The sequence below is a fragment of the Zophobas morio genome, unplaced genomic scaffold (genome assembly GCF_036711695.1).
Source record: "Zophobas morio isolate AGI-343-1 ecotype UQ-CSIRO unplaced genomic scaffold, CSIRO_AGI_Zmor_V1 ptg000012l, whole genome shotgun sequence".
Taxonomy (NCBI): Eukaryota; Metazoa; Arthropoda; class Insecta; order Coleoptera; family Tenebrionidae; genus Zophobas; species Zophobas morio.
In genome coordinates, this window is record NW_026972117.1 from 18,464,680 (window position 1) to 18,753,037 (window position 288,358).

At 33.0% G+C, this 288,358-nt stretch overlaps 7 protein-coding genes, 2 long non-coding RNA genes and 1 other non-coding gene across 10 annotated transcripts; 7 read left to right on the forward strand and 3 right to left on the reverse strand.

The window, feature by feature from the left end:
• Positions 1 to 10,359: 10,359 nt before the first annotated feature.
• Positions 10,360 to 12,179, reverse strand: LOC135127938 (GDP-mannose 4,6 dehydratase). Its single transcript, XM_064054650.1, has 4 exons — positions 11,949 to 12,179; positions 11,336 to 11,771; positions 10,834 to 11,282; positions 10,360 to 10,783 (listed from the first exon to the last, which is right to left on the reverse strand). Exons 1-4 carry the CDS (start codon positions 12,000 to 12,002, stop codon positions 10,652 to 10,654), a joined length of 1,071 nt encoding a protein of 356 aa, XP_063910720.1. The 5' UTR covers positions 12,003 to 12,179; the 3' UTR covers positions 10,360 to 10,651.
• A 372-nt stretch (positions 12,180 to 12,551) lies between these two features.
• Positions 12,552 to 13,589, forward strand: LOC135127939 (uncharacterized protein CG1161). The gene is made up of 4 exons (XM_064054651.1): positions 12,552 to 12,755; positions 12,819 to 12,943; positions 12,994 to 13,234; positions 13,284 to 13,589. The coding sequence occupies exons 1-4, from the start codon at positions 12,699 to 12,701 to the stop codon at positions 13,431 to 13,433; spliced, it is 573 nt and encodes a 190-aa protein (XP_063910721.1). The 5' UTR covers positions 12,552 to 12,698; the 3' UTR covers positions 13,434 to 13,589.
• A 4,546-nt stretch (positions 13,590 to 18,135) lies between these two features.
• LOC135127940 (ADP,ATP carrier protein 1) lies at positions 18,136 to 24,153 on the forward strand. The gene is made up of 4 exons (XM_064054653.1): positions 18,136 to 18,358; positions 22,302 to 22,563; positions 22,618 to 22,852; positions 23,632 to 24,153. The coding sequence occupies exons 1-4, from the start codon at positions 18,202 to 18,204 to the stop codon at positions 23,872 to 23,874; spliced, it is 897 nt and encodes a 298-aa protein (XP_063910723.1). The 5' UTR covers positions 18,136 to 18,201; the 3' UTR covers positions 23,875 to 24,153.
• Positions 24,154 to 27,403: 3,250 nt separating this feature from the next.
• LOC135128408 (protein lin-7 homolog C) lies at positions 27,404 to 28,462 on the forward strand. The gene is made up of 3 exons (XM_064055314.1): positions 27,404 to 27,524; positions 27,586 to 27,986; positions 28,039 to 28,462. The coding sequence occupies exons 1-3, from the start codon at positions 27,488 to 27,490 to the stop codon at positions 28,192 to 28,194; spliced, it is 594 nt and encodes a 197-aa protein (XP_063911384.1). The 5' UTR covers positions 27,404 to 27,487; the 3' UTR covers positions 28,195 to 28,462.
• A 34,043-nt stretch (positions 28,463 to 62,505) lies between these two features.
• On the forward strand, positions 62,506 to 72,901 carry LOC135127941 (uncharacterized). Its single transcript, XM_064054654.1, has 2 exons — positions 62,506 to 62,656; positions 62,818 to 72,901. The coding sequence occupies exons 1-2, from the start codon at positions 62,642 to 62,644 to the stop codon at positions 70,321 to 70,323; spliced, it is 7,521 nt and encodes a 2,506-aa protein (XP_063910724.1). The 5' UTR covers positions 62,506 to 62,641; the 3' UTR covers positions 70,324 to 72,901.
• A 174-nt stretch (positions 72,902 to 73,075) lies between these two features.
• Positions 73,076 to 73,851, forward strand: LOC135127946 (uncharacterized). The gene is made up of 3 exons (XR_010280306.1): positions 73,076 to 73,239; positions 73,293 to 73,364; positions 73,416 to 73,851. It is a non-coding gene; the product is annotated as an uncharacterized LOC135127946 (long non-coding RNA).
• Positions 73,852 to 74,380: 529 nt separating this feature from the next.
• On the reverse strand, positions 74,381 to 227,730 carry LOC135127945 (angiopoietin-4). The gene is made up of 7 exons (XM_064054658.1): positions 227,434 to 227,730; positions 125,703 to 126,939; positions 91,249 to 91,380; positions 81,365 to 81,552; positions 80,448 to 80,591; positions 75,574 to 75,698; positions 74,381 to 75,239 (listed from the first exon to the last, which is right to left on the reverse strand). Exons 1-7 carry the CDS (start codon positions 227,625 to 227,627, stop codon positions 75,148 to 75,150), a joined length of 2,112 nt encoding a protein of 703 aa, XP_063910728.1. The 5' UTR covers positions 227,628 to 227,730; the 3' UTR covers positions 74,381 to 75,147.
• LOC135128409 (uncharacterized) lies at positions 109,366 to 112,518 on the forward strand. The gene is made up of 5 exons (XR_010280396.1): positions 109,366 to 109,804; positions 109,903 to 110,011; positions 110,068 to 110,271; positions 112,220 to 112,372; positions 112,420 to 112,518. It is a non-coding gene; the product is annotated as an uncharacterized LOC135128409 (long non-coding RNA).
• Positions 221,401 to 221,474, reverse strand: Trnaa-ggc (transfer RNA alanine (anticodon GGC)). Its single transcript has one exon. It is a non-coding gene; the product is annotated as a tRNA-Ala (tRNA).
• A 6,673-nt stretch (positions 227,731 to 234,403) lies between the features above and the next one.
• On the forward strand, positions 234,404 to 236,133 carry LOC135128410 (coiled-coil domain-containing protein 42). Its single transcript, XM_064055315.1, has 5 exons — positions 234,404 to 234,588; positions 234,644 to 234,845; positions 234,894 to 235,067; positions 235,535 to 235,687; positions 235,738 to 236,133. Exons 1-5 carry the CDS (start codon positions 234,470 to 234,472, stop codon positions 236,080 to 236,082), a joined length of 993 nt encoding a protein of 330 aa, XP_063911385.1. The 5' UTR covers positions 234,404 to 234,469; the 3' UTR covers positions 236,083 to 236,133.
• Positions 236,134 to 288,358: the final 52,225 nt, after the last annotated feature.

The following is a 288,358-nucleotide window of genomic DNA, read 5'->3' on the forward strand; positions in this document are numbered from 1 at the left end:
CTGAAATTGGAATTAACTGATGTCTAAAACTGGCGAAAAGCCATGTTCATCTGGAATGGAACCAGAAATTACTTATACGATTGAAATCTATTGATATCACTTCTCTGTGTGTGAAGTGAAACTGATTTTAACTCGTTCAGACAAGTGCATTCAAGCGAGATGTTTCTAAATTATAATAAAAAAAAACTTTTTCCACACACACAAGCTTAAAAATCCAATAAGTATTCACATCCTGCGAAGATTATTCATCAAAACGATAAACTTCGAGCAACCATGTCATCTTTTTATTGTCCATAAACTGTTGGAGTTTATTTATGGCAATTGTAATTTTCGCTTGAGGCGTGTCCTCCGCACTCACGTGACTTTTTAAACAAATCAGTTTCCCGTTGCCAGTCCAGAGGCGTAGTCAACCCTCCCGTCCGTATATAATTACCGGTGTCCCCCTCCCGTGTCCTCGTTCCGCACTAGTCCCGTTGACATTTCGCTGTAGATGTCGCTTTCGTAGGTGCGAGACCACCCGCGTCGCCGCCGTCTCCCATTGGCTGTCCACGAAAATAGAAAACATTCGGCAGTTGGAGCAATAAAGGAGATCCACATAAATAAGTAAATAGTAATGTTCTAGAAAATCGAGTGTTTATTTGTGAATGTGTGTGAACATTAAACGTTACACAAACACGGTGGCACAAAGCAGGCCGTGTCGCGTTTTACGAGCCGCCGTGTATACAAAACCCAGCGGCGGAACACCGAGGACATCCATCAAACACGCGCATTGAAGTGACAGTCATTATGTTATTACAGGCGCGTTACATTTGATCTACGGACCGGATTATTACGATTCTTCGAAATGGAGACGGCCGTTTTTATCTGCTTTCATTCCGACTGCGACCAGAAACAACAAACATCGGGAGCTTTAAACATCATTACGGTGATACCGCATGGAGTTTATGTCTTACGGCAGCTTTGAATGCGAACGCTGCTGGTGCGCTGCAACTGGACGGAGCGTAAATCATTCGGGATGTTGAGTTCTTTAATAAACAACTAATCGGCCTTTTGTTTTGATAATAATCATGTTTGCGTGGGCGTCTTTCTACATGGATTTTAAACTAACAATGACAGACGAATAACACAGACGTGCTTGTTGCTGTCTGCCCGACAATTTCATTTCGCCTTGTGTAACAGTCATCATCATTAGACAGAAAATATTTAGAATACTAGGTACCACATATTTAGAACCACGAGATTTTCTGTCGTTTCGTTTGTTTTACACCAATGTACTATGACTAGCGATAGACTAGTTCAAGGTTATGCAATGTTTTATGGAATTTTAGACGATTTATACCTATTTATAATTCTGCGATGTGTGTTATATTAAAAAAACAATCATTTTCAGATTGGGCGGGACAATGTTTTCTCATGTGATTTATATGAGTAACGTTGGGGAGAGCGGGCCACAGTGTGGGCAGTTTTTTTGAAAATATTTTTTAGAGTACTTAATGGCTGGAATTGTATGCATCAAAATATCGAAGAAATATGCACAAAATATAGTGAACCAAGAGCTATAAGGTTATATGGCCATCATAAAAGTAGTTGACCGCAAATAAATACCCCCTTTGTGTGGTTCGCACTAAGCTTACCGGTTGGCAATAAATCATCTTCTAAACATTTCTTGCTCATATTTAACAGGGCCGGCTTTCAAAGCGAGTGGTTATTTCGGAACCCTCAGCGGCTGCAGGTAGTAAAGAAGTAGTGGAGTGGTGGATTTTCATATTTAGTGAAAGCCGCCCCTGAACGAGACCACAAGAGTCGGTCGAGCTGCAGTGGACACGTTATTTACGACCCTAAAACCTTTTCTATTGTAAACAACTTAACTTCGACACAATGGGATGATTTTATGATGGCCATATAACCTTATAACTCTTGGTTCACTATATTTTTAGGTTGGATGAAGTAGCAGCACCTGATGACATTATTATGATTTTTTCAACTGAGAACTGGTTCCTGAAAAAAAAAAATTCGTTAAATTTTCATGAATAAACCTTGTATCAATAAATTTGCGACATAACGTCCACATGAATCGGTTGTTCCATCGACATGAAAATAATTTAGATTAGATTATCGCCTATAATAATGTGACGAATAGCCTGCTTTGTTTTTTGAAACACTGCCCACGTAGTTTTTTCTTAAGGTACGCTCATCGGGAACTGACTTCATAGTACGCTTTTTAAGAAATAATCATAACTTGGGATTATTCACTTTTGATAAAGGAATATCGACACTGAGGAATGCTTCCCACAATTGGAAACAATATTCTTGTTGATCTGTCAGCTTTTGGGTGTTGGAGAAAAATTCTGCGAGCAGACCTTGTGCTTATTTTTGTGAAGGCTTGTCCCAGTACGCTGAGTTATCGAAAACTTCTTTTGACAGTTTAATTGATAGAAGATATCAATACATTAACGCAATTGTTTGAAAATGGAACTAATAAAAATAAATGTGATAAATTCAAAAATATAGCAATGACAAAAATTTGGATACCTTTGTTACCTTTTTACAGCATACTCTGAAAAACATTTTGAGAATTTTCATTTAACACTACTTCGGGATACTTTTGGCATTTTGGCTTCAAAGTTCACTTATCAGTACCAAAATAAGGACTGCCAACATCAAGAATTAAACGGGTGAAGTACTGGGTCGATTGTTGTCAAATTTTGTATTTATATTAAGTATATCACGTAGATGGTAAAACGCTAACCAAAATTTGTCTAATCATCCCCACCACTAATGTGATGACGTCACTTCAAAATAACATAGTCTTACACCTGTAGTTTATGACTCCGAATTGAGATTTTACCGGAAACGTCCAGATTTTTGGAAAAAAAATCAAAATTAGGAAACAACATTTTGACATTTAATTTGGAATCTACAAAACCGAATGCTTTGAAATCTTGCAGATGGTTTACAGTTATGATAAGCATGATAAAATTTTAATCACAATGTATATACTTATCCCCTCCAAAAAATTGATGACGTCAGGTCAAAAGTTTGCCGAATAAATCCCATCTAAAATGTACAAAATATGATGAGTCTGTACTTCTGATTTATCTTTCCATTCATATTTTTGGGATTTCCATATACAGGGTGACTCAAAAAAATCAATGAATGCGTCAATGTATTTTATTGATTAAATCAGAAACTACAAAACCAAATGCTTTGAAATCTTGGAGATGTTTTAAAGTTATCATAAGCATCGAAAATTTTTGATCAAAATATATGGGCTCATCCCCCCTAAAAAATTGATCACGTCATCCCAAAATTTTGCTTAATAAATCCTATCTAAAATGTACAAAATATGATGACTCTGTATTTATAATTTATCTTTCCACTCATATTTTTTGGATTTGAACATACAGGGTGACTCAAAAAAATTAATGAATGCGTGGATTTATTTTATTGATTTTATTTGTTCCTCACTTGTAAACATCAATTTACAAAGTCCCTGTATTCAACATGAAAATGTCACTTAAGTGGCCTGTAAAAAATGTTACTGGATAGTCATTAAAATTTCTACAGCCCTGCTCGTGCTCATACAGCCATGTATTTTAAACATTATAAACTATTATAAGTTGAAATGACAGCCAAAATTGATTCAGGTAAATTTTCACTCACAACTGCTGCTTCCTCAGTAATATAGCTTGCGCCACACTCATTTCAATACATCGAAAACGATAAATCGAAAAATCTAGTTTATAATAATTATTTACAAGTGAGAAACAAATAAAATATTGAACAACACACGCAAGGTAACGGGTTTTTACTGGCTCCAGAAGGTGACTGACTCGCCTGTAAAAACCTTTGACCATGCTAGTAATGTTAAATACTATAATCAGGAACTGCAAAACCGAACGCTTTGAAATAATCGAAATGTTTTAAGGTGATCATAAACATGGCAAATTTGGGATCAAAATGTATTTGCTCATCACCCCTAAAAAAAAAATTGATGACGCCACCTCAAAAGATTGCTGAATAAATGCTATCTTAAATGGGCAAAATATGATCAGTCTATACTTGTAATTTATCAATGCGTTCATATTTTGTAGATTTTCTTATACAGAGTGACACAAAAAAATTAATGAATAAGTCAATTTATTTTCTTCATTAGATCAAGGATTGCAAAACTGAATATTTTGAAATCTTGCAGACGTTATTGTAAGCATGGTAACTTTTTAATCAAAATGTATCTGTGTATCAACCCCAAAAAATTGATGACGTCATCTAAAAATTTTGCCGAATAAATCCTACCTAAAATGTACAAATTATAATGAGTCTGTACTTGTGATTTATCTTTCCATTCATATTTTTTGGATTTGCATATACAGGGTGACTCACAAAAATTAATGAATGCGTCAATGTATTTTATTGATTAAATCTGAAACTACAAAACCAAATCCTTTGAAATCGTGGAAATGTTTTAAAGTTATCATAAGCATGGCAAATTTTTGATCAAAACGTATGGGCTCATCCCCCCTAAAAAATTGGAAAAATTAATGACTGAATCAATTAATTCTTTTTCATTCAATTAATTTTCTCGAAAATGTGAAAATACAAACGTCTTTATTTAATAAGAATTATAATAATGATATTCAAAACTTTTTGTCGATTGTAGCTTACTAGTTAATTGTTTTGTTCCTCTATTTTGAGGGGATCGAACGTATTCAAATCATACTAATTTCTACATGACATTCTTCCAATGTATAAACATAAACACTTTCAAGTCGTTTTTCTTATCGAGGATAATCTAAGGACGTACATTAATGGAGTCCATTGGTCAATTTGGTACTCGTTTCTCTATATTTCATAAGGCCGTAGCTAGGGGAGACTAGGGGATGCTCCCCTAGATATAGACAAGTTATAATTAACCAAATTAGAATTACAGCATCCAAAAACCAAATAAAATGTTGTGTTTTATTCAATAAACGGAAATCAGAGCAATAAAAAAGTCTGGACCGTCGCATTGTCATCCGGTTATTGCAGTTCGTAGAAACCATGTTTTAGTTTCGTTTGTATTTCACCGTCACGTCTACAGGTTGATAAGTGTTATGGCTATTTGTCTTAATTTACAAGTACTATACAGGGTGTTCATTTTATCTGTTCAGGGGGAACGCTAGACGATAGACAAGTTTGAATTGGGCGCCATTTGTTGCCTTAAACGCAACCAGCAATTCTTCTTTAAATCTACCTGACGCGCTGGGATAGACGACTACCGGACGTGGGTCATAAAAGCATCGTAAGCCGATAATGCAGAATAATGATAATTTATGACAGGCGGCCCACAACATACCTTGAGCACAGAATAAGCAGTTCTCGTATTCTTTTGACATATTAATTATAATATTCCAGATAATTATTATATTATTCAAACACAATTTAGACACTGTAGAGCAAACAAGGCTTATCAAGCCCATCTATTAGTTTATTCGCCTAAATGTATTATTAATACCGTTTTCAAATTACACCAAAATTGAACAATCTAAAAATTAAACAATTTAAAAATCGAAGAATTGGAAAACCAAAAAATCTAAACCGAGAACTTGAAAAATCGAATATAATCGAGAAATCAAAACATCAAGGAAAACAAAAAAATTAACGGAAAATCTAGAACGTAAAAATTGAAAAATTAAAATACCTATCGAAAAATTGAAAAACCGAGAAATCGAAACATCAAAAAATGGAAAAATTGAAGAACCGAAACATTGCAAAATCTCAGAACTGAAATACTGAGAAACTGAAAAATGGAAGGAAAATTGAAAAATCGAAAAAGTGAAAAAAATCAAAACTGAAATCTTGAAAAACTAAAAAATGGAAAGAAAACTGAAGAATCGGAAAAGTGAAAAAATCCAAAACTGAAACATTGAAAAATCCAGAAATCGAACAATTGAAAAACCACAATTGAAGAAAGAATTGAAAAATCAAAAAATCAGTTAATCGAAAAATTGAAAAATCGAAAAATTTAGAAACGTCAAAAATTGAAAACTGAAAAATAAAAAAATTTAAAAATCGTAAAACTGAAATATCGTAAAGTTAATAAATTGAAAAACTGAAAATTTTTGAAAAAAAAAATCGTATCAAAAACTAAAAATTCAAAAAATCGAAAAATTGAACCATCAAAAAATCAAAACATTGAAATCCCAGTAAGTTGATAGATAGGAAAATTTAAAAAACAAAAATTTTTAAAATCCAAGAATTGAACAACAACAAAAAATCTCTAAGCCTGAAAACTCAGAAAATTGAATGATCGAGAACAAAAAATCTAAAGTTTAAAAATTCGACAAATTGAAAAATCATGGAACTGAAAAATCGAAAAGTAGAGATAGTGAGAAATCTAAAAACCTAAAACTTTAAAAACTGAAAAATTAAAATATCGAAAAATTTAAAAACCGAGAAAACACAATATCAAAAATTTGAAAAATTGAAGAAACGAAATATTGCAAAATTCCAAAGCTGAAATATTGAAAAACCTAAAAATGGAAGGAAAATTAAAAAATCGAAACAGCGAAAAAATCCCAAACTGAAACATTGAAAAATTGAGAAATGGAAAAATGGGAAAATCAAAAAAATTGGTCTAAAGAGTTTAGACAGTACTTCCCTCGCTATCGGAAACGTGACGACTGCATGCCTATTATGTTTTTTTTTTTCACATTAGATTTCAAAGCATTCGGTTTTGTAGTTCCTGATTAAATCAATAAAATAAATTTGCGCATTCATTAAATTTTTTGAGTCACCCTGTATATCCGAATCCAAAAAATATGAATGGAATGATAAATTCCAAGAAGAGACTCATCATATTTTGTAAATTTTAAATACGGCAAACTTTTGAGGAGACGTCATCATTTTTTTGGAGGAGATAAGCAAATATATTTTGACTAAAAATTTATTATGCTCTTTATAACCTTAAAACCTTTGCAAGATTTCAAAGCATTGGGTTCTGTAGTTCCTGATTAAATCAATAAAATAAATTTACGCATTCATTAATTTTTGGGGTCATCCTGTACATGCAAATCCAAAAAACATGAATGGAATGATAAATCACAACTTTAGATAGGATTTATTCAGCAAAATTTTGAGGTGACGTCATCAATTCTTTAGAGGGGATAGGTAAATATATTGTGATTAAAACGGTCCTGGTTTAATAACAAAAAAATATTGTTCGTCTATAAAACAAGCTCGTCTTAGACAAAGTATTTGTAAAAAAAATATGTCGTAAAAAAATTTACGTATGGTGGTCCCGACTACGATTATGGTTTAAATATTTTTTAGAAAATCCTGTCATGGATGTAGAAACATTTGTGACAGCCAAAGAGGTTTTTTTGAGAAAATTATCTTTGAATTTAGACCAAATTGAAATAGACACTAGGCAACAGGCACATTTGGGCAAAAGAAAGAGAAATTAGGGTTACGGCTTCAAATTTAGGACGTATTTACAAACTTAGACCGACTACAGCAATAGCTAACACTGTGGAGTCTCTGTTACTGTTATACAGTACATTTAGAGGTAATAGTCATACATACTATGGACAGCAAAGTGAGGAAAAAGCTGTCAAGTGTTTTGAAATAAATAAAAACATAAAAACTGAACGGTGTGGCTTGTTTATTTTAAAACAATTTCCTTACTTGGCTGCTAGTCCAGACAGGGTTCTAGAGGATACGAGTGCATTAGTCGAAATTAAATGCCCTTCAAAATCGCAAGATTTGTCTCCCGAAGAAGCGGTTAGAAAAAAAATAATCAAATTTTTTACATTGACAGACAGAGAATTGAAACTAAAAAAAAGGGACAAATGCTTGTTACGGGTATTTCACAAGTTTATTTTGTTGTATGGACACCCAAAGGAATAAATATAGAAAAAATTTATAAAGACGAAGAAATAAATGTAAAAAGATGGCAGATAAACTTGGCAGATTTTACTTTGGCGCATTATTGCCCGAAATAATTGATTCAAGAAGAAAGAGGAACCTGCCTTTGCGAGAGTTTTTTTTTAAATAAATAAATTTGTTTCTATTTTTTTATGTACTTTAATAATTTATTAGGAGTACATTTTTCATCACCAAGACTTGCATATTTTTATTATAAATATATTTTGAAAATGATCTCTCGGCAAATGAAAACATATACGAGCACTTTTTTCCAGTAAACAATGAAGGGAGAAGTTACTGGGCGTAGGGCTTTTTTAAAACACCTCCTTTCTGGGATAAGTAATAGATACACTTAGCTACTTATACGTGTTAAACAAAAGCTGTATTTTATATATTTTTTATTATTATTATAAATATGTTTATTAGTTTTATTAATTAACAAAGCAAAATATATATTAACAATAATATTACAATGAATTTTTAGTAATTATGTGTACTGAATTCAAGAGTGGAGTAAAAATATTATAGTTCCCCAGTTTTAATTCGGTTTTATGATAGTACCGCATTGCGTAAAAGTTAATTTCCTTAACAATAGATTACTACGGCCGGTCCTGGCGGCTTCTTATAAAACTGAGTTCCTTGCCATAAATTAGAAAAATCAGCCGAGAACTCTAACAATCAGCTTATGGTAGAGCAGGCGATAAGGGTTTTACCTGGAAAGTCGCTTCCGTAAATTTTAGTGGCGCTCCTATCGGCAAAGTACTGAACTAACTGCTCAAATTCTGTCGAATTGATACCCATTTTTTTCAATAATGGTTAGTTTTTGTTAAAAACTCTGCTAACCAATAGATCATTAATTTTCCTCTGATATTCCTGTTAAAATTATTCGATGTGTTTTGCATTAATTTGTGGTATATTTTGATTTTAATAAACACATTATTATTTAAACAAATTGTACAACTAACAAACATTTAATGACTCTGCGCCCTGTAAAAAGTGATGTTTAATCCATGTGCGAATTTTCAAGCGATTCTATGATGGTTATGACTCAAAAAACTTGAAAAGAAAACATACAATGGTGCTTTTTTACGATATTTCTCAGCCATATTTTTTTAATTGATTGAACTGGTTTCTGCGCTCTAGAATATGAAAAAAGCTGCAGTTTGATGTGTGATACATCTATATTAATATCATTTTTTCATACAAAAAAACAAAAAAATGTTATACCTCGTCTAGCGAGTCCCCTTCACACCTGACAGTTTTTGCATAGGCAACATATTATACTCCCCAGAGACGACTTCGTCCAATTTTTTTTTTTTTTAATACGCAATCATAGCAATAATAGGCATGCAGTCATCACGTTACTACAGCGAGGGAAGTACTGTCTAAACTCTTTAGACCAATTTTTTCTTCTATGATATTTTTTCGCAGTTTCTTGTTTTCTGTTAATTTTGAATAAAGACAGATTAAACAAAAAGTCACTTTAAACTACAATATGTACATATATTGAAAAAGACTTAAAAAAGTGCAAAATGTAGTATAAAAACCTGAACTCCAAACTCACTTCCTGAAATTATTTTAATAACATTTTTACTGTTATCACTAATCACTTAAATTGTCTCGAATTTACACATAACAAAGATTTTATACAGTTCATTTGTGATTTCAAATTTTGAAATGGCGCATATAGCTTTATTACAGGTACTTAAAAAAAGGCTAGTACATATTCACTTAATCTCTTTATTTTCAGAATTTAATGTGCGAAGGTGTTCGTGTCTCGCTACTTGTTTGCTTTTGTTTTTTGGTGATTATTATTAGTATATTAGCTCTAAAATATTTTTGGAGATTAGTGAATATTCATACGTCTGACAGCGTGGTTAGGACGCGTTTTCAGTGACATATCCAGGTAATTTGGGTGAAATCTTCCAATCTTTATTCTAACTGGTGCAACATTTCTGGACGGTCGTTTATCGGCTACACGAGTAACATTTCTATTTCCCGAGCGTAAGCCAAGGAAGTATTGTAATCGAGTTCATCAGTCGACTCCCTACTTTTACGTTTTCTCGACTTTTCATGACCCCTAGAGTACGAAAAAATTGGTCTCCCATTCCCGTCTGTCTGCCATCCTGATTTTTATTAGACAGATGATCTCCGAAAGTACTGGGCCGATTGATTGTTGTCAAATCTTGTATTTATATTAGGAATATTATGTAAATACATACTTTCAAATAAATTAACATCAGGTTCTTACAAATAAATTATGTTTACCGCTAAAATAAAACTTACCATCATGGCGTCCTTTTGCTTCATTTTTCGTATCCTCCACTTCCATCAATTCAACCTTTATATTATACATATTATTAGAATAGTATTATTACTTATTACATCTCACTGCTGTTTTCATAGGGAACCACTCTTGAATAGCACGTTTTTCAGGTTGATTAAATTAACGAATCATTTTCAAAAAATATTTAATTGCAATATTTGCGCTGTGTATCAACAATATGACAAATCTTTTAGTCTTATAAAATTATATGGAAGTCATAACATTCAAACGAATATTTTTGTACAATACAAAAGAAACAGAAATAATTCAATAAGTGTTTGTTTCACAGTTTCACGTCATACAAAACACAAAATAGCACACTACGATTTTAAAATGACACTTTAAAAAAGACTAGTGCAAAATAAAAAATATATATAAATATTACAGGAATGCCCATCTATACTTTAAAATAATAAAACACTACGCTAACGGATTCTTCTTCATGAGCTGTATATCAGCCTCCATCATATCCTTCACGAGTTCATGAAAAGACACTTTCGGAATCCAGTTAAATTTCTTTTTAGCTTTGGAAGAATCGCCCAAAAGTAGGTCCTACAAGCACTAAATTACTTCAAATCCTGTCAATCTTTCAACTAACTTACCACTTCCGTAGGTCGGAAGTACCTCGGATTTATTTTAACGCGAACAGCGCCAGTATCTTTCTCTTTACCAACCTCCTCCTGACCCGAGCCCTCCCACACTATTTCTTTGCCTACGTGCCTAAATGCTGCTTCCACAAATTCGCGAACGCTGTGAGTTTCTCCAGAGGCTATAACATAATCATCGGGTTCTGGCTGTTGCAGCATTAGCCACATAGCTTCCACGTAGTCTTTGGCATGCCCCCAATCTCTTTTCGAATCCAAATTACCTAGCTCCACGTACTGAGACAATCCTAAATGTATTTTCGCGACTTCTCGCGTTATTTTTCGCGTTACGAAAGTTTCACCTCTTCGAGGGCTCTCATGGTTGAACAGAATACCGTTGCAAGCAAACATGTTGTAAGCTTCGCGGTAATTTACCACGATCCAGTATGCATAAAGTTTGGCACAAGCTAGATTTAAATTAAAATAAGTGACTAGATTGCAGAATGTACCTAATTCTTACCATATGGAGATCTAGGGTAAAAAGGCGTTTTCTCAGTTTGTGGAATCTCAGCCACTTTACCATATAATTCCGACGTAGAAGCCTGGTAAAATTTCACTTCTTTTTCCAAGCCACAAGTTCGAATGGCATCCAATAACCGTAAAGTACCCACAGCGTCTACCTCTGCGGTATATTCGCTTAAATCAAACGACACTTTGACGTGACTTTGAGCTGCTAAATTGTAAATTTCGACTGGTCTTATTTTGGTGATTAATTTAACGAGAGAACTGGAATCGGTCATATCACCATAGTGTAAATGCATTTTTCCGCCTTTATGTGCGTATGGATCGGCATGAAGGTGTTCAATTCTGCCTGTGTTGAAGGAACTTGACCTTCTTATTATCCCATGTACTTCGTAGCCTTTGTTTAACAATAATTCGGCCAAGTAGGATCCATCCTGAAATTTAAATTTGAATTTTAGCGCAACTGTCGATAAAGTAGATTCCTGATATGCCGACAATTGACACAAACAAAAATGAGCCGGACTGAGTAAAATTTGTAAATAGGTGAATTAAGGAATATGTAGACTTATAGCGAATATAATTAGACACTTGTGACGGGAATATCGACATACCTGACCAGTAATTCCAGTTAAAAGGGCTACTTTCCTTTCGTCGCCGCTTGCCATGACAGGGACACGTGTTATATTAATTAAGAGAATTGTCACTGCAACAACTACCTTAAAGTTGTTTAAGTAAGGTAATCAAATCTCTATTTGTTGGCTATTTGTACATACAGGGGAAATTCAGATAAAAAGTTCTCTGAAATCTGTATTTGTTTTGATAAGGCTAAATTCAAGCAGTTTTTTAACGAACAACTCGGTCGATGGGTGGATGTTTGGTATAGGCAACGTGACGTCTACAAAAAAATGTCTGTTCTAAAAATTGACAAGCGAACAAAATTTGAAAAACTACCAAACCAAAATAAACATAAACTAGATAATGTTAATGCATACAGCGTGGTTACACGTACACCGTACACCAGACCAAAACAACAATTGACGTATCAACCACACAAGCCTGTTTTACTACCCACAATTTCCCTGAACAAGGTATCAAACTACCAACAAGACATTAAGTTACACATGGTTCCCTATGTTTAACGATTTTGTAATATGTGGTAACATCATGGAACATAACGGGTAGTGCGCTAAAAAATGCTTGATCGACCAGACAGCTGATATGTCACAAAAAACTGACAAGTGACAACTTTGACATGTTGTGATAACCAGAGCAAAAAGAAAAAGTTGGTTTTCGAGACTCACGAAACTACTTTCTAGGACTTCCAATTCTAATTATCCAGAATTACATGTAGAATTTTAAAGATGAGGGAAATTATAACATTCATAGCAATATCATGTGCACTGTTTGCACTTACACAGGTAATTACCACCTCATATTGATAAAAATCTAAATTGAAATAAAAACGACGATTTGCCTTTCAGGCGCAGTCCTACGACGACAAAAGATGCAAATGTATTTGTCCGAGCATCTCCTCAGTGACCAACAGCACAGAAACTTCCCACATGGCTAGAATCATGTACATCACTAATGTTCCACCTAAACAATGGTAAACACACTACAATTATCAAAACCCTAAATAAACAATCATTTTTACAGTAATTGTGATGGCGTCATCCTCCCAAGAATAGGCAGGGAGCTGCAAGGCAAAGAACAAGAATTTTGTCCACGTTGTGAATGTAAGCACGAAAACAGAAACACAGGCATTATTAAAGTGGTTGTTATTATTGTCATTTGGGTGATCTCCATACTGGTTATTTACATGGCCTTTTTAATAATTCTCGATCCACTGCTCAACAAAAGAATCAAAGGCAGCTACCAGGAACATACTAATGAAGATGTTCGTATCTATGTTTATGTTGGAGGAAAATTATGACAGTTGTTTGCAGGATGAGGCCAGTACGGCTGGTCCTATGTATCATAATATGAGTCTTCGAGGAAATGTATTGAATCGAGTGGGACATCAACAGGATAAGTGGAAGAAACAAGTAAAGGAACAGAGGCGTAATATTTATGATAGACATACCATGTTGAACTAAAGTATGTAAAAGTGTAATTGATATTTTTGTGATTGCAAGATAGTAAATTATTTGGGCTCTATAAGAGCTTATTTTTTATGTTGTCGTAGATTATTTACAAAGTAGTGACATCAGAGTTGTAGATTAAAGGATTATATTGTGAGTTGTTGATGGAAATGTTTTTTTTTAATATGAAAACTCTTAATTTATGTTGATTATTTTGTTAGTGTCTAGCACATACGTCATTAAAGAATCTCAATTAAGTTTATTGTATGTGAATTATATATATGTATATAAGGTGTAGAGAAATTGTACATAACTAAAATTCATAGACAAATATGGGGAAAAGTATGTATAGAATAACTGAAGTTTTACTGTCTCCCCCTACCTGTTTTTGAAAACGATGTTCAATGGACGAAAAAACAGACCAAGTAAAATTAACAAAGTTTTGTTTAGTGTAAAGTAATCACAAATAATTTTTAATTTCATTGAAGATATTTAAAAATCATGAAGACGTAGATATCAATTAAAATATACAGGGTGGTAATGTTTAAACACAATTAAAACGTAAAAAAAACCGTATAACTTGTCGGATTGTGGTGTAATAAACTCTGAAACTAGAAAACTTTTTCTGATGAACGACCTACCACTTTTTAAATGTATGAAAAAAGAAAAATATTTGCTTTATTGCTTACTTTAAATATATCTGATGAGTTTTTTTTTCTTTTATTGATGTATGTGATTTTAGACACCGCTTCAAGACAGCACAGATCCGTACCACAGCCTGTTTTATATTTTTACATTTTTTAGATTTCTCAATTGTTTAGTTTTTAATGAATCAGTTTTCAATTATCAAATTTTCCAATTTCTCAATTTTTCGTTTGTTTGATATTTGAATTTTAAATTTTTTCGATTTCAGAATTTTTAAATTTTCAATATTTGATTGTACATTCATCTGATTGTTCATTTGCTTAATTTTTAAAATTAATGTTTCAGTTTTACGATTTTAAAGTTATTCGATTTTTCAATTATATAATTTCGTAATTTTTTATTATTACAGTTTAATAATTTTTCTATTTTACAATTATCCAATTTTTCAATTTTGTAATTTTACAAATTTTCAATTTTTTATTTACGATTGTTCAATATTTCAATTTTAGTTCTTCAAGTTTTAGATTTTTTAATTTAGTTATTTTACCTTTTTCTTTTTTAAAGGTATCCAATCAATTTTTGATTTTTTAATTATCCGAATTTCATTGTTTGGATCTTCTATTTTTTTGAGTTTTAATACATATTTCGATTTTCAATTTTCCAAATTTTTGATTTTGCAGTTTTATATTTTTGCAATTTTTCCATTTCTCACTTGTCCAATTTTTATGAATCAGTTTTTCAGTTTTTGATTTTTCAGTTCCTATCATATTTCCCAATTTCTCAATTTTTCGATTTTTAAGTAATTGTTCGATTTCTGCTCATTTTAATAATTTCGCAAATTTTCGCTTTTTAAATTTCGCAATTTTTCTATTGTTTTATCTGATTTTTCAATTTTTCGATTTTAAAATTATTCGATTTTCAATTTTATATTGTTCCAATTTTTCAAATTTACAGTATAATAATGTTTTGATTTTATAATTACCCAATTTTGTAATTTTGTAATTTTGCAATTTTTTGACTTTTCTCTTTTACATTTTTACATTTTTTCGATTTCTCAATTGTTTAGTTTTTAATTAATCAATTTCCAATTATGAGATTTTCCAACTTCTCAATTTTTCGTTTGTTTGATATTTGAATTTTAAAATTTTTCATTTGCTTAAATTTAAAATTAATGTTTCAGTTTTACGATTTTGCAATTTTTCGATATTAAAATTATTCGATTTTTCAATTTTATAATTTCGTAATTTTTAATTTTTACAGTTTAATAATTTTTCTATTTTACAATTATCCAATTTTTCAATTTCGTAATTTTACAAATTTTCAATTTTTATTTCCAATTGTTCAATATTTCAATTTTAGTTGTTCAAGTTTTCGATTTTCTAGTTTAGTTATTTTACCATTTTTCTTTTTTAAAGGTACCCGGCGATTTTTTCAATTTTCGATTTTTTAATGATCCGAATTTCATTGTTTCGATCTTCTAATTTATTTATTTTTAATACATATTTCTATTTTCCGTTTTCCAAATTTTTGATTTTTCAAGTAAAAAAACCGGCCACCCTGAAAAATTTCGCAAAACCACTTTAAAAATTATTAATTCACTAGTGAACATTATTTTATTAAAGAACCATTCACTATTGACACATGATGTACAAATTAGCAAAAAAAAAACCAAGACAAATAAACGCAGAATTAAATTTAATTTAACAAAATAACAGAAACAGACCAAGTACGATATTTTCTTAAAAAAAAACAATAAAGGAGGTTGTTGTTGTAAACAGTGTTTTCATTATTTGATTATAAGTTTGGCAATTTAAACATTTTCACGCGAAAACAATTCCATTAACTCTTAAGACGTCTGTTATTTTGTTGAATCAAATTTAATTCTACGTTTATTTGTCTTCTTTTTTTGCTAATTTATACATCATGTGTCAATAGTGAATGGTTCTTTAATAAAATACACATTTTCTAATTTGTCAATTTTTCGGTTTTCAAGTAATTGTTCCATTTCTTCTCAATTTAATAATTTCTCACATTTTCGATTTTAAAATTTTGTAATTTTTCTATTTTTTTTATCTGATTTTTCAATTTTTTGATTTTAAAGTTATTCGATTTTCAATTTTATATTTTTGCAATTTTCAGATTTACAGTTTAATAATTTTTCGATTTTACAATTACCCAATTTTTCAGTTTTGTAATTTTGCAATTTTTTAACTTTTCTGTTTTATATTTTTACATTTTTTCGATTTTTAAATTGTTCAGTTTTTAATGAATCAATTTTCAATCATCAGATTTTCCAATTTTTCGATTTTCCGTTTTTCAGTTATTTGGTATTTCGATTATTGAATTTGTTTGATATTAAAATTTTTAGATTTTCCGAGTTTCCAGATTTTTCGAATTTTCAACTTCTAGGTCGTAGACACACACAAAAAAAAATTATGGGATGTCAAAACTCATGTATAGGCTATCATTTAGTTTCTTACATTGTTACTACTGGTATTTTATAGTTTTTCAAAAAAGCGGGATTTGTTCGACTGTACTTCAGCTGCGAGGGAAGTCCTATCGAAGTAACCTTCGACCAATTTTTACTATATTATTGTGTTCTAACGTTACCTGGATCTCCTTTTCATCGGAATAGTTGTTGCGCAATTCACCCCTTGGACCCGAATTAATACGATAAAAACTTAAATTTAAGTACCAATGTGTAGATGATAACGGGTTTATTACAATATACTACGATTAATCATCATAAGAATATATCAAAGTTAATCATCTATTTGGGCAACATTCGCACTATATAATCGTTGTTGAACTTTAGCTGTGATGATGCTGTGATGTATCATTTCATCGTGGATGCATCCATTGCGCATTGAATGCATCTGTGACGTCACGAGAAATACAGTTGAGGAGTGAGACGTCATTTATGAAAAGGTGAATTTCAATGCATATCAAAGTACATACTTCTTAAATTATCATAATATTTAAAAACACATTTCTCTTCTAATCTCAAATCTATTCTGCGACATGTGTATGTAACATTTTTTAGCACTAATATAACGAAATATTGTTAATCTATGCACGATTGTTATTTGAATCCATTTATAAAAAAAAAATGCTTTTTATTATGAAAATTTTCAACAACAGCAAAGAAATTGGGTTATTATTGAAAATTGTTAGGTTAGCCATCGGCCACGGGCAGTAGTATAGATTATATTCTGAAATAATTTTTAACAAGGAGATATTTCTTAATAGTCTTCGTATTTAAGTTGAATAAAAAAAAACGTGTACTTCCTATGGAATTTATTGGTTTCGTACATAACAGATGCTTAACTTCACGGAATTTCAATAGATTATTTTTAGAATGTCGGTTCCATTTTTTTTTTATTTAGACAGACACTTTGCAAGTGGAATATAAAAATTCGACCACACTTGGGTACGGTGGATTTGTTAATTCATTATGTTCTACTATCCCCTACTTACTAGAATCACAGAAATAGACATAAAAGAATAATGCCCTGTTTTTACAATATAATAAACTTAAAGTATGGTATAATAGTACCATAGAAACAATAAGCAAGTGATTAATAAAATAAAAAGGTCAGCGACTTGTGCATGGTCAAATTTTCACTCATTTCCTAACCGTAACCGATAACCTTTGACTTTACCATAAAAGGTAAAATAAAAATAAAATATCTCAATCATGTGACGAGACACCTTCTATCCTACTGCAATGCAACTTGAAACGTACTAATAACCGATAAAAATCCATATCAATGAATTAAAGGCCAAAAGCTGACCTTTCATACCAGGTCACGAGGTCGTCATACTCGCACAGTTTCGTTATTAAGTCATCTCAACTTCGTTTTTGCACCAATTACATAAAAATTAACACGTCAAACCCTTATTTACCCAACCAATTCCCTTCCATTACGTAACTCTCTTCCCATTCAAACCTTCCCGCGTGAAAATCACGTGCAACTCGTGGCAGATGTCGCCCCTGCAGCGCCGTCCCATTGGCCGAGCGTGACTTTGACGTCATCGCATCGCCTTCGCCGGATATCAGGGGACGTACTGTCAAAACTGCCTCTTTCGTTCGCGAGAAACCACACGGTGTTAACGTGTACGAGCGTAAAAATTCAAGATGCCGACCGACCCGATGAGTTTCACTAAAGATTTCCTTGCTGGAGGAATCTCAGCAGCTATCTCCAAGACGGCTGTGGCCCCCATCGAACGTGTGAAGTTGCTTCTGCAAGTGCAGGCCGCCAGCAAGCAGATCGCCGCCGACAAACAGTATAAAGGTAAGTGCGGCGTCCATTTTTATTAATTGGAAATCGCAGGGTTTTTGATTCGAATTGGGGGTCAAACGCGTGCCGCCGCCGCCGCCGATCGATAACCCACTTGCGACCTCGCCTCGAACCGGCGGCGGCGAGGTAGGCAAGAGAAGGTACGGTGGCGGTTACGTAACGAGGATTTGTGGTTTTCCATTGAGTGGTGGCGCCGACGAACCGAAATTCGGGGAAATTGGGGGTCGTGGCGCGGTGGGTTCAGTGGGTGTAGGGGATTTTTGGCGATTATAGCGTGGGTCAGCGATTTGGCAGGACCGTACTTAACACGTGGTAATCGCAGTGACGTCATTATCTGACCTCAATGGTTTGTTGGAAGTAGTAGTTCTCTGCGTCAGGAATGAATGAAAGGAAAGGACGCTAAAAAATTTCGGTTTGGGGTGTCGTTTAGGGTTTTTCTTTGTGTCGAAAAGCACCATAGTAACTAAAAGGGGAGAGCTGCCATATGACTGTGTAGAAGAGGGAGAGAGAGGGGTTGAGTTTTAGGGATTTTTACTGGTAGTGCCACACTGTCCACCGTAATTTTAATTATAAGTAGTTTTTAGAAAAATACAATAGTGTTTTGTTGATTTAGAACGTACGGCTGAAACGTGCCATTACATAACCTTGAATTGTACAGTAGAAATCGTCATCCATGTCATAATACTTTACAGCTAATAAATTAACGTAATCTATCGAGTTTTCAAGTTTAAATCATCTGATAACTTTTGACTACTGTATAATATATTGCAGGGTAACACTAAACTAAAAATAATGTTTATAATTTAAAATAATTTTGTATAAGGTTGTCAAAGTATCAATAATCCGATGCCAGTAACGTATCATTTTTTCCCATTAAATCAAGATAAATTTTGCGAGTTGATACGCCCATGAAACATTCTGTAGTCAAAAACAAATGTTTTATATTTGTTACGTAATGACAGTCTACGTGTCATTAGTTCAAAGACAAATTAAAATTCCTCTGTTGAATTCTATAGTGCTTGATTTTAGATGAACTTTGAACGAAACATTTGTTAGTATATAACTAAACATGCAAGCGAATACTTCTATATCATCATAATTCTTTTGTTACTAGGTTAAACCAGACTGTTATTTCTGTTGAACATATCATAAATGAGTACATTTGTAATTCGAGCTTAATCGTAAAGTAAGGAAATCCCGCAATGTTATCTGGTTCTCGTCACAGATAACCTATCAAATTTCGTGCTGTATGACTCAGAATAACGTCTCACTAGTGTTTTCTCATTTATAAATCCACTTACAAAGCTACAGTTTTGCATTTTCAGCACATTTTGTTCAAAAAGATGTTCTTAAAAACGACCAAATTTGATCTTCACAACTTTGGTATTTACTCGTGTTCTTTTGTGCTTAATATCTGAATAATAATATTCATACGAGAATCAAAAATCTTCTAGTTAACGTAATAATATACAATTTAATTTTGGAAATTGGGGCCAGAATTTCGTGCCACTTGTTTCTAATTCATAATGACACTGACATGTCGGAAGGTTTTGGAACCTTCAACGTAATTTATTCGTCAAAGAACTGAACTCATAAATTTTTGACAAGTTGCTTAGCAACCGTGTCTTTGTATCGATTCTGGTGGTGAACTTGGCTGTTACCAATCGTCGCCAACTAAAAATTACTTTGTGCTTAATTTGATACTGTCAAAATTCCACTGGTCATTAGGGTTTGAAGAATAAAATTAAGTTGTGTTTTAGCACTAAATCGGAGTAAATATTTTTTGTGTTTTTTTGATTTATTGATTCGTATTAAACCGAAACTGCCATCATAAGTGCAAAAAAATGAAATGAAAAAAATAATTTTTTTTTCAAAGTGGTCAGTATTTTTTTTTAAACGCATCTCATGAACTAAATTCAAACACGAATTTTGTGCGAGTTCCTAAAAATTTGTGTCCGTGCTTTAGAGTGTTCTCGAGCGCGTGAGCTTTTGTTTTCTTGCCGTTTTACGACTCCCAGAGCATGAAAAAATAGGTCTTCTTATTAGAGATATAATTTCTGGAACTATTGGACTGTCATTAAGTTTCATTTGTATTTTAGGAATATCGTGTAGACTGTAAAAGATAAAACGGTACCCAAAATTTTGCTGTTTAAATTTTATAAAATATCGTAATCCTGAAGTTGGGATTTATGAATTCCCCTCGATTTTATTATATTTATTATGACTATTTTGGGTGCAAAAATAAATCAATATGACTATTTTAGTAATTTGACGAAATTGACGAAAATTCTGTCACAGAGTAATATAAACGATTCATGGCTGTTTTTATTGTGTTTTTTATTGTTATGTCGGTAATTAATAATTATAGTGTTATTTAAGTTTAAAATGTTTACTCGAAAATTCATTCATTCTTTTACATGTTCTTGAGATAAAAATCTGTTTAAACTGGCGTTTTATTTTGTTGGAAATATTTCATTCTAGTTGGTATTCAATTTATTTTGATTTAAACTGCATTTAAAAGGCCATAATATGCGCTATATTTTTGTAATTTGAAAAGAAAAGAAAAAGAGATACATTATTTAAATTAGCGATTTTTTTTAATCACTTGACTTAAAACGTGTAATTTAAATCAATCCAACCCTACTCAATATAAAGCGGTTTTGAGTTCCTAAAAATTTCCTGTCATAGGGTGTTCTCATGATAATTATAAAAATATACATCAAGTTGGCTTTGGAAAGTCTGTCACTCAATTTTTAAAAAAATACTGCTTCCTTATTTCAGCAAACAATTTACTGCATGATGAAAATAACATGAATAAGAATATTGTGGGAGTATCACATGCTTTAGTAGCATTCAGTCAGGTATTCTTGTGCTGCAAACAAACTCTCACACTTTTAAGACTTGTTGAAATTTGTGACAGGGACAGGTGATGTGTTTTAGTCCCATCATTTCAACAAGGCGGCAAACGGGATTTTAATTTTCGGATACGATTTACGTTCCACGTAAAACTAATCGCCCATATAATTTTTTTTAATCCAATTTTTGCAAATTATGCTATTATTGTTTAGTCGTCAGCTTTTCTCGTGATCGGTAACTTAAGAGTCGTCTGTGTTGATAATTTATAAATTTAGTAGGTACAAAGTGCGTCAGTCTCGCTTAGGTTTATTAGTATATGGTGATATATGCCCGAACTTGATAAATAAAAGTCACGCGAAAGTGCATTCAATAAATTCCATAAGTGGTGCATTTTATACGAAAGATTTCGTAGCAGTATTATTAGTTCTTCATTTCTGTTATTGGTAACGCATCTTCCAGAATTTGTTTAAAATCTTTGTTCTTGAAAATAATCTTCATTATTAATTTCGAGATTTTCTACAGAATAATTTTTGAATAAGTAACTTGTATTGTTTATGGCGACTGCGATGTGCTGGCAATTTCACGTGAATTGAACACTACATGAAGTTTGGGAGATCGTGATGCATTCTAAGTGGTCACATGCTTCTAAGAAGTCATTAAGTTATGCAAATTATGCCAAAAAGAATAACAAACAATTTGTTTAGGTATTGTACCTGTCTGTGCCCTCAGGCAAAATTGTGTTGACTACTTCATTTAACGTCGGAACATAATTTTAAGTTTATTTTTTTTTTTAGCTTTTCTATTTAAAGGAACTGGTTTAATAAAAGTTATTTTTTTTTTCTTTCATTTGGCCATTCGTGGTCTTGAAGTACTTCAGAATATTCTAGAAATGCCATTAATTCTTAAGCAAGTGATCAATACACAGTCTCTCTCTCTCTCACTCTTTAATAATAATATCTCTAATTTAAGAACTAAATATTTCGAGTCATGAATTAGCTTCTCTTCGGGGACACCTATTGATTATCTAATAAAAACAGCAAATAGTCTCATAAAAATAAACATTCGCTTTTCTCCAACACAGGTATCATCGACTGTCTGGTCCGTATCCCCAAGGAACAGGGTTTCTTCAGTTTCTGGCGTGGTAACCTCGCCAACGTCATCCGTTATTTCCCCACTCAGGCGTTGAACTTCGCCTTCAAAGATGTCTACAAACAGATGTTCCTCGGTGGTGTCGACAAGAACACCCAATTCTGGAGGTACTTCGCCGGTAACCTGGCGTCAGGTGGCGCTGCCGGTGCCACATCTTTGTGCTTTGTGTACCCTCTAGATTATGCTCGTACTCGGTGAGGTAGTTCGTGAGGAGAAAAATCTTCGGTACTTACTTTCTTGTTTAACAGTTTGGGCGCCGATGTTGGAAAAGGAAAGGGCGAGAGACAGTACACCGGTCTCTTGGACTGTATAAAAAAAACAGTAAAATCTGACGGACCAGTCGGTTTATACAGAGGTTTCTTCGTCTCGGTACAAGGTATTATCATCTACCGTGCCTCGTACTTCGGGTTCTTCGATACTGCCAAGGGAATGTTGCCCGATCCCAAGAATACGCCCTTCCTCATTTCGTTCGCCATCGCACAGGTAAGAGTTGAGGGGTTTGTAATTGTGTAATGTAAGCTGTTATGGTGCATTTCCTGTCTCTTTGCGAAGAGTTATTGTACCTTTCCTTGGTATCCTTTTTTGAGTGGTAGGTATTCTTCCATACGTTTACCCCGTTTTTTAGGTGTGAAAAGTGGTTTGACAATCAACTAAGATGACTAGAATCGATCAAATCAGTCATTGACCTGATCCCTAAACCTTGTTCCCCTGAGAATCCAGCCCCGAAAGGTATTAACCTAAATTAACCTAAAAGTTCCTCAATTTGCACCATGATATTTTGTGGCTTTATTGGGAACAACTGACTCAGTTCTGTAATTAAGTGTTCAGTAGTCACGATAGACAGCCAATTATGGAAATAAAGAGAACTCTATTACGAAATTGTGTTGTAACATTCCAGTCTTATCACACTAGTCTTAATTCACGATTTCAGTGAACATGCGATAATGATAACGTTATCTTATTGACCTTTGTGTAAAAATTTTCAAAATTCACAATTTCATTGTGACTTACAAAGTACATAGTGATATATGTAACACTGACAGAGATCAGATAAGATTACGCCGTCTACTGTTCCCAATAAACGCAGTATAATATTTTTGACCTTGGAGGAAATCAAATGATTTCATCCAAAATGATGAATTTACATAACTGAGCCTACTTTGATGACTCCAGTTTTACCACTACCCATTTACTGACGTCATCATTGGGCACCCACGTGTGAAAGAATGTTGCTATAGAGTACTAATTGATTTATGTGTTAGGTCGTCACAACAGTTTCTGGTATCACGTCATATCCATTCGACACAGTCAGAAGGCGCATGATGATGCAGTCCGGCCGGGCTAAAGCTGATATTATGTACAAGAATACATTGGATTGCTGGGTCAAGATCGCAAAGAACGAAGGCGGAAGGGCCTTCTTCAAAGGAGCGTTCTCCAACATCCTCCGCGGTACTGGTGGTGCTTTGGTGCTGGTGTTATACGACGAGCTAAAAGCAATCCTCTAAAACAATAGTAGAATTATTAACGGATTAAATTATTAATTGTCTCATAATTTATTTTCATTCCGTGGTTTATGCATTTATTTAGGCCGACACATTCCTTTTTTTAGACGTTTTACTGTTGATCATTAGGCGCAGGAACTACACATTCCATGTAAACGAATTCTCTTTTGTTATACAAAGTTTTTAAATGGCAATTATAAGCTGAAGTATTGATAGACCTGTATTTTAAATTCTGTATATTTTAAAACAGCCGTTTACCAATAAAACAGTTGTGATAAGTTACTTTATTATTGTTTTCTTTTTATTTAACTTGATTGTTGGTAGTATGAAACGTAATAAAGTTCTATAGTTGAGGCGACGTGTTTTTGTTTTCTCAGTTGGACAATAGGCACTGTTAGAGATCTGCGCATTGTAATGGAGGCATTTAGTGTAAGATGTGGGCAATAAAAGGTTACGAGCTTGTGTACTGTTTGTGTTGAATTTTTAGTTTTTTTAGACGTTTTTTTTAGAAAATCAATTTGTACTTTCAAAAGTGGATTCATATTTCGATTGTTCATTTGAATTCAAATACTGAAATCGTTTTGTTTAAACTTTTTCCATCAATTTTCTTTTCGGAGTTGGACGTAGTTGTGTGTAGATGTGTGCACTTACCCAGAACATTGCTTTAAATTTTAGTTTGGTGAAGGAAAAAATAGCCGACAAAATCTCACTCAAGTTTTTAATCTCAAAAATACACCGGTTTGAGTTATTTCTATTTGAAACAAATTGTGAGATTTTTTTTTGTTGACATTTAGACAATTAAACGTAGTTGCGCTATAGGGCATAAACTGCGCTTCAAAAGATAAAAATATTTCAACTAATTTAATTTAAGGTCCGTTTTTATCTAGGTCGCAAATAAGGTGTCATTTTTTGAGGCATTCTGTACAAGCAATTCTAAAAAATAAGTTGAAAGTTTTCAACAAAACTTCCCTCGCTTCTGAAGTAATAAGTCTAACAACTGCTTCTCTGAATAATTATAAAATTTGATTTTGCGGAATTTTACTTTTTCGGGATAACCACTATCGAGTAAAAACAATATATGTAGAAGGTACTAGTCACAGTGTAACAGAAAAAAAGGTTTCACTTTAAAAAAAGACAGCTGTGAGCACCGAGAAGATTTAATATTATTAAAAAAAAGACATTTGGGGCCCCCGAGACGGTTTCGCCTTCTTTAAAAAAGGACAACTGGGACCCCCGAAAAGGTTTCATATTCTTAAAAAAATACCTGTGGGGCCCTCGAGAAGGTTTTACATTTTTAAAAAAGACAGTTGGGACCCTCGAGAAGGTTTCACATTCTAAAAAAAAAAATTGGCTTCTCCGACAAGGTTTTACATTTTTAAAAAATAATTGGCGCCCTCGAAAAGGTTTAAAGAAAAACAATTGGGACCCCCGAAAAGGTTTTACATCCTTAAAAAATACATTTGGGGCCCTCGAGAAGGTTTTACGTTTTTAAAAAACAGTTGGGACCCCCGAGAAAGTTTCACATTCTAAAAAAAAACATTTGGCGTCTCCGAAAAGGTTTTACATTTTTAAAAGACAATTGGGACCCCCGAGAAGGTTTCACATTTTTAAAAAAATAAATTTGGGGCCCCCGAGAAGGTTAAAAATTTAGCAACACCGAGGAGGTTTTAATTTTTAAAAAATACATTTGTGGTCTCCGAGAAGGTTTTACATTTTTTAAAAAGATAATTGGGACCCCCTAGAAGGTCCCACATTAAAAAAAAAACAAACATTTGGCGTCTCCGAAGAAGGTTTTACATTTTTAAAAAAGACAATTGGGAGCCCCGAGAGTGTTCCACATTAAAAAAAAAATACATGTGCCCCGAGAAGGTTAAAAGACAATTGGGACCCCTGAGAAGGTTTTACATTTTTAAAAAAGACAGTTGAGACCCTCGAGAAGGTTTCACATTCTTAAACAAATACATTTGGGGCCCCCGAGAAGGTTTTACATTTTTAGAAAAGACAGTCGAGAGCCCCGAGAAGGTTCTACATTAAAAAAAATACATTTGAGCCCCCTGGGAAGGTTTTATATTTTAAAAAACGACAGTTGGGTCCCGAGAAGGTTCAAATTAAAAAACAAGACATTTGGGGCCACCGACAAGGTTTTACATTTTTAAAAAAGACAATTGGGACCTCCGAGAAGGTTCGAAAAAAAACATTTGGCAACACCGAGAAGGTTTTAATTTACAAAAAAATGTAATTGGGGCCCCCGAGAAGGTTTTACATTTTCCAAAAAGACAGTTGGGACCCCTGAGGTGGTTTCACATTCTAAAGAAAAAAAAAAAACGGCGTCTCCGAGAAGGCTTTACATTTTTAAAAAAGACAGTTGGGACCCCCGAGAAGGTTAAACCGTCCAGGTTACACCAAAATAGAAATGGACAACTCGTGTTAAGTGCAACTGGCATTACCACTTAATTCAGTTTTCTTAAAAGGATTTAAAAATTTTCAGTCGAATGAAGTTGCTTCCGTTATTATTAATTACACGTACCGAAGTGTATGTTTAAGTGTCATCATTCAATACGTCACCAAGTTTCTTTCCATTAAAAAAAAGTTTGTCCTCAGTTTTTCCTGAAAATTTTAATATCTTAATAAACATTAATGTTTTTAATAAATATTGTTTTTCTCGCAATTTTGTAACGGAGAATAAAATTTTCAACCGGTTTTTGAATGTTTGTAAGAATTCGGAAAATTTTATCTGCACGATTTTTTCGTTTTGTACTTTTAAATCTGACTAATAATTGAGAATTTAGTATAGATTTAAAAATATCTGTACAGACATACATATAAAATCTTTTATTGAGCTTTAATTACTTATTCATTTAACTTTGTCACTCTATAGCTTTATGCTCAATCTGAGTGTGTTTACAGTTTTTGAATTTAATTTTATAGCAATTTTTAAATCCCAATATTATTTGTAATATCTTGTATGGTAGCATAATCTATATAATCTAAATCTATATTTATTCTGTATAATATGACAATATCGGGATCATATGACGTATCTTTGGTATGTTACAATTGTAATCATGTATGTTTTAAATGCATCGTTCAGTAGTGAGTTTCTTCCGTTTTTTGTTGTATGATTTTGATGAATGTTGCTTCGTTGTCTCATGTTCGTGTTGCGATCATATTGTTTTATAGATAATATTATAATATATATAGGTAGGTATTTTTAATTTCAGGTACAATTTGATTAAACAAAATATCAGCTTATCATAGATCAATGAAAAGCAATAGCCGGGTTTTTAATATTTATAAAGTGCTGAAGCCTGAAGCTTGTTTTGTACATATGTTATATGTTTTCTATGTTGCCATTACTATCACGAGGTGGAATAAAAAAATAATATGTATTTTTTTTTACTTACAGTCTTTCGAATTGTAATAAATACTATTCACTTATTATTTGTCTACTTTGAATTTGAATTTCTCCACTTAGGGAAATTTGTTATTGATGTGATGACGTCATAGTGTGATCGTCGTATTTGTTGTCAAATCTGTCAACAGTGTCAACCAACTGCTCTGTCAGTTTGCTGTCAAAGTTACGTTTAGGGTGCCCTAGTTTTAGAAAGCCTCAAAAATGGCTCAAATCGGCGAACCCCTGACCCTCCACAGGGGTAAGTCTCCCGTTTCCCCATCAATTAATCCCCTCCTTATTTTATATTTTCTTTCATTCAGACATCAAACGTTCCATTGAACTTTTGGAAAAACTTCAAAAAAGCGGCGAAGTTCCTGCCACAAAGCTCGCAGCGTTACAAAAAGTCCTGCAGAGCGACTTTCTGAACGCAGTACGGGAGGTGTACGAACATGTGTATGAAACTGTTGATATTCAGGGTTCGCAAGATGTCAGAGCATCGGCGACTGCTAAAGCCACAGTGGCGGCATTTGCGGCCAGCGAGGGGCACGCGCACCCTCGTGTGGTCGAATTGCCTAAAACTGAAGAAGGGCTAGGTTTTAACGTGATGGGGGGCAAAGAACAGAACTCGCCAATTTACATTTCAAGAATTATTCCTGGGGGTGTGGCAGATCGACATGGAGGACTCAAACGGGGTGATCAGCTTTTAAGCGTGAATGGTGTGGTAAGTTGTTTGCGCGAATATTCGTGGCAAATGTGAATATGTGGTTTTGCAGTCTGTTGAAGGAGAAAATCATGAAAAAGCGGTCGAATTGTTGAAGCAGGCGCATGGATCTGTCAAGTTGGTTGTTAGATATACTCCTAAGGTTTTGGAGGAGATGGAGTTGCGGTTTGATAAACAACGGGCAAGGAGGAGGCAGCAGTATAATTGAATTGATTTTACTCTATAGTAGGTGTGCTGCTGATACTCGAAGATTATAAAGATTTGGTCTGTTATTTATCATGTATGTGTAATATATATAGTGACAATTTATGGGACTGCAATCAGATTATTGTTGTACGGAAAGTATTATTAATCTAGGATCTGCTTTTTATTCATAAGTTAATTTATATTACATTCTAAGAATAAAATAAGTATGTAGGAGGTGTATAAATTAATGAAGTTAGGTTCCTGTAATAAAGTTGACTTTAAGATACGGAGTCACAGTGTTGTTTGGATAATTGGTTGCATAACGATTCGATTGTAACCTTAGTAAGTTACTATTTAGCACTTTCATTCTTATGGGCAGTGACTATATATAGTCATTGTTATGGGGTTATTGGGGTGCGGTGGGAGGGGTGGTTGTATGTTGTAGAAGATACAAGGTCATTGCTAAAGAGCGGATTTATATGCGCAAAACTTCTTCGAAATACACACGCTAAATATGCACAATTTTATGCAGGTATGAAATTTACCTCCGGCGACCCGAAATGAAACAGTACACTATAAAGATGTAGTTATCATTTTAAAAACTAGGGAGGCTCTATAGTGGAGACATTTCAGTACATAAGTAGGTGCATGTGATTATTATTTTATATAATTTTCTTCTCATCGCCCTTTTAAGGGGAATTGACTAATTAAACTCGTTTCACACGTCACAGAATTTTACTCCACAAATTATCAGCAAAAGTGCTACCAGAATAATTGCACCAAAAATATGTAGTACTTGTTGTTTATCGTGATCAGTTTTGTGGTCATTTTCAGAGTAATTCTATGACGCCTGAAACAACTCATACATACTATTTGAATTTCATACCTTTAGAGTCTATTGTATCCTGGGTCCACACCAATATTCGTTAAAACGTGACTAATAAGAGCCCACCCACCGTTACTTGAAGCGGTCTTTTCGAAAGAATGACAATAAAGCACCTAACAAGAGCTGCAACAGAAAATATTAGGTAAGGCATTTCAAACGTAATTAGAGGTTAGAGGGTGGTCGGACTATGTGCAGATTGCAGGCTAATTTTGTGCAACTGTTGTGTTTAAATCCGCCGTTAAATTAACAATATATTGTTATTCTGGATGAGCTTGATGGGGACATAGCTGTCGCCTATTGGCTAAACAGAACAAGTGGCCCCCATGAAATCTCTACCGGAATTACTACCGTCTTCAGTCGACCAAAATACCCGACCATGTTGTTCTAATCTCCTGTTGTAACATATGGCTTCTTGTGTTACCATTTGCAGTGAATGCCACTTCTATAAAGAGTCTAACTTACTGTTATCAAAGAAAATTAACGTTAGAAAAAATGTATTTCTTATTTTTTAATGTCCCACTTTTACTTTTGTAATCTAAAATTTTCTTAATTCAGTAGTAACGATGTCTGTTAACACTTAAAAATAAAATATATTATACAAATGATTCTTACCCTTTAAATTTTGTTCAGATAGAGATGAGCCGCCATTTCTTGGCAGCGAACAGAATCGAGGTTCTAGCAGCACTATTTTTCACTACATGTTTTAATTGCGCATTCGGAATTTAATACCGCTCACTCGGGAAATAGCATGCCGCAAAAATTATATTTTATTAAGAAAAAAATCCTACCTTTTTGGCTTCTACTTCTGCTATTATTTCAAGCGAATCCCCTCATCTTCAAAGTTACGGACCTACTGTAAATAAAGAAAAATGTCAATTAGCAAAAATTAATTTTTGTATAATTCAATTTTTTTATTTAAAATTTGTTTAATTCATTGTTACAGTAGCCTTCCTAGTAGGAAATGTCACTTAAAAAACTAAGGATAAAATCAGTTCTACAAATGATATTTACCCTTTAAATCCGGCCCAAATGTCTCTTCGTCTGTCCAGCTGGAGTTGAGCCACCATTCCTTGATGCACTTCAGGATCAAAGTTCTAGCAGCACTAATTTTCACTACGTGTTTTAATCGCGCACTAGGGACTTATCACCGCACACTCGGCACTAAAAATCTCGCACTCGGCACTTAACATCCCTCAAAAATGACATTTCATTGAGAAAAAAAATCCTAGTTTCTTGGCTTCTAGTTCTGCCACTATTTGGAACGAATCCCCTCGTTTGCAAAGATACGGGTCTCCTGTAACAAAACAAACATATCATTTAGCGAAAGTTAATTTTATGAATAATTGAATGAAATTTTTTTTTACTTAAAATTTGGTTAATTCATTGTTGTTACATTAGCGTTCCAACGATAAAATGTCACTTCAAAACCTGAAGATAAAATCAATTAAATGAATGATTCTTACCCATTAAATCAAGTCCAAAAGTCTTGTTATCTGTACGGTTGGAGTTGAGCTCTATTCCTTAAGGCAATTTTTCTAAAAATTCAAAAAACTTCAGGGATGTGGATCTCGACGTGCTGATGAAATTCGATCTTTTGAAATTTCTAAAAATTGCAAAATTTTGCAATGGGCAATTCTGGATAAACAGCCGAAGTTATCGAAGAATTGAGGGCGGAAGTGAATTCTACAGCCGGACACCCCCAAGAAAATGAATTTAGTTAAATTTCGAAAATGGGCTGAAATTTGAAGAAAACGGGAGTACCTATTGCAAACATCTCATTTTTGAAAAATTTTATTGAAAATCTAAAAGTATTCAGGAGTGTAAATCTCGACGTCAATTCTAGAAATGATTCTTACTCTTTAAATTCAGTCTAAATGTCTTATTGTCTGTCCGGTTCGACTTGAGCTACTATTTCTTGGCACAGCGTATAATTAATAGGTAACATTTTGTTAATTTTGTTGCGCTTGATGGGGACATAGCTGTCGCCAATTGACTAAACAGAACAAGTGGCCCCCATGAAATCTCTATCGGTATTGCTACTATTTCCAGTCGTCCAAAATACCCGACCATGTTGTTCTAATCTCGCTCCTTCTGTTACCATTTGCAGTGAATGCCTCTTCTATAAACATTCCAACTTACCGTTATCAAAGAAAATTAACGTTTAGAAAAAAAGGTATTTCTTATTTTTTAATGTCCTAGTTTTACTTTTTTAATTTAAAATTTTTTTAATTCAGTATAAGTATGTCTCTTAAAGACTTAAAAATAAAATCTATATTAATAAAAATGAATCGCCGAAATGTATGTACGCCCATAACTTGAGAACGGCCGCACCGAATCGGACGATTCTTTTTTTTGCGTGTTCCTTATCGTCAGGAGAAGGTTTATATGTAAGAATATTCATGAAAAATGAGACCGGTTAAAGATAAAAAAAATTTAAAAATTTTGCACGGGAATCGCCATTTCGAATCAATTTAAATAGTTGGCCATTCCTGACGGATCTGTCGCCTGACTGACGTGTCACACAAAACTATTTCTTCCGTGCGATTGTGAAAAGTATTATTGCATTTCAAGTCGTTGTTTGTTTTTTCGTAACAAAAAACGTCGTTTATTTCAAGAAAAGTGTTGGTTAAAGTGAATTCAGTTACGCATTGCGAAAGTTTCTTATTAATTTTGATCTGCCATTCTATTTACCTATGTTCACTTTGTTGGTTTCGACAAAACCTCAAACTTTACCGTTATTCGAGGATTTGATTTGAAGTTTTCAGTATTTGAAAATTCTCAAGACAAAATTTACAGATTTGATTGACTGCGAAAATAATTCTGTGTGGTTTTATGAAGTTCATTACAACGCCGAGAAGACGACAAGCTGACATAGGTCCACGAAGTCAATCAAATGTGCGAGGAACTACTTCAGGTACAAATCGCAGTGATTTATTTCATGGGTAATTCGGATACGGAAGTTGATCAGCGTTGTGCTCATAATCAACATAATCAAACATTGAAGCGAGACATTGGGTGGTATGAATAAAAGTGAGTAGATACTCATATTCGAAGTACAAAGTACCTAGAAAGAGTAATAATCTTATATACCTGAGCATCTACTCTATGTACCGAGTACCTACTTGGAAACATTGTATCTCCCCGGACACAAATTGAACATCTACGCGTTTTGTGAGCATTTAATCTAAAAATGAGCATCGGCGTGGCAAATAACTGAGCTGTCTGTAAAGCAGCTTAGAAAACGAGCAGGATCGTTGTAAGAGTGAGTTTTGACTAAATATGGCGACTTTCATGAACGTGGAACGTTGTCAAAAGGTGCATTCAGTTTGAAAAACACATTAGCAGCGGGAATATCGAAAACTTTTCAGGTAATTAACTTTTATTATGGCCATAGAGATTCCCATCTCAAGGTGTCTACCCCATACTGACTTATATTTTGGTGACCCCATTTTTGCCTTGATGGTTGAACACTGTCACTGTTTTCCTTTTTTGTTGTATCGAGATGCTAATTGAGCATCAAGTGTTACCTACTGAAGTATTAGCATCATCTAAAAAAACTAGAAATATTTTGATTTGATATTCGAGCATCTACTGAGTTTTATTTATATCAACCATTGTCAAACAAATGATCGAACGTTTTTTCGATAGAACTTCCTTCGCACCAAACGTATAATGTAACATATTCAGCATTTTCGAGTTGCTTCTTTTCTTCACACAATTTTGTGATGACCAAATCAATATTTACAATCAACACGTATATCACCTTGGATTGGTGCAGTGTAACTAATACTAAAAATAACTGTATTGTATCTCCAAAATTATCTGCGAAAATCAAGTGAGCCGTCCCATCAATTTTTAATGATTAACAATTTACCATGCTTACAATAACTTTAAAACGTCTGCAAGATCTCAAAGTATTCATTTCTGCAACTCTTGAGTTATTCAATAAAATAAATTGACTGATCCATATATTTTTTTAAGTCACTGTAAAAGCAAATCTAAAAAATTGGTCTAAAGAGTTTAGACAGTATTTCCCTCGCTGTCGGAAACGTGACGACTGCATGTCTATTATGTTTTTTTTTCGCAGTGGATTTCAAAGCATTCGGTTTTGTAGTTCCTGAGTAAACCAATAAAATAAATTTACGCATTCATTATTTTTTTGAGTCACTCGGTATATGCAAATCCAAAAAATATGAATGGAATGATAAATCGCAAGGAGAGACTCATCATATTTTGTACATTTTAGATAGGATTTATTCAGCGAAATTTTGTGGTGATGCCATAATTTTTTTAGGGGGGATGAGCAAATACATTTTGATCAAAAACTTACCAGGCTTATGACAACTTTTAAGAATCATCAAGATTTCAGAGCATTCGGTTTTGTAGTTCCTGAGTAAATCAATAAAATAAATTTACGCATTCATTAATTTTTTTGAGTCACCCTGTATATACAAATCCCAAAAATATGAATGGAGTGATAAATAACAAGTACCGACTCATCATATTTTGTACAGTTTAGATAGGACTTATTCGGCAAACTTTCGAGCTGACGTCATCAATTTTTTTGAGGGGATAAGCAAATATATTTTGACTAAACATTTATTATGCTCTTTATAACCTTAAAACATCTGCAAGATTTCAAAGCATTCGGTTTTGTTGTTCCTGATTAACTCAATAAAATAAATTCACGCATTCATTAATTTTTTTGAGTCACCCTGTATATGGAAAACGAAAAAATTTGAATGGAATGATAAATCACAAGAAGAAACTCACCATATTTTGTACATTTTAGGTAGAATTTATTCAACAAAATTTTGTGGTGACGTCATAAATTTTTTTAGGGGGGACGACCAAATACATTTTGATAAAAAATTTACCATGCTTATGATAATTTTAAAACATCTTTAAGATTTCAAAGCAGGTTTTGTAATTCCTGAGTAAAATCAGTAAAATACATTTACTCATTCATTAATTTTTTTGAGTCACCCTGTATATGCAAATCCAAAAGATATTAATGGAGTGATATATCACAAGTACATACTCATCATATTTTGCACATTCTAGATAGGATTTATTCGGCAAACTTTTGAACTGACGTCATCAAGTTTTTGGAGGGGATAACCAAATATATTTTGACTAAAGATTTATGATGCTCTTTATAGCCTTAAAACATCTGCAACATTTCAAAACATTCAGGTTAGCAGATTTAAAATTAAATTTCAAAATGTTGTTTTATAATTTTGATTTTTTTCCAAAAATCTGGACGTTTCGGGTAGAAACTCAATTCGGAGTCGTAAAACACTATGTTATTTTATACAATTTAAAACCGATTTACTATGTACAATTTTGAAGTGACGTCATCGCATTAGTGATGGGGATGATTAGACAAATTTTGGTTAGCGTTTTACCATCTACATGATATTCCTAATATAAGTACAAAATTTCACAACAATCGGTCCAGTACTTTCGGAGATTATCTGTCTAATAAAAATCCGGGATGGCAGACAGACGGACAGACGGAAATGGGAGACCTATTTCTTCGTCTTCTAGGGATCATGAAAGATCGAGAAAAGGTAAAAGTAGAGAGTCGGCCGACGGACTCGATTACAATACTTCCTTTGCTTACGCTCGGGAAGTAAAATATGAATGCAATGATAAATTACGAGTATATACTGATGATATTTTGCACATTTTAGATTTATTAGGATTTATTCGGCAAAATTTTGAGATGACGTCATCAAGTTTTTGGGCTTGATGAACAGATATATTTTGAAAAGCTACCATGCTTACAGTAACTTCAAAACGTCTGCAATATTTCAAAATATTCAGTTTTGCAATTCTTGATTCAGTCAATAAAATAAATTGACCCAGTGATTAATTGTTTTGGGACACCCCGTTTAAACAAAACTAAAAAAATATTAATGCAGTGATAAATCACAAGTAAAAACTCATTATATTTTGCACATTTCAGATAGGATTTATTCAGCAAAATTTTCAGGTGACGTCATGAATTTTTTAGGGAGAATGAACAAATAATTTTAATCAAAAAATTACCATGCTTATGATAACATTAAAGCATCTCCAAAATTTCAGAACATTCGGTTTTGCAGTTCCTGATTAAATCAATAAAATTAATTCACCCATTCATTAATTGTTTTGAGTCACCCTATATAAGCAAATCTAAGAAATATGAATGGAATAATAAATCACAAGTATAGACTCATCCTATTTTGGACATTTTAGATAGGATTCATTTGGCAAATTTTGGGCTGACGTCATCAATTTTTTGGAGAGGATAAGTAAATATATTTTTAATAAAAATTTATTATGCTTATCATATGTTTAAAATATCTGCAAGTTTTCAAAGCATTCGGTTTTGCAAATTAAAAATTAAATTGTAGGTGAAACGAAGTTCACCGGGTCAGCTAGTATGTTATACAAATGATGCTTACCTTTTAAATTTTGTTCAGATATAGATGAGCCGCCATTTATTGACAGCGGAGAGAATCGAGGTGCTAGCAGCACTATTTTTCACTACACGTTTTAATTGCGCACTCGGAACTTAACACCGCTCACTCGGGAAATAGCAAGCCGCAAAAATTATGTTTTATTAAGAAAAAAATCCTACCTTTTTGGCTTCTACTTCTGCTAATATTTCAAGCGAATCCCCTCATCTTCAAAGATACGGACCTACTGCAAAGCAAGAAAAATGTCAATTAGCAAAAGTTATATTTTTGTATAATTCAATGATATAATACAGGGTCATTATAAAATATTGTAGTCGAAGAAGGCCATGATTTTGGTGACATTTTGTGCCGCCTTTTTCAGTTTTGTGGAAAGGATTACACTAATATTGGAATTTTTATTTTTAGCGCCACATTAGTTGACATTAGCGGCTGCACTGTTTCAACGCTTCATCAAATTCTGTCAGATGTCAATAATTTTTTCGTTTGTACTGGTACGTTTTCCCTCACTTTGTGCGTTAATTGACTTGTCTTGTTTTCATTTTTGCTGTCTTCCCCTTTGTTAGAACTTTAATAAGTGTCTCAAAAAACAGTTTTTATCAAAATTACAGATCATTGTGGAATAATCTCAGGTAATGAACAGAGAGGAATAACTATGGTCAGTGTTACAAATGATTTTTTTAGTTCTTTGGCGCAATCATCATGCCTATTACCGTAATGGGGTGTTAAATGAGGATGGGGATGGAGTGTACTCTGTGGAGGCGTCTAAAAACGAGTATCTAGTGAAATGTTCTGTTGTCATTGATGAAGAATCTTTGAAGACGCTATATGGCGAATTATGGCCAGATTTAACGACACTGGTAGCATTTCTAAGTGAAAACCGACGGGGAGACCTCAAGTTAGTGAAGACGTTGTTGAAGATTTAAGGATGAGAATGGAACAAAGTCCGAATAAAGCTTTGTCAAAAATCTTTACTGTCCGGAGTACCATACAGCCCATGTCAGAAAATCGTAAAAGAGAAGTTACATATGCATCCATACAAGATTTTGTTGGTTCAGGAGCTGCAACCAGCTGATTTTCCTTGCCGCGTTGGGTATTGTAGTTGGTTTCAAGCTGATATGGACGATAACGGGATTCTCGATTTGTCGTTCTTTTCTGATGAAGCCTGGTTTCATCTGTTAGGCTATTATGTCAACTGACAGAACTTCAGAATTTGGTGTATAGAAAATACTCACCCTTTTGAAGAAACACCATCACATGCAATGAAGGTTGGTGTGTGGTTAGCAGACGACGATTCATAGGCCTGATACTTTTTCAAGTAAATGAATGTGATCAATAAACAAAATTAGATGTAGAAAGTGTATGTAGGTACTGCAATAAAGTTTTTTATTTTCAGTAACTTTCATTTTTCTTTCGGTGTTAGTTGCATTCTCTTAATTTAAAACTTACTTCAACTTACTGTTTAGTAATAATTGTAATTTTACTATTAGGAAAGTTAAAAATCTTTATTAAACATTCTGTTGTTTCAAGAGATCTCATAATCAGCTACAGAACTCTTAACACTATGCTCCTGAAATTTTATTGGTTTTTTCATCTTTTTTCTTATAGAAATTTTGAAAAATCTTGATATTAGGATGGCCATGTGGGCGTGTTTTGGGTAGAACCTCTTTGACATTCCTGTTATGCAGATCTGGCATGTTTCAGATATCTAGAAACTGCAAAGCTGAAGGTAATGTTTGGACATAGCAGTTTTCACCTATTGTAGGGATGAAGATCAAGGATTTCAGTTGTGTTTTTTCAAGAGAAAAGCACCGGTCACAAACCATGTCTGCACCAATATTTTGACGATTCCTTTCAATTTACAAACAGAACTTTCGCGGGATCACAACTTTGGCAAAATTATTTACTGCAAAAACTCATTAGGTACTCATAGTGTTCGTTAACTGTGATAAGACTTGCTCTGCCATTGTCCATTACGTGATTTTTCACAATTTTTACCTTCAGGGTACCTATAAAAATGTAATTTTTTAAATAATTACCGTGTTCATTGGTTTCGACAAACTTAACCTCACTTTTTGGATTTCATTATTTGAAAAATTATTGCTTCTTTGCAAAACAGACCAGATGATTTATTCTGTTCAACTCCAATCGACTTTCCAAGGTGTAATTCATGACAAAGCCCTTAAACGTTTTTCTGACAATTTACAATTTTTGAAACTGAAATGTATTGCAGTGGCGTTCACAAATGCCCGATAACACTGCAACCCTTAATGCTCTGGCCTGGCGTCTTTTCGTGTCTATTTAAAATGAATTTAAACCGCGAACCGGGCATTTCAATTTTTGACACATCTGACAGATTTGTTTGGACGTTCGTGACATTTCAAAACAGTTCAAATCATTTTGGTGATTAGCGGCACGAGAAAAATTTCATTTGTTTTTCATAGGTGAGTTGACTACAATATTTTATAATGACCCTGTATTTTTTTTACTTAAAATTCGTTTAATTCATTGTTACAGGCTACTAGTAGGAAATTCCTCTTAAATAACTAAAGATAAAATCAGTTCTACAAATGATATTTACCCTTTAAATCCGGCCCAAGTGTCTTTTCGTCTATCCGGCTGGAGTTGAGCGCCATTCCTTGATGCACTTCAGGATCAAAGTTCTAGCAGCACTACTTTTCACCACGTGTTTTAATCGCGCACTCGGGACTTATCACCGCACGCTCGGCACTTAACAACGCGCACTCGGAACTTAACACATCGCAGTCGAAAATTAACATCCAGCAAAAAGGACATTTCCTTAAGAAAAATCCTACCTTTTTGGCTTCTACTTCTGCTATTATTTTGAGCGAATCCCCTCATCTTCAAAATACGGACCTACTGTAAATAAAAAAAAAGCCAGTTAGCAGCAGTTAGTTCTTTATATAATTCATAGGTATAAAAATTTTTTTACTTAAAATTTGTAAATTCACTGGTACAGTAGCCTTCCTAGTAGGAACTATCACCTTAAATACTGGAGATAAAATCAGTTCTACAAATGATATTTACCCTTTAAATCCGGCCCAAATGTCCCTTCGTCTGTCCGGCTGGAGTTGAGCTACCATGCCTTGACGTACCTCAGGATCAAAGTTCTAGCAGCACTAGTTTTCACTACGTATTTTAATCGCGCACTCGGGACTTCTCACGGTACACTCGGAACATAACACTCTGGCACTCGAAAATTAATTTAAGTTTCGAAAATGGGCTGAAATTTGAAGAATGGGAGAATGGGGAAAATTTCATTTTAGGAAAATTTGTCTGAAAGTTCTTGGAAATTCGGGGATGTAGATGTCGACGTGCTGAACGAATTTAATATTTTTGAAATATCTAAAAATTGCCATTTTACGATGGGCAATTCTGGAAAAAAGGTTGGAGTTGTGGAAGGAATGAGGCCGGAAGAGAATTTTATGACCCGAAATCCGCAAGAACATGTATGTAAAAATTTCATGTTTGAAAAATTTATCTGAAATTTCTAGAAAAATTGAAGGATATAGATCCTGACGTGCTGATTGAAATTTGGTTTTTTGAAATTTATAAAAATTGCTACATTACGATGGGCAATTCTGGAAAAAGGAATGAAGTTATGGAAGAAATGAGGCCAGAAGTGAATTTCATGGCCCGAAATCCACAAGAAAACGTGTTTAGTAAAGTTTTGAAAATGCTCAAAAGTGGACCAAAATTTGGATAAATGGGGAGAATTGGAAAAATTTCATGTTTGAAAAATTTGTCCGAAAATCCTAGAAAGATTCAGGGATGTAGGTCTCGACGTGGTGATTGAAATTCGATTCTTTTGGCATTTCTAAAAATTGTCAAATTTCAATGGGCAATTCTGGAAAAAACGGTCAGATTTATAGAAGAAAGGAGGCCGCAAGTGAATTCTACGGCCCAATATCCGCAAGAAAATGTGTTTAGTAAAGTTTCGAAACATGTCGAAAATGGACCGAAATTTGAAGAAATGGGGAGTATGGGAAAGATTTCAATTTGTCAGAAAATTAAAAAAAAATTCAGGGATGTAGATCTCGACGTGCCGATTGAAATTCAGATTTTTGAAATTTCTAAAATTGCCATATTTCGATGGACAATTCTGGAAAATAGGCCGAAGTTATGGAAGAAATGAGGCCGGAAGTGAATTTTATGGCCCGAGATCCAGAAGAAGACGGATTTAATGATGTTTCGAAAGTGGTCAAAAATGGGCAGAAATTTTAAAGTAAGCAGAATTGTAAAAATTTGTGTTAAACTTCTAAAAAAAATCAGGGATTGGACGTGCTTCTTTTTGGCTTCTGCTTCTGCTATAATTTCATGCGAATCCCTTGATCTTCAAAGATACGGATCGACTGTAACTAAAGAAAAATATCATTTAGCAAAAGTTACTTTTTTGTATAATTGAATTTTATATTTTTAATTTAACATTTGTATAATTGTTACAGTAGCCATTCTATTACAAAATGTCAATTACAAATCTAAATATAAAATCAATTCTAGAAATGATTCTTACCCTTTAATGTCTCTTAATAACTTAAAAATAAAATATGTTATATAAATGATTCTTACCTTTTAAATTCAGAGGTTCCAGCAGCACTATTTTTCACTACAGGTTTTAATTGCGCATTCGAAGTTTAACACCGCTCACTCGGGAAATAGCATGCCGCAAAAATTATATTTATTAAAAAAAAATCCTACCTTTTTGGCTTCTACTTCTGCTATTATTTCAAGCGAATCCCCTCATCTTCAAAGATACGGACCTACTGTAAATAAAGAAAAATGTCAATTAGCAAAAGTTATATTTTTGTATAATTCAATGACATAATAATTTTTTTACTTAAAATTTGTTTAATTCATTGTTACAGTAGCCTTCCTAGTAGAAAATTCCGCTTAAATAACTAAAGATAAAATCAGTACTACAAATGATATTTACCCTTTAAATCCGGCCCAATTGTCTTTTCGTCTATCCGGCTGGAGTTGAGCGCCATTCCTTGACGCACCTCAGGATCAAAGTTCTAGCAGCACTAGTTTTCACTACGAATTTTAATCGCGCACTCGGGACTTCTCACGGCACACTCGGAACATAACACTCTGGCACTCGAAAATTAATTTAAGTTTCGAAAATGGTCGAAAATGGGCTGAAATTTGAAGAATCGGAGTATGGGGAAAAATTCATTTTTGAAAATTTGTCTGAAAATTCTTGGAAATTCGGGGATGTAGATGTCGACGTGCTGATCGAATTTCAATTTTTTGAAATTTATAAAAATTGCTATATTAGGATAGGCAATTCTGGAAAAAAGTTTGAAGTTGTGGAAGAAAAGAGGCCGGAAGTGAATTTTACGGTCCGGAGTCCACAAGAAAACATTTTTAGTTAAGTTTCGAAAATGGTCGGAAATAGGCTGAAATTTGAGGAATGAGTAGGTATGGGGAAAATTTCATTTTTGGAAAATTTGTCTGAAAATTCTAGAAAAATTGAGAGATATAGTTCTCGACGTGATGGTTGAAATTCGATTTTTTGAAATTTCTAAAAATTGCCATATTAGGATGGGCAACTCTGGAAAAATAGTTGGAGTTGTGAAAGAAAAGAGGCCGGAAGTGAATTTTACTATCCGGATTCCACAAGAAAACGTTTTTAGTTAAGTTTCGAAAATGGTCGAAAATGGGCTGAAATTTGAAAAATGGGAGTGTGGGGAAAATTACATTTTTGGGAAATTTGTCTGAAAATTCTTGGAAATTCGGGGATGTAGATGTCGGCGTGATGATCGAATTTCAATTTTTTGAAATATATAAAAATTGCCATATTACGATGGGCAATTCTGGAAAAAAGGTTGGAGTTGTGGAAGAAATGAGGGCGGAAGTGAATTTTATGGCCCGAAATCCACAAGAACATGTATTTAGTTAAGTTTCGAAAGTGGTCGGAAATGGGCTGAAATTTGAAGAATGGGAGAATGGGGAACATTTCAGTTTTGGAAACTTTGGCTGAAAATTCTTAGATATTCCGAGATGCAGATGTCGACGTGCTGATCGAATTTCAATTTTTTTAAATTTCTAAAAATTGCCATATTAGGATGGGCAATTCTGGAAAAAAGTTCGAAGTTGTGGAAGAAAAGTGGCCGGAAGTGAATTTTACGGTCCGGAGTCCACAAGAAAACGTATTTACTTAAGTTTCGAAAATGGTCGGAAATGGGCTGAAATTTGAGGAATAGGAGTAAGCGGATAATTTCATTTCTGGAAAATTTGGCTGAAAATTCTTAGAAATTCTGAGATGTAGATGTCGACGTGCTGATCGAATTTCAATTTTTTGAAATTTCTAAAAATTGCCATATTAGGATGGGCAATTCTGGAAAAAAGGTTGGAGTTGTGGAAGAAATGAGGGCGGAAGTGAATTTTATGGCCCGAAATCCACAACAACATCTATTTAGTTAAGTTTCGAAAGTGGTCGGAAATAGGCTGAAATTTGAAGAATGGGAGAATGGGGAACATTTCATTTTTGGAAAATTTTGCTGAAAATTCTTAGAAATTCGGAGATGTAGATAACGACGTGCTGACCGAATTTCAATTTTTTAAAATTTTTAAAAGTTGCCATTTTACGATAGGCAATTCTGGAAAAAAGTTTGGAGTTGTGGAAGAAATGAGGCCGGAATTGAATTTTACGGTCTGGAATCCACAAGAAAACGTATTTAGTAAAATTTCGAAAGTGGTCGAAAATGGACCGAAATTTGAAGAAATGGGGAGAATCGGATAAATTTCATGCTTGAAAAATTTGCCTAAAAATTCCAAAAAAAATTCAGGAATGTGGATCTCGACGTGCTGATTCAAATTCGATTTTTTGAAATTTCTAAAAATTGCTATATTTAGATGGGCAATGCTGGAAAATAGGTTGAAGTTATGGAAGAAATGAGGCCGGAAGTGAATTTCACGGCCCGGAGTCTACAAGAAAACGTCTTAAGTAAAGCTTCGAAAGTGGTCGAAAATGAATCGAAATTTGAAGTAATGGGTGTAGCGGGAAAATTTCATGTTTGAAAAATTTGTCTGAAAATTCTGGAAAAATTGAGGGATATAGTTCTCGACGGGCTGGTTGAAATTCGATTTTTTGAAATTTCTAAACATTGCCATATTACGATGGGCAATTCTGGAATAAGGATTGAAGTTATGGAAGAAATGAGGCCGGAAGTAAATTTTACGGCCCGGAATCCACAAGAATACGTATTTAGTAAAGTTTCGAACATGGTCGAAAATGAGCTGAAATTTTAAAGAAAAAAGAATTGGAAAAAGTTGTCTTAAAATTCTAAAAAAAATCAGGGATTCGACATTCTCCTTTTTGGCCTTTGCTTCTGCTTTCAAGTAATCCCCTGATCTTTGAAGATACGGATCGACTGTAACCAAAGAAAAATATCATTTAGCAAAAGTAATTTTTTTGTATAATTGAATTTTATATTTTTAATTTAACATTTGTTTAATTGTTACAGTAGCCAATCTATTATAAAATGTCAATTACAAATGTAAATATAAAATCAATTCTAGGAATGATTCTTACTCTTTAAATCCAGTCCAAATGTCTTATTGTCTGTCCGGTTCGACTTAAGCTACCATTTCTTGGCACAGCGTATAATTAATAGGTGACATATTTGGTTGCCCTTGATGGGGACATAGCTGTCGCCAATTGGCTAAACAGAACAAGTGGCCCCCATGAAATCTCTACCGGTATTGCTACTATTTCCAGTCGTCCAAAATACCCGACCATGTTCTAACCTCGCTCCTTCTGTTACCATTTGCAGTGAATGCCTCTTCTATAAACATTCCAACTTACTGTTATCAAAAAAAATTAACGTTTAGAAAAAAACGTATTTCTTATTTTTAATGTTCTAGTTTTACTTTTTTAATTTAAATTTTTTTTAATTCAGTATAAGTATGTCTCTTAAAGACTTAAAAATAAAATATGTTATACAAATAATGCTTACCTTTTAAATTTTGTTCAGATATAGATGAGCCGCCATTTATTGACAGCGAAGAGAATCGAGGTGCTAGCAGCACTATTTTTCACTACACGTTTTAATTGCACAGTCGGAATTTAACACTGCCCACTCGGGAAATAGCATGCCGCAAAAATTATATTTTATTAAGAAAAAAATCCTACCTTTTTGGCTTCTACTTCTGCTATTATTTCAAGCGAATCCCCTCATCTTCAAAGTTACGGACCTACTGTAAATAAAGAAAAATGTCAATTAGCAAAAGTTAAATGTTTTGGATAATTCAATGATATAATAATTTCTTTACTTAATATTTGTTTAATTCATTGTTACTGTTGCCTCCCTAACCGGAAATGTCACTTAAAAAACTAAGGATAAAATCAGTTCTACAAATGATATTTACCCTTTAAATCCGGCCTAAATGTCTCTTCGTCTGGGCGGCTGTAGTTGAGCTACCATTCCTTGACGCACCTCAGGATCAAAGTTCTAGCAGCACTAGTTTTCACTACGTATTTTAATCGCGCACTCGGGACTTCTCACGGCACACTCGGAACATAACACTCTGGCACTCGAAAATTAACTTAAGTTTCGAAAATGGTCGAAAGTGGGCTGAAATTTGAAGAATCGGAGTATGGGGAAAATTTCATTTTTGAAAATTTGTCTGAAAATTCTTGGAAATTCGGGGATGTAGATGTCGACGTGCTGATCGAATTTCAATTTTTTTAAATTTCTAAAAATTGCCATATTAGGATGGGCAATTCTGGAAAAAAGTTTGAAGTTGTAGAAGAAAAGAGGCCGGAAGTGAATTTTACGGTCCGGAGTCCACAAGAAAACATTTTTAGTTAAGTTTCGAAAATGGTCGGAAATAGGCTGAAATTTGAGGAATGAGAGTATGGGGAAAATTTCATTTTTGGAAAATTTGTCCAAAAATTCTGGAAAAATTGAGGAATATAGTTCTCGACGTGCTGGTTGAAATTCGATTTTTTGAAATTTCTAAGAATTGCTATATTACGATGGGCAATTCTGGAATAAGGATTGAAGTTATGGAAGAAATGAGGCCGGAAGTAAATTTTTTGGCTCGAATTCCACAAGAAAGCGTATTTAGTAAAGTTTCGAAAGTGGTCGAAAATGGACCGAAATTTAAAGAAATGGGATGAATTGGAAAAATTTCATGTTTGAAAAATTTGTTCGAAAATTCTAGAAAAATTCAGGGATGTAGATCTCGACGTGCTGATTGAAATTCTGTTTTTTGAAATTTCTAAAAATTGGCACATTGGGACGGGCAATTCTGGAAAAAAGGTTTAAGTTATAGAAGAAATGAGGGTGGAAGTGGATTTTATGGCCCGAAATGCACAAGAAAATGTGTTTAGTTTAGTTTCAAAAATGGTCGGAAATGGGCTGAAATTTGAGGAATAGGAGTATAGGGAAAAATTTCATTTTTGGAAAATTTGCCTGAAAATTCTAAACAATTCGGGGATGTAGATGTCGAGGTGTTGATTGAATTTCGATTTTTGAAATTTTTAAAAATTGCCAAATTTCGATGGGCAACTGTGGAAAAAATGTTGGAGTTATGGAAGAAATGAGGCCGGAAGTGAATTTCACGGCCCGGAATCCACAAGAAAACGTGTTTAGTAAAGTTTCCAAAGTGGTCGAAAATGGACCGATATTTGAAGAAATAGGAGGATTGGAAAATTTCATATTTTGAAAAATTTGTCTGAAAATTCTAGAAAAATTCAGGGATATAAGTCTCGACGTACTAATTGAAACTCGGTTTTTTGAAATTTCTAAAAATTGCCATATTTCAGTGGACAATTCTGGAAAAAAGTTTGAAGTCATGGAAGAAATGAGGACAGAAGTGAATTTAATGGCCCGAAATCCACAAGAAGATGTTTTTAGTTAAGTTTCGAAAATGGTCGGAAATGGGCTGAAATTTGAGGAATGTGAGTAAGGGGAAAATTTCATTTTTGAAAATTTGTCTGAAAATCCTAAAAAATTCGGGGATGTAGATGTCGACGTGCTGATTGAATTTCCATTTTTGAAATTTCTAAAAATTGCCATATTACATACGATGGGTAATTCTGGAAAAAATTTTGAAGGTATGGAAGAAATGAGGGCGAAAGTGAATTTTACGGTCCGGAATCCACATCTAGTATTTATAAAAGTTTCGAAAGTGGTCGAAAATGCACTGAAATTTGAAGAAATGGGCTCAACTGGAAAAATTTCATGTTTGAAAAATTTGTTCGAAAATTGTAGAAAAATTCAGGAATGTAAATCTCGACGTGTTGATTGAAATTCCGTTTTTTGAAATTTCTAAAAATTGCCATATTTCGATGGTCAATTGTGGAAAAAATTCGGAGTTATGAAAGAAATGAACCCGGAAGTGAATTTAATGGTGTGACTCCACAAGAAAACGTGCAGGAATTAGAAAAATTTATCTGAAAATTCTAAAAAAATTCAGGGTTTCGACGTTATGATTCTAAAAAAATGCTGGCCCCCTGGAACAAAAGTAAAATATTATTTAGCAAAAGTAAATTTTTAGTTTCATTGAAGTACATAATATGTTTTTCACTACGTCGTTTAATCGCGCACTCGGAACTTAACATCCCGCATAAAGAAAAAAAATCCTACCTTTTTGACTTCTATTTCTGCTATTATTTCAAGCGAATCCCATCATCTTCAAAGATACGGACTTACTGTAAAAAAAGAAAAATATCATTTAGCAAAAATTAATTTTTTATATAAGTGAATGCTAAAATATATATTTTTTTTAATCTAAAATTTGTTCAATTCATTGTTACAGTGGCCTTCTAAGTTCAAAATGTCACTTAAAACCCTAAAGATAAAATGATTACAAATGATTATTACCCTTTAAATCCAGCCCAAATGCCTTATCGTCTGTCCGGCTGGTGTCGAGCTACCATTCCTTGACACACCACACAATAAAAGTTCTAGCAGCACTACTTTTCACTACTTTTAATCGCGCACTCGGGACTTTTCACCGCACATTCGGAACTGAACAACGCGCACTTGGAACTTAACACCCCGCACTCGAAAATTAACAAGCAGCAAAAATGACATTTCATTAAGAAAAAAAATCCTACCTTATAGGCTTCTACTTCTGCTACTATTTGAGCGAATCCCCTCATCTTTTAATAACGGACCTACTGTAAATAAAGAAAAACATCATCAAGCAAATGTTTATTTTTGTATGATGGTATGCTATAGTGATTTTTGTTTTATTAAAAATTTGTCTAATTCATTGCTACAATAGCCTTTGTTACACTAAATATCAATTGCAAAACTTAAAATCATTTATTCAGATAATTCTTACCCTTTAAATCCAGTCCATATGCCTTATCGTCTGTCCTCTTTGGCTTCTACTTCTGCTACTATTTTAAGCGAATCCCCTCATCTTGATTAATTCGAACCCACTGTAAATAAAGAAAAATATCATTTACAAAAGTTATTTTTTTCTTGGTTGAATGCTTTTGCGCAATGCGTGAATTTTCCGTTTTATTTTGTCTATCATCAATCAGTAATAATTCATAAACACGAATGTATTGAATACTTCATTAACAATAAATTTAAAAATTTGTATCGTTTTTGAAACTTAAAAAACGAATCATGGAACCCCTTGAATTAAAATTCAAATTGTACGTACTCCGTGTTCGATCCTTTTTGAAAAATTATCCTCGCCGAGGCGAACACTTTCCTTCGTATTCGCAGGACAAACAACAGATTTTCGCCAAAATTAATTAACAATAAATTAGGAAAAAGTAGAATCAACAATTTCGTGAAGTCAGTGCCGCTGCACTAAATTTATTAAAAATTTTGGACCTAATTATAAATCATTGGAAATGAATTATTGAGCAAAATAAGATTCTAATCATATTTACAGACGCCACCCATGTCAACATTTTGAAAATATAAAAAAAATTGGGTCAAAAAATTTTAAATTTTCAATGTTTCGTTTCTTCAATTTCAAGTTCTTAATTTCCAATTTTCAAAGTTTTCTTTTTATAGTTTTTCGTTTTTTATTTTTGATTTTTCTATTTTGAAATTTTCCCATTTTTTTGATTAAAATTAAAAAAACTGGCAAATTTGAAAAGACGAAAAATTGCAAATGGAAGAAGTAATGACGAAAAATCAAAGCATTATAAAACTAAAAATCGAAAACCATGAATGAATTGAAAAATTGGAAAGAAGAAAAAACGAATCGGATCCAAAAATTGGAAAACTCAAAAATTTTACAATCGAAAAATTATAGACGTGAAAATTCGAAAAACTGTTAACACTGAAAGATCGAAAATTTGAAAAATTAAATATGGGGAAATTGAAAAATTTTAAATCGATTAATTGAAAAATTAGAAATTGAAACGTGAAATTCCAAACAGAAAATTTGCAGAAACGAAAAATTGGAAAAATTGAAATTGGAAAAACAAAAAATTATAAAATCGGAACATTGCAAAATTGTAACAACACAGAAAATAAAAAACCGACACGAAAAATTGTAAATCGAAAAATTGAAGAAATCGGAAATTAAAAAAATCTAAAAATTGAAAAATTAAAAATTGAAAACTCGTGAATTTGCAGATAGAAAAGTTGCAAAATTGAAGTACCTGTCCAAAAGTTGGAAAATTAAAAAACTAAAAAATTTAAAAATGAAAACTCCAAAAGATGCATGTCGTAAAATTGAAGAAACGAAAAATTACAAAACTGGAATATGAAAAATTGAAACATGTAAAAATAAAGAAAATAAAAAACCGCAACAACAAATTGCAACGCGAAAATCTGAATAAATGAAAGCTTGAAATCAAGAAGTTGAAAACTCCAGAAATTTTAAATCGAAAAATTTCTAAATCTGAAAACTGAAAAAACAAGAAAAATGAAAAATTAAAAAATCGCAAATCAAGACTCATGACACGAAAAATTGAATGAATTAAAACTGAAAAAACAAAAAATCGTACCAAAAACGGAATAACTGAAAAAATAAAGAAGTAAAAAACCAAAACGAAAAACTCGAGAAACTCAAGTCGAAAAATTGCAAAATCTAAAAATTGAAAAATTAAAAAGTTGGCAAAGTGAAAAACCAAAACTTGAAAACTCGAAAAATTGCAAATCGAAAAACTGAAATCACAAAAAAAATGAAAACTGAAGAATTGAAAAATTGAAATCAGAAAACAATAATCGCAATTTTTTTTGATAATTTTTTAAGGTGGGATTTATTAAGCACTTCAGGGGCGAGGGAAGTTCTGTCGAAATAACCTTCGAATAATTGTTTTCATGCAACGTTAGTCGACTGTTAACAGTTTCGTGCAAAGTTTAAACAAAAGTCAAATCGGCGCATTAATTATGGGAAGTGTTTTTTGCTACTCCACAAAAAATGAGTGCAACGATAAAACGGCGCCACCACTAAGTGCGTACGCACTGGCTCTTCCGACTTTGCTGTAAAAAGTAGCCTTGAATTTTCACCTCCTTTCTCAACAATCACGGCACTAACACGATTCGATTTCTTATTAACATTTCGCAAATAAAATGGCACAACGAACGGGAAAAATTACCATCACAGCTAAAAACGGCCAAAAGGTCACTCGCTTCGACCGGCAAACTTGAATCTTCCTCGAAAATTTCTCAAAATTTTACAGTATTATCGAACCATTGTAACAATTATTTACACAATTTACGGATTTTTGTAATTAATATACGAACTACGAAACCCGCTGACTTAAAACTCAAGTCGTGCTTACCCCGATTTTGGGTCTTTTTGGAAAAAGTATCCTCCCCAAATTGGGCACTTTTCGTGTTCACAGCACTAACACGACACTCTTTCACTAATATTTATGAACAATAAAATAGAAAATCCGCGAAAACGCACTAGTTTTAGTCAAAACGTCGCGTCGATGTTTCTGCTGCCGGACAGAAATCAAAACTGAATGCAATTGGTCAAAAAACGCGGCCGTTTTTCACGCAGCTCGTGTCTCGAAGGTCATCACCTTAAAAATAATTTTACAAATTTTGGCTGGAAAATTGCACATTTTCGGGCATAATTTGACAATGTTTGCAATTAGTGATTTTTATTTTATCACTTTGTGTTTATGGAAAAACAATTTTTGGTTAAATTATGATATTAATTATTAATAATAGCTGTTTTAATGCTGGAGATGTTTAATGCCAAACTGTCATTGTACTTCAGATGTATTATGCTCTTGAAATATAATCAAACAAATCTAATTTTTTAGATAAACAATTATAGAAATATATATATGGACTGTGTGGATGAACTACTACTACTTACTACAGAACCATTACCCAATAAAATTTTGTGATGCCATCACAAACTTTTTAGCGTGGACACATGCAACAATTTGGCTTAATACGCAAAACAACAATACTGTACTCCCAAATTTTTGAAAAAATGGGATTAATCGTTGTCGGTTATTTATGCAGTAAAATAAACTTGCTTTGTTCATATATTTTTGAGTCACCTGTATAAGCGGCTAAAAAAATATGAATGTAAGTGTAGACGCTTAGGATTTATTCAGCAAAATTTTTAAATTAAGTCATCAAATTTTTAGATAAATTTTGGTTAACAATTTACTATGAATAACAACTCTAAAACGTTATATAAAATTTCAAAGCTTTTGGTTTTAATAAAGATATGTGTGGAGTTTTTCCACACAAAAATTTTGTGATGACGTCATCAATATTTTATACGTCATATATCAATTTGGAATGTGTGTAGTGTAATACTAAAAATAACAGTATTACATACACAAATTTTCGAAAAAACGGTGGGTCATCCTTGATTTCATCAATAAAGTAGTCATTTTTGACTCACCTTGGATAAAAAAGTCCAAAAAATATGAATGCATTCATAAAGCACAAATATAGATCCATAATATTTTACACATTTTAGATTCCAAGATTTTTATAATTGCGCAATAAATACAACCCTTTAAAAGTACCTGTAAAAATAAAATTTATTTTTTTTTTAAATTGTTTCGCCTCGTAATATACAGAATTTGGTTTTTACTATTTTGAAAATCCTAGTGATTTATATTTTTTGAATTTAAATGAGTATCGGGGCGTTTGAGTTTTTGAAGGAGATTAAAAAATTCTATACTGTGTAACAAAACTTTACACTGAGTCAATTTATTTTATTGAATAAACAAGAATTGCAAAAGTGAATACTTTGAAATCTTGTAGACGTTTTAAAGTTATTGTAAGTATGATGACTTGTTAATAAAAAATTATATCTATTTATCCTTTAAAAAATTGATGACGTTATCTTAAGATTTTGCCGAATAAATTGTACCCAAAATGTGCAAAATATGATGATTTATCATTTGTGATTTATCATTGGATTCATATTTTTTATATTTGAATAAACAGGTGGCTCAAAAAAATAAGGATTGAGTCAGTTTATTTTATTTAATAAATCAGGAACGGCTCACTTGATTTTCCCGAAAAATGTTGGGAATACATTACTGATATTTATAATATTATACTATACCAATCCAAGTTGACATATCTGTCCCTGCAAAAATATTGATGACGTCATCACAAAATTGTGTAAAGGAGAAACTCAACCTGAAAATGCTGGAGATGTATCATTTTACTTCAGGAGCGAGGGAAGTTCGATCCAAACAACTTTTTTTCAATTTTTTAAAATTACTTATACAGATTTTCTCAAAGAAATGGGGCAATTAAATTATTGATGACGTCATCATAAAATGTTACAATGGAAAAAAACCACTTCAAACCTCTGTATAACATGCTTCTTTACCTACCTTAACAATTCGCAGTTATCGTTATTTTAACTTGTAGGTGTTATCAAACAAATTAAATTTGTAAAATTAAATTTTATAATTTTTCGAAGATTCTGTATTTTGTTTGCCTGTGGTTCAGGGACGAAGGAAGTTCTGTCTACATAACTTTAGACCGATTTTTAGTTGTTTTTGATGTAATTTTACAAAACGGAATTAAACACATGCAGTGGAAACTTACCACCAACTCCACTAACAATTTATCGACCAAAAATCACAAAAATGTTTTTCAAAAACCGCTTAAATTTCATTTTAACATTTTATCCACCAAAAACCAAAAGACCTTTTTCAAAAAACCAATCAATGTCATTTTTTAAAATTAAAAATAATTAAAAATCGAAGAGACATATTTCCGGTTCCGTGACCTCGTTAAGACTAACGACTGGTTTCAATACAAGATTTACACCCCCTCCCGGCTCCCTCGGCGCCTTCTTTTCAGATGGCGAATTCCGAGAATCGAATGATTTCCAAGAAATTTGCCGCGCGATTTTTTCCAAGAAATATCGATTTTTTGTAACTGGGCAATAAACACAACCCTTTAAAAAGTACCTGTAAAAATCAAATTTAATTTTTTTTTTTTCTCGCTTCGAAATACACAGAATGCTCATTTTTTTACTTAGTATTTTAAAATCCCTGGTGATATATTTTTTAACGAATTTAAAGGAGTGTCGGGGCATTTGAATTTTTAAAAGAGATTAAGAGAAACGCAGGGGTTTTTTGAAAAATTCTAAACAATGCAAGAAAACTTTACACAGACTCTTTTAGCAACGATGAAGCAATTGTTTGAAATTTAAAACGTGTTTGGAGGTTATCATCAGCTTGACAGATCTCCTTCAAAAATTAATTATTATCTGTCCATTCACATCAAAACTTTGATCATCTAGTAAAAATATGCTAAGCGAATCCTATTAAAAATATTCACTTCACCTGCGAGGGAAGTTCTATGTGAATAACTTCAGACAACTTTTTTGACAACTATTAATAACTTATATTAGACATATAATCTCCGAGAATACTAGGCCGATTGTTATCAAATATTGTATTTATATAAGGAATATCACGTAGATGGTAACGCTAACCAAACTTTGTCTAATCAACCCCACCAATAATGTAATGACGTCACTTCAAAATTGTACATAGTAAATGGGTTTTAAATTGTATAAAATAACATAGTCCTACACATGTAATTTATGATTCCGTAGTGAGTTTTTACTCCAAACATCCAGACTTTTGGAAAAAAATCAAAAATATAAAAACATATTGCAATTTAATTTTAAATTTGCAAAAGCGAATGCTTTGAAATCTTGCTGATGTTTTAAATATGTGATAAGCATGATAAATTTTTAACTAAAATAAATTTGCTTATTCCCTCCAAAAAATTGATGACGTCACCTCAAAATTCTGCCTAATAAATCCTACCTAAAAAGTGCAAAACACGATCAGTTTATACTTGTAATTTATCACTGCATCCATATGTTTTTAGATTTGCTTATATACAATTTGACTAAAAAAATGAATCAGTCAATTTATTTTATTGAATAGGTAAATCTAGAATTGCAAAACTAAATATTTTGAAATCTTGCAGACATTTAAAAGTTAATGTAAGCATTGTAAATTGTTAATCAAAATATATCGGTTTACTCCCGCCAAAAAATTTATGACGTCATCCAAAAATTTTGCAGCATAAATTCTACACAAAATGTGCAAAATATGATGAGTTTTCACTTGTGATATATCACTGCATTAATATTTTTTAGATTTGCTTATACAGGTGGCTTAAAAAAAAGATAGAATGAGTCAGTTTATTTTATTTATTAAATCAGAAACGACTCAGTCCATTTACCCAGAAAATTTTGGGAATACAATACTGTTATTTTTAGTATTACACTGCAGCAATGATAGACGTGTCCTTGCAAAAATATTGATAACGTCATCACAAAATTTTGTAAAGGGCAAACTCAACTCAAAAATGCTGGATACGTTTCATTTTACTTCAGAAGCGAGGGAAGTTCTGTCCAAACAACATTCGTTCAATTTTTTAAATTACTAATATAGGTTGACTGGAAGAAATGTGTGAATGGAGCAATTAAAATATTGATGATGTCATCATAAGATGTTATAATGGAAAAAAACCACTTGAGACATCCGTATAGCATGCTTCTTTACCTACTTTAACAGTTCGCAGTTATCGTTATTTTAACTTGTAGGTGTTATCAAACAAATTAAATTCGTAAAATTTGTAAAATTAAGTTTTATAATTTTTCGAAGATTCTGAATTTTGCTTGCCTATGGTTCAGGGACGAAGGAAGTTGTGTCTACATAACTTTAGAGTGATTTTTAAATGTTTGTGATGTAATTTTACAAATCGCAATAAAACACATGCAGTTGAAACTTACCATTAACTCCACTAACACTTTTTCTACCAAAAACCATAAAAATGATTTTCAAATATCGTTTAAACTTCACCTTCTGGATTCTGGATTCTTAAATTATGGGGGCTGACCGTAGCCAGCCGGCACTTAGGCCTCGCCTTTGGGCCCATTGTACCTTCCCCAAGTCCATATCAGGGTGTTTTCCCGCTCCTCTACTCGTCAAGCCACCCAACTGCTTGAATGTACTTGAGTAATGCAGAGGGTGGAAACTCCCTGATATTTGCCATACTAGGCCAGATGTCCCCTAGTATGGATTCCCTGTAGGAGGCTAGGGCTGGACACTCACGAAGAATGTGCTCAGCTGTTTCCTCTTCTTCATTGCATCCACGACAGATTGGGTCTGTTACCACCCCTATCGTATGTAGATGTTTGTTAAACTGGTAATGTCCCGTAAGGAATCCTACCAGTTTACGCAGTTTGTCCCTTGAAAGTGAGAGATAAAATTTCGTCAACTTACGGTCTGGTGTCGCCATACAAGCTCTACTATGCCGACAGCTGCTCAACTTCACCCATATCTGCTCATGGCGTCTCTGGGTATATTGCTTTACGAGTTCGTTCGAGAGGGCGACCGAAGGCGTGATTGCCGGTTCGGGTCCCCAGAAGGGCATGCGCGCGGCTCGCTTCGCCATCTCATCTGCCCTCTCGTTTCCTTCGTTGCCACTGTGTCCTTTGATCCAACAAAGTTCCACACTATTCCTCTGCGTTACATACTTTAGCGTTTGTCTGCACTCCCAAACCAGCCCGGATCGAACCATACAGCTGTCCAGGGCTAGTAGTGCAGACTTGCTGTCAGTAAGTATGCGTATTGATTTGTTGCCGATTTCACGTTCAGCAATGATTCTAGCTCCCAGCATTATTCCCATCAGTTCTGTTTGTAAGACAGACGTGTGGGTGCCGAGAGGTACACTGATTTGTGCGTTCAGTTGTTCGGAGTAGATGCCGGCTCCTGAACCACTATCTGTTTTGGCACCATCGACATAGATTTCTATGTCGGCTCGTCCTTCTGAATTATCATTCATTGATATTCTATATGCCTTCTCATATATTAATTTTGTGCCCATTCGGTCACACCCCATCCTTAACAAGGGTATTCTGTTGAACGCCTCCGTTAAGATCCGAGTGTGCTTCGTTGTGCGGCCTTGCTTGTTCCATACTCCCAGAGAGTGAAGTCTTAGAGACGTCGTCATTGCCGCTTCCTCTATGTAAAGGTTAAGAGGTGCTAAGCAAAGAAGAGTCTCCAGAGCCGCTGTGGGAGTGGTCCTCATTGCTCCTGTAACACTGAGACACGCCATTCTCTGAACGTGTTCAAGTTGCAGGGCTGTTGTTTTTTGTCTGGCTCTGGGCCACCAAACTAAAGCTCCATAGCACAGCATCGGTCTGACTATTGCCGTGTAGATCCAGAGGGCGATCTTGGGATTTAAACCCCACGACCTTCCCACCACCCTACGACATTGCCAAAGAGCCGAGCGTGCCTTTTCTACTTTATCATCTACATGCTTCTTCCAATTCAGTCGCCAGTCCAATACAACTCCCAGGTATTTGACTTCGTCCGAAAGTTGGAGCGTTGTGTTAAATATTTTTGGCATCTGTAGTGTACCAATTTTCCTTTTCCTGGTGAACAGGATTAGTTTCGTCTTTTCTCCATTAACGGAGAGGGTATGTCTGCTGCACCATTCCTCGACTATTTTTACTGCAGCTTGCATTATCTCACATAATGTATCTGCGTTTTTTCCTGTTAGCAGAATGACTAGGTCGTCCGCGTATCCGATTGTGTGGTAGCCCAGATCATTGAGGCGTCGTATCAGGCTGTCAACGACAGTATCCCACAGTACAGGAGAAAGAACTCCTCCCTGAGGACATCCCCTGTCTACAACAGCCTCGATCTCAGTGCCACCTACATTAATCATTACTTCCCTGTTCCTCAGCATACCGGCCACCCACCTACTTAGGGTGGGGTCCACGTCGTGCTCTCGTAGGGCTAGCTCTATGCTTTTGAAGGTCGTTTTATCAAACGCTCCTTCAATATCCAAAAACATTCCTAAGGTGAAGAGTTTGTTCTCCATCGCCCACTCTATACGGTTTACAACTGTGTGTAGGGCCGTATCGGTGGATCTTCCTTGGATGTAGGCATGTTGGTTCGGATGTAGAGGTTGCTTGCTCAAAGCAGTCTCCCGAATCTCTTTTTCGCTTAGTCTTTCTAGCGTTTTCAGCAAGAATGATGTTAAGCTAATTGGTCTGTAGGATTTAGCCAAGGTGTAATCTTGTCGTCCTGGCTTAGGTATAAAGATAACCTTTACTTTTCGCCATGCATTCGGTATGTAGCTGAAAGCCAGACACGCCCGAAGCATTGGCAACAAAATAGGGCGTAGTCTGCTCATTCCCCTCTGCAGGAGGGCGGGATAAATACCGTCAACTCCTGGAGATTTGTATGGGGAAAAGCTGTCCACTGCCCACTCCAGTCTTGCCTCCGTGACTACCTTTGCAGCCAGCGCCCAGTCCTTCGGGGAAGGTTGAGTACCGACTACATCCCTTTTGGAATGGGAGATAGTCCTTGTGCTGCCTGGAAACATGGTCTGCAGCAAAAGTTCTGCGGACTCTTCTAAGGTGGCTGTAAAGGTGCCATCTTCTTTCTTTAGGAAACCTAGTTGATGTGTGTGGTCCTTCGAGAGAACTCTCTTCAGCCTTGCGGCCGAAGCAGTCGACGTTATGTCGCTGCAGAAGGATCTCCACGTTTCCCGTTTCCTCTTTCTTAATTCTTTCTTAAACTCTTTCCGGTGCTCTTTATAGGCTTCCCAGTCTTCAGTTTTCTTAGTGTTTTTTGCTCTATTGAAAAGTTTTCTTAGCCCCGATTGAAGTAGGCTGAGCCTTCGGTTCCACCATGGTGTACCTTTGCCCAGACCTTCCTTCTTTAGGGGGCAACTTTTCTCATACGCTGACATTAGAGAGTCGTTGATAATGGTCAAGGTTTTCTCTATGTCTTCTGTCGATCTGTATTCTATTGGTATAGACTGCACGGAGGTCCCCAGTCTGTCGTCCAGTTCTTCGTTGTATAAAGCCCAGTTCGTCAGCCTAGGGTTCCTGTACGTCTTTGTCTCCATGTCTATACATTTTGATGTATACATTATCCATCTATGGTCTGACACTGACGCCTCTTTGGAGACGTGCCATCCCATTATATATTGTGAGATATCCCATGTAGCCAGTGTAATATCTATTACTGACTGACTACGTGATGTTACGAAAGTTGGTTCGCAGCCTCGGTTGAGAATCTCTAGATTTGTTGATGAAAGATATTCAGCTAGTGTTTCTCCTCTATCATTAGTGTCTTTGCTCCCCCACAACAGACAGTGGGCCTTCGCATCGGCACCGATGATGAGGTTTATATTTCCGGTATCACAGTGTTCCACCAAGTTCGCCATTTCCCATGTTGGACATGGTTCCTGTGCTCCCTGTGGTAAGTACACGGATGCTATTACCAGTTGCTCTTCGCCTCTTCCTATGTTACACTTAACATTTACCGCAGTCACATCCCTGGAGCTGACCTGAGGTAGGAGGACGGCTTTAATTTTCCTCGGAATGTAGACGCATGTCCTTGGAGATTCTATTGTGGTACCTGAAACAACAGTGCCATTTAAATTGCTCAACCCTGCGATCCTGGATTTTACTATCCATGGTTCTTGGATTATTGCTATAGTGTTCTGCATCTTGTCTAGACGACGACACAAAACAGTCGTCGCCATGCGACAATGCTGCAGGTTAATCTGAATGAAATTTATCTGCTGCAGCGCCATCTCTGCAACCAAAAAATCCCATAATTGTCCTAGGAGACACGAGGCACATGTCTCAGGCGGGCCCGCCCCCACTGGTAGAGGCTTCACCCCCTGGGGTTTCTACCTCTTCCATAGGGGTCCGCCCTTCCTGAGCCGACGCCTCGTTCTCCTTGAGTTTCAGGTTGAAAGAGGACAGCATATAATTGATTCTGCCCTCTCTCTCCCTGATTATCTTGGCCTCTTCCATCCCAAGACCAAACACAAAGAGGTTGCCTGGAGAGGCAGCCTCGGGTTTGGCCTCGCGATGGAAAAGAAGCCATTTTTTGACGTGGGCCCATTGGTTCTGACCCTCCAGGCGGCGAAGTACGACTCCTGCGTCCACCGGTGGTCCCGGTATCCACAGGGTCGCCCTCACCAGCCTTGGTAGCTCAGCCAAGGGGATCACGTTAAGTTGTGCGCCCTCCCACAAGGGTGTAAGGGAGCGCACTGTTTGTTGTAGCCATTTCAGGGACAACTCGTCTTCACAGGTTATCCTTAGGATTTCCCCTGTGTACTTCATGGCCCTGAAAGTGGCTGCTTGTCTACCCGATGCCAAGCACTGGTCAAGTTGCCTGTCCAGCGCTCCCATCACGCTCTTTTGTACTATCTCCACCTGGTCAGCAGTCAGCTTACCAAGTGGATGCTGCACATCAATCACAGCTACACGGAGATGATTTGCAGCCGCCTCCCTGTAGCTCTGTTCTCTAGAGGTAGTCTCCTGCCTCCTCATCCTCTTTTGCTTTTCAGCTGCCGGAGGTGTGGAGGTTGAAGACCTCACTCTCTTCTTTGACCCTGAGGTCTTTTTCCCCGCAGGTTGTTTAGGGTTGGCTATCGTAGCCTGCCCTTTACCCTTGGGGTTTATCCCGGAGGAGGATGGACCCGGTTTCGGCGGGTCGGTATTCGCCGCCTCCGCCTGCAAACGAGCCTTCCTCCGCCTTTTTACCTCAGCCCCGCAGATTCGCTTCCTCCTAGGAGGCTGCGACCCCACATTGGCCGGGTTTTCTGTTTGAGGTGCACCCGAAGGCACTTCCTCAGTGGTTTTTTTATTATTTTTATTTTCCATGATCTGGATTTAGATTTCGTCCTCCTGCGTCCCCACCCACCACGGAGTCCAACAAGGGGACGTCGAACTTCGACGTCAGGGCTAGCAGAAGGATATAGCCCCCAGGGAAGCTCATCCTGCAGTACGCAGCCTCAACTCGTGAGCTTACTCGTGCTCAGACTACACTTCCCCCAAGGACTCACCCTGTCGGCGGTCTGACCCGACGACACAGCCGATTGATCTGAGATGGGTTAGTCTCGACCTCCCGTTTTGGTGGAAATCCAGGCCAAAGAGGCGTGTTGCCCAGCCTTGGTGACACACTGCACCAAGGGGGGCTCAACCTCCAGGATTCCTTCATCCCACCTTACGGGTCTCCACGCACGGCACAAACACGCGGGAGCTTGTCCGCGGGGCTGTTTTGACGACCCCACACCAGGGGTTTAATCCCGGGGGGGCACGTTTATTTCCAGCCCTCCTCTACTGAACCGCCTTCGCGGCCGTCTAAGCCGACAACCACCAAGGCATGTCCAGGCAAGACGAGCCTCAGCCCTAACCTACATATCTGGAGAAGGGGAAAAAAAAAAAAAAATCCAGGTCGGACTTCCACCACCCCCAGGAGTGTTTAGTTCCGGGGGGCATATCCGCCCTCCCCAGACCTCCCTTCCCCAGACAATGCCGGTCTCCCCCTATCCGCAACCCTGGGGACGCGCCTGATAGGTAGCTCAACTTCACCTTAATATATTATCCAACAAAAACAAAAAAATTTTTTTCAGAAATACACGCAACGTTAATCTTTAAATATTAATAATAATTAATAATCGAAGAGACATATTTCCGGTTCCGTAAACTTGTTATAAAGACAAGTTTCAGTACAAGATGACACCCCCTCCCAGCTCACTCGACGCCTTCTTTTCAACCGGCGAATTCAAATAATCGAATAATTTCCAAGAAATTTGCCGGGCGATTTTTATTTATAGTTGCGCAATAAACACAACCCTTTTAAAGGTACCTGTAATGTTCAAATTTAATTTTTTTTTAATTTTCTCGCCTCGAAATACAGAGAATTCTGATTTTTTACTAATTATTTTAAAATCCCTAGTGACATATTTTTAAACGAATTTGAAGGAGTGTCGGGGAATTTGAGTTTTTGAAAGAGGTTAAGAGAACCCCAGTGTTTTTTTGAACAATTATAAACTGTGCAACAAAACTTTACATAGATTCTTTTAACAACTAAGATATTAAGGCAATCGCTTTGAAATTTAGCACGCGTTTTGAGGTTATTATCAGCTTGATAGATCTCCAACAAAAATTAATTATCATCTGTCCATTCACATCAAAACTTTGATGGCGTTATCTAATAAAAATGTGCAAAATAAATCCCATTAAAAATAGTCCACAGTTATCTTTAACTTATAGGAGTCATCAAAAAAATTAAATTTATTAAATTTAAAACTCAACCTGAAAATGCTGGAGATGTTTCATTTTAATTCAGGAGCGATGGAAGTTCTGTCCAAACAACTTTTGTTCAATTTTCTAAAATTACTTATACAGATTTTCTCAAAGAAATGTGTGAACGGGGCAATTAAATTATTGATGACGTCATCATAAAATGTTACGATGGAAAAAAACCACTTCAAACCTCCGCATAACATGCTTCTTTACCTACTTTAACAGTTCGCAGTGATCGTTATTTTAGCTTGTAGGTGTTATCAAATAAATTAAATTCGTAAAATTTGTAAAATTAAATTTTATAATTTTTCGAAGATGCTGCATTTTGCTTGCCTGTGGTTCAGGGACGAAGGAAGTTCTGTCTACATAACTTTAGAACGATTTTTAGTTGTTCCTGAAGTAATTTTACAAAACGGAATTAAAGACATGCAGTGGAAACTTACCACCAACTCCACTAACAATTTATCGACCAAAAATCACAAAAATGTTTTTCAAAAACCGCTTAAACTTCACTTTAACATTTTATCCACCAAAAACCAAAAGACTTTTTTCAAAAAACCAATCAATGTCATTTTTTTAAATTAATAATAATTAATAATCGAAGAGACATATTTCCGGTTCCGTGACCTCGTTAAGACTAACGACTGGTTTCAATACAAGATTACACCCCCTCCCGGCTCCCTCGACGCCTTCTTTTCAGACGGCGAATTCCGAGAATCGAATGATTTCCAAGAAATTTGCCGCGTGATTTTTTCCAAGAAATATCGATTTTTTGTAACTGCGCAATAAACACAACCCTTTAAAAAGTACCTGTAAAAATCAAATTTAATTTTTTTTTAAACATCCTCGCCTCGAAATACACTGAATCATGATTTTTTACAATATTAAAATCCCCATTGATTTATTTTTTAACGAATTTAAAAAAGTTTGGGGCATTTGAGTTTTTGAAAGAGATTAAAAGAACCTCAGTGTTTTTTTGAAGAATTCTAAACTGTGCAAGAAAACTTTACACCGATTCTTTTAGCAACTATGAAGCATTTGTTTTGCAATTTAGCACGTGGTAGATCTCCAACAAAAATTAATTATCTGTCTATTCAGATCGAAACTTTGATGACGTCATCTAATAAATATATGCTGAGTCCTATACAATAGTATTAGGATTTATTTAGTATTATTTATTTATTTATTTATTATTATTTATTATAACGATTTTGACCCAATAAAACTTTGCTTAGTAGAGAAAAAAGTAGTTATTAAGCTAAATAGTAACGTTACACGTCCCCCTTGAATCAAAAATCGACTTGTTCGAGAATTTTTCACATAATCAAGTTCTGTTTGTTTATTTTTAGTTGGGCCAGTTATATACTTCCATTTGACTGACCTGTCAACGCCCAGCCCAAACCGCTAATGTTAGAAATTTGAAATTTGGAGAGGAACTTCATTTTATACTGGAGGCGTCGTCTAAGGATGCATTTCTCGAAGTTCATTTCCTAAGGGGGTGAAAAGGGGTGGTAAAATTTGTATAGGACCAATATTTCTACTGTAAATTCAAATTTTTACGTGAAACTTGGTATTAATGCTCATCATACAAATAATGAAACACGTATTTCACCATTCTCCGAGATTCAACCCCTAAGGGAGTGAAAAGGGGTGTGTATGGAAAAAATATTTGTATGGTAATGTTTAGTTAAAACTCGGTATTAATGCTCTTTAATACAAATAATGAAACATGTATTGAAGCATTTTCCGAGATTCAACCCCTAAAGGGGTGAAAAGTGGTGGCGAAGTTTATATGGAAAACAAATTTCTATTGTAAAGTTTTATGTAGAACTTGATATTAATACTCTTCAACACAAATAATGAAACACGTATTTCAGATTTTTTTCACATCTCTAAAAAAATGAAAGAGGGTAAGAAAGTTTGTATGAGAAAAAATATTTATACAATGTCATCAACTTTTTAGGAAGTAAGAAATAAATTCAGTTAATATTTTATGTTTTGTAATCCATAAATAAATAGAGTTTCAACAAGATCTCTAAAAACTGCATGGAAAATTAAATTTGAAAGAGCACGTCTCACAGTAAAGTTATTCTTGTGGCAGGAAATATAAATTATTTTTAAATAATGACAAGCTATTATTTTATCACCAATGTTAGGCAAGGTCGAAGTGATGGGGAATCAATCAAACAAACATTAAATACAGTTCAGTCTCAAACTGGGTGGCGTTTGATTCAGTCCAGTGTTTATCTGATCAAGATCATCACGAAAATTATGATGTTGAGCAGTGATTTTTAATTTTAAAGCAATTTTATCATCTAGGAGAACTCGTATAACTAAGGAAAACCCAACAAAAATAGTACTTGTTATTGGGAATTCCCGACGGTGTAGCGCTGGCAATCGGACGGCAATGAGCATCACTTCCGTAATGCCAAGCCTACGTATCAGTGTTATCGTACAACAAGTGGTTAGAGTTTGTAGTAACATTTAATAAACATCAGTTAAATTTCGATATTGCAATTAGTTCAGTGCAGTTTCAATAAAAGTTGTCTCGTGCAATTGTGGCCTAAAAAATGGAGAGTGCAGAGGTGAGTGTTTTATTTATTTCTTATCACACTCTTAAGATTTAGTTGTTTGAGATTTTTTGTTACTTAACAAAAATGTTGTTTTTACACACAACATAAAATCATTTTAGGATTTAGGAAGAGTTTTGTATTTTATTAACCACATTGTATATATACATTTCCAGACATTTAAAAAACGGTCGGGGACAACTGACCTAGGCAAAGATTACGAAAACATCGCTATAGCCAATATCGTTTTACAAATGTTAAACGACGACAAAATAGACAACTTCCACGTATCGTCGAACGACAACCACTTCGGCGCATTTGATGACGTAGTCATCAAAATTGAGTCGGATCAAAATACTATAGTAAAAGCAATGCAATTAAAACATAGCGATCGAAAAACATTATCCTCGGAGCATCTGAAATCCGCAAAGGGGGATTTTAGTTTGAAGAAATATTTCGACTCGTTCCAAACACTGAAGAATGAAGTACAAGAATTTATAATGTTTACCAATCGTCCGTTTGATGGTACCAAGAACGCAAAGTTTCAGCTTCAAGGACAAAAGTTTTATATTCGACCTGTTAAATTGTGTACCACTTTCAAAATTTCAAAGGACATAAATTATATGTACAAATTTGAAATCGTTGAAGATGAATGGACTATAGAACATATGGCTGAAATTCAAGACTATGAAATATTTTTTTCGAGATTTTATCTTTATAGTAATCAAGAAAGTTTTAACGAACTGAGACTATCAACAACTGAAAAATTTAGAACAATGTATTCTTTAAATGAAAAGGATTTTGATCAATACTACAAAATAATATCGGAATGGAATTTTCGAGAAGGGGACAAAGAAAAATTGAACAAGACATGGATGCAGCGTGCTATTGCGCTGGAACATTTGTCGCCTCACATTGAGCCTTTGTGTGTTGGTCCAGTCAATGACAAAATGAAAATGCTTCGAGATGCTATATCCATGTTCACTATTACACTAGTAGATGAGAGTTCACGTGAAAATGCTAAACAGTTGTGGGGTGATGTTGGAAAACACAATATTGACATTGAAGAAATAAACAGAATACGAATAAATTATCAACTGTCAGTTGGCTACATCGGTGTCAACGATGTTGACAATTTAAACCCAAAATTATTTGCGCAGTTGATGTGGTTGATGAATAAATGCCCTTTAATAATACGTCAGTTTAAACATTTCGAAAAAGCCGTCAAACTGTGTGAAAACCAAAATTTCGTCGTGCTTGGTGACGGAATGAACGAAGAATGGATGAAGCACTATTCCTTGTTTCAAAATTTGTCAAACCTAAGGTCGGAACGACAGTTTTACGAAAAAGTAGTGGAAAATTTTACCGTCTCTATTCAAGGAAAGGAAGAGTTTAACTTGACAGCTTTTGGAAAAAATGAAAAAATTCTGGAAAGTGTGACAACGTCCGAGTTGATGGCAATGCTAAACGAACCATCCTGTATAGATGGAAAGAAAGAAATACTTTCTGAACCTTATGTCGAACGTCATTTAACGCAAAATCTAATAAATATTAATTATTTAGAAAAAGTTCACGAAAACACTGTTAACATTTTGCAGTATGCAGATAATTTTGATAAAGTAAAGGACAAACTTAAAAAGTATAAACTAATTAATGTTGAACAGTCTGGGAACGATGAATCTATAACACAAAATGTAGTTAGCAATGAAAGTAAAAAATTTAATGACAGTTTTGACAAATCACTTCTTCGTAATAAAATGTACATAAGTAAAAATAAACTTTGCGAATCTGAGTTAGAACAGATATATACGGATAATGCAGAAATGCGCAGTTTTCACTATTTCAAAGTAGCAAACGACGGACATTTGCAATGGATTCAAAGTAAGGGTGATATGAGTGACTTAGAAAATTACAAAATATCTGACAGCACCACGCACGAAAACGCATTGTGGTCTTCTCAGTTCGAAAATAACATTAATCTTATAACTAGTGATCCGGGAATGGGTAAATCTGAGCTGATGAAAAGTTTCAAAAATAAATGTCCATCTCAAAATTGGACGGTCACGATTTATCCCAATGACGTTCATTTATTTTTTAAATCTTTCAAATCAAGTCAAGAATCAGACTACCTAACTTTGTTTGAACAATTCATAATTAAGGAAAAATATGCCTCACTCAAAAAATTAGACCAATGTATTTTCGAAATGTGTTTACAACAAAACCGTATTGTGTATGTTTGGGACGGCCTAGATGAAATTTTGAACGAATATTTAGATGTTGTTTCAGATATAATACTTCAGCTATCAAAAAAAGGTTTCGTTCAGTGGGTAACCAGTAGACAACATCTCCAAAACTTTCTAGAGAAAAAATTCAACGTACTCTCACTTGGCTTAACACAGTTTAGCGAGAAAGAGCAGCAAAATTACATAAAAGAGCGACTTAAATCTGTCATTTCTGAAGCCGAAATTGAGACAACGGTTGAGAAAATTATATCTACATTTGTAATTATCGAACATGTTGACATATTAGGAATTCCGCTTCAGATATTCATGCTCACAGAACTTTTTCGCCGAAACAACGAAAAATACTTGGAACTTATAAACAGCAAATTTCTTTTAACTGACTTATACCGCAGTTTTATCGAGGAAAAATTTAATATCTTCTACGAAACTAAAAATGCTTATGATCTTCAGAATCCACATCTGGCAGTTATGGTTTTTAAAGAAAAACAAAAGATGTTAAAACACTACGAAGTCCTCGCGTTAAAATTAATATATCCTGAATTTGTATTAGAACGATTGAATATTAATAGTGAAAAATCGGTGCGAAAATTTTCAAATAGTGACTATGCGTTGGTTGGAATCATCACTGAATTACAAAATAACGTCCCAAATTTTCTTCACGGATCCTTTGCGGAATATTTGGTTGCCACATACCTATCGAAAAATTTTAGACATATACCGACTGACGTATTTTTTGATCAAAAGTATAATAACGTAAGATTTTTCTTTGATATGTTGTTAGCAGAGAACTCACCTGTTCATGTAGCTGTTTTGTATAAAGATTTTGCCTTACTTAAAAGTTGCCATGATGAACTATTAACATGCAAAGACAGAGGTGGAAGGAGTGCCTTACACTTGATTTGTTCATGGGGACAAAGGCATCCTCGTGTTCAAATAATCCACGAAAACAACAAATACACTGTTTGCGAGAATACCAACTTTAACGGTAAGCCGGAAAGTACAGAATTTCTTGAAGCAGTAATGTATTTACAAGGTAAAAACAATATCTCAGAGAGTGATTCGTTACTAGAGATAACACCGTTGTTATATGCTACAAAAAGTGAAAGTTTGGCAGCAGAACTAAAACTGCTACTAGAAGTTGAAAAAAATTCAAAATTGTTTCAGTCATATACTTCTAACGATAAAATAAACATTTTGTATTATTCCGCATTACTTGGATACGATTACGTGGTTAAATTATTTAGTAATGAAAAATTAGACAATTCTCTTGAAGAAGTTAATTTTGTTACTCAAGCTAATCATTGTACTCCTCTTATTCTAGCTTGTAGAGGGGGGTACAGACAAATTGTCGAGTATTTAGTAAAATCTGGGGCCGAACTAAAACGCTCGTTTAAGGAGGATCTATCGCCGCTTGATGTAGCTTGTTTCGGGGGTCATGAAGACATTGTCAAATACCTAGTGAAATCCGGAGCTGATATCAATTGTTGCGCGAATAATGGTCAGAGGCCGCTTTATGCCGCTTGTTACGGAGGCCACAAGAATATTGTCAAATACTTGCAGCTATCAGGAGCGGATATCAATTGCGCTGATATCAATGGTAATACACCACTTCTTGGAGCTTCCTTTATGGGCCACCTGGAGATAGTCGCATACTTGGTGGATTCAGGGGTTGATATAAATCGTACGGATAACAAGGGTTTTGCACCACTTTACGTAGCATCGCGAAATGGTCACGAAGACATTGTCAAATACCTAGTGAAATCCGGAGCTGCCATCAAGTCTGGCGAAAGTAGTGCGCTTCGTGCGGCTTGTTACGGCGGCTACAAAAATATTATCGAATACCTACACGTATCGGGGGCGGATATCGATTGCGTTGATGTCAACGGTTATACCCCACTTCTTGGAGCTTGCTTCATGGGCCATCAGAAGATAGTCGAATACTTGGTGGACTCAGGGGTTGATATAAATCGTACGGATAACGAGGGTTTTACACCACTTTACGTAGCATCTCGAAAAGGTCACGAAGAGACTGTCAAATACCTAGTGAAATCGGGAGCTTCCATCAATCAGTGCACGAATAGCGGTCGGACACCGCTTCATGCAGCTTGTCACAACGGGCGCAAAGATATTGTCAAATACTTGCAGCAATCAGGAGCGGATATCAATTGTGCTGATGTCAATGGTGATACACCATTTCTCACGGCTTGCTTTGCCGGCTACCAGAAGACCATAGAATATTTGGTGGAATCAGGAATTGAAATAAATCGTGCGGATCACGAAGGTTTTACACCACTTTACGTAGCATCTCTAAGAGGACACGAAGAGACTGTCAAATACCTAGTGAAATCCGGAGCTGCTATCAATCAGTGCACGAATAACGGTCAGGCACCGCTCTACGCAGCTTGCCAAAAGGGCCACGAAGGTATCGTCAAATACTTGAAGCAATCCGGAGCGGATGTCAATTGTGCTGATATCAATAGTTGTACACCACTTCTCGCGGCTTCCTTTAGAGGCCATCAGAAAATTATCGAGTACTTGGTGGAGTCAGGAGTTGAAATAAATTGCGCGGATAACGAAGGTTTTACACCCCTTTACGTAGCTTGTCAAAATGGTCATGAAGAAACTGTAACATACCTAGTGAAATCCGGAGCTGATATCAATCGTTCCACAAATGACGGTAGGACACCATTTTATGCAGCTTGTCAAAACGGCCACAAAAATATAGCTGAGTACCTGCAGTTCTCGGAAACGGATATCAATTGCGCTGACGTCAATGGTTATACACCACTTTACGCGGCTTCCTTTAGGGGCCATCAGAAAACTGTCGAATACTTGGTGGAGTTAGGGGTTGACATAAATCGTACGGATAACAAGGGTTTTACACCACTTTACGTAGCATCTCGAAATGGTCACGAAGAGACTGTCAAATACCTAGTGAAATCGGGAGCTGCCATCAACCAGTGCACGAATAAGAGTCAGGCACCGCTTCACGCGGCTTGTCAAAAAGGCAACAAAGATATTGTCAAATACTTGCAGCAATCCGGAGCGGATATCAATTGTGTTGATATCAATGGTCATACACCACTCCACGCGGCTTCCTTTTGGGGCCACCAGAAAACTGTCGAATACTTGGTGGAGTCAGGAGGTGAAATAAATCGCGCGGATAACGATGGTTTTACACCTCTTTACGTAGCTTCGCATAATGGTCACGAAGAAACTGTCAAATACCTAGTGAAATCCGGAGCTGCAATCAATCATTGTGCGAACAATGGGAGCACAGCGCTTTACGTGGCTTGCTACAGCGACCACAGAAATATTGTCGAATATTTGCAGCTATCAGGAGCGGATATCAATTGCGCTGATATCAATGGTCATACACCACTTCATGTGGCTTCCTTTAGGGGCCACCAGCAAATTGCCAAATATTTAGTGGAGTCAGGGGTTGAAATAAATTGTACTGATAACGCTGGTTTTACACCACTTCACGTAGCTTGTCATAATGGTCATGCAAAAACTGTCAAAATTTTAGTGAATTTCGGAGCTCAGATCAATTGTTGCACGAATGATGGTGAAACACCGCTTCACGTAGCTTGTCAAAATGGCCACAAAGATATTGTCGAATTCTTGCAGCTATCAGGCGCGGATATCAATTGTGCTGATGTCAATGGTTTTACACCACTTTACGCAGTTTCTGAAATTGGTCACGCAGAAATTGTGACATACTTAGTCAAATTTGGAGCTGAAATCAATCGTTGCACTAATAAAGGTCGGGCACCGCTTCACATAGCTTGTCGAAAAGGCTACAAGGATATTGTGGAACACTTGCATCTTTCCGGAGCGGATATCAATTGTTCTGATGTCAATGGTTATACACCACTTCTAGCGGCTTCCTTTAGCGGCCACCAGGAAACTGTTGAATACTTGGCTGAATCAGGGGTTGAAATAAATCGCGCCGATAACGCTGGTTTTACACCACTTTACGTAGCTTCTCAAAATGGTCAGGGAAAAACTGTCAAAACTTTAGTGAAATTCGGAGCTGAGATCAATCGTTGCATGAGTGACGGTCAGACACCGCTTCAGACAGCTTGTGAAAATGGCCACAAAGATATAGTCGAATACTTGCAGCTATCGGGCGCGGATATCAATTGTGCGGATGTCAATGGTTATACACCACTTCGGACGGTTTCCTTTAACGGCCACCAGAAAATTGTGGAGTACTTGGTGCAGTCAGGGGTTGAAATAAATCGCGCTGATAACGAGGGTTTTACACCACTTTACGTAGCTTCTCAAAATGGTCACGAAGAAACTGTCAAGTATCTAGTGAATTCCGGAGCTGCGCTCAATCAGTACGCGAACAATGGTCGCACACCGATTTACGCAGCTTGTAACAACGGCCATAAAAATATTGTCGAATACTTGCAGCTATCTGGTGCGGATATCAATTGCCCTGATGTTAATGGTCGTACACCACTTCAAGAGGCTTGTTTTATGGGATACCAGAAAATTGTTGAACATTTGGTAGAGTCAGGGGTCGAAATGAATCGCGCGGATAACGACGGTTTTACACCACTTTACGTAGCTTCTCAAAATGGTTACGAAGAAATTGTCAAGTATTTAGTGAATTCCGGAGCTGCGCTCAATCATTGCGCGAACAGTAGTCGCACACCCTTTTTCGCGGCTTGTTTCAGCGGTCACAAAAATATTGCCGAATATTTGAGGTTATCGGGAGCAGATCTCAATTGCGCTGATGTCAATGGTTATACACCACTTCTTGTAGCTTGCTTTATGGGTCGTCAGGAAACAATTGAATACTTGCTGGAGTCAGGGGTTGACGTAAATCGAGCGGATAATGACGGTTTTACACCACTTTACGTTGTTTCTCAAAATGGTCAGGAAGAAACTGTCAAATACCTAGTGAAATCCGGCGCTTCCATCAATCTTTGCATTAATGGTGGTCAGACGCCGCTTTACGCAGCTTGTCAAAGCGGCCACAAAAACATTGTCAAATACTTGGCGGACTCAGGGGCTGAAGTAAATTGCGCAGATAACGACGGTTTTACACCACTTTATGCAGCTTCTCAAAATGGTTTCGAAGAAACTGTTAAATGCCTAGTCAAATTCGGAGCTGACATCAATCGTTGTACTAATGATGGTCAGACATCGCTTTACGTAGCTTGTCAAAGCGGCCACCAGAAAATTGTCGAATACTTGGTGCAGTCAGAGGTTGAAATAAATCGCGGAAATAATGACGGCTTTACACCTCTTTACGTAGCTTCTGAAAATGGCCACGAAGAAATTGTCAAGTACCTTGTAAGTGCCGGAGCTGAAATAAATCGTTGTGGGAATAATGGTCAGACATCGCTTTACGTAGCTTCGCAAAACGGTCACGAGAACATTGTCGAATTTTTAGTAAAAAAGGGAGCCAAATTTACTCCATGAAATAAATTTTGCTTATACAGGGTGAGTGGGCGAAAAGGGACCTCGAATATATTTTTTTTATTTCATTTTGACAATTTCAATTGATTTTTTTAACTCCATAGTAATCTTCATAAGCAGTTCATGATTCACTACTGAAATCAAAGCGTTTTGTGAATTAAAAAATTTCAATGAAGCACGGATTTTTATTTTTTCTACGAACACATTATCACTGATTAGTTTTTGTCTTCGTAGTGTGAAAATAAAAGTTACTATTATTCAAATTGCTAAAATTTATGTTAAATTGCCTATGAATGGGCAAAATATTATCTTGATGACTAGTTTTTGGTTTTGGCACGGAATTTGACACAGAGGAGCCTGCTGCCGGATTCAAGGCAGATCTATTATTAATGATTGTTGATAATTGTTCAATGATTCTTCTCAAAATTTCGATTTCATTATTCAGAAAATCCTCAATGTATCCTTCCACAATACTATTCGAACGCCAACCACCGTGTATCTCTACAACTATTAAATCTGCCCCAGAGTCTGCTAGTAGAGTTGCACTCGAACGCCTAAAACTATGACACGTATATTCTTATGGATTTTGGCGGAATAGAAATGGTGCAATTTTTCTGGGAATTGTTGAAAAAGTATTCATTCGTACAGGTTGTACCTGCGTTTTTTGTTCTTGTAATTGCTGAACAACCGTTTGTGTGAAATCCTTCCAGGTCGTAATATTCTATACTTACGAAAAAAGTCAATAGCAGAAAGATTGTTGCTTCCATTGATGATGGTAAATATTTTTTTGGACTAAAAGTACGCTCAACATCGACTGACATGGTTACCCATTCACCAATTCTACATTCTCCAAAAACTGCCACGATAAAAATTACTTTTTGTAGTAAATATTCATCATCAGAAGTATTATCTAAGAACCTCTCCACTTCTTCGAGTGTGAATACCTTGGATTTCTTTGGCCTGTCCCCTATAGGCTGTTGTTTTAGGAAAGCTGACACTTGGTCAAATTTATTCAATGAATTATTTTTAAATTTCATAAATAATTATTGCGATGTCATAAACCTGCTTAACCAACATTATCCTTCGCTGGTAATATTTTCTGCAGGTGGGGACAATACGACCAAAGTGACGAAGATTTAGCATTTCTAGATCGTTCCAAAATATAAAGCAAAATTATTCTTTCGTCTATTCCTTTTGTATGCTTTCGCTTTCTCCATTCACAAAAATTCGTATACTCTTTTTTATATGGATGCTTGGATTTTGCTGGTATCACTTTATGATGGTTTGTAAATCTTCGTCCAGGACTTCTGAGGGTACAAAAACTTCGTTTTCGTCTTTATCTTCCAAAATTCCAGATATTTTGATCTCGCATAAAACAAAAATGCCGTAAGTGTCATAAGTTTAGAAAAATGTAAACAACTGGTTGTTAAGCCAATTGTCACGAAAATTAGTTTTGCAGTCTACACGATTTCTTGACTGAGATTATTATGATTCGAATTTTTATTTGTTATTTGAAATTTTATTCATAAAATTCGTCAAAATGGAATAAAAACATATATAGGCCACTTGAATTAAACATAGTTATTTCCTCGAAGAAAGCATCTTCTCGTGAATAAACGTATGTTTAATTCACTTGTTATAACGTCGTAGGTAAAACTCAACAATTTATTTCTTAATAACTCGTATTTACACGACTAACTATTGCAACGATTATGTACAGAAATTATTCCGACGAATTTCACTGGACGCTCTTGACTCAACTAGCTGAATGAAAAATGGTTCCCGACGGTGGCCTATATTTAAATCCCTGAATTCATCTAGACGGATCCCGAACGCAGCTCCTAGGTTTTTTCTAGATCCAGCAATCGAGACTTCCGGTAGCCGGTTCCAGACCTGTTTTTATGCGGATGCCGTGTTCGCGTTCGATGAGTCATCACTCATCACCGGCGTGCGACCAGAAAGTTCTCGATGGCCATAGGCATCGTACCGGGGCGGCGTAAGGGTGTATTTCGTAACAATATTTATTGTTTACGAACCCATGATAATAGAGGAATTTTTTTTTAACACTCGCTTCCTGCATAATCCTGTATAACGTATTAGGATTCGTTCGTGACGCATCGAGAAAAAAATGATACGGAAATCGTTAATATCTGTTTTTGTTGTTATTAATAACATAATAACATTTTCTATTGTTGGATTTACTAAACCAATGTACAATAATTTTTTGGTATGTTTCCGTTTTTTTATCAAATTACTATTGTTCTTGTGAGAAGCTTTTAGCAGGCCTTGAGAGCCATTGGTACGCGGTAAATCCTCCTAGATCACGTCTTTTCATAAGATTAGATACTTTGAATCTATTGTTCGTTCCGTTTTGAGTTGGCAGCGTATAAAATCCGTTAGCAATGCATTTTATATGGACGAATTGCGGCGGTATAGTCAATTATCAAAAGTCTACCGATTTCTGAAGAAGTTGATACATGAATCTTACACAAATTATTATAGTGTTTTTGTCATTCCGCTTCCAATCATGCAAAAATTTGAAATTTATATGTTGAAATTTTATAGTAAATCGAACTATCATTTCCATAGTTTTAAAATTGCGTTTTTTAATTCTTTATTTCGTTATATTTCAAAAACTATTCAAAATAGTGTGTGTGTTAAAATGCGATATTTAGTTTCTTAAATTTCATTGTGAGCTAATTATTTTTGAATTAATTAATTAAGTACTAATTTAATTTATAAGAAAAAAGATCTCTGTTTTAGTGCTAATTACATTTGTGTTAAGAATACAGTTAATACATTTTAAGTTTTCTATTTTTTTTATGTATTTTTTGGTTGAGTCCAAATTACTTTTATTATAATGTACAGAAACCTTGCTTATACTGTGAAAATTCATTCCGCAATCGCCGCTCAGTTTAAGTAAGTAATTTTTATACTTTAATTCCATAATATTTCAAGTGTATTTCTTATAGCCTAGGCCTTTCCATCCCGTCATACAATAATGATCTTGTAAATTTCCATTTAAATTGCCTGCATACAGTACGGTGAGTGCTTTTATATTATACTAAATCAAAATTCAAAAGAATTTTTTGCAGATTTACGCTGTCAAATAAATATTTGCCTTTGTTTTTTCACGGAAAAATGTCAAAAGTTAATACACAACATTTATCTGCATTTGCTATACGAAAATGAAGTTATCTTTTCTGCGTGCAGAAAATCACTTAAATTTTTAATATTCAGTCAAAGACAATATGTTCATATTTATTTAGTTAGATTAAAGTTAGAAATGCATTTTTCCTTTATAACCCAGCGCGGAGGACAGGGAAAAAACTCACTGGATGAAACCTTCTCACAAGTAGTTGTGGACTTTTAATTTCAGACAAGCCTGACAAGAATATGTTATGCATTATTATTTATTAGTATTGTTAATATTCTTGTTTAGGAAGTCCTTTGTTCTTGTAATAAGTGGACAACTTGTTTCGTTATAAGTTACCCAAAAATAAATTTTCAGAAAACGCATTTAAAATCATTTTCCGTTGTCAAAAGCATGTTGCTTGTAAAAGTTTAAACAATATTTATATAATTGTTTTTAGGGTCTAAGATATGAGATTTTTGTAAACTTATTAATATTTTTGTGTTTTTGAAAATTAACTATACAAAGTACCACGAAAACTGATATATGATTCGACGTAGGTATTTTATCACTTACCTGAAATTTGCATCATCTAATTTCTCTGAAACTTTTAACGTTATTGAATATAAAAATTAATAATGAAATTGTCGATTTTTTGGTGGAGATAAGTGAATTTTATTCCCATTGAAAAACTGACGCCGGTATTCAAGGAAGTGTTAAGTAAATCTAATTTTCTAAATAATTTCTTCTTTCATAAAAGTGCAGTTTGTGCGAAAGTGGTTCACCATTTTTAGTCAGTTTGATCATACTTTTTTTTACACTTTCACATTGTAAAGTAGATACTCTAGCCCATTTGCGTGAAATTAGGTAGTTTTTGTTTTAATTAATATGCAACGGGAGTAAAGGACGAAATAAAATGCTTAAAAATATTACTTAACATAATTTATTATATTAAAATATATTTAATTTATACAACTCTGATGTATTATAATATTTACAACAACCATATAAAACGCTAAAAGGTACGTTACCTAACGTAGGATCTCTTTTTAAACCTGTCTAATACGAACATTGCATTTGATGTCCCATTAGCCTCATAACAAAATACCTTACATTAATACAAACCTATCGGTAGAATTTTTTCGAGGAGAAAAAAATAATTCCGATAAGTGACACAGTCTTAAATTTCCTCGTTTACATAATAATGTGTGTTTCGTTGTTCTTTTTGGAATATTACAACCCAATTTATAATCAGCGGAAATTTGATACAACCGAAAAATGTCGTCTCTTCCACGTTAGTAAAATGGTTAGTTTATGCAAAACAAGTGCAGGAAATTGTGTGCATCCTTTTGTGTAGTATTAGTCTGACTACGCTATAATACATGAAACACCTCATCTTATTCGCTACTTGACGGGATGTGAATGGCGTGACAAATGTACAAATCCTATCCTATAATTGTATTCCTACTATTACAAATGTAGAGTGCACACAGTGGAATTCGTGCATTAATAATAACACAAATTGCACTGCATTTACGTAAAAGCTGTATAAAACTATACTATGAGGTAATTTTAAATAGGTAAAGTGTCGGATGTGTCGAAATAAATATTGATTATGATCGATGAAATTTCGGAAATGATTCACTGGACCGATGATTATAAATTGGCTAATTCGCTCTTTCTCCCCTAGATGATCATGTGGTCGTAACGGCCGGCTTGGGCTTGATCATCATCATGGCCTTCTTCAGCGTGTAGTCCCATCCTCTCCATCTGAACCAGACTATGCCTAAAACATGATTATTCCATTATCTTTTTTTCCGTAACAATTATCTTGTCGTATTGTTACTAACGATAGTCACGCCGCGCATTTCGTAACTTATTAATCCAGATTATCGATGTTACGTAAAAGAATTTATGCCGACGGTTTTTAAATTAACGTGTGGACCATTGCTCACCAGAGCATGACCCTGTGTCCGGCGTAAGACTACGGATCGTTGCACGTAATTTAATCTAAGAAAATATGCGGTGAAATTGAACTGTTTATAGCCTCTAATTTGCAAAAATTCGTGTCGTAACAATCTGATAGCGGTAGCTTTCCGGGAGGGATCGAGTTTAGTTACCTTGTCGGGCTGTAAGGTCTTGTGGGTCGTTGAGGTACAGGCCGTTGAGGCCTCGGCCGCAGGATTTCCACCACCAGCCACCCTTCAGCATGGAGGCGCAGTTGAGACTCGATCTGTCATTGTCTCTGGAAAAATAACAATCGAATGAATTCACTGTAAGTCAAAATACATATTTTGGTCTTGAGTACAAAGTTTTCAAAATCGAAATTATTTTTATCGAAAATTTTCTTTTGAAATAGAATTTTCATATTTTTCGAAATTGTAATTTTCAATTATTTATCATAAATGATAATTTCTTCGAATTTTCTGCAAGCAGAGCTGTGTAGCTTCGAACTAAGAATTTTTAGACTTTTTGTGGTCTCTGTAAAACCCAAAATTCAATTCCAAAAATGCAAACTTGCATTAATTTTTTCTGTTCGCACATTTGTTTATATGTTTCTAAACACCAGTTTTTTTTGTTTTTTTTTGTGTAATCTGTAATCCCTACGATTTTTTTCGGAGCGTAAACGAAGCTTGTTTTAATTTTTGTAAGATATTTATTCATCCTCTCTTGAAAATAAAGTCATCCATAAGCTGATGAAATAAATCTTTGTTAAAACATATGTTGTGGTTTGAGATACAACGTTGTTTGCCTTTTAGTACTATATTTTTATTTTTTAGAATTAATTATAAATGATGTTTAGTAAAATAATACATTTAAAAATAAAATCTGCAGAATAAACTTTTATAATTTATCTAAACAACTGATTCATGTGCTTCAATGACGAGGGAAGGTCTGTCTAAATAAATTTATTCCAAGTTTTTAAATAAATCATTTTAATTATAGGTACAGGATGAGTCAATAAGCGGTAGTTTCTTGATATCTCATTAATTATACCGTTTATTTTGAATAAAATATAGGTGTTCTATCTGAAAAACTAAAGTAACCCTATTTGGAAAATATATTGTGTATTAGATTTTTTTTTATACACATGCCACTCAATTTTGTGGAGATCACAACAAAGCGCGTATTTTGTTTACGTTTGTTTATGATTTGTTTGTGAAACTTTGTATTTTTTATTAAATTGCAAGAAAATTTAAACAATTTGGCAACGTCGGATCAGACTTGTAAAAACAAAATATGTTTGCGAAGCTTATGAAGAGGTTAACCAACGTATGTAATAGTATATATACAAGGTAGGTATTTAAAAGAACACTCTGTATAGTTAAAAATATCTTAGTTTATGCTGTTTAATGCACCATAGAACTTTGGCTTTGGATTTTTCACTTCCTGTCCGTCTGTCTATCGTCTGTGTCAATTTTTATTAGTTAGATAATCCTCGAAACTACTGACCGATTGTCGTCAAATCTTGTATGTATGTTAGGAATATGGTGTAGATGGTACCCAAAATTTGTGTGATCATTCCCACCAACAACGCCATGACGTCATCTCCAAAATTTATAATAGTAAATGTTTATAAAATTGTATAGAATAAGATATTCCTGTACTTGTGGTTTATGACTCCGTGTCCCTAAACATCCAGATTAAAAAAAAAAAACAAAATTCTATAACATTGTCATAAGAATTGTAAATTAGTAATCAAAATTTATCCGTTTATCCGTTCCCAAAAAATTGATGACGTCATCTCAAAATTTTGTCGAATATATAATAAATAAAAAATCTATACTTGCGGTTTATGAATGCACTCATATTTTTAAGAAATACACAGGGTGACTAAAAAAATTAATGAATGAGACAATTTACTTTATTGATCAAATTAAGAACGACTCACCCCCGTTTTTTTGAACATTTGACTATACAGTACTGGTATTATTGGTATTACATTGCCCCTATGCAAATTGATATATGTGTCCTTGATAAAGTGTTGATGACGTCGTTACAAAATTTCTTATGAAAAAACTCACTTGAAACATAGGTACATCATGCTCCTTTACATATATTTTAACAGTTCATATATATTTTAATTTACAGGAGTTGTCATAAAAAAATAATTTGCAAAATTAAATTTTATAATATTTCCAAGAATCTGTATTTATTCGTTTGTATTTCAGGGGCGAGGGAAGTTCTATCTAAATAATTTACTTTTTACATTCTAAACGTCGTACTTTATGATTTTTAAACGCAGTAGTTTATAAACAGGGGTTTACGCCGTAATTTTTATTTTTATTATAGAAAGTTTGTGAATTCTGGGGGCCACACTTTTAATTTAGACCCAAGAAAATTAATGAGTTAAGCAATTTATTTTAGTAAATCAAGAACAAACCCGAGTTTCCTGAAAATTTGGGGATACGCTATTACATTGCACCTATTAAAACTGATGAAATGTTGATGACGTCATCACAAACTTTTGTTATGGAATAAATTACTTGAAACATATTGATTTTTTACCTGTATAACTATCATAAAAAATTAAATAATCAAATTTTATACATTTTCAGAAGAGCTAGATATTTTGAACTCTGCTCCAGGGGCGAGGGAAGTTCTGCTCTAATAAATTGGATTAATTTTTTTCCAGTTTTAACAGTCAATTAGGTATGGAGGAGTGCGTTTTTATTTTCTCGTTCTGTATGTACCAACTTAGTTCAAAAATGGTACCTCAAAATTCTACCACCTAGTACTAACAGTTAGAAGAATATTTTTTGTACATAATTTAAGTCTTACGTGAAACACCTGAGATACATGGAAATACTATATATAATATTTTAAGTGAAAACAATTTGATGGTTTTTCATGGTACCTATAAATTTTACATTTCTTTGTATACAAATTAAATCCTTCAGAAAACTTTGACTTTTTTTTTCTTAATATACATTGTATTTTTTGGACAACGTGATACTCAAGAACTTGTTTTAAATTTGTTGTAAAGAAAAAAGTATTTTGCAGTTAAGCTCCGCCCCCTTGGTTCACAGCGAAAAAAAAAATCATCACAATGGACATAGGGCGGGTGGGCGGGCTTATATTTTGCCTTCTTGTTTTAATATGTGTAGACTTCTTTTCACAACATAAATCTTAAAACATGTTTAAAATGGAAAATTTGTTTAAGGAAATATTGATTTTGCATCCGCCCTATAATTGTTAAGATCCATATTTCCTTGCAAAAATCTACCATTTTAACCATATTTTAAGTTTCTTGTTGTGAAAAAATGGCTAAGTAGATTAAGAAAAAAAAAAAAAAAGGCAAAATATAGCCCCGCCCACCCGCCCTATCGCAATTCTGATGATTTTTTTAATTCATTGTCAGATCGAGGGGCGGAGCGTAACTGCAAAATCGATATTACCCTATACAAATTTATCATTTTAAACATGTTTTAAGTTTCTTGTTATGAAAAGAGGAGCACATATTAAGAATAAAAGGCAAAAATTGACTTTTTTTTTAGCCTGTTCGCTTAAAACATTAATAGATGAAAAAACAGGAAAACAAAGCTGAAATAGATGAAAAAAAATGCCAAGTTGCCGTTGATAGTAACTTTGATGTTCAACTTTCGGCGTAAGTATTTAAAGGAGTTGTAGAAGAAAATTGGAGAATTTAAGTTGATCATTAGAAAACTTACTTACCATTTTAGACACATTTTAAGTTTCTTTGTTGTCGAAATAAGTCTACACATATTAAGAACAAAAGGAAAATGTAGCCCCGCCCACCCGCCCTATCTTGATTGTGTTGAATTTTTTTATTCGTCGTGAGCCAAGAGGGCGGAGCTTAACTGCAAAATCCTTATTTCTCTACGAAAAATTAAAAATATGTTTTTGAGTATCGTGTTGTTCAAAGAATACTATGTATATTAAGAAAAAATTAAAGCCAAAGATTAAGCCCCACCCATACCTGCCCTGATCTAAACATCTAGTAATGAAGTTTTGATTCGTTGTCAGACCTAGGGGCGGAGCCTAATCGCAAAATCTATATTTCCCAACAAAAATTTACCATCTTAAGCCTGTTTTAAGTTTCTAAGAATAAAAAAAAAACATTACAATTGAGACAGGGTGGGTGGGCGGGGTTTATATTTTGCCATTTTTTCTTAATATACATGAAATTCTTTAGATAACACGATACTCAAAAACATGTTTTTAATTTGTTGTAACGAAAAAAGTATTTTGTAGTTAAGCTGCGCCCTCTTGGTTCACAGCGAATAAAAAAAATCATCACAATGGAGATAGGGCGGGTGGGCGGGCATAGATTTTGCCTTCGTGTTTTAATATGTGCAGACTTCTCTTCACAACATAAATCTTAAAACATGTTTAAAATGGAAATATCGATTTTGCATCCGCCCTATAATTGTAGAATCCATATTTCCTTGCAAAAATGTACCATTTTAACAACGTTTTAAGTTTCATATCCATTTTATATTCTCTTTTAAATAAAAATTATTAAAAATCGTGTTGCACAAAATCGTCATTTTTATTCTTTTGTTTAATACTATCTTTCTGGACTTTCAATAAATCGATCATAAACTTACTTATATTATTATTTCCGGTTACATGTCATATGACTATAGCATAATCAGACACTGACATCAAACAGAAACTATATTATCAAGTAAGTTTTTCTATAGAAATAGAATTATATAACTGCATTATTATATTAATTTGAGTTGTTCTTATAATGCGAAAACGATATACCTAGTTATAAAGTACGTATAAGAAAAATAATACACGTATTATTGTATGCTGGATTACCTAAAACGGTTTCTTACAGAGGAAATTGTTTTTGAAATGTAGCCATTAAAAGCACACCGTATACCGTATAATAGTCTTGTTTTTCAGTATGTTACACTTTCTATTGTAACAATAACTGCAACCTGTACCTATTAAGACTTGTAATTGTTAAAAAGTACATTTACTTTTTTCTAAATAAAGTAAAGTGTGTTGGCATTTTTACCTGTTATATGTTGAGAATGGACTGTTGTTGCTTCCGTACCACGGGTCGTTCAAAGAGTCGCCAGCGTTGCCTTCATAACCATCGATTTCCAGTTTATAGTATTCGGCCTCGGAGAATATTTTAAAGTGTGAATATTGAGCGTACCTGCAAACATTCAAAACCATTCTGAGTTATTTGTAGTCACCTAATTGTGAAATTTCATTTAATTGATTGTTTATTTATCGGTCGATAAATCATCGGTCTTTTGTGACTATTGTGAAATTTTTGCTGCTAATAAGGTGTCTTAACGCAATGACTTGCCGAAAATATTTGAAAAGAACAGCGATTAAGTACGAAAAAGAGTGCTTAAAAATGCAACTACTAATGTATTATTTGGAAGGTTTTCAGCAGAAAATTAAGGACATCAATACAAATATTTCTTAAGCAATATTAACGAGTTATTTTTTAACACGCTGACTAACACCTGAATGAGAGATTTGCGAGGATATAATTTTTCATGTAGGAGTTCTTCAAAGGATCCTCTTAAAATATCACGTCTCCGTAACTCTCTAACAAAATTATTACCAGCCGCCATTTCGGGCAGTTTGACATTTAATTAAATAATAACAGCAAAATACCAGATTCATGATCCATCTTCACTTAATGACTTCCACGTCAAACGAACCCATTACGGATCCCCTATCACGATATTCCGACGGAACAATTTGACCGTCCAGTTTCATAATATCTCATCTAAACAAATACCGCTGGCCTTAATTACGCCTTCGCATCCACATAATCAAATCAAACGATTTTTTACACCTCTTTCAATCAATTAAATCGGCGCGAGAAACCGCAAACAGTGAAAGTGAAGAAGATGCCAGTTCGCCTTGGATATTTGTGAATTTGGATCGTGAAATGTGGCAACACACGTCTACCTTTTGTTCCCTTCGAAATCCTCCAGTTCCACACGGAGGATGTATTCTTCGTTGTTGGTCAGCATGTAGATGTTTTCGTTGCCGAGCCAGAACTCCTTGGCGGGGTCTCCGAAACCGTTCTTGTAGTCGTTCCAGTCGCGATTGAAGTTTTCCCGGGGATCGCCGAAGTCGTCTCGACGCTGGATCACCTGGAAATGTGGTTGGAAATGTTAGATAATTCATTCTGACATGGTTTTAAAAGAAATATAAAACACAATCAAAGGCAGTCATGAATTTTTGAAGATTTGTCGTTGATAAAATTTTCGTCTGCCAGATTACCGCCAGTTGGATTTAAAATGCTTTCGGTTGAAAAAAAAAAATCCTGGAATTACACCTCAGAAATGGACAAATTTTCAAAAATTTGCGTGGTTGTCTTTGACGGTGCTTTTTATTAGCCTCTCCGTATAATATAAAAGTTTGTCTTAGCGTCTGACTAAACTCAAAAAAGTTTACTTTTTGAAGTAAATATATTTAGAAAATATGTTTATTGGCAGCCACACGTGAAGTTACGTTAATAATAAAAAACTCTTTCAGAAGGTTTGATGAAACTCATTTAAAACTATTTCCAAAGAAAAATTGTATCTAAGGTTTTTTGCAAAATATAAAATATCTATTCATTTGCTTATTGGATATCGTGATTAAATTGAAAATTGTCTGTTTTCTGGTGTTATTTATGTGGGACATCCTGTAGTTTATAATTTATAACCTTGTTTCTAAAAGTAACCTTTCTTTAGATGCGAATTTTTTTTTATTTTCTAATACGCTGTTCAACATAATCATAATATACACGTTGTCAAAAACGAATACGTTCTAGCAGTTTCCAGGGAAAAGGAAATGTTTTTGCACATGTTTTTTTTCCAAATAATGATGAGTGTCTAGGAATATATTTATATAAATTTTGAAAATTGGTATTTTGGTGAATCAGTATTATTACACGAGAGTGGGCGTACATTAGATGTTGAAGATTCTGCAAATAATAATAATTCTATTACCTACCTACGCCTATTATAAAAGGGATATACAGTATGTCCCCGGATTGAGTTCACAAGAGGAAAAAAAAACTGAATTTTCTATTATACAAAAAAATGACATTGGAATAACATTTTTTGCTTAATTCAAAACGAATAAATGTGCAATTAAAATTTTAATATTATCAGGCTGTGTCCTTAAAATCGAAAAAAACTAAAAGTAACGAAGAACTTAGAAATATGAAAAATAATTTTAAGAGTACAGACCAGGAATATTGAAGTTTTAATTGCAGATTTATTCGTTTTGAGTTAAGCAAAACATGTTATTCCTATGTCATTTTTTTGTAAAATAGAAAATACAGTTCTTTTTTCCTCTTGTGAACTCAGTCCGGGGACATACTGTATGTAAATAAATTAACTCAAGACGATATGTGAGCAATTCAATATTTGTATGAAAGATCTGAATGATTGAAATATGAATTAATACCAACAACAACTACAACAACAACAACAAATATTAAGGCATTAACCTATAGAACAAATTCAACACAGCCTCATGAGGCGAAGACAAATTCAATCAAGTCTCATGAAGGTTATTATTAACTTCAAATCATCATTTATAAACTCCGCTGCCAAGTTACTGTTGATAGTAACTTTGATGTTCAACTTTTGCTGTATTTAAAGGGATTGTAGAAGAAAAAGTGGAGGATTTAAGTTGATTACTACAAAAATGTACAATTTTAGACATGTTTTGAGCTTCTTCTTGTCGTAATAAGTCTACACATATTAAGAAAAAAAAAGGTAAAATGTAGTATATACTTTGTATTTTTTTCTTAATATACATACTATTCTTTGAACAACACGATACTCAAAAACATGTTTTTAATTTTTTGTAATGACATAATTTTGCAGTTAAGCTCCGTTCCATTGATTCAGGGCGAATAAAAAAAATCATCACAATTGAGACAGGGCGGGTGGGCGGGCTTACCTTTTGCCTTTTTGTAGTAACATGTGCAGACTTCTTTTCAGAACATGGAACTTAAAACACGTTTAAAATGGAAAATTTGTATAAGGAAATATCGATTTTGCAATTAGGCTCCGCTCCATAATTGCAAAATCCATATTTCCTGGCAAAAATGTGCCATTTTAAACATGCTTCTTGTTGTGAAAAGATGGCTATGCATATGAAGACAAAAAAAAGGCAAAATAGAAGCCTCGCCCACTATCCCTATCTTAATTCTGATATATTTTTTTATCGTCGTAAGCCGAGGGACGGAACTGAATTGTAAAATACTTTTTTTCTACGAGAATTTACCATGTGAAATATGTTCTTAAGTAATCGTGTTATACAAAGAAAACTAAATGTATTAATTAAAAAATAAAACCAAAAGAGAAGCCCCACCCATCCATCTCGATCTCAATCGTGATGAATTTTTTATTCATTTCCAGACCTAGGGGCGGAGCCTAGTTGCAAAATCCATATTTCCCTACGAAAATTTACCGTTTTGAACGTTTTCAATTTCTAAGAATAAAAAAAATCACCACAATTGAGATGGAGTGAGTGGGCGGGGTTAATATTTTGCCTTTTTTTCTTAATATACATAGTATTCTTTGAACAACACGGCGAATAAAAAAAATCATCACGCTATAGATGGGGCGGGTGGGCGGGCTTACATCTTCCCCTTTGTTTTAATATGTGTAGACTTTTTTCACAACATTGAACTTAAATCATATTTAAAATGGAAAATTTGTATAAGGAAATATCCATTTTGCAATTAGGCTCTGCCCCATAATTGCAAAATCCATATTTCCGTGGAAAATTGTACCATTTTAACCATGTTCTAAGTTCTTGTGAAAACATGGTTCCCTATATTAAGAAAAAAAGGCAGAATATAGGCCCCGCCCACCCGCCCTATCATTATTTTGATGATTTTTTCTGCTCGTTGTAAGCCGAGGGGCGGAGCTTAATTGTAAAATCCTTATTTTTCTACGAGAAATTATCATGTGAAATATGTTCTTAAGTAATCGTGTTATACAAAGAAAATTGAATGCATTAATTATAAAAATAAAATCATTCGTTGTCAAACCGAGGGGCGGAGCGTAATTGCAAAATCGATATTTCTCTAAGTATACAAATTTACCATTTTAAACATGTTTCAAGTTTTTGTTATGAAAAGATGACTACACATATTAAGAGAAAAAGGCAAGATATAAGTCCCGCCCACCCACCCTATCTCAATTTTGATGATTTTTTCTATTCGTCGTAAGCCGAGGGGCAGAGCTTAATTGTAAAATCCTTATTTTTCTACGAGAAATTACAATGTGAAATATGTTCTTAAGTAATCCTGTTATAGAAAGAAAACTGAATGTATTAATTATATAAAAGAAAACCAATAGAGAAGCCCCACCCATCCGTCTCGATCTCAATCGTGATGAATTTTTCATTCGTTGTCAGACCGAGGGGCGGAGCGTAATTGCAGAATCGATATTTGGCTATACAAATTTACCAGTTAAACATTTTTTAAGCTTATTGTTATGAAAAGATGACTACACATATTAGGAAAAAAAAGCCAAATGTAGCCCCGCCCACCCGCCCTATCTCAATTGTAATGATTTTTTTTATTGGTCGTGAGCCAAGGGGTCGGAGCTTGACTGCAAAAACCTTATTTCTCTACTAGAAATTAAAAACATGTTTTTCAGTATCGGGTTGTTTCTTTGAACATACAATACCATGTATATTAAGAAAAAAATAAAACCGAAGATTAGGCCCCACATATACCCGTCCCAATCTCAATTATTATCAATTGTGATGAATTTTTCATTCGTTGTAAGATTGAGGGGCGGGGCTTAATTGCAAAATCCAATTTATCTACAAGAATTTACCATTTTAACCTTGTTCTAAGTTTCTTGTTGTGAAAAGATGGCTATATAATATTAACAAAAACAAACCAAAATATATTGCACAAAAAATGGGTTTGGATAATGAATATAAATGACAAATAATACAGAGATCCAAAATTAATGTCTGAATTCTAACCACTTGTAAATCAAATCTCTCACATCTATCAAAGACCTTCTGGAGAAGTTGTAGTTATAGATGAAAATAAATATTATTTTATTGGGTTTCCTAGTTTTCAAATAAAGCATTCTGGAAAGTTTATGAGTTAGGACTACCCAATAATAATTTATTGAACAATACAGAACAGTATCCCCTAAGTTATTAGACGGTAGAATTTATAGATAAAGCCATGGGTGAAAAGGACATTTTGGGCTTAATACGGACTTACACAGAAGATGTTGATGGGATGCACAATTTATTATTTGATATGTACCCGACCATAGAACATAAAGGCATAAGAAATAGATGCAGGAAATTACATACAACGGAATTCTCGTTTTTCAGATTCATGCTATAATTGTAATTTAAGTGATTTTAATTTCGTTTCTTACGACGAAAATATAGCTAAATAAAATACGAAATAAACCCATGCGCCGCCCCGGTACGACGCCTATGGGTTCTAGTATGTACGGCGATGATGACTCATTGTCGGTGACGGCGGCCAGAGAAGAGACTAGAAGCGGAAGTCGCCAATGGGTGCTCCAGGCAAGTCTAGAGGCGGTGACGGAGGCGTTTCGAGAAGGACCGCGCGGCTGTTTAAATGGGAACCACCTCGGGAGCAGGCAATTTAGTCCAGACAACGGGAGAAGTTGAATCGAGATAGAGTCCAGCCAAGTTGCACCGGAATTATTTTGTACATAATCTCTGTGCAGTTAGTCGTGTAAATTTGAGTTAGTAAGAAATAAATTGTTGAATTTACCCACGTGGATTTTAAATACCCGTTCAACGTAACAATATGAATATAATGCAGCACTTTTTGTCTGAAAATGTGTTATATTATTAAAGAATTTACCGTCCTTGTTAGGTAGATTGTTTTGCGAAAATCAGGTAAAAAGTATAATATGCGGTAGGTCTTTTGTCCATAGAACAAACTACTAGGAGGAACTTAAATTGCACTTTCATTACATTACATTCTCTTACGTTTTTTATTTTTTAAACTGTGATATTTCAATATTTGCATTGATTCAGAACATTTGATTTAATTTCATTTTGAAAGCAAGGCAGTTGTTTTTGTGTAGTCGAGAACTAAATGGCTTTCAAGCTACCTAAAGTGCATTTAATCTCAACTTTTTTCATTTTTGTCTACCTCTCCAAAATGGAGAATTAAACGATTTTTGTCCTCTAAATTTTGTGTTTGATTTTGTTCATATGCTACATTTTAACGGGACAAAAACTGAACAACTTAGAAGAACATTTAGTTTGTGCATTTTTTGACGCAAAGAAATTAGGCTGGATTAATAAATCGCAAGCACAGATGCACATTTTTCACATATTATGTCAAATTTATTTAGCAAAATTTAGAGATGACGTCATCATAATTTTGGTGGGATGAATAAAAAATGTGGATTATTTTTTACCATTTACACGATATTCATAAAACACGACTAAAATTTCACAATCTGTCAAGCAGTTTAGGAAATTATTATTTGTCTAATAAAAGATACGACGAACAGACAGAAATGGAGAACCTACTTTTTTATATTCTAGGAGATATATACCGTATATATACATGAAAATTCGTCCAACGTACGTTAGTACAATATTTTCTTAGCTTATGTTCTGGCGGTTCGGGAAATAAACATCTTGTTACGTATTGCTGACATTATATTTGATTAACTTCGATTCTTTTTCAAAATATAATAATAAAAAATTGGTCTCATGTAAATAGACAAAAATTTCCCTGCTCTTGAGGTACAATCAAACAAATCCAGCGTTTTAGAAAGAAAAAACAGATAACCTCAGTCACATGGTAAGAAAAAAAGTGGCCCATCGAACCCGTGACCTTCTCGTTATTAGCACGCTTTAACCACTTGAACTACATAGAAGCGGTCGGTGAACATTTATATAAAACGTATTATACGATTTTGTTTTTTTTTTTGCGAAAATCTGACTAGGGCTAAGGTAAAAACTTAAGATGGATTCATAGACCCCAAATACAGTGAGTATATTAGCAGATCATTTCCGGTAATCTGCTGGACTGATTGTTTTCAAACCTTACCCACATTTTGAAAATGTGGTGTAGATGGTAATACGTCAACAAAATTTGTTTAATGATCCAAACCAATAATTAGGTGACGTCATCTTAAAACATTCTATATGCTTTTTCAACTTAACTTGGAAACCACAAAACCGACTGTTTTGGAGTTTTGCAAACGTTTGAAGTTTGTCGTGAACATGGTAAATCTTCATTTATTAGTTTGTTGCCTTCAAAAACTTGACAACGTTATGTTAAATTTTTTTGTGATTCACTTTCACTGTCACTTCTAGTTAGAAGCGACTCTCGTAATCTTAGCGGCGACAATATTTTGACGTCAACAACGAAGTAGTAATGTGTCAAGTGGCTTCCTGTGACAACCATTAAAATAACTCAAATTAAAAAAAAGTGAAGACATTGATAAATAAATTATGAATGATTTAGTAGAATCATTGATGAACTTCTTGTAAAGCGAAGGACCAAAGTCGACAGAGATTTACTGGGTTGATTTAAAGATAATTATGTATGGAAAGTCTTTGCTAGTTGTCGCAGGACTCTTTTTCAGTCTATAGATATTATTTAATTGACGTTATTTGCAGTGCACCTGTGAGATTAAGAGTTGTTTAGTGTTGCTCTTATTAAGCGGATTTTATGGACAGGTTTTGAATTTATGACGGTGAAAAACAGGGAGGGACTGACACATTAGTGAATGTTGTTGGGGTCTAGGCCAGTTTGTTGGGTTTCCACAATTAACTACGAAAGATGGGATTTTTTTACATGTATAGTGGTACGAATACGTCAAATGTCAAATTTAGGCGACGCGGCTTGCGTAAAATTGTTGCAATGCCGAATTCCTTATTTGAAAAAGGTGGCAATTTTTTAATTTTAATGTCAAGTTGTAGATATTTTGATAAGCAAATATTTAAAACCACCTTCCACATATAAGTGCTTTCTCTAAGAACAAATCTCGTTCTAAAACTTTTTAAATACAGTTCGACGGAAATGACAGCAAGGTTGTCTTCTCTATTACCAAACGAATTATGATTTCATTCAAGGAGGAAACACACATTAAACGCATATTACTATGAGAAAAGCAAAAAAATAATGGCTATGGTGAAAAATGTCAGGCATTAAATGTCAAACCGTTAATAATAGAATGATACGTCCTAATTAAATGATTTCATTTTTTCCTTTTAATTAAGTCATCCACCTTTCATAGAGTCGTTAATATTATAATAATTTTCGCTGATTACTGATTTAATTAATCATTCCGTTAATTAACTTTGACCTGAGGTTTTCCTCTTTTCGTGTCCCTAATGAAACAACTAATCGACGAAATGTTTAGCCTGAAACAGTTGTTGTTTTCGAAGTAGAATAGAGTAGGTGTTGCTCAACCTGTTACTTAGTAATATTCGCGTGTTGTAAGTATTTAAATTTGTACACTGTGGAATTATTATGTTTTTTGAGATTCTGCAACACCAAATTTTTGAGTAGGTATAGTTTAAGAATGTTGCTGTTAGCTATCACGTTTCAAGTGAAATGAAGAAACAGTACACCAAAAAAGGTGAAATATAAGTACTGACAAAAAGCTTTGGGACAATTAGAATAAAATATGTGTCAAACTATTACGTAAAATTTAACAACAATTTAAATTGCTAGAATTATGACTACGACGCAGTTTTTATATCGAATTGGGTGCAGGTTTATTACAATAAAAAAAAAGGTTTAAAAGCGTATTTTTCGAGATACAGGAATGTTGAAAGTTAAAATTTGATACACGTTTTTGGGAAACAATTTTTACTATCTGCAGCTATAATTCCAGCGAAAAGTAGCTTCTTGTGTCATAGTGTAATGGTTTTTCTATAACATGGATGCACTATGAGACTTTAATGAGCAAATCAACCTAAAATTTAAGGTGAGAGAAAGAGAGTGGTCATTTTCATGGAGTTGATGCGTTGATGTGACCTACAAACGATCATGTGCCGATTTATGATATACTGTAATAAATATCTGTACTGATGTCATCACTTGATGAGAAACGCATCAAAAACAATATCAGATTTATGATACACTACTAATAAAATTTGTAGTTGCCCATAAGTGTTCACTGAACTTTCGGTGGTGATGACAATATTAATTACAATATACAGGCTGTCCCAAATAAAATTTCGCGGAGTTTTATGTGGGACACACTGTATATAATTTTTTTTTGATAAAATAAATTGTAGGAAAAATGAGTAAATAAATTTTAGTCAGCGTTTTGCCATTTTATGTAAATTTCGAAAATTTCAAAGCAACCAGTTTCGTAATTATGGAAATATCTGATGTCTAACAGAGTAGCTATCACATCCAGACAGAGGATGGACAAACGACGGTCAAACGACACATGGATATAGTAATAAACAAAAATTAAGGAAGTAAAACAGTGCGAAGAAAAAGTGAAATTATAATCAAAAATATAGGAATTTACAAAAAATATTGGCAATATTGGAGAGTCCAAAAAAAGTAGTTTGGCGGCAAGCTCTGATCTGAAAACTAAGAGCTCGAGAGTGGCTTTAAGTATGAAGTAGTGGATATAATGTCTATAAACAAATTAATCTAAGACAGAAAGCACAAAATAAATCAGTGAAAGCTTAAGAGAAGTCTCAAATAAAAAGAAAAATGAATTATGCATGACAAAAGAAATAAAACAAAAACCAGAGGAACATATTAAAGGAGAATGTGTTTTTAATAAAAAATAAAATACTAATTTTGATTTTTGTCGTCGTCTAGACCATATTGAGGAAACAAATTATAAAATAGCACCTCATAAAAGTTTCATAATTCTGAAATGCATCGCATACATATTTGCGATCTGTAACAGTTTCAGTTTCCTTGAACACTTTACATAAGATCCCAATTAGGAAAACACGAACTGGAATGGTCAAAACCGGAAAATTTATGTGACAAGACTATCTCGGAACATATTTCGGTCTGTTGAACAAGCATCGGAACATGGAGATAAAGATGTATTATGTACTTGTACTTGTACAAGAGATGACGAAAAATAAGGTTATTTCCTTGATTAACGGAAGCAAAGTAATGTGTCATGTAGAGGCGACGCGTGACCTTTCTTGGAGTGAAACCGATGCGGGATTCTGGTGGTGTGTTATGAAAGAAGTGTTTTGTAACGAATTTTCTTCAAGATAAAACAAACGTGAACAGAAAGAAGCAAAAATCAAGATACGGAGCGAAGCTAGATAAAGACGTGGAACGTGCTTGGAATTATATAAAAAACTTATAAATAATGCACCACTGGGAATAAGAAAGTGTTACGCAAATTAATATATTCAGATTTTATCTACAGGCCAATTTTCAAAAATCTGATTAAATGTAGGTCACAATATTTTCAACAATTATCGATACTTCAATCAAATTCTAATTGAAAACACGATCAGATAGACGAATAATACGTCAAGAAGTTAACCTTTTTTGCTTATTATTGTTTATTATACTAAATTACGTTCTATTTTCCAGTCCATAATTAAATTAAAACGCTCCTCTCATTTCAGTCCACTTTAGATCTCACGATTAGGAAAAAATTGGCTTTTATTATTACCGCCAGCGGTAACACATCTTGTTAGACAGATATAACCTCCTAAACATCAAATTTATACCTCCACGAAATTTAATTATTATCGAAGAACCGCTTCTTACTATTTATGGATGCGCAAATCACGCGCGTAATCTCTTCGTAATCTTACACTTAACCAGTTTTCTTGTTCATACTAAATTGTTTACTTACCGTCCATCCGCCATCAGCGACTTCTTGTTCGCAGAACACCTTCAAGAACCAGTAGGTCGTTCCACGGATTTGCAAGTAGTACACTCCGGAGTCACGCATGCCTGCGTTGAGCAAGTCCACGCAAGAATAACCCTGGAAATTGAGGGAGATAATTATTTAATAAGTCTAGTTTGCGTGGGGTGAGACAAGGGTATAATCTAGTTTCGTGGTTTCCACGTAAACTATGAATGATATGGTGCGCATTGTAATTGCCGTGTGCACATCTGTCAACGAACAGATTTCATGCTTTCGCTTTTTTTTTGTAAAAATTGCTCGCTTTTTTGTTTCTTGTTTTAGCGCGGTGCATCTTTATTCGAGATCTAGAGTAATTAAGGTGAAAAGAAAATGTCGACGTGGTCGCATCGCGCATCGGTTTGATTTTTATCTGCATAATTATGTATATTTAGGTTTACTTTACAATTAAATGTGGTTCAGATTGTCCGATATTTGCATTTCTTGGAAATTTGGAAACTGTTTACATTTTAAATTTGCATACAAATTTCGCCGATTTTAACAAAAACGCGAACCACTCCATACGAATGTTAAAAGCTTCATTTAGCAAAATAAGCGATTTTTACCCGAAATTGTAGCGACAATATGCCTTTGCGCATTAATTTTTTGATACATTTTATTCACGTTTATTTCTTTTATCTTTCTTCAGCATGATACCTCCCTTCCAAATATCACTAAATTTTTCTCTTCCAGAATTCCCCATACCATCCACATCACGAGGCTTTTGCATACGTTCTTTAAATGTGTGCTCACTGAGTTGACCGAGTTAAAGTAGAATCCCAAATATCTAAATTTCCTCACCTTCTCAATTTCCCTATGTTCCCACTTCCAAACACTTTCTTTGTTTCTTCTACCTCTCTTCCGTAACACTATTATTTTTATTTTTTTCATTCCTTCTTCAAACTTAGCTATCATCACAATGTGAAATGGATATGCCAACACCCAAATCTTCTTTCTTCCAATTAGTACGTTTCTGCTATCTGTAGTTTGCTAAACATTCCTTTAATATCTCCCATGTAAGCCGTAAAAAGATTTGGGCTCAGCGGGCACCCCTGTCTTACCCCCTTTATCGTATCAATTTTCCCTTTCTTTTCCATTCACTCTTACATTGATCGTTGTGTTTCTGTTCTTTTCCTTGATCCTGTTCATTAGATGTTCAACTTTTCTTTTTCAAATGTTCCCAGATCTTTTCTCTGTTTGCAGTGTTAAATGTAGCTTTTAAATGGACAAAGAAGGCAAACACGGTACCTCCTTTCTTGTGTATTTCTTTCCTATTCCATGGTGCAATATATAAACATTATCCATTTTTCCCTCCCTTCTCTGAACCCTGCTTGCATGTCTGGAAATAACCGTTCTTTCACTATTTCCTTTTCTAGCCTTTCAATTCCATCGCATACTAATCGTAGCTCGTATTTAGCAAAACTTACTCTTTTATAGTTTTTAGTCTTCTCCCTGTCTCTTCTTTTGTATTATGTTTTCACTTCACTGTTTTGGTATTTTCATCGATCCATAGTGGTTCCCTTTTTTAGTTTCACTAGTCCTCTTCTTACTTCTTTCTCTGTCAATGTTTTCACTTTGTAGTTTATGTCCTTTTCTTTTATTTCAGACGTTTCTTGTTTTTCTGCACTCTATATCTTTTTCTTGCTTGCTTCCAGCATTTTCACGAAATGTTTTTCCTCTTCCTATTTTTATTAATGTAGTTACATACTCTTTTCTCCGATTTAATTTTCTTCATACTTTCTGCTTCTTTCTTCATTATTGATTTTTAATGTTTTTAAATTTACTTTATATGTTTCTCTAACTTTGAAAAGCTCTTGTTATCTTTTGTTTTTCCATTTTCTTGATGCCTTCCTTGTTTCTTTTTTAAGACATTCTGCCAGTCAGTTTGTCTCCCTCTACTTCTTCATACACTAATTTCTATTTTCATTTCTGCATCTTTTATCAGTCGTTCCAGTTCATGAATATCAGCAGCTTCTACGAAAGTATGTGTCCATAAGTTCTCTTTATGTGCCCCACTAGCCCTGTCATCACATTATATTCATATATATTTTCCCGCCTTCTCCTCCTTTTTTCCTGTTTCTGTCATATTTTTCTATTTCAACCTTCAGTGGCATATGTTCGGAGTCTATCTTTTCTCCTACTTTGAGGTGCGAAATTTCTTTCAATGCATCTTTATTCACTATTGAATAATTTATTATCGATTGTCCTCTCAGGACTACATAGGTTAATTCTCCATCTTCATCGCCAGTTTTATTTCCATTCAAGCTCTCCCATTTTCTCTTTTCAACTAACTCCAACAGTTGATTTATTTCCTTATTTTCACTTTTATCTTTGGATCCTCTTTTTCCATCATCTTCTGTATTCCTATTCTTCCTCCTTTTGTCCTGTTCTTGCATTGGAATCTCCGCCTACAATTGCATTGTCGTCATTATTTATTTCTACTTTGTCTTTTATTTTTTCTTTCACTGTTGTCATATACTTACTATATACCGTTCTAATATATCATCTGTTTCTGTTTATTATGATGATCCATATCTTTAATCCTGTTTTTTACTACAGTTAATCATTAATACTTCCCTTTCTTATTTTATCCTCAGTATTATTCTCCTTTTAGTTTCTCTTTCCTTCTTTTATTTTTCTGTCCCTGGCATTTCTAATTAAATTCTCTTGGCATTTTCTCTTTCATCTGTTCCCACCCTTTTACTTTTATCCATGTTTCTAATAAACCTACGGTATCAAAATTCACCACATATTCCCAAAAGTTATCTTCTTTATTCTTCAGCTCGGCGACATTCCAAAAAAGGATTTTCGATTGATTCCCTTTTTCGTTACCTTCTCTTTGGCCCTTATTCGAAATTATTTCAAGGTTTTCATTATTTTCTTTTTTTTCCTTATTCTTATTCCATTGCTTTGCCTGTGCTTCTAGTTTATATCTTTTACCATTCGTTTTCGAAAATTCCTCTTCATTTGCTTTTTCCTCCACTGCTAGTTTTTTGATCCTTTATCACCATAATAGGAAATATTTTAGCCTAACTTTAGCTTTTCTTTCTTCTACTCCTGTTCCAATGGTATCTTTCACTATATTTTTCATTTATGCTATATTCTTCACCATTTATACGCAGCTTATTGTACGTCATCTTTGCATCGTGTTGTTTATGTCTCGCTTCTTTCATGGTCATTTCATTAATTCTCGTTCTCTTCAGCTTTTTTGCCACCTGAAAAATTTCTATTCGTCTCCAGGTTTCCGTCTGTCTGTCTGTCTGTCCGTCTGTCTGCCGTCCCGGTTTTTATTAGACAGATAATAATCTCTGAAAGTACTGGGCCGATTATTGTCAAATTTTGTATTTATATTAGGAATATCATGTAGATGGTAAAACGTTACCCAAAATTTGTCTAATCATCCCCGCCAATAATGTGATGACGTCACTTCAAAATTCATATAGTAAATGGGTTCTAAATTGTATAAAATAAGATAGTCCTACACATGTAGTTATGATTCCGTGCTGAGTTTTCACCCGAAACGTCCAGATTTTTGTAAAAAAAATCAAAATTATAAAATAGAGTAACATTTTGCAATTTCACTTCGAACCTCTAAAACCGAATGCTTTGAAATCTTGCAGATGTTTTAAAGTTATCATAAGCACACTAATATATATATATATGTATATATATATATATATGTAATATCTAAAATGTGCAAACTATGATTAGTAATTTGTAATTTATCATTACATTCATATTTTTTAGATTTGCTTATACAGGGTGACTCAAAAAATTAATGTATCTGTCAATTTTTGCAGTTAAGCTCCACCTTTGGCTCACGACAAATAAAAAAAATCATCAGAATTGGGATAGGGTGGGCGGGCGGGGCTTACATTTTGCCTTTTTTTTTTAATATACGTAGTAATTTTTTCTCAACAAAAACTTAAAACAGAGACTACGTATATTAAGAAAAAAAAGGCATAATATAAGTTCCGCCCAGCCACCCTATCCCAATCGTGATGATTTTTTTTACCCGTCGTAAGTCGTGAGGCGGAGCTTAATTGTAAAACGCTTGTTTTTCTGCAAGAAATTCATTTCATACTCAAGAATATGTGAAACAAATTTCATTACTCAAGAAATATGTTTTTAAAAGGGTAGATTTTTTTTGAGAAATATTGATGTTACCGATGTGATTAGGAATGAAAAAATCATCACAATTGAGATCGGGTGGATGGGTGGGGCTTAATATTTTTTTATTTTTTCTTAATATATAGAGTTTTATTTATACAACAGGATAGTTACATATATTGTCAGTTTCTTGTTAGGAAAAGAAGACTTCATATACTAAGAAAAAATGGACAAAATATAAGCCCCGCCCACCCACCCCTTCTCTATTGTAATGAATACTTTATTCATCGTGAGCTGAAGGGCGGAGTTTAGTTACAAAATCCTCAGTTCTCTACAAGAAATTATCATATGGAATATGTTTTTATAAGGGTAGAATTTTTTAGAGAAATATTGATGTTACCGGTTTGATTAGGAATGAAAAAATCATCACAATTGAGATCGGGGCGGGTGGGTGGGGCTTGATTTTTTTTTTGTTTTTTCTTAATATATAGAGTTTTCTTTCTACAACAGGATAGTTAAACATGTTTTCAATGTTTTGTTGGGAAAAGAAGACTTCGTATATTAAGAAAAAATGGACAAAATATAAGCCCCGCCCACCCACCCCTTCTCAATTGTGATGAATATTTTATTCATCGTAAGCTGAAGGGCGGACTTTAGCTGCAAAATCCTCATTTCTCTATAAAAAATTGCCATATGAAATATGTTTTTAAACGGATAGAATTTTTTTGAGAAATATTGATGTTACCGATCTGATTAGGAATGAAAAAATCATCACAATTGACATCGGGCGGGTGGGTGGGGCTTAATATTTTTTTATTTTTTCTTAATATATAGAGTTTTCTTTATACAACAGGATAGTTACACATATTGTCAGTTTCTTGTTAGGAAAAGTAGACTTCATATACTAAGAAAAAATGGACAAAATATAAGCCCCGCCCACCCACCCCTTCTCTATTGTAATGAATACTTTATTCATCATGAGCTGAAGGGCGGAGTTTAATTACAAAATCCTCAGTTCTCTACAAGAAATTGCCATATGAAATATGTTTTTAAAAGGGTATAATTTTTTAGAGAAATATTGATGTTACCGGTCTGATTAGGAATGAAAAAAATCATCACAATTGAGATCGGGCGGGTGGGTGGGGCTTAAATTTTTTTGTTTTTTCTTAATATATAAAGTTTTCTTTCTACAACAGGAGAGTTAAACATATTGTCAATTTCTTGTTGGGAAAAGATGACTTCGTATATTAAGAAAAAATGGACAAAATATAAGCCCCGTCCACCCACCATTGTGACGAATAGTTTATTCATCGTGAGCTTAAGGGCGGAGTTTAGTTGCAAACTGCTCGTTTCTCTGTAAGAAATTACCATATGAAATATATTTTTTAAAGGGTAGAATTTTTTAGAGAAATATTGATGTTATAGGTCTGATTAGGAATGAGAAAATCATCACAATTGAGATCGGGCGGGTGGGTGGGGCTTAATTTTTTTTGTTTTTTCTTAATATATAGAGGTTTCTTTCTACAACAGGATAGTTAAATATATTGTCAGATTCTTGTTGGGAAAAGAAGACAAAAATGGACAAAATTTAACAACATTGAGTAATCGTGTTGTTTAAAGTAAACCATAAGTAAAAAAGAAAACCAAAAAATAAGCCCCACCTATCCGTCTCGATCTCAATCTGGCTTTAATTTTTACTTAATATACCTAGTAAGTATTTTTAGAACAACATGATACTCAAAAACGTGTCTTACATGGTAATTTCTTGTGGAGAAATAAGGATTTTGCAATTCAGTTACGTTCTCTTGGCTCACGACGAATAAAAAAAATCATCAAAATTGAGGTAGGGTGGGTGGGCGGGGCTTATATTTTGCCTTTTTTTTCTTAATATACGTAGTCATCTTTTCACAACAAAAACTTAAAACATATTATTCCCCCCAAAAAATTGATGACGTCATCTCAAAATTTTGCCTAATCAATTCTACGCAAAATGTGCAAAATATGGTGAGTTTTTACTTGTGATTTATCACTGCATTCATATTTTTTAGATTTGCTTAAACAGGTGGCTCAAAAAAATTAATGGATGATTAAATTTATTTATTGGTTAAATCAGGAACGGCCCACTCCATTTTCCCAGAAAATTTGGGAAATACAATACTGTTATTTTTAGAATTACACTGCACCAATTGATATACGGGTCCTTTTAAAATTGTTGATGACGTCATCGCAAATTTTTAATTAGTCAAATTAAGAACGAGTCACCCCATTTTATTAAACTGCAGTTTAATTAATAATTTTAGAGGACAAACGCATTCAAATCAAACTAATTTCTACGTGACATTCTTTCGATGTATAAACATAAATAAACACTTGAGCTTAAGATTCCTATTATCTAGTGCTGAAGGACATTTTATGCCGTTAGTTAAGTGCTTTAAATGTACTTATATTACATTGTCCGCACGGAGCTGAGGGTGTTATTTATGCCGCGGGTTTTTATTTTACGAAGCATGAAACGAAAATCGTAAATCAAATTGTATAATTTTATATTAGAGTTGAATTTGTCCGATTATACTTCAAGGACGAGGAAATCACTTTTTAAACACCCATTATAGTTGTATCTAATCTAAAAAAAAAATATAGGTATACGTGCCGAGGTAATTTTTTTAAGAAAAACCAAATTTGTCTGTTTCCGGTGAAACCGGAAATGCCATAACCACAATCAGTTATATCAGATTTTCAAATTATTCCTTACATTTTTCTTGTCTTTATGCAGGCTACAGTTTTGAAAGTAACTCTAAAGAATCAGTTCAGTTCGTAACAAATTTAATTAATTAATAATAATTGCTATCTAAAAATATTGAATATTAATTTTTTTGTTTAAACAAAAACAATGTTTCTGTTCGCTCCCACGTATAACCTCTACTGCTCTTTCATCTACAAATTATAACCAAAATGTAGGTAACCCCCGAAAGGTGAAGAAATTGAGCAACATTTAAAGACTGAATAGTCTCGCTGAACATGAACGCTAACCTTTCGTGTCGTAAAGATGTCGAACATCTTCAGCTTCCTTGTCATCATCATAAATTCACTCGATGTTCGTAATGATTGTCTTAAGCCCCATTTCGGCGAGATTCATTTCCGATAAATCACGCTCGAGCCTTCATTACCGCTCTCAACTGCCGTAAAAAAAATAATAACATAGAATCAACCAGTCCCAGACGTGCCGAGCCTCAGCATCACATCCAACATGAAAGTAAATTTCATTCATCGCAACGTGCGTTTAATTAAAGCATGTATTTTTGCGTTTTGACTTTCACGTCACCGCGAGAAATTTATTTGGAATTGCGCAATGAAGTCCCAATTTCGTCCATAAATTACCTCTAACCGACTAAATCACGTTAGAAATTTTCTCTGTCGTGAGAAAACCGACTCCGGGGTAAGTTGGTGGTGTTTCCGGCGAAACGGCGTTACACACGTGCGTGAGCTGACACGCTGACCTTTACACTGGAAAAATAAATTCGATTACGTACGAAAGTTAACATTTAAAGTCTAATGGAAATTGATAATTAGTGTCGCTCGTAAATCATTGCACGATTGCAAGTTGATCGAAAATCGACATTTAAATTCGGAAAGAATTATCGTAAATTTCTTTTCGTTATTGTTATTGTCGCTTTATGTGATAAATTATGGGACAAAAAATTGGAATGCTTTTGGTGGGCGGTCCATTGGTAATGGAGACACCGGTCGTAAAGAGTTTGATGGTAATTGACGTTCGGATGGTTTTATTAATAATCGTTGGTGATGGGTCGTTTTTTAATTATGCAATGGTAAAAACTGGACCCAGCAACAAATTTCGAGCAGAAGTGACCATTCGTTATGGTTTTTATCGGCCGTTATGTTACCAATTTTTATTAAAAATGTAAACAACTTAAATTAATTATGCAACATTTTAATCGTCCACTTTATTTATAATAATTAAATAATATAAGTGTTAAGGAGGCGTTAAACAAAAGCGATTGAAATTATTTAACCGTCCTTTAAATTAATTATTATAAAACATTTTATTCAAAATAATCGTGGTGGTTTTCATTGTACTGTGTGTTTCCCGGTAGAAGCTAAATAGACGTGATTAGTGGATGCAGTATGGAATTAATTACACAAATTTATTTCCAACAGTGACAAAATATTATTAATTATGAGTTATAAATCTTGCAGCGAATGTATACATATCATTTAAGTGAAATTAACAGTTACGTTAGAATTTTTAACGCAACGTAAATTACTTAATTAGCACAGTAATTAGTAAAAGATTGAAGTCTTAAGTGTAATAAATTACTTAGCGTGTAGTTAGAGGAAAATTAGCGAGTTACAGTATTTGCCATTTAAAATCTTGTGTTTACCATATTGCCCAACAAAAAATTTGACGTTAACATAAATCGAAAAATGGAAAATTTTGGCACAAAACTCTCACATTGTATATTAAAGACGCCAAAAGTAGCCGTGACCATACATCAGGATGTAACCTAAGTATTTAGCAACCACGTTGTAACTCTAGAAATAATTATGTCTCTGTTTTTATGTAATTAAATCCGTTGGAAATAGCCGTTGACAAATGTCGCTGCGATTTTAGATTTGACAGGTCCGAAGCTACTTAGGAAATTTAATAAATTATTGAACCTGTTTTGCCTGGTTTAATATTTACATGTATTATGTCATATATTAATAATAATTATCTCATATTTTTTTATGAGCATCATGGGCGTGTGAAAACACTCTCATTTTTACATTCTAAGCGTGCCGTTATGAATTTATCGAGATTAAAAGGAAGTGATCATTGCTTTAATTTCTCGTTTGCTAAGTTGTGTCCACATCGTTGAATTTGACTTTTAATAAATTGCAACTGTCATTTACATAAGTAGAAAAAAACTGCAAATTCATATTTTACGTAAATCGGCGCTTGATGGAACTTTTAACTATGTAAGATGACATCCTAAGTGGTCATAAATTTTTCTGATTATTAAAAAAAAAGAATTTTAGAAAATTTAATCATAAATTTAAACAAACGTTGTTTATCATAGTCATCAGTTTGAGTTATAATGGATTCTCAAGATGTTTTAATAAAGTCTTGAAGGAGAATTTACAGAATTTCGCGCCTCTTGAAGTGTCGTAACTAATGTCATTAACAAAATTTAAGTATAATTTACGCCAGTAAACCATTTTTTGTTAAAAATGATTAACATCTTTGATCATAGTTTATTACCTCAGAAGCAACAAATTTTCTTGTACGATAAGACGTCTAGGACTTTTTTAATGTTCTTGGAGGACTTAATTAGCCCATTGTTTTCAGTAAGTTTCAACGACTGAGCACTTCCATAATATTTCCGATATTACATAATAAGCATTATCGATAAAAACATGGAAAACAGTCAACGACTTTTTTGAATCCGTCTAAAGTCTGTTTTTGATTAAGATGTTTCAATTGTCTGTAAAAATAACGTTCTCAGTTGAATTTATCGAGACAAATTTTGGTATCAAATTAAGCCTATGATATTAACCAATAAAAATTAATAAAGCAATATATTTAACTAGAGTTGCAAATAAAAAAATATATATTAAAATTGCTATCAAGCTATAATGTCCGTAATAGAAATGGCATTACGTATATATATACACATATTGACCTATTTTTGTGACAGTTAATGACTACCAAAGAGTTGGACGTAATTTCTACTTCAATCAGTCGAGCGTAGTAAAATGCAGTGTTTCTAAATCATAAAATGCTACTGATAAATAGAATTGTATATAATCTGACAGACGGTAAATTACTGCATTTTTCTTACTTGTTTGTTTTATTACTCATTTGCAACATGTTAGAGTTAAATGTACACAAACTGACTTTTTAAAGAAATTGTAGAAATAATAACCATTATAAAGCAAAAGAAAATTGTTATGTCATAAAACGGCGATATGACAGGAAGTCGATTACTAAGGATTGTTCAGGAACAAGATTATCTACGAAATAGTAGGTAGAGTACTGCGTTTCATAATAATAAACATTGTAGGTTCCGTACGTCAAGTCTAAAATTCAGAAGACAAAACATCAAGTTTAGCTAACATTTCAACTCCTATTTAGTAGTTAATTTCATATCTCTTTAACGTTTCATAGCTCATACCACCGTCTACCGGGCGTACGACACCAATTTTAGCACTCGACGATCTGTTTTTCAAAGCACCTGAGAGGCGGTGTCCTCTAAAAATATTTTGCGTAGTGTTGTTTGACCAAGTTAGGTCCATTTCTTGAAATTAATCAAAATATTGTAATATTATAGATTCTTGGACTGTTCGAATAAAGGACGTAAGTTTCACATTTAGTATTGTAGCCGAAAATGTTGCAAAATGGCCGATTTCTTGTTGTATTTTAGATCACGGTTTCGAGAGTTATTTATCTCAGTTGTAAATATTTTAATCCTATAAACAGCATTAGAAGAAAGCTGCCACTCAGAATGCAACGCATTGCAGCACTTCCTTAAAAAATGCATGAACGTGTCCGTTTACCGTGGTTTAAAAATTGGTCCAATTAATATTTTTTTAACGAAAATTGCAGACGAGACATGAATATAAATATGGAGATTCCCTGGACAAAACCAGTCCAGTAAGCCTGGCGATTTTGTTAGACACATAATCTTCGAAAATATGATGGCATTCTCTCGAAATTTTAGTTTGACTTTTACCATGTACATAATGTTCTTAAAATATAAATAAAATGTGGAAGAGGATAGACACCACCCAACTTTACTCTTGGAATTTTCCTTATTCCGACAAGGATGCAGTTTTGATATCAATTGATTTTTTGATTTTTTGTAGTAAAAAATCAATATTTCCATTTATGAAAAAATATACCTAGTGTTCCATTAAAAAAAATTAAGTTGACGTCATTTCGGTTTCTACCGGAAGTGATAATAAAAATGTGAGGTTGCCACCACATAGATCTTTTAAAATGATACAAATTTTCTCAAAGAAGTACAAGTTTATCTTTAAGAATAAAAAAGTTAGAGGGGTTGTATCAAATAAAAGAGACATCCTGTATTCATACATGACTAATTGGCAACATTCAGATAGTAATCGGAATTTCTGGTCTGAACCATTTACTCCAACTTCGGGGATTCAAATTTAGGTTTTTACTATTTGCCAATGATCTACCCGAGTTTATCAATAACGATAACGAGTTACTTTTTGCAGATGATCTGAAAAAATACGCTAAGATTAATCCAGTCCTGGATTGTGAGAGTTTACAGGTGATTTATGTTCTGATTTTAGATGGTGTGTCCTAAATAAATTATATTTAAATGTACTTATTAAAATGCTTTGTTATATCACATACCAAAATAAAAGTTCCTTTGTTGTATTCCTAATGGTCGATGGTGTGTGTCACTCTAAACAGATCTCAAAAGATCAAAGATTTCGGTATCATTTTTGATGAATCTTGTACATTAGTGGACCATATTAATGACGCAGTACAAAATGCATTCAAATTATACGGCTTTATATGCCGAAATTGCAGAGATTTTTCGAATATAAAAACCATTATCCTTTATTATCCATTAGTAAGATCGAAATTGGAATAGGGTAGTCTTATCTGGTACCCAATATATAGTGTTCACATAAATAATTATTGATGCACTGCAGAGGAAATTCTTGAAATTTATTAGTTTTTTAGAAGATGGTGTTTATCCTTTAGGGGGTATGGACAACTCAATTTTACTTTCTAGATTTAATTTTAGTTCTTTGTCTACACGTAGGATATCATTTAGTATTAATTTTCTTCAGGGGTTATTAAATAATAAAATTGATTGCTGTTGGTTATTATCTAAATTAAATTTTCTTGCCCCAAGAATAAATTCACGATCATTTTATTATGATTCAAATAAAACCAACACACTTGCAAGATCACCAATTACGATCATGTCGTATAATTATAACAGAATATCGAATGAATTTGACGTTTATTTTCACTCGCATAGAAACATTTTAAAATATGTTACTGCTGTGTTCGATTTATAATAGCTATGGAAGTAATTTTGTTACAACCTATTTAGTTTTTATACGTAGAATTTTACTTACGTTGTACCTTTATACTTTATTTTGTTATTATAAGTTTCCTGTAATTGGGCTTGTCCCGTTGGAGAATAAACCTTATTATTATTATCATTATTATTATTATTATATAAAAAAATACACCTAAAATTTTACAACAATCATTTCAGTAGTTTCTGATATTATCTGTTTAATAAAACCCCCAACATTCTATGAAAGAAACAATGAAACGTGGAGAAACCGTGAAATTAGCCCTTCGTCAAATGACTCGATCACCATTACTCTTACACTAGGTTTCGCTCGGGAAGTAAGCATCGTCGAAACCATAGTTGACCAGCTGATTTCGCGAACTTTTATTTCTAATAACCTCTGTATATCAAAACAAATATAGACAATACCAGTAACAGCAATTATTCGGCAAACTTTTGAGCTGACGTCATCAATTTTTTGGAGGGGATAAGTAAATATTTTTGATAAAAAATATATCATGCTTATAATAACTGTAAATCATCTGCAAGATTTCAAGGCATTCGGTTTCGCAGATTCCAGATTAAATTGCAAAATGTTGTTTCATCTTTTGATTTTTTTTTTCAAAAATCTGGACGTTTCGGGTAAAAACTCAATTCGGAGTCGTAAACTACATGTGTAGGACTAGGTTATTTTATACAATTTAAAACCCATTTACTATGTACAATTTTGAAGTGATCACATTATTGGTGGGGATGATTAGACAAATTTTGGTTAGCGTTTTACCATCTATATGATATTCCTAATATAAATACAAAATTTCAGAACAATCGGGCAGTACTTTCGGAGATAATCTTCTAATAAAAATCGACACAAACGACAGACAGACGGCAGATAGAGATTTAAATTTAAATTGTCATATCGAAAAAAAAATTGGTCTAAAGAGTTTAGACAGTACTTCCCTCGCTGTCGGAAACGTGACGACTGCATGTCTATTATGTTTTTTTTCGCAGTAGATTTCATTATTTTTTTTGAGTCACCCGGTATATGCAAATTCAAAAAATATGAATGGAATGATAAATTACAAGTACAGACTCATCATATTTTGTATATTCTAGATAGGATTTATTTGGCAAAGTTTTGAGCTGACGTCATCAGTTTTTTGTAGAAGACCCAGTAAACCAGTTGTGATGTTGACGTGACAGGTACGTACTCACAAAAGAACAATAAGTACATCGCATGATTATGTCTTAACGATATACCTGGAACGTAAGCTATATAACATCACAATGGAGTACTCATGCTATGTAACAAACACGTAATGTTGACTACATTTACTACATATCTCATTATTATGTCGCAGCGATATAGCTTGCATATAAGCATTTAAACATCACACTGTGGTACCCCTGTTATGTAACTAACACCTAATGTTAACTGCATTTACTAGATATCTCATTATTGTGTCGCAGCGATATAGTTGGCAGGTAAGCCTTGTAACATCACAATGGAGTACTGCGTTTTTCAGTTGATTTTACAAAATGGCATGTTAAATCGAAAATTAACGTTTCTGACAGGGCAACAGCAAAAAACATTTAAAAACATACATATCGAGTATTATATAGCTCTATTTTATATTTATTATTTATGTTTGTGTTGCAAGTAAATAGTATATTCATAAACAAAAGATGCTGAGTCTTAAAAAAAGAAATTTCTTCCCTGTCTTAAAACTTGCACAACCGAGATGACGCCAATAGTGAGTTGCTCTTAAATTTTTTTTTCATATTATATTTCCTGTAATTATATTTATTTATAATTTTATTTTTATATGTCCATAACGACCTGCGCTTTATAAAACAGAACAAAAGACTTAATGCACATAGTTTATGATCAGAATTAAAAAATGTTCGATCTAACAGGTAATACGAATTAAGACTAGTAATGAGACATTATTTTTTAACCTCTGCCTATGCGTCACTGCCAAAAAGGAACAATTATACATATACAGAATTTTGAAATGAGCTCGAAAAATAAAATGATATATTTCATTATTTTATTAATTCTAATGCAAAATATGTTGATCGGCAACAAAAGCAACAAAAAGAAAAAAATCGAAATTAAAAAACTAATCTATTTCAAGGTCAGCGATATCGTTCTTAAATAAAAATGAATTAAATAATTTCTTCACTTTCATCGTAAGGAAAATAAATAATAATTTGAATACGAAACAATAATTGATCATCGAGTTTTGTGTATTGACTTTCGCACTCAGTTATAGGTATATCTGTTTAACATTAAATTTTCAAAAGTTTAGATTTTTCCAATGTAATCTTGGGCTCTAAAATAAACTGGTAATGTATAATGTATAATTATAATTGAGTATTTTCGTGGTTGATCTTTAAATTATTATTTATTCAAAAAATTCACTTAATTTCATATCCAATATGTAACTAACTGAAAACTGATAATAAAGCAGCAGATATGACGAAATAGTGTAGACTTTTTTTAATGTCGGTAATAGAGTGTATGTATAATAACTAGAGAGCGGAAAATATGCAGCAAAATTTTGGGAAATATGATCATATGACATGCATCAAATTTATGCAAATATGCAATAACTTTCTTAATATATGCAGAGATATGCAATTGCATATGCTCCAAAAATAAAAAAAAGCGTAATAACCGAACTAAATTTATTTACAAATTGCAAAAACACCTCACCTTTTATTACAAAAAATACATAAATCACATTGCAAAGTGTTTAATTAGATCTCACTGACAAATAAATTACATTTTTTAAGATAATATTCTTATACTCAAAAATAAATATTTGTAAACAGAACGAATTAAAAAATAGTAGTAATCGACTATTTAATTACTATTTTGGTAACAATTTATTTTTAAATATTTTTCGAGATATTCTAACAAAAATTTTTCCGGTGATTCTAAAGTATGTATTTGTAAATAGAAAAACTGCGTACTGCGTCCACAGATGTAAAAATACTCATCGGATTAGAGCAGTCACAACAAAACACAGTTCCTTCTTGAAGAATAAGTTCAGGAAAAGGTTTAATTCATAAATTAATTTGAGTTATCTACACATTGACACACATCTCTATCGCTTTAAATACTTAAATGCAAACTCACGATGAAAAATAATAGGATAACGTCCCTTCGACCATCATAAAACACCATTAATACAACGAACAAAAATATTGAAATGAACGGTATTTCCAAAAGTAATTAGGACCCGAATTTACCTGTAAGGATGGCTTAACACCCGGTGGTTCCTCGAAACTACTATAAAACCCAAACCTTTCCCAGTTATTTGAAGCTCAGGACAATATTTGCAATATGATTAATGAAATTTCGTTTTTCTAGAAAAATGCCGATCGAATGGCATTTTTTTTTCAAAGTAGCACAAAAATTGATAAAAATGCAAAATATGGACCCGTTACGTGAAATATGCAGCAGAAGGTAAATATATGCAAATATGCAATTTTTTTATAGCTGTTACTTAGTTTATATCGTGGATTTCAAGCCGATTGACTCAGTCCGATCCGATTGAAACTAATGGTATAAACGCTGCAGATCGAATGTTGAAGCGGATTGACTATCAAATTTCGATCTGACAAACTAGTCGGATCGAATCGAACCGATCGGATCTAAGACGGATTCAAATGCTTGAAGATGCGATGTAAACGGGCTTGAACTTTTATAGGTTTATTATTTATGTTGACCACTTCACAGATAAAAAGAAATAATGTTACACTATTATCTTTCTCCAAACGTCAAACTCAAACCAATTTCAAACTACAAATCAGTAGATCGAACGGACTGTTTTCCGTGATATAAGCGCCCGTAGATTAAAGTGAGTTTGACAATTTCGATCGTCTCGAAATTCGATCGGATCGAAATCTACGATATAAACAAACTATGTATTCATTTTTAATTAGCATGATTCGTTCACATATTAAATATCAAGACTTATATGCAAAAAATAACGGATATGCAAATTTCATAAAATCCGCTCTCTAATAATAATCAATACATCGGGTATGTTTCTGTTGTTGTCTTCGTTGGACACCACTGTATTTACAGTATCTAAGCAGGTATACGTTTCCGCCCCTAAAATCCCACGTACGGCATCCTTTGCCCACGTAAATACAGTACCTGGAATGAAAACAGAAACAGAAATACCTTTTACAACACCTTATCAAAATTTAAAAAAACCACTATGGTATTATTTGAAATTTATTGTTAAAGATTATATGGTCAATTAGATGTGGGTCGTCGTATTCTTTAAAAAGTGACCTTCGTCAGTGAGTTCGTAATGCTTAATTAATAATTATATTCAGAGCGAAAAATACAACGGCTTTATTAGAAATATACCAAAGACAAGTTTTTTTCATTGTAATAATTTCTAAGAATTATTTCTGTAAACTTGTTTACTTGAAATGTTATTTTGTAAGTACCTGCTTGGCAAATGATAAATAGAACATCTGTAAGGTGACCAGATTTCAAAAGTCCGAAATCGGAACATTAGTTTCCATTTCCATCGTAATCTGATATATAACTGCTTTGAAAATTTTTAGTTGTAATATACTAACAGTACTGACATCTGCTGACCTTTAAAACAGTGCTGACAACCGTATCGATACAAGTTTTGTTCCCAATTTTTCACAAAATAAAATTACTATTCATGAAAATTAGTGCTTTATCCGAGGATTTATCTTTATTCTTATCAGATTTATAGAAATCGGAACATTCACGGAACGAATATTTTAATCGGAACATTTATTAGACGAAATTTTAAATCGGAATTATTAGAGTATTGAAATCGGTGCACTTCCGATCAAATCGGAACGTCTGGTCACCTTAAACATCTGGGGTAATATAAGGAAGACCCAACGACACAAACAAAGCCATAAAAATTCTTTGCCCATTGTCCCTGAAACGGGACAAGGTTTTGAAGAGTTCATTCGTCGAATTTTGATTTTATAAAGACGTTTATAAAGCGATGATGGGTAGCAAAAAAACTAGAGTGGTTAATTTTGATTTTATTAAATTTATTTTATCTAATGAAAAAATAACGCTCAACTTCTGCATTTACTATCCACCAGATGTTTGGGGGGTGCAGTCGGACCTTTGTTAGTTTGGTTTGTCTATGAGTCGGACGATCCCTTTTTTCCATATTTATGGTTATTGCACTTCACACTCACAGTGAAGCTGTCGAATTCCATTAGAGATGGGCAAAATCGTTCCACGCGTGGAGCGCTACAACCGCTACCGCTACAAGAAAATAGCGCTCCAAGTAACTAGTTACTTTGGAACGTATTCATCACGAGTGGCGTTTGAGTACGACGCTTCCACTTGTCCGCTTGGAACTTGGAACGAATGTTCCAATCTCAAGTACCAATATGTAGCGAACGGACATTCTGGACACAATAAATACTGACAACAATTAGGACGGGCACTCTACTTTCATTTTAATAAAAAAAATAATAAAATAAACAAAACTACAAATATTTTTATAGTCTTGTTTTCGCAACTTTCTGTGTTAATTCCCAATCTTCTACTAGACTGAGATTTTACAATTTTTTTCGGTTCCTATTGAAATACATGTATTCAATTAAAACTTATTTATGAACTATTTTATACCTAAGCTTTTATATCTTTTCTGATAATGAGTCATTTATATCGACCGTCGCATTCTTACAAAAAATTATCGAATATGCCGCCCTCAAACAAAATACAACACTTGCTGATTTTGCCGATTGCTTTATGATAAAACCGCTTTGCTTTTTATTTTATCTATTTTTTTAAATATTGTTAAACCTTTACTTTTGATCTGCGTTGCATATATTTTGTTTTTCTTTTTTTTTTCATAAATATTATAAAATAAATACCTATTTATAAACGTTTCCTGATATCTTTTTTTGTGTTGATAAACACACAATTATTTTAATGACTGAAAGATTATTCTCTTTTTTTTTCAGTTCCCAAGCCCTCACTATTTGCGTTTCTTGTAACGTTCCGGACAAACGTGTTTTATGATTTCGTTCCTTGAATTTCCGTCCCGTAACTCCCGTACAAATATCGTTTCAAGTTCCAAGTGGAACGCAGAGTGGAACGTGTTACTTTTGTGGCGAGGAGCGCTACACTCCGCTACTCGATAGTAGCGCTACAATGGAACGGTTCCTAAAGTAACGACCCATCTCTAAATTCCATTTGGCCATTTGGGTCACAACCACCGAACCTTTCTCGTGAATCCGTAACTCACTTCATTTTTAATGCAGTTTTGTGAAAATTGTGTGGGTTGAATTTACACTAGGTAAGTTAATATAATTCTAATGAAGCAATCATTTTAATTTTTACATGCTTCTGTTGTTTTTGATAACTGTACGTAAATAACAACAACAGTTTTTTTAGACAAGCTGGAAATACCACCATTAATCACTGAAGATACTCCCGCTGATTTTGAAGAACTTACGGTGATTGTTTTTGAAAGTGAGGCGCTTTGCCATAACATGTTGCAAAGGTATGTTACTGCAATTTTTTATGAACTAGGTGCTAATGAACATAATTTTACTCTAGACTTGAAACAAATACAAAAAATATGTGCCAAACAAAAGAAATTTTAAAGGAAACGAGTGAACAAATCTCCAATATGAAAACGTCATCAAATGTGACAAATCAAAAAGAAAACAGTAATAGAAGATATGCCGCCAAGACCACAGATAAACAAATTTTGAGGAATTAGAAGATTATCTCTGCCTACTACAACAACCAGGTTTCTTTGTAAGTTAAAAAAATACAATTAGTCCAGTCAAATTAGCGATCAACCTCGCAATGAGAGATAATAAGCTGAATTTTCGTATATACCTTCATTTTAGCATTCTAAAAGTTGTCTCAAAAGTCTCATAAAATCTCGTGTCTGCGTCGTAAGTTATTCAAGGTCAAAGGTCAAGAAAAACATTATTTTGCGATTATCTCGGTTTCTATTGCTCTAATGATGTTAACACCTATTATCATAATTATAGAGCACAAAATTTGGGACAAATTTTATTTGAAACATTTTTTGATATACTTAATCGTTTTTGAGATAGAGGGCAGTGGGCGCGCAGCGTTCATCCATTCATACTGTAATGCAATCAACCGTGAATATCTGTGAATACTATCTTGAATTTTGAAAAATTTGTATTATTTACCTATCAGTTAATACATTGTATTTAATAACATTTTGCATATTTTCAATACATTTATTTAATGATACTTACCTACTTTGTATAATTAAAAACTCTTTAAATGACATATTTATTGTAGGTATATCTTAGGTTAGATTATTATATATCTTAAAGTTATATTAATTTTTTCAAAGTAAATTTTAAGGAAGTAAAACGAGTTAATATATTTTAATTTTATCTTTATTCAGCAGCTGTAGATTTCTTACGATTGAAATTGAATTGCAGTGAAAATCTATAAATTTTTAATATGTAATTTAAAAAACAAAAGTATCAATTTTCTTCTTCTTCATCGTCATCTTCTGGACGTTCGGGAATTTCTGTTTCATCGTCGTCATCTTCGGTGCCCTGAATTGTTGTTTCCAGACCTTCCAGTTATAATCATGATAGAAAAATAAGTATTTAAAAACTTACACATTTTAAAGATATAAATAAATTGAGATATACAATAAATATTTCATTAAATGAGTTTTTAATTACACAAAGTAGGTAAGTATTATTCTATGAATATATTGAAAATATGTAAAATGTTATTAAATACAATGTATTAATTGATTAATAATACAAATTATTCAAAATTCAAGGTAGTATTCACAGATATTCAGTTGATTGCATTACAGTACGTATGGACGAGCGCTACGCGCTCACTGTCCTCTATCTCAAAAACGATTGAGCGCATGAAAAAATATTTCAAATAAAATTTGTCCCAAATTTTGTGCTCTACAATTATGATAATAATTGTTAACATCATTGGAGCAATAGAAACTGAGAGAATTGCAAAAAACTGTTTTTCTTGACCTTTGACCTTGAATAACTTACGACGCAGACACGAGATTTTATGAGACTTTTGAGACAACTTTTAGAACGCCAAAATTAAGGCGTATACAAAAATTCAGCTTATTGTCTCTCATTCCGAGGTTGATCCCTTTTTTATGCTAAAATGACTGGACTAAATATATTTATATATACTTACATATAACATAATTTTGGATATTATATACAGGTAGATGCCTGTAATACTATAACACTTTTTAGGAACCTACTAAACATGACACATTTCGCTTAATACGTTACATACATAGTGGGTTGCAGAAAAGTCTTATAGTGAAGCACCCTGTATGTTATACATACGCGGTGACTTCCAAATAGATTCGGAAAAAAAAATCCTTTAATTGTCACACGGATTCAAAGTAATTAAATTGCTGCTCCAGTTTCAAGAAACAAATACGGAACATCTTGTTAAATGTAAATGATGCGGCAATGATTTATTCAGTTTCCATTGTGACTAAATTTTTTCTTTATTTTTGCTGTGTGTTGCTTAGATGAAAACAAATGGCACTGAATGAGGTGTAGATCTTGATATTTTTTCCCCTGAATTAGGACTAGATAAAAGAAATTACTTAAAATTTTCTCTACTTCGTGATGTTGTGGTTTTATTTTCCGAACTTATTTCAGAGTCACTCGATATATACACATAAAAATATTTTCTTCTTTTCTTATTTCAGGAACTGCTATTGTCCCAGATAGGTGGTAATGGGAAAAAGAACAATGTGGGGCGTGTATTAAAAAATATATTTTTCACCGAATTTGCTGTAGCTTGTTTGTTCGGTAGGAAAATTCCAAAATGGCTGGGACAAAAACAATGAATATTATGAAAGGTATTTTTTTGCAATAAATATATTTATTACAATTTTTATTTTTGAAGAAATTACAATGAAGACCCATTCCGCAATAGAAAAAGAAGTAGAACAACGCTGCTCAGAGTGGCTACGGCATTCTAGTCAACGCCTGAAGAAAGGAAAAACAACGACAGTTTATAGTTTCTGTGTCTTTTTTTAAGTGTAAATTATATTGTATTATTTTCGAATTAGGAAATCATATATATATTTATTTATTTATATTATGAATTTATATTAATTTTTGTATTTTATTACTTATTACATATTATATTTTTTCAAACATTGAATAAAATAATAATTTATTGTAAGCTCTAAATTTTACTCTCCATATCCATATCCCTAAATGGTAACTAGACTTTTTGAAATGCCTATTCATATCGCATAGATCATGTTAATAAAATATACTGAGAGTTATATGTTTACGATGTTGCGATATATGCGTAACGTCTATGTCCATTTAATACGTTATATTGGCGTTTAAAATAAAACGTAACAGATACATCAAAATATAGAGAATCTAGCGACATACTAACACAACGTTATGATGATGTACCAGCGAGCACGTCTCTAGTCTGAAACAATGTGGATGTCACCAGTATGTTACAAGCATGGGTCACTGTTGATTACATTACATAGCACAGGGAAAGCAAATGTACACAGTTTGGTATGTAACAGCTAACAAGATCCTAGACAGAGTTAAGTGGCATTAACATCGCTACGACGTAACTGTGTTTACTGGGCGATAACCAAATATATTTTGACTAAAAATTTAGTATGCTCTTTATAACCTTAAAACATTTGCAAGATTTCAAAACATTCGGTTCGGGAGTTCCTGATTAAATCAATAAAATACATTTACCCATTCATTAATTTTTTTGGGTCACTCTGTATATGCAAATCCAAAAACTATGAATGGAATGATAAATTACAAGAAAAAACTCATCATATTTTGTACATTTTAGATAGGATTTATTTAGCAAAATTTTGTGGTGATGTAATAAATTCTTTAGGGGGGATGAGCAAATACATTTTGATCAAAAACTTACCATGCTTATGATAACTTTAAAACACCTTCAAGATTTCAAAGTATTCGGTTTTGTAGTTCCTGAGTAAATCAATAAAATAAATTTACGCATTCATTAATTTTTTTGAGTCACCCTGTATATGCAAATCCAAAAAATATGAATGGAGTGATAAATTACAAGTACAGACTCATCATATTTTGCACAGTTTAGTAGGATTATTCGGCAAACTTTCGAGCTGACGTCATCAATTTTTTGTAGGGGATAACCAAATATATTTTGAGTAAAGATTTAAGATGCTCTTTATAGCCTTAAAACATCTGCAACATTTCAAGACATTCGGATTATCAGATTCAAAATTAAATTGCAAAATGTTGTTTTATAATTTTGATTTTTTTTTCCAAAAATCTGGACGTTTCGGGTAAAAACTCAATTCTGAGTCGTAAACTACATGTTTAGGACTATATTATTTTATACAATTTAAAACCCATTACTATGTACAATTTTGAGGTGACGTCATCACATTAGTGGTGGGGATGATTAGACAAATTTTGGTTAGCGTTTTACCATCTACATGATATTCCTAATATAACTACAAAATTTCACAACAATCGGTCCAGTACTTTCGGAGATTATCTGTCTAATAAAATCCGGGACGGCAGACAGACGGATAGACGGACGGACAGACGGACAGACGAACAGACAGACGGAAATGGGAGACCTATTTCTTCGTCTTCTAGGGGTCATGAAAGATCGAGAAAACGTAAAAGTAGAGAGTCGGCCGACGGACTCGATTACAATACTTCCTTTGTGTGAACTATTCAAAATTTCTCTCTATGAGTATATTTAAAGTGCGCGTCAAAGTTAGGGATATCCTAATTAATTTAATCTAAGCCTACTCAATTGTTTCCAAAATTATCAAAAAACTAATAATAATCACGTCTGAAGCTGTTGTAATAAATTATAGTTCATTTTTTAACGGCGTGGAAATATTTAGTCAACCCAAAACACATATTTTACAGTTAACCGGACAATTTTCATAATGTTGAACAATTTTGAATCGACGTGTTTCGCAAAACAAAATAAACCTCAACTTTGACATGAAGTTATTTTCAAAATTGAACAAAACTAACCTAAAATTTTTTGTTTCATTCGTTTAAAGTGTAACTTGGATAAAACATTTTATTCGAATTGCAAATTATGTATAATCAACGCCGCCTTCGACGTCACTCTTTGTTGGTGTATATTATGTTGCACAATTTTGTCCATGCCCTCAAAAATTAAACCATATGGTGTGATTTTTAAAATTCCTGCTCTAGTTGGCCATGTGTTGTACATATGTAGGGGAACGAGGGGCTTGTTGTAACAGGGGTAAGTTGTAACACTAAATTTTTTCCCAGAATTTAAACTCTTTAACGTCAGGTTTTTTAATGAATTTAATTTTTGCACCATAAGACATCATGTCATCACAACCACTGTTCCTTCAGCCAACGCAGTGAGTGGATGTGTGCACGTGCTTCGTTTTGGCCAAGTAATGTAAAATATTGCTTTAGTAAAATTTGGTTTTTCGTATCAGTTATTAATTAATTTAAAACGTTTAGTTTTGCATGTAGATAAAAAAATACTCAACTTTAATATTCCTTACACATTTTGACGCTAAGCCACATAATTTTGTCGAAATGTAATTAAATGTAGAAAATTGTACTACGGGGCATGTTGTAACAATACGCTTGGGGCAAGTTGTAACATGTTACAACTTATCCCAAATTCACTTCTACAAATTTCTTACCTAGCATACGAAAAGCGAGCCAAAATTTTGACCTATGCCATATATTGCTTTCCAGATATATTAAGAAAAAGGAAGACAAAACTCAAATCTTTAATGTTGACTCTTCTTCTAAAAGTTTAGTTCAGTTTTACTGAAAAAAAATGTATATAATGAAGTGTTGTGTTGATTTTTGAAAAATAAAGTCTAAATATGTATCAACATCAGCTTTATTTTTACTGGTACTACCTGTCTCATGGCTGTTACAACTAGCCCCAACCACGGGGCAAGTTGTAACACTGCACTTTTTTTAAGAAAATGCCTGGTGTGAAGTAAAGATGAAAAATTTTGACCTTTTGCCTGTTCAGTCCAATAGGGGAATAGTTAGACTACCGATAGATACTTTTATAATGGTCAAACAGCTAATAGATACCAAATTATATTCGTTTTCCTAAAAACTGTTACAACAAGCCCCTCGTTCCCCTACGTCAGCAGTGAAAAAGGAACAAATTTAAAAAATCACTCGATATATATTATGCGAAGTAAATTATGTCTAGTTTGACAGAAGTGTATTTTGTTTCACCCTCCTGTCGAAGTTTCATTCATTTCCTTTTTTTTAAAACAATTTTTTAAAAAAAAATCGTATTTATATAAAAGTAAATTTGGTAACGAACTGTATAAGCTTACTTGCTTACTCGATTTTTGCGTTTCCTTTGCATCAGGTACACATTGTTGTCAAATGGAATTTTATCAAATTATGTACAGGTACACATTGTTGTCAAATGTAATTTTATCAAATTATGTCTAGTATTTGCCATTTCTATTGAAACACCACTTGTTGATCGTAAATTTAGCAACGTTGATATTCAGATAATTTTCTAACTAAAAGGCGTTGTCAATCAACCGAAAGCTGTTACCAATTGCTAAATTTTAAGCAAAATCAACAGGTGGTGTTTCAATAGAAATGCAAAGACAGTATTACAAAAAGAAAAAAAAAATCATAACGTTGTACATTCCAACTGAAATAGTAATTAAACATGCTCATGAATGACGGAAATATTAAGTAAAATTGTTATTACAATTTATGGTGATAAATGAACGTGTTAATTAGCTATTAAACATAGTAAAAGAACCAACATTAAGGGCGTAACGAATCCGCGATTTTGCAGACAACGGGTATATTGCTCTAAAACAGATAAGTCATCCGATGGCAAACAAAAGTTCGGTAAAGCTACTACATTTGGAGTCTTCTAAGAGAACACTTTTAGGGATTATTTTCTAATGATACTAGGTTCAGAACAGGCTGTTTTTGGCATATGTATTATGTAAAATGTATTAAATGATCACTTTGGAACAAAATTTTATAAATTAAGCAGGTCTAATGTATATTTTTAGTTACCTTCTTTAATAGAACATTGCCTCAAAAATTTTTTGTAATAAAAAATAACATTTCTCCTAAACTAAAAACAAAAAGGAATTGGTAGTAAAGAGAATACTTTTACAACGTTTACAACGCTCTTTGAAGCGTGATCAATATCCCGTGCATGTCAGGGCGTTTTTTTTTAATTTCCTGCTAAACCAGTTTTTCATAACGCGTTTCGTTATGCGATTCATCAGTTTTTTTGTGAACTCAAATTAATTTTGATGTCTGTCATATAACACAAGTCATAACTTCACTGTGTCCTAGAATTTGAAATCCCTAGAAAATGTATTCATTCAAGCCCTTTGCTATTAACAGGAACTAAATGACGAGCCCTTTGAAGATGTACCCTAAGATAAACGCTGTGCTGTGTTCTGAAGTTGAATGTCCATGATTTCTTTACTTAGGACTCAATTTCCAGTTGACTTTGCATTAATTTAAAATTAATCATTTCATTTGTCAAAGTCAGGAATGTAATTTCCTTTATTGGTTACAACTCAGCTTAACCATTAACTAGTCTTGGGTGCCATAAACCAGAAATTTGCTCTTGCCACATCCTCTTTGTTTCCCGCAGTTGAGCTAATGTTCAGAATTAATTACTGTAAAACCGCAAACGTTGTATTTATTTTTATGTCACCAAAAACCCACCACAAGCTAGCCGGCACAGTTAATAAATCTCCCAATAATGTGGGAACAAATCTCTAAAAAAAAAAACCCAAAAATATGTCGCAATTTATGCACACTAGACCCGGTCTAGCCGATCGTCCGACTTTCCACATTTGCTGCCTTCGCCCAAATCGCATTTCTACGCACCAACGGATCAACAAAAAAACCTTCTTGCCTACCGCACGCTGAATCGGTCGACATTTTCACTTCCTGCTAAGGACCGGTTACACCCGCTCGTCGACGTTACGTCCTTTTTAGGACTGCGTGCACGCTTCGCTATTTGGACCGCTTTTTAAAACGTGTATTTCGGGCCGATCTGCCGCGAAATTAATGAGATCGTCCGCTATCTTGCAGCAGAAATTAATCGGCGTTGTTCTTGCTGTGGACGGCGTTTTTCGGCGCGCAACAGATGAATTATGGTCGTCGCATGAACGCAAACAACCATTTTAATTAAATCTCCTGATGGACGGCGGCCACATGCGTGCCGGGAGCTGCAACACGAGCGATTTTCAGACGAGGAGCGTTAGAAAGTTGGAGCGTGATTGGGTTATTTAGTTGCTGATTAGTGGAAGCGCGGAGATCTCAGCGGACAACGATAAATATACGTTTCAACGGTTAGAAAAAGTGCACGCATCGAAAGGTTGAACACGCCAAAAGTAAGAATAAGAAGGAAGGTATGCTTCAAGCGAAAAACTAGAATTGTTTTATTTACATATTATGCGGCGTCGCACATATTAAAAATATTCATCTAATTCTATTTTAAGTAAGTATAGTGTGTTTTGCACATCTTCATTGCTAATTTTTTCGTAGCCTATGATTAGGATTTCCTCAGGTTAGCCACTGAATTCACTTCTTCACTTTTCTTTTTTAAAATCTCCATAATAGACCAATACTCTTCGGCTGGTCTAACTTCAGGGTGTTCGTGCTAGTCTTCGATTGATTTAGCGTAATGATCAATCTATCGCAATTATGTCATAAATCGATCATAGTTTACGTTGACTTGCCAGGAAAAAATGACGTTAGTAATCGTGAGCTCTGTATGTCCAAGCGTATAACTCGGCTTGGTCTAAACCAGTGATTCGCAAACTTTTATTATTGATGACACCCTAAAATTTTAAACAAAATTTGGCGGCACCCCACCAAGAACAGTTTTAATTGTAACTAATTTATTATCAAAAACCCTTTATCACATGTTTGTATAATATGTAATTGATGTTAAGATTGTTTTATAAATATTTGTTAGCCATCTTACTTCAGTATGAAGAAAATTAACATGTTCAGAACACATTTTCCATTACTGAACAGTTGTACCATATTAATAAAATCAGATCATCAATTATTATTTTTTAAAGTTGGTTCTGTGCTTATATTTATAAACATCATTACAAAATTTTCGCGGCACCCTCTTGGGGGATCCGCGGCACCCTAGTGTGCCGCGGCACCCAGTTTGCGAACCACTGGTCTAAACTGTCTTTATACTCAATTATTTCTATAATTATTATTGTTTTTTTGTAGACTGTTCACAACTAAATCAATAAATGAAAAATTAAAAATTTGTATTACCACAAGTGATGTATGCAGTCAAAATTAGAGTTTCATTAAAAAAAGTAAAGAAAAATCCAAATCTTAAATTAAATTTATACTGATATAATGAGTCTGAGGCTCGGACCTGACCTGATCTTAGATTGTTTTTCCAAAAATAGTACCCAGATATCGAAAAAGAAATTAGTCAAAGTTGGCCATGCACGAAAAGCCGTTTGTCTTAGTTTATAATAATTTTTTATTAAACGTCACGTTGACAAAACTAATTTGCAATGTTATCACACGAAATTAAAGTTTTTTTGTTAGAATTTTATTCCAGAAATGGGACAAAATTGGAAAACGGCGATTTTGATTCATTTTTATCTGTTTTAAAAGTAGGTGTCATAATTCTTATTTTAAACTGTCAATTTGACAGTTAATAAAAAAATTTAAATTACGACAAACGGCTTGTCGTGCATGGCCAACTTTGACTAATTTATTTTTCGATCTCTCGGTATTATTCTCTAAGCGACCTGTTGCTTCCATAATTATTCATTTCTTAAAAAAAAAAATCAACTAGACATGATGTCGCTTCATTCCCACGCCAGGCCACTTCTACAGCTGCAATTTGAAAAAAATTTCTATGCAAACCTTCGGTTGTATTTTCGTCGAAACTGAGAGATCTTTTGAATTTCGACATTTGTTAAAGCTGCAGAACTATTTTTTTGGTAATGACTGAAGTTGTGCGGGCTTTACGAGCTCCTTTAAATACTAAATCCTTGAATGGGTCAATTTTTAAAATGTGCTCTTTAAAGTATATATTTTTCTTGAATAAGTTTAGCACTTGTATCCCACATAGTTTTCACAACACCTTCTTTGTACTATAATCAGACCCATCTTTCCGATTCATATTAAATAAATATCCAATCCTTCAAAATAATCGCCACTTCTTCATCGGTCGTCTCAGCTCGCAGTTAGTACTTTCGCTGTTTGCAAAAACTTCAAATTATTTCCAAATATATATCTCAATTTTCTTAGTATTCACGGGTTTTAAATTTTTCTATGGCTTCATCAATTTTTTTGGTCGAATTTGTACCAAAACGATTCATTTTGCACAAATTCTTGATTATTTACTTCTGGGGGGACACGAGAATTATAGAAACTATCAAGCTGATTACTTGACAGTTTATTAAAAGTACTCTCGAAGAATTTGGTAGGAGAAAAGGTGTTACATTTGGCTAATTATGCCAAGCGGCTACAAGAGATCGTACATCACCTTGATTTTGGAAAATCTACAATTTTCATCCTAACTATTAATACACGTTTGAGCTGAATAGTGACAGAGGAGTCTTAAAGACTGTGGAGTCCCTCAAGGATCGATTCTTGGTCTCATCTTGCAGCAATTATTCCTACCACATCATCTTTATTGCCCGCGGATGAATTAATTTTCAGTATTAATTAAAGTAAAACCGCAAACGTTGTAGTTATTTTTGTGTCATTAAAAACCCGCAAAATTAATAATTCTTTCATAAATGTGGGAAAAAATCTTAAAGAAAATGGTGTTAAGGTTATTATTGAGACAGAATTTTCCTTGTCCCTGAACAGTCCAACTAAAAAACTGGAAAAACTATAAAATTTAATTTTGGCAAAATTTTATTTATTTTATGAAAATCTCTATAAGCTAAAAATATAGCGTTATTAACGTGCGTCGGATCATCTGAACCATCGGACTCTTCTAAACGTTGCTTTTATACCGGGTGTCTGGAAAATGGCGGATTAACTGTTCAGTACCTTAAGTACGGGGATTTCAGGAGTCCCAAAAAAATAATAAAAAAATTCTTTATGATGTAGATTACAAAAAAAAAAACATAATTTTATAAAAGGAAAATTGGCAACCCTGCACCCACCTAATGTGTGAATACCTCCGGCTTACTGATTTCGTAGTCAGGATGGTGACAGAAATCCATCTTTTATTTTTTTTAGGACAATAACCATAATAACCAGTAGTCATTAATCTGTTATTTTTCATTAATAAATAAACCAAAAAAAAAACATTTAATAAGACATTTATAAATTATAAACAAAAACAAAATCAACAAAAGAAAAATCCATTAAAGCATAACGAACTAAACACTAGAGAAGATGTTCAAAATTCCTGCCTTATGCATATAAGTAAGTTCGTAATGTTTCGAAATTTTGATAATTTTTTTGTAAAAGTTAGTCATCAGTACTTGGTAAGATCAAACTGATTTTGGTAAATGACATACCTCTAAGAAAGGAGAGGGTGGGTGGGCGGACCTAGTACTTGCTAAAATAAAACTGATTTAGGCAAATGAGAAACCCTCTAAGAAAAGAGAGGGCGGGTTAGTAGCTGCTAAGATAAAATTGATTCTGGCAAATGACATACCCTCTAAGAAAAGAGAGGTTGGGTGGGCGGGGCTAGTAGACTGATAGATAAGACTGATTTTCGTAAATGACGTATTCTATAAGAAATTTAATTAAATTATTATAAAAAAAAGGCTCCAAAGCACTTTCAAATTCTTTCCAAACAGGAATATCTAGAACCTCAAGAGTGTTTTAAATTTTTCAAAAAAAAAACGGGGTGCCAAAATGAACTCAAAAACAGGTCAGGTCAGAATTTTCCAAAAATAGAACACCGAAGTCCCCCAACATTGTTTTAAATAATTTACAAAAAAAAATCTCCATGAGCTCCCAAAATAATACAGCAAAAAGGTTACGCAATTTTGATTTTTTTTGTAAAATCTGGATGCCTACTGTAGGAGTGTGTTATTTTACAAAATTTAAATAAATTTACGACGAAATAAGGACAGGGGAGTTTCATATGGACAATGGGGTCTCTCAAAGATCAATTTTTGGTACTATTTTGTTTTATTGCATGTAAATGAATTGCCACAACGCTTGTCCAACGCGAGTATTACATGTTGTACGCCGATGACATCTCTACTGGTGAGGTTATAACATTTATTACCTTACAAGCGCTGAAAAACACAAAAAATTGTCGACCATTTCGCTTACCATGATGGGATGGTCTTGTGATTCGAATTCATTACATTATTTCTCTTTTTGAATAGTGCTAGACTTTCGTGAATATCTAGAAATTTTACAGTTATTAACAAACTTAACTAATGTTCAATATTTTTCGTATGGTCTGTGATCATTTTCAAAAGTATGGTGAGCAACACTTGATTTTTTAGATCTTCCAAATTTGAGGTGAGCCATGTGTTCTTTAAATTGATTTTTCGTTTGTCCAATAATACAATCTGTACATTTCTTAAATAAATTTTCCACTCTTCATTGGGCCTTACGTTATGCTTTTTATCAAGAGTGAAAAGTGTGACGATAATGACTGAAGGAAACAGAGAATTATTTCGGAAAAAGCAAATTAACAAAGATCATTATCTAAATAAAGCCAATACTGAGAACGAATATTACTATTCACTACACATGTTGAAAGTAATGAAAATAAAATCGATGAAACGTTGAAAGAAATCAAGAGTATAAGAAAAGAACAAAAAGTGACTTTAGATATGAATTAGGAACTGAAAGAAAAAATGGAACCAAAGTAAGCAAAAAAGGGATAGAAAAACTAGAAAAAGAAAATAGGAAAGATATACTACAAACTTAATCTTATCTTAGTTTATGGTCATTTTGGAAATTTCTGATCTGACATAGGCCATGTATTTTTTAGATCGTACAATCTTTATGGTGTATTTCATAAATCTCCGACTTATCATTGGACTTTACTTGATGTGACGATAGCGGAAGAAAAAACAGAGAATAATTATTCTTTAGGAAAAACAAATTAACCGAGATTTCCATCTGAAAAAGGACAATAGGAGAAGGGATAGCACTAAGTATGTAATGATGTCTAAAAACGGTGAAATGGTGAAAGAAATCAGGAGTATAAGAAAACAACAAAAACAAAGTTTAGTCTGAATCACGATATTGAATAAAAAACTGATAGAAAAAAGAGGAAATATGGAGAATAAATTAAAGAAACAAAATAAATGATAAAAAAACGAGAAGGCAACAAAAGTAGAAAAAACTTAGTGAGGAAAAGGGTAACCGTAAGTACAAATGATGTCGAAATATTGAAAGAGCAATTAGAATAGTTTACAAGAAGATATAAATATTCTTAAGAATAAAAACAAGTACAAAAATATGAAAGATCATGAAGTGCACCCAGAGTCAGACATGGCAAAAAGAGAAAAAGTTCGTAAAAGGTTGAAAATGATACAAAAGTAAAGACAAATTCACAGAAAACATTAAGAAGAAGAAGAAGAAGAAGAAAACAAAACTGATCATAACTGAAAAATACAAGAAACTCGCATGATGGAAAAGACAGTGGAAAAGATTACGAATCACGGAAAAGAAACGAGGACACAAAATAATTAACATCGCAACCTGAAATGTGAGAGTACAGTTGAAAAAACTGATAGGGTTTTGGAATCTAATAAGAGATGCCAAAAAGAAGAAAAATGGGAATATCCAAAACGAAAAGGATGACGTTTAGTAAATGTAAGGAGGAGGATGACAAAAAAAAACTAGTTGTAACAAATACCAGATTTAGACATAAAAACGAAATGTCAGTCTTCTGGTATTTTCTTCAGGCAAGAAGATATGGAGTAACCTAAAATATATAAGAATCTATCGTGGCCAGCAAGTCGAAAGTGATCATTATTTACAAAATTGTCATTCAAAAAGAACTTGACTCCTAAGGAAAGAAACAAAAGCGAAAAGTACGGAGTTATAAACTGGATTACGAGTATATCGAAACAATAATTAAATAACAACAAAAGGAGATAGAGAAAGCTTTGAGTGAAATGAGGTTTAGTCAACAAAAACAGATCGATTTGGATGTGTTTAAAAATGCCATAAAAGAAAATCTTGTAAGATGGTTCATGCAACGGTACGTTGTTAAAGTAACTCAAGGTACACAGCCGACGACAATATATTTATTAACAAAGTAAAGAAAAAGAATCAACAAATATGAGTGGAACTATAAATAAAGCGTGTTTTGACATAAATTAATAATAAATTAATGATAAGAAGAAACTCGTCCTTTGTAGTGGAAACATAATAAAAATAATTAATTTAAACGACAATTAAAAAAAGTAGCAATGCTAGATCTATTTAGAGACAAGTTTTAATTCAATCTGAAATTTTAAACACGAATTAACGTTACGAAATTCAGTGCTCCACGACCTTAATGTCAGAGCAATTTACTTACTGCACGCCATATTGTACAGCAGTACACTAATAGACCCATTTTTTATATTTGAATGTCTCGAAATACTGTATTATCTCATTAAATTTGCGGCGTCTTTTAAGCACCGTTTATTAACTGTATATTATTATAACCACATATCTCATTTTTTTAAATGAATTTATGCTAATGATGTTGTAAAATGACAATGAGTATTAATAAATATTCATGTAAAGGTGTTTTAAATAAGTTTTACTTACATAATACTTCACATAATGTAGTTTTTGTGTTTATTCTTATTTGTGTTACAAATGAGCGGAATGCAAATGCATATTATTGTAGAAACATGTAGCGCATGTGTTTATTTTCATCTTTAATGGAGCTGAGGAAGACATTTGCATAGGGTCACAGACACGGAAAACGCCACAGACTAAGCATTCACTTGCACTAAATCTGAAGTCTTTTGTAACTCTATAAATCTGGTTTCATCGCTTAAGTCATTGTAATTTCTTTGTAGTAAATTTAAATCAACTTCATTTAACTGCACCATATCACAAACAACATTAAAAACTTAAAAGGGGGTTAAACTTAATGTATTTCTTCGTATAGATTTGAGGCTTAGGATTATATCATGTATTATCCATTATCTGAACTTGGTGTATATAACCATACGTAGGATTTTAAAAAAATTAGTTTAATTGTCCCTTTTCTAAACAGTTAAAAAGGAATTATGCAGAATTAGTTAAAAATTTTGTCTGTGTTACGGGAACTGTGTTTCGTTTTGCAAGTTAATTTTATCTCGCGCCTAATCTTGTCCATTTTTTGTGTGAATACTAAAAATATGGGTTCGTTAACAAATGTTGTGCTACTACATGTCGAAAATTGTGGTTAAGCATTAATTAAAACCCTAACTTGACAAGTTGCTATTTTGGAAACTGGAAAAAATGTAAAAAGCCGCCATAAATCGACGTTAGAAATTTATGTAATTACAATAAATTCCCGAAAAAGCAAATTAGTAAAACAAGAATGCAGATTTTGCAAAAATTTCTAAGCGCCATAATTTAAATCACCAAATTATCATTATGTTTTTTAACAGTTGGTTTCCACATTATCTTTTGACATTTATGAGCGTTAAATTTGCAAAATTAAAAAATTAATATATAATTAAAATCTCAACAAGCCACCAATTTATTATGCCATCTTCACGAAAATTGTAAATTAATCGCCGGCTACCACCTTTGATATTTTCTGTTTCCCTTCAAATTCAGCTTCCCTTTCCAAATTAATTATTCACAAATTATGAAACCATTGCGTGACATTTACTGCTGCACCATAATTAATAATTTCGGCAGAAGCCGCGTTACATCATTGTTTTAGGAAAACACGGCCAGATGGTCCGTGAAGAAAAATCACTTTCGCCGGAAATTGGCTTTTTATCTCGCGCGGCGTTAAATAAATGCGCTTAAATGAAACAAAGGGACCGCGTTCGTCCAATAACGGTGCCTCAAAGTGGTAAATTAGCTGCATTCACTACATGTCTTATTGGCGATATTACGGTAATTGGACTCTTAATTCGGGGAAAGTTACCATTAAAATCAATGACGTTATTGGACGCCGATAATTGAGCTATCGATTTTGAGTAACGGAAATGCCGACCAGATTTCGGAACAATTTTTCTTAAAACTTACCTTTACATCTTTCACGTTGGCTAAAAGCTCCGAAGCAAACGTCGTGTTAGCAGGCGATGGCTTGTTCTTCACACTCGGGAAGATAAGACCACTCTTTCTCTTCTCTGCTCGTTTTTCCGTCGTTTGTTGCGTTGCGGGTGTCATAGGAGTCGTGCTACTTAGATTCAGAGTTGACGAAGTTTGAGTAATGGATGTCGGTGGTGGTAACGTCGTAAAAGTCACAGGAAGAGTGGTATCAGTTGCGTATTCTTCGACGTATCTACTAGGGTCATATTCCACCAATCTGTCAATCGTGGGATCCAGAAGGAGTTCTGCAGGAACGGGTCTCTGAGCTAACGTAGCTACGTCGTCTTCCTGTTTTTTCAATCTCTTCTCCACTTTATCTAAATTGGCGATTATCTTGTTCGTTTTCGTCCTAAGGTCGCTATGAATTTCACCAATCGCGCGCTCTTGTCGTTGGGTTTGCGTCAACAGTTCGTCAGATTTTGGGACTAAATCGTCAACTGAAGATTTTGTACCGACTACCACGTCCCAAACTTCATCCATTTTCTCAGAAACGGAAATGATGGGTCGCATTTGCTGAACCAAAGCATCGATTTTGTTGTTTTTGACCACTTCTGGAATAGGCGTCGTGGTTTTATTGTAATAGCTGAACGTCATATCGTCGACAATAGCATGGTGAACATCAGTTATCATCGTCAACATTTTTCCAAAATTTTCAGACACCAAGTTGATATGGTACTGGAGTTTCTCATCAACGTGCTGTGTAGCTTCTCTTAATTGTCCCAGTTCTTTACTTACGTGACTGATTACTTCAGTATTAAGCGCTTTAGTGATCTCGACGACGTTCATGCTAACTGGTTTCTTTTCGCTAGCTTCGGCATTTATGTCTTCACCTTGAAGGAAATTATTGTCGAGCTGATTTTTCAAGACGTTGAGCTTATTGTCAATGTCGCTGACTTTTTGGTCTAGCGACACTAATCTTCGACCTAAGTTTGCGTTGTCACCTTGACCGATGTCTACTTTTTTCGGATCGAAATTGAAGAGTTTGGAATCAAGAAGAGCAAGTTTTGCGATTACAGATTCAGTTTTGTCGATGTTATTGTTCACTCGGTTATCTAAACCTTCGACTCTTCGCATTAAATGTTCAACTGCTTTGTCTAAGTTTTCTATCCTTTGTAGTTTGGAGTCGAGCGTGGAGATGATGGCTTCGAATACGTTGAAAAGGTACTGTTCCCTGAAAAAAGAACTTCTATGTAATAAACTGAAGAAAGAGTTGCACCGGGTTTTTATAATGATTTACTTTTTCTCGCTCTAAATTAACTCCAAGATTCTTGTTTCTAATTATTAAACTCATAAAACTGAAATAAAATTTGTTCTTTTCTCGTTAATAGCCGTGCGGCGCCCGAATTGTTCGTTAACCTCCAAGAAACCCAAATTTCTCTATAATTGCTCCTAAACCGCTTTTTTGTTCTCAGTTTCAAACCAAAACCCCACAAAGTGAAACTCCGCGTGGAAAATTTTCCCATAGGTCCGTCAAGGACAGACCTGGGGCTCCTCAAGATTACGTAAAACGCGAACCTTAAACGTATCATTTCTTCGCGTTACGTAAATGCAGCAGATTCCCTTTGCCGACAACAATAATTTGCGGCTATAATGATAGTCTACGCATCGTAACACCATCCAACCGTGTAATTTGGCTCGTTCTCTAATAATACCAAAACGCTATTACCGGACTAAGCACGTTATTAATTGCTTTATTGCCGAAGAAAGCACTACTTAGAAGAAAGCGTCCGGAATAACGAGGTTTTTAACGGGTTTTTTATTTGGTTGCTTTGTGGAGACGTCTCTGAATTATTCGACACTTTGAAGGATGTAATGCACGGCGCAACTTGTAATTTTGGCGGATTTATGCCCGGAATAATTTCTTAAAGTGAGCTTTTTATTGGGTTATTATCGTAATTTGTTGCGCTACCACAATTATGTGGCGAGTGAGGAAACGCGAAATGAGAGCTAGATTCCACAGCGTAATATGCGAATAAAAATTCCCTTAACGTAATAAAGTAAGTAAATAATGGTGGATTTTTTGATTTGCGTTACTGGGATTTTGAAACTACGTGGTCACTTATTTATTGATTTGTTACATATATTTTGAAATAAAAAAAATTCTGCGGTCAGTTTCTGGGGCCAGTTTACGTCTCGTTCAATATTTAATATAACGTTTAATTTAAAATTCCATGGATGTCACAACACAGCTTGCTTATGATTTTGAATTACAACTTATGAAAACAATTTGAGAGGTGTTAACTTGTTGACGAACGACAAAGCTTAAATGTTATCTATAAATGAAACAGTAGGTTATCCATTTACAAATCAAGCGGGTTAAACTAGATGCAAATGTCCGACGCTACAGGTGTTTTGTCATTTTCAAATCAGACAAATTTTGGTTATCGTTTTAATAAAATAAATAAAATTTGACAACAGTCAGTCCGGTAGTTTTGGAGATTATCTATCTAATAATGGCAATCAACACAGATGACGGACAGATAGACAAATGGAATTGGGGGTCTATTTTTTTCATACTCTAGGGATCATGGAACGTCCAGAAAACATGAAATAGACATTCGCTGGATGGACCGTATTATAATATTTATCCTACGCTCGAGAAGTAAAAATATTCAAAAAATTTCTAAAGTGATTTTCCATACATACTTTTTTGCCTTTAAATCAAAACAAATGGATGGAGACAGTTACAAAAAAAAAATGAGGTATATCTCTAAGTAATATCCAACGGGCGGAATTGTGTTTCATACGCTAGATCCAGTGCTGTCGCGGCGATACTTTGATTACAAATATATTTTTCTTTTGGACTATATCAACATAATATAACATTTCAAGATCACAAATCTGTGGTCCTGTGTTTGAAAAATTAAAAAGGGCATCAAGTATTATTTTTTTAAGTAATATAGTAATATAGAAGTAGTTTTTTAACAAGCTGTAAACACTCCTAGCGACGCACTGGCTACGACCTTGTGGACCAGATCAAAGCGTCCCCGCTACTCGCCGTAAAACACACCTTGCTTCAACTGGGGAATTGCATCCGTAAGATAAATTTCCGCCTACTGGTAATATCACAAGAAGTGACAGTTTTATCACAATATTGGTACTTTTTAATGTGAATGCGTTCAGCGTTTTATTCATTAGTCATTCTAATTAGTTCATTACACATATATATGAGTCGATCAATCACTAAATTTCGCATCAAAGGAAGGCATGACAAAAAGTCGTGTGTCTGAGCTAGTTAGCAACTGATTGATTGTCTTTTGTTAGTTGCACGATCTTAGGTTAGTTATGGCTGTCAGTCACACGTCACGATCACGATTTAAAAATCGAACCAATGGAACGACAGCTTGGAGAGACAGAGCAGATTTTTTTTAATTCCTTGTAAAGGATAAAGTGTTGTAACTTGTTTCAAATATCAAGTTTTTGTTTTAATTCCTATGCCAATTTAATGTGATAGATCTGATTTAACACCAGAAGTAATAATTTACGATATCCGGTTTTGTTTATAGTGCCAGCTGACGCCAGATTTAAATGACCAACCTATACTGTTTTTTGTTCTGGTCTTATGTTTTTATTGCTTTAGGAAAATAATTACCTAACTTTTTTTTTCCTATATTATATATATCGTGGTTATAAACAAATTGCTTCAACTATTCCAATAACTCACTAAATCGCAATAAATAATATTATAAAATTTGATTTTACGATTTTGGTTTTGAAATAACCGCTGTAAAGTAAAAACCAGCGGCACAAATAACACCCTCGCATATGTATTATATTTAAAGCACTTAACTAACGGGATAAAATATCCTTCAGCACTAGGTGATAGCAATTTGAAGTTCAAGAAAGTGTTTATTTATGCTTATACATCGAAAGAATGTCACCTAGAAATTAGTTTGATTTGGATGAGTTTATCTTTTCAAAACAGAGGACTAAACTTATTAATTAAACCACAGTTGAACAAAATCTAATAATTTTCATTTTATCACTTATTTTCGAGAAAATGGGGCGACTCGTTCTTAATTTAGTCAATAAAAAATTTGTTATGACGTCATAAACATAGATAATACACAAGAGAAAAAGATAAAAAAAAGGAAAAAACAATAAACGGTCAAGCTGGGAATCGAACGCGCGACGTCTGGTCTGGATTCCTCAGCCTTAACCACTAAACCATGATCGGGATGTCTTGCGCTAATGGCAAACTACTATTATACTTATTATGCTTTATGTTTTTGCAAAAATTTGGACGGTCAGGGAAAAACTCAAAGCGGATTCGTACACCACACTTGTAGGAGTATATTGTTGTATAACAGTTAAATAAAATAAACATAGAATTCTTTGAAATGACGTCATCAAATTGTTGGTAGGGATGATTAGCAAAATTATGGCTAGCATTTAACCATCTGCATGATATTTCTAATGTATAAACAAAATTTGACAATATAATTGGTCCAGCAACTTCGAAAATTACGTGTCTAATAAAAATGAATACAAACCCCAGACACACAGACAGACGGACAGACAGAAACGGGAGACTACTTTTTCGTGCTATAGGAGTCATCGAGAAAATATGTGGTCATTCGTCCGATGGACTCGATTACCATATTTTCTTAGCTTACGCTCGGGAAGTAAAAATTGATATCATCTTACCAGACCCAATTTTCCTCGTTCCTGAAGTACAATCACACAAATCCAGTTTTAGGAACAAAAATAGATAACACCAGTCACAGTGTAAGAGAAAAAGTGGCCATGAGGGGATCAAACCCACGATATTTGCGTTATTACAAATGACCAAATGAGTGGCTACTGTCCCTCTTACAGTATTATAAAATGTTATACAATTATATATAATTATTTTGGGAAAAACGGGACGCCGCGGGTAAAAAATTAAGGCGAATTCATAAACCATAAATACATGAGCATATTGCTTTATCAAATTTAAACAGAATTTATGAAGCAAAATTTTGAGGTTACGACAGCAAATTGTTGGTGGGGATGATCGGCCAAATTTTCTTTATATTTTCAATATTTTTAAAAGATCTATAAAATTAACAAGTAGTTTCGGAGATGACATGCGTAATAAATCGGCACAGACGACAGATAGAGGGAAACGAAAGACGTATTTTTTATACTCTAGTAGTCATGAAACGTCGAGAAAACATGAAAGTAGCTAGTAGCCGCATATTTACCTCCTTAGCAACACTCGGAAAGTAAAAAGGGTTTTTTGGTACTAAAGCTAGCATATTTATAGTACAATACAACAAATCCAGCTTTTTAGAAAAATGATAAGCCTTTATTTACTCTTATGAGTTAAAATAAAGATATGTATGTAAAAATAAGCGTAAAGGAGCGAGTTAAGCGTTTGTTTCAAGTGAGTTTTTCCATTACAAAATTTTTGCAAGGACAAGCAGATTAATTTGGGTATCTGCAGTGTAATATCAATAACAACAGTATTGTTTGTGTAGTGAGTCATTTTTGATTTAATCAATAAAATATATTGCTTCATTGATTAATATTTTTATCGCCCTGTATAAACCAAAACTAAACTAAAAACTATGTGTGCACTGATAAACTACAAGTATAGAGCCATAATATTTTGCAAATTTCAAAATGGATTTATTCCGCAAAATTTTGAGATGACGTCATCATTTTTTTTTGGGAGAGGATAGACGATAATTTTTGACGCTTTACCATGCTAACAATAACTTTAAAACGTTTGTAAGATTTCAAAGCATTCGGTTTTGCAGTTCCAAAGTTATCTTGAAAAATGTTTGGCAAATTTGATTTTTTTTCCAAAAATGTGGATGTGTAAGGAAAATACTTTAACACGGATACATCACAAGTGCAGCAATATCTTATTTTATAAAATTTAAATAATGTTTACAGTTGTAAATTTTGGAGATGCCAGTGATGATGAAATTTTGATTAGCGTACTACCATCTAGATGATATTCCTAATATACCTACAAAATTTGATAACACTCGGTCCAGTAGTTTCGGAGATCTGTCTAATAAAAATTGTACACAGACAGACGACAGACTGTCGGAAACTCGAGACCACTTTTTTCATACTCTAGGCCTCATGAAACGTCGAGAAATAATGAAAGTAGCAAATCCTCCAATAGACTCAATTACAATATTTCCTTCTCGCTTAGAAAGTAAAAGCAATTTGTCTTTGTAAATTTATCACGATTTTAATTTAAAGATGTTTGATAGAGATGAGTTAATAAAAATACGGAATAGACAAGCAAATTGAACATAAACTGTTCTTTTTTCAGTGGTTGCAATAAACAACAAGCTCAGCTATGTAATTTTAAACATTTTAAGGAGTACTTCGAAATTTTTCAAAATTAAGACATTTTAAGCATTTTGATGTTTATTCTATTGTATTATAATTGGATTGACAAGCTTATATAAAGCTAAGCTAAACTAAGCTTACATAAAATTTAAGACGTATACTACGAAACAGTTTTAATAATATCATCCACACTTATTAGAACTTCTGGAAGGAAATTAGTACTGGTGATCTTCAATCTAGGGACTTTTTTTGTTTGAACTTGAGCAAAAAATCCTTTCCATACACCAATTTTTTTTATTATTATTTATAGCTTTAAATTCAATGTTCTATGCTAAACTGTCTTTTATTTTTTTTTATCTGTAGGTCAGCCAACATTTTGCAGGCAACCTCTGACATGTTATTAATAACATTGCTTATTTATTATGTAAATTTAAATTCAAATAAAGTACTTATAACAACACATACAAGTAAGTCTGTGAAAAAACTACATAGATATTATTACTCTAGAGGTCCAGCGCGGAAAAAATGCTGTTCAAAATTTCATTGTCAAAAATATGTCGAATTTTGGCAGGTGGTCTCTTACAGTGGACAAAATATTTTAGAATCGATTTATGATTCGACATTGATTACAACAAAATACACTAAAGCATTATTTGCCTAACGAACATTTCGGTCACACGAAGGATTTTTTTATTTATTTTTTATATCTTAAATTGTTTGCTAAAATAATAAAAATCTAATAAACACTTCATATTTTCATTATTATTGGTCATCGTCAGAGAAACTGCTGTGCAGTTATTTTTTTTAATTTTCGAGTCCTTGTTGCTGTGCGAACCAAACCGCAAACATACCGCATAAAATATTCATCTTCATCCTTTTGTCCTCTTTAACACGGTTTTAATTAATTTTAATAACCCTGAACGAAAACCAAATTAAATATAACGATTCATTCCAATAACAATAAAAACGACAACGATATGCGAACTCCTTTGAGTCACCGATTATTACAATAAAAAGTGATGTAACAGCCACTCTTCATTAGGATGTTCCTCATTGTGTATTCATAAAATTTTTAGCAGTTTTACAAATCACCAAGTAAAAATCCAATTGTTCTTAATCGCTGGCCTCTACGCTGTTGCGTCACCCAAAGAGCTATGGTGATTTTTCACAAAGGAAATAAAGAACCCGCGGAGAGGAGACCATTTTTAACACCGACCTTGCTGTCTTGATGACATCTAGATTGATTTTCAACGATACGATCTAAATTGAGAGTAGAAAGCTCTCGGTAAAGTGCGGATGCATCGAGGGTCATCTCGATTAACCTTTAACCCGTTTAATAGTGGTGCACGTTTTCGAATGTTTTATTATAATTATTTCGCGATGTCTGAGAGTCTAAATGACTGCATTGTGAAGGTAATTGCACTGAAAGTGAGAGATGTTCTCGATGAACACACGAATTTTGATCGTAGTTTGTAGCACCTCGACGGCCGAAATGTTATGTAAACCCATTTGTGGAAGAACTCTTGCGGCGCATTTACCATAAACTTTGTACTTTCATTAATGCATTGTGTAACAACAATAAACACAATTGTTAGGCGTTTTTGCTCCTTTGATCAAATAATAGTCACCGATATCCTTTCGAATGCTCGAAAGAAACGGTGAAACTCCGATCCACTTGCGGAAATAAATCAGTTTCATGAAATGACAACGAAAGAAACAATATTGTTTGTTAAACGCAGCGGGTTTGAATAAATTAGAAATTGGTTTCAGGTCTTAATTCGAGGATTTTTCAAAGTGCGCTTCCGCCAACATTTGCTCGTGGGAGTGAAGGTTCTAATTATGAAATTATGCTAATTGTAGGTATACAAGCACTGAAATTTTTCGTTTACTTGGTTAATGATCGTTTACGTTTGCTTTTATTTCTGCTTTTAGCTGAATTGCGTCATTTCGGTTCGACAAATTGCGTATGGCTCGTAAATTGACAAGTAGTAGGGTCACAAGACAGCATTCCATGTTATTGCCATTATGGGTTTAAGATGATCCTAATCGGGATGTAAGATGTCATCGTGAAATGCATTACATTGCGATTTTATTGCAGAAAAAGTGGTAGAGTGGCTCTTCGTTTTGTAATTGGTAACGGTGAAGGTCTCTAACAACTGGCAAGAAACATTATTTTGAAATGATGAAGATCTAGGCTGCTATAATATCGGGATGGTAATGGAATTTACGTATGTACAATACATTCTAAACGGTATTCAATTTGCGAACACACTGCCGGTTACCTGGATTGCTGTACAAGATGATGCAAAACCACGATTTTACGAATAATAGGGACACATTTTATGACAAAAGCTTTTGATTATTTTGGCATTTTTTGTAACAGTTTTTACATAATAGGGAAGCAACAATGGAGATAAAACATAAAAAATATGGGACACAGTACAACAAAGGACATTAGATTAATCATAAAGTAACTGCTAAAATTTAGACAAACTCTAGTTAAATTTACGATATAGGTAAGTGATTATATAAATCAATAATAATAATAATAAATAATTTTACAATTTAGTTAATCTTAAACCGTCTCATTATTACCAAATCTGCTGATCGTGTGTGCTATAAATATTGTTAAGTAAGTCGTACTTTCAGAGTACTTTCACAATTTAGCGTTAAAAGGGTACTGCCAAAAAAACCAAAACAATTAGTTGTATAGGTTATCTTAGAGATTATATGGCCTGTTCCAAAAATGACACATAAGCTCAGAGGTACGTCGTTAAAAAGGCTCTGTAGAACTGGAAATAAGAGGTTAGAAGAATCCCTGAACCCAATTTTTGAAAATATTAAACTTCAAAGTAGAAAAAGGAACTTCGCAATTCTGATAAGTTTTAATATGAATTTAATTGACACTTTAAAATTCTGATCAAAATTATCAAAAATGACATCAGTCAAAAGTACAAAATGACATGGATCGCATTCTAGTAAATTATTGTTAGTTAAATCATTAATAACTAACTATTTAACTGTTCATTAAAACAAATAGTAGTAGGAAGTTAATTCTTCAATTTTGAAGTTTAATATTTTCAAAAATTTGGTTCAGGGATTTTTTAAAAATTTTAGTTTAGCTTTGTCTAGATAATGCCAACATGGTTGGCGAAACGCGTCGGCAAATATTGTGTATGTTTATCAATATGATCGGTGCTGTGACTATTGTTGAAGGTACCACAGATTCAATTTTAAAAAGAAAATAATAAATTCCGTTGCTGAGAAATTTGTATTTGTTATTATACTTTTCTGTATATTTTTACTTCCCGAACGTAAGCTAAGAAAGTATTGTAATAGGGTCTGACGAATGACTATTTTTATGTTTTCTCGACGTTTAATAACCCTTAGTTACGAACAAAGGAGGTCTCGCGTTTTCATACTTGTCATCTGCCATCATCCGTGTCGATTTTTATTAGACATATAATTTCTAAAATTACTGTACCGATTGTTGTTAAATTTTAGGAATTTCGTCTATATGGCAAAACGTCAACCAGCAGTGTCATGATTTTTTTAGTAAACACCATTTAATGATTAAAAAATAATATACTGTTCTATTTGCGGTTTATGTATCCGCCTTGAGATTTTACCTAAGTATCAAAAATTTTGCAAAAAAATCCAACCTTTTATCTATAGTACTTCAGGGGCAAGGGTAAGTCTATTTAAATAGCCTTGGATCATTTTTCTTTGTCTCTGACTGTAGCGTTTCGCCTTCAATAGCTTCAAAAGGAATTGTTCCATATTTCTTTTATGGTCTATATATATTTGCATTTACGTATGTACTTATTTAAATATGATTAGTAATACTGGAACACGTTCTCATGTTGACGATATTTTCCATGTTCTTTATAAATCCCCCCCCATGAAAATTTTAGCCAATTTTCGAAATTCAACTAAAGTCATTTTTTTATAGATTTCGACCTCTAGAAGTTAGTTTCAGCCTTATTTCTTCAATAGCTCCTACCGTTTTTCAGAATGGCTCATTTCATATTTCAATTTTTTGGTTAAGAAAAAAATTCAAACCGAATATTCTTAAATCTTGCACCGGAAGCATAAACGCGCTATCTTTTTGCAATCGGCAGTCCGAAATCTATATCCTAGAATTTTTTGGTAATTTTTTGGGAACTTTTTCAAAAGTAAAATTTTTCAAGAACATCTAGGAAAATTTCAGCAAATTTTCGCCAATTTTCGAAATTTAACTAAAGCTATTTTCTTATAGATTTTTACCTTCAGAAGTTACTTTCGGGATAATTTCTTTCGAGGCTCCTACTATTTTTCATGAATTGCCCACTGAAATGTTACAATTTTTTGACATGAAAAAAAAACAACATATACCTGAAATTCTTTGTCGAAAACAAAAATTAATTTGCAATCATAATTAATTAAATTTTCCGTAGATACTAATATTTTCTGTATATGTATTACTGAAAATCTCAACTTTATATTGACATAAAAAATTGGCCCAAGAACTTCCCTTGCCCCTTGAGTATGGTCCAACACGAGAAATTATAAAATTTGATTTTGTGATTTTTTTATGATAACCTCTATGAGTTAAAAGTATAAATAATAACAGCCACAACGTAAAAAAAAGGCGCATAAGGTGATCGAACCTGAGATCTTTCCGTTACCAGGTAGATGCTTTTAAGCACTACATTATCGACAATATTCGATAAAAAGTTGTTATGCAACTTGTGTTTGTCGAAAATCTGGATGCCTAGGGGAAGACTCAGGACGGATTCATAAACCACAAGTACAAGTGTATGTTGTTTCATAAGATTTCAATAGTAATTATCATGCAAAATTTTGAGGTGACGTTATCAAATTGGTGTTGGGAATGATTAGACGAAGTTTGGTTACCGTTTTAATATCTATTCATAATACAGGGTGATTTTTTTAACCTGAAACTTGCAATTATTTCTAAAAATAAGCAGTCTAGAAAAAAGTGTCCAGATTCAAAATTTAATCATTCCATGGGAAAAATACTCGTACTTTAGTGCAAAAAACTAGTCCCCCTCGGTCCTTCTTGTAGGTGGGGCGGGGGTAACTTTGAAGTCTTAAATAGGAACCCCGAATTTTTATTACAGATTCAGATTCTACGGCTAAAAGTACGTATTTTATGGATCGGTAGAGCTGGTCCGGTAAAGTGGTCTGCCAGACTACCAGACCTTAGTTCGCCAGATTTCTTTTTGATAACGAATTTCGAATATTTACATAAAACGTGGTATTTTTTATTGCCAACGTCTTACAAAATCGGATGCATAAGTTCGCAGTAGGACAAATCGGAAAAATTTGAATATATTCTATTCAGAGCTTTTGATCACGAATCGAAAAAAATGTTTCAGACAAATCATGTACGTACTTTTGGCCATGGACTTCTAATCTGCAATTAAAAATAGCAGTTCCCATTTAAGGTTTCGAAGTTAACCCCTGCCACACCTACAAGGACAGGGGGAGGGGGCTAATTTTAGCACTGATGTATTTCCCCCGCAGCTTGATTACTTTTTAATTCTGGACATTTTTTCGCAGAGTGCTTATTTTCCGAAATATTTGAATGTTTCAGGTGAAGAAAATCACCCTGTATATATATAAAATTTGACAACAATCGGTAGTTGGAGATTTTATGTCTAATAAAAGCCAACACAGACGACAGATCACAGAGAGATGGAAAGAGAAGACTGATTTTTTCATATTCTAGAAGTCATGAAATGTTTAGCTTACGCTTAGGAGGTAAAAATGAATTTAGATCAATACTCAAATTCAGTATAATTAATTTTCACACGTTAAAACTAGCATAAATGCTAGTACATTTAACTATAACAACACCATCGAAAAGTCCATAACTATCCTCTTGTTTTGGGATTCCTTCATACAAGTATGAGATGGTGATAATTTGAGCAATTTCAAAATTTGGAAAATCATTTTTGGGCGACTCCTCAGTTTGATAATCATTTACACATACGTTATCAAAACTGATAAACCGTTTTTATGTTTACCTGATTTTCATGAAAATCTATGGACATATCGAAATAATTTTCTTCTTTTTTAAACCAATTAATATCTTTTAAAACAACTACGTAGATCAAATATTTAATTTGTGGATAAATCTGGAAAATTTATTAATTTCTTGAGAAGCGAAATGAAAAAATATGTACTAAAATTTGAAATAAAAAGAAATATGGATTTTATGTTGTTTAAGTCTACCGAACGAATAAGTGGCTCTAATGTGAAAAGTGTCTCTTGGTGACTTAATCCACTTTTAGAAGTGAAAAACACTTAGTTTTTTATCAACTATTGTTTAGTTTTCAAATTATAATTATGCATTAGTTTAGAATTAAATATCATAAAACGAAATTAAATACAATTAATAAATTGCTCTTGCTTTTAAGACAAATTGTAAATTTTTCCAAAAATTGTTTTTGTGTGGAAATTATTTTCAAATCTTTCTTAGTTATTTGAATAGGTTCCACAAAAATGCCGTCAGGTTATCCGTTTATCATATTTTAGAAAATTCTAGGGAAATATTTCCCACTTTTTTGGGTATTTAAAGCATCATGGGAAAAATAAATTCAGATTCCTACTCTACGGAAATATTTTACGTGTCAACTATTGGCTCCTTTTCGATCCAGCTAATTTTACCATTTTTTCAGAAAATTTTTAGAAATTATCTTCCAGTAACCTCAGATTTGTAAATACGAAGAATACTTTACATGATGGCATGTTATTCGTTACACAGTACGTACCTAAATACAGCTAATTTTGACATTGTTTGGAACGTTACCGAGATTGTCTTCCAAATGTCCGCGATTATTGTAGATCGATCTACCATTTTTGAAAACAGGTTTGGAAAATATTTTCTTTTTTTTTTTCGCTATTTAGTTAGTTAGAACAAAAATTACTTCAGATAATTCTTCTTCTTAAAGTTAGATCATTCGACGCGCGTACCGTTATACTAAAGTAAATATAAAGAACTAAGTAGTTTCTGATTTTTGAAATACCAAACTTGAAGTTCGACAATCAAATCATTTCCTTTATATCCTCTAAAAATTAAATTGTAATATTAAGCTTTCCTAGGATTTGAAGTTTCAGTATTAAGCGAAATGTAGAGACGGTAAATGTAGTGTTTTTACTCGTTTCTTGACTCTGAACGAAGGTAATAAATAAAAATTACGCCGTTGGTCGTTCCTGAAATTACGGTTAAAATCTTCAGAACATATTACAGCACTTGCTACAACTGCATACAAATGAGTTACCATTTACATATCTATCGCGGAAAGCTGAAATTCCGCATAGACTTAAGCTCGCAAAAATGGCTAAATTAATTATTATACCATACATGTAAACCAGCGTCAAAAATCGCCAATAAATTATAGGTTTAAAGGTAATTACAACTTCAAACGCGCCCAATAAATTTCCAGGCACACCACAATTCACACAAATTACATTCCCTTTAATTAGAATTTATAAGCTTTGTCGGTACCGGTAATTTATTCGTTCGTTTGAAACTTTTTAGCCGAGGCATATTTAAAATCGCAAAAGTTATGTTCTGGAATTCTATCAATTAATTTCAATTCTCACTTACGAGGAACTTATTAATCACGCTTTTTTCGCACTTTGAAAAAAAAAGTTCTTCGAATATAACGAACACTTTATTCGCTGTTGTGACACATTAAGGCAACAAGCGAGCTTATCAAGCATATCGCACCCAAGTTACGTAAACAATACCGTTACGTTTCACAACAGGTTTAATTATTACCCTCCGCACTATTATTATTGTAATTCGTCGTCTCGCTAGACCGAGCACGAGGTTTTCTAAATTGATAATTTATTCATAATTAATTACAAAATTAATAGAAATTTGACATTTGGCCGATTTTGGGGAATTTCTACGCCGTTAAATTTCGTGTTCTGCGTCGAAATGCGTGTTAACATTCTTGGAATGACGGTGAGAAATGTCAAAGTGGAGCGACGACGAAATAAAGTTATCAATAATCACTTCATTTGCCCAAAAAAGTGGTGAAAAGTTCGGTGGGCCAGTGGGTTGTAAGTGGTGAAATAATTAGTAACTTTGCAAATCGTGACCGGATTGAGGTTGCGGGGTCAGAGGTTGAAATTTCGAATTGATGGCAAGTGTCTGCATGACCACCTGTTGCATGAAGGATCCGTTTTCAAAATTTCAGTATTTAATGAACTGAAAACGTAAATTGATGCGAAGATGTAATAATTGCGGTCTGGTGGTTACTGCACCGCCCTGCATGACAAAACCGCATATGGGACCATTAATAATAAATTATGACAAATTAGGATGCAAATATATTTATTTATTCGAATAATACGCGTATAAAATCCACAAGTCGTTATTATAATGTATCGCTTTTCTTATTTGCTTTTATAATAAATTGATTTATAAAATAAAATAAATATAAATTTAATTGGCTTTATCGTTCGGAAAGAAATTCATCCATTTACCTTTTTTTCTGGGGCCATTTTATTATTAGAATTGACTCGAAGAAGTATAAATTCGAGATTTTATTACTAAAAATTTCGATCAAAACCGGATTCTCAAACAAGTTTCCATATTACAACGGCGATTAGAAACTTGGTGCATTCGGTAAAAACGGAGACACGTGTCCGAAAATCGAGCACCTAATTTGTGATTGAGAAAAAAGTCGGGCGCAATAAAGTCAAGGTCCGTTTTTCCATACTAATAGCCATCTCTTATTGCTGTATTCCGGTCGTTGACTCGCACTCGCTGTTAGTGTTCTTATGAATGGCAGAAAAAATTTTCTAGTTTCGGAGAAAAGTGATAAATTCTCTCTGCCTGAAAGTCGGAGAACTAATATAAAATTTTATTGCCCACATTTACTCATTAAGTACTCGTAACGTGTAGGTATTAGAGATAATAGAAAGTACTAGAGCCGATTTATGGTCGTTCATATATTGCTCCAAGAAAACTGTAAGAATTAATTTTATTTTACCTGATTTATTTTTGGACATTTTATGGCTCTGAGGAGAGGACTCAATTAGGCGCGGTTTTTTAGACTCGCAGAAGTCGGTTTCTATTTTAACCTGAAGGGTTCGTCGTCTTTCTGTTTGAAGCTGTTGAAATCGCCATTATGTAATTAATTTGGGTTATTGATTTTTTAAATTTATGGCGTATGACGTTTGAATGGGAAGAAAAATTATATGTGAATTTGACACAGATACGTGGGATGTCTTGTCTGAAGTGAAAGGTTGCTGAAATTGTGATGATCATTTTTTATAAAAAAACAAATTTCTAAAATATTTTTGTGATTTACTTTGGTCAAACATTTACAGAATGAAAGAGGAAAACAAGTTCACTGGAAATATAGTTTCCAAAATAATTAGACTCAGATTTATTTTACTCGGATTATCGGATCGCAAAATACGAAATATCTTTGTCCGCGATAGCGAAAGTTTGATCAATTTTTTGCAAGGGCTAAATCTACACGAATAATTTTTATAATTTTATAATAACTCTAATTCTGATTATTGAACTTAAAAGTTTAAACAATTTTAAGGTAGATATTCAGTGCATAACAATCTATCGGAAACAAATTCTCCAAATTTTTTTATTTCAACGTTTCACTAATTATAGATGTCGTTTGGTGTGTTATATAATTTTTATGTTAACGGTGAGTTATTTTCGAAGATTATATTCCAAATTAATTTTTTTTAATATGGAAATAATTTACGTTTTTAGTCAAACATTAACTTGGCGCTACAAAAATAAACCGATAATTCCTATTACATTTAAAAACTGTCTACTAAAATTTAAATATTAAGGGTAATAAATTATTTTCTAAACATGAAGTCTAATTAGTTATTTCAGTACAAGGGTTAAAAGTACCGCTTTATTTTGTTATTGCGAAATTTTTTAAACCAGCTAGAATTTTTCGGGTCAATTTTCAAAAGGATTTCCACGTTTCGCTCACTTTCTTAAAAAATTAAAAAGTTTAGTAATTTATTTTTATTTTGACTTTCCGAAATATAATAGGGACCTACTGAAATAGAATCATTGAATTTACAAAATTTCATGGTTCTTTAGTGTTCAGAGTTGGTAAATCTCGAAAAGTTTGTTTCTTCCGTCTATAGGATTATCTGAAATTTTAGGTGTGATTCAAAATTAGATAACCAAAATTTGCTTATGCATCCCTGCCAAGGAAGTGATGACGTCATCTCAAAATATTAAATATAAATTCAATCTTAATTAAAATGAGTAATCGTCTCCTGATAACTTGTTTGATCCAGAGACCGGAGCTTTCAGTGAAAAACCGAAAAATTGAATTATCCAAGAATAAAATATTTTAAAAATCGAAAAATTATCGAAAAATTACTTCTTCGCCACAAATTTATATTACCACCCCAAACTTTGGTAGCGGTTCTTTGTTGTGTTTGTCCGCATTTTTCTTCTAGACAAAACCAAGCATTGAAAAATCAGAACACTGAAAATTTATCAACGTCAAAATTTGAAAAATTTAAAAAATAGAAATACTGTAAAACTGAAAAATCAAAAAATCCAAAAATCGAACAAATCTAAAAACATTGAACAATTAAAATATCCCAAAACTGAAAAATCGACAAATCGAGAAACCGAAACTTCAGAATTTAAAAATTTGAAAAATTGAAAAATCGGGTATCTGAAAAATCAAAACAGCGAGAAATTGGAAAATGGAAAGATTGAAAAGGCCAAAAATAAAAAATCGAAAAAAACGAAAAATCGAAAAACTAGAGGATCGAGAAATCGAGGAGTCGAAAGCCGAGAATAAAAGTTAAAATTGAAAAATTGATGAATCGAGAACTTGAATAATCGAAACATCGAAATATCTGAATTCGGTAAATCGAGGAATCAAAAAAATGAAAAATCAAACATTTTAAGAAAGAAAAATTGGAAAATCGAAAATTTAAAAATTCGGAAAATTGAAAAATTGAAATATAGAGGAACTCGAGAAATTGAAAAACCTACAATTTTAAAAATTGAAAAATTAGAACATCGAAAAGTTGAAAAAATGAAAAATTGAAGTATAAAAAAAAAATCTAAAGTTTAACCAAAAATTGAAAATCCAAAATGCAAAAGAACTGAGAAATCAAAAAATCCAGGTGTTCAAAAATCGAAATATTGAAAAATGCCAAAATTGAAAAGAATGTCTAAAAAATTGAGAAATTAAAAAATTCTAAAATTGAGAAGGCGAAAAACTAAAACAGCAAAGTCAAAAAGTAAGCTTGAAAAATTGAAAAATCAGTAACCTGGAAAATCAAAAAATTGAAGATGTGAAAAATCGAAACTTTGGGACGTCGAAAATGGGAAAATAAAAAAAGATTACTTCAGAAATCGGAACGCTGAAAATTTAGAAAAGTCAAATTTGAAAAAATGAAAAATCGAAATATTTAGAAATCGTAAAATTGGGAAATCGCATCATTGAAACATTGGAAAATTGAGAAATTAAAAAATAAAAAAATCGAGGAATCAAAAATTTAAAGAATGGAAAAATTGAAAAAGTCCAAAATTGAAATATTGAAAAATTGAAACATCTAAAGTTGAAAAATCGAGAAATCGAAAAGCCGAGTATTTATAAACCACAAGTTCAGGACTATGCTACTTTTTAAGATTTAAATAACATTTATTCGACAAAATTGTAAGATGACATCATCAACTCCTAAACTCCTTAAAACAATTTATTTCATGGATTATTTCTAAGATGGTAAGAGAAATTATTACATAAATCTCTTAAAAAGTAATAAAATACATTCCAATGGTATAGGCCCTCCACGAAAATAGAGGTTTTACAATTTTGACCTCTTGGCCACAAATTTATATTACCACCCCAAACTTTGGTAGCGGTTCTTTGTTGTGTTTGGCCGCATGCTTCTTCTAAACAAAACCACCTTTAGGGGTATTAGTTAAAACGCTATTTTTTCTAAAACAGGGGTTTGTAAAGTCAAAATCATAAAACCACTATCTTTCTGGATGGCCTATAAGTCTGAGTTTGGGCTTGGAAAATATGCAATATATTTTTTCGTCTTTAAATGGCCTATAATATTGCCCTGATAAATATAAGTCAGGCTTTCTGTTTATAAATTCGTTAAATATTTGCATTTTTTTTTAATATATATGTACAGTATGTACCTGAATTCAGTTAACAAGAAGAACTTTTTTGTTTGTTATTTTACAGAAAAAAGTCAAAAGAATAAAAATTTTAACTTGACTTAAAACATGTATTTCACCTGGAAGAACGTTTAAACTTTTATTATTATTATTTATTATGTTAATTAGCTATATTAACCGAAGCAACATTTTTTATTGCTATGACATTTTATCAGAAAATCGCAAATACATTTTTGCTTTCCGAACCGAACAGGGTTTATCCGATATATGCCTATTTTCGTGTTTTCTCGACGTTTCATGTGCCCTAGAGTACGAAAGAGTAGGTCTTGTGTTTCTGTTAGTCGTCTGACTCAATTTTTATTTTACAGATAAACTTCGAAACTACTGATCGATTGTCGTCAAATTTTATATGGATATGTTAATAATTAATGTAGTAAATGTTATTTAAATTTTGTAGAATAAGACACTCCTGCACTTATGTGGCTTATGATTCCCTGTCGAAATTTAACCTTAAACATTCAGATTTTTGGAAAAGAATCAAAATTTTGTAATAACATTTTGCAATTTAATTTTGAATTTGTTAAACCAATGCTCTGGAATCTTGCAAGCATCGTAAATCGTTAATCAAAATTTATCTATTTATATCTATTACTAAAATTTTGCAATTGGAAAAAATCACTTGAAATACCCCATAGCATGCTTCTTTGGTTATATTTATAATTAATAACATTCCACACATCGGGGTTATAATAAAAAAAATAAGTCGCAAATAATGTTTTATAATTTTTCCGAGAATCTGTATTTATTCGCCTGTATTTCAGACAAGTTCTGTTTAAATAAATTTAGACCAATTTTTTTGCTTTGTAAGTGTAAAAAAATAAATAAAAAAACAAATTTCATATAATTTGATATATTTTGCTGTAAACTCTTAAAGCGTAAAGAAATCTATTTGGAGCATTTAAAGCGGCCACTGATAGTATCAAAATAGCAAAAAAATTAAAAAAATTGGCATTAAAAAGCGGATTAACGTTCTGTTATGCGGCTGTAAGTTTCACTCTTCAAACTCGGCGAAATTAACTTTGCCATAATTCAGATCCTCATTAAAATCGCTCATTTTATCAAAATACGACTTGTTTACCACTCCAACGTGCAAATTTACTTCCGATTAAGCTGACAGAGTGTTTCTGTATAATGAGCATCAAATTATCATTTCTAATGTTTCAAGTTTTTTGGTAACTTTAATCCCAAGCATCATCTTACTTGCAAAAATACCGTTCTGAATTGGGATTTATTGCCCATTACGTATTACAAGTTTTTTCTTTCTCTAATAAGTGAAAGAGGTGTTATAAATAAACTCTCATTACCTAGATTTAACTAATCGTAAATTACACACCCACTCTGGTTAAGACATAATGATCTGCTTCCATATCAGCAATTATTTTTTATTTCCTCAAATTCCCGACAAGATTTAGTGCTCTGCTGTTGCAATTACCACCATCGATTTGTTAATAAGATACACTTTTCCTGTTTGCCTGTAAACGTACAAGAGTATCTTAAATTCTTACTTCTTAACGAGACGCTGATTTCAATAATCTCAGCACACCTTGCTCATTAAGAGACTTCCGCTTGAGATAATTGTAAACTACACGTGTAGATATCTTGTAACATGTAAACTTTGACTTGCTAATAATAAAAAAATCGATGAAAATGGTCACCGCTGTGAAGCTCGTCGTGTTTGTTTGCTGACTACACAATTTCTTTACTGTTATTTTATATTAAATGTCATCTCTCACTACTGTTGAGGACCGTTGATTGTTTTAGGAATTCGACATTTGACTCGGCCATCCGATACAATCGCTTTGGCCGCCCACCTGACCTTTGCTTTTTCCGTCCAAGAGTTGTGTAAACAACGCAAAACCGAAAAAACAATTAACGTGGTTGTATTTCATCAAACTTAATGGTATAGATCCGTTTCATTGATTTATAAGTTATCGCCCGACCTTGCATAATTTCAAAAATAGATTATCTTTTTGACCTTCGTGGTTCCACTGCGTAGATAATATTAGCCCACGAACAAATCCTATTGTTGAAGTAACTGTACACATTTTCAATGCAGTTAAACCGGTAACGGCCTCAGCCTTACATTTTTTAGAAAAGTCCACATACTAACGCCCTTAGGCAACTTATTTCAATACAAAACATTTTTTTCCATTTGCGCTTTCCGGATATATTGCCTTGATAAAGCGAACGTAAATCCGATCCAAAACACAATCACTACTATTACCATAAACGCAAACCCATAAACCGGCGTCCTTAACACGTCTGCGTAAGTACGCCAGAAAATTCTGACTGTTATTATCTTATCCATAAACAGGGAATTAAAGTGCAATAAAGTCGCGCTCCATTAACTTAACACTTAAGTGTAATGTTTTAATTAATAAATTGCTTTCGTAAAACTCTTGATGGGTTGCTTTAAACCGTCGGCGTAATTTTCAACACACGTTTATTAACTAATCAAGTCGACATGCGATTACTTCAGCTTGATTCTTTATTCTTTTTTTGTTTAAGAGGTGTCTGTTAATGGAAATTGTAAGCTTTATATTCTGAGTTAAACTGAAGTGTTATAAAATAATGGTTGTTCTTTTAACATAGTTGGCATTGAAGTCACCGTTACCTTTTGATTGAACCTTGACCCTTAAACCAAACTTGCGTTTTCTGTTATAATTTTGTCACTTTAACAAAGAAATGTTCTAAAGTAGGTTTCTCGAGCTTTTAACTTTTATTGGTTTATAAATAAATTATAAATAAAAACATAAATAAAAACATTCACTATGAGTAAAGTGTTTTCAAATATAAAACTCCCTCGCATTGACCATGATGTCGGCATACCTCACGTAACTGTAATTTAACTTTGATTTATTGGGTAGATTTGGGAAAATAAATTTATACTATTTGGACTATAAACAAGAGTTTTACAAAATGATTTAGTTTACTAAAATGTTTGAGGTTATTAATTATTATTAGTTTTTTCAATCAGAGTAGTTTGTCAAGGTGCGTGAAAATTCCAAAAAGACCTTTTTGTAAGGTTAATATTCAATAAGACTGACAAGTGAGTTGTTTAACTGACCTTTGTCTATTAAATCAGTCACTCTAGATTTTAACTCTCCACTTTTAAGACAAAAGCAATCTTATAATTCAAGATAAATATAAATAAAATCAAGGTCCACTGTGGGGGAGTATGAATTTGGCAAATTATGTTTCCATAAAAAAAAATTGGTCGAAGGTTATTTCCACAGAACTTGCCTGGCCCCCAAAGTGCAGCTGAATAAATCCCGTTTCTTTGAAAAATTATAAAAAAAATTGCGATTGCTGTTTTCTGATAACCTCTATAAACTAAAAACCATCAGTGGCGTAAATAACACTCCCGCAGCTTTTCTGATACGAACTTTTCAATTCTTCAATTTTTCATTTTTTTTGGTTTCCGGTTTGCAATTTTTCGAATTTTCAAGTTTCAGTTTTTCAATTCTCCAACTCTTGAACTTTTCAAATTTGTAGATTTTGAAAATCTTCGATTTGAGTTTCTCAAATTTTTTTCATTTCGGTTCTTCTTTCTTTTATTTTTTCAATTATTCGATTTTTCAGTGTTTAGATTTTATAAATTTTTGTTTTTTTAATTTTAATTTTTTCAGTTATTTGTTTCGTCAGTTTTGATTTGCGACTTTTCAATTTTTTATTTTTCTTGTTTCTTCAGTTTTTAGATTTAGTAATTTTTCGTTTTAAAATTTCTAGAGTTTTCATTTATTCAGATTTTCGAGTTGCAATTGTTCGATTCGGCTTTTTATTTTCTTTATTTTTACATGTTTCGATTTTTCAATGTTCCAATTTAATATAATTTTTCAGTTCTTCATTTTCATGTTTTCATTTTAAAATTTTGCAGTTTTTCTATTTTCCAACATTTGGATGCTTACCTAGATTACCAATTTTTCGATTTGCAATTTCACGAGTTTTCAATTTTTAGATTTTTCAGTTTTTCATTTTTTCAGTTTTTCCATTTGCAGTTTTTCGTGTCGGTTTTTTTTTTCTTAATTTTTGTCAAGTTTTCAAGTTTTCCATGTTCCGATTTTATAATTTTTTGATTTTTCAATTTCAATTTCATCAGTTCCCAGTTTCTTCAATTTTTCGATTTGCAATTTTTCAAGTTTTCATTTTTTTTTGGTTCTTCAATTTTACGATATGTATTTCTTCGATTTTAATTTTTTTTAATTTTTCAACTGCTATTTTTCAATTGCTAATTTTTTAATTTTTCATTTCTTCGATTTTTGAATTTGCAATTTTTCATGTAGTATTTTATTTTCTTCATTTTTACAATTTTTGGTTTTTTCGTTGTTCTGGTTTTCTAGTTCTTCTTTTTTACGATTTCACGAGTTTTCAATTTTTAAATTTTCAGTTTTTAGGTTTTTTAATTTTTCATTTCTTTTATTGTTAGATTTGCAATTTTACGTGTCGGTTCTTTATTTTCTTTATTTTCACAATTTTTCCATTTTTTAATGTTCCGATTTTATAATTTTTTGTTTTCCAGTTTTAGTTTTTTCAATTTTTCGGTTTGGAATCTCAGAAGAGATATTAGCGTAAGCGAAAGAAGTGTTGTAATCAAGTGTCCGTCAGCCGACTCTCTACTTTTACGTTTTCTCGACCTTTCATGACCCCTAGAATTCGAAGGAATAGGTCTCCTTTTCCGTCTGTCTGTCTGTATGTCTACCGTCACGGATTTTTTCACTAAGAATTTTTTGGTTTTTGGATTTTTCAATTTTTTGGTTTTCAATTTTCCGTTTTCTCAATTTTTAGCTCTTCAATTTTTGATTTGCAATTTTAATAGTTTTCATTTTAAATACATATATATCCATTTAATAATAATTATAATTTTTAAAATGTTTCACTTTTTCAGTTTTAAGATTTTAGAATTTTTCCATTTTTCAATTATTGGATTTTACAACTTTTTTATCTATTCATGTTTTTCAATTATTGGATTTTTAATTTTTCAATTTTTTGAAATTTAAGCTTTCATTTATTCACATTTTCGAGCAATTTTTCGATTCGGTTTTTTTATTTTCTTTATTTTTACATGTTTCGAATTTTCAATGTTCCAATTCAATAATTTTTCGTTTCTTCAATTTTTCGATTAGCAATTTTTCAGTTTTTCTTTTTTTTTTGTTTCTTCAGTTTTACGATATGAACCTCTTGGAATTTTCATTTTAAAATTTCTCAGTTTTCACGAGTTTTCAGTTTTTAATTTTTCAATTTTTCAAGTGTCGTTTTTTATTTTCTTTATTTTTACAATTTTTCCATTTTTAAATATTCCGATTTTATAATTTTTTGTTTTGCCAACTTCAGTTTTTTCAATTTTTCGTTTCTTCAGTTTTTCGGTTTGGAATTTCACGAGATATCGATTTGTAATTTTTCAGTTTCAGATATTTCAATTTTTTATTTCTTGAATTTTTCGATTTCCTCTGGTATTTATTTTCTTTATTTTTACAATTTTTCTATTTTTTATTGTCCTGATTTTCTAATTTTGCTTTTTTCAATATGAAATATTTCAGTTTTTGAATTTTGAAATTTTTCAATTTGCAATTATCGGTTCTCAATCTTTCAATTTTTCAATTTTTAGATTCTTTAATTTTTGAGTTGTAATTTTTCTAGTTTTCATTTTAAATTTGCATCTAATAAATTTTTCAATTTTACGATTTTAGAATTATTCCATTTTTCAATTAAAGTTAAGTTTAGAAAATTAAAACTTTTTCATTTATGCGATTTTTCAATTTTTCGATTTTTAATTTTTCAATTTCGATCTTTGAGTGTTACAATTTCTTCGATTCATTTCGATTGTACAATTTCTTTCTGGCTTTTCCAAATTTTAGATTCGATTCGTTTTTTCTTTACAATTTTTCGATTAATTTATTTTTTCGAATTTTAAATTTCTGGATTTTTAGTTTTGCAAAAAAAGCCGTGTCATCAGTTCTTCCATTTGTAATTTTTCGATTTTCCACTTTTTCGATTTTGCAAATTTTCTTTTTTTTAAGTTTTTCGATTTTTCAACTTTTCAAGTCAAAAAAATGGAAAAATTACAAAATTGTAACATTGAAAAATCAAAAATAAAAAATCAAAAACAAAAATATAAAAAGCAAACTCTGAAAACTCTACAAATTGAAAATCAAGAACTTGAAAAATTGAAGAAACGAAAAATTGAAAAAACGAAAGACTAAAAATTCAGGACCTTAAAAGTCGAAAAACTGCAAAATCGGAAAAAGCAAAGAATATTGCAAAATCGAAATATTGAAAATCAAAGAAATCGGCACAAATCCGATAATTGAGAAATCCAAAAATTGCAAAATTGAAAAATTTTAAAAATTGAAAAACTGGAAAATTATAAAATCGATAGAAACATGAAAAATTAAAGAAATGTAGAAACGAAAAATAGTGATGCAAAATCGAGAAAATGAAATTTTTGGGTTTTTTTTTGATAACCTTTATAAGTTAAATAAGGATATATATGTAATGTTAAAACAAATATAAAGAAGTGTGCTACGCGTTTGTTTCATGTAAATTTTTCTGTCACATCCTGTATAAATAATTCTAAAAACTGTGAGTTGGTAAACCACAAGTATAGAATCATATTGTTTTGCATACTTCAGAGAGAATTTATTCGGCAATTTTGAGATGACGTCATCAATTTTTTGGAAGGAGAAAAACTGATAAATATTGGTTAACGATTCACGTTTAAAACGTTTGCAAGATTTCAGAGCATTCGGTTTTGCAATTTCAAAGTTAAATTGCAAAATGTTATATAATTTTGATTTTTTTGTAAAAATTTTGATATATAGGCTAAAAACTCGACACCACAAATACAGTGTTATCTTATTTTATAAAAATTAAAACAAATTTACTATTGTAAATTTTGGAGATGACATCGTCAAATTGTTGATGGGGATGATTAGCCAATTTTTGGCTGGCGTTTTACCATCTATATGATATTCCTAATACAGATACAAAATTCGACAACAATCGGTCCAGTAGTTTCGGAGATTATCTTTCTAACAAAAAACTGGACAGACGGCAGACAGACAGACGGAAACGAGATACCTATTTCTTCGTACTCTAGAGGTCATGAAAGGTCGGGATGGACTCGATTCCAATACCTTACGCTCGGGAAATAATAATAATTTCATTCGATGTATTGAAAAAACTTTAAGTCACTGTTTATCAATTCAAATATTGTATTAAATCTTTCTTTAAAACTTGACATTCTTTCAGCTTATTTGACAATTCGTTGAATGCTTTGTTGTTGTTATTATTACCAACCACGTGTTGTAAACTTCATCTCTTTGGTTATTACACTTCTAACCATATGGGTTAAAGTTGCAAACAAAACTTAGCGACTCAAGTTGTCAAAATATTAAAGCTTTAGCCTTTAGCCACCTACTAAAATATTACCGATTTTATGAATTTCTCCAGTTCCCTATTTTCCCCACACCTTCCTCTGACACTCTTCCGATTAGTATTACGGTGTTTAAGTTATTCCAAAATAAACATTTTTACATAACATCCATTTCTGGTCGTTTCGAAACCGCGCCGTAGTAGGTACAGTTCTTTAATTTATTTACCAGATCTAGATCTGTCGTTACATAATTTGTTAATTAATAATCCACGTCCATACTTCCACACACAAACTTCCAATTAAATTTTTAATAGCCTGTTGAGAAACAATCACCTCTTACCCTGCAGAATTCCGGCGAAAGAGCTCGCCAAAATCGCGCAAATTCCAGCCTCATTACAGTATTTTCTTTTGTAGCGTGATTCATCTTTGCCAACGACAAGAAACGGCTCCCTCAGGATGGACACAGCAGGAACGAAAACGAACCGACTTTCCTAAAAAGGCAAATCAGGCTTTCGCCGGACATCGCAGTTTACGACTCTTTTGTGTTTGAACAGCAGGAATGTCACGTAAATCCACGCCGGGAGCTCAAAAATTCGGGTTAATTTGACGGTCGAGACACCTGTTGGCGGGGCTTTTGTTGGCGGAGGAACAAGGTTGAAATTTCATAATTTACGTTTTTTCCAACGACCTTCGCAATGACCAGGAACTAGATTGATTTTTTATGTATGCGGCGTTAGAATGTCGCACCATTAAGAGGTTTTGATTAATAATTGCATAAGCGCGACAAGAATGGGAACCCACGCACGGACCGACTATGGACGGGTTACTCGCTTATAATCAGAACGAGAATTGAAATCACCCGAATTACATGTAGCTTAGGTTAAGTCAGGTTGGTTGCTTATTAAGAAAACGTTGTCAGCGCGTGTTTTAAACAGGTTAGGGTCATTGGTCGATGGTGAATTGTCATTGTCGTGCTGAATTAAATAGCAATCCGTCTTCGAGTTAGTAGGTACTAGAAGACTAAAGCTAAACTGATCAAAAATATTGTGAAATAATATACCTATGTACTTCAGAAAACTATGCCATCAATATAACCAAAACTGTCAAAATTTGCTTTTACTCTCTTTAGTGGTGCCACAAAATTCCATTATTAGTTGCGTTATTTAGTTTATAGTAAAAAACGTTTATGTTAAAAAAAAGTAGTTTTGGCAGGTCCTTCACTATTTCTAGGACAGGTCGCAACTTTTTTGCAATAACAATCTAATACGCTGTAACAAAATATTTTAAACGAAGCTTCTTTTGCATATTTTATGCTCCTAGATTCTAATTTTAGAAACATTTGTGAAATTCCAAGAAGCATTTTTTTTTATTTACACTAGAGGTTGGTAGTTATTTTTAGTTTTAGTGCTATCATAACCGAAAATGACCTTACTCATTGGCATGATGTATAACTGTAAAAATTAGAATAAAAATCTAAAAAACGTGCAAAATCCAGTCTCATGAAAAAAAGATGTCAAAAAATTTTAGCAACGTGGAAAATTGCTAAAATTGCGGCGTTTGTTTACCAACGATAGTAATATTGCAATGAAGTGTTTGACATTTTGTATTTGGCGATTTGTTCTTTACCCGCGTCGTGATTTGCTTTCATCTTTGGCGTAGCGCCTAAAAATAGTAATATGTTGGCGTGAATAAATTCTTATTATTTAAACAGTATAGAAACGAAAACCCGATTGTTTATTAATAGGAGGTTATTATATTGTATATGATCTTTAAAAGTTCCTGGTATTATGTTGTCAATTTCTTTTTCTAATTTTAGCTTTTGTACGGCGTCGACGATTTTTTGCTTTTGCTTCTCCGTTATATTTATTTCTCACGTTGTCAGTTCTTCAATAATCTTGTCTCCATCTTTTCATAATTTGGGCCTTTACTGAAATTATTGGTTTGACTTTTCCTTTTAGACTTGTAGCATTGTTATTTTTTGTTCCACAATTTTTGGTTGTCACTATAGTTTTAATTCTTTCATCGTTTGGCAAAATTTTATCCAATTTGATCGCCATTTTTAATTCCTTTTATTTATTTTTCCATAGTCTTCTGTTTTTTCATTTTTTATTTATTCCCTATAGTTTACTTAATTATTATATTATAGGTAACTTTTTTCTTGTTCTTTTGTATAATTGCTATTCACTTTTTCTCTTTAAATCCGTCTTTGCTAGGTGGTGGTCGCTTCTTATCTTCGCTTGTCTCTTTTCCTCAACTCCCAAACATGCGTGTTCCTGTTTGAACTATAACAGAACTATTTTCTATACTTGTTTCTATCTTTCTATTTCCGTTATCGCTTTTACTTTCTTCTCGTTCCTGTTCTACATATTTCTTTATACCTGCATTTTGGTTTCTTAATCGTCCTTTTAACTAATATAATATTTTCTCTTACTTCGTTTATTTATTTTTTGGACTTTCTAAAACCATACATCGTTCTCTTTTTTTCTTTAGCTTCGTTCTCGCCACATGCTATTATTAGAGTCTTTATTTCTTCTACTTAAATTTAGTAATTCCATTCTTCTTCTCGAAGTGGTCATGGTTTTTAATAAATTAAAACATTGAAAGAAATAAGTCGACATAAATGGATAATTTTACTAAGGTCTGTTTACATGTTTCAACACAATCGTAACATCTTCAGGGCTACATATATTAAACAACAAAAACTTGCAGTTGTCAACTGCCTATTTTACCGATTGTCCCACATTCTTTTAAACCTAATTTCCTTCGAGAAAGAACTCGACACAATCCGACAAATAGCATTTAAAAATAATAATTTCCCTACAGGCGCGGATACAGGATTTCGTTTAGGGGGGGGCAATTTTTGTGCGATTTTACCTATCTCCCAGAAATTCGTTCTAAACAAAAAAGTTTATAAAATTTTAGCTAGTATACTCTTTTTCACATAACATGGGTGACATTTGGTTGTTTTCGTTACACGTATAGTGTACAGTAGAACCTCGATAATCCAAATTAATTGGGAAAAAGGTGTGTTCGGATTAACAATTTGTTCGGATTAGGGATTTTCTGATCTGAAAGGGAATTGAATAACAATTTCATATACAGTTGAAAACAAACTTCAATAAATAAACCTTAATTTCATTAAACAAAATTAAAGAATTCTTAAGTAACAATGGATAATTCTAAAAAAATATTACTCCGTGACCAGAAACACGCTATCTTTTTGGCATCAATACGCCGGGATATATACCCTGAATTTTTTCAGAATTTTTAGATGAATTTTTCAAAAATTAAATTTTTCATTATGTGTTACCTCCATTATGCAAATTTCGACCCATTCTCGACGATTTTCGAAATTTAACTAAATACATTTTCTTGTAGATTTTCGGCCTCAAGTCATTTCTGGCTTCATTTCTTCGATAACTTAAACCATTTTTCCAGATTCGTCCAGTTGAAATAACGAAATTTTTGAAAATTTCGAAAAATTCTAATTTCACACCGAATTTTCCGAAAATATTGCTCGGTTACCATTAACATGCTGTATTTTTGGAATCAGCACGTCGGGATATACATATATATATATATATATATATATATATATATATATCTCTTAAAATTTTGTCAGAATTTTTAGGAAATTTTTTCAAAAATGAAATTTTCCTCATGCAAATTTCGACGCATTTTCGACGATTTTCGAAATTTAATTAAATATTTTTCTTGTAGATTTCGGGCCTCATTTCTTCGATAACTTCAACCTTTTTTCCAGAATTAGTTAATTAATTCAGTGCACTGAAATATCGCAATTTTTAAAAATTTCTAAATATTCCATACGCAGAAAGATCCTGGGTCATTTTTGCAAGTATGTGCGTGTTTCCCAGTTCAGTTCGGATTGCAGAGTTTTTGTTCGGATTAAAGAAACATCGACTTCAAATAGCTTCTGTTCGGATTACTGGATGTTCGGATAATCGTGAATTCGGATTATAGAAGTTGTGCTGTATTTACAAAATGAAATGCGATTTCAAAATTTTGAAATTGGTCAAAATAGAGTACATCGGTGGTGTGTCAGGGGGGGCAACGGGTGCAATTCCCCCCCTTGGATCCGCCCCTGTTTCCCTATGCATTTAGTTATGAAAACTTTTAATAAAGCAATCTTGGGGTTCTAGGTATTCCTGTTTGGAGAGAATTTGAAGAGTGCTTTGGAGCTTCTTCTTGTCTTTTCTTATAACAATTTAATTAAATTTCTTAGTGGATACGTCATTTGTAAAAATCAGTCTTAGCAGGTACTAGCCCCACCCTCTCTTTTCTTAGAGGGTACCTCATTTTCCAAAATCAGTTTTATCCTAGAAGGTACTAGCCCCGCCCACCCGCCCTCACTTTCCTTAGAGTATATCTCATTTGCCAGAATCAGTCTTATCTTGGCAGCTACTAGCCCCGCCCACCCACCCTCTTTTTTCTTAGAGAGTATGTCATTGCCAAAATCAGTTTTATCTTAGCAAGTCCTGATGACTAAAGAAACATTACGAGCTTACTTATATGCACAAGGTAGGAATGAATGTTGAACATCTTCTCTAGTGTTTAGTTGGTTATGCTTTAATGGATTTTTATTTTGTTGGTTTTGTTTTTGTTTATATGTAATTTATAAATGTCTTATTAAATATTTTTTTTGGTTTATTTTTTTATTATTTGTTGGAAGTCCCGAAACCTCCGTACATAAATAACGTACTGAAGAGTTAGTCCGCCATTTTCCAAACACCCGGTATAATGCTAAGTTTTCACTAATTTTGTTTTTGATACTCAATTTTTCCTGTTTAATATATGTAGCTCTGAAGATGATACGATTGTATCGAAACATGTAAGCAGACCTTAGTAAAATTGTCCACGTATGCGACGTCGACTTATTTCTTTCAACGTTCAATTTTCTTCTAAATATTTTTTTTCAAAACTCTTTGATATTTTATACAGAGTGTTTACTAAAAATGCTGCAAAAACTCAGGAAGTTATTACTTGGACTATGTATTTTAGGACTTTTTGTCCTTTGTAACTAAGCAAATTTTGACAGATTGGAAACCGTGTAAGGGTACCGAGGCCAGGGATTAATCCGTGACAACCGCGCCGACGCGACACCGGAAATCAGCATTGAGTCTTTGACCAGAGAGAAAAGCGAAGAGAGTACCAAGTTGGGCTTGCCTGTTACCGTTTCGCCGCCCCGCTAGCACCCGGACCGTTAAAACCGCCACCTTCGTTTTTTTTTTACACACGCTGCCGATAAGTCGACACTGATAACAACCGAGAAACGCCACCAGTCGTCCCGTCCAATCCCCGTTTCAGCGTCGCCGCCTCCTCAGGATCCGAAGCAGCTCCGTCGAGTGAGGAGCCACCGCCAAGGAGGTCAAAGGACGCCCTCAACTTGATTGTATTTTTTTCCTTTGGTTGCTGGTTTATCCGATAATTTCTTATCTCAGGCGTTATAGCGTGGTAGGGAATAAAGACCGTACCCAGACTCAAATCTCTTGGATTTTTATTTATAGGGCAATTTGAAAACTTTAGTGTACACTACTCCTAGGACAAAATAACCCCCGTAATTGTTGTCGCATGATTAGTAAACACCCTGTATATTAATCTTTTATGGCATCCTTTACACTCTTGGTGTTATTACTAATCCTAGGCCACATTTTGCTCTTTCTATTCCTTTCGCCCCTGAATAAAATAGCCAGTATATCTTATTCCTTTCTTTTTAGTTTTTGTGATACCTAAAACCTCTACGTGGTGTTTGTTGAACATACCTTCTAGGCTAATTCCTGTTCTCTTCCTGTAAGATTTCTTACGTTTGTTGCAACAATTCCGATTTTGCATAGGCAATGTTATTTAACTTTTATAAAGTAACATACATATTCCTATTCTTGTGGTTTATGAATCCGCCGATTTTTTACTCTAGGCATTTATATTTTTAAAATTTTAATTATATTAGCACTGTGGATAAGCGTCAGATGTCATTTAATTAAGTACTTTGTTAAGTCTGAACTCCCTACTTATAAATTTTGAACTGCGTATTTTAAAAACGACGAAGGCCGCATAAATTTATTAGAAAAAGTTTGTAAAGTCTGAAGGTTTTTAAGTTCTATAATTGCTTATATGGCGACTCAAAAAATATGTTAAGAAAGTAATTTTATTTATTGATCAAAGCAAGAACGATTGACCCCATTTTCCCGAAAATTTGACTATAGAGTACTGTTATCATTCTTATTACACCTATTGAAACTAATATGTGTGTCTTTGATAAAATGTTGATGATGTCATCACAAAATTTTGTTATGGAAAAACTCACTTGAAACATACGCAGGAATATAGAAAGAGATTTATTATAAATCGCATTTTTATAATTTTCCCAGGAAGGTGAATTTCTTGGACTGTATTTCAGGGGACAAAAAATGTATGTCTAAATAACCGTAGACCAATTTGTTTTTATAAGAGATCATATTTTTTTACCAATCTAGCCGAACCTGACTTGTCCTGACGTGACCTGGCATTACCCGACCTAGCTTGATCTAACCTGACGTATTTTGTCCTGACTTAATCTCTCCCAATCTAGAGGGTCGTGGCTTGATCAAATCTAATATAAGGAAACCTGACCTAGCCCAGCCTGTTAGTTACATTTGGTATTATATGTCATATATATAAATGCTGTTACGAAATAAACCCATACGCCGCCCCGGTACGACGCCTATGGGTTCTAGAGCTTTCTACTACGTGCGGCGATGATGGGCGACATCATCGTCGGTGACGGCGGCCGAGCGGTGTTTAAATAGAGGCCACCTTCGGGAATGATTAGTATTCAATCAACGATTCGAGTCGAGTGCATGTTCAGAATCCAGTTGCAACGGGAATTATTTTGTACATAATCGCTGTGTTATTCGACGTGTAAATTTGAGTTACTGAGCAAAAAATTGTTAAGTTCTACCCATGCCGATTTTATTCACCAATCATCGTAAGAATACAATACCACCATCTGTGACCTTATCTAACCTATTCTGATTTCGTATAGCCGCATTTGTGAGTGTAAGGGAGAAAATTCGTCTTCATTTCCAGTGAAATCGAAAAGGATTCATAAATGCGTTCGAAGATAAACAGTCAACTCTAAACGCACTTTTCGCACATACATAGCCTCGAAACTGCGACTCATTAACTCATAAAAACGTAATAATAAAAGAAAAAAGTACAAAAAATCCTGCCGTTTAATCGACTTTGCACCATATTGTTTTTATCTGTCAGTCCATCGTCTCCTAGTCCATAAAATATTGACTGAATACTTATTACTTATTTCTTCTGACGAGTGATCAAAAAGTTTTTAGATTAGAGTAAGCCATAGAAATATTTGTCATGTCTTTGTTTAAAATGCAAATGTCAAAAATCCAAATTATTGAAATACAAATGACGTTATGCATGTCATTTGCAGCTTAATCAAAGACATGACGAATATTTCCATGGCCAACTCTAATCTAAAAACTTTTTAATCACCCATTATGTCATTGTCTTCTGGATTCCAAATTCATTCTTTTTTTTTATTACTTCTAATAAAGTATATGTTGTTTTTCTCTTTTTTATCTCTCTCTTTCATTTTGTTTTGAATATATCTTTCTTTCTTCTCCTGTTTTTTATTCTTTTAAAGATGTTCTGTGTGTTTATTTTTAAATTTGTTTTCTTTTATGACTCGTCTCCAACTATTTTTTCATCTAATTCTTTTACTTCCTTTACCGTGATATCATTTTTATTCTTAATTTCTCTAATATAATCCAAGTATTCGCGTTGTCAGTTCTTGATATCCCTATTTTATCTTAAGTATTTATTTCTCTCACTACTTCCACCATATTTTTAATTATTTTTCATTTCGAAAACCACGCCTCTTGTATATTTTTTTTATTAATACAAAAAAATAAGATTTGAAAAATAGATTTTTTTTATTATGAACTTAAAATAATATAATTCTAAATGACACACAAAATTTATTTTTGTCTTTAGAGTACTGTATATTCAACTTTATACCAGTCATTCTAAAATCAAAACAACTATTTTTCACTATCAAAATGTACAATTAGAATAATCTAAATTTTGTGAAAAATCCAAGTATAATAGAAGTATTTGATTTGTACCTATACCAAATTGATTTCACTAGACTGAAAAATTTAAGATTTTTTAAAATTTAAAATTTTTGAAAATCTCTAATAAAAATAATTTTTTAACTTGAAGTTCATTACCCTATCTTATCACCTTTCTCTACAAATCTTAACAAAACAGTGATGCAACACATCAATTTTGTCGATTTCAGTAATTAAAAAGCGATTAATCCTTGAAAAACTCAGACAACTCTAGCGACTTCAACGCTTCACATCTAAGCGACGAACCCATTTCAGCATCACGACAATTTTACTTTTCCTTTCTTTTTTCAATTACCATTCAACAGGAAACGTTGCTCAAGCTTATTAACTTTGTTCTGTCACTCCGAATCCCAATCTCTTACACAATTAACACAATAAAGAGATCAATCGCTCGATAACCTCCATCGTGAGTTTTCAAACAATATCTTTCCTTAATCCTCCGCCGCAGACCACTCCTAACAATAACACAGAAGTGACCCGTCAAAACTGACAATGATGGGCGCGGAGGCGTTGAAAAGAAGAAGCTGCGCTTTTTTAACCTCTGCACTTTTGGATCCAGCTACCAGGTGTCCGGTAGAAATTTGTAAGTAAAAAATTGAGGAAACCTATTCCCTATAAGTACATGGCCCATAGAAAGTTCGCAGAGAAATTATGGAAGCGCGAAGTACTTTCTCAGCGAGCATAAGTCCACACGTCGCGAATGTTAAGTTCCGGACAAACCAAATAAAAAAGCGTGTTCGAACAAATTTTAATCACGCGAACGCCCATAATGGTGATCTATTTTTGATATACAGGTGTTGAAAAAGTTGTCGCTTGTGCCAGTTTACGGTCTAGAATACAGTCCTCCATAGAATTAGCATAATTATTGTTTGTTAGAAAAAGGGCAAGGTCGTTATGTGTTTGTTTAGTTTGCATAAATTTTGGTTGGATGTTAGGAGTGGTTGTGTTGCAAATGTCAGATGATCTGGTCGGATTCAAAGAATTGGGTCCGTAATAGGCGACAGCGTTGTTTTATTCCGCTAACCAAAAGAGTAATAAGAAAATAATTACTAATTTAACAAACGATGGTCTGCTATGATAAGCTAAACACAACTGTTGTTTCTGGTATTATTTCTCTACAGTCCACTTTTCAATATTTTTGACAACTGATAAATAGAGCGGCTAACCTTTCTTTAATCCGGTTAGATAGATACATATCTGTGTAATTAATAATTTATGACATAATTTTGTAACTGTCATGCACGTTACGTCTTCATGCTAAATCTACAATGGTTAGACATTCTAATTTGGCTACGATCAAATTTCTTGCCTCAAAAAATACAATCGTAATCAAGCTAAAGTACATTAATTGAGTTCCGCACAAATTGTTAATTCCTAATAGAGAAAACAAATTTATTCAAGACACCACAAGAGCAAAATTGCAACTATTAATCATTTGAAATCACCCAGGAGAAAATTACAGATCTCGGATACGCCAAAAACAAAAGCACCAACTTCGAAGAAAAAAAAGGTAATTATGAGGTAAATTAAGTGCTATAATAATCACCTGGGTTGATTTATAGCTGCGGACGACGCAACTGATAGGTGTTAAATTTATATCTGCAATTAAGCCCAAGATGAAAGTGTTACCATATCTATAAAAATACCTATTTCGGATTTACCTTAAATGTCGAAATATACCCAAGCAGTGTACGTGAAGTAATGTGAAGGTTCAGTGGCGCAACTGTACCATCTGAAGACCATAAAAACGATGCTAAACCTCAAAATGTTCGAAAGTCGAGTGAAATTACTACAATTCTATAGATCCGTCTGAAACAGATCATTGATCATGTTTTGTTATTATCGATAATTGTCGAGCGGTTTCTAGCTATACCATATACGACTACACGAACACCTGTGTCAAATTACCATCGAGGAGCGGGTTTGAATAAGATAATAAAAGAATCGGTAATGGTAATAACGAACGAACAAAGCTGTTGCAATTAATTAATTTAGAGAGACCGCTTTGTACTAGTACGTAACAAGGTGTTCTGACAAATCGTTGGCAAATAATGCTAGAAATGTTTACTAATAGACTACAAATCATTTGAATGTATAGGCAATGGGCGTTGGTAAGTTTCTAGATAGATGGGTGCGAGAGGTGTGCTATTACGTCATTTTAACATTTTTGCTGAAAATATTAAATCTTTGGGCATGTCGTAATTTATTGTAATATTTCTCAAGTTGAGCAATATGGTTATCAGTTTTAGTTCTGTTGGTGGGTTTGTGTAGTATGGACTGATATTATATATATATTTTGGTGTGCATTAGGTGTTAGTCACCGTGTTTTTAAATCTCCCTATACAGTGTAATACTTAAAATTATATTAGATTAACCAGGCAATAGGGAAGCTATAAAATAATATCGATAAGTACATCATAAAACTGTAATTTCACTTACTATGTGACTGAACATAAAGACGCCTTTTGTTTTATAAATATAAAAATCTATTTTTAATCTCTTTTTTAAAGCCTTGTTTTATATACGAATTAAATAACAAGTAATTTACGTAACATTATTATCAAACAAAAAGTTGTATATTAATATTAACGACAGAATTATGCTTGAAATGATTATTGTTTCAGCCAAAAATAAGCAATTTACATAAAAATGACTGCATACTTTATTTTAGAAACTATATTGCATTTTTTTTATTTTTGTGTAACACTAGTATTGATACTTTTACGAGATCACACAGGTGTCTCCAAAGTCAATGGTTGAAACCGTATTTGTCTGAATTGTCTTTGAAACTGTTTATTTAATTTACCAGAATTTATAATTATCAAAATGACCTGTCAATATCCACACTCAAATGAATTTAATCGAATATGATTTAAATTTTATGATATTTAAATGATCGATTTTCTGGTTGTTTAAATAGTATCATAGTGTTAAATTACTAAATTATTATACAGGGTGTTTGCTAAACATGTGGCAAAAATTCAGGGGTTTATTCCTTGGTTTATTTAAAAAATTTTTTGTTCTGAATCATTATATAACATAATATAATCGCTTGGATTCTTTAATTATGGGGCCATTTGAAAATATTAAATATTTGAGTATTAGAATGCATGCATCCTAGCTGGTGGTGGTCATTTTCAGCTATTTTTGTAGCGCCTTGTATCTCCGAAACAAATCGTCTCTCCAAAATCATCCAAGGATAAAAACCTCTTAAAATAACCCAAGGAACAACCTCCTGAATTTTTGCCGCATGTTTAGTAAACACCCTGTATAAACAAAGTGGTGTTGAATAATTAAAAACGAATAAAACACGAAATAAACGATGGTGGGATTTTAAATGCAGAAATCTGAAATCAGAAACAAGAAAAGAGTTACGAAAAATAAGAAAAAATAAGTGAAAGAAAGAAGAACATTTTAAATCAAGTAAGAATTCCAGGAAAATATGAGAGAAATTCAATAATTTAAAGAAGAAAAAGATCTGTAAGCAGTGGTAGACATAGAATGAAATTTGTTCGGGTTTCGGTTTTACCTACCAACCGCAACCCTTGTCAACAAGCGTCCCCAACTTTCTCTTCTACCTGCAATGTATCGCTTCCGATTTTAACAACTTTGTACATAGACTTCGAACCGTCAACAACAAGTAAATACAGTGTTACACAGCACATGTTTGTGTTTCATTTATATCAATCTTTTTCGGTACGTATGTATGAATAACAATCATACATCCAACATTGGTCCTTCGAGCCGGATCTCTCCACATGTGTGATCCAGTGCTGTGAATTCAACAATAAAACGCGGTGGTGCCATTTTTCGACGCCTGTATCGGGAGACGTGATCTACCGGCCATCGGAGTTCCCTACCGGACAGGAGAGCAGCGAATCCAGCCCATCCAGTCGTTTCATCCAAGGTTCCAAGTGACCTTATCACGTTTTTGGTAATTTTCGACGCCTGTATCGGGAGACGTGACCTACCGGCCATCGGAGTTCCCTACCGAGCAGGAGAGCAGCGAATTCAGCCCATCCAGTCAATTCACCCAGGTTCCAGGTGATCTTATTACGGTTTTGGCAATTTTCGACGCCTGCATCGAGAGACGGGATCCAGCCATTGGAAATTCCCAACCGGACAGGAGAGCAGCGAATCAGTCTAGCCGTCCCAGGTGCCAGAGGGCCTTATTGCGGTGAGTGGGTTCCAACTATTCCTTTTCTTTATCTATTTCCGGTCAAGCACGCATTCGACCGTAATTGCACGTCATTTTATTTAAATTTCATTGGCAAGTACCATTTACCTTGCCCGAACTGTACCAGTTTTACGTATTTCAACTAAGCGGTTTTTCAAATGGTTATGACGCGTTCGCAAACTTTCGATACTCCACACATGGCAGGCGCGGAAGGTGACGACAATGCCGAAACATTTTCGGACTCAAATCCTACACCAGAGGATGCAGGAAATTTACAAATTTTACTCTTAAAAAGAGATCGCATTCACGACGAAATATCGCGTTTCAAGTTGTGGTTTGAAACAAACAATCTAAGTACATCCGCTTCTCGACTAAGAGTAAGATTGCGCGATTTTGTACGTATTAAGGCTCAGTTTGACAAAATCCATTCTCAGATTGAAGCTCTTGATGACGCTACCCTCGATTTAGAACACTCTAGAACAAAACTTTATTTCGAAAACGCGTATTACGATTTATGTGCAGATGTCGAAGATGCTATTGAACAAAAACGCGTTAACACATCTTCACCTGCACCGCAAGGTAACGCACCTACGAGCACACCGTCACCATCGGTGCAGTCGCTCCCGATTGTTATTAAACCGTTTAGCGGAATTTATACTGAATGGCTACCTTTTTATAATACACTTAAAACACAAAAGGTGTCTACATTTACAGCGGCAGTAAATCGCAATAGTACACAATCCACTTGTTATTTTTGTAAAAAATCTCATTTAATTTACAACTGTGTTACCTTTTTAAAACTCAGTGTTTCGGAAAGAAGGTCTCAGGTAGATAGGTTGAAATTATGTCAAAATTGTCTCAAACCATCGCATACGTCCGATAGCTGTAAATCTATGTCATGTAAATTATGCCAATTGAAACATAATACACTTTTACATAGTGACCAACCCTCCCATTCAAACGAAAACCAGCCCAGTACCAGTGGAGTTTATTGCTCATCCGCCCTTTTTCCACAAGCCGTTTTGTCTACAGCAATAATTCTAATAAAGGATTGTAAAAACAAATTTCAAAAATTCCGGGCTTTGTTAGACGTGGGTTCAGAATCGCATTTTATTACTGAAGCCGCCACTAACAAATTGGGTTTAAGTACAGAAAATGCAAATGTGGTCGTAGCAGGTATTCAATGTTCAAATACAACCACTAGACAAAAGGTTCAGGTACAGATCGAGTCGTTGCATTACTCATTTACAACAGCTTTAAATTGTCTAGTAATCCCAAAAATTTCGAAGAACATACCTGTCCGTACCTTTTCTAAAGATGAGCTGGACATACCTGAAGCGGTAAAACTTGCCGATCCTAATTTCAATTTGTCACAGCCAATCGATCTGTTAATCGGAGCTGGATTATTTTGGCAACTGTTATGTGTAGGTCAAATTCAAACGATAGGACATGGCTTAATATTACAAAAAACTTTATTAGGTTGGATTGTAGGAGGGCCATTGCATGGATGCCCCACCAGTAACACTCGTCAAAATCTACATTGCGCGGTCAATAATGTCAGTTTAGAAAACCAGGTTGAAAAGTTCTGGAAACTTGAAAGTTATTCAAACGATGATAAGCCGCTCACAGCTCTTGAAATACAACATGAGAACTATTTTATTAACAATGCCACTCAATTATCCAACGGACGATTTCAAGTCAGATTAACATTTAACGAATTTTTACCAAATTTGGGGAATCCGACAGAAATCGCGCTCAAACGGTTCAACACATTGGAACGAAAGTTCGCAAAAAATATCATGTTAAAAATAAATTATCACGATTTTATGAAAGAATACATTAATTTGGGTCATATGCGTTTACTAGGTCCATTGACAGAGCATAGAATCGAAAGTGAACCCTATTACTTTTTGCCGCACCACGCGGTTTTCAAAAATGACGGGGTCACTGATAAGAATCGCGTAGTGTTTGACGGGTCAGTCAAACCATTAGTCGGAAATAGCATAAATGCTTGTCTCAGTACAGGGTCAAAAGTACAAAACGACATTTCCGATGCAATAATTCGATCTAGGACGCATGAGGTCGCTTTTACTGCGGACATTTGTAACATGTATCATCAAATTTTATTTCAACCCGAAGACAGACGATACGAAAAAACTTTGTGGTGGGATGATCCCGTGCTTTACCAAGCACGTGTCACTTTAGCTAAACGGGCTTCGAATATAAATTTGCTGAATGATTTGACAACTAACCACATCAATTTTCATTTCATTCCGCCTTCCGCACCACATATGGGGACTATCGGGGAAGCAATGGTCAAATCTGCGAAAAGTCAGTTGAAGCGCGTTACTGGTATATTTTTATTTAATTTGCAAGAAATGCAGACGTTGCAAATACAAGTCGAAACGTGTTTGAATTCGTACCCGTTAACCGCCATGTCCAAAGATCCAAATGACCTGACTCCTTTAATTCCCGGTCACTTCCTCGTTGGAACCCCTCTAACTGTTATTCCAGAGGATAACGTCACCACGGTCTCAACGAACCGGGTCTCCAGGTGGCAACAATTCAGCCGCACTCAGCAGCAATTTTGGAAACGGTGGACAGCAGAACATATGGGTCAACTTCATCATCGCCCAAAATGGACCAAGGCCAGCCACAACAGCATAAGGTGGACGATTTGGTGGTCGTTAAGGAAGACCACACACCCCCGTTTATATGGACCACTGGGACGCGCTATTTCTGTTCATCCCGGTCTACATGGCCCCATTCGCGTAGTGACAGTGAGAACCGCGCATGATGTGATTAACCTGCAAGTGACTAAGCTGTGTGTGCTTCCGACATAAACAAATGTGCAGTGTCTAAATTTACCCATTTTTTCTATGTGTTCTGTACTCTATTTCATTGTCAATGTATGCACCTGTCATGTAGACACATATTATGTATTTCATATTTGCAATTGTTATACTTTGTCATGTTGAAAGTTAGTTCTTTCAAGGCGCCGGACCATGTTCGGGTTTCGGTTTTACCTACCAACCGCAACCCTTGTCAACAAGCGTCCCCAACTTTCTCTTCTACCTGCAATGTATCGCTTCCGATTTTAACAACTTTGTACATAGACTTCGAACCGTCAACAACAAGTAAATACAGTGTTACACAGCACATGTTTGTGTTTCATTTATATCAATCTTTTTCGGTACGTATGTATGAATAACAATCATACATCCAACAAAATTAATGCATAAACAAAGAAGTTTTGAATAAATAAAATAACAAAAAAGAAATGATAGGTGTGATGTTAATTGCGGAAAATTGCAATCATAAACAAGAAAAATGTTACGAAAAAATAAAGAAAACAAACAAAACAGAATATTATGAGACAACTAAGCATCACAGGAAAATTTGTGGGAAAAAACAACAAGAATAGGAGGCTAAGAGAAGCGAGAAAAATCAATTGTGAAGAAGAGAGATGGAACTACTTCAACAAGGAAAGAAAAGAAAATACAAAGAAAAATAGCAGTATTGAATTAAGCAAGTGGAATGAATATTTTAATATATTAATATTTAAAAGAGTTACGAAGAATGAGAAAAAATAAAGTAAACAAAGAACAACATTATAAAGCAGTAAGAATTACAGCAAAAGAAACATTGTGAAACAAGTAAGAATTATAGAATAAGATGTAAATAAAGTAAAAAAAAATAGATGGCTAATAGACAAAGATACACCGAAATGCATCAACAAGGAAAGAAAGCAAAACGCAAAGAAAAATCCCAATACTGAATTAAGCAAGTGGAACGAATATTTTATAGATCTGTTGAAAATATCTGAAGAGATACCCGAAAAGAAGAAAGTTATAGAGCTCAGAAAAATGTGCGAGAAAAGTCCACAGTTTAAAAAAATCTATAAACAGTATTAGATAATGCAGATAGAGTGAAATTAATATATAAACAAAAGAGTGCTGAGCAAATAAAAATTAACAAAAAAAAAAAGAAATGTTGATGGGATTCTAGTTGCAGCAAATTAAAATCAGAATTATAAAAAGAGTTAGGAAAAATGAGAAAAAATAAAGGAAACGAAGAAGAACATTATGAAAGAGTAAGAATTACAGAAAGAAATGTGAAGAAAGCAAAAAGAATAGAAGGCTTAAAATAAGAAAGAAAAGTTAATTGTGATGAAAAAGAAGAAGAAATACGGAAATGCATCAACAAGAAAAGAACGCAAAACGCAAAGAAAAATAGCATTATTGAATTAAACAAGTGGAACAAAATATTTTATGAATCTGCTGGAAATATCTAAAAAGATACCAGAAAAGAAGAAAGTTATAGAGCCCAGAAAAATATGAGAAAAAGTCAATAGTCTAAAAAAATCTACAAAGAGTACTAGATAATGCCCATAGAGTGAAATTAATATATAAACAAAAAAAAAAGAAATGTTGGTGGGATTCCAGTTGCAGCAAACTAAAATCAGAACTATGAAAAGAGTTAGGAAAAATGAGAAAAAATAAAGGAAACAAAGAAAAACATTATTCAGCAGTAAGGATTACAGAAAAAGATGCGCATACATCAAAAAGGATAGATGGCTAAAGTAAGAAAGAAAAATCAATTGTGATGAAACAGAAGAAGAAATACGGTAATGCATCATCAAGGAAAGAAGGGAAAACGCAGAGAAAAGTAGTAGTATTAAATTAAGCAATTTAGCAAGTGCAAGCAAAATTTTATAAAATCAGAAACAAGCGAAGAGTTACGAAAAATGAGACAAAATAAAGGAAACAACTAGGAGCATTGTCAAGCAAGTAAGAATTATAGAAGAAAATGTCAAGAAAGCAAAAAAAAAATAGAAGGTTAACAGAAAAAGATATACGGGAATGCATCAACAAGGAAAGAAAGCAAAACGCAAAGAAAAATCTCAGTACTGAATTAAGCAAGTGGAACGAATATTTTATAGATCTGTTGAAAATATCTGAAGAGATACCCGAGAAGAAGAAAGCTATAGAGCTAGAAAAATGTGCGAGAAAAGTCCACAGTTTAAAAAAATCTATAAACAGTACTAGATAATGCCGATAGAGTGAAATTAATATATAAACAAAAGAGTGCTGAGCAAATAAAAATTAACAAAAAAAAAAAGAAATGTTGATGGGATTCTAGTTTCAGCAAACTAAAATCAGAATTATAAAAAGGGTTAGGAAAAATGAGAAAAAATAAAGGAAACGAAGAAGAACATTATGAAAGAGTAAGAATTACAGAAAGAAATGTGAAGAAAGCAAAAAGAATAGAAGGCTTAAAATAAGAAAGAAAAGTTAATTGTGTTGAAAAACAAGAAGAAATACGGAAATGCATCAACAAGAAAAGAACGCAAAACGCAAAGAAAAATAGCATTATTGAATTAAACAAGTGGAACAAAATATTTTATGAATCTGCTGGAAATATTTAAAGAGATACCAGAAAAGAAAAAAGTTATAGAGCCCAGAAAAATATGAGAGAAAAGTCAATAGTCTAAAAAAATTTACAAAGAGTACTAGATAATGCCGATAGAGTGAAATTAATATATAAACAAAAAAAAAAGAAATGTTGGTGGGATTCTAGTTGCAGCAAACTAAAATCAGAACTATGAAAAGAGTTAGGAAAAATGAGAAAAAATAAAGGAAACAAAGAAGAACATTATTAAGCAGTAAGGATTACAGAAAAAGATGTGAATACGTCAAAAAGGATAGAAGGCTAAAGTAAGAAAGAAAAATCAATTGTGATGAAACAGAAGAAGAAATACGGTAATGCATCATCAAGGAAAGAAGGGAAAACGCAGAGAAAAGTAGTAGTATTAAATTAAATAATTAAGCAAGTGGAAGCAAAATTTTATAAAATCAGAAACAAGAGAAGAGTTACGAAAAATGAAACAAAATAAAGGAAACAACAAGGAGCATTGTCAGGCAAGTAAGAATTATAGAATAAAATGTCAAGAAAGCAAAAAAAAAATAGAAGGTTAACAGAAAAAGATATACGGGAATGCATCAACAAGGAAAGAAAGCAAAACGCAAAGAAAAATCGCAGTACTGAATTAAGCAAGTGGAACGAATATTTTATAGATCTGTTGAAAATATCTGAAGAGATACCCGAGAAGAAGAAAGTTATTGAGCATAGAAAAATATGAGAGAAAAGTCAATAGTCTAAAAAAAATCTCAAAAGAGTACTAGATAATGACGATAAAGTGAAATTAAGATATAAACAAAGGACTGCCGAGCAAATAAAAATGAACAAAAGAAAAGAAATTTTGGTGGGATTCTACAACGTGGTTCAAAATGATTTTCACCTAGTCGTCTATGGTTGCACATTTTCATCAAGGGAAAGATAGGAGTTGAAGCGACTTCAAAGCTAACTAGATGAAAATCATTTTGAAACACCCTTTAGTTGCAGCAAACTAAAATCAGAACTATGAAAAGAGTTACGAAAAATGAGAAAAAATAAAGGAAGCAAAGAAGAACATTATTAAGCAGTAAGAATTACAGAAAAAGATGTGAAGAGAGCAAAAAAGACAGAAGGCTAAAATAAGAAAGAAAAATCAATTGTGATAAAACAGAAGAAGAAATACGGGAATGCATCAACAAGGAAAGAAAGGAAAACGCAGAGAAACGTAGTAGTATTAAATTAAGCAATGAAGCAAGTGGAAACAAAGTTTTATAAAATCAGAAACAAGAGAAGAGTTACGAAAAATGAAACAAAGTAAAGAAAACAACAAGGAGCATTGTCAAGCAAGTAAGAATTATAGAATAAAATGTCAAGAAAGCAAAGAAAAAACATAGAAGGTTAACAGAAAAAGATACACGGGAATGCATCAACAAGGGAAAAAAAGCAAAACGCAAAGAAAAATCGCAGTACTGAATCAAGCAAGTGGAACGAATATTTTATAGATCTGTTGAAAATATCTGAAGAGATACCCGACAAGAAGAAAGCTATAGAGCTAGAAAAATGTGCGAGAAAAGTCCACAGTTTAAAAAAATCTATGAACAGTACTAGATAATGCCGATAGAGTGAAATTAATATATAAACAAAAGAGTGCTGAGCAAATAAAAATTAACAAAAAAAAGAAATGTTGATGGGATTCTAGTTTCAGCAAACTAAAATCAGAACTATGAAAAGAGTCACGAAAAATGAGAAAAATTAAAGGAAACGAAGAAGAACATTATGAAAGAGTAAGAATTACAGAAAAAGATGTGAAGAGAGCAAAAAAGCTAGAAGGCTAAAATAAGAAAGAAAAAACAATTATGGTGAAATAGAAGAAGAAATACGGGAATGCATCAATATGAAAGAAAGCAAAAATAGTAGTATTAAATTAAGCAATTAAGCAAGTGGAAACAATATTTTATAAAATCAGAAACAAGAGAAAAGTTACAAAAAATGGGAAAAAGTAACGGAAACAACGAAGAATATTGTGAATCAAGTAAGAATTATACAATAAGATGTGAAGAAAGCAAAATAAAAATACAAGGGTATGAGAAAAAATTATACGGGAATGCATCAACAAGAAAAGAAAGCAAAACGCAAAGAAAAATAGCAGAAAGACGAAATGTTGGTGAGGTTCTAGTTGCAGAAAACTGGAATCAGAAACATGAGAAGAAATGTCTGTGGAAAATGAGAAAAAAAATGAAACAAAGATGATATAATGAAATAATAAAAATTACAGAAACAGATGTGAAGATAGCAAAAAGAATAGAAAGATAACACAAGAAAAAAAATCAGTTGTAATGAAATAGAAGAAGAGATACATCAACAAGGAAAGAAAACAAAACGTAAAGAAAAATAGCAGGATGAATTAAGTAAGTAGAAGCAATAAGCAGAGAAGAAGAAGACCGTTATAAAATCCAGAAAAATGTTAAAAGAAAGTCAATAACTAAAACATAAAAAATCTATAAACACTAGTACGAGTAGATTATGAAGAGGGAGTGAAATTGTTAGTGAGACTTTAGTTGTTTGCAGAAAACTGAAATCAGAAATAAGAAAAGAGCTACGAAAAATGATAAAATAAAGGAAACAAAAAAGAATCGTAAGAATATTGAAACAGAAAAGGATATGGGAATATATCAAGAGAAGGAAAGGAAAACGCACACAGAGGAGAGGAATAAAACAGAAGTAGAGACGACCAAGGAAAGAGTATTTATGGGGTTCGGAAGAAACCTTTAAGGTACACTGTGAAAAAATGTAATTTTATTCATCCGCAAGTTTAATAAATATCCATATTAAAGAAGTTCATTTAGCTTAATTTTGAGGTGAAATTTATTTTTGATACATTAATTATATTATATTTTTATAAAATTAAGGTAAAGCAGTCACTTCTTTAATATGGGTAATTATTACACTTAGTAGAATCAGTTGAAGCCATTGGACAAAATATATGATAAACAGGGCTCGAACGCCGTGGATCGTGCGTGCCGTAGGCTATGAACATCAAGGCCGGGAATTTACGTTGATGATTATTTGTTTTGAAAGAAAACATACATTGTTTTTTTTAATTCTAAATAGACACACTTAAACTTCTTTCTCAACAAATGTCTAATCATTGTCTTACTACAGTTTACATGTCCATCCTTTAAATGCTTCAGTTGAATTAACTTTATACAAATATGACATTAATAATTTTCTGAGAAACATTTATGAATCTATTAGGTAGTAATTAGTAGCGTTTATTGTAGAAGTGTGTTTTCTTATTTCTCTCGTTTCCGCTGTCACACCGTGGAGCAAGATTTTTCAATGCATGATGGGCTTGGCGAATACATAGAACAGATTATTAAAAAAAACCGTTATAACGATAATGATACCAATAATCTGATAAATTACAGAAAATTATTACTTCAGTATTCAATTACAGCGAAGTTGTATCATTCTGCACTAACGATTATTACAAAATTGCAAAAAAATCCGTTATGAATGCATCGAATTTTTGCATTACGTAAGACGCATTTACATGAAAATCTCGAGATACATAGCGAGGAGAGCTAGTTTTCTTCTACAAGACGTACTTCTGAAGGCCGTATTGTATGCAAATTAGGTAGAAGTGACCGTTGACAGCTCAGCGATAACAGAAGAACATGTTCTAGGCTACCTACTGACTCATTTCGTTGTCTATGCTGTTCCCACGTATTTTCTACAACACAGGTATTTTGTCCACTTCGGACCAGCGAAAAACGAGATAAGAGGAGATTTATGATTGTAAGCGAGGAAGCGGAACTAGAGTTTCCAGGAATATTAAAAATTTCACGGTTTCTAGTTCTTTTTGTTGAAATAAATGATTATTACAGGAAATTTTAATTAATCAGAGACACGCATCTAAAGCAGTTGTCATTGTATTGTGGCGTGGTCAACGGTCAGCAAATTTCTATTTTTAATTAACCTATTATGCAGAAGCACGGGGCTGACATTTCCACCCCATAAGAATTGAAAAGTTTCGAGTTTCACTTCGTAATATGTAGGTGTGCGATGGTTCCGCCCATCGAATCCAGACCAGACACACATGGTATCACAGTCGCCTCGGCCGCATTGTTCTTGAACAAAGAATTAACATTTAATTTGACACTTTCGTCTCGGCTGTTTGCAGACGACTATATTTACGGTTGACACTTTCAACAATGCAAATATTTTACTCGCCTGAGTAAATCGACGCTATTAATCTTCATGTTGGCTAAACTGATTCCTGTTGCGAGCTTTTACCAGTTAATGGATGAGGTTTATGTGTATGTAATTTTTTTCTTGTAATTAGAAAGGCAGTTTATAATCGGCGGAATTTGAAATTCGTTGTACGTGTCGTTGTGCGAAGTATAAATAATTTGCTCTTAGTTTGGTACTTTCCAATGTAAAGATTTAGTTATAACGTCATTTTCAAGAGAAATTATCTTCGGATGACAATTATTGCAATCATGACAATTACTGTAATAATATTTACTTGCTTTGAAATGGATTTAATAGCTTGTAAATTAACTTTATTAAGATATATCTACCGTGTCGGCAGGAGAAAAAAATCACAATAGGTTTAACGAACGAAGAATAATGAGAAGAATGCAGATAAGTAGATCTGATGGGGTTATAAATAGCATGAATAAAAATGCAAAGTCACGTAATAAAACTAACTGGAGATATAGCTACGACTAATTATGCTTGAAAATTATTGTAGAATAACAGATGATACAACAATAGATGATGTATATGATTAGGAAAAGTTATTGTTATGATTCTCATTGAAAGTAGGTAGCTGTACGCAAGAGGTTGTTAACAAAAATATGAACGATAAAAATGTGATATTGTGAAATTGTTTCGCAAAATAATCTAAATATGTGCGTATGCTACAAATTTAATCTCAGGAGATTACGCATCTGCGTTTGTTTGACTTAATTGGAGAGTTGCACAAAGACGAAAGTGTTGACTCTTGAAATTGTCTACGAAATTAACCAAATATTTGTTTATTATCATTTTTTTTTTAATATATATTAGTGATTGCGTTACTAACTGCAATTTCGTCACACTCAAAAACATTTTATAAAACCATTTAGAACAACTATTCATAAGTTTCTACGAAGTGTTGAAACTGGATTTGGAGTGGCTTATTCTTTCATTCGCATATTTGTCTCTCGGTTGGCGATTTTATTAAACACCCAGTTTCGAAAACTACTGAACGAATTGCGGTGAAATTTTTAATGTAGGTACTTTAAGCCCATTTGATGACGTCATTTCAAAATTGATAATAAAATGCTGTTTAAATTTTATAAAATAATACGCTCGTATTTTTACTCCAAATATTTAGATTTAAAAAAAAAAAAATATATTGAGTTATTACCAATCACTGTTTACTTAAACTTGCTCACGCAAGTCCGGTTGATGTCTCAACTTACCTAAAGGTAAAGCAAACAAACCAAGCTACGCAATAAGAAAATCAATATAAAGTCACTACGTGCGAAAAGTTGGATCAACAAATAGTAAAATAGGCTTTTAACTGAACCAGTGTTCACAGAAAGCGTTTGGAAAACACTGTTTATTTTAAGTTCAAGTACATTTAAGCACTTAAAAGAGAAAAGAATTTTGGTCGAGAGTGCATCTTAATTAAATACTTCGTTTACACATTCACCGTTTTTTTCGCATCCCAGTAATGTAGTATTCGTGTTACACTTAATCCAGATAACTTTGTTTTTCCGCTTTTTTGTTAACCCAGCAAATAAAAAAAGCGTAACCTAGTATAAATAACCCAAAGTGTAACATGTGTGTGTTAATTTTCCTTAACCAAAAATAGAAAGTAGACCATTATTTTCCCAAAGTTATTATTCAGCACGCACACGTTGTTAGAAACTGCCCCAATCAACCATATTGGCCCAGGTAGCCTTCGGCCACGCCGGCTAACAATTGAATGACCGCACGCATATGTAACGTAATACTAATAATCACTAAATTATACATATTTGTGATGACCTCACCCATGGCACTCCACCTTGCCTAATAGATCAATCTGTGATTATTGGCGTAATCGATAAAATATCGAGCTATTGTGCACAGGATGCCGATAAATCACTTGATTGTCAATTTTTTTAGGGAATCGGGGACCCCGGGCTACGTTTTTGTACAGCCTTGAGAGTAAAAGTGATAGTTTAAGTAACCGGAGATTAAGAGATAAAGTGGCACGCTTCGACGTTCGAGTACAATTTGCCAATTTTAAATTTGACAAATTTGAAGATTTATTGGTTCTTTATAGCATAGTTTTAAACGAGATTCTACTACCTGATGCCTCGGCAAGTATAATGTAGACTTTAATATCATGGGTCGACCTTGGTGATTATTTTTTGGCAGACTTGCAGACTGTAACTATAAGTCACTGCACAGTAAGTCGATACATATATGTATAAAGAATTACTAAGTACAGTTTGATAACTATATTTCTATAATGTTCTTCAATATGTTGTTATTTTAAATATACCTATTCGGTTTTTTTTTTAAGAAAATATGGATAATACCAGTCACAGTGTAAGAAAAAAAGTTTCGTTTTTTTTTACTATTGCAAAATGTTGATATAAACTTGGACTCTTTTTGCAAAATCTGGATGCCTTGGGTAAAAATGAAAACTACATAAAGTATTTTATTTTTACAAAGTTTAAATAAGATTTACCATGCAAAATTTCTAGGTGACATCATCCAATTATTGCTAATATACAGGGTGTCTCAGAAATAAGTACATTAATTTTAATCAGTTATAGAGCTCATTGAACTCAACAACTTTTCTTAGTAGAGTTTTGTCAAGAACTTTTTAATTATCAAGTTAAAAATTGTTAAAGTTATACCCCAATTAAGGTTACCCGCCCATGGATCCTCAGTCACCCATGGACACTAATAATTATTATAATTAATAATTTATGGTCAAAAACAGTTACTAGGATACGTATTTTCCTAATCTTGTCAACGTGACAAACATTTAGAGAGAAATTGAAAATCCTGCTCCCTAAGGGCGTACGGAACTTCATCGGCCCAAATGTGGGTGTTGAACACCTTCTCTCGTGTAACCGACCTCATCAGTTGATGGTATAAGAGATACAAAATTTGCTTGTTCGTTTATTTTTCTATTAACCCATTCACAAAAGTTTTGCCTACGTGGTAAGTCTGTTAGTTTCAATAACTGAACTTTCTGGTCCTGAAAGGAGTACATTTGTTCTCTGAGTATCCTCCAAATACTACTCTCCGATACATCACACTAGACAGTGATACGTGCTTCGACACTCTTCAAAACAGCCTCTTTAATATTAGCAATTCTATTACTACGTAACTTACCCCCCTCGTGAGGTGCAGGTTTAAAAGATCCGTACTCTCGACAATGCTGCAACGTTTGGCAGACGATTTGGGAGGTTTTCTGAAAAAATTCCTTGAGCGCGAGTGCGCTTTCCCCGAGCTTCACCGTACGTTAAAACGATATCGGTGCATTCCAGATTTGAAAACAAAGCCATTTCAACACATTTCGTCTATAAATTAGAAATCTGTGCCAAACAAACTTTAAAGAGACAACGTTTAATAAAAACATTGACATAAAAATGATTGTCAGTGTCAAAACGGTTGCTACGGTACCTTCTTCATTGTTGTTGTGTTGCTATTATTTAAGTTATTATTTAAGGTAAACATAGACGGCTCGTGAATATATGGGTGGGAAAATTCGAAATTCGACTTGAGTTTTCGAAAAAATGCTAGATAAAAAAGTTGTTCCGTTTCACGGGTTCTGCTACTGGTTAAAATTAATGTACTTATTTCTGAGACACCCTGTATACGATACTGTTAAAATGCCTATAAAATTTGGAAACAATCAGTCCAGTAGTTTCGAAAATTATCTGGCAGGCAGACAGACAGACACACATGGGAAATTTATTTTTTCATTCTCTATGGGTCATGAAACGTCAAGTAAAAATTTATCAGTTAAATCATGTTCGGATTACTGAATCCTTGCTGAAAAAGAAAAAAAATTGTCTCAAAAGTTCAGAGAAGATTTAATATTATTGAAGGGAAAGGTGCAACAAAGCGAAAAAAGCAGCATTATAAATGAAGCACTAATAAGTGATAATAAAAGTTTACGTAATTTTAGAGACTTAAAATTCATGTATATTCACTATTCATTTATATTATGTATTCGCATTTCTCACCTAATTTACAGTTAAACACTACATATATTAATTTGTTTTTTAAATATAAATTAATTTAAATACATTTTCTGCTTACAGTAACATGTGGTCGGAACTTGTTAATTTTAACGTAGCTAATCAATTGACTTGATAATTTTTGCACTATACATGCTGCAAAATAAAAAAAGCGTAAAATTTTCTTTTTTCTCAGATACACTAAATATTGGTCACACAGACACGTTATTATCCCCGCGACACCGATTCCAGGCAACTACAATTACATTCAACACTAGCTTGTCATTTTCTAATACTTAATTAACCTGCTTCCTGAGCTGTACTCTACCTGTGGCTCCGTTCACCACTTCTTTGTTTTCCGTCAAGAAACGAGAAATCCAGTTTCTAGTTATTTTTAAATATTTCGAAACTCCCAAAAAATATTTAAAACACGACATTTTTTTCCTGGTGGGAAGGTAAAGGGAATACAGGATATGAAGTAATTAGTAAGTAGATTAGTATAATTTAAGAAGATGACAGCGTTGCTGTTGAAACGCGTTGACAACATGTAGAATTTTTTTTATATCGGGTGAGTCACTAAGTCCTCGATATCGCATTTATTATTCTAGATAGAAAAAAAGTCTAAGACCAAAGTTGTAGGGTTCTTTGAGGACTCTAAAATTAATTTTAACTATAAAGAGTGTTCTAATTTCAAGACGCAACACTCAACTTTTTTTTTTAATGAAACACTATACACTTTTACAGATTTTGCTTGACCCCTTCTTGGGCTTTATAGCCTTAGTTTTAATTCTCTTGAATTTTTTTGGGCAATAAAAAGGTTCACAAAAAATCTCAGTAAATAAAAAATAAAGGTACGATCTTTGTTTTTTATAATATACAGAGTATTTATAAAAAAAAACCTAAAACTTTTATCTATCAATATTTTAATTCTATTAAATGGAACATCCTGTATTTTTTTACTGTATCTTTAAAATCTGGAAATTTAATCTCATTTATACCACAACAAAGCGTACTTTTCTTTGTCTCCCCAGAAAATGTTGTAACACAGATTTTAAAAATAATCCCAGTGTATTTTTTTTTAATCCTTCATTGACAAAAAATGTCAAGAAAATTGGAATAATGTGGCATCATAATTTCAAAAATAAACTGAGATTGTAAAGCCTAAAAGGAGGCCAATTAAAATGTGTAAAAATATATGGGGTGTTTTTTTTAAAAAATTAAGTTCTGTGTTACGACTTAAAAAGTGAACACTATATGGTTAAAAATAATTTTAGAGTGTAGTCCTCAAAGAACCATACAATTATTTTAGTCTTTGCCTTTTTTCTATTTCACCTGAAACACACTACACAAAATAATCATCTACATTTTATTCATTCAAACTGACTTTGTAGTGAGTTTCTCAGGTTGACAACATATCTAAAATTTTATGGTGGTACAATTTGTAGAAATACAGGGTAAGTCACATTAATTATTAGAAATAGAAAAAAAGTCAAAACAAGATCAAAGTTGTGCAGTTCTTTGAGGACTCTAAAATTAATTTTAACTATACAGAGTGTTCTGTTTTTAAGACGTAACGCTCAACTTAGTTTTTTTTTTAATGAAACACTATATATTTTTGATTGACCTCTTGTCAGGCTTTACAACCTCAGTTAGTCTGAAATTTTTTAGCAATGGAAGAGTTCACAAAAAATCGCAATAAGGTTATTTTTAAAATTTGTCTTACAATATTTTGTGGAAGGACGAACGTACTTTGTTATGGTATCAACTAAATACAATTTTATGTTTTCATAAAAAACCTAAAACTTTACAATTTTCAAATATAAATAATTAAGTTTTATTAATGGAACAGCCTGTATTTTCTTGCTGTATCTGTAAAATCTGCCTTTATCTAAATAGTATTGAAGTTTTCATTCGTTGCCAGACCTAGGGTCGTAGCCTAATTGCAAAATCCAAATTTCCTTACAAAAGTTTACCATTTTAAACGTGTTTTAAGTTTCTAAGAATAAAAAAAATCATCACAATTGAGATAGGGTGGGTGGGCGGGGTTTATATATTATCTTTTATACTTTGTATTCTTTCAAAAACACGACACTCAAAAACATGTTTTTAATCTCTTGTAAAGAAATAAGTATTTTGCAGTTAAGCTTCGCCCCCTTGGTTCATGGCGAATAAAAGAAATCATCACAATTGAGATAGGGCGGGTGGGCGGGCTTACCTTTTGCCTTTTTGTTTTAATATGTGTAGACTTCTTTTCAGAACATGAAACTTAAAACATATTTAAAATGGAAAATTTGTGTAAGGAAATATCAATTTTGCATTTAGGCTCCGTCCTAGAATTGCAAAATCCATATTTCTTTGTAAAAATGTACCATTTTAATCAGGTTCTAAGTTTCTTGTTGTGAAAAGATGGCTATGTATATTAAGAAAAAAGGGTAAAATATAAACCCCGCCCACCCACCCTATCTCAATTCTGACGAATTTTTCATTCGTTGTCAGACCGAGGGGCGAAGCCTAATTGCAAAATCGATACTTTTCTACAAAAATTTACCATCTTAAATACGTTTTACAGCGATTTAAAATATGAGGGTTTCGGTAAACAGGTGATTAAATGGTTTAATGTTAGTGGACCTCATTATCTCTATCAAAATTTGATTTTCGTGGAATTAGTGCTGTCACCCAACAAAATGTCCCCCCAACTTCAGGGGATTTTCCTTCGAATTGGCAGCACTAGCACACTACCGCAATTTGATTGGTTGAAATTGCGCGCTTAGTGACTCACCCTGTATAATTTATTAACCCGTAATTTGGATATATTTAATTTCACTTTGTTTCGAGTGTGTCACGTTGGCAACATATCTAAAATTTTATAGTAGCATCCCTGACTGTCAAATCCAAAACATCAACAAAACCAGTGGCTGCCAATAATTCAGAACTGCCAACACAAAAATTTACCATCATTAATAACAGCCATCCGGCATTTCCAGCTTCAACTGAGACATATGTTCACAATATTGAAACTATTATTTGAAAAAGGCGGCATATTTTTCTTTGAATGTAAAGTCACGGCCAACTTGATGAGCAAACATTTCTAATTATTATGTACATGTTACTATGTTGCTAAATATTTGTAATTTAAGAAATCAAATACAAGATAAAATATATGAATGACTCGTTATAAATCAAGTAGCTTATTAACAGTGTTCAGTGTCCAGTTTTTTGCATGAGTTTTATGATTACTTGTTAAATCAATGCAGTCCAACAATGAAAAAGCAAAGCTAATTTCAATTCACGGTTATTTGCTTAGCGTAATTTTAACACAAGAGCGACTGCAAAACAAAAATAAAATCAAGATCAGTCACTGCGCCAATTTTTTAAAACAAAAATCGACAAGAACAAATTCTGTCAATTTGAAACGATTGACCTATTTCTTCCAACGTTTCATAATGAAGAGTATTTAAACAACAAAGTAAACAACATCTGCAGATCCGTTATTTTAAAATTAGAGACCACATTTCCTACATTCTCGTGATCACAGCGGGTGTCAACTGTGACAAAATTTATTCAAAATAGGAAACATTTTTTTTAATTATTATCGTGTTTAAGTCAGGTCGTGTATCTTCTGCAATCTTTGCAAATAAAATCGAACATCCAGTAGCGCGGCCGTCAAATATTTAATTTATTAAAATTCAATAAGACAGAATATGTATGTCATGTGCAATCAACTTAAACTTTAAAAATCTCTGATGGGTATTGCTATAACGTTATATTTGTTTAAAGAATACCAATCTTGAAAAGAAATTTGCTTATTTGCCAACAGACGTAAAAATAAATGATCGCCTAACGTATGGATTACGAATGATTGCACATTTGCAGCACGCTGGGTGAGCTTAAACCACTTACGCAACCAGACCTCGGTGATTAATTACATAAAGTAAAAATTTTATATGCGACTGTCAAATACTATTAACTTTGGATTACTTTTACTCGTATCGATTACATTTGCGATTTTATGGTTTTGTAACGTGACTAATTCCAAAACGTATAATTAAGTACTGGGAGGCTCGGTCCGAAATCTCCTCATTTTTCATAGGTTTCTAGAGGCTATAAAGTTTTGCTTTATGCTCTGGAGTGTAAATAAAACATTCAGACTTAAAGATCGGCTATAAACTTCTCGGAAGATGTTGAATGTGGACAATGTTAATCAATTTTCATGCAATTTGTTACGATCCACGATTACACGCTCAAGCGAAATGATGCGCTTTCTTGGGATAATGGGTACATGTCCGACGTAGATTGTAATTTCTCTCATCTTATTTCTTTGCTCATTTATCAACGTGAAGTGATGAGGTTCTAAGGAGGTAAACGTTTTGTGTGGGATATGGGAAAGTGTGTGTGTATACTGCAGCAAATATAGTGACAATGAGGTCCCGGAAATTTCATTAAAACTTTTTCAATTTGCGAACAATAGATACATTTTACCATTAACATGTTTGCGACATAGTCATGTTAATTAAAATTATTCATGTTATAAGAGGTCATTACAAATTTTTTAAAGATATGACGGGGTTATGTTTGCGGTAGGAAAGTCAACGAAGGTCGCTTACTAGATTATGTTCATATTATAAGAGTAATTATTTTTGTGATATTTAAATTCATATACTTATTAAGTAACCGCATAACATACATATTATTTACGTAATAATATATTTGATCCCATTGATATTGTACAATCAATACTAAACTGTGCATCACTGAACACGGAGTATAAAATATAATTAAGTAAATAGAAATGTCTGCAAAATTGTAATGTAAATGTATATACACAATGTTCCCCTATCTTCTAATGCATAATTTTTATTTCTGTTTCGATGTTGTTAATTTTTACTTATAAGCGATAAAACGTCAACCAAAATTTGTCACATTATTCTCACTAACAATTTGATGACGTTAACCTCAAAATTTGAATGGTAAATGCTATTTTAATTTTATAAAATAACCCACTCCTGACTGTACTTGTGGTTTATGAGTACACCTTGATTGTTTACTCTAAATTTTTCCAAAAACTGTCCAAATTGTTTAATAACACTTTATACCATATAAGAGGAGTGCAACTTTTTCCTAGCATTTTCGAAAATTACCCAAAGACATACATTTTTGTTGATTTCGACTTGCAGAAGTGATTTTCGGCAACAATTCCAACCACTTTTTCAATATCAAAAATGTGAATATTTAAAAAATTTAGTTTGGAACCGAAGATTTCGGAAATCATGGATCAGCAACAGATTTTTTTCGAATCATCTCCTCGATACCAAAATCAGCATATCATAGAATTCTTTGTGGATTTTTAGGCAATTTTGCCAACATTTTCTAGTACCTTCAGCTTATGAATTTTGACTATTTTCGAAAATTAATTAAATATATTTTTTGTTGGAATCATAATAATGCTTTATTTATCTTCAGAAGAAATTATGCAGGAAATATTTAAGAAGGGATTGTTAAAATATCGACTTGCAAAATTATTTTCGGCCCCATTTCCTTGAAAATTCCAACAATTTTTCGAGAATCGCCAAGATGAAATACATATGACAATTTTTGGGTTATTTAAAAAATTTGAATATAAAACGACAGTTTCGAAAATCTTAGTCTGGGTTCATGTACAGGCGATGTTTTTCGAATCAGCTCGTCCATGTCTATCTCATAAAATGTTTGGGTTTTTGTAGCAACCTTGCCAACATCTGGATTTTTGATATGAATTTTTTTATTTCATTCCGAGCACTTTCGAAAATTACCCAAAAAGATTTTTTATTGATTGCAACTTGAAGAAACTATTTTCGGCTTCCTTTCTTCAAGAATTCCAACCATGTGTTCAGAATCGTCAAAATGAAATATGGCAATTTTTGTGGTATTTTAAAAATTTGGTTGTAAAAGCGATAATTTCGAAAAGGTTAGTTTAACTCCATCAATATGGTGTGTTTTTATAATCAGCTCGTCGTTATCTATATCACCGTATTTTTTGTGGATTTTTATGCAGCTTTGTCAAAAGTTTTATTTTGAAAATTTTGATTTCTTCCCAGCTGTTTTGAAAATTATCTAAGGAGAATTTTGTTTATTTCCACTTGAAAAAGTTATTTTTGGTTCCACTTCTTCGAAAATTCCACCAGTTTTTCCAGAATCGCTAAAATGATACATATAGCAATTTTCGTTGTATTTTAAAATTTTGATTTTAAAACGAAAATTTCGAAAATTTTAGTGTAGATCTATCAACAGGCTATGTTTTTCGAATCAACTCATCGACATCTATATCACACAATTTTTTGGGATTTATTAGGCAACTTTGCAAAAAACACAATTTTTCAATATTATGAAATTTTTTATTTTTATCCGAGCACTTTCGAAAATACCCAAAGAGATTTTTTTGTTGATTTCGACTTGAAGAAGTTATTTTCGGCTTAATTTATTTGAAAATTCCAACCATTTTTTCAGAATCACCAAAATAAAATATGTCAATTTACGGGATATTTTAAAAATTTGATTTTCAAAGTGAAAATTTCGAAAAAATTAGTCTGGGGCTATTAACAAGCTGTGTTTTTAGAATCAGCTCATTGATATCTATATTACAGAGTTTTTGGTGGATTTTTGGCTTAATTTCAAAATTTCAAATCTTTTGCTTTCTTCCGAGCTCTTTAGAAAATTCTCTAAAGAGATTTTTCTGTTGATTTCGACTTGAAGAAGTGATTTTTGGTTTAATTTCTTCAAAAATTCCAACAATTTTTCAACAATCGCTAAATGAAATATGGGAATTTTTGGGATATTTCTATATTAATATTTGTAGATTTCTAGGTAACTTGGTGTCAAAAGCCTAATTTTTCAATACAAAATTTTTCCTTTTTCCAAGCAATTTCGAAAATGACCTAAAGAGACTTTTCTGTTGATATCGACTTATAAAAGTTATTTTCGGCACCATTTCTTCAAATTTCCACCGTTTTCCAGAACAGTTAAAATAAAATATGGCAATTTTGGAAATTCGAAACAAAAATTTCATAAATCTTGGTCGAGGACCATCAACAAGCAATGTTTTTCCAATCAGTTCGACGATACCAATATCACAGAATTTTTTTGTGAATTTTTAGGCAACTGTACACAAGGCTCAACTTTTCATTACCGAAATTTTGATCTTTTTTCAAGAACTTTCGAAAATTATTTAAAAGGGATTGTTTTGTTGATTTCAAATGCGAAGTTATTTTCGGTTACATTTTTTCCAAAATTTCAACAATTTTTTGAGAATCACCAAGTTGAAATATGATAATTTATGGGATGTTCTAAAAATTTGAATTTGAAAGCGAAAATTCCGAAAATCTTAGTCGAGAGTCAAACGAGCGGGCCATATTTTTCGACTCAGCTCGTCGATATCCATAACACAGAATTTTTGTAATTTGTAAGGATGTTTAGGCAAATTTGCCAAAAGATCAATTTTTGAAGACGAAATTTTTACTTTTTTTCGAACACTTTCGAAAATTACCGAAACAAATTTTTCTGTTGATTTTGACTTGCAGAAGTTGTTTTGGTCTCCACTGTTTCTAATATTTCAAACATTTTTGATCGCCAACAAAAGACAGACAAACAAACGGAAAGGGAAAACACGAAATCATCGACTCATAAATGGAAAGCAAAAACGATTTTAATTAGTTTCAAAAATCTAAACATATATTTGAAAAAATGTTTCATACACATCTTAATTATTGTAACAATAAAAGTAGAAATGTATTGAAAATGCCAATCTTATCTTATCACGAAAACCCAAACATTTGTTTAAAACCTGTAAGAACACTCATAGGTTCCGGTTTCTTTATCGTGTAGGGAAGATGTTCGAAATACGGCCCTTCGCTGCTCAACACAATTTCATGAATATCACTTTTCCTGTCGCTAAAACGAATTGTAAAAGTACTCCAAGGACAAATTAAAACCTCTTCTTCTTGAGCAAACTGCGAATAATTTTTAATTCCAATTCCAGCCATCGGTGGATGTGGCAATATCAAAAGAGTCCCTTTTCCCCCTTGCGAATTAATAAAGCTAAGCGCTTGTTGACGACTTTTACTACAGGACGTAAACTGTGCAAAATCCACTAGAATCTCTTCATCAGGAAAATTTGGATCGTAGTGGAAACTGACACCTCTGTAATACGGGGGCTGATTGTTATCAGGTACACTCTGTACACTACTGACTGCTTGCCCCAGTAAACAGTAAAAACTCTTGTAGGGAAATTTGATCCAAGAAGATTCGTTTTTCAACTCGCGACACTGCTTGTTGAAATCAACATAGATTTCTAAAGTTTTACCATCACCAAGTTGTTTTTCAAAAGTGTAGGCGATAATCGCTATATGGCATTCATCTGGTATTGGTGTTTTGGTGTGAGTTTGAAGAAATACTTTTTTGGTGTTGTACATATTGACAGCATGCTGCCAAACAGCGTCATATCGGGGATTTTTAGCACGTTCTGTTTTCAAGAGTTGTCGCACTGTTTCGATGTTGGTGGTTAAGGCTTTTTGTGCAAAGGGAAAGTTAAAGGTCACGGGAAATTGTGGCCCTGATCGTTTAACTAAAGGGTTAAAGGTATCACAATATTTTTTGTCTCGGTACATGATGTGTTGGCACTACGTTTAACTGTGAACTGTACAATTTTATGAAAAGGAATGATTTTATCAGTTAGGAGAAGATAACGCATGATAACTGTATTGGTAAACAGTTCTTGATGAGTTTGATAACCAAAAATGGTTCTTAATTTAGTGATAGCGTGTATAGTGCTCGGAATTTTGTGTGAATTTTATCAGATCATAAAAAATACAATAAAACAACAGTTTTATTGTATATTTTATGATCTGTCTTCAACAGTAATTTAAGTGAAAAATGAAAATTGTAGCTTGAAGTGTAAAAAAATGGGGTATTGTTATTTAGACAGAACTTCCCTTGGCCTTGAAGTACCAACAAATACAACTTTTTCGATAATTTATAGAATTTGATTTTACGACATTTTATTCTCCTATATTTTATGAAAATCCCCATAACTTAAAAACTATAGATAAAACCAGTCAAAGTGTAAAAAAAACTGACCCTTAAAGGTATCGAACCGGCGAACTTCGCCACTGCCTCCATTCGATCGTTACGGTTATAAAATATTTTTATATAATTTGTATTTTTCTAAGAAAGTCTGGATGCTTAGGGTAGAAACTCAAGACGAATTCAGAAACCACAAGTACAGGTACTTTAGAAAATTATTAGGTAATAAATATGGATGCAAACGACAGACGGAAGGAACCAGGAGACCTATTTTTTTCATACTCTAGGGGTCATTAACCGTTGAAAAAACATAAAAGTTCGCTGACTCGACTCTATTACAACCTTACACTAAAAACCAAAAATAATGAAAAGAGGAAAAATGTAGTTTGATACATTTTAGTACTGTCTTGTGTTGTGATGACGATAATTCAAGTGTTATTTTATTTAAAAAAAATTTAGATAGCTTGATAAATTTTTGAAGAAATAAATTGGCAAATCTTAATTAATGTTACACCTACTTATAAGTAACCTTCTAAAGATTCATATAAAATTTCTATTTTAAATTGTATGTCCAATAAGATCGCAAAACAGAGACGGAAATAGGAAAATTGAATTTTCGTATTCCATAAATGTCCAGAAATCGTTGCAATGGCCATGTTATATTCTATTCCTTTAACTACCGTAATACCACGTAAGTAATCAAAGTTACTTTTAGTTCCTTCAAGTCCAAAACCATCGGTTTAATGCTTCTGGTTATTTGTTATTCTAGTAGTGTAAGTTACCTTCTGTAGAGGACATAGTTTCCAATTCAGTTGGTGAGAAATACGGAGTGTTTCGTTTGAGAGTTAGTGAGATCATAGTTATATTTTTTAAATTTTACAGCTTATACATTTTTACAGAGTTCTTGGATTCGTTACTAAAAAAGATTCCTTATAGCAGTAGTTTTACAAACGCCTCTTTAGTTACGAGTTTATTTAAGCACAAGCGGAGCGAATGTTTAAAAACGAGTGTCTAGAGAAGTTTATAAACGTGTGACGCACTATGCTTTTTCTATGACTTCAAATTAAAATCATAACTATCGAAGTTTCTAAAGTACATAACGGGTATCTCTTTTATTTGATACAAACCTCTTAACTTTTTCATTCTTAAAGATAAACCTGCAGTTCTTTGAGCAAATTTGTATAATTTTAAAACATCTAGGTGATGGCAACAATTTTATTGATCTTAGAATATTGCTTGCTCTTGATTTTTCCATTTATAAAAAATATACCTAGTGTTCCATTAAAAAAAAATTAAGTTGATGTCATTTCCGGTTCTACCGGAAGTGATAATAAAAATGTGTGGTTACCACCACATAAATAAAATGATACAAATTTTCTGAAAGAATTACAAGTTTATCTTTAAGAATAAAAAAGTCTAAGGGGTTGTATTACACAAAAGAGACACCCTGTATACAAAACTTTTTCCGAAATCTCTGCATTTTCAGTAACGTTTGCTTCCAATTTCGTTAACACGTATATTAAGAGTTTTCAATATTTTCTATTTTTATGATGTAGAAATATAGCCATATTCTCCGCCGTATTTAAAGTTGGAGGACTGGAATTTTACACAAAAAATTGGGAATTGTCAGTTGTCTTAAAATTTTCAAGTGAAGCATCTGTATCTTATAAGATTTTCTGAGAAGATCTTGACACCAAATTTGTTGAAAGTTATCTCAATATTCTGGCACCGAAAGGCAGCCGCTTGGAGATATAGAGTAATAAAAAAGTAACCAAACCAAAATTGACTGCTTTCACAAGACTGGTGTAATTTATGTTTAAAACATTGATAAAACAAATAAAATAACCGCCAAAAGAACGAAATGATATTTTTAATCAGAATTAAATTTTACTATGAAATAGACAATGATTAGGTATACATTAATCTTGGGCACTTAGATTAATGCCAGGCAAAGTGACTGTCATAATAAGTATTTTGCTGAAAATTGTTTTCATCGCTAACCGTTTTATTGCCACGTGATTCATGTAACTGTACCCGTGGAGCTTGGGAGCATCTAGACAAGTTCAAATTTGGACACTACTGGGCCTAAATATATGGGGGTGCTATTTTGGGCAATTTCCAATGTTTCAGGAAAATTTTAAGACTGTCTTGAGCTTCCCACATTAACAATAATTTATTATTGTGTAAATTTAAACTTTCAAATAAATCTTATAAACTGGCATTTGTCACACCAACCACGACAAAAATCGCCAAAATATAAAAAAGTTCCAATTTTTATTTAAAAACGGTCAAAAAGGTGCTAAACAAATTGTAAAATACATGTTTCATAAGACATTTTAGAACACTCATCCGTCACAAAACTCTAATTTTGGGATTCGTACTCTAAAATATCGTCTTATGAAACTTATTTTTTAATATAAGTACTTCATAATTCAGTAGTACATGATAAATGTCTAATTTTACACTACCAGATTCTCTTGGAACACCACCTTATACGCATATTTATATATGAATTCTTATGAATTCTTTTGAATTCGACTGCATTAAAAAAAGTGTTTTAGCAAATATTTAGTTCAAAAATTAGCCGAAAAGTTATTTTTTCTCCGAGGACCTGGTATTAAGGTATAATACAACATAATATAGCGTCCTTGACGGAATTATTGTATTCCATAATTATATTATAATATATAATCATTTATCTAAGTTCGTACCTCCGCTTGCGGTTGACCAAACGTAAATAAAAAATTATTCGACGGTTATTTCAACAAAACCTCATTCAACAACATTTGAGGTAAGCAAGTTTGACTGGTTAAATTAGGTGAAAAACTCAAAGCAGATTCATAAACTACAGTGTAGGAATGTATTATTTTATGAAATCTGTAGAATTTTTGATCTAGAAAATTTTCAGGGAATATCATTTCTAACACAGACAGACGACAAACAGAGAGATGGAAACGGGAGACGTATTAATTCGTAGTCTAGGCGCCATAAAATGTCGAGAAAACTTGAAAGTAGCCATTCGTCCAATACTTTCTTCGTTTGCGCTAGGAAAGTAAAAATTCACTACAAGTCAGATAATCATTTTTAGAAGCGTCAGAAATTGCCGTGTAAATGTCACTTAATCCACAAGATATTTCGACTAAAAATTGAAAAGCAGCTTCAACATAAATACTTGGAAAAGGGTTTTTTCACTTTAATTGCATACAACAAAAAACAGTTTAGAGTTATATAGTTAAAGGTCCTGGATAGTCGCAGGTCCCATTTTACCGAAAATGAAGACAAGTCTCGTTTTTACTTTTTAAATGGAGCTTTTCAACATAACAGTACGAAATTTTTGCAAAATTATAATTTTTGTTTTCGACAAGCTTCCAAGTCTTTTACCATGCCTTTTCATCAATTTTAGGTTGTCTTCTTTTTATATAATTGATTTATTTACACGTCGTGGTTTTAGAAAAAAAATCAGACTTTAATAAAAAAAGCACCCTACGATAAGAGAGATGCTTTAGTCAAAAATGAAAGTTTTTCAGTTAGCTCTGACAAAAAATGGGGGATGTAGATGTTATGCCAAATAAGAATGCAATGATGAACTACATCTTTAAATTTGTTAAAATAGTATCTTTTTGACTTTTTAACTATAAAAGCACACACATTTTTTTGTGTCGTTATTGATACGTCAACAATATTTCAAACAACAAGATTGAATTTTTTCAATTTTTGCAGCATCTGTTGAGCTATAACACCATAAACATTTTTTTATGATAATTGATTTTGCAAGGTTGCTTATTTTACATTGTAGTCTAGATTTTGTGGTTCGAGTTCTTTTTCCATTCCTGACAGTTGAAGGACGATAAGCAAATAATGCCATTTTTGGTTATGCTAGCTCGAAAGCCACGTTTTAAATTTTCCCTACAGTTAGAGTTTCTTAACTGCAATTAAGTGAAAAGTAAAAATGTATCTGTAATGAATTCCTTAAGATACTAAATACTTAACACGCGGTGGTATTAATTTCAGGTGTTGAAACTGTTATTACATTCATATCCTTAGGCTTTAGCATAAAGGTTTCATAACTTTACACGTTACGGGATATTCAAAAAAGGCCCCTTTGTTCTCGAATTATACCGCAGTTTACATAATAAAACCACAAAAAAGAGAATCATTTTCGTAAAAAATATATTTAGAAAGAGAAAACGAAAGAAATGAAAAAATGCTAAGCGATTCAACGTGCCAGATAAGTGCAGTGCAGGTTATTTGATACACTACCATAATTATAATGATAAATATACCTGCTTAAATTAAAAATAGAAAACAATAGAATACGACGTTTCTCCATCTTAAGGATTCCTAGAAACCTACAAACCCAATTGTTTTCCAATAATCACCGATCAAACACTTGAACTTCAAAGAGCAAGGTGGAGTCATCACGTCCTCAGTAAATCAGCAGAATTCCAACAAGGATAGTCTAATAATAGCTTCACTTGTTTGTTCCGTTTAAAATCCTCACGATTTTAGAACAATTCAGCAACTTGTACTAATAAGAATGATGACGGTAGCAAGATAAACACAACAATTGAGATACCTCACGATCGAGTGTCAAGGTCATTCTTGTAGATTGTGCTTTCCTAAGATTTATATTTTACGCCTACGGCTTGCGCTATTGTGTTATAATTAAAATATTTTTTCACCAAGGTCGTGTAACGCCCTTCTTGGGGCAAGATGTAACACTTAATTGAAGCCTGTTGTTACTAAGTGTGGCAATTTAGAAGTTTCTGCTGCAGGAAGAGCTGGTGCAACGAATATGCAAATGAACTTTATTTTTAAACTGGTCTGTTGCATAAAAGCGACGATGCTGCCGGCCACTGAAGTCTGAAACTTACTGGAAATTGTCGTAATTTGCATACCGATATTCAGGCTTCAGGCAAACTTAAAATATATTTTAAGCGTGTTCGAACGAAAATAAATTTTAAATTGTCGCAGTTTTTTGGAATCATGGTAAAAAAGAGTAATCAGGGCCAACTGGAGCGGCTAATACACCGGCTGTGGTTCAATAAGGACATATAACTTTCCATTGCCTACTTGAATAATGCTGTGTTAAAATTAAATCAGATAAGGTCACTACTGGATTACTAATAAACAAAAGTAATTGTGAGGAGGAGGCCGGATTACCTAAAATAAAGATCTAACGCCTCCGGTTTTTATTGGTTAGTGCGTGGAAACATACGATGTATTACCGGAAAACGAAAGTCAAAATGTTTGAGTAATTGATTTTAATGATTTCAACATTTCATTAATGAGCGTTTGGAGTGCATAATGACCTCCTACTTGAAAATAAAAAGCGACCGATTGTAATTATGGTCAATAAAGTAAAGTAATTGTCGGTTCTGTAGGTACTTAACATTTACCAAAAGAAAACACTGAACGATCTAAGGTCGTGTGTGTCTAGAGGCTTACACAACCGAATGGATCGTACATTAAAAACAAATTAAAAGTGCATCTGCCATTTAATAAATTAAAACTCGAACTATTACTCTAACACATAAATACGTACGTTGAGCCACCTAACTAATCTAAAAAATTTATGAAAATTACTGGTTACAAGATGTTCAAATTAATGTTTGTAAGAAAATTTATTAAAAAAATTCTCTTGAATAAAATCACACCTGGAAATAATAATAATTTTGACATTTCAGTGTCATTCAGGCGTTCAGAGTCAGGGTTACCAACAATCCAAATGCCAGTTTCCACGGCCTTTAGCGCTTGATTTTATTAAAAGTGACCTAACGGGAAAACTCTGAAAACATGAAGGCATAAAAATACCATTTTTGCTTCCTAAGCGTAAGGTTGGGATTCAATGGCTACTTTCAGGTTTTTTCGACGCCTAGAATATGTAAAAATAGGATTCGCGTTTCCGCATGTCTGTCGTATCTATTGATTTTTATTAGACAAATAAACTCCGATACCACCGATTCGATTGTTGGCAAATTATGTAAGTATGTTAGGAATATCGTGCAGATGGTAAAACGCTTGGTCCCCTCATCATCTTGCGTAGTTAAGGTTATCTCAATTGTATGAAATTATGTACACCTGTACTAGTGATTTATGAATATGCCCCGATTTTTATCACAATAATTTCCCAAAAAAATATTTGCGCATTCATACCTACCAAATGCTTTTTTTACTATAACTTGTACTATCTATATAAATAAATAAATTTTTGCTATATAAATTAAATTTTGTAATTTTTGGAAAAAAATTGATTTAATATATTCTTTATGAAAGCATTCTGTATACGTCAAATATGAAATTCGATAAAATATTCAAGAATAAAATTTTATAAAGCGTCCCCCATAGGCCAAATGTTTTTTATTTGTCTTATAGGAGACCACTTGAAATTTTCCCAATGCGTTGTTAGTCCTTTTTTTTTTTGGCTGAAAGCAGTATCAAGATACCAAACTATGTAAAAACGCAAAGAATATAGACATTGAAGAAAACTGAAAAAATATTTTTTATGTCATTATATGTTTCAAATTGTCGCGCGAAATTAAGTAGTCTCAAAAAGTTGATATCATTTCCGGAAGTGAGAATTAAAGAATGTGTTTACCACCAAATAGATCTGGTACGATGCAAATTTGGTCAAACAACAAAGGACCTACTGATTGTTACAAAATAAACCCATACGCCGCCCCAGTACGAAGTCTATGGACCTTCTAGTATGTATGTGTTTCTTCTAGTATGTAGTATGACTCATCGGCCAGTCGAAGCAGCGTTCGCTAAAGAAAGGCCTGGAAGCGGAAGTCGCGATGGATTCGAGAAAGACCTCGATTGCGAAACATCGAGCAGGGAATATGGGTTTAAACGGAGGCTACTTTCGGGAACGACATTATTCAGCCAATTTAGCCAGTCCAGTCAGCAAGTCGAGTTATTCTGTGCATAGTTGTTGTACTAGTTAGTCGTGTAATTCGAGTTATTAAGAAATAAATTGTTGAGTTTTACCCACGCCGATTACTCACCGATTAACGTAACATTATCAAAAATAAAAAAGTTACAGGGGTTTTATCAAATGAAAACGACGCCCTGTATATCATGTGTTTCTCGGAGGAGCATAATACAACTAAGTACACCATAAAAATGTCAAAAACTTAAAAAAATATATCAAAGTTGACTTCGATAAACCATTTACGAAAATACGTGTAGTAAAATTGACTTTTATGATATGCTGAATGCTACGTTCACATGGCATATGATGACAGTATCTGTTGTAAACGAGTTTATCATTTATGCATATTAGGGTGAAATGTGGATAAGAGAACAGTCTGTCATCATCGATGTTAGAGATAATATACCTACATAAACATCGCTATATGGAATCGATTGCGCAAAGTTTAATAAAAGACTTGGCAAATTCCTAAAGTTAACATTTAAAGTTACCAAGACAGCTTGTGAAAGGAAGATAACTTTCACAAAAAGGTAGGGTGGAAGTAAATAATGAGACACTAATACCGAAACCGGACAAATTTAATGTGAATTTTGAAACAATGTATTCCCGGCGCCTCCACCATAATGCCAAGGAGGTGAGTTGTAAGAATTCCGCAACAAATTAAATTTTGAGGATTCATTCATCGGACAAACATTTAAAGCTACGCAACCAGGAGTGTTAGGTACACTGCTAATTTGCATTTTTATTAAAGCTATCTGACCAAATTACCGACGAAATAAATAAGATAGATCTATCGAGAATTACAAATGAAACTACGACACTTTGGACTCTGCTGTTCACCCAGATTTAAAAAAAATTGTAAAACATTAAGCATTATTGCAAAAAAACTTTGAAACCTGTTAAATTAATGTTCTCTCTCGAATTTAAAATTAATGGATATAATTGCAGAAATTTTCTTCAGTGTGCGGATGCCTAGTTTAGAATTTTTGACATTCTTTTTAAGAAATTAAACACTTTTTACAATTTCAAAAAACGGGACTAATTTTTTTTTACTTGAAGATTTTTTAAGAATCTTAAATGATTTATCTTAATAATTTTTTGCCTACAGTATTTTTAGATAACTACATATTTCAAAGAATGTTAGAATAAAAATGTTTTAAAAGCAGTTTTGGTATACAGTACATTGTAATAACCAGTCTTCGGCATAGAGGAATTGCTATTCATTACTATTTTTCTAAATTTTCCTCAGTTTTCTTAGATGTTAAAATTGCTTTAAAAAATAAAAATGACTGTTCAACATCACAATTTTCATAATGATCTTGATCAAATAAACCCTGAACTGCATCAAACGCCACTGAAGATAAGAGTGCGCAGTAGGCCAGCCAAATTAATATTAATATTTGTCTGATTGATTCCCCATCACTTCGGCTATGCCTAACGCTGGTAATAACACTGCAGTATTCTGGCGTACTTTTTAAAGAAATGTGTCGAAGAAGATGGACGTCTTTACTTAACTTTTTTCATTTGAGTATTCTAAATTTTAGTCGTCTGTAAGTTCAAAATCAAATACACTGCAGAAATTATATCAAAAAAGTTCATTTTGAGCTCATAAATTAAAAAAAAAATAAAATAAAACAGATATTATATGACACAATACATACAAGAGGAAAGTAGATGAAGTTTTACTGCTTGGTATCTGTATAATTAGTTAAATGTAAGGAAAAAACAAAAAAAAAAATAAGCGCGGAAAGCAAGTACAATTGTAACAACAAACATACAAGAGAAACATGAAAAGAATGTGATAATGTGGAAAATAGCACACAAACAAAAGAGTTATTATAAGCGATCGTGCATGAAATCGTACGCCTTATGTTTCGTGAATTTGAACTATATAAGATGAGAACTGAAGATGTCGTATGAGCAAAGCGAAACAGGTCATCATCGTCATCATCTAGGAGAAAAATTAAAAATATCACTCAAAATTAAAAAAAAATACTTAACTATGGCAATACCTAGATTGCCTTTTGTATTTTGTTTATTCTTATTCACATTAAAGAAAAAGTATAAAAACAAAGTTTTGAAAAATGTACGACAGATGATATATTAGATTGTAGAATATTATTACCTAAGAATACTGTTTATCCGTTGAAGTTAATTAATTTAGGTTAAAGATGTTTCGACCTTCTATTTGTGAGAATTCGTTAAGAACAGAGAATAATAAAGCAACAGTCGTGAACATTAATCTATAATTATGTAACTCCCACTAAGGATGCAATTTAGGACGAAGATAACTCAAAAATTTAATAGCTAGTTTAATCTTGGAGTGGTATTTCCTTCATTTTTTTTTCTCCCAACATCTTAAATCAAACAGATTAAAAATCATTTTGACCAATTTTCCTTTTGCTATTTATGTAATACTTTTGGGAAAAGTTTTTGTATAGAATGGTGACTAACTAAGTATATAAAGATCTAATAGCGGGAATGTTTTTAGGTTACTGTGTTCTGAACTTGATGAAAATAATTAAACTAAAGCTTAAAGTCATTAAACTATGACTTACACAATCACATTCCAAGTTTAATACTTATAAAATTAATGAGAATGAGTACTCCAAGTTACACTGTAATAAAACTAATTTTTTTGGAAATATAGGACTACATTTCTAAATTTTAAAAAACGAAGGCAATTATTTTGTTAGTATTTTTATAACAGTTATAATTGCCAAATTTTCACTGATTTGGCTGATAATGATAGCAAAAATAATAGTCAAAAAAGCGCAGACATAAATATCTTGACTTCAAACAAATGATTCAAGCGTTTTTATGTATGAGCCTGAAGGTGATTCGAATGTAAAATAACATCGTAAAACTTGGTTGAAAATATAAATGGCCACAGTTTCAAACCCAAATTGAAATATCTGTTTTGTATTAAAAAAAAATAATGTTTTATTGTCGAAATTTGACAAATATAATTAAAACAGGATGAATATTAACAATGATTTGTTTAAAACGTACACGTCCTATTGGAAAATTTAGAATTTACGTATCTTGTGACGTTTTAGGTTTTAGGGTTACCAAAAATCTGTTTTAGGTTACAACCTGTCTCTCTAAGTATTTGTATTTTATTTGGGACAGCCGTTAAAAATGGACAGGGTGAAGGGGCGTTTGAAAAGCATTGTATATAAATACACAATGAAAATGCTTATAAATTAGACATATACGAACAAATAAAAGCTACCAAAATGTAAAAGTTTTTTCTTCATGTTTCTTCTTTTGCAGCAACCGTTTTTACTTTTTCGTTTAGCAATTTCTCTCTCTAACATAATTAAATTAAGAAAGAGCGTTCGCATTTATTGCTTAAAAATGTAAATCCGATCAGCACAAAAAAAAAACCGTCTCAAAGATCAAGGCCACACCTCTACTTTTCTCGGTAAGAATGGTTATATCTCAATTAATGGCTTCACATGCCTATAATGGCCGCCTAGTTTCCCGAATGTGTCCCAGTCACGCACACTCGTCTACGATTTGTCAAACGACCAATTTCACACCGTCGACAAATTTTTATTTTTCGCCAAAATTCGTGTTTTAGAAAGTCGTCTTTTGGTGAAAAAGTCCATTACCATTTCGTGGGTGTTCGGACACAATAATTTTAATTAATGGGTTAGCACGTCTAAGCATCGATTAAAATTGGCGACGTTGGCACAATCATCGATTCAGCGGTTTGTTTTTTTCTTCGAATACACGTTTAGAAAGGCAAACGTTAAAATGATCGCTGAAACCGACTAGTTATCCATAAAACTACACATAATGGTCGTTTAAAACAAATATTTATTAATGTATCTTTCGATCTGAAGAATTTGCTGCTGCCACGGAGAGCAACTTTCTATAAAAGCTGATAAAACGGCTCTTGATTCGCATTTTACTAGAATAGGCGCCGCGATATGATCTTGCGTGTAGCGAATTGCGTAAATCGAGGTTTTTTTGGATTTTTTTTTGTGAACCAAATTATACTTTTTCTGATTTCGTTTAGTTTATTTTTTACGAATCATCAATTTTGCAACCAGTAAGGATGTAATCTTTTTGAAAAATCTCCTGGTTTCTCTTCTGTCTCTCCTTTTAATACTACTTTCACATTTAAAAACAACTGTATGGCAAATAGATGGTTATGTTTGCGCTTACATCTATAAATGCCAATTGTTCTTCTTAGGTTGCTACAAAACCATAGCTACGGTACTTTTACAGCACGACATCGATGGAAAATATAGTCTGTACAACTTTTATTTGTAAATTAAACATACATTATCATGATGCAATAATTAATATTCAATTTATAAACTGAAAAAAGTATTTAAAATATATTTTCGTATAAATTATGTTAATTTTGTAAAATTAATGAACTTAGTCAAAACAAAGTGATCTAGGAAGAGGCATTGATTTGCTATTACATCGTACGAAGTTTGACGTGATATAATTTTGATTTTGGATTTTGTATTGTTCACCCATTTTTCTACGGATTATAATTTTAAAAATCTACACCCTATGCACATAATGGAAAATTAGTTAGTAACTTTTAGTAAAAAGTTTTACAATTGTGATAGTTTATTTTGTTTAAACCTATAGTATTTTATTACACTAGCCTAATGTGACACTTGACGGTCTTCATTTACGTAAATAAGTTAATGATATTCAAAAATTGTAATCTAGCATTTAGAACAAATTTAGAATATTCGAGCTGATGTCGTCAAAATTATGACGAATTTCGGGAAAATTTTTTCATAATGTAAACTCGTTTTTGTCGCTTATTTAAAGAGCTATCACAACAATAACTTCACATTTGTAAATTGAGGAAAATTATGTATCTGCTAACTTATCTTTCAGCTCGATTAGACGCATATTCAAGGTTTTCCGATTTTTATTAAAATTTCGCAGTGATTTTTTTCGCCCATTTGAAGAGTTATAGCAGCAGTCACTGCAGAGAATTTCCTATTATGTTCTTCTGTCTAGCGGTAGTGAAAACTAATAATGGAATAATGGAACAAAAATTTTATTTACAAAATTTTTTATAGAGAGCTATTTTGACGAAACTGTAAAAATTGCTGTATTTCAATTAGCGATTTTAGAAAACGGCAGAAATTTCCGAAGAAACGAAAGCGAAAATGACTTCTGGCTATCGAAATCTACAAGAAAATGTCTTCAACTAATTTTCAGATATATGTAGCTGAAAAATGATCGAAAATGCCAAAATCAAATACTAGCCCCGCCCACCCACCCTCTATTTTCTTAGAGAGTATGTCATGTGCCAAAATCAATTTTATCTTAGTGAGTACTAGCTCCCCCCCCCCGCTCACTCTTCATTCTAACGACTAATTTTATTTCTGTTCAGTATAAGATCATTCATTTCATTCTGATCGGATAAAATCGATCACTAAAAAAAAGACAGGGTGGGTGGGCGGGGCTAATTATGTTCTTCTGTTGAGTGGGAATGGAAACTAATTATAGAATAAAGGATGTGAAAAAGTAAAAACAAGCGCTAATCCTAAATTTTTTTGTTAAAATCAGTCGTGTCCTAGCAAGTACTAGCCCGCCCACCCGCCCTCTATTTTCTTGGAAGGTATGTCATTTGCCAAAATCAGTCTTATCTTAGCAACTACCAGCACCGACCACCGACCCTCCCCTCATTCTAACTACTAATTTTGTTTCTGTTCAGTATAAGATTATTCATTTCACTTCGTTCAGATAAAATCAATCACTGAAAAGGAGACAGGGTGGGTGGGAGGGGTTAATTATGTTCTTCTGTGTAGTGGGAGTGGAAACTAATAATGGAATAATGGAACAAAAATTAATAATAATTTCCTTTTTTATATACAAAATTTTTATAGAGAGCGATTTTGACGAAACTCTAAAGATTGCTGTATTTCAATTAGCAATTCTGGAAAAACAGAAGTCGAAAATGACTTCTGAATATTGAAATCTACAAGAAAATGTCTTCAACTAATTTTCGGAAATGGTTGAAAAATCGTCGAAGACGTCAAAAATGCCAAAATCTTATCTTGTCTTGTAAAGTGTATATTTGACATGATCCTCAAGTGTTTGCTGGGGATAAATATATTAATTTTGATATGTACAATGTTACACTAATCGTATTATTAAGTTCCACAATTTCGCTAAAGCTAAGTTGACTGACAATTTTTTCAGTCAACTCGATACATCCTACTATGAAAATTTCGGTCAATTTTCGACAATTTTTGAAACTTAGTTAAATACATTTTCTACATATAGATTTGGATTCCGGAAATTGGTTTCGGACTCATTTCTTTGATAGCTTCTAGCATTTTTCTTCACGCTATGTTTTTAAAGTGGGTATGATGAACTCTATATCTCAGATTTTTTTTTTTTCATTTTTAGGTAACTTTTTCAGCAACAAAATTTTTCAATACCCTCCCCTATAAAAATTTCGGCCAATTTTCGACAATTTTCTTGTGGATTTCGAGTTCTAAAAGCTACTTTCGGCTTTATTTCTTTGGTAGCTCCTACTATTTGTCCAGGATCATCCACTATAATATTGCAATTTATTGAATTTGAAAAGAAAGCATTTTCAAGCAGAATATTTTTTAGTTTTACCCAGAAGCATACACACACCATTTTATTGGAACGAGCACCATGAAATATATATCCCAGAATTTTTGCGGAACTTTTTCAAAAGCAAAATTTTCAATACCCTTTCCTATGAAAATTTAGGACAATTTTCAAAATTTAACTTCTAACATTTTCTTATAGAATTCAACCTCCAGAAGTTAGTTTTGGCCTCATTTGTTGATAGCTCCTACCATTTTTACAGAATTCAGGATTTTAAAAAATATATATTTTCAAACCGAATATTTTTAAACCTCGCCCTGAGAGCATAAGCAGTAATAAACACGCTATGTTCTCAGGATCAGCATAACGAAATTTATATCCCAGAATTTTTTGGTAATGTTTGCCAACTTTTTCAAAAAGCAAAATTTTTTATTATTTCCCCCCTCTAAAAATTTCGGACCAATTTTCAACAATTTTCGAAATTTAATTACAGACATCCGTATAACCTGTTGTAATTGTAAAATAGGATAAATTATTACTCCATTTTATAGGACACACCGACTATGTAATGCAGGATATACTAAAATTTTATAGTAATTATTGGTAATTAAGGCAGGAAAACAAACGAAAACAGGAAACCTACATCTACGTATTCTCGGAATTGTAAAAGATTAAGGATGCATGAAAGCAGATTTTCGTTGAAACGATTTTGTTGGAATACTGCCTTTAGTTTTTAAAAAATGAAGACGGATTGATAAACCACAACTACAGCAGTAAATTATTTTATAAAATTTAAATATCATTTACAATGCAAAATTTTGAGGCGACGTCACAAATCGTGGTCACAAATTTCTATATGCGGTCCGGTAATTTAAGAGATTGTCTAATAAGATGTTGACAGACGATAAATGACAGACAGACAGACGACAGACTGTCGAAAACCGAAGACCTATTTTTTCATATTCTAGAGGCCATGAAATGTCGAGAAAACATGTAAGTACTTGTTAACCCGATGGACCATATTACAATCCTTCCTTAGCTTACGCTTGAGAGTAAAAGGTCATTGTAAACTTTCTGGTATACATTATAAAATTTGATTATGCAAATATTATTCTAAAAATAATGGAGGTATTGTTAAATAGAATTTTGAAATGACGTCACTTCTTCGTTGAAGAGGATGAATATACATTTTTTTTAAATAAATGACATATTAGATAAAAGCAAATAACACATCATTAAATATTTTTAACAGGTAAAAGCAATTGAAAGCTATATTTAAAATTCCTATTATTCTAGTAAATTTTAACTGTTTTCCCAATATCAGTTCCCTCTACGATGTCGAACGTTATTTTTCATTTGTTATCTGTTGCTATGTAATTTATGAATTTTTTATTTACTTTATGACCAACATTATGGCCGTAAAACTGATGTCTTCATTTCTTCATTAAACGATGATGACTTATCAAGATGCCAATTACAGTTTTGCCGTTTATGTCCTACTATTTAGCGTTTAATCACTGAATTTTGTGTGTATATGATTATTTTAAGATGTAGTTTTTCATTAAATAGTACTTCGTGGAAACTTTCAAGCAATAAATATTTCGGTACTGGTCACTTTCGCACGGCGGTCAGTTTGTGACTGGTCTAATTTTCAGAAATTAAAAAAACTGTTCTTGTCTTCAGCGCTTCTAATAGAAGTTTATAATAATACATATATTAGATATATTAGTTATTTAGATAACAATTACTCAATAAAGTGTTGCCTCTCAAGTGGTTTTGGGATGAAGACCATCTGCAATTTTTTTTGCTGCGGCGCGCAACTGACCCATGCTCAATTTGTTTCCTTCTCCTTAAGAACTAACAATGACTTTCAAATAATAGAGATCTTCGTCGACCTTTCAAAGACATGCAGGAGACATGTGTGGGGCTATCTAATTGTAATACCTTAAAATTTTATCAGTATACAAAAATAGTGCGTGCACTCACAGTGCTAATGTCAAGAGAATTTAGAGCTATTTTTAATGTCCTTTTCTCAGCTAGATTCTAAGGCCTTCCGTTACACTATTATTAGGTTGTGCAAGTTGACCCAATTTTGAAAATCTATTGTCTTACAAATAGGATAAATACCCAGCTACCAGTACTCCTATTTCGCAAACCAGTTCTCATCTTTGTATTGGCAAATCTGTAATGATCCTCAGTTCGTGATAAAATCGAAGTAATAAGTCTCACTCGATTTGTTTCTCATTCTATTAACAATGCCATTGAATCACTCTCGCCATCACAAAATCGCCTTAAATAAATTATCATCCTTCTAATTAAGTCACGATTAGTCCTTCACCGATCTCATTACCCTAAAAACATAATCACCCTAACTGACCCACAACTAACAAAACCTCCAGCCAATGAGAAAAAATATATCAAATCGTATTGTTTATATATTTATGTTAGATATCAGTGAAAGTAAAAGTTGACCATACAGGATAGCACGAGCCATCATCATAACGGTCCGATTTAGTCGATTCGTCCATTACCATTAAATTAGTTAAAGTACGGAATTATAACGCGTCCGAGTCGTTATTATGACACCAATAATTGCCAACATTATGGACATGAAAGTGAAAGGATTGATATTTCTTTTCAAAAAATACATCGCGAATTTAAACCTGTGGAGAGGCGTTACGGAATTATGTAATTCGAGCGTGTGCTTAACCGGTAATTATACACGGGGTGGTAAACCGAACACTTTTAGTTTTATGTAGAGGCAATTTAGTTCGTTGACCTCGAGCTATGTTTGATATTTGGAGAAATCGGCTATGTTTGTGCTAGGATGGCAGAAATGCAAATATTAATCGGTTTGGATGTACAGAGTGAGTCAATTATTAATGAAAAATTGTTTTGTAACTTAATGATTAAAGATTTCGTCTTTGGACATGTATATGACTTATTCGCTATCTGAATAGGTTCGTGTTTGTTTAATAAATTCGCCTGTTGGTAACCTCGGGGTTAAATATTCATATTATTCAAATAATTATGTATGTTTTTTATTCGCCATATATTAATTTCAAATTGTATCTTTCCATAAAGTTACTTCCCAAAGGTATAATTGAATTAAATTAATTAAGACATAAATATACTTAATTGGTTAAAAATTAAAAAACTATTGATGTGAAAGCAAAAATGGTGAATGTAATCGTAACTGAAACATATACAATTTGCATTGCGGAAATATATAGAATATCTATATTGTAAAAAATTTACATTTGAAGAGTTGTTGAAAAGCGTTGACTTTGTTATACGCAAAAGTGAGGTTAAGTTGTACTATTCCGCGTTGTCAGCCATCATGGATCAAATTTTAGATTTATCGTAGACCATTGTATTTCTTTTTTTTGAAAATCGTTTAACAATAATTACAAATAGAATTTAGAAAATGTCTACATCTTTTTGGATCACCAACTACCACTTAGCACTCATAACAAATTATTACGAAAATTTAGATCGTTTAAAAAAATAGAAAAAGTAAAATTTTGTTTTTTTATGGACCAAACCCAGAGCTTATTTTGTGGAATATGACATTTAATTCGATAGCAACCTGAATAAAATATCTGTCACAGTAGAACACGATATTATAGAAATATTTATTTTCTAAAAAAACACCGTTATTTAATAAGTAGTTATAAATTGACTGCATAATCTTTTACGACCATCACAAAATAGAAACCACTAATTTGAACTAATTAGTTTTTAATTGTACCCTGGAACTTTGACATTTTCAGAGAACTATCAACCACTTCTTAATAACCAGTGTATGTTGTAATGTATAGCAACTAAACTACTTTTGAATAGTTAAATATCGGTTACTCAAGCTGACAGCCATAATAGTAAAACTCCCCCGTTAATATATACAATAAATACGTTATACTTGATATTTTATTAAAAATAATTATATATGTTAATCCCACAATAATGAACATATTGGTTACAGAATTCATCGTATCCTACATATAAAAATAAATTTTTCTGACATTAGGAGCAAAAAATGTTAATTAACATTTTACATAAGCCAATTATTTAACCAAATTGTATAATAAACAATCAGCTATTCTTCAAGAAACGGAACCTCAAGAACCACTTAACAAAATGCCCGTCGTCATTAATATTCACCCGATTTGCATCCCACCAAATTTACAACTGAATTTTAAAATCCCATAAATCGGCGATTTTCCAAGGTTTACGGTCTAATTTTTTCTCATCAGGATTCTGCCCATCATTCTTCTGGGAAACGGATGTTTACCGAAAAAATGACAAAAAATCAATCTGATATTCAAATACCGTGTGACATTATTAAAACCACCGTAACAGCTTCATCACTGGAGCTTGAAGGATAGCCAATCAATTCATCCTTATTAATTGATTTCCTATTTATTTTGGTGATCTTTAATCAGGTGAATAACTTACAATAAAAAAGTGATCCGCAGCAGATGTCAGAAGAAAACTAGATCATCAATGCGGACGTCCTTGGGTCTTCCGGCAAACAACGACAATTCGCATAAAATTAAAAGGATTTGGTGCGAATGCAGGTAGAGATGCTTCAAGAGCAAGGTCAGAAGCCTTTCTACTTGCGCGAAGTCAGCTGTTGTTGTCATTCAGGTGTGATTGATCGCTTCGTGGTTACTTAAGTACCGTTATCGTTATTACATAACCAAGTATTTCTGAGGAGTGACAATGCTACATATTTTTCAGTTTGTGGTGCATGAACACAATGTGACAGTTTCCGCACTTTATTTTCTTCCTAAAAACGGGAAAATTAATGAATAGCGGCATTCAGGCAAGATTTATAGCTAATATTACTCAACCTTCCAAAATAATTGCTTCCTCACATTTTGTGTTTAATGCACTAGAAACTAATAAATTCATCCAAAGAAAGGAATACCTCTCCCGAATTACATAATTTTGTTTTCGACCGTTTAATGTCAGAATATGGAAGAAGCTTTTACTTTCGTTCTAATAGTGTACATGGCGCTCGACACAATTATATCATGTTTATTCAATTTAAATTGACGCTGCAGGCACCAAATCACTTATAGGTGGTCCGGAAAATTATGTAAGTTTATCTACCCGATCATCAGGGGCGTATTGAAACCGTTTCTGGTGTAATTGTCATTTACAGTAACCTTTTCGTGGTGATGGTGATAATGGCACATTGTGCAACGCCATTATCGATACGAGCCAATAATAATGATATCGATTGAGTTTAGGCTCGTATGCTATCGTTCCACTTTCTGTCTAATTAAGAATTTGTTACAAAATTGAATATTCAAATTTTCAATAAAACAGAATGAACGGAACCGGTGACATAATGAATGGGCAATTTCATAGAGTAATATGTGACCGCTTTATTTTTTTATTTTACTATATGTTATTTATTTTTGTTGTTCTAAGTTATCGTTATAAAACTGCGCTAATTCATAAAATTTTAAAGCTCGGTAAAACAAATCTGTATCTTAACTAAGAGTAAAATTTCTGAAATTTGATGACGTCATCACTAAATATTATTGAATCAACGTTTATTGAAAAATACGCTTTTGTTTATAAATATGTTGTAATTGGCAACTGCTTTACTTTATAAATTGGTATTTCACCTCAATCGAGTCATAACCTACACTTTAAGAAAATTTACTCATCACGATTCGGCTCAAGGTTTGATTAATGACTAGAATTTTGTAATGAATTAATCTTAAATTAATATGATATGTTTGCTCAGCATAAGCAATTTTTTGTAATAAATAACTTTGAAACAGTAGTTGTCTAGCATTGACAGCCTTTTTGTAGTCCTGAGGTCTGATTTTCACGTCCAACGGCCAATGTTGACGATTTATTAAAATAAGTAGGTAAGTAGCACATTAGTGCAAATTATAATAAAGATCATTTTAAATGAATCTGAAGACTAATAGATCAAGGCTAAAATGTGTGTACTTTGATGTTATATGGTTTCGCAAACGTATAGAATAATTTTGATGAATGAATATTGACAGAAATGTTAATTAGAAAGTAAGTGCGTGTCTTACGCAAGGCTCAACTAATAATTTTTCTAACATAAATCTGTATTCGTGCTTAATTCTTAAAATTTAACACCAGCAATTAAAAAATGCATATAAACAAATTATAAAACTTTGATAAAGGAGTTTATACTACAGGAAGTATTCATTTCTCCAAAATTAAATCAAAATGGTAATTAATTTAATTTAACGATTTTTAAAGCAGTTATATAAGCTTTTGCCACGGAAGTGAGACAATAGTGATGAGAATGCAGTTAATCATTTTTCGAGAATTTCCGGCACACTTTGGTTTTAACCAGTGGTTTTTCGATGAATCAGTGAGCTTTCGCCAGTATTGTTTTCAGGCTGGAACTGATTTTCGTCTGACTGATTTAACAATTAAACAAAACTGCGTTTCAAATAAATATAACCACACTACGATCTCTACCGCTAAAACTAAATTATTTTGGAGAAAAAATGGGAAAAAATTACACCCAGCATTAATGGATTTCTCGATTTGCAACAATTTAAAACACTCCAACTGATGATTGAGTGCTGCAAGTTTTTATAAGTTAAAATTTAAATTGTGGGAATCGTAACTATCAGGAATATTTTTTTTACACTAATTTCTTTAATGGCAAGAATGTGATCATGATCAACGTCGTATTTTTCAATAAAAAGTTCGTCCTTATAACTTGCTCTTCATAAACTCCTTGTAACTTCTTCAAATGTTGCCATATTTTCTCAATATTGGCAGACACAAAAACAAATATTTTTAAAAATGGTGTGCTCATAGCAAACACAATAGTTAATAAAAAAATAGGCAAAACTTTAACGAGCTAAGCAGGATTGACATTTAACATCTTTTATATAAAAATATGCAGAATATTTCATACGATAACAATAAAAAAAAAAAATACATTTAACGCTTCTTGATATACCGAAAGATTTGTCTTTGTCTCGTCTTCTCAGATTATCGCCAATTTGACAGTTTAAGTTGAAAACCCACTGATCAAAGACACACTTTCAAAACTCCGTGGCTGTATTTGATCATGTTTTTTTAATTGCTCTCTCGGTTTATTGAAATCTTTTCGCACCAAAACCAGAAGAATGTTATATTTAAAAGCACAAATAAACTCTTTTTTTAAATATCATCTTTTTGTTTAACCAAAAAGAAAAATTAAAAATGTCAAAAACTCCTTAATTAACACTACTATCTGTAGAAGAAATTAAATTAGTCAGAAGAATTATTTTCAAAATAAATTTTATCTTGACCTAATTTTCCCTAAGCAAAACTTGTTTTTGTTTTTCTTTCAAGGATGACCTTTCTATTATTAAATTTTAAAAAAGTTTATAATTCTCTAACTATAATAACATCAAATTCATATCTGCTTATATAAAAATTATTTGTTATTATTAAACCAATATTGAACAGATTTCTAAAAATTATTTTCAAAAATTGGTCTAAACTTTTCCAAAACTCTAGGGGCGTAAAGTTAATAATAGAAGTGTGTTAATAAATCACAGGTATAGAAAAAAGCTTACGGTTATGCACAAGGTAAAAAGAATTTACTTGGCAAAATTTTGAGATGATGTCACAGAATAAAAAAATGTTGGTTAGTGTTTTATCATCCATATGAATTTGTTAAAATACATGAAAATTGTTCGACAATCAGGCCAGTAGTTTTGGATATCATCTGTCTAAGAAAAGCGCCAACAGATGACAGAGGACAGACACATAGAAAAGGGAGCCCTACTTTTTCATAATTTAGAACCTATAGAACGTCCAGAAGACATGAAATTATCAATAAGGCAATGGACCATACTACAATACATCCCTAGGTAAACAACGAAAAGCAAAACAAGCAAGCAACTTTGAATTCATTCTAAATTCTCTTTGTAATCTACATATTACTAATGTCGTGTTAATATTCTTAAAACAATGAAAAACTGCAGACAAAAACATTGAAATTCTGTAACGACATTGCTTGAAGGGGGAAAATTAATTTCATGCAAACATATATACAGCGTGAATCACTAAGCGTGTGTCAGTAATTATTAGAAAAAAAAAATTGAAGAGGAAGCTTCTACGGTTCTTTGAGGAGTATACACTAAACTTATTTTGGACTGTACATAGTGTTTTGTTTTTGAGGCATAGCATGCAACTTAGTTTTTTTAAATAGAATAGAGAATAATGTTGTTTTTAAAATTTGTGTTACATTATTTTATGGAAAGATAAAAAACGGTGTCTATTAAATATAGTTTTAATATACAGAGTGTGTATTTAAGATGTCAAATTCGCAATTTTCATATATCGATGTTTCAATTTTTTTCAGATTGAACACCCTGTATTTTGTTATCGCATCTTGCTCTATGTTTTGTTCTCTTTCTTCTGATGCGTCGGTGTTTAAAAAACACTTAACAAAAAAAGAAAGAAAGTAAAAAACAGAATAAGGTGCAGGATTAAAATATAGGGTGTTCTATTTGAAAAAACTGAAATATCGATATTTGAAAATTGCAACCATCAACAATTTTTTTTTATAGACTCGTACCTTTAGTTAGCTCGCCAAAAATATTGTAACACAGGTTTTAAAAATAATCCTATTAATTATTTTGTGAATCCTTCCATTGCTAAAAAAAAATAAGAAAATTAGAATAACGTGGCAACGTCGCTTCGATGTTCAAAAACAAACTGTGGTTATAAACCTTAACAAGAGGTCAATCACAATATGGAAAAATATATAGGGTATTCTCTTTGAAACAACAAAATTATGTGTTATACCTTAACAATAGAACACCCTTGTGTATTTCGGACGGATTTTGATAGATCATTAAATTAAGTTACAATAATACAAAACACTTATTAGGTCTGTATTTTATTTTCATTTGATATTAAAAATAAAATTTATAAACATAAAAAAAATAAACTTGAGGGAAATAAAGGACTATCGCTTTATTTTACAAACAACTAGTAAAAGAGGTTATCTAAGTATAGATTCAATCCGTCGTTCTTCAGATTGAACACAAAGCTTTTTAGTTGTTTTTAATCTTTTAAATCACGCAAGAGTCGTAAATATACAAAATCATTGATGTATCGCCACAAAAAAATCCAAGGGGCGTCAAATCTGGACTGCAAGCTGGCCATGGACTGGGGCCTCTATTGATGATACAATTTTCGTTGTGTTTTTCAGAATGATAAAAATTAAACTAATTTCGACAGGTTGTAAAAAAAAATTGTTTTAATCCAACGTTAAAAGTTAAGAGTAGTAAGTAATTGTGTTTGAATATAAATATATTCAGCACTTTAGTATAATTTGACCATAATCAAAAATAAATATAGAAAAATAAAGACAAATCATATTGTTAAGAGGATTTTGAAATGTCTAACAACATTATTAAGTACTGCTTTTGTAAAAAAATATTACTTGTATAAGATTTATCGACATTAACATAAAATAAGGAAGAAACATCGTGACTAAACATGTTTTAACATTAGCACCTGATATGAATGGAACTATTCACACATCTATGAAATCACCTATTTCGTAATGTGACTGACTACATGGACATTTAGCCTTAACAAGCCACCGATCGAGTAGAAAACACTTATTGTCGAGTGTGATTGACAAACCTTCAAAAACGGTCGATTTGTGCAACACGAACGAGTAAGTTTTGCACCACACGGTACAAAAACGTTCAACATCTTATTCTTTTCCTTCGAAATGCTATACTTTCAGTAAACAATCCAATTTTTACCTCAAAAACAAAACGCCAAGTGCTACTTAGAACTAAATCGCATCAACCAACAAGCCCCAGTTTCGAAACCGCTGAAAGACTTCCAATCAGCGTTTGCTCAACCGTAACACCTGCAAAAAGAATCGAAAGCCTTGACTACACTCAGATCTCTATCTCTCCTTCCGATATGCACCGCATCCGATAACAATTGCACATTCCTCTTAATTTACACCTCCATTCAAATGCACTCCCGCTGTGCGATGGCCTTTTAAGATCTTTTATGCGAAATCCGGACTGGAGTTTTGCAAGACTTGTCCATAAGGAAATGCAACGTAGCCAAAAAAGCCAAAAAATTGCTTTGGCCTTACTCCACATATGTCCCTTCGAGTCGAAAAAGCGAGTGGCCTTGGCAAGAAGGTGATCGAGTTGGTAACGAACAACGAATTTTCGAGCAAGTGATTGATTTTTGTGTTTGGGATCGATTGTTGTTAAATAAATGCCGGGATTTGGGCTAATCTGGGGCAGGAGGGGCAATTATAGAGGTAAAAGCTCGTTTTTTTAGTTTAATGGGCGAGTAAATGGCCGCGCCCCTATTAACCTTAATTGATACCATTAATTTTGTTATATAATTGTTGATCTAACATTGGAAGCTTGCAAGAAGTTTACAAAACTGCATTTGTACAACCTTGACACCGCTGCACATTTTTTTGTTGGCACCACTTAAGAAATGTGGAGAAATTTGCGAAAACGGTGTTGGAACAGCCTGTGCAACATTCTATAAATTAGTACAGGAGTGGCTTATGGATATGTTGAAGGAAGTGAAATAAATATTCTTGTCTCATTAAATGAATAGTACAAGTTCTGAACAGCAACAGCAAAAGTTTTGTTAAAATTACATAATTTACAACTTCAACTACTTGAACACTACAACTACTAAAATGAAAAATTATGATCTAACTAGTTGTTTCGAATGTTATTATTATTATTAGACGGTGAACGAGAACAAGTCCGTAAAGCTCAAATTACAAGACACGGTTTCGGGATGTTAAGAAATTCAAACCAGGTCTTATATAGATAACTACCCATTACCTTTTTTTTAAACGAATTTAGAGACGTAATATTAATTATAATTACCGCATCTCGATTCCTGTTCAATAAATCGAATCACCTTATAACAAGTAATTCTGTCGGCATTTAGAAATGAATTCCTGTTCTTTTTAATCTGAATTTGCGTCCTCATTCTCGTAACAGAATAAATGCAGTAGGATTATTGAAAGCCTTACGTAATAAATGGCTTTAGCCCATTTGATAAAACTGGACCATAGTTAAATTTATGGAAGCTGTAGAATAAATTAAGAGGGTTATGCGGAATAAAATGGTAGATCTAGCACATACAATGAAAAAATCGAGGTCTTAGGACGGACCCCTGTGGAATCTGATTAAAAATTTTAGACAAACTACTAAAATGTGATTTTTATCAACACCGCAGTAAAAATATAGTTAAAAACAAGACGTATAAAGTTTCCTTTCCAACAAGCTCATTTCTGATTGTTGTTAATCAGGGGACGAAATTTTTAATATCAAACCTGTTTTACAGGATTCTTCACAATTTTACAATAAGTAGACTAATTTTTTATTGCAAATTTAAGAATGTTTTAATGCACACCCAGCACGGGTTGACTGACACAGCCTTGAAAACAATTTCTCAACACACAGAATTTAAGACATAATTAATAACGCCGAAATTAATTTTTTGTTCAAGTTATTGGCCAATTGATACCGTAAAAGTACTAAAACATCTGTGCTATGTTCGGTGACATTATAGCGCTCCAAATATAAAAATGGTGTTGCGAGGATCACAACATGTTTTGTAAACGTTTTGCTAAAGTGAGAAGTCTACGAGAATAGCCTTAACTTTTATTACTTTTTTTGTTTTATTACATCAGTCTTTGATTTGTGGGACTCGTGTCGACTGACGTCGTTTGTAGCAAAATATTTATTAGGTTTAATCTAGATTTGATCTACATTGCACAAGGTCTGAAACACAACCCAGACTTAGTGTAATAATAAGAGTTATAAATTTTAGAAAACCTGATCTAGTGGAGGATTATAGCAGGTTTACAATTCTGCTTGATCGCCTTATGGTAATCAAATAACTGCATTGTCAGACTCACAGACCAGAATCTCGGTTCGATAAAAAGCACTGGGTGGATGGTTAAAAATAGATCGAGAAAGGAAACACATGTTTTGCTGAATCTGTATTTTTTCTAAGAAATTCGGTTGATTTGAGTATAATAAGGAAAGAGTGGTCGAATAAAACGACCATCATTATTGAGGATGTCGGTAGTTAAAAGCTCGGACAATGCATGTCGGGCAGGTTTCAGGTTTTAATCGAAGCTTCATCATTTCGTGGTTTATGAATCTGCCTTGATTTTTATCACAATTATTTTACAAACATTTTTTTGTGCAATATTTTCCGGCCGTGGGTCAGATGCACGCACTGGTCAGAAAAATCTGGTGGCGGTCCTCATCCCACCTGATAGTGGTAAGGGTCAGTTGCGCGCAGCGGTCAGAAAGACTTGCATATAACTTGAAGAATTAAGTTGTTGTCTGCCACAGTCAACTGGCTGTTAAATGTCGGAATTTCAAATCATTTTCTTACTAATGAATTTTGTGCGGATCTTATTAAGCGCTGGATAGGTTCGGACATTTGTTAATAACACAAAGATTTTATCTCAGTTTTCGATTAAAATTCATCGTGAATTAACTTATTTAATGTCCTATGACATTTTTGGGGATTAGATATGCCACATGGGGTAAACTAACCGTGGCGCGCGAGTGACCAACATCCATATTTTCCACGTGGTTCATGTGGGCATTATTTTGCGTCTGTTTTACAACATTTATATTATTTATTTATTTATTTATTTATTTATTAAATGCTTCCCAGATTTGTGGTTCGAATTCCATCCTTACCAAATAGGAGTAGTTTTTTTTTCATTAGGACTTGTATTTGTATTGTGTATATTTTCGTTCTTTATATGGCTTACCCCAAAATAAATAGAATTTTGCAAACATCAGATTTTAACATTTTTCGAAAAAATCTGGGTTTGTTTGCCTGTATTTATTTGGCGAGGGAAGTTCTGTTTAAATAACCTGAGACCCTTTGTTTTATCAAGATTTTTAATAGCAGGTAATAGTTATACCACAGTTTTAGTTCTCTTTAGAAAGAATAATATTTATTAAGTTAAATAATATATAAAATATATACTGCATGAGTCACTCGATTTCTCTTTCATTATTATAAATATAAAAAAAGTCAGAAAATTAAGTTATAAGAGTCTTTAAGTAACATGCGTTAAAATTATTTTCGACTATCTACAGTATGTCCCCGGATTGAGTTCACAAGAGGAAAAAAAGCTGTATTTTCTATTTTACAAAAAAATGACAGGAATAACATTTTTTGCTTAATTCAAAACGAATAAATCTGCAATTAAAACTTCAGTATTCCTGGTCTGTACTCTTAAAATTAATTTTTTCATATTTCTAAGTTCTTCGTTACTTTTAGTTTTTTCGATTTTAAGGACACAACCTGATAATATTAAAATTTTAACATACTATATACAGAGTGTTTTGTTTTCGAGGTCTAGTATACAACTTAGTTTTATTAAATATAGTACCATACATATTTTCAACTATCTTTATTAGTCTTTTCATATATTTTATAACAATAGTTTATTTTTGAAAATTCGATGCCACGTTGTCACGTTATTGCAATTTTCTGAATTTTTTTAGCAAAGCAAGGTTTCACAAAAAATTACAAAAACGTTATTTTTAGGAGCTGTATTTCAATATTTTATAGAGAAATAAAAAAACATATAAGAAGTACTATTAATAATAATAATAATAATAATACATAAATGAAATAAAACTTTAATATATAGAATTCTTAAAAGATAATTAAAATTCAGATATTATTATTTCAGTTTTTTCAAATAGAACCCCTGCACCTTACTTAATGTTTTGTTCTCTTTCTTTCCATAATATGTCAGTGTGTCTCTTAAAAAATTAAAAAATTCAGTAACTGTCAACTTTAACTATAGAAAACACTTAACAAAAAAGGAAGAGCAGCAAAAATAAAATAAGAAGCGATAGTAAAATACAGGATGTGATATCTGAAAATACTGAAATGTTTGCAAATTGTTATAACTTAAATATATTTTTTACAAACACTATAATCACTGTATATTAAAACCAAATTTTTTTATACCATAAAAAACGCATATCCTAAGAAGAGGTCAATCAGAATATAAAAAAATATATACGATATTTCGTTTGAAAAAATTAAGTTGTGTATTTCGCATTAAAACAAAACACGTTGTATAGTTGAAAATAATTTTGGTACATGGTCCCCAAAAGACTGTACAACTTTAACTTTGGAGATTTTTTTTATTTCTAATAATTAATGAGAAATCGAAGGGCGCACTCATTCTGTAAATGTAAATAAAGACGTCTAAAAGTGTAATTTCTGAAATAAGAGTTTTTAGTGTTATTATCAGAGTTAGGCACAGCCGAAGTGATGGGCAATCAACCAGACAAATATTAAAAGCGGTGTCGCGACGTCAGACGATAAATTTGGCTGACCGACTGGGCAGTTTCAACCACGTCTCAACCTCAGTGGAATTTAATGCAAATCAGGGTTTATCTAATCAAGATCATCACGGAAACTGTGATGTTCAACAGTCATTTTTAATTTTAAAGCATTTTATCATCTAGGAGAAAGCGTATTACTGAGGAAAAGCGCGAAAAAGTAGTAATTGTTATTAAGAATTCCCGAAGTTGTAGGCAATAGCGCTCACTTTCGCAATTCCGAAGTCTGGTTATTATCAACCTGTCACATTAATTTTATATTTTACATAAAAATTAAAGTAACATAAAATTATATTGTTTATATTACATTATTTTCAAAGACAATCATATTTTAATCCATCAAACCTGAGTAGTTTTATCGATTGATAGCCTATCCCAAAGTAATAAATTAAAATCTGATATTCCTAAAATACGGACACGATTATTTTTATATTGAATAGGTATTCATTCATAAATAAACTTAAGTACATTGGAAGCTTTTTTTATCAGTTTAAATAGTAGTCGTTACATCGGTAAACAAATATACTTACTGTTTTATATATGTATTTAAAATTCAGGTTTCTTGTTTCATTTTTTAAAGTCTCAAAATTGAAACGACACAAGTTTGAAATTAAAAAAATGTTAAATTAACATAAATAAATCTTTAAAACGATTTATACCGCCCATAGTTTTTTCGGAAGTGACATAGCTTTCTTCGAATTTTAAAGGAATTTAAAAAAAGTTGGAGTCATTTGGATTAAATTTTGCAAAGTGGCAAATTTACACAAAGTTATGAATTTTGACAGGCATTTTCTTTGATATTAACTGTTTCTAAAAACTTTCTTTTACATTTGCAGCCGTAAATTTTCAATATTTCGTTCAACTTTTTCTTTTACAAATGTGGACATCTAGTGTAAAAAATCGAGAAAGATTCATAAACCACAAGCCAAGGAGTATATTACTTTTTTAAATTTAAATAACATTTACTATACAAAATTTTGAGGTGACGTCATCACATTGGTGGTAGGGACGATTATATACATTTTGGTTAGAATGTCACTACCTACACGGTTTTCTTAAAATGCATACAAAATTTAAGAATAATCGGTCGTGTAAACTCGGAGATTATCTGTCTAATAGTAATTGACACAGACGGAAAAGGGAGACCTATTTTTTCATACTCTAGCGGTCACGAGACGTCGAGATAACAAAAATATTCCCTATTAACTTGCGCTCGGGAAGAAAAAAGAAATACGTCATGTACTCCTTTTGAAAACATCGGAGGTGATTTAATAAAAATCGCATGTACAATTTACAGATTTTTTTGTGTTAATTAACTGTTCTAGACTTAAAAAAATATTTGTCCAGTTAGTACAAAATAGTGCTTTGACATTTACTAAGCAGAAATACACTCTTTCGGATGAGATGCTAGTTTGTTTGAAATAAAAACGTGAAAACTAAATCCGTTTTGAATAAAATTTTTGATTTATCTGCCGCAAACGAAAGTTTGTTTATTACGGCTCCGAAAGGTTAACTAAAAATCCGAATAAAATTACGATTCTATATTTGCGAGATTTAAGTTTTTCTGCGCTATTTTGCAATAGTTCAGACCGCCAATAAATCAGTCACTTTTAACTAAGCCCGAGCTTCAAATTATTTGTTTTGATAATTAATCAGCTATTCTCCTCTCCGAAAAATAAACCTATTTCTAGGAGACCTTTAGCAGCTCAAATTCGGTCCAGCGTTGTTAATTGTTACCCAACACGAGCCAGCAGAGAAAATGTAACGTTAACCTTTCATTATCTTACACGAATCTAGAAGACGTTTACAAATTTATGCAAAATCAGTTTTGTCGAACCAGTGAAAGCACCGTCGCATCACCGCCTCGTCGGAGAATTTCTATTGTCGCAGACACCCACAAATCACACCATGAAGCTTTTATCGCGCCGGTGACCTTGAACTGCACGCGAACAAAAGCTCACGATAACATCTCAATCCGGCGAAAATAAATCAAAATTTCTAAACTCGGACTTTCATTTTTCAAATTCGCACTTTCGGCGGAAAAAACGCCTGGAATTTTAATGAACGTGTCGGACATTGTTAATTTCGGGTTGAATTTTTCCACCTGTTTTTATCATTTCCTCGGAAATCGCTCATCGGACTTTCGAGATTTTTTCGGCAGTGACGTGGAGCCGAAGAATGTCACTTACAAGAGCGTCTAATGTATCCACGATTCGATAACTGTGTAGAATGGGCGCTGGAGGACCATTAATCTGTGCGCTTGTTGGGCTTTTACTAGACTCGTTCTGTAATTAATTGACCATCCATTTTACTGGAAATGTCCCAATCAGGTGCGTTGCCATTTGGGGGCCGGTTTTATCGTCGACCTCGACTTCTAAGTCGGCGCTTTTTTCGCGTTTAACACACTTTATCTGCACAAATATCATTTAAGGACGAAACGGGTTCAAGGCTGGTGCGCTGCATGACCTCTAATGATGGGTTCGTCGCTTATGCTAACAACAAAGTCTCCGCGTTATGCACTCTCGGAAGCAGGAAAAGAGACTTAATCGCCGATTTCGTAACCACGAGCGAGGGAAAAAAAGGCTTATCATGTAACAGTCACGCATGAGGTGAAGATTTTATTCGATGTGATGGTGTTTTAGCAGATCGAGTTCAAAAAAGAACTCGATCTGAAACAATTTTTTGAGGTATTAATTATATGCAAAGATTATGCAATCCGATAGTACCAACGTAAGGATTAAATTCCGCTTACATTTTCATGTTTTTTAAAGTTACAATTTTATGACACTTTCGTTTTACTTTTTAACTAAGTACTTTTTGAAGTTGTTGAATATTTCCGGTTTCCCTTCTTCTATTGATGGTTTTATTATACAAATACAAACATTAATTAACCAAATAAATATTTTGAAAATTTAATTCGAAATAAAAATAAATACTTTGGTATTTATTATTAATGCAAATTTTGTGTGTTCGTCAAAATCTTCAAAAAAAATCATGACGCCATTTAAAAACATTCTTATATGTACAATATACATCCCATTATGTGTAGAATAACACATAATAGGATGTCTGTGAAGATTACATCCGAATTTTAAACTTAAAAAAAAAAATTGCTACAGAAGAAATATCTTATTTCCAAATTTAAGACAATTAAGAGAAAACATTTTACAGATTAGAATCAGTAATCAAAAATATGCAATTAAAAACAAAAATTCAAACAACTTTTTATAAAATTATCACGCAAAGAAACAAATTTTAATATCAAATTCGTCAACTGATTTCATTAGACAGTTTGTGTGCTTTTAACTGATTGACAACACCGTCGCGAAATTTTTTGCATAAAGTGCGTTGTTTATGAGTATTATGGACATTTATACCCTGTTCAAATACTTTAAAACAAGAAGTTTGTTTTTTTTAATAATGAATTTAATAAAAATAGATAAATAATCCAATATTATAAAATGTCATGTTGTTAATTTACATATTCTTTGCTTCTTTTAATATAAATAAAAACAATAGTCGTTTATCATGAATTCTAACATACTAGTACTGGTCTAGGTCTATACAAAATGAGATATTTTGACTTCGCGAGCGTAACTAATAACTATTTTCATGTTTTCTCGACGTTTTATGACCGCTAGAATATGAAACAATAGGTATCCCGTTTCCGTCTGTCTGTCTACCGTGTGTCCGCCGCCTGCCGTCTGCATCCATTTTTATTACACAGATAATAATCTCCGAACACCAACCAAAGTTTGCCTAATCATTTCTACCGAAAATTTGATGACATCACTTCATCATTTTGCGCAGTAAATATTACTTAAATTTTATAAAATAACATACTTGCGGTTTATGAATTCGCCTTTTTTTATCACAATTACTTCACAAAAATGCGCCAGTTCGAATCCAATCCTCGTCTACATTTTTTCCAAGACGTTGAATTTGTTTGAATTTTTGACTTAAGATACGAGGGAAGATCTTTCTAACTAACTTTACACATTTTTTAACTAGGGACTTCTTGAAAATGACACATTTTTAATTTTTTTGAGGATTAAGCTTTTGCATTACATCTTGTTTCAAAGGAAAAAATAGGGATACAAGTATAAATGTAAAATCCAAAGACATTTAATTGAACATAGACAAAAAAAATTGTACTGAAACGAACTAAACTTTATGAAATAAATAAAGGAATAAAAATGTTGATCCAAAGAAAAACACAATTAAATTATTCTGTCAAGAGTTAAAAACAAAGATCGGCTAAAATTTTGGAGGCGTATTTTTTGAAGCAACTGATAATTTTTAACAGTTTCCTGAATTAAAAACTATGAATTTTTCTCCTTTGCGTGAGAATGTTAAACAAGAATCAGGAAGATACAGGAAAATCCTACCACTATCCGGGAATAGTAAACAAATATGTGTTAAAAGAAGATTTAAAACTGAAACAGAAAAAAATCACTCAAGATTTAGGAGCAGAACAAAAAATTGGTCCAAGGTTACTTCGACAGAAGTTCCCTTCCTCTTGAAGTACAATCCAACAAATTCCGCTTCTTTGAAAAATTACAAAAAATCTTCGTTTTCTTTTCTGATGACAATTTGAAATAAATTCAAAACGAATTACCAAATGAAAAGAGTGTATTATTATCAGTGTACATGCTTAACTTCGATTGTTTATGTGTATTCATCGAAAAAATATCACATAGAAATTTGTTTAATATGAATAAGTTGTCTCCTTAAAACAGAGGTTTAAAATTATTAATTAAGCTACAGTAGAAAAACATGTTTTGAATATGATTATTATTATTATTCCTATTTGATCGTACTTAAATAAAGACGTGGGTATTCTCACATTTTCTGGAAAATGAATTTCTTAATTTGATCAATAAAAATTGGTCCAAGTCTATAAGTATAATCCGACAATCCAGCTCTTTAAAAAAAATGATAAAATTTGATTTTACGATTTTCACTTTGTGATAACTGATAACCTCTGTAATGTAAAAACCAGCTGCATAAAGAACACCCCACAGCTCCTGCGCCGTTCGAAAATGTAAAATATTTCAAACACATAACTAACGGGATAAAATGTCCTTCAGCACTAGGTAATAGCAAGCTGATGCACATGTTTTTCCGAAAAATTGAACGTTTAGCGAAAAAACTGAAAGCGGATTCGTACACTACAAGTATTATTTTGAAATACGGTTTATTGAGATGACGTCAACAAATTTTTGGAAGGGATGAATATAGTATATTCTAGAATAAGAGAAGTCCGTGATACTCAAAACTGAATCTCGAAGTTTAACTAAAGGAGTAGAAAAAGGGCCCAAAATCTATTCCATATTTAATCAGAAGATAAAGTCATTGTCGACACATGTTTCGAGAACTCGCTGTTTTCATCCTCAGTCGAAAATTGAAAAATTTTAAATGAAAACGAAAATGAATTATTATAGTGGGGTTTAACAATACATATTTCATTGTGTTTAGATAAGATAAAAAATCAAATCTGGGTTGTTCAACTTACTATAACAATATATACGACAATAACTTCATTTTTAGCTAAATATGGAATAGATTTTGAGTCCTTGTGCTAGTCCTTTAAGTTAAATTATTATTATCAAGTTTGATATATAATTTTGATTTTTTTTTTAAATCCGGAATCGGAATGTTAAAATTGAGACTAGATTAATAACTAGCAGGCAGAGAAACATATTATTTTGCATATTTTAGATCAAATTTATTTAGCAAAACTTTGAAATGACGCCATAAGGTTCTTGGTGGGCATGAACAAACATATGCAATTTGGTTTCGAGTTTTATTATCTATAAAATACTCTTAAAATGTATCGAAAATTTCACAACAAACTGTGCAAGAATTTTAAAACAGCTTGAATTTTATTGAAAACTAGAGAAAATTTGGAAAACGATAATGGTATAAGAGGATTAATATTGTTACGTTGATCAGTGATTTAAAATCGGCATGGGTAAAACTGAACAATTTATTTCTTAGTAACCCAAATTTACACAACTATTTGCACAGTGATTATGTACAAAATGATTCCGGCGACTCGTTGACTGAATAATAATCGTTCCCGAAAGTAGGCTCTATACTTCCTTTCTAGATGTTCCGCGGTAGAGATTTTTCTAGAGTACCCACCGCGACTTCTACTTCGACGCTGTTCTTTAGCGAACGCCGCCCGACCGCCGTCACCAACGATGAGTCACCAATCATCGCCGTGGATACTAGAAAGCTCTCGACAAAACCCATAGGCGTCGTACCGGGGTGGCGTATGGGTTTATTTCGTAACAATATTATAAAGCTAGAGTACCAGTGAAAACTTTTAAAATAAACATTCAAAGAAAATTATGTTTTTTTTTAATAAATTATAGCAATGTAGAAATGAAACATAAATATAAATAATTATAGGAGTATTTATGAGGAAGTTGAAGACGTTATTTTATAAATATAAAGTATATTGAAAAGTATATGGTCAATCTTTTAGTGGAGCAGATCAAAGTGTACACCTACAAAAGTATATAATTTGACACAATAGACACATCAAAAGTTAATGAATTATAAGAAAATAATATTAACAGCAACAAGTCAGATCACTGTAAACATTGTAGGTCACTTCAAAACGGTCTTCCAAAACAAACTTCACGGAAAATACAGACTACTCTAAAAAATTGCAGTCAATGCAAAAAGACTGCTACAAGTCTGTATTGAATTAGAAATTGTTTGGATAATGAAGATAGAAACATTTGATTGAAATTGTAAATATAAATGTAGGTAAGCAGAGAAAAATGTTGTGCCTCGGTGGGATTCGAACCCCACGCCTCTCGCTCGCCAGGCAAGCATCCTAACCACTAGACCACGAGGCCCCTTATCTTTCTCTGCGTAACGATGTGTTATTGTGCCGCCACATAAATTTTCCACAACTTACTTTGTCTAACACAACAGTAATTATTTTTAACAGTTTATCATCATCATTTTTTCTACAGGTTTGGTGAAATGTTTCATCGCATATTTTTAAAATTCAGTATCTCAGTTATTTATGGAAATTTCGGAACACGGTTTTCACCACCGTGTTCAGCTTGTGAAGCCCTATACGTGGAAAATATCTCATTTCCGACACGTACAGTGTTTTGAAAACTGAAAACAGTGGTAATGAAATTCCCATAAATAATAGAAATATCGATTTTTAAATGATATACGTGATGAGAAATTTCACTGAAATGCCAAAAATAAGAAGACGAGAAATGTTTTTTAAAAAACTACTCCTGTGTTATTATATAGCGAAAGGCGTGGAGCCTGCTCTTAATTTTAATTTCGTTATTTATTTTACTTTATTTTTGAAATTGTGTTGGTTTTTTTATGCAAGTTTATATATTGAAAACTATAAAAATTTTGACACGTATAGACTACTTAAAAAAATGTCTACCAAGTGAATAAGTTAACGGTAAATTAAACTAAGACGCGATACTTTCAAACAAGAGTACATAGTTGTTAATTATTATTACTACCTCGTAAAGAAAGGAGATTAAATCTGATTACGACGATTGAACCTTGTAAACATGCAATGATTACTTCAGATTTAATGTCAACCAGTTAAGTATAATTCTTATAATTACTATTTTTTGTCTAACTGAAGTAGAACTGAGTGTAAAATTGTATAAGGATGAAAATTAAACCAAATAAACACAAAGTCTAAAAAACGCACACTGTAAATCGACAGAACAAAGACATAAATTTGCCAAAGCAACCACTTAAAGTCTATAGAAATGCTTCATCGTTTCACTACTAACAATGGTAACCGGTTGCATAAAGCTCGTGTAGATTTTCAGGCAAGTTCATCGTTAACGCAACAGTTCAACTTTTCGCTGAAAAACCTCGTAATTACGTTCTCAGAAATTCATCACTTTTTAAGCCCAAAACTCCTCCGAACCTTGACATGGATGCTTTTCTCCACCAACAATCAAAACTTCAGCCTGTTCAAACCCAGTGAACGTTCTATTATGCAAAATGTCAAGACTTTCAAAGCAAACAGATGTCATCTCCCAATTTTGTAACATATTTATTAGTCCGATTCTTCCGAAAAGAAGCAAATCTCGAAATCGGCTCGACGCTGAACTTTTAACTGAACAAATCGGTCAGTTCTTTGCGCAACGGAACAAATATGCATAAATTTCGTGCACAGATGTAGAAGACGCCATCACTTTGGCAATTTGCAGGAATGCGAGCGCACAATTTCGTTACATCGGCAGGATGATGAAGCCGAAGATAGGATCTACCCCGTCTCGGGGTATCTGGGTTAGTGAAGAAAAAAGTTAACATTTCTCCCAGTATGTGGCAACTTTAAAAATGCCAAGACTATTTCAAGGTGATGGCTAACAGATGCGTGGAGATTAATCTCGTGACTTTTTTGTTGTTTAGCCCACAATTGTGTGGAACTGGGTTTGAAGAAATAACGGGTTCTTGCGGCACCTGTGCCTGCCATAAATAGAGCTTTCGTGGGGTCGCAAAAGTCAAAGTTATTAAAATGTTGGAAATTAATGAGATTACTCTATTGAAACAAAATAAAATTTCGTTCACGTAAAGGTTAATCATTTTTCAAAATATATGTGTGTGTTTTAATAATGTAGAAATATAAAAATTATTTTAAATAGTCATATGTAATGTGTAACTAAATTAAAACCCAGAAATGTCAAATAACCAGTGTGTTTACTGCTCCAAGCTATTGGCTCATATTTATTCAGTGCAACGTTCGAGATTGAACCGTTCAAGGACCATAACTAGGTATTAATTTTTACATTTACTTTCGCGTATGCAAGTCGTTAAGGTAAGTAAGTTATTAAACTCGTTGGAAAAACTGTTAGCACACGTTTATTTATTACTATTCTTTGTTGGAATATTTGGCATTGTTTATTCTTACATTTTTGTACTCAATTTTTTTTCCAAAAGTAGTCTTATTTCGCCAGAGACGAAATTAATATTGCAAAGTTGAATACTGGTACTAATTAATTATAATTTATTAAAAACATATACCTTATATGTTATTAATAACTTAGTTGATAAATGATTTTTATTAATATTTCTGAATTAATAACCTTAAATGAATTACATTTTACCTCAAAAGTGACCATGGAGATGCTAACCTGTGAATATTCAAAGCAAACAAGAATACCAAATACTAGACTGGGACCAAATAAAAATACTCAACAATAAACAAAAGTAGTAATTACAATTGTTGTATATATAAATCACGATTTTAATAACTCAAATCAAATTTAACTCGCTGTCAAAAAAAGTAACTCTCATGGTCAACACTTGTTTGTAAAAATATAGCTTTAAACATGTTACTGTAGTTACTGCTGTACTAACGTACAATTTCTTAAGTTACTTTCTACAAAGTTAAAAAGATGTATTTTGACGTAATAAAGTTGCTTTTTGACATTTGTACAAAATGGCATATTATGTAACAACTTTTATAAACGCCTTTTTAGTCACGAGTGTTTAAAAAACGAGTGTCCAGAGAAGTTTGTAAACGTGTTACATACTGTGCTTTTTGTACGACGGACGTTGTTGCTTACAGTTGCCTACGTTTGCATCAATTTTCGAAATGACAAATCGTAGAAAAAGCGTGGTATGTAACACGTATATAAACCTCTCTAGGCACTCGGTTTTTAAACACTCGCCTCGCCCGTGCCTAACTATTAAATACTTGATGTATATAATTGCATCTTCCCTATTTTCTGCTTTCAAAAGCAACAATTTAAGGATTTTTGTAAATTTTTGCGCATAGTAAAACAAATTTAAAAAGCAAATTCTGCTTATATTGTTTATTTATTGTTTGAAGCGTCCCCACTATACTTCGTATTATTATTATCATTATTTCTGTTAAGTCATGCGGTACCTTATAATTGTATTTAATAAATGGCTATAACGGTAATCACACAATTGTAATTCTTCAAAATTAGGTAATAATAGTTGTATTTAGTGTTTAATTAACACTGCAGTGTGCAGAAACAACGTCCATTAAAATTAATTTACATAAAAACACAAAAGTAGCCACTTTGAGAAGTTAATTTAAAAGATAAAAGTGAAACAAAAATGTATGAAACCATATAAAGAAAAAATATTTTAAGTCCCGGCAAAAATATAAAGACAACATTTTCGCTTAGCTTTTTCGCACCACAATTGACATTTTAATGTCAATTGGCTTGGTAAATAACCCGCAGAAAACTACTAAATAATTTACACTTTCTTATATAAAATTTACTTCCTTGTCACTTTTCTTCAGTGTTGATTTGAAAGGTTTTATTTAAAAACGGTTTTACTAACAAAATTATTTTGACTCCAATTAAAAAAACAAAAAAGATAAATGTAAAACAATTAAGTGAAACACAGACTAAGTTAATATGTATTCTAGGAAAAAATGCACAATTGACATGAAAATAGGCAGTTGACTGCATAGAAAATAAGTCTAATTTTTTGAAGCAATATCAAAATTACAAAAAAAATTTCGCAAGTATTTTAAAATTCCATGTGTCAATACTTAGAATTCGAGTAAGTTAAATCGTCTCGGACGAAAAAGTAGTCATTCCAACCATGTTTCCTTAGATATAATGGTTCCAGCTATTGTTTAAAAACAATTTTAAATTCAAATTTGCTCGAAAATTTCGTTATGTAACCTGTTCTAAATTTCGGATTGTGTATTGTGAAGCCAATAATCTATGCAGCTATAATTCAAAATCCATTTAATAAAGGAAAGTTTTATTCATTTAGTTTCAGGGGAACGGAAAGCTCAGCGATCCAATTTATTTTATAGATTCTATGTTGCCAAATATATTTTCTACCTAAATATAACTATGTATTTATCTAAAAAAATTTTCAAAACTACTTAGTCCGGACACGAGAAAGTAGAGAACTTACGGACATTAAATACTATGTTTTAATATTTTCACGAATAATAACGAGATTGCATTACTAGCTTACATTATATTTTAGTCTGAAGTTGCCTTCCTTTTTGTTTCAAAAAATGTTTAATCGTCTACATTTTTTATACCTACATCTATATTTTTTCGTAATCTTGTCATTTTACGGATATTATCTTAATAATAATAATAACTCATAATAATATAAAACCTGTATTATTTCTCTCATCCAGGTGCCTTAGCCGTAATCAAATCAAATTTCAAAATTTTTGCTAAGCTAAGACACTAACTTTCGCTGCATAAAATATAACAAAATTAAATCGCTTTTAAAAAGAACAACAAACAAACACTTCAAATTTTATGTATGAATTGCATTCTCCAAACCACAGTTTAAACTTACGTAAAACTCAAAATTTCAAAAGCATCTATTCTCGATTTTGCAGTTTTAATCAACCGTATGTATACACAAATTTTGAGAAAAAAATCACAATAAAAAACACGAACAACTTCATATAACCCCTCAGCAAAATTCAAAATAATATTTTTCTACCGCCCACGTTTTTTGGTTTTCTAATAGAGCTATTAACGCACGCAAATGACGTCACACCAGTTCGTTAATAGCGGAAAGGCGTTCTTTAATAGATCTGGTGTAATTTAGATCGGTAAGATTGGTAGCAATGACGAGAAATGTCAGGTGAATGTCAGTGGCAAATCTAAACTTAAAATTTCCCACGTTTCCGGACGCGTAACTTCTTCGCAAGACATTTTAACCAATTTTAAATTACGAAAACTCGAATTGATTCGAATTACAATTGTTGTTGTGAAAATTCGAACCTCAAATATTTCGTGGTTAGTGTCAGACCAATCCATCACCAACCACGACAAAAGTCCCCAGATTAAAAAAAGTGCAAATTTTAATTAAATTTTGGGAAAAAACGTGTGCGGTAGAAAAAATAGTATAAATAACTCGTTCATAAGGCCATTGAGGCACTCATCCTTTATATAACTCGCGGCTTCGCCGCTCGTTCTATAAACTTGGATTCGTGCCTCAATATTTGGCTTATGAAACTCGTTCTTTAATATACTATTAATGTTGAAGTAGAAACATGAAAGTATTTTTTTGAACGCCAGAAAAGTTGCTAATTTTTTTGGCCAAAAAATTCCAATCAAACAGTGACGTTACAAAGGTTGCAAAAATTAAGTATCGGAAAGATCTTTCGCGCCAAATTTTACGCTTTGCTGTAAATTTAAATTGTTCAAATGTTCCCATTTTCCGAATTGTCTCCATTCTCCCCTAACTAAGTGATATATATTTATAACGAATGACAGTTTTCGTAAAAGCGGTAAATTTAGTAACATACACAAATTTATCTTGAAGCTGCTGATTGTACTTGCATTTAAGTAAAAAAAATGTGTTACAGTGTTGCCGGTTTAATTTTTTTCTCATTTTAAAAATCATTAGAAAAAGAAATCTAGGTCATGGTACTTTTTCCAAACATGTAATTTTTAAAAATAAAATTTGCCCTACAATTTTATATACATATTTAATTAAATACTTATCATTTTACTCATTCTCGTATTAAAAAAAGTTGTGTTTATTAAATTTCATCCTGCATTTTCTTTAATTAAGCAAATCCATATTCCGGAAAATTTTCAACAGTGAAACGTCTAAGGGAAAATAGAAATTATGCATTTTGGGCAAACACGAATAAAGCGTTCTCCCTACTTATTACTTATTTTTTTACTCTGATAACTTTGCAAAAATTAGCTAGTCTGCCAAATTTTTAAATGTTCTAATTATTATCAATTTTTCCGCTCTTTGAAAGAAAAAGTTAAAAAATATCGCAATATGTAGAAATGGTTTTGCCCGCGAAAATTTCGCACCCCCTCGAAACCCCTCACTCACCTCACTCTGCTGCTCGCCCCTCTGCCCGGCGGCGGGCCAATCGTCGCCGGCCGTCCCCGCAGCTGCGCCGACGTTTTATTTTGCGCCGCCGCCGCCGCCGCGAGCTGCCCCGCGCTGGTCCTCGGGAGCCGCGACGACAACCCCGCGCACGCCGCCACACCCACCAAGAGCAGGCACCACCCGGCACCCCTCATGCCACAGTCACAGTCACTATCGAAAGCACAGAAATAAGGCGCTCGCGAAAATCCGGGCTCCGGACTCGTCGGGATTTGGTGTGCTACTGACCGCAGACGGCGACTTTCACTCGGGGAGTTTTCAGCAGGTGCCTGCCGAGTGCCGCGACATCAGCTGGGGGGTCAACGAGCCTCTCGCTCGCTCCGCGACGCCTCTCTCTCTACTACGGCGTTCATTCAAGATTCACGCGAGTAAGATCATCCTAGGTCATAGTTGCGTCACGGAGGTGTAACGGAGCGGAGACGGCGGGGCGCCGCGGCGGGTGCGATGCTCGCGGAAGTGGCTCGGGAGGAATTTCCGATGGAGGGTTTGGGTTTTCAGCTGGATGGGTGACGAAGTTTGGAAGGTGTGACAGTGGTTAAACTGAAGGAATGAATCATGGAGCGAAAGCTCGGGAAATGAAGAGGAAAGTGAATAAACTTGAAGAAGAAATGTAAACACGATTAAAAAAACTAAGGATAATCAAAATAACTGCATCAGTTGAATAAATTTTAGTTATTACATGTCCTCTATTTTGAAATGAGTTTGATTGCTTTAATTTCAGCGGTTTGTAAAAAAAAAACATAGTACATTTTTTCTCTATACATATACAACCTTGAAATCTAAGTATTACCTGAAACCTCATGAGGATAATGGGTTGAAAAGTTGAGAAAAAGAAGTACAAGCATAGGTAACATGAAAACCGAGCCATCACTCTCTAGGAACACACAAACAGTAAAAAAGAAAAAAATTGTGATCTAATGTCAAGGTTTAACTCTGTTAGTAGATTTCTTTACTCGTGATAGCAATTGTATAGACAATATGTTTTCTAAAATGTTGATAGTATATTGTGTAAAGCTGGATTTATTGAAACCGCCCTAACTGACAACAGAAAAATCAATTTGAAAATAACGTCAACGGCACAATCAGGAGACAAAAAAAATCTGATATTATCATTTCGCCCCAAATATGTGTTTTATGCAGCAATAGAAAATAATATTCAGATCACATTAGTTACAGCTCCAAAAAACATCAAAGAGTTTGACAAAATAATAGAACACAGTGAAGTATCTTTTTGTGCTTCACCACCTTAAATGGAATATTTTTACTGTGATAAGTCTGATTTTGGCGAATGATATACGCTCTAATAAAAAAAGAAACTGCGGAGAAAACAAAAGATTTTGAGTTGAACCTCAGTTTTGCCCAAAAATCTAACTAAAGTTAGACAAATTAATAAAAAATTCTATACTCTGTAATTCTAGAATCTCGTAGACGTTTTGTTAATCTCATCACTCTATGTATGTATAGATAATAATATTAATAATAATAACAATACTAACAACTACAACAGATAAATTTCAATTGTATCATTTACCTTGCACATTACGGTTGGTCTTTCATTAACACATTAAATGTAAATGACGGCTTTGAATTATTTCTTAACACGGTCAGTGAGTTAGCAAGTCACAAATGTTCAGAAAAAAAATACATATTTCAAAGAGAGATAAAAGTAACAATAAGTGGTTTGACAATGAACTCATGGGACCAAAGATTTTAGTAAGCAATGTGTGTGTAAATATAAAAAGTGAGGAATATATGGATTAAAACAAAAAAAAAAAGGTGTTACTGGACAGAACTTTTCTCGCCCCTAAAATAGCAGCAACAGTATAAGAGTCTAAATCCTATAAATGTGTTTCGACACCACATAATTTTTTTGATTGCCTACAATATCCTACTTTTCTTTTAATGACGCACTATATATTTTTTTAGAGATTCTTGCAAAGCTTGTTTTTCTGAATTCATTAATATCATACTTTAGTTATCCAAACCCCGCCACTGATTCCAAGGCATTACAAACACACACTTGTATATAGTTGGTCTGAAATGTCCTTTTCGTCAGTCAATGCATTATTGACAAAATAAGCTTGCACCAGTGAGTTTTCCTATTTGAAAATGTTCGAACGAACATTACTTCAGCAAGGACACGCATGCCAATTCCGACATGTGCAGTATAATATTAATAATAAAACACTGGAATATACCGTTCTTGGAATTTGATCAATAAAAATATATGATAGATAATAATAGCAGGCAATAAAAAATTGGTCTAAAGAGTTTAGACAGTACTTCTCTCGCTGTCGGGAACGTGACGACTGCAAGCCTATTATGCCTTTTTTGTATTAAATTTTTGTAATTCTTGATTTAAAGAATAAAATTAATTGACTCAGACACCCTGTATAAGCAATTCTAAAAAATATTAATGCAGTGATAAATCACAAGTGTAGACTCATCATTCTTTAAACATTTAAGCATTTTTTCAGCAGAATTTTGCGGTGGCGTTATCAAATTTCTAGGGGGATGAGCAAATACATTTCGATCAAAATTTTACCATGCTTATGATAAATTTAAAACATCTCCAAGATTTCAAAGCATTCGGCTTTGTAGTTCCTGATTAAATCGATAAAATAAATTCACGCTTTCATTAATTTTTTTGAGTCACCCTATATATGCAAATCCAAAAAAATATGAATTGAATGATAAATCACAAGTACAGACTCATCATATTTTGTATATTTTAGATTGGATTTATTCGGCAAACTTTTGAGCTGACGTCATCAATTTTTTGGAGGGGATAAGTAAATATATTTTGAATAAAAATTTATCGTACTTGTTATAACTGTAAACCATCTGCAAGATTTCAAAACATTCGGTAATTATTATTATTATTATTATTAAATTAAATTGCAAAATATTGTTTCATAATTTTGTTTTTTTTTCCAAAAATCTGGACGTTTCGGGTAAAAACTCAATTCGGAATCATAAACTACATGTATAGGACTATGTTATTTTATACTATTTAAACCCCATTTACTATGTACAATTTTGAAGTGACGTCATCGCATTAGTGGTGGGGATGATTAGACAAATTTTGGTTTACCATCTAGGTACATGATATTCCTAATACAAATACAAAATTTCGCAACAATCGAATCGGTCCAGTACTTTCGGAGATTATATGTCTAATAAAAATCCGGGACGGCAGACAGACGGACAGACGGACAGACGGACAGACGGACAGACGGACAGACGGACAGACGGACAGACGGACAGACGGACAGACGGACAGACGGACAGACGAACAGACGAACAGACGGACAGACGGCAGACGGACAGACGGAGAGACAGACAGAAACGGGAGACCTATTTCTTCGTCCTCTAGGGGTCATGAAAGGCCGAGAAAACGTAAAAGTAGAGAGTCGGCCGACGGACTCGTTTACAATACTTCCTTTACTTACGCTCGGGAAGTAAAAAACATGTCACATTCGAAAGTGCGCGACTTTCACGTCCGAAATGGTTGCTGTACAATTTCGATATTTTTACAAAAAAATGGATGTATCGGAGAAAATTTGAAGACGGATTCATAAACAACAAGTACAAGAGAATGTTGTTTTATAAAATTTAAATTCTACTTACCATTGGTTAGCATTTCTACACGTTATTCCTAACATACATATAAAATTTGATAACAATCGGTGCAGTAGCTTAGGAGATTATCTGTCTAATAAAAAACTGGACATACGGCAGACAGACAGACGTAAATATTTTTTCGTATTCTAGGGGTCGAGAAAACATCAAATAATCCAGTCGCTCTACGGACTACATAGCTTACAATACTTCCTTAGCTTACGCTCAGAAAAGCTCATGAGGAGATCGAGGCGACGATTTTCACTACGCTATTTCATTGCTGGTTATGTTCGTGTTGTTCTTATCCTGGTATACAATGTTATTAATTGTTATTATTATGCAATTTGGAACCTTTGTGGGAAAATTGATGCCTTGGATAAAAATCAAGGCGGGCCACAAGTACAGGAGTACGTTATTTTATAAAATTTAAATGGTGTTTAGCAAGCTAAATTTTGAGGTCACATCGCCAAATTGTTGGTGGGAATGGAATAAAGATCAACAGAAATAGATGACAGACGACACGGGAGACCCATTTTTGCATACTCTAGTAGTTACGAAAAGTCGAAAAAACATGAAAGTATACATTCACTGGATAGATTCTATTACAAAACTACCTTAGCTTACGCTCGGCAAGTAAAAACAGGGGTTCATGGGGGGATCGAACTCGGAAACCTTCTCACTAATAGCCCGTGCTCTGATTAACTAAGTTGTAAGTAAACACGGGCTCTTATTATATTCGAATAAAACGTTAGTATACATTTGTGATCTTTTTGCGAAAACCCGGATACGTAGGGTAATCACTCAGGGCGGATTCATAAACCACAAGTACAGGAGTCCGTTTTTGCATAAAATTTAAATAGTATTTATTAAACAAAATTTACAAGTAATGTCATCAGATTATTATTAGTGTGGATAATAATTAGACAAATTTTGGTTAACGTTTTACTATCTACGCGGTATTCCTAATTTATCTGTATATGATTTGACGACGATCGATCCGGTAGTTTCGGAGAATAATTGTCTAATAAAAATCGATACAGCAAAGGACAGATAGACAAAGATCAAGCAAACAGACGGAAATGGGGGACCAATTTTTTCGTATTCTAGGGGTTATTAAAGAAAACAGAAACGTAAGCCAAAGCCATTTGCCGGATGGACCCTTTTATAATACTTCCTTAACTTACGATCTGGAAGTGAAAAATGTAATACTAAATAATAAAGCAAACAGTAAAATGAAAGAGATGTGGAAAACAATTCCAAAAAAAAATGAGAGGGTAACATTGTCAGTGATATTACTTGTGATATACTTATTTTACTTTAGTAACTCGAATTCTACTTAGTCAAAAAACTACTACTTAACTGGGATGGCTTTTTTCGTTGAAAAGTTATAACATGCGATTTTACGATTTTTGTGTTGTGTTCACCTCTATAAAGTAAAAACCAATGGCGCACTCCACAAATTCCAAGGCGAGCAGTCCATACAAGTCCGGACATTATGAATTATACTTATTTGAAACAGATAAATGGAAAATATATTTTCTAACCATCACAGAACATGCGACTGTCTATGTTTATGCTTCGAAAGAACTCAACTATTAGCACGTTCGGACAACAAACATATGCGTTAAAAGAAAATGTAATTTCACTGATTTTGTCTCCTGAAACAGAGGAGCAAGCTAATTTTAAGCTATAATGGAGCATATAATCTTGAGCAAGCTAGCTTATGATATTTACTATTTTATTATTAATAAGTATAGGCAAGCTCGGCGTTACTGTATTCTTAATTTTTCGAGATCCTCGGGTGAACCGTTCTTGATTTGAGTAAAATAATAAAATTTGATTTTGTAATTTTTTGTAATTTTGCCATACCGTCATCAATTTGGGAGAGGGGGGGGGGGTGCTAAAGAAGCATAGGTAATAAAAGCCTGGTTTGACAAAATTGGTCAAACAGTCAAGAGAATATCAACTTGGTGTGCAAAATTAAATTTCCACCACTGTACCATATGATCGAAAAAATGACCTCTAGCAAGCAATGAAATTGATTTCAAAATAGTGATGTCGGCATTATTACAATTATTTGATGGTTTATTTGATAAGCAATTGACTGTAACTGAACAAACCAGGAACGCGTTGGTGTTGACAACATCATTATTTTAAAAAACTGATCGAAAGTTATTTTGACAGAACCCAACAATAAATCCAACTTCTTTGAAAAAATATAAAATTTGATTTTGCCTATTTGGTTTATATAAAATAAAGAGTGGACATGTATTTAAAGCAGATAACCAACAGGAAAAATGTATTCTCAAAACTTCGACTGTTTATGTTTTTTTTGCATTAACATTAAAGGAAAATAAAATTTGATTGATTTTTATTAATCTGACTAGGATAAAAACTCAACACGGATTCATAAACCACCAGTGCAGGAGTGCGTTAGTTTATAAAATTTAAATAATATTTACTATTGTAAAATTTGGAAATGGCGTCATTAAATTGTTAGATAAACAAAATTTTGGTTAAAGTTTTACCGACTACACGCTAGTCTAAAATTTGACGACAATCGGTCCAGTAATTTCGGAGATTATCTGTTTAATAAAAATCGACACAAAAATCAGACAGACAGGTGGAAATAGGAGACTTTTGTTTCCGTACTCTGGTGTCATTAAACGTCGGCAAAATATGAAAGTAATAATTCGCCCGGTACAATAATATTTAATTGCGAAAACTCTACACCCATAGTCTGCATCCAAACAGTCGCAAGATTCCAACATGTTTTCGAAAAAATTGTAGTCAAGTCTACTACTAGACGAAATTAAATATTCTACATTTATGAGACAACGTTCATGCAATACAAGTTCTGTTAAAATTTTTTGAGCCATTTTGATTTTACTTCCGAAGCATACATATTTTGGAGTTCCTTGGAAAAACTGTAAAATTTTGTTACAATTTTTTTAAATTTCTACAAATTTAGGATAAGAAATATGGGTACTCTGATAAACGTGTAAACGTGTAGATGGATAATATTTTGCAAATTTTGATATGATTTCATCAAGCATTTAGAGGAAATAATCTGATTAGCGATTTACCCTGAAAAAGTAAAATTTCTAATATCTTACAAAAATTTGGTTATAGTTGGGTGTTGAGACACACAAATTTTAAACTAATTAACTGGGGGTAGTTATAAAAAAAATTGTAATTGATTTGTGTTACTCAATCAAATCAACAGAGCTAGCAGTTTCTATGTTAAATTACTTGGCAACGCAAAACTGTTAATGTCATAGTATAACTTTTTATGTCATTTACAAAAGTTTTTTCTTCGTGTTGTTTTCATATATAATATATAATTACATATAAGGCGATGTCAACGTCTAAGAAGTTCGTTACTCACTCTAGGTCAATTACTTTCCCCAGATTTCCTCCATACCAAGAGGTTCGAGAGTATCTTACGTCAAAAGCATACTTTAGCAGCATAGAATGGTATGGATACTTTAATATAGCTTATATACCAAACAATGCTATTACATATTTTCAGTGATCCTTTGCAATGGGATAGAGCAGGACACGATCCTGTATTTGATCTTATGTACAGCCAACGTAAGTTACAAAAGGCTGATAAAATTTTAGCAGACAAAAGGGAATGGGTTAAACAGGAGCATAAGAAAATTCAAATGCAGTGGGATGATTTATACGAAAAGGAGATGAAACTAAATCATACTTTTAGAAAATTAAGTCATGTGAGTAGGGGTTTGCTTAGAAGTGGAGGAATTTACAATAGTTAGTAGTTTATCAAATCCAACGAGGAAAAGAGAACGAGAGCTATGAAAATTCGTGACGAAGATTACCAACTGCGAATGCAAAGGACCGAAGAGATCGAAAATTTGGAGAAGAAGTGTAATCTAGTAATAAAAGCGCAACAGGAAATTGATGCTAATATAGCAGCTTTGAAAATATACGAGGTACAACCTAGCTAATTGTATGTAGTAAACCTGTTTTAATATTAACGTAATTAATTTTTATGTTTCGCATGCTAATTTGCCAGTAATCAAAATCTTAGTGTAAACAATTACTCTTTAAAATTCTTATTGTTATCTTGTATGAATCTATTGCATAACGAACCTGAATTTAGATCTAGTTTACGTGTCATTTTATGGACAATAAAGTCCTTCGTTAGAAAAAGAATTTTCTTAACACAAGTGGTGATTAATTTTTATCGATGAATTTATATCAGCGTACACTAAAATATTATGCAAGCTGAATAGAAATAACCTATTACACTGTGATAACATCTTACCACCACATAAAAGAACTTATCTAAGAAAATAATGGGCGGATTTTAATTGACATTTAATTTTGTACATAATCCTGCCTATGATCCAAATGAAAACCCAATATCTGATCATCTGATATAAAATGAGTTTTTCAGAAATATTTAAATACAGTGGCAGGTGAAAGTGAAGACTTAAAAAACGCAGATCATTTGATCAATCGTTACGAAGCTCTTGTGAATACCAGAAACTTGCTCGGTAAACGTCAAGACGAAAACCTAGGAGAATTAGAAAACGCTAGAGCCAAAACCGTAAATTGTTTATCCTCTCGGTGTTCATTCCCCAAAAAATTATTTTTTAGTCGAAAATGGTCGAAGAGAACAAGTTCAAGATCCTGGGCCTTAATAACGTAGTTGCCGATTTGCGTTCTCGTTACAACACCGCTTTTCGTGAAGCTCTGCACTGGGAGAATCTCGTCTTAGCAATCAAAAGACATTCCTATGAAAAGTACCAAGAAATTATCGAAGTGAGGGAAAGTTCTAGGAACGTGTACCTGCAAATGTGTAAGAGGAAGGGTGAAATGCCAAAAATTCGCGAAGATGATTTTGAGAAACAATTAATTTTCATAAAAGAGACTCTAAAAGAATTGCGAGCCGTAAAAATGAATGCGCAGGGTTCTTTACATTCAAGAAAAGGCGTAAAATAATTGGTACGAATTTCATTTGACGTAGTGTGTACTTTACGTATTTTAATTTTTATATTAATAAAGGTTTTTAAACGCAGTGAACTGGCTCTCGATGTATGGACATTATTGTAATTGTAGAGTTAAGGGTCATTAGAATGTCGACCTTTTTTTACGTTTCGGTGCAGTGATTATTAATGTTTCAGATGGTATTAATTTTCAATCTTGTAGTGTGGTTAGTTAACATGTAGTCAGGGTCAACAATATGTGATTACTGATTACTTTCGAATTGCACTAATTTAATTCCTTCTTCCTAATTTGTTAGATTGGTTCAAGTGCATTTGGATTCTTGTTTCTGGTTTAGTAATTAATAATTGCTGTAGTTTTATTTAAAAAAATTACAAGGTATTCTGCATTTTTAACGGTTATTTTAGTTCATCGAATCATGGTGAATCTACCATGAAACTAAACTCAAAATAGTATGTAAAATACAGAATGTAAGTAAATATTTAAATGAGGATTAAACAGTGTTACTAAAAAATTATAAAGTTATTATTGTGATAAATACTGTACTGTATGTCAAAATAAAAAAAAATACTTAATCATATTTTAATACAGTCATTAACTTTCTGGTGGTGGTAAATAATAATGAATATAATTACGGTTAATAACGTTTTTTAAATTTTTAAAAAATTAAATGAGCCCTTTTTGCAGTAATTACTAAAATAATTATTATTCATATATTTTATTTTAACATTGTCTGTGTACTCAGTTCTAAATAAAACAACAACTTATCACTTAACACAAAAAATACTCCACCGTAGGCGCATTTTTGGACATATCAAAAGAGAAATAAGAAAACATGGTCAAAGTCAGCCATGAACAGTCTGTCTGTCGTTGTCCGTCGTCTGTCATTTGTGTTGATTTTTACTAGATAGACGATATTTGAAACCACTAAACGATATGACAGGAACACATCGTGCAGATGGTAAAGGCTAATTAAAATCTCTCCCACCAACACTCATTTTCTTGGTTAATTAAGGTTATCCGAATTTTATGAAATAATATAGTCCTGTACGTGTGGTTTATTAATCTACCTTAATTTTGTTTATTTTATATTTTTACTTCCCGAGCGTAAGCAAAGGAAGTATTGTAATCGTGTCCGTCGGCCGACTCTCTACTTTTACGTTTTCTCGATCTTTCAGGACCCCTAGAAGACGAAGAAATAGGTCTCCCATTTCCGTCTGTCTGTCCGTCTGTCCGTCTGTTCGTCTGTCCGTCTGTCAGTCTGTCAGCCGTCCCGGATTTTTATTAGACAAATAATCTCCGAAAGTAATGGACCAATTGTTGTGAAATTTTGTAGTTATATTAGGAATATCATGTAGATGGTAAAACGCTAACCAAAATTTGTCTAATCATCCCCACCACTAATGTGATGACGTCACTTCAAAATTGTACATAGTAAATGGGTTTTAAATTGTATCAAATAATATAGTCCTAAACATGTAGTTTACGACTCCGAATTGAGTTTTTACTCGAAACGTCCAGATTTTTGGAAAAAAAATCAAAATTATAAAACAACATGTTGAAATTTAATTTTGAATCTGCTAATCCGAATGTTTTGAAATGTTGCAGATGTTTTAAGGCTATAAAGAGCATCATAAATCTTTACTCGAAATATATTTGGTTATCCCCTCGAAAAACTTGATGACGTCAGCTCAAAAGTTTGCCAAATAAATCCTATGTAAAATGTACAAAATATGATGAGTCTGTGCTTGTGATATATCACTCCATTCATATTTTTTGGATTTGCATATACAGGGTGACTCAAAAAAAATAATGAATGCGTAAATTTATTTTACTTCCTCTTGTCTCGCTAAAGCTCGTTTACTGTCGTCTGAACTAACTCGGTAAATTAGCCTTTACACGCACGCTGCCTGTAAAGCGTTACCGTGGCAGCTTTACAGACACCGTGCCTGTAAAACGTTGTCATGACAGCACCGGAATCAAACACACATTCGCTGCGTCGGCCTTTTTCTTAATCTCACTAATACTGTGCTAATACTAACGTTAAAATCACCTTCAAACTCTTCATCTTCATCGAATTCCACAATTAACAGAGCTCAGAAACAAAATTAAACTATTTAAATTATTAATCGAATTTACAAATTGACAGTCCCGTTATTTTCAAACAATTCAATTTTCCATAGTTACCGGAGCAAACTATGAAAAATAACTACAATTTCTATGACTGTAATTTCAAGTAAAATTTCTAGAGATGCCAAAGATGTTCATTTTCAGGATTTTCAGCAAGAGGAAGTAAAACGTTGTACGCGGCTCGCTTGCAACTAGCCTTTACTGGGGCTCACCGGATTACAGAGCTCGCTCCTACGTCGCTCGCCCTGCAAACATTCCGGCTCGCCCGTAAAGGCTAATTTACTAAGCTTGCCACGTAAATAACTATTACTGATTTACTCAGGAACTACAAAACCGAATGCTTTGAAATCTTGAAGGTGTTTTAAAGTTATCATAAGCATGGTAAGTTTTTGATCAAAATGTATTTGCTCATCCCCCCTAAAAAATTTATGACGTCACCACAAAATTTTGCCGAATAAATCCTATCTAAAATGTACAAAATATGGTGAGTCTCTTCTGGTGATTGATCATTCCATTCATAGTTTTTGGATTTGCATATACAAGGTGACCCAAAACAATTAATGAATGGGTAAATGTATTTTATTGATTTAATCAGGAACTCCAGAACCGAATGTTTTGAAATCTTGCAAATGTTTTAAGGTTATAAAGAGCATAATAAATTTTTAGTCAAAATATATTTGGTTATCTTCTACAAAAAACTCATGACGTCAGCTCAAAAGTTTGCCGAATAAATCCTATCTAGAATATACAAAATATGATGAGTCCGTACTTGTAATTTATCATTCCATTCATACTTTTTGAATTTGCATATACCGGGTGACTCAAAAAAAATAATGAAATCTACTGCGAAAAAAAAACATAATAGACATGCAGTCGTCACGTTTCCGACAGCGAGGGAAGTACTGTCTGAACACTTTAGACCAATTTTTTATTGTCTAATCCGTCTAGTCCTTTAGACACATAATATGATTTTCCATTAACTATGGGATAACCCTTCAACTTCATAGACGAGCAGTGCTCGGATCAAAGGCCAAGCCGGAGCCCAGTTTTTTTTAGTAAGTAAAATTTGAGAATACAGTACTGTTATTATTATTAGTATTACAATGCACCTCCTCAAATTATTAGTATAAATATCCTTGTTAAAATGTTGATGACGTCATAACATTTTTTTTATGGGAAACTTTTTTTTTTCTTACATTGTGATTGGTTTACCTGGACTTTAGCCATCTATACACATTTAAATTAGAAGGGTTATTTTAATTTTATAATTTTTTGGAAGAAGTTGAAATTGTTAGACTGTACTTCGAGAAGTGTGACCAATATTTTTGTATTAACATCATCTTGTTTTTCTTTAATTACAAAATGCTGAGAAATCTATTTTTTGCATTAAAAAAATTAGACAACTTATCAACCACGCAGAAACAATCGTCTCCGCTTCTTGCTCTGAGTTTATCGTTTCTAGGAAAAATGCGTTTGTGTCGATGCAAAATCTAGTCCATGATAACAAAGCTACCGTTAACAATTTACTATTTCCTTTGATATTTCGATTTAGGTTTGCTTATACAGAATGACTGAAAAAAAATTTCACCCCATTTTCGCGAAAATTTGAGTCCACAACATAGACGGAATAGGCGATATCAATGAGGGAGCCGTCAATGCACGGCCCCTTGACTCGAGGGGAGGTGTTGGGGCGAGTAAATGCTGATCATTTCCTGCACAATTGAATTGATTGTTTTTTAGAGAATTTATACAGGATACGGGTCTTAATGAGTATAACTCTAAAATAAAAAAAAAAATTAATAAAAGTCTTCTCGTTTTTGAGATAAAAATCATTGAAATTTTACTCAAAAATTGTTGTGCGCCACTGGGTTAAGGTGATTAAACGATAGTTCTTTAGTTGTTAAGCAACAGTTTTATAGATAAAAGTTTTGTTTTCGTTGAAAGCTTGATTGTCAGTCATAGTTTTGGAGTTAGATATTGGACAGACATTTCCTTTATTTTGATTTACGTTGTTTAAAAAAAAGGTTTTTTGAGTTTGTATAACTGGTTGCCTAAATGCTTCATATCAAATTTATTGGGGTTAAACATCACAGTAAATATGAAATGTTCACCATTTAATTCTCTTTTTAATTGCAAAAATGTTCTGTAACATCATTTCGTCAATACTTTGGAGCCATTGCAATTTCATGTTGCAACAGGGACTCCTTATTGCTGAGGAAATCTTGTCAAAGTCGTCTCAAATCATCAACAACTTCCTCAGTGGTTACAAAATACACATACTCTTCGTGTACGAAGTCCCATTACGATGACAAGACATAATAATGGAAGTGTCTTGTCCAACAGAATAAACCATTTTCACGGTCTTCGCTTCCTAGTACAAAAACAACAATTTTCGTACCCAAGCACCAACAATTTTGAAAACGACTATTTTGTTGTTTTGAGCTTGAATCAATGAGAATTACCGTAATTCACACTTGAAAAACGTTAAAACAATAAAAACGATGTCTTTAAATGACAGGTTACAAGTGAAAACAATTTTCAAGAGCTTATGTTTTTTAGAATAATATCAACTGAATCGTATAATCTAACATCTTTGTTTTGTAGTTAATTTGCTAGCAATGATAACAAAACATGAACAACTTAAGCTATAATGCTAGTGATTACTGATTACTATTATGTCTCAGCTTTATAATTTAAATAATCTGTTAATTTCCTGTTTGTGGCCTTTTCTACTCATTGCATAAACCTTTTTTTAATAAAATTAATTTCTTAGTAATTACACAATTATTAATAATAACACGAAATTCGACCAAATTCCCATCGGTACACCCACTAAGGTCACAGAACAATGCTCGGCATAGATTTAAACAATAGCAGCTAATATTTCTAATTTTCAAGGAGCAAAACACCAACTAACCACTAATAAAGCAGCCGGTAAATGGGTTTTAAGGTCTTTATTCACATCCTCAAGATTCCTCCGATAAGTGTAAAAATTTTAATGATAAGCGCCATGGGAAACTTCCACTTTAATTAGTTGTCAACATGTTTCAATTTAAATTAATTTAATGGGAACCCAAGCGTGCATTTTTGTAATTGTTATTGTCTCTTAAACGCGTACACGAGCAAGAAGAGATAAAATCGGAATTTCTTTAATTAATTAGTTTTTATTGTTTTGTAGAACGAAAATGGAAGAAAAGCAACAATTTTAATTTACTAGTTACGACACTGTTCGTGTCTCGGGGAAATCTGTTCCATTTTAGGTGTTCTAAATTACATAATTTTATATGTGTATCGTTCACAACTCCTTTTGGTAATAGGCAATTTAATAGTAGACGGAATCGCATCTCGATGGGTGTGGTTGTTACATTTTTTTTTTCTAATTATAGCCGACTAGGATCCAACTGCTCTTTACAAACCTAAACGTGTTCTCCAGAAACTATATAATTTTTTAGAAAACAAATTGCTGAAATTATCTTGGGAACCGCGCAATTATCTACACGGTTTCCGGTTTTATGTCTAACACAAATTGGTTTAAGAGCTTTTTTTCAGAATTAATTTTCTTCTGAATCACACTTCCGTGATTAAATGTCGCTGCTGGTTTTTTTTTAATGGCAGATGCTTCACGAACCATCAAACTGGAGATAACCGCAAAAAATACGCAAGCAGAAAGAGGAGACCTAGGAGCTTAATAAATGTACAATGAATTTTTTAAAATTATTTCTGCTAATTCTAAAACCTTGATAACACAAAATACTTAAAAAAGGAAACAAAAGTAATCAATGCTTTTAAAAACTGAACGCTGATTAATGGCTTCAGGTTTAGGAAGTTGTCTTCGTGTAAGACGAAAGTACCCAAATTTGGAAAACAGTTTCACCTTCACTCTTGCTTCACTAATACTTATTCAAACGGGGTTCAAACTGCTTCCCCTTCACATAGTTTGTAATTGCACCTTTCATATCAGCTTGAAATAATGATCTTTTATAATAAAAATCCTCGAACAGCTTTGCCAATTTTTCCCTGCAGCCATCATTAATGCCACCAGAGATCCAAGGTTTATAAAACACCATTAGTCAATATTACTGTCCGAGCAATTTCGTCAATTGCGATTTCATACATCAGATAAAAATTTTCCAAATGTAGAAGAGAGATAATTAGACGCTTTCTCCGCGAATTCGCGAATTTTCTCACAGAAGGTTGATATTACGTTTTTGGGCACACATTAATAAATCAGAGAGAAATTCTTGAATGAATAATAATTCAAATATGTGTAATATGAGGAATATAAAACATGTTGTGTAATACCTAAATTGTTTGATAAATGCACTAGTTCTAAATGATCGAGTAGGTTCGGCTGAAGTGAATGCGATAATTTGCGAGTTGTAGACGCAAGTGGAGGCTGATTGTGCAACGAGATTGTAATTCGTAAAAATCACACAATTACTGCAAGAGGCGGTTGAAATAAATTCTAAGATTTTGTAAAAATTGACTAAATCAAAATTTTGATCAGTTTTGTTTCCCTGCTCGACATGTAACGATTACTCAACAACAATTACTAAAGAATGTTCTTTCACTTACTTTTTTGGAAAGTGAATTTTATGCAAAAATAACCCCGGATCATAATTACCCGCTTAATGTCTATTAAAATTAATCAACACTGATAATTATGTAGTTGATAATCGCATTTTCAGCGGTCTTACCGGAAATAGTTACCTTTCTAGTTAGCACGGTGCCATTTTTTACTATTGTACTAAAGTGTTAAGACTGTTAAGTATGTGTTGACCAACAGACTCATGGCAAACTATTAGGTAACCCAATAATAATCGCTCTGGAACTCGGCTTTCACGGGTACTTTTTTGTTGGTAGATTGAGACGTGAAAATTCTGATGCTATGTTCGGGCGTAAAAAGATATTAGGTGATAATTAATGGGACCCAAGAAATAGAAATTTGCGTGACGGATTATCTAAGTGAGGTTTTATAACTGCGTTAGCAAAATCTAATTGCCTAAATGTGGTAATAATGATAATTGTTTCTGCAGGGAAATTTTTTTTTGTCATTTAAGAGTTTGTGTCAAGAGAAAATTACGATGTTGATTAGAGTGGCTGAAAAAAGTAATGAAAAGTGGTTAAATAAAGACTTCCGTTTGCTTTTTGTAAAATAATTGCTATTACAAGGTCTGATAATGCGTTAGTGCAAGTTTGATCTTGTACTCTACGTAATGTATTTTTGACAATTCTGCTTCCCGAGCGCTCCCGACGATAATTCTATATAGTTCAGACAAGAAACTGTACATTGACAAATGAACGCCATATAACAACATTCCACTGGATTAGTGAAAAAACATGTAAATTTTGACTGCGATAATTGATCACTAGAGATTTTTTAATTAAAAACCCACTAAAACTAATGACCTCTAATTGAATCTCGGACCACCCTGCATCCAGCGCTTCGAAAAAAATTAAGTGAAAACACCGACATATCCAAATCGGTCATCTCTTTGAAACCACACCTAATGCCCTCTAGGTCTATCCATAATTTCCTCTCTGCACAAACTAGATCCAAAATAACAGTGCGGCTCGCTATAAACACGAAAATGATGACATCTACGTGTAAAAAATTAAAAGTCATAAATAACTGACACTAGAACGTAGATATAACACCAGAATGATTTACTCGATGGCCCATAGCGATCAAAAAATCGATCAAAATCACGAATTGTTCCTTTTTATTGGTCTATTACAGAGTGTCAGAGCCAGTAACGAATTAATTTTATTTATGGACTAATTAATTACAAGTTTACAGCAGAAGTCTTTTATTAAGAGCGCTCATAACTTATCGATTGATCGAAAAATTCATGAGCAATTTCGTTAAATTAACATGGAATTACGATTTTGGTATTAGAAGGTGAAAGCTTTTTACTTAAATGTGGCTTATTAAAGTACGTTTCGTCACTTGTGTTTACCTAAGCTGAAAAATTCGGAATTAATTAATCATGAGGAAAATTCGAGTGAATTAAATAAGTCGTGATTAATGATCCCGCGTAAAAAAGATAGCAGGATTCAATAAATTTCAACCGAGAGTGATAATAATCGAAACTGAGCCGTTTCTCTTCCTGAAAGTGCCATGAAAACAAAGAAAAACTTAAAGTATTAGCTGAAACCCCTCATTTCTCACGCGATGTATTTCTCTGTCATTTTCCTATGCAAAATTGCATTATTAACTCCGACCTAGTTCTCATGATTATATAATTTTCATACATAATCTTCAAATGCACTTACATATTTCTGCGCAAGTAAAAAACCTGAAAAATTCGACCAAAATCTTGAAAGTGATTGACACATAATCAATTCCGTTTCCGCAATTTTAATTTATGTAAATTTGAATAATGGATATTCATGAAAATCGTAATTTATCACATGTGCTGTTCGAAAGATTTTTTTTCTCTTATTTCTGTATCAGATTTACACTTTTTTTATCGACTAATTAAATCAGATGTTAAATTTGATGGTAGATTCGAAACATTCCATCATGAAACGGATATGGTTGTAACGAGGAACTTTTAAAAAGTGTTTGTTATATGTGAATAATGTATGAAGCAGTAAAAACTCTGTTGTAAATTAATTAGACGAGTGATAAATTTCCTTTGGAAGAAAGTTGTTGCGAAAAAAAATGGGCAATTATATAAATTTATACATGTTGTATTAATTTTTCTGTCGTGAAGATTTTATCTCAGTTTGTTGTGGTTACGCAAAGGTTCTACCTTTATACTTTATGCTATAAATTATGAGATGATCTCATGTTGCGATCTGTCGGGGATTTTGTCACATAATTTAATTTGAATTCATTAAAAGATTTTGTAATTCTGGATGTGTGGACAAGTGTTTCAAAAATTTTATTTACTAGAACAAACGTGATTGCATTACTGGTAAAAACCCATGTCACCGACATGAAAATATAGAACTCAAGAAAAATTAAAAGCATTCTATTAACCATGAAAATTCTGTACTTGCATCGCAGTGAATGAGTCGTCCCTTCTTCTGCTAATCGTTCCACTATATCAAAGAAGTTAATGTCTGACATACATCTCCACATACAAGGTTGTAGGTACATGTAAGGTTACAATAATTGCAGAGTTTAAAAGCAAATTGGATAGATACATTTCTTGTCCTTGTATTAATTGTTGCTAGATGTTGCGTGGAGGAAGTGAACACTTTCTACATTTTACCTACGTCCACTGGGTTTCCTGGAAGAATTGGACATCTGCTGTACTCCACTGTTATAACTTATTGGATAGATTATGATTTTACCTCACAAAGGTGTCTTAAAATTAGCCTTAAAATGCTATTAAACCTATTATTAAACCAATATTGGGCAACAAAAAAGTTATTCATCATGCGATTCCAAAATCACACCTCAAATTCGGAAGGTTTGAAAAATCAAGTGTTAGTCAATATATTTTTGAGAATGACCACAGAATAGACTTAAATTGTTTCAAATTATTTAAGTCTGTCAATCATTAGAGAGGTTTTTTTTTCAAAACCAAGCTCACATTCCATAATTTTGACATATAGACATATACTTAATCTAGGACATTAAAAATAAACTCCCAAGCAAATAGTTTTTCCAAAATTGTATTAAGTCCAATTAAATATTATTCTAAAACTATTTTAATATCGACTCCAAACGAGAAAACGTAGAAATTTTTATTATGCAGCCCCGGATAATATTGGCCACAATACCCCCTATGAGGTCCCAGAAGCAGGGTTAACTGAAAATTATTAATAATTTAACATTCTATGTCTCATGTAATAAAGAAAGACGAACGACTGGTTGTTTTCATGTTCTCTCGACGTTTTATGGCCCCTAGAGTTAAAAAAAAATTGATCTTTCGTTTCCGTCTGTCTGTCTGTCTGTTTGTCACTGTGTCTCTCCGCCGTCTGTGTCGATTTTTATTAGATAATAGTAAATATTGTTTAAATTGTATAAATTAACATACTCCTCTACTTGTGATTTATGAATCCGTGTTGAAGCCTAGGCATTCAGATTTTTGGAAAAAAATAAAATTATAAAATTATATAACAACATTTTTCAACTTAACTTTGGAATCGCAAAATCGAATGCTCTGAAATCTTGCAAATATTATTTTTAATCAAAATGTATCAGTTCTGCGGTAAAGAATTGATGATTTTACAATTTGGTCGAATGTTTTTTAAATGTGAAAAAGTAACGTAGTCCTGAACTTGTGGTTTATGAATCCGCGTTCAATTTTTATGCTAAACATCGAGATTTTTTGAAAAAAAATGAAAATTGTACCTATAACGATTTCACAATTTTTGGAATTTTCGATTTTTTGGTTTTTCGATTATTCGCTTTTTCGATGTTTCACCTTCCGATTTCTTAATTTTTTAATATTGCAGTTTTGGCATGTTTCAGTTTTTTGATTCTTAGATTTTTCGATTTTTCAATTCTTCGATTTCTCAATTTTCAGTTTTGAGATTTTTCGATTTTTCAATTTTTTTATTATTCGATTTTTCGATTTTCGGATCCCTCAACTTTACGATTTTCCATTTTTTGATTCTTCAGTTTTTTGATTCTACAATTTTTCGGGTTTTAAGGTTTTCCACTTTACAAATTGTCAATTTTTAACGTTTCTAAATTTTTTCCAAGTTTTCGATTTATTGATTTTTCGAATTCTCGATTTCTGGAATAAACGGTTTTTCTAGTTGTCAACTTTTCGGTCTCTCGTCGATTTTTCGACGTTTTGATTTTCCCATTTATCGTTTTCTCGACTTTTCGATATTCCGATTATTCAGTTTTTTAATTTTTCGATTTTTTGGATTTTCGATTATTCTCTTTTTCGATGTTTCAACTTCCGATTTTTCAATTTTTTAATATTTCGGTTTTGGGATGTTTCAGTTTTTTGATTCTTCGATTTTTCGTTTTATCAATTCTTCAATTTCTCAATTTTCAGTTTTTCGATTACTCAATTTTCCCATATTTCAGTTTTGAGATTTTTCCATTCTTCAATTTCTCGTTTTTCAAATATTTCGATTTTTCAATTTTTTTATTATTCGATTTCTCGATTTTCGGATTCTTCAACTTTAAGATGTATTCGTTTTTTGATTCTTCAGTTTTTTGATTCTACAATTTTTCGGGTTTTAACGTTTTCCACTGTACAAATTTTCAATTTTTGGCGTTTCTAAATTTTTTCCAAATTTTCGATTTGTCGATTTTTCGAATTCTCAATTTCTCGAACAAACGATTTTTCTAGTTGTCAACTTTTCGATCTCTGGTCGATTTTTCGACGTTTTGATTTCACCATTTATCGTTTTCTCGACTTTTCGATATTCCGATTATTCAGTTTTTTAATTTTTCGATTTTTTGGATTTTCGATTATTCGCTTTTTCGATGTTTCAACTTCCGATTTTTCAACTTTTTAATATTTCGGTTTTGGGATGTTTCAGTTTTTTGATTCTTCGATTTTTCGTTTTATCAATTCTTCAATTTCTCAATTTTCAGTTTTTCAATTACTCAATTTTCCCATATTTCAGTTTTGAGATTTTTCGATTCTTCAATTTCTCGTTTTTCAAATTTTCGATATTTCAATTTTTTTATGATTCGATTTCTCGATTTTCGGATCCGTCAATTTTACGATTTTTCCATTTTTTGATTCTTCAGTTTTTCGATTCTAGAATTTTTCGGTTTTTAAAGTTTTCCACTTTACAAATTTTCAATTTTTGGCGTTTCTAAATTTTTTCCAAGTTTTCGATTTGCTGATTTTTCGCATTCTCGATTTCTCGATTAAAGGATTTTTCGAGTTTTCAACTTTTCTGTCTCTCCTCGATTTTTCGACGTTTTGATTTTCCCATTTACCGTTTTCTCGGCTTTTCGATATTTCGATTATTCAGTTTTACAATTTTCCGATTTTTCAGGTTTTTGATTCTTCAATGTTTTAAATTTTGAAATTTTCTATTGTTCGACTTTTTGACGCTTCGATTTTTCGAATTTTCGATGTTTCGATTTTTGAATTTTTCGATGTTTCACTTTTGGGATTTTTCAATTTTTCGATTTTTCGATTTTTCCATTATTTATCAATTTTAAATTTTAGACTTTTTTTTCTCAATTTTTCTGTTTTTCGATTTTTTTTCAAATGTTTGAATTATCGATGTATTTCTGGATTTTTCGACGTTTTGATTTTCCTATTTATCGTTTTCTCGACTTTTCGATGTTTCGATTATTCAGTTTATCAATTTTTTGATTTTTGAATGTTTCGATTTCTCAGGTTTTCGATTCTTCAATTTTTTGATTTTTTAAATTTTGCATTTTTGGATTTTTCGACTCTTCGATTTTTTGACTGTTCGATGTCTCGAATTTTCAATTTTTCGATTTCTCAATTTTTCGATATTTCAGTTTTAAGATTTTTCAATTTTTCGATTTCTCCATTTTTTATCAATTTTAAATTTTAAACTTTTTGATCTCTCAATTTTTCAATTATTCAATTTTTCTGTTTTTCAATTTTTCAATTATTCAATTTTTCTGTTTTTCGATTTTTCAATTTTTCTAATTTTAAATGTTTCAATTTTCGAAATATTTCTCGATTTCTCGACGTTTTGATTTTCCCATTTATAGTTTTCTCGACTTTTCGATGATTCGATTATTCAGTTTTTCAATTTTTCGATTTTTGAATGTTTCGATTTTTCAGGTTTTTGATTCAATTTTTTGATTTTTTAAATTTTCAATTTTTGGATTTTTCGACTCTTAGATTTTTTAACTTTTCCATGTCTTAATTTTTCAATGTTTCGATGTTTCAGTTTTAAGATTTTTCAATTTTTCAATTTCTCCATTTTTTATCAATTTTAAATTTTAAACTTTTTGATCTCTCAATTTTTCAGTTATTCGATTTTGCTCTTTCTGGTTTTTCAATTTTTCTAATTTTACATGTTTCAATTTACGATGTATCTTTCGATGTTTCGACGTTTTGATTTTCCCATTTATAGTTTTCTCGATTTTTCGATGTTTCAGTTATTCAGTTTTTCAATTTTTGGACTTTCTAATGTGTCGATTTTTCAGGTTTTTGTTTCTTCAATTTTTTGAATATTTAAATTTACCATTTTTCAATGTTTCGACTTTTCGAATTCGCGACTTTTCAATTTTTCGATCTTTCGGTTTTTAAATGATTCAATTTTTCAATTAATGATATTCTCGATTTCCCGATGTTTTAATTTTCGATTCTTCAGTTTTTCAAATATTCTAATTTTTCGATGCAGATTTTAAATTTTAAACTTTTTGATTTTTCAATTGTTCTATTTTTGAATTTTTTAATTTTAAATTTTTTTTTTTAGGTTACAATTTGTCAATTTTTCAATTTTTCAATTCTTCAGTGTTCCGATATTTTAATTCTTCGATGCATATTTTAAATTTTATACTTCTTGATTTCACAATTTTTCAGTTCTCCAATTTTACAATTTTTTAATTTTTCGACTTTCGATTTGAAATTTTTCAATTTTTTGATTGTTCAATTTCCGGATTTTTCAATTTTTAGAATTTTTACATTTAAAATTTTTCAATTTTTCATTTGCGCTATTTCGATTTCTCAATTTTTTCAAGTTTCGATTTTTTGATGTTTCAATTTTTCAATTATTCGACTTTTCGATTTGTTATTTTTTCGATTCTTTGGCTTTTCGATTTTTGGATTTTAAGATTTTTCAACTTTTCGATGTCTCGTTTTTTCAGTTTCCGACATCAGTTTTGGGATTTTTCAGTTGATCTATTTTTCAATTTCGATTTTTTAAATTTTAGTTTTTTCGATTTCTAGGTATCTCGTTTTTTTGATGTTTCGATTTTCCTCGACATTTTCGTGTTTCTATTTTAAAAATATTTCGACTTTCGAATTTTCGTTTTTTTAACATTTCAATTTTTTTGGAATGTTAAAATTGCTGGATTTTTCAGTTTTTCGATATTATGATTTATCGATTTTTTAAATTTCAGATTTTTCGATTTTTCGGATTTTAATTTTTCGGTTTTTCAATTTTCCGATTTTTCCATTTTTCAATGTTGGATTTCTCGATATTTCGATTTTTCAAAAAGAATTTACAATTTTTTCCCGTTGATTATCTTCTTTAAATATTTCCTATTGTCCGTACTTGTACTACCAGAAGTGTTATTTAAGTCACTGATTTTTACTTTATATGTCGAGGTTACCACAAAACAAAAATCGCAAAAAAATTTTATAATTTTTCGAAGAAGCGAGATTTGTTGGGCTTCATTTTAGGGTCGAAATAACTCTCCACCACTTTTTGGACTTAGTTTTGGGAGAAAAACCTCTTCAACTGTAAATTTCTAGATATTCACGAAAGTCTAGAAATATTCAAAAACAAAAATTATGTAAAGTTATTTAGACAAAAATTAAATCAGTCAACTGTTTGTACTCAGACAACAATAATTTTATAGCAACTACGTTGTATAAGTGGTCAGAAAGCTGATTCCTTTTACAATTTTGCCCCAATTTTTTTACACTTACCGATCTTTTTTACCCTGTTACCAAATAATATTCAGTTTATGCTTGGCGTCGTTCATCGATTTTGTTAATAACATTTTGCAACCAGTCCGTGAAATTTCTAAAATTTTTTGGTAACCTTCGAAAAAAGAAAAAGTCCATCAAATTTATTTCTTATGTTAATGTCCCCGTTCGTCCAGTTTTACAGAAATATCAATACAATAATAATTCGATTCGCAACAACAGTTTCACAACCCAGACGCGATTTTAGCTCCGAAGACCTGAAAACATCTCGACACGTACCAAGACCCGGCTTGTCATTATCTCCTTAATAATAGTAATAATAATGGTCATAATGAAACCATTTTCTAACACGGCCGCCAGCGCTCGTCCTTGCCGTCGACCTCGTTCAAAACAAGCTCATAAAAAATAAATTTTGAACCCGAAGCTAACAAATTTTCATTTTTCTTCGACAGCACGATTTAAGTGAGCAAATAATTCACGTTCTGCGTCTAACCGAACACACTTTATTTTCTGCACGACTGATTGGCCAACGAGACTTCCTTTAGATTTCAGAACGGTTTTTTCGCTCTTGCTTTCTACGAGACAATTTTTCTAATTGCGTCTTAAAATCATTGTTTTTATCTGATTTCATGTCGTTTATGACATTTTTCTAGAAGAAATCGCGGATTATTCGCTAGAAAATGCTAATCCCACGCCGTGGCGTTCTTGATACGAGATAATAATAATAAATTAGAGAAGTTATTGGTTCCGTGTATTTGTCACCTTTTGACGGATGGAGGTGTCGAAGATCAATTTGTAGTCGCCGTTCGGACGGATTCGGCGACAAAATGAATGCGATAGTGACAAGAATGTGGGCTGGTGCTGAGATGTCTATTAATGAAAGTTCATTGAGTGTTGGAATTCGATGATGGGACGGCTGTCCAATAATGGTGAAGGATATGGGAGTTAATTTATCAATAACAGATACAGACCTCTATTAGAATGAGGAAGTTGTGCTCAAAATAGACTTGCAAATGCGAAAACGTCAGTTTAGCAAAACATTCATAAAGCAAAGATTAGAGTTATATATTATCGTTGTTACCATTTGCACTTTTTATTAAAAATTACCGTTCGAATAAATCGAAATCTTAATTTTTGAAGCTGACGTCATCAACTGTGTGGTGGGGACAAATATGCTAATTTTGATACGTAATAACTAGAGAGCGGATTTATAAGCACACAAAATTTAAGAATAAGCGCTTAAATAAGCACAACATTTTCAGTAAAAAAGTTTTATTTTAAGCAAAAAAGCATTAAATAAGCATAACACTTTCATTAAAAAAGTTTTATTTTAAGCAAAAAAGCATTAAAAACATAATCATATTTCAAATCAAAGAACACTTCTTAGAACTTTGGATAAAATATTATTACAATAATCTAACTAGACTTTATATTTTACACACGTATTTCAGTTTTCTTTAAAACAATTTATGATTGTAATATGTTCCAAGTTGTCCACTGTAAAATTTTTTCGCCGATCATTTAAAATGTGTTTAAAATTGGAGAATTTGCATTCAACCTCTACACTCGTTGTTGGCGCAAATTTGAATTTTGCAACTAATGTTGAATCTAACTCCAAATTTTCCACCTTCTGGCCTTGTAAAACACGAGCAACGTCGGAAAGAACACCGAAACCTGCATTTTTATTTAACACTTCGTCAAGTTTTTGAGATACTCTAGTACCAATATCACCCCTTACTGAGTTTGCTTGTTGTTTAAATTCTTTCACTAAGTTGTGGTTTTTCTAACTTTTCTATTACCTCACATACGAATTGATAATTGCTTCTTAGAAAAGCTAGATCTTGTCGCAAATCTTTGTTTTCCAAAATATTTATGCAATCTTTAATCGATTGAGAAGAATCTTCGCTACTCCGTAACTACTTCCTCAAATTCTTTGATATATTTGTCATAATAAAATGTGGCCTGTAACCATGTTCCCCACCTCGTTATAATCGGCTCTGGGGGCAATGCTATGTTTGGAAATTTTTCCTTAAAATGTTGCAATCTTAGTGGGGCTTTAACAAAAATCTTTTTACCATTTGCCACTAATTTATTAACAGTAGGAAACTGCAAACGTATTCCTGCAGCCACTCTGTTCAAACCGTGGGCAATGCAAGTAGAGTGAATTAAATTGGGGTACAATATTTTTAGATTATTTTCATTTAAGATTTCAACAATTAAATTTGCCACGTATCTTCCACAACTATCGGTTGTTTCATCGACAGCGAACCATAAATAATTATCTCCAATGCGATGTTTAATTTCGTTGTAAACTTGCTGAAACACTGGGCCTACATAATTTTTTCGGAGAGTACTTTCAACCGGAATATGTCGATTGCAGTGTTTTTCAAAGAATTCTTGAAGAGGGCCTTTCTCCAATTTTTTTAAAGGTATATTGGACTGGATCATCATTTTATATAAATCGAAATTAAACTGAAACTGCTCATCTTTTGTGGAAGTAGATGCAACAGATTCATGTATGGTCTGCTGTTTAATTTTAGAAACTTCAAACATTTTCTTCTTTTCTACATGAAGAGTCGTTCTGACATGTTGCGTCACGTTATATTTTTTATCACTTTGAATCTAAAACAACGTACATATACAGGATTAACAAAAGAAAATAGACAAAAAAAAATTAGTGGACTTACGGTTTTCACACAAGCTCTGCAGAATATTTTATTGTTTTCTAATTTTAATTCTGGAAAATCCCTTATCCACTCATCCGGCGTCGATTTTACTTTCGGCATTTTTTTGAAATATTAGTAATATTACCAAAATGAACTCAACATGTAACAAGAGAGAACCACGTATAACACTATACTACGACAGATGCGATAGATGGTTGTGAAATAAACGGTTCATTTACTTAAAAGTTTCCATTAGAAAAATTTTAAGGTAAGTAGTTGGGTATAATAATCCTTTTTTCTAGAAAATCTTCAACGGTCTTGCCGCAAAATGCCAAAAAAGAACATCTGGTTAAAAGCTTTAATTCATTATCAACGGAAGTCAGGATTTAAAGTCATAAAATCTATGGAGTATTTTTCCAATCCTATAATAAAATTTTATTACCCAAACGACCGGAACCTATTCACAGAAAGGGTCTTGAGTAAATGTACTTCAATGGTCAAGTCCAGGTAAAATGCATACGATACGATACGGCTAACTAACAAGTATTTGTCATCCCGACAAGGCCGGCATTTGAACAAAATATGCATTAAAACTCGTAATTAATTAATTCGTCGAAAAAAGCATTAAATAAGCATATAAGTTTTAATATGCATAAAAATGAAAAAAAAGCAAATAAGCATGAAAAAAATGTGTCAAATGACTCCAAATTGTATCATAGTTACAGATATAAAAAAGTTTTGAAGTGCTTACATTTTTCACAAAAAGCATTAAACCTAGAAATCCGCTCTCTAGTAATAACAATAATAATATGAAATATAAACCGTGGATAAATTATGCCGACGCTACATTAATAGGTTTTTATTAGCAAAATTTCGCTGACAAATTTCGGTACCCATTGGTATTATCATCAGAGCTAAATAACGGGAGAAAAGTTAGAGCGTTCAAAACATTGCTGCAACAACAATTCGCGGTAAATTACACGACTTGGAAATTCAGCGGGCTTCAAAGTTTGCACTTTTTTAACGTGGTATGGATATAGGTCTTGCTCTTTTAATATACGATGCACTACAAACTGTAAAACTCCAAGTTCAGCTCCAAGTCGGCGAGTGCTGATGTCGGGTTCTTCTTCGACCATTCCAAAATTTGTTCTTCAGCTTGCAATACTCTTTCGGTACTATCACGGCTATGATCGTGAGTTTGAGGCTTTAAGCTACAATGATGTAAATGTTTGCGCACACGGAATCGCACGATTTGAAAAGCGCTCGATCCACAATTCGTTGGCCAGCCTGGCGTTTCCATTAGCCGCACCATAAAACATTACCGAGTCGACACGCTCTGAATTCAGTATTGTCAAAGACGTTAACCGAACACACGCCGGTAACCAACTGATACATGACTGGCCCTTGTCGTGTTTTTGCACGTTGCTTATCAGTGCGCTGCTTTTTTGGTTCTTAACCCTAGTCATTGTCTCCCATTATTGAATAGTATGGTAGGTCAAGAAACACTACCAGTGGCGGGTATAACAATTCCTATTTAATTTCAGATAATTAAATATTTTTTTATAGACATTGCTACCACTTCAATAAATATTAGACATGTTTTTAACAATGAATAAATCTAAAATGGGATGGAATTATTCTTTCAATTTCATTGGTGAATTTGACTGAACGATGGATAGAAGAATTTAAGGAGTCGACATCATCGCGATAACCTAGAAATGAAGACAAGATATTATCAACGTTCCGACACCAGAATTTAATTTTCTTGGCAAATTAAGAATTTGAGAAAATTTTTGTTTCAATATTATTATTTATGAAAATTTCTGCTAAAAGCGGAGACAGACATGGCTAAACCAGAATGTGGTTCATATAAAGATTGACTAAAAATTTTGTTTTAAAAGTAATTCGACTAATGTAATTAGATTCAGGACGTGTGCAAGAGGTAAGTAAGGGTGATTCAAATAATAAATCACTAATTAATTTGTGGACTCAGATGGAGGCACAAAAAGGAAGTGAAACAAGATGAATTTTCTGGGTTTAAGTTAGTTTAAGAGATGATTTATCCGTTAGATATAGTACATTCGATTCCTAGGTTAAATGAATAGCTAGACTTAGTCCAAGAATTAGAATTAGAATAGGCTCATTATGTAAATCAGTATCACATGATGAAAATTAGGGGCAAACCAATGTAAATCAGACTAAAAGACTGATTTTACCAAATCCAGTTCATCTGAATTTTTATTATTTACAACAACTGAGGTGTTATCAATGAAGAGGTTGGTAATACAGTTGGGAAGGTAGTTAAGATAAATTAGAAAAGCGAAGGTCCAAGTTTCCATCCCTGCAGAAGCTCTATAACTAAGTATAGATATTGATAGATGAATCAAAATTTCGAACAAATTGGACTGTAGGATTCAATTAACTTGATGCTATTCAGCTTATGTAAAAGAATACTAGTCGAAAGCTACTTAATTTGAAGCTCAAGATTGTAGAGTAACTTTTTACTTTCAAAAACTTTGTTACAAAATGTACCCAGTGGCGGCTCGTCAGGGGGGGCCAGTTAGGCCAGGCCGAGTCTGTCACCGAACTTGTCAATTTGCGATATTCATTTTTATTTTAAACGCAAGAATATAATTTAAAGCTATTTTGAAATCACCTGATTTTACTGTTGTTATTATTTTTTTAATTACAAAAAGCGTTATCTAATTTATTCACTTTCGTTCGGAAGCACAAATCGTGCCGGGAAGTTTAAATATTTTTACTGCGAGGAGCAGCAGCTGAGGCCGGCCGACTACAAGAATAAACGTCGAATAATGTCATATCTGCTATCGCTCTCTGTTTAGCGGAATTAAAGAGAAATAGCTATAAAGACTGATACGTGTCTGATACCCTCTGATTAACGCGCCTGCAGCAGTGATTGGTCAAATGTCTGCTAAAATCGGCCGGCCTTTTGGCAGTACATCAAGTTGTTATAGCGCTATCACCTTCTGTTTGTATAAGTTAGAAGGCAATAGCGATGAAACCGTACAATATTACGTTTCATCACTCCACTTCTGCCGTGCACTTTTCCATGCGGTTCCCCACTACCAGCACCGGCCGGCCGCTGTATGTATATTGTGAATTTCTGCAGTCTTCACGTGGATGAAATTGGTTTAGGTTTGTTTCTAATTTCAGTAACAATGACAACAGTTAGTAAGAGAATTAGTAACTGATTTAAATTTTGATGCTGTTACACATCTATTAAATAATGACTTTCGACTTTTAACATACGATGATCAATTCCTGGGATATAAAAGAAATGACCCGTTCGGAGCCGCGCATGCAACATTTAATCGAAGCACGGAGCAATAATAACGTCAGCTCCGGTGCAATAGCATATTAATAATTAATAATTAATACAGCATGGTATGAAAATTATAAATGGCTGACGGGGAGCAAGTCAAAAAACAAACTATTTTGTTGATATTGTTTAATTTTTGAATATGATGTTGACAATAAATTCAAAAAAACTTCAGAAAAAGAGTTTTGCCTCTGGTCGTCTGGTACGATTGACATATTGAGTTACCGTGCTCTTTTGCCATCTTCCTAATTTCTCAACCCTGCTCCTGATGATGCTACTTACGAAAATGTAGAAGCCTCCGAAATTATTTCTGTCTTTAATTTTAATCATATACCTACCATCCACATCAGCATATGTTGAACGCAGTTTTTCAGCTTTAAAGCGAATTACAAATTTTACTAGAAACTCCATTAGTCAAAATCGATTATCCAAATTATTCGTTTTAGCAATAGAAAAAGAAGTGCTTACAAACTTAACGGAAGATCAAAAGTTCTATAATCAAGTAATTGACAACTTTGCCAATACAAAACAAAGACGCATTGAATTGGTTTATAAAAATTTCTAATTTACTTTTTTAATTTTGTTTTTTACTAATAAATAGTTGTTGACGTTTCATGTTATATTTTTTGTTAGAATGTGTTACTTTATAACTTGAATGTTATTTTCATTTTTATTTGAGTTTATTGTCGTTATTTTATTATTATAGATGGCTTATATTGTATAAGTATATGCTTTACTTTATACCTATTTGAAGAATATTTTTTATTTTGTTTTACCAAGTTGTTAGGACTATATGAATTAACACCATACAGGAAGCAAATTATAGATAATGACTGACTTGAGGTCCCTGGTTCTTGTATTCTATGTCTTAAAACTTTGGGTTACTCACTGCTGGCCGACCCAACCAAAATAGTCACGAGCCGCCACTGAATGTACCAACAGCTAATTTTCAATATTTAAAAAATTATCCGAAAATTTGTGTCATAATTATCAAAACTAATTTTTTTAGCTCGCCCCACTTGTATAAAATGTATCAAAACTTACATCCACTTACATCTAAAGATGTTGTGTCTTGAAGTGCTGATAAAAGCTGGAGACCAAACCATGGCTGATTTAAACGTTTTCTTTACACCGTTGCCATGAAAACCACACGTGTAGTGGCTCTTTTCAGCTGCAATCGGGTCCTGCTGCGATAGTGCGCACCAGCAGTAACTCAACTGCGGGTTTCAATTTTCATTCTGCGCGAGTGAAATTGTTTGATTTTAAGTAAAAATCATGAATTCGGTTGAATATTTAATAAAAAATCGTCCCTTGTCTTAGGAGGGTAACATTTTAGTGAAAAATTTAGTGAAAAATTTAGTGTTTATGACAAAACGAGATACTTTCATAGACATTTTAATAAGCTTAACAAGATGGTAAATTTTGTGGATGTGCGGTTGTGAAAAAAATAATAAATTGTTTCCTCAGTAATGATTTAAAACCAGAGGTATGTGGACAAGTACATTTTTACTGTGCCCCCCCCCCCCCTTTTCAAAAGGTCACAAGCCGTCACTGGTACTATTATATATATTGTTACGTTGGACGGGTGTTTAAAATCGACGTGGATAAAACTCAACAATTTATTTCTTAATAATTCGAATTTACACGACTTATTACACAGCGATTATGTACAAAATAATTCCGGCGCAATTTGGCTAGACTCTGTCGTCGCTCAACTCGAATAAAATATTGGTAAATTTTTTCAAGGAAAATATAGATTTTGCAATTATGGGGCGGAGCCTAATTTTTATTTCCTTATACAAATTTTCCATGTTAAACACGTTTTAAGTTTCATAGTGTGAAAAGAAGTCTACACATATTAAAACAAAAAGGCAAAATGTAAGCCCGCCCGCCCGCCCTATCTCAATTGTGATGATTTTTTTTTTGCCGTGAACCAAGGGGAATAGAAGGAAAGAAACTGCAAAATACTTATTTCTTTACAACAAATTAAAAACATGCGTTTGAGTATCGTGTTGTTCACAGAATACTATGTATATTAAGAAAAAAGGACAAAATATAAACCCCGCCCACCCACTCCATCCCAATTGTTATGATTTTTTTTATTCTTAGAAATTTAATCACGTTGAAAATGGTAATTTCTTGTAAGGAAATTTATATTTTGCAATTAGGCTCAACGAATCAAAACTTCATTATTATTTAGATCAAGGCAGGTATGGGTGGGGCTTAATCTTTGGCTTTAATTTTTTCTTAATATACATACCTAGTATTTTTTGAATAACACGATAGTCAAAAACGTGTCTTCCATGGTAATTTCTTGTAGCAAAATAATAACGATTTTGCAATTAAATTCCGCTACTTTGGCTCTCGACAATAAAAAAATCATCACAATTGAGTCAGGGTGGGTGGGCGGGGCTTATATTTGGCCTTTATTTCTTAATAAGTGTGGACTTATTTCGACAACAAGAAATTTATTAGTGTTTTAGCACAAAAGTAGAATTTTCCACTCGAGAAAAATTGGAAGAAATCTCGTTACAGGAACTAAATAAACTCCTACAAAAAACTAGAAAATTGAAAAAAATTAAGTAACCTTAAACATAATAAGAGTACATCCTGATCATTAATAAAGAGCAAAAACAACAAGGGTCGTCTGTGGGACCCCAGAAGATGGAGTGAATGGTTTAGAGCTAAAATTTATGTATTTCACAAATGAGATTCTACTGGTCATATATGAGAATAAAAGTTTCAATAACGATTATAATCGTTCCCGACGGTAGCCTGTGTTAAAACCTATACGTTCCTCTAGATGGATCGAGAACGCCCCTTCGAGGGTTTTCTGGGGCCGCAATCGAGACTTCCGGTAACCCGCTCCAAATTTGCCTGTATGGAACGCCGTCCGGCCAGTCACCGATGATGACTCACCCATCAACGCCGTGCGTACTAGAAAGTTCGGGAATCCATAAGCGTCGTACCGGGACGGCGTATGGGTTTATTTCGTAACAATACATTAAAAATATGTTGGCACGATGGTGGAGTTTTAATAAAAAAAACGTAGGTACTTCGTAACCTAAGTAACCAAAATTATGAAAAAATCAGTGTAGTTGTTTTTGAAATAATAAAACAAATATTTTATTTTTATTTAATCAGGAAGTAAAATTAAATAATTTCGCTAAAATCATCAATTGTTTGAAGAAGATAAATCAATACATTTTTGTTAAAAAATTACTACGTAATGTCTTAGAAAAAATATATTTTTAGAATAATTCAAATGCCTTGAGCTAAACTTTAAGTGACACTTCACATTTTCAATGACATGACATGACAGAAATAAAAATTTTATTAAATTATCGGTTTTTGACGGGAATGGAAAAACAAATTTTGATAAGCGTTTTAACCTTTTCATGATCACGTTTGTGGCAGTAATTAGAAATTGGTCTAAGGTTATTTAGACAGAACTTCCTTCGCCCCTGAAGTGCAGTACAACATTTCCAATTTTTTTCGACAAAATATAAAATTTTATTATATTTATTGTAATAATCCCTATAAGTATGATTAAAGAAAGATATGTGTGTAGTGTTGCAGTAAAAGTCATGAAACATGCTATGGATATCTATGTTTCAAGTAAATTTTTCCATTACAAAAAAAAGGTGTGAGTTGATATGATCAATAAAATAAATTGCCTCATTCATTTTTTTAGTCACATAATTGCTCGAAGTTTATTTCCACAGAACTTCCCTCGCTTTTGAAGTACAAATCCCGCTACTTTGAAAAATTATAAAATTAGAATTGCGATGTTTGTTTTGTGATAACCTCTACAAAACAAAAATTAGCGGCATAAATAACATGGGATTGTGCAAATTGCACAAGTACGCACAATGTAAAATATATTTAAAGCAGATAACCAACTGGAAAAATGGCTTCTCAGCAGTAATAACAAGGTTTAACTTCAAGTGCTTGTTCATACATTCAGGAAGTAAAAATATCAATAGACTTGCACTATTTTGCACGTTTTAGATAGTATTTTTTCGGCGAAATTGTAAGATGAATCATCAATTTTTTGGAGGGAACAAACGGATAAAATTTGATTACGATAACCTTAGAAAATTTGCAAGATTTCAGAGCATTTTGTTCTGCAGAGTCAAAGTTAAACTGTAAAATGTTCTTCTACAATCTTAATTTTTTTTTTTTCAAAAATCTGGATGTCTAGGACAAAAAATAAGAAGGATTCATAAACCGCCAGTATAATAAATAGTATCTTATTTTATGAAATTTAAATAGCATTTTCTACACAAAATTTTGAGGTGATATCATTACATTGTTAGACGGGGATGATTAAACAAATTTTGGTTGACGTTTTACCACCTCAATGATATTCCTAACTTAATATATAAATTTTACGGTCCAGTAATTTCGGAAATTATCGATACAGACGACACACGACAGACGACAGAGAGACGCAAACGGAGACCTCTTTTTTCATAGTCTAGGGATCATGAAACCTGGAGAAAACATGAAATGGAGGTAAAAATAAAATAATTCGCTTGAAGGGTTGGCAACAGAAACCATACACTTATAGTCCAGTCAAATTAGCGATCAACCTCGGAATGAGAGATAATAAGCTGAATTTTCGTATATACCTTCATTTTAACGTTCTAAAAGTTGTCTCAAAAGTCTAATAAAATCTCGTGTCTGCGTCGTAAGTTATTCAAGGTCAAAGGTCAGGAAAAACATTATTTTGCGATTATCTCGGTTTCTATTGCTCTAATGATGTTAACACCTATTATCATAATTGTAGAGCACAAAATTTGGGACAAATTTTATTTGAAACATTTTTTGATACACTTAATCGTTTTTGAGATAGAGGGTAGTGGGCGCGCAGCGTTCATCCATACATACTATAATGCAATCAACCGTGAATATCTGTGAATACTACCTTGAATTTTGAAAAATTTGTATTATTTATCAGTTAATACATTGCATTTAATAACATTTTGCATATTTTCAATACATTTATTTAATGATACTTACCTACTTTGTATAATTAAAAACTCTTTAAATGACATATTTATTGTAGGTATATCTTAGGTTAGATTATTATATATCTTAAAGTTACATTAATTTTTTCAAAGTAAATTTTAAGGAAGTAAAACGAGTTAATATATTTTAATTTTATCTTTATTCAGCAGCTGTACATTTCTTACGATTGAAATTGAATTGCAGTGAAAATCTATAAATTTTTAATTATTTAAAGAACAAAAGTATCAATTTTCTTCTTCTTCACCGTCATCTTCTGGACGTTCGGGAATTTCTGTTTCATCGTCGTCATCTTCGGTGCCCTGAATTGTTGTTTCCAGACCTTCCAGTCATAATCATGATAGAAAAATAAGTATTTAAAAACTTACACATTTTAAAGATATAAATAAATTGAGATATACAATAAATATTTCATTAAATGAGTTTTTAATTACACAAAGTAGGTAAGTATTATTCTATGAATATATTGAAAATATGTAAAATTTTTAATTAATAATACAAATTATTCAAAATTCAAGGTAGTATTCACAGATATTCACGGTTGATTGCATTACAGTACGTATGGACGAGCGCTGCGCGCTCACTGTCCTCTATCTCAAAAATGATTGAGCGCATGAAAAAATATTTCAAATAAAATTTGTCCCAAATTTTGTGCTCTACGATTTTGATAATAATTGTTAACATCATTGGAGCAATAGAAACTGAGATAATTGCAAAAAACTGTTTTTCTTGACCTTTGACCTTGAATAACTTACGACGCAGACACGAGATTTTATGAGACTTTTGAGACAACTTTTAGAACGCCACAATTAAGGCGTATACAAAAATTCAGCTTATTGTCACTCATTCCGAGGTTGATCCCTTTTTATGCTAAAATGACTGGACTATTATGTATTCTGTATTCTGAGTTATTAAATGCCACAAAAGTTTGAAATTTTCCGTAACTTAAACTCTGTAATGCATTTTCTGTATTACAGAGTATTACTGTATTACAGGAAAAATTATTTCTCATTAAGGCGCAACTACACCATTCAAACAAAAGTCCCTTTAGCGTAAACCACATTATAAGAGAATGCAAAAGATACGACACGCAACACCGATAGCACGCGACCAGCGTACTAAGTTCCAGACGGTACAATCTGAAAAAAAAATGTGAAAATCGATCACTATTACTACTAAATTTTATTATTAACTGGACTTACATCACTAACGACCTGCATAATGAATGCAATCTTTTCCACATAAAACACATAAACAAAAGATATATATGGTCATATTTAAAATGAAAAAGAGTGAGAGGTCACTCGATTTCACTTGCAATTTAAATTTTTAACCAAAGTGACACTCGGCACCATTTCAATATTTGGAAACCATTAATGTCATCTTGCTAAAATATTCATTCATTCATGTGAAAATATATGCGGGGGAGGGATAAAGCTAGAAATGACAGCCAGTGTAGGCAACAAATTATACGATGAAGGATCTGCAGCATAAGTTAACTGATAAACGTTACAAAACTGATCGTAATCCCTTCAATTTCCCTGGAAGATAACCTTGGTTGTTTTGTTTTAATGGGAGCACGTTTTCGTAATGCCAATTCATGCAACCTTTACTCAAGAAAAGTCATAAAAGTTAAACAAAAACCAACAGAATTGTTTGTAATTGAAATGCACCTAACATATCGATTGATGTGGAAAGTAACGAACTAGATTCCAAACAAAGGGAAGGCGGGACCACAATTTTAGTTAAATATACGAAAAATCCAAAGAATTTGGGACTGGTCAAAACAAAGTTACGTTTCCTGAAAGAACATGAATTTGTATGGAATTTAGGTGTCCTTGTTGCCACGTGAGGCGACGTCTTGAAAACTTCTGCCAGATGTATTAGCAACATCTTAGTGATTTTTAATTGTGTCAACTAATTTTCAAAATTTAATTAAGTAACATTTCTTACAAAAATTTTTAAAATACTCTCCAGTGGTTTCGTCCCTCATTTTACTAATTTTAAATTAATAACAGAAGTTAAAAATGACACAGTTTTGAAACCTGCAGTACAACACGACTAAAAACACTGTTTTATTGCACATTACACAATAAATTCCAAGGTCATAATTTTCAAATATTGTTAACAACAACATTCCCAAAATCTGAATGGCGACACAAACGTGTTGTACTATCACTAAAAAGTCCTTTTATCCAAAGACAGCCATAAATAATCGAATTAACATTAATTAATTGTTTCGACCCAATTCCTCCATTTTTAATTAATCTAACATTTTTCAAACCAGTTGCGAAAATATTAATAACACATATAAAACAATACCATAAATAACTGGGTGGTGGTGAACCCATCAACCTTTTCAGAGCCTATTTAATAAAATTCTTCAGAAAGTAGGAAATCGGCGCTACCAACCCAACAAAAAAACTCGTGAACTAACCACCATCAGATAAAGAGCTTGCTGCAACACGCTAAGGTAATTGCGACTATAATTTACAGCGTAAAAACACGACTGACAGTATAACTCTAAACCGATATGTTCCTTTCATTTATGCTATTTCAAAAGGAATTTATTTACACACAAACGCCGACGACCTTATTTCGTGCGACTGAAGTATTTTCCGGTTTTTTGGAATTTTTCAACATTTTTGCACTTTTTTTCACATAGTAGTAACCATGATCTATAATCAAAATGTTAGTTGTCATTATTAAAATACTTATTGTTTGACCTAAAAGCGCTAATTTATGGCGGCCAGTTTGAGAATGATCAATAGGAAAATTAATTCATTACTGTCAAACTTCAGCACAGATCTGATCAGATTTTCAGTAATTAGACACCACCGGATTATCTCTATAAATCTCTAACGATCAGTTGACGTAACCGAGTCTAATTACACCGTTCGTAAGAGCTATGCGGCCTGAATGCCGTAGGGAGCTTACGCTTTGACAGATGAATGTGTTAGTGGTCTTGAGTGTTACTGTCTTTACAAAATTACACCACTTTTGTTTTATGATTTATTGCGTGTAGCGTATTCTCTTACAGCGTTATTGTTTAGTAATTCTTTTTATTAAGGTCGTTAACACTTACAATCGGCAACGAACTGGTGTGCATAATATGGAATAGACACAACAAGTGTTACATAAAGAATCAGACAGACATATTGTCAAGGTACTTAGTGATTAAACTTGCTAATGTTGGCAACTGTAACATATAATTAAATTTCCCAATTTAAATTAGGGACCGCCCAAGCAATTTGCGTGTGGGCGCATTAGATTTTACTTTGTATGAGACGAGCATAATTCAGATATGGAGATAAGTGATTGTAATTTAATTAGATTCCGTGATAAGTATCAAAAAAATTGAAAAGTGCTTCTCTAAATCAATAATTTATTATCATTGACTTAATTATTTCAGGTCCGGTTACGACGAGCTTTGATAAGAATGTAAACTGTGTTATGAACTGATATTAGAGGCAATTTTCTTATGAAGAAATCTGCCTCAAAGCCACGAATTCTTCATCACGTGTTAGAATAGATAATACGTTCTTGTAACAAGAAGACTAGCACGCCGATCTCCACAAATTTATTTTGTCAAAAATAATCCTTAAGGCACGTAAAGTCAAAAACGATTTTCATTTTCAGTTTAATTAAAAAAAACTAAACTGCGATTTTTTTTTTTCAAAATTTATAAGGTATATTTTCTAAAACGCTTCACTTTTGAATATCTCTTTTAAATCATCGAAGTTGCGGTATATAATAATCATAACTCTTTGACTGTTTAATGAAGTGTCGCTAATCTAATCCCCATAAATTATAAATTAAAAAAATTGGAAAAGCTGCAAACAAATTACATTAGAGGTACCCATAAATTATAATAAAATTGCAATACAAATATACATTTTCTCAAACCAATTAAAAAAATGTCTCATTTAATATGTTTTGAAACAAATTGTATCCATTTTTGGTATATTGAACCTATAATAAGTCTAAAATGTGGTGATTAATTTAAATTTTGAAATGTACACAATCTCCAAATGAAAGCACTAATCTGAACATTCAGTTTAGTGGTAGATAAGATGCTTCCCCAAAATTAATATTGATTTTAATTGTCTAGAATGAGACTGTTAAAACAGTGCCCGAATTCTTCTAACAAATAAGTACTTAAGTTAAAAAAAATGTTACGAAAGACTCCAGTTTTAAGTTTACAACTGTGTTTATAGGTTTTTTTTATTGTATAACTCTATCAATGAACTGACAATTTCTGAAAAAATTAGACTAGTCAAAAAATTACAAAAAAGTTTTTTTTGTAATTTACATTTGTTAAAAAAATTCTTTTACTCGTAAAATTGTGCGATTTTTTAAATTTCTGCTCTAGTTGGTCATGACGTGTACGCCTGCAGTAGAAGTAATACCACTGACGTGAGCGTCATGAGCAACTAGAACAGAAATTTAAAAAATCACCCCGTATAATATATTTATATATTCATTGATTCATGTGTTTATTTATTTTCCGTCTTTTTACACAGAACACAATTCCACCATTATTGACAATCATTATTTATGCCCAATGCCGAAAGTCTTGTAACACTTTACAGTCTACTTCACAAATCATATACCAGATTTAGTCAAAAGTTTTGATAAAAATTTAACACTGGTTTAAGTTTTACAAAGCATTTATGAACTTCATTCCTCCAAAAAATTGATGGCCTAGTATCTCAATTATTAACAGATTTATTGTTATCAAATTTTAAATGTAACTTGCGCATAACATAAGGGCAGTTTGGCAAAAACAGTTTATCATTATCATTATTTTTAAAATTTTGGTGAAATTCTTCATCACGTGTCTTTAAACATCAATATCTCATTTATTTATGGAAATTTCGGAACGCAGTTATCACCACTGTTTTAGCTTACAAAACTCTAGGAACTACAAGAGAAACAGTGTTGCCTTTTTGGCAGAAATAAGATACAGTAAAATCAGTCGAAAGTACTGATTTAGTGCATCTCATTTCAGACAAAAAACACGGCTAACATTCTTTTGTAATTTTTATAAGCTGAAAGCAATGATAAAAACCGCGTTCTAAAATTTTAGGTATTGTAATGGAGTCCGTCGGCCGACTCTCTACTTTTATGTTTTCTCGACCTTTCATGACCCCTATAGTACAAAGAAACAGGAATAGGTGGTAAAACGCTAACGAAAATTTGTCTAATCATCCCCACCAATAATGTGATGACATCACTTCAAAATTGTACACAGTATACACATGTTGTTTATAACTACGTGTTGAGTTTTTACCCGAAACGTCCAGGTTTTTGGAAAAAAAAAATCAAAATTATAAAAAAAACATTTTTCAATTTAATTTTGAATTTGCAAAACCGAATGCTTTGAAATCTTGCAGATGTTTTAAATTTATGGTAAGCATAATAATTTTTGAATCAAAATATATTCGCATATCCCCTCCAAAAAATTGATAACATCATCTCAAAATTTTGGCGGATCAATACTGTCTAAAATATGCAAAATATTTTTTAGATTTGCTTAAACATGGTGACTCAAACAAATTAATGACTGCGTTGTTAAAAAATAAACATACAATCAGATTTTGGAGTTTAACTCGTTACTATGGAAATTGGCAATTTAACACCCGCCCCCTATTTTGTCAGAGGATATGTCATTTGCCAAAATAAGTTTTGCCTTAGCAAGTGCTAGCCCCGTGCACCTGCCTCTCTCTCTATTTTTTCAGAGGGTATGGCATTTGCCAAAATCAGACTTATCTTAACAAATACTAGCCCCGCCCACCCGCCCCCTATTTTCTCAGAAGGCATGACGATCGCCAAAATCAGTCTTATCTGATCAAGTACTAGCCCCACCCACCCACCCCTGGTTTCTCAGAGGATATGTCATTTGCCAAAATAAGACTTATCTTAACAAGTACTAGCAAGTACTACCCTCTGAGAAAATAAAGGGCAAGTGGCCGGGCCTAGTACTTGTTAACAAACGTCTTATTTTGGCAAATGACATATCCTCTGAGAAAATAGGGGGTGGGTGGGCGGGGCTAGTACTTGTTAAGATAAAACTGTTTTTGCCCCTATTAATTTTGTAAAAACTTGTGAAGTTTAAAGGTACTAAATTGCGAATTTCCATAGTAACAAGTTAAATTCCTAAATCTACCAGAAATTTCGACCAATTTTTTAACATAAGTGATGAAAAATTTCGTCAAAACTTTAAAAAGAATGATGACAGTAAATTGTTTAAAAAAAACCTGTCCTTGTGTTAAGTAGAGAAAATTATGGACAAGTTATATTAAAAATTTCATACTAATAAGTCTGTTAATAATGGACATTCTAAAAATGTATTGAACACACAAGAGAAAAAGGTAAGAACTGGCCTTAAAACATTGTCAAATAATCATTTTAAACACATGTCCTAAAAAATAAATGTATGAACTCATTTAAATATATAGATTGTTTCAGAAATATATATTTATTTACTCTTAGCTTTCTTTAAATTTGATAACATAATAATATCATACAGAGTGTTCCAAATTTGCCGCAGAAAAAGTACAAGACAAAACAGATGGTGTGAAGCTTAGCTGAAATTTGTTATATTTTGACTTCCCCAGGGTAAGCTAAACTACTTTTATATTTTCTCAAAGTTTTATGACCCCCTAGAGTATGAAAAAACTGTTCTCCCATTTCCGTCTATCTGTCTGCCGTTTAGCGTCTACAATCTGTCCGCCGTCTGTGTCGATTTTTACTAGACAGATTGTTTTCCAACAAGAGTAAATTTAAATTTTTTAAAATATCATACTCCTGATTATGGTTTACGAATCCGTGTTAAGTTCTTACCGTAAACATCCAAATTTTTGGAAAAAAAATCAAAACTGTCTAAAATATGCAAAATATTATTAATCCCTACTTTTGGTTTATCAATGCTTTCAGATTTTTGATGACGTCACCATAAAATTTCGTATGGCAAAACTCTATTAAAAATACGTATGCTTCTATACTTATACTTTAATAGTCGTCTTTATTTTAACTTAGAGGGGTTATCATAAAAAATTTGCAAAATGATTATTATTATCTGTAATTGTTCACCCGTACTTTATAATGCTTTCTTCTTCATTTCCAAGCCTTACAGGTGTTTTATCTGCAAGATTTTTAGATAAATTTCTTTTTTCAAAATTAAAGGAACTGTAATTTTTATACTACGACAAAAACGAAAAATATTTAAAGTTATTTTGACGCACTGTATTTTATTCTACCCTTTTTATGAAGTAATTTTGGAATAGCCTGTATATAGATACAGGAAAATTAAAAATATATATATTTTTTAAATATTAGGTACGTCCTGAATTGTCTGTGCTACTGTTGTTGTACAAAAAAAGATAGTAGTTGTAAACAAATAACTAAAAATTTAAATGTATTTCTTCCTAAATATATCTCGTTAAATGCTGATTTAAATTTAATTTTACTGCAAAACAAATCTGACCAGCTGATATCGTCGTACGAGCCAAGCAGCGTAATCTCGCGTTTAGTTATAGCAGATGACCTTAAAGAAGCGAGTTCGATGATGTTATAGTGGCAGTCTAAAGATAATGATTTTTCTTAGCGAAAATTAATGAAAAAAAAAATTCCAATTTCCAGAGATTGTTGAATTTGGCAGCTAAACTTCACGCATTTTGTTAATAAAAAACTTTGCCTATTTTTGCGTACCTGAAGAAAATTTTGCTAAATTCGATAAGCCTAATCTACCTGAACAACTATTTTCCAGACGCAGAATTCTAACCTACACTGCTCGTAATGCATAAATGCAAATGAATACACAGTCAATTCAAACGTCTAATTAATCAATTAGATAGTAGAATTGTCCTTTCATATCATCTGACACGTTAATTAATGAACGTCAGAATGATAATATATGTTGCTAGTTTTTTTACCACTTGTATGGTTCCATCTACCTCGATGAGTTGCAGACGTCAGTTCCTATTATCGTTGTCAAATTTACGCCAGTTGACATTTTGGCCAGCTCATAAATTTAAATTAATATTATTAAAATATAAGTATAATTTGACGAGACGAAAAATAAATACGACTATACAGAGTGTCTCTGCTACAATTCGATGAGCTTAAATCTTGAGAATGGGTAAAGATGTTGAAATTCTGGAAACGCTATTGTTTTTAAGCTGAAGGGGGAAGCTCAACTAAGAAATAAAAATAAAATTCATATAATCAAATTTTATAATTTATGTTAGACTAGTTCACCGCATTTTTACCGTGGAAATGTTTTTTACTTCCCGAGCGTAAGCTAAGTGAATGTTTTATCGATGTTTCTGACACCTAGATTACGAAAAAATAGATCTTTCATTTTTGTTTAATTTCAATTAGAATCTTCGATCGTGTACATGTGGTTTATGAATTCGCCTTAAGTTTCTACGCCAGGCATCCAGTATTTCAGTATTCAAAATCTAAACTGTATAATACCGTTTTATAATAATACAAGACGAACGTAAGTGCCTTCAGGAGTGAGGTAAGTTCTACTATGTGCAGGTGGTAACAATAAAAAAATCGACATCCTTATATGCTGATGACAGAAAAAAGATCTAGAATGCAACGAAATGCACTGAAAATTGTATAGCCACCTCGCCCATTCAATCAGTCCTCTTACTTTCAGCCGCATTTTTGCCCATTTCCCTTCAATGGTAATGCACCTAAATGACAATGACTTAGTGTTATTGTACACATGCGTTTCACATTCGTACGAAAGCAACCGGCGTAATTCAATTACGCAACGAAAATTACACACTGAACGTACTTGCCTACTCATTTAGAACGAAAGTTGTGGCGAGTGATAAACGACAAACTGTTACATAGCTCGCGGTGCAAATATTAATTAGAAATTAATAGCGAGTCGGCTTGAATTCAAAAATTTCGATTTACGAGCGACAAATCTTAAAAAAATGTTAATTCGATTTTAACTAGATGTATCATTATCTGCGAAAGGAAAAAAAATGGTCTCGCGGGTGGCTGTACGAAGAGAAAATAGCTGCACCTGAAACAAAGTGGATTCTATTTGCAACGTATAAAAAACCTGTCACTATGAAATATTTATCGGTTTGGAACTCTCTTTACATAATATTAATGATCCCGCGCGATTGAAAAAATTATATATTATAGTTGTCCGTTTTGTAATTTGCGTATGGCAGCTATTTGATTAAAATTCGTAACGTGTTAGGCAACAATAAATCGTCGGAAAGTGCCAAAAGTGGCACGAAAATTTATAGGCGAATAGATAATTGGACACAACGAGCTAAACGTAGCTTCTGGAATCAGAAAACTTTGCAGTTTCCAAGTGGTGAAAGGTTCAGCTGTCCAAAGCTGTTCATAATAAATGTATTTGTATTATGTTTCAATTAAATATAACAGTTTCAGGTTGGTACTGCTGATAGTGTTGCTTTAAATTGGCACACATATGGCGTTATGTTGTTTCGCAAGCGTGATAAAAATTAACGATTCGGACAACAGACGCGAGGATATAAACACACTAACGATGTTACAAAAACGAGAAAACATTGTGTAATAATTATGTCCGGTTTGGTGGGTAGGTACTGTAGGTAGCCAGTAAATCTACGAAAAAATTTTAATTGGAGTGCGAAATCACCGGAGAAAATTTACCAGCAGCACAGCGAGAAACCGCGTTGTTTAAAAAATTAAATAATACTGTAACGGAATTCGCAAGCTGTCGAAATCCGAGAATGCACACAAATGAAAACCCTCGACAATTTTTTAAGTTTTCGGTAAATGGTCTACATTGAAAAATTTGCACCTTGAGTTGGGCGGGCAAGCAAGTAACTTAGTCAAGTAACATTTTCTAAATAAAACAGTTGACTGAAGTAATTTTGTTCGAAAATTGAATGAGGTCATTTGGTTGCTTTTTATTCTTTATACACTCAACATATAATCATAAAGCTAATACATATTCCTTGAATGTAGTAATCCTGTACAAAACTTCAAGATCAAATGTAACGTAAAACCGAGGTGATACAATTAGAAACAACTAAATGATCTCCATTTAGAGAAAAGGCTAATAAGCCTCTTGAATCCTGATAAAAGAAAAAATCTTCTGAAACACGTTGGCAATACCAATCACGGTATAACGACTAGAAGCCATATCTCAGAGCTGATGGTCAAGTGGTGTCTTTCCTGAAAGTAACTGATTAACTGAATTGTTAATGGACAGACACTGGAACTTCATAAAAAGTACTAGAAGACCGCTCCAAAGTTGAATATTATATTAAGCATAACTCGGAAAAACGCTTTTAGTACTGGTAAATGTGAAATCCTCTGAACTGTAGTTCTGTTTTTTGATCCACTTAAGATTTTCTTCTATTTCGAAAATAGTGCTTGATTTGTTATTAAAAAAAATAATAATAATAAAGAACTCCTGTTTTTTACTATCCCTGTGACATGTTGTTAAAGATTGTTTAGTGAGAAAAAAAAAAAATTTTAAAAATTCTTGGGCTCAAATATACTTAGAAGGCAAGTTTAATTTTTCTTTTCGATATTTAACCATATTTTAAATCACTACTTCGTGTTGGATAGATAAAATAATTTTGAAAGTATCAAATATCATGTTTTTGTCCATCGTTTTCTGCAATTCACCGGCAAATTTTTCACCGTTTTTAATCCAAATCGATATTTTGTTTTGTAAGTAAATGTCAAATTGACGTATTTGAAACAAAGAATCTTCTTAGAGCTTTGAACTTAATAACGTACCGTTGAGTTAGTAAGCCATTTTTTGGTGATCTTGTATACATAAACGTAGTAAGGAGCTGAACGCCATCAGTTGAAAATATTTTTTGTCAGAGGAGGTGAATAAATTTTCGTTAGCGTTAAGGCATTCTTAATATTTAAGATTAATTAGTAGCAAAAAACTATATAAATAATTAATATGAATGTGTTTCTGTATTTGTTGTTGTCAAAGTATTTATCAGCTAAGCTAATAGTCAGAAATAATAGTTATTTATTATTATTATGCTAGTATGTTATGTAGCGTATAAATCACGCGAGAAAAAGTTTAGTCACGAGCGACGAAGAAACGACTAACTAATTTTCTCAACTGATTTAAAGCCAAAGACACGAGTTTAATATTAGTATATTATGTAAGAGGTTTTATAAAAGCCTCTTTTGTGATGAGCGTATTTAAGCACGAGCGGAGCGAGTGTTTAAAAAACGAGTTTCTAGAGAAGTTTATAAAGGTGTTACATACTATTCCTTTTCTACGACTTCAAATTAAAGCCATAATTATCGAAACTCAGAAATTTATTACTCTACACAAAATAAAATACCAACATCATGAATATCACAACGTTTTGTTAAACTATTATTTTTACTTGACGTTGAATGATATTCCTATTTCTCTTACCTATGTTGAGCTGCTCGACTTTTTACTTACCGAGTCTAAGCTGAAGAAGTATTGTAATGGAGTACGTCGGGGCCTGGGTACTTTCAGATTTTCTCGACATTTCATGACACCTATACTACGAAAAAATAGGTCCCCTCTTTCCGTCTCTGCCATCTGTCCGGATTTTTATGAGACAGATAATATACTTCTACACTTGCAGTTTACAAATCCGCATTAAGTTTTAATAACAATTACTTCACAAAGATGAGTGTTACGGCGCCAATTATGAGTAACTTCAGATTTCCGAGCGTACGAATCAGAAATTGTTAGAAAATTACAGAATTTGTGATGGTGTTCTCGTCCATGATGTATTTTTTATTTTTTTTTCAGAATTGTGAACCAACAACTGTCTTGTTGTTTAATTACAGTAATGTCGCGCCCGCCTATATTTAATAATAATAAAATAATTATTATTACAATGACAGCTCCTCACCCAGAATAATATTCGCACCGTTTGCTCCATTGTAGTTTAATTAATTAATCAGAACTCCCCTCTGTTTTAAGAAGACAAAATTAATTAAATTTCATTTTCTTTTAACACAAATACATGCGACTACTGACAGTTGTAATGTGAACGTGCTTCTAGTTGAATTCTTTCGAAGTATAAACGCGAAGTTAGCAGGTAAAGAATCGTAAATTTAAATTTTATAACTTTTCAAAGAAGTGGGATTTGTTGGACTGTACCTCAAAGGCAAAGAAAGTTGTGTCGAATTAAATATAGACCAATGTTTAATTTTTTTGACTGAACTCCACTGAATAAATCTTGTAGTGTACTTTTGCATTATTCGTTTTATTTATATTGACATGTTCCTCTATATATAGAAGGATAATTTTTTCTTCCCGAACATAACCTAAAGAAGTATTGTAATAGGGTTCGTCTGATGAGTACCTACTTTAGTGTTTTTTCGACGTTTCATGACCCCTAGAGTATGAAAAAATAGATTTCCCGTTTCCGCCTGTGTCGTTTTTTATTAGACAGATAATCTCCGAAACTATCGGACTTATTGTTCACAAATTTAATATGTGTTTTAGGAATGTCACGTACATGGTAAAAAGTTAACCAAAATTTGTCGAATCATGTCGACCAACAATTTGATGACTTCACCTCAAAATTTTATATGGTAAATATTATATAAATTTTGTAAAATAACATACCCTTGTACTTGTGGTTCATGCCTTCGCCTTCAATTTTTACCACAGGCATCCAGATTTTCGCAAAAAAAAATGTAAATCAACATTTTGTAGTGTTATAAGACGAACGTTGACCAACTGCTGAGTAATTTAGGCTACTCAGAGTCGGAATGGGACTATTTGGCGCGGCCGACTTGGCGCGGCCAACTTGGCGCGGCCGACTTGGCGCGAGCCATTTTGGCGCAAAGCCAACTTGGCGCAGGGACACTTTGGCGCAAGCCATCTTGGCGCGAGCCATCTTGGCGCGAGTACGTCAGTATATAATATAAAAAATATTTATTGCTCGTACTTTGGTTGGCACCCTGTTATTTATGCTAAGTGTAGGCAACCAAATACACATTTTAATTCCCACACATTCTAATAACTAAATGATCCACGGAGCAAGAAGTTCCACGTTTAGGAGTATGTTTATAATGGGGTGCAGGGCGCGAAGCGCCCGTGTGTCCATTAAAAAGTCGACATTACCCCTTCCCGCGTTGGAGACTATAAAAATTAGGTTATGCTAACAACGGGTGCAATTTTTGTATATTTATATCTATTTTTCTTGGTACAAGTTCATTCGCGCCAAGATGGCTCGCGCCAAGATGGCTTGCGCCAAAGTGTCCCTGCGCCAAAGTGTCCCTGCGCCAAAATGTCTCGCGCCAAGTCGGCCGCGCCAAGTTGGCCGCGCCAAGTCGGCCGCGCCGAATTGTCCTAGACCGACTCAGAGTACATGCTAATAATGCAAAGATTACGGGAATCCCCGACATTTTTTTCTTACACTGTGACTAGTATTATATATACTTTTTTTCTAAAAAAAAAAACTGAATTCGTTGACTGTACTTCACGGGCGTTGAAAGTTCTGCCTAATAATATGAGATTATTTTTCCCTCTTCTTACTATTTGGTTGCTAATTTTCTTTCCTTATTCTCATCTTCGGTGTAGATTTGTTAATATATTATTCTCATTATTATTGCTATTTGCTTTATTATATTTTTTTATTTTTTTATATATTCCATTGGATTGTATCCATTCTATGCAGCAATCAATCTAGTAGGCCCCGAAATGCATTTTTACTTCCAGAGCTAACTATTTTGATTTTTTGTTTAATCTAAAATTATTTAAATATATTATTGTCTCTAGTGTCATGATTATGTATTTCATTGTGTCGTTTGTAGTCTGTAGAATGAGGTTTAACATAAATAAGGCAATTGAGAATATAAATACTTTTTTAAAGTAAGAATGTATAGTTTGAAATAGTACTTTTTACAGTCTTCCCTGAATTTAGCTCCTGTCAAAATTCATATTGGTCTTCGTTGTAGTTTGAAAAACCGCTTATGAATGCACGAATGACCCCATACAAGAATTCCGTATGCTAAATAAGATTGATAAGTTTAGCTTTAGCTTTATAAATACTAAGAGTAAGAGCGGGCGTAGAATCGATCGCTGAGGTACCCCTTTATCGATTATTAAATTTCTGCATATTTTTTCATTATTTAGGGTTTTTTTAATTGGTATTGTTGCTTCCCCCATCTAGAGCATACCAGGATGTATTCTGCATTATCTTGCGGTTCCGGACAATAAATGCACTTGACATTCGCTCCCTTTCCTGTTCTTTTAAGACAAGTTCTGAATGATCTATTCCCATTCTTTCCTTATCCATCAATATTTTTAAGTCCTTGATCAGTTTGTGCGTCCATCTGCCTGTTTCCGCGGTGTCCCATCTTGCCTGCCATTTTTCCAACAACCTGTTTCTTTCCTCTTTCTTGGGTCCCGTGCTTTTGCCGTATGTTGCCGCTCTTTCTCCTACCAGTAGGTCAATAGGTGGTATCACCTCTAGTGCTTCCATCGACGTCGTCCGTTGGCTTTCCACTTTTTTCCCACAAACCGTCACTTCCATCTTAGTTAATTTTCCTTCTCCCGCAAAGATTACCACCTCCGCATTGTCGGGGGCTAATTCTATCTCTTGTTCCGCCATCCACTCCTCTATCTTTTCTCTACGATCTCCACTAGCTTCTCCTCCTTTTTCGCCGTGACGACATCAGTCTATCCAGTTAACTGGGCACCAGACGGTAGTTTGGTTCTCAAGATCTCGTCATAGAACACGTTCCATAGTAACGGCCGTATGACCCAGCCTTGCGGCACTCCCATTTTTAACGTAAGCTTTTCATCTGTCTTCGAAAAAACTACAAATCATGTTATATAGGTACAACGGTATTTCCAGCCTCCTTAGCGCATTGAGCATCTTATGTCATTTCACGGTGTTGAAAGCGTTTCTTACATCAAACGCGACCATTACACAGCTTTGTAACTACCATAATTAGCTTTTCCCGTTATCTTATTTCCTTCTGGAATCTCCTTTTTATCATTACTCCAACAATTTTCCTAGGGAACTCAACAGACAGATCGCACGATACTTTGTTACTTCCCACGTTTTACTCACTTTTGGGATCAACACAAGTTATGCCTTTTTCCGGGATGGTTTTTATTGCCACTTTAACTATTTCATTATTAATTCTATCCATTTCCAGGGCTTTACGATTTTTATGGCATTTAGCAGCATTTTCTAGTTTATTTATCGTAAATTCAGGGATCTTTCCAAAAGGTGGAAGAAGGACTGTTTCCAGTTCTGTAACGTTTTTTTCGATGTCTTTGTATTTCTTTCCTTGGAATTTGATTTATTCTGCTCGTTTGCTTTTAATTTTATTTTCCTCTGTTATCAATCATCGCATTAAGGAGCCAATGTCGGCCACATTTTTTTAACTACTTTGTGCACATTTTGGTTTTCTTTCCCGAATTTTTCCAGCTCGTCAATCTTTTTGCTGTCCTTGTCAAAATATTCAAATCTAGTTCTGTTTCAGCCGTACTGCCTTCCGTCCTTCTCTTTTTATGTTTTCTAGTATTCGTTCATCTCTCTTGCTTGTGTCTGTTAAAATTCTCGAAAATTTGCAGTTTTGGAGACCGGTGTGATTGGACTCCAAAAAACTGCTATGGGTTTGTCTTTAAAAATCCCATAACATTCTTCCTCTCCAGTAATAGTTCTCTGCGCTTCAGCCTGGTTTACCACGTGGTCGCAGGATGACGGTCGGTGGTGGCCCGCGTTTCCACCCTGCTTTCCAACCGGAACTGGGGTACCCGATACCTCCTGCTCCGTATGTTCTACTTCAAAATCCTTGTCCATATCTACAAGCTAGTCAAAGTCTTATCGCTAGTTCCCCCTCGATGGGTCGCTACCTTGTGGTGGTGATGGGCCTTTTCAACAAGAGCGGCCCACCTGGCTAGTTATAAGTATCCCACTCATATCCATGTACATGGCCAGATTCGTCTAGGGTTTTCCATCCTCCCCTCGGTTGACCAGACCGGGAGGCCCCTCCCCATTTATCCGGGCTTGGGACCGGCAACGACGACGGCAGGCTACTCAGTTCACCCCCCGCCGCCGCAGGCTGGGTTGACCTAACCTCACCTTACCTAACCTGACCTGAAAAGAATTTTTTTAACAAACTAGTTGATTTCCACACGCAAGTGACACGACTTCCTGTTCTTATTGATGATGACCTAAACAAACATTTTACAATAGCACCAATCTGCAAGCTACACGATACATTAATTCTACTGCCAGGACTGACGAGACGCGAACAACATCAAGTCGAAGTATTTTCGCGAAGTTCATACGTGAATTTAGCATAATCCAAATCATTCGGGCTATAAATTCTCAAAACATTTAAACAAAACGTGATTTAAATAACGAGTTTTGTTTAAAGTGTCAGGCGTAGAGGAAGCAACGCATCCTTCGCTTGCACGGAACACACGCCTCTGCTACTACACCAACATTCTAAAGACAATTTGTAGCAATACTCGCTAATTGTTACAAGAAGGTCATCAGGCAACTCTCGTTTTCGAACATTAATTTCGAAACTCGTTTATTTGCAATTGCCCAAACAATGCAGGCCATTTACTGAAACATTCCACTCAGTTAGTTCCAAGTTATTGGAACAAATAAGGTCGCGCTCTTCGAGCACCGCTCATTACCTCCAACACATACACTCCGATAACTAATGTGTAATAACAATAATTGTCATAATTACCGTCACCATGAAAACCTTCATCATTCCATCAACGATGGGCGTTTTTGACGAATTTGGTAGCTCCAGGACATATTTCGCAAAGCTCCACTGCACTTCCAATGCTCGCTTTAATCGCATACCACATTCTTTTCAGTAATGGGCTTTGAAAAGTCGAACTAGTTTCGAAATGTCCGTTTAATAAAGGCGGTTACCGCTGCGAATGGATTTTTTGCACAGTTTTATGTTTGTTCTGTTCGCGTGTCAGATGAATTGCCTGGGTTTCGCACAAGTGGCTGCTTGGTTGCGCAAGATTATCGGCATGGGCATGGGCAAGAGGCTTTTCAATGAGATGTGCCCGTTGATACGGGTCTTAGCGAGCTGGCATTCGGTATTAGATTATTAGCAAGGTGAACGTTTTAATCAGCTTAACTGAATGAGAGACGTGACAATATGATTAATTAATGATTTTCTTTATGGTATTAATAGTAAAAGTTGTATTTAAAATATACCGTCGCTTAAAATAAAAAAATAAAGCTTGCAACATCGCAGAGTTCACAAAAAGTTTGATTACGCATTCGCCTCGATTTGGTCTAAAAATATACATACATCCTTGTTATGAATATGTTTTTGTTTTCTTTGTATTAATTTTTACTACTCGAGCGCAGCAATCAAAGTATTGTAATCGAGTCCATCGGCTGACTCACTACTCTTGTGTTTTCTCGACCTTTCATGACCCCTAAAGTACGAAGAAATCGGTCTCCCGTTTCCGTCTCTCTGTCTATCTGTCTGTCTGTTTGGCGTCTGTGTCGGACTACTGGACCGATTGTTGTCAAATTTTGTATGTATATTAGGAATATCATCTAGATGGTAAAACGCCAACCAAAAATTGGCAAATCATCTACAGCAACAATTTGATGTCTTTTATTTTTATAAAACACAACACTCCTGCATTTGTGGTGTAGGAATCCATGTTGAGTTTTCACCCTATACATTCAGATTTTTTGAAAAAAAAAAAATTGAAACTGCAGAACCGAATACTCTGAAAACTTGCAAACGGTTCAAGGTTATCGTAAGCATAGTAATTTATTAATCAAAATTTATTCATTTATTCCCCGCAAAAAGTTGGTGACGTCATCTCAAAATTTTGACCAATAAATCGTCTCTGAAATATACAAAATATTATCATTGTAATACTCATATTTTTTTAAATTACGTTTACAGTGTGACCCAAAAATTTAATGAATGAGACCGTTAATTTTAGTGACTAAATCAAGAACGACTCAATCCATTTTCCCGAAAATTTGGGAATACAGTACTATTATTATTAGTATTACACTATATCTGTCCAAATGAATGATATACGTGTCCTTCCAAAAATGTTAACAACGTCATCACAAAATTTTGGAAAAAAAATGGAAAAACTCACTTGAAACAACGCGTAACACGCTTCTTTACGTTTACTTTAACATTATAACTTTATTTTAACTTAAGGGTGCCCAGCAGCACACCGAAAAATGAGCTAAATAGATTTTCATTTTACGGCCGTAATTTCAACTTTGAAAAAAAGATCGACATTTCAATTGATAATTGTCTAAATCTATGGGGAAGACACAATATTTTTTAAAATAAGTGATTGTTTAGTGTTTAATTAATCCTTCATTCTTCGAAGGAAATTGCATTTTTAGACGAGGAGAGAGCATTTTTCGCTTCAACTTTTATATCAGTGCAAAGACAACATTGAGCTCTATGGGGAAGACCCGGTCATTTTTGTTTAAAATTTATATTTATCAAAATCTTTGCTTTTTAAAAAAATACTGACTAATGAAAATAAAGTGAAACTAGGCAACCCTATTTACAAAGTTTTCCGGTTCAATAAATGGCTGAGTTTTACACAGCAGGGAGCCTTGCCGACCGACCCTTTCAGGTAATCAGTCCAGGTACTTTAGGTCATAAAACTCATAAATACTCTTAGCTGACCAACATTGTTGAAACTATTTTACAAGTCGACTTCTTTCATTGCTGACATAATTTGATTTAAAAGTATGCAAATTTTTATAATTTTATATATTCTACTAAAATATTTTCTTTGAAAAGATTATTCAAATATTTTTTATTAATCTGTCATTTTATATATTAATCAATACACAAAACTGACAAGATTTAGATTCTCATCACTTCACTAACCACTTATTTACCTGAACAATCATATTTATTTAAATTTAATTTTTTGATACTCTTTTCCGCACCACCTATGAGGTAGAGTATTATAGGCACGTTTTTTACGTGATATCTCCAGTAAACCTATTCCAATATTACTATTTATTCCTTAGAAGGGCAAAAGATTTATATGAACGACACATGACACGAATGCAAATAAAAAATTTTAATTGTACAATTTTTTCTTTACAATTTGTCTAATGGGTTGACTTGTTTAATAAGGAGAATCTACTCTCTCCGGAAGTAAGGCATATAAATAAAATTTTTCTAGGGCTCTATCATATTATTTTCCCAAAATTTGTCATCTCGTTGAATTAAGCATTATTTAAATTGGACATTTGATATATTTCTACGATAGCGTTTTTATTTATTAAGCCGTCTGGCGATGCCGCTAAAAATGTACAAACCGCATTGTCTTATTGTCAGTTTGGTGTTACTGCAAAATGCTTCAGTTGCCCTTGCTTCATTTTCTATGCAAAGATTTTGGGAGAGTACATGCTGAACTAAATTTGCAGGGATGTAAATTGTTTTTCATAGTACAGTAGGATTAGCCGTGTTACTTGTTCTCTCATTTTGCAAATTTTACCAAAATAACGTTCGGTTAATCTAAAGGATTTTTCTGCGCACCATTCTGGATTATTGCGATCGCCAATTGTGTTTTTTGAGAAATACTTTTTGCGCTGTGACATATCAGGTATTTCAACTGCCTCGTCAGATACATCGTCACCCGAGAACTTGTATGATCCACAGACCGGAGCGCGCTCAGGCCAATGTCGACTCTATAAGCCTCCAGAAATTCTGCGGGAAATATTTAGTTATTATTTAGATGCTTTTGTTTACACACGTCTCACATGTTTCACTCGATTTTGACACTCAACTATTTTTTTTGTTTAACTAAGAATTAATACTTTCACTGCGTTTGATACTAACGTCCTAAATTAGCAACACTAGTGGAACAGTAATTATGCAATAGATTTTTTTGGGAAAGTACAGTTATTTTTAGGTTTTAGCAGCAATGTGTTCTATTTTCTACTAATTTTTACATATTTTTAGTCACAATTTTGGTAGTTATTTTTTACTTTTATTTTTAGCAATAATAAATAGTCAAAACATGAAAAAAAAAAAAATTAAAATTGGAAAATCAAAAATTTAGAAATCAAGAAATTGAACAATCGTGTAATTGAAAAATCGAAACATGGAAAAACTGGAAAATCGAAAAATTAAAAAAAATGGAAAATCAGAAATTTAATGAATTCCGAAAATTGAAAAACTGAAATATGCATAGAAGAACTGAAAACTCGAGAAATCGAAAAATCTAGAATTTTAAAAATTGAAAAATTAAAATATCGAAAAGTTGAAAAATTGCGAAATCGTATCAGTGAAACATCGGACAATTGAGAAATCGAAAAATAAAAAACTGGAGAAATCGAAAATTTGAAGAATGGAAAAATTGAAAATGTCAAAAATTAAAATACTGAAAAATTGAAACATCAAAAGTTGAAAAATCGAAAAACCGAAAAGCCGAAAAACCTCAATAATGTATTTATAAACCACAAGTTCAGGATTATGCTACTAAAAAATTGATAGCGTCATCTCAAAATTTTGCTGAATAAATTCTATTAAAACTGTGCAAAATATGATGCGTTTTTACTTGTAATTTATCATTGCATTCATATTTTTTTAGATTTGCTTATATACCTAGGTGGCTCAAAAAAATTAATGAATGAGTCAATTTATTCTATTGATTAAATCAGTCTCGACTCACTCCATTTTCCCAGAAATTTCTGGAATACTGTTATTTTGAGTCTAATCCACATTGATTTGCTTGTCCTTGCAAAATTTTGATGATTTCATCACAAACTTGTGTACCTAAAGTAAAAATTTAACTCGAAAATGCTGGATATGTTTCATTGTATTTTAGGTGCGAGGGAAGTTCTGTCGAAACAACTTTCCACCAATTTTTTTTGCTGTTATATTTGAACATAAACAGTTTATTTTATATATTTTTAAAACATTATAAAGAAAATAAAAAGTTGTGTTAGACTGAACCTTGTGGGTTTCTCAATCTATTTTCCGCAGCATTTTAAACTTTCAACTCAATTTCTTTCAAAATACATTCAAAGAGATTTCGATGGTTATTTCCCTGTACCCTTCATTTAAAAAAAAATAAGCTTATCTGGTGTTGTTTACCGATTTGCATTTTATGACGGACTCCCTACAGTGACCATAATCTCTCCTCTCTTGGGTCGCTACCTGGCGTGGGTCGGTACTTTGGGTTGCATAGTTACAAAAAATAATTCTTCTCACTGAAACCGATTTTGCGGCGACGACTGGGGACCTTTAAGATTTGTCATAAAAAAAAATAAAATTCGCAAAATCAAATCTTATAATTTTTCGAAAACTCTGGCAAATGATACATACCTCCTAAGAAGAGACAGGGGGGTGGCCGGGGCAAGTGGCCACTAACACAAAACTGATTTTGGCAAATGACATACCCTCTAAGAAAAGAGCTACATACCTAGATATACCCTGCTAAGATAAAACTCATTTTAGCAGGTACTAGCTCCGCCCACCCGCCCACTCTTTCCTTAGAGGGTATGTCATTTGCCAAAATCAGTCTTATCCTAGCAGGTACTAGCCCCGCCCACCCACCCTCTCTTTTCTTAGAATACTCATTTGCCAAAATCAGTCTTACCCTGGCTAGTAGCTCCTAAGATAAGACTGATTTTGGATAATGAGATCCCTCTAAGAAAAAAGAGGGCGGGTGGGTGGGGTTTATAACCTGCTAAAATAAGACCGATTTTGACAGATGACATACCCTCTAAGAAAAGAGAGGAGGGGTGGGCGGGACTAGTGGCTACTAACATAACTTATGTTAGAGGGTATAACGAGCAGCCACTAGCCCCGCCTACTTGTCCTCTCTTCTATCAGAAGGTATCTCCTTTGCCAAAATCAGTCTTATCTTGACAGCTACTAGCCCCGCCCACCCACCCTCTGTTTTCTTAGAGGGTATATCATTGCCAAAATCAGTTTTATCTTAGCAAGCAAAACACTAACATTCTGTCAATCAATTGAAGTGAGATTAGAACAAGTGTAAGTATATTGGACAGGTTATTTATTACAAACAAATTTATCCGGAATTAGTATATACACATTTTTCTTTTTGTGAAAATACATTTTATTAAAGGATGTACATTTCGCTGAAAGAATAACAGGTTACCACAACCGAAAATTACAGACAATTACTAGACAATTTTAACTTTCATGATTAAATTTGTCTAGGAATTGCAAAATTTTGTAATAGACTTTTTCGTTACGATAGCGTCCATGTGAAAAATCGAAATGACAGTTTTCCATAAACCGGGGAATTTTTCAGCAAGGTATGATACTTTTTTCACTTGCCTAAAAATCTCACTTGTGTCAAAGATTCAAGGTGATATTAGTGACTTACACTAGGACAGTCTATGTTGTCATTTTCGCCATGACAATATATACGGGCACTTTTATATTTTCCAAAGGGTACGGTGTTGGTTCTTTGGTACCATATAACAGTAAGTTCTTTGTCCACCGTAGTCATATTTTCGAAACAGTCCATCCGCAATGTGAATTTGGTAATAATGGTAGCCGCTTTTTAAAGGAAATTCAGACCCATGTACTCGTACAAACACATTTATCAGGTCCTAGAATTGTCAATCAAATCACGTTTTGAAAGTTACTGATCTTACTGGCTCCAAGTCATGTTGAGAAAACCCAGAAAATAACTGCAAAATAAACAACATACATTTCTTGCACGGAAAATGTGTTATCAGAAATCTAGCACTTTTTACGTACCAAGCGTCTTGTCGATTTAGAACAAAAAGTGGATCTCCAAAACTTACAATTGTCTAAAACGGTCATCTAGACAATTAGTATCATTTAATAGACATTAGTTATCTGTAAATTGTAGGATATGAAGAGTGTATATTTCAAGAAACTGTTACAATCAAGTCGAATGCGAGTACCAGAAGCTATCACCACCATCAGTTTAACAGAGTCAGCAGCCTCTTTCTCTCTAGTACTAGCATACACCACACCACTAGTACCACCCAACGAGTATTCCACATAGACAATTTTCGATCCACCGATTCGTCGTTTAACATACTCGATACTCGCATGATTGTCGTAGTATCCGATTTCATGAAAACTGAAAAGTCTCATTGACGACAGAACTACTATATAGTAGTAGTACTAACGTAAAATTCCAAAAGGTGGCATCTGTAGGATCCAAACTAACATGTTTCTTACAAAAATAATTCCCACGTGTATTTCCTCCAACCAAACGTCATAACTCGCTCTCCAGAATAAGAAACCAATAGATTCGTTGCATCTGTTCCCGTAGAATGTTGGAAAAAAATCACCCCTCGAGAATTTTAAAACAGAATTAAAAACTGAATCTAAATGGGTTTTATTTTTTAATGTAACTAAATAATATACATCACAAAAGAAACTTCACTTTCAAGTTTTCTGTAAGTATAGAATATTCTGGTCTTCTAAATTAATCTTGTCTAAGAGTTGCAAAATTTTTAAATAGACCTTTTCGTTGCGATAGCGCCCACATGAAAAGTCAATATGATTGAAGCCTTCGACCGTTAGTTTCCCATGCAGCGTGGAATTTTTCGGCAATTTGCTATATAATTTTTCATTTGCCTAAAACATTCGTTCCTGTCGAAGTTTTAAGCTGATATTGTTCACTTACATTAGGACAATCCAGATTATCATTTGCTCCGTGGACAACATACACAGGCACTTTAATATTTTCCAAAGGGTACGGTGGTGGTTCCTTGTCACCATATAGCAGTAGGTTCCTTTCCTCTCCATAGTCATACCTTTGAAATATTCCATCCGCAGCGTATATTTGATAATAATGGTAAAAAATTTTGAAAGGAAGTTCAGACGCATGTACTCGAATAAACATATTTATCAAGTCCTAGAATTACCAGACAGATAAGGTTTTAAAATAAACTACTAATCTTACTGGCTCGAATGCATCTTCGGAAAATCCACAAAACAAATACAAGACATATAATATACATTTCTTGCACGAAAAATGTGTTAACAAAAATTGCACACTTTTTATGTACCAAGCATCTTGACGATTCAGAACAAAAAGTGGATCTGCAAAGCTTACGATTCCCTAAAACCGTCGTCTGGAATTCTGACAATACTTGAATAATGGTTCCTACTTGTAAATTGTAAGATATGCAGAGTAGATATTTCAAGAGACCAGTACAACTCCATCCAGTATGAGTAGTAGGTGTCATTACTACCATCATTTTAATAGAATCAGCGGCCTCTCTATCTCTGGTACTAGCATACACCATACCACTGGTACCACCCAACGAGTATCCCACATAGACGATTTTAGACCCATTTGTCTGTTGTTTAACATATTCAACGCTAGCATGATTATCATAGTAACCTATTTCATGAAAACTGAACCACTTCTATTGTAACACAGAGCTACCATATTGAAGGAGTACTAACCTAAAATTCCAAAAGGCGGCTTCTGTGGAGTCCAAACTGACATGTTTCTTGCAAAAATAATTCCCACGTATGTTTCCCAACCAAACGTCATAACCCGCCCTCCAGAATAAGAAGGCAATGGATTCGTTATACTGACTGATCCATATTCGTGCATCTGTTACCAAAGGATGTTGGAACAAAATCACGCCTTTGGGATTTTGGCGTGGTATTCGAAAAAGTGTCAAAAAATAACCATCATCCGTTCGGACTTCGTGAGTTTCGTGCACTCCAACGTGTCGTTGAATAATACCCAACTAAAAATGTTTCGGTTTTTGGACTTCTATGTTTTTGTTTACTTACAATGTCGTCGTCTATGTCGGGATTATGATAACAATCACTACTAAAAAATATATTGAAATAACCGAGGTAACTACTACACGCGTTGCATTGGTTCTGAGGAGCAAAAATTAGAGGAACCATAAAAAGTACAGCTAGCGAGAACACTCTTTTCATTTTTGTGGTTGCCTAGGAGCTGTGTAGGTTGTGGTAAGTACACTGAGTGGCAGAGAAGAGTGGAATAAAAACTAAAACCTTAATTATAAAATGATAAAAACTCATGGACAGAGTCCTTGTACGTTGACAGCCAACCATTATCTTAATGATCCTACCTAGTAGTTATTTCCATTAACGCAGTATGTTAGTGCAGATAAAACCTAACAATATACAAACCTGTTTAAGTTTTACTTGTGACCCTTTAGGTTTGATTTCGAAACTGGGAGGCAATAGGGCGATACCGGATATGGGTCCGGTAATAAGTTATGTAAAACAAGGCAACAACAATGTTTTTAACATATTTATTTTTGAAGACTTTATATACTTTGGAAATCTTATCTAAAATTAATAATACACGAACTCCATAAACTCGCAGCATCCGTATGAAGAAATAAAATGAGATATTACAAAAAGTCAGCAGTTCTATTAAAAAATATACACACAATTTTATTCTTTTAAATTAATGTCATCCAAGAGTTGCAAAATTTTGGAATAGACTTTTTCGTTACGATAGTGGCCATACAAAAAGGCCAAATGATTGAAACCTTCGACCATCAGTTTCCCATAGACATGTGTTATATAGTTTTTCATTTGCCTAAAACACCATTTCCTGTTGAAGTTTTTCTTTAAATTAACTACACATTTAATCATGAAAATTTGTATCAAATTTATAGAGGAGAAACACAAACTTACTCATAATTTAATCCCTGGTCCACGTTCCACAACATTTACTCTACCTTCATTACCTGTTATTGGTACCCCTTCTCTATTCATTTCAAGAAGTACCTACTAGTTAAGATAAGATTGGTTTTGGTAAAGGACAGAACAATATTAAGAGAAATCACTGGAATGAAGAAGGGGTGGGTGGGCGGGGCTATTGCTTGCTTATGAAAGATTCTGCAGGAAAAAGTTAAACTTAGCCCCGCCCACCCACCCTGCCTCAATTTCAGTTATTCATTACATCTAGTCCGAATAGTGGTTCTCAATTGAAGAGAGATAAAATCGTTAGATTGGGAACAGCGTGTGTGGGCGGAGCTAGTGTCTGTTAACATAAGGTTTATTTTAGTAAATAACATACCCTCTAAGAAAATATAAGGCAGGTGGACGAGGGTAGTACTTGTTAAGATAAAATTAGTTTTAGTAAATAACTGAACAATATTAAGAGTAGTCATTGGAATGAAGACAGGGTGGGTGGGCGGGGCTACTCCATGCTTATAAAAGATTCTGTAGAAAAAGTTAAACTTAGCCCCGCCCACCCACCCTCCCTCTATTTCAGTGATTCATTTTATCAAGTCCGAATAATGTTTCTCAATTGAAGAGAGATAAAATCGTTGGATTGGGAATAGCGTGTTTGGGCGGGGCTAATATCTGCTAATATAAGGTTGATTTTGGTAAACGACATACCCTTTAAGAAAATAAAGAGTGCGTGGGAGGGACTAGTACTTGCTAAAATAAGACTGATTGTGGCAAAAGAGATAAGAAAATAGAAGGCGAGTGGGCGGGGCTAGCACTTGCTAAGATAACATTGGTTTTGGTAAATAACTGAACAATATTAAGAGTAATCACTGGAATGGAGAGGTAGTTGGTAGGCGGGGCTATTACTTGCTTATAAAAGATTCTGT

Excerpts from the sequence above, each read along its gene's own strand:
- LOC135127945 (XM_064054658.1), bottom strand. The coding sequence starts at position 227,627 with ATGAGGGGTGCCGGGTGGTGCCTGCTCTTGGTGGGTGTGGCGGCGTGC. Across the intron at positions 81,553-91,248 it reads TCGCTGATGGCGGATGGACG|GTGATCCAGCGTCGAGACGA; the intron begins GTAAGTAAACAA and ends CCACATTTCCAG. Across the intron at positions 75,240-75,573 it reads AGACCTTACAGCCCGACAAG|GCATAGTCTGGTTCAGATGG; the intron begins GTAACTAAACTC and ends ATCATGTTTTAG.
- LOC135128410 (XM_064055315.1), top strand. The coding sequence starts at position 234,470 with ATGTCAACGTCTAAGAAGTTCGTTACTCACTCTAGGTCAATTACTTTC. Across the intron at positions 235,068-235,534 it reads CAGCTTTGAAAATATACGAG|AAATATTTAAATACAGTGGC; the intron begins GTACAACCTAGC and ends TGAGTTTTTCAG. Across the intron at positions 235,688-235,737 it reads AAAACGCTAGAGCCAAAACC|TCGAAAATGGTCGAAGAGAA; the intron begins GTAAATTGTTTA and ends ATTATTTTTTAG.
- LOC135128408 (XM_064055314.1), top strand. The coding sequence starts at position 27,488 with ATGGCTCAAATCGGCGAACCCCTGACCCTCCACAGGG. Across the intron at positions 27,525-27,585 it reads ACCCCTGACCCTCCACAGGG|ACATCAAACGTTCCATTGAA; the intron begins GTAAGTCTCCCG and ends TCTTTCATTCAG. Across the intron at positions 27,987-28,038 it reads TTTTAAGCGTGAATGGTGTG|TCTGTTGAAGGAGAAAATCA; the intron begins GTAAGTTGTTTG and ends GTGGTTTTGCAG.
- LOC135127938 (XM_064054650.1), bottom strand. The coding sequence starts at position 12,002 with ATGGCAAGCGGCGACGAAAGGAAAGTAGCCCTTTTAACTGGAATTACT. Across the intron at positions 11,772-11,948 it reads TAACTGGAATTACTGGTCAG|GATGGATCCTACTTGGCCGA; the intron begins GTATGTCGATAT and ends TTTAAATTTCAG. Across the intron at positions 10,784-10,833 it reads ACTTCCGACCTACGGAAGTG|GACCTACTTTTGGGCGATTC; the intron begins GTAAGTTAGTTG and ends TAGTGCTTGTAG.
- LOC135127940 (XM_064054653.1), top strand. The coding sequence starts at position 18,202 with ATGCCGACCGACCCGATGAGTTTCACTAAAGATTTCCTTGCTGGAGGA. Across the intron at positions 18,359-22,301 it reads CGCCGACAAACAGTATAAAG|GTATCATCGACTGTCTGGTC; the intron begins GTAAGTGCGGCG and ends TCTCCAACACAG. Across the intron at positions 22,564-22,617 it reads CTAGATTATGCTCGTACTCG|TTTGGGCGCCGATGTTGGAA; the intron begins GTGAGGTAGTTC and ends CTTGTTTAACAG.
- LOC135127939 (XM_064054651.1), top strand. The coding sequence starts at position 12,699 with ATGAGGGAAATTATAACATTCATAGCAATATCATGTGCACTGTTTGCA. Across the intron at positions 12,756-12,818 it reads CACTGTTTGCACTTACACAG|GCGCAGTCCTACGACGACAA; the intron begins GTAATTACCACC and ends TTTGCCTTTCAG. Across the intron at positions 12,944-12,993 it reads AATGTTCCACCTAAACAATG|TAATTGTGATGGCGTCATCC; the intron begins GTAAACACACTA and ends TCATTTTTACAG.